The sequence below is a fragment of the Littorina saxatilis genome, linkage group LG5, assembly GCF_037325665.1.
Source record: "Littorina saxatilis isolate snail1 linkage group LG5, US_GU_Lsax_2.0, whole genome shotgun sequence".
Classification (NCBI taxonomy): domain Eukaryota; kingdom Metazoa; phylum Mollusca; class Gastropoda; order Littorinimorpha; family Littorinidae; genus Littorina; species Littorina saxatilis.
Genome location: NC_090249.1, coordinates 23,717,941 through 23,925,440, shown reverse-complemented (window position 1 = coordinate 23,925,440; position 207,500 = coordinate 23,717,941). Strand labels below are relative to the sequence as shown.

General features: G+C 42.6%; 10 protein-coding genes across 15 annotated transcripts in view; 4 read left to right on the top strand and 6 right to left on the bottom strand.

The window, feature by feature from the left end:
• Positions 1 to 6,426, bottom strand: part of LOC138966617 (post-GPI attachment to proteins factor 6-like) — an 18,377-nt gene extending 11,951 nt beyond the window's left edge. Inside the window, exon 1 of the mRNA XM_070338903.1 lies at positions 6,075 to 6,426. Coding sequence (XP_070195004.1) covers positions 6,075 to 6,159 — 85 coding nt within the window. The 5' untranslated portion in view covers positions 6,160 to 6,426. The remainder of the gene's footprint in view (positions 1 to 6,074) is intronic.
• A 15,808-nt stretch (positions 6,427 to 22,234) lies between these two features.
• On the bottom strand, positions 22,235 to 72,974 carry LOC138966624 (superoxide dismutase [Cu-Zn]-like). Of its 2 annotated transcripts, none has more exons than XM_070338912.1 (5): positions 72,168 to 72,974; positions 29,231 to 29,310; positions 26,927 to 27,117; positions 24,228 to 24,345; positions 22,235 to 23,304 (listed from the first exon to the last, which is right to left on the bottom strand). In XM_070338912.1, the coding sequence occupies exons 1-5, from the start codon at positions 72,721 to 72,723 to the stop codon at positions 23,158 to 23,160; spliced, it is 1,092 nt and encodes a 363-aa protein (XP_070195013.1). In that variant the 5' UTR covers positions 72,724 to 72,974; the 3' UTR covers positions 22,235 to 23,157. The 2 variants fall into 2 exon arrangements, with proteins under 2 accessions (XP_070195013.1, XP_070195014.1); XM_070338913.1 differs by lacking the exon at positions 72,168 to 72,974 and adding an exon at positions 51,928 to 52,087.
• Positions 69,516 to 71,032, bottom strand: LOC138965935 (pro-neuregulin-1, membrane-bound isoform-like). Its single transcript, XM_070338016.1, has 2 exons — positions 71,008 to 71,032; positions 69,516 to 70,477 (listed from the first exon to the last, which is right to left on the bottom strand). The coding sequence occupies exons 1-2, from the start codon at positions 71,030 to 71,032 to the stop codon at positions 69,867 to 69,869; spliced, it is 636 nt and encodes a 211-aa protein (XP_070194117.1). The 3' UTR covers positions 69,516 to 69,866.
• A 745-nt stretch (positions 72,975 to 73,719) lies between the features above and the next one.
• On the bottom strand, positions 73,720 to 83,156 carry LOC138966616 (inactive pancreatic lipase-related protein 1-like). The gene is made up of 6 exons (XM_070338902.1): positions 82,850 to 83,156; positions 80,200 to 80,495; positions 78,356 to 78,584; positions 75,995 to 76,111; positions 75,280 to 75,396; positions 73,720 to 74,736 (listed from the first exon to the last, which is right to left on the bottom strand). The coding sequence occupies exons 1-6, from the start codon at positions 82,902 to 82,904 to the stop codon at positions 74,495 to 74,497; spliced, it is 1,056 nt and encodes a 351-aa protein (XP_070195003.1). The 5' UTR covers positions 82,905 to 83,156; the 3' UTR covers positions 73,720 to 74,494.
• Positions 83,157 to 89,683: 6,527 nt separating this feature from the next.
• Positions 89,684 to 109,990, top strand: LOC138966615 (trimeric intracellular cation channel type 1B.1-like). The gene is made up of 5 exons (XM_070338901.1): positions 89,684 to 89,927; positions 100,808 to 100,982; positions 103,643 to 103,827; positions 104,149 to 104,236; positions 104,611 to 109,990. Exons 1-5 carry the CDS (start codon positions 89,804 to 89,806, stop codon positions 104,918 to 104,920), a joined length of 882 nt encoding a protein of 293 aa, XP_070195002.1. The 5' UTR covers positions 89,684 to 89,803; the 3' UTR covers positions 104,921 to 109,990.
• Positions 109,991 to 110,164: 174 nt separating this feature from the next.
• On the bottom strand, positions 110,165 to 127,965 carry LOC138966621 (neurogenic locus notch homolog protein 2-like). Of its 4 annotated transcripts, none has more exons than XM_070338908.1 (15): positions 127,891 to 127,965; positions 126,752 to 126,930; positions 125,837 to 125,926; positions 124,315 to 124,391; positions 123,399 to 123,558; positions 122,742 to 122,891; positions 121,792 to 121,941; positions 120,920 to 121,126; positions 119,297 to 120,418; positions 117,048 to 117,494; positions 115,939 to 116,283; positions 115,451 to 115,564; positions 114,397 to 114,534; positions 113,014 to 113,105; positions 110,165 to 111,771 (listed from the first exon to the last, which is right to left on the bottom strand). In XM_070338908.1, the coding sequence occupies exons 2-15, from the start codon at positions 126,843 to 126,845 to the stop codon at positions 111,619 to 111,621; spliced, it is 3,339 nt and encodes a 1,112-aa protein (XP_070195009.1). In that variant the 5' UTR covers positions 126,846 to 126,930; positions 127,891 to 127,965; the 3' UTR covers positions 110,165 to 111,618. The 4 variants fall into 4 exon arrangements, with proteins under 4 accessions (XP_070195009.1, XP_070195007.1, XP_070195006.1 ...); XM_070338906.1 differs by lacking the exon at positions 127,891 to 127,965 and adding an exon at positions 127,698 to 127,847; XM_070338905.1 differs by lacking the exon at positions 127,891 to 127,965 and adding an exon at positions 127,416 to 127,474.
• On the top strand, positions 127,934 to 136,116 carry LOC138966622 (ATP synthase mitochondrial F1 complex assembly factor 1-like). 2 transcript variants are annotated; one of them, XM_070338910.1, is made up of 10 exons: positions 127,934 to 128,054; positions 129,122 to 129,410; positions 130,011 to 130,176; positions 130,422 to 130,484; positions 130,982 to 131,032; positions 131,437 to 131,484; positions 132,932 to 133,027; positions 133,607 to 133,673; positions 134,490 to 134,530; positions 135,258 to 136,116. In XM_070338910.1, exons 2-10 carry the CDS (start codon positions 129,142 to 129,144, stop codon positions 135,456 to 135,458), a joined length of 1,002 nt encoding a protein of 333 aa, XP_070195011.1. In that variant the 5' UTR covers positions 127,934 to 128,054; positions 129,122 to 129,141; the 3' UTR covers positions 135,459 to 136,116. The 2 variants fall into 2 exon arrangements, with proteins under 2 accessions (XP_070195011.1, XP_070195010.1); XM_070338909.1 differs by having other exon boundaries at positions 128,009 to 128,147.
• A 15,545-nt stretch (positions 136,117 to 151,661) lies between these two features.
• On the top strand, positions 151,662 to 154,325 carry LOC138965848 (uncharacterized). Its single transcript, XM_070337945.1, has 3 exons — positions 151,662 to 151,827; positions 152,344 to 152,608; positions 154,080 to 154,325. Exons 1-3 carry the CDS (start codon positions 151,685 to 151,687, stop codon positions 154,203 to 154,205), a joined length of 534 nt encoding a protein of 177 aa, XP_070194046.1. The 5' UTR covers positions 151,662 to 151,684; the 3' UTR covers positions 154,206 to 154,325.
• Positions 154,326 to 172,803: 18,478 nt separating this feature from the next.
• LOC138967707 (uncharacterized) lies at positions 172,804 to 174,942 on the bottom strand. The gene has a single exon (XM_070340361.1). It carries the CDS (start codon positions 174,940 to 174,942, stop codon positions 172,804 to 172,806), a length of 2,139 nt encoding a protein of 712 aa, XP_070196462.1.
• A 15,995-nt stretch (positions 174,943 to 190,937) lies between these two features.
• LOC138965847 (shematrin-like protein 2) lies at positions 190,938 to 194,709 on the top strand. Its single transcript, XM_070337944.1, has 5 exons — positions 190,938 to 191,149; positions 191,573 to 191,688; positions 192,063 to 192,433; positions 192,882 to 193,086; positions 194,062 to 194,709. Exons 1-5 carry the CDS (start codon positions 190,942 to 190,944, stop codon positions 194,182 to 194,184), a joined length of 1,023 nt encoding a protein of 340 aa, XP_070194045.1. The 5' UTR covers positions 190,938 to 190,941; the 3' UTR covers positions 194,185 to 194,709.
• The last annotated feature ends 12,791 nt before the right edge of the window (positions 194,710 to 207,500 follow it).

Genomic DNA, 207,500 nt, shown 5'->3' with positions numbered 1-207,500 from the left:
CACATTGCTTCGTTTCCGGCGGTTCAAGAAATGCCAGGAAAAAGAAGTTCTAAGTCCGACAATGCAAAGTAATTGTTCACTGATCAGACTTGTGCACTTTTCAAACTGCTCAATGCCACATTTGGAAAACAACGAAAACAAGAAATTCCTCTGATAGAAAAAACACCCCCGTCAAGGGAAATAACCTTCTCAGTTGGTGGCAGTGAGAATGGTTATTTCCCTTTGGCCAACGGGGATGTCCGTCTATAAGTCGTATAATTTTAATCCACCAATAACTCCCTAACCGTGTGTTTGACTGGTCCCAATTTTTGTAAGGACCGTCTCAGGAATGTATAGAACCTGTTCACCAAGTTTGGTGACGATCGGTCCGTTCATTCTTGAGATCAACTTGCGAACACAAACACCGCCACAAACACATCGAGTGAAACCTATACACACCCCTATACCGGGGGTGTAATAATACGTAGAGGTTACATGCCGAGTCTCAGTGATTATTAAAAATAATGGTCGAAGTTGGCGGATCATGAAAAATGCGAGCTTCAGCGAGCTTTTTCATGACCGCGAACTGAGACCATTATTTTTAATAATCACTGAGACGAGGTGTGTAACCTCTTTATTCCTCCTTTCTTCAGTTATTCAAAGAAAACAGGAGTTTTTGTGCGAAAGTTTGATCGAATCCGAATCACTCAACCAGTCAACCTGCGCAGGCGATCGATTAATGCGCGGTTGTATAGTTCCGTGCAAATCATTCCATTCTGTTAACACTTCTTGTCAGTTTCCCTGTTTTAGACTAAAATCAAGTACACAGATATGCTGTTATTCTGCTGTGGCGGTAAAGGCAGATATTGTGTGTTCTGTTTATGTTTTAGTATAGTTTAGGATAATGTTCTTTCGTCAAATGGGACTAGCAGACGAACTTTTGCACCCGTGTTCCAACGTTAATTACTGTATGAAGTTCAGTTTTCTGGGGAAAATAGTGTATGAAACCGCTTTATGTTGTTTAAATTGATGAGATGTGTGCATTTGGTTGCGTGTGATCTGTTTATAAAATGAAATATTGTTGAAAACTGACCGTCGGATTGCAATCAGTGTTGTCGAAGAAACTGCGTTAAAAGAAGGGGAACTACTCTTGTCGGCAAGAGTATGAGTTACTTGCCTTGGGAATTTGCTTGTGATGAACGGTGTGTGCACGGCAGATCTAGATTCAGAAAACAACCTAACTCATGGATTTTATATGGAGATTCATGTGTTCAGGCCTGTAGTTGTTAATTTAAATGCGGTATGTGTGTATTGTTTGCTCCAGAGATGTATATTTCGTACGTATAGAGCGTTCGGAACTTTTCAGTCGCAAAAGTAGTACCAAAACAGAACAGCTTCTCAACCCATTGCACTATCGAGGATTCAGGCTGTTGCTGGCTCGTTATTTGTTTGGTTGCTGGGTCATTATCGAAAAATAACTAGCTCTACAAGTTTACAGAGGTAAAGAAGCAGAAGTTATTCCCCCCTCTGCTTCTTTACCTCTGTAAACTTGTAGAGCTAGTTATTTTTCGATAATGACCCAGCAACCAAACAAATAACGAGCCAGCAACAGCCTGAATCCTCGATAGTGCAATGGGTTGAGAAGCTGTTCTGTTTTGGTACTACTTTTGCGACTGAAAAGTTCCGAACGCTCTATGCGTACGAAATATACATCTCTGGAGCAAACAATACAAACATACCGCATTTAAATTAACAACTACAGGCCTGAACACATGAATCTCCATATAAAATCCATGAGTTAGGTTGTTTTCTGAATCTAGATCTGCCGTGCACACACCGTTCATCACAAGCAAATTCCCAAGGCAAGTAACTCATACTCTTGCCGACAAGAGTAGTTCCCCTTCTTTTAACGCAGTTTCTTCGACAACACTGACTGCAATCCGACGGTCAGTTTTCAACAATATTTCATTTTATAAACAGATCACACGCAACCAAATGCACACATCTCATCAATTTAAACAACATAAAGCGGTTTCATACACTATTTTCCCCAGAAAACTGAACTTCATACAGTAATTAACGTTGGAAAACGGGTGCAAAAGTTCGTCTGCTAGTCCCCATTTGACTATCCTAAACGATACTAAAACATAAACAGAACACACAATATCTGCCTTTACTGCCACAGCAGAATAACAGCATATCTGTGTACTTGATTTTAGTCTAAAACAGGGAAACTGACAAGAAGTGTTAACAGAATGGAATGATTTGCACGGAACTATACAACCGCGCATTAATCGATCGCCTGCGCAGGTTGACTGGTTGAGTGATTCGGATTCGATCAAACTTTCGCACAAAAACTCCTGTTTTCTTTGAATAACTGAAGAAAGGAGGAATAAAGAGGTTACACACCTCGTCTCAGTGATTATTAAAAATAATGGTCTCAGTTCGCGGTCATGAAAAAGCTCGCTGAAGCTCGCATTTTTCATGATCCGCCAACTTCGACCATTATTTTTAATAATCACTGAGACTCGGCATGTAACCTCTACATCTGTGTACTTGATTTTAGTCTAAAACAGGGAAACTGACAAGAAGTGTTAACAGAATGGAATGATTTGCACGGAACTATACAACCGCGCATTAATCGATCGCCTGCGCAGGTTGACTGGTTGAGTGATTCGGATTCGATCAAACTTTCGCACAAAAACTCCTGTTTTCTTTGAATAACTGAAGAAAGGAGGAATAAAGAGGTTACACACCTCGTCTCAGTGATTATTAAAAATAATGGTCTCAGTTCGCGGTCATGAAAAAGCTCGCTGAAGCTCGCATTTTTCATGATCCGCCAACTTCGACCATTATTTTTAATAATCACTGAGACTCGGCATGTAACCTCTACTTAATGACCCAGCAACCAAACAAATAACGAGCCAGCAACAGCCTGAATCCTCGATAGTGCAATGGGTTGAGAAGCTGTTCTGTTTTGGTACTACTTTTGCGACTGAAAAGTTCCGAACGCTCTATACGTACGAAATATACATCTCTGGAGCAAACAATACAAACATACCGCATTTAAATCAACAACTACAGGCCTGAACACATGAATCTCCATATAAAATCCATGAGTTAGGTTGTTTTCTGAATCTAGATCTGCCGTGCACACACCGTTCATCACAAGCAAATTCCCAAGGCAAGTAACAGGGATCGCGTTTACGCACGATTTTTGCGTATTTGACGCATTTTAAAAGTCGCTGACGCGTTTTTTTCGCCGCGCCGCGTAAGCCATACGCAAACATAATGTAACTTTTTCTTGTCATCCTGAAACTGACTATAGGGCTCGAGAAGTGACGACACACATGAAATCTGCGCGTCAAAACTAAAGTCCGTTTCTTTTTGCATCGAAGTATCGCAAACGAACGTAACGAGGGTATTACCAGATAATGTCTTGTCGGATAATGAAACAGACATTAGCTGCTCTCCCATCTCGCGCTTCCAAAAGGCGGAAAGTGTGTCTAGTCGTATTAGAGCGGGAAACAAACTCGCAAGGCCCGAAGGTTGGAGACAGCAGGGGTGTTAGTCGACAGGCGTGCGCGGAGTTCGACAGGAAAACTCGCCGTATTTAGGTAAGGAGTGTCTTTAAGTCTTTCGTGCGTGTTTTGTTTGTGTCTGTACGTGTTTTCGTAGTACGCAAAAATATTGGTCCGTGACGCGTTTTTTTCGTTTCGTTGCGTATGACTTACGCGTTTTTTAAAAAGCTAGCGCGATCCCTGAAGTAACTCATACTCTTGCCGACAAGAGTAGTTCCCCTTCTTTTAACGCAGTTTCTTCGACAACACTGACTGCAATCCGACGGTCAGTTTTCAACAATATTTCATTTTATAAACAGATCACACGCAACCAAATGCACACATCTCATCAATTTAAACAACATAAAGCGGTTTCATACACTATTTTCCCCAGAAAACTGAACTTCATACAGTAATTAACGTTGGAACACGGGTGCAAAAGTTCGTCTGCTAGTCCCATTTGACGAAAGAACATTATCCTAACACGATACTAAAACATAAACAGAACACACAATATCTGCCTTTACCGCCACAGCAGAATAACAGCATATCTGTGTACTTGATTTTAGTCTAAAACAGGGAAACTGACAAGAAGTGTTAACAGAATGGAATGATTTGCACGGAACTATACAACCGCGCATTAATCGATCGCCTGCGCAGGATGACTGGTTGAGTGATTCGGATTCGATTAAACTTTCGCACAAAAACTCCTGTTTTCTTTGAATAACTGAAGAAAGGAGGAATAAAGAGGTTACACACCTCGTCTCAGTGATTATTAAAAATAATGGTCTCAGTTCGCGGTCATGAAAAAGCTCGCTGAAGCTCGCATTTTTCATGATCCGCCAACTTCGACCATTATTTTTAATAATCACTGAGACTCGGCATGTAACCTCTACATCTTTCGTAAAACGGTCTTGCTCTATATGTGTTAATATGAAATCATACCGACTCTGATACATGCAGGGTATTTTGAGACCATGACAAAAGGTGACGTTTTCATGTCAGTATGTCCCAAATGACATCACCAGTACATTTTTCATTCCATCTAATGTTTTTGTTCTTTTTTTCTAATAACATGCGTTAACAATTGATTGTCAACTGGAATGGAAGAGCACAAAAAGTGTAACTTGATATGTAGTTTCTCTAGAGGGAAAAAAATCTTCCACTTTCATGTCAGTGTGTCCCATGCAACGTACATTTGCTAAACAGCTATATGTAAATAGATTATTTGTTAGTGGTATAGAAAATAGTGATCAACAATTAAAGTCAGTTTTCACATTCATTTTCTACCTATTTCTTATTTGTTTATTCTGTTGGCAATGGTGAAATGTCAGCAATCGTGTGTCATTCGGGGCAGGAGACATGACACCTGACCTTTTGTCACTGTCTCATTTCAGAAGACCCATGGTTGCCCATAGCTATGTTTACTTTGATCTAATCACTCCACTGCCAATTCTGATTATAAACTTGGGCAATGTGTTTTGGTACAACGCAAACGCTGTCAATGCGCAGGGCATACGTACCAATGGTGGTCGTATTGTATGAGTAGATTCGAGAGAGTGTGTGTGTGTGTGTGTGTGTGTGTGTGTGTGTGTGTGTGTGTGTGTGCGTGCGTGCGTGTTTGTGTGTGTACGTGAGCGGGCGTCCGTGAGTGTTATTGTTTGCGTGTGTGTGCGTGTGTGTGTGTGTGTGTGTGTGTGTGTGTGTGTGTGTGTGTGTGTGTGTGTGTGTGTGTGCCGGTGTGTGTGTGTGTGAGTGTGTCAACATATCACGGTGTGTGTTTCTTTGTGTCGGAGTGTGTCTATGTGTTGTATTGACAGAGTAAAGGTCAAACTAAGCACGTTTTGATTGGATGCTGCACCACCATGCAGAATAAAACGTTACCACCGTTGAGCAGTGTAAAACACAGGACGCACAACCCATTATTTTGTCCTGTGTCATGAAAACTGTGTGTGTGCGAGTCAGGAGTAGAATCAACATTCCATATTTCAGTGTCATACACTGACAGCACGGATGCACTCGTCACGAGACCAGTGAAGTCACACACACACACACACACACACACACACACACACAGAAACTGACGTGTAACGTGTTACCCCCCCCCCCCCCCCCCCCCCCCACACCCACACACATACACACTCTCACACACACAAATCCAACACAAGAGTCAAACGAACCCGAATGTGTGTTAGTGTGTTACTGTTAGTGTTAGTGTGTGTTTCAGTTTGAGTGTGTGTGTGTGTGTGTTTGTGTGTGTGTGTGTGTGTGTGTGTGTGTGTGTGTGTGTTTGTGTGTGTGTGTGTGTGTGTGTGTGTGTGGTGTGTGTTTATGGGAGTGTGTGGCGTGTGTGTGCTAATCACTGATTTCTGTTGGAACGGTGGATATCACCTGTATGCGGGATTGTTATTGTGCCAGAACAGATCGTTCAGAATTTCATATGTAGGCTATGCGATACATTCGCCCACTTCTCCGTCAGTGCACGACCTTAGTGACATGAAGACATAATTTAAACTGTCTAGTCGCTCCACTTACCTGTGTTCGCATTCTGTGCTGTCGCTTGGCCACACACCAATAAACACACGACTGTCAACAAAGTCTCAGTCAAACCGTGAACCATCGTAGCGACGGATCGGAATGTCTATGTCTGTAGCGTCTCTTTTCTGTTTCTGCCTGTGAAATCAGCTCCTCGATTTCTGTCTCATAATTATTATCTGCTTATCAGACTCAATAATATTATTATGTTGCTTCCTGCTCCTAAACTTTGTTGAAATGTTTAGGCGATTAGCCGCCTCTCCCTATCTGTTGCAAAGAAGCTTGGTTTTGGTTTACAGTAGTAGCATTAGTCCTTGGTGCAGACGAAAATGTCTGTGCTTGGGATTTCCTTTCGCGATGCGCGCGCGTCGGTGAAGGTCACCGGTGTTATTCTTGACGCAACGTCACGCGCTCGATACAAAATGATACAATGAAAGCGGGTGCACTCGAGAAAAAAGTGTAATTCATTTTGTGTATTGATCGAAACGAAATACGTGGGATTTTTATCCTCCCATTCTGTTCATTTTGCTGCTGTTGATTTGTTTACAAGTTATTGCGTTTGATACAGGAGGAGTTCTTATCTGAGTGCCGCTAAAATAAAAGCACCATGATTGTGCTTGTGCAAATCGAATGATTCATGCGGGCTGTTAAATTCAATGTTCATGACTTCGCAAATGCCCCCGTACACAAATGTTCCACAGGTAAACTAAAACTAGCTAGAACTATGTAAATAAGTGGAAAACATGCAAAACTCATCACTGTGTGTGTGCAGTGTGCGTGTGCGCGCGCTAGCGCGTCAGTGTGAGTGTGTGTGTCAGTGTGGGTGGGTGTTTGCGTAGTACGTGCGTGCGTGTGTGCGCGCGTGTGTGTGCGTGTGTGCGTGCGTGTGTGAGCCTCAGTATGTGTGTGTGTGGGTGTGTGCCAGCGTTTGTGTGTGCGTGCGTGCGAGCGTGCGTCCGCGTGTGCAGTGTGTGTGCGTGCGTGCGTGCGTGGGCCTCTGTGTGTGTGTGTAAATGTGAGTTAATGTGTATGTGTGTCAGTGTGTGTGTGTGTGCGTGCGTCCGCGTCAGTGTGTGTGTGTGTGCGTGCGTGGTGCGTGCGTGCGTGCGTGGTGCGTGCGTGCGTGCGTGGGCCTGTGTGTGTGTGTGTGTGTGTGTGTAAATGTGAGTTAATGTGTATGTGTGTCAGTGTCAGTGTGTGTGTGTATGTGTGTGTGTATGCGTGTGTGTGTGTGTCAGTGTGTGTGTGTCAGTGTGTGTGTGTGTGTGTCAGTGTGTGTGTGCGTGTGTCTGTGCGCGCGCGTGTGTGTTTTTGTGTGTCAGTGTGTGTGTGTGTGTCCACTGTACCTTAATGTAGACGCACACGGCACGATTTGTTCAGCGGCAGCACAACTACCGGTAAGTAATCAATTGAATTACAGTCACTGAATGCGCTTCAGGGCGCTGTTTCTCTCCGGTGCTAGAAACAAACAAGTCGCGTAAGGCGAAAATACAATATTTAGTCAAGTAGCTGTCGAACTCACAGAATGAAACTGAACGCAACGCAACGCAGCAAGACCGTATACTCGTAGCATCGTCACTCCACCGCCCGTGGCAAAGGCAGTGCACGTGGAATTGACAAGAAGAGCGGGGTATTCGTTGCGCTGAGAAGGATAGCACGCTTTTCTGTACCTCTATTCGTTTTAACTTTCTGAGCGTGTTTTTAATCCAAACATATCATATCTATATATTTTTGGAATCAGGAACCGACAAGGAATAAGATGAAAGTGTTTTTAAATTGATTTCGAAAAAAAATTTTTGATAATAATTTTTATATATTTAATTTTCAGAGCTTGTTTTTAATCCGAATATAACATATTTATATGTTTTTGGAATCAGCAATTGATGGAGAATAAGATAAACGTAAATTTGGATCGTTTTATAAATTTTTATTTTTTTTTACAATTTTCAGATTTTTAATGACCAAAGTCATTAATTAATTTTTAAGCCACCAAGCTGAAATGCAATACCGAACCCCGGGCTTCGTCGAAGAGTACTTGACCAAAATTTCAACCAATTTGGTTGAAAAATGAGGGCGTGACAGTGCCGCCTCAACTTTCACGAAAAGCCGGATATGAAGTCATCAAAGACATTTATCAAAAAAATGAAAAAAACGTTCGGGGATTTCATACCCAGGAACTCTCATGTCAAATTTCATAAAGATCGGTCCAGTAGTTTAGTCTGAATCGCTCTACACACACACACACACGCACGCACACACACACACACACACACACACGCACGCACATACACCACGACCCTCGTTTCGATTCCCCCTCGATGTTAAAATATTTAGTCAAAACTTGACTAAATATAAAAATAGTCGAGAAGCGCCGGCCGCATAGTAACAAGCATCGCGTACACAAACAAGCACAATGGGAAAGGGTGGCCGAGTGGTAAATGCACTTGCCTCGGAAGCGAGAGGTTGCGAGTTCGACCCTGGGTCGGGGCGAAAGCAATTTTCTTCCCTCTTTCCTAACCCAGGTGGTGGGTTCAAGTGCTAGTCTTTCGGATGAGACGAAAAACCGAGGTCCCTTCGTGTTCACTACATTGGGGTGTGCACGTTAAAGATCCCACGATTGACAAAAGGGTCTTTCCTGGCAAAATTGTATAGGCATAGATAAAAAATGTCCACCAAATACCCGTGTGACTTGGAATAATAGGCCGTGAAAAGTAAATATTCGCCGTAATGGCTTGAGATTTACTGGCCGATGTGAATGCGTGATATATTGTGTAAAAAATTCCATCTCACACGGCAGAAATTAATATGTAAAGCGCTTAGAGAACGTCAAGCGCTATATAAATCTCCCATCTATCTATATTATATATATATATATATATACGACTAGTGTCTGTCTGTGTGTGTGTGTGTGTGTGTGTGTGTGTGTGTGTGTGTGTGTGTGTGTGTGTGTGTGTGTGTGTGTGTGTGTGTGTGTTCGCGATGCACGGCCAAAGTTCTCGATTGATCTGCTTCAAATTTGGTGGGCATAGTCAGGTAGACCCCGGACACAACCTGGTCGACGAGAATTTTCAACACGTGCTCTCAGCGCGCAGCGCTGAACCGATTTTGGTTTTTCTGTTCATCTTCCCAGATCCATTCCCAGTAACTCTTCCTTATCTTCTCCAGTGTTTTGCGTTTATCTCCCTTCCTTCGTGTGGCGTCAATCCATATTCCCGTTACTATTTTTAGAAGGTCACTGTCGACAACGCTCAATCCATATTCCCGTTACTATTTTTAGAAGGTCACTGTCCCGGCGAAGCCGGGTATTACTCTTCCTTATCTTCTCCAGTGTTTTGCGCGTTTATCTCCCTTCCTTCGTACGGTGCGCCGGCGAAGGCGGCGTACACCCAGCAAAGCCGGGTCCCCGGCGAAGCTGGGTATTCGGCTCTACTTCTTCCCGGCGAAGCCGTACCCGACGAAGCGGGTATTCATCTAGTAAATATATATATATACAATCCAACCTCACAAAGAGTGCTCTTGCTTTGCCTATTCAACGACATTTAATTAAAACATTTTAAAACACCTGCTTTTGCAAGCTTAAGGCAGTCTTCCTGCGCGGTAGCTTTAATTCATGGTATAACTTTGAATGCAATCAAGTTTTGACTAAATGTTTTAACGTTGACCGGGAATCGAGATGAGTGTATGTATGTATGTTTGTATACGTATGTGTGTGTGGGTGTGTGTGTGTGTTGTGTAGAGCGATTCAGAGCAAAGCACTGGACCGATCTTCATGAAATTTCACATGAGAGTTCCTCGGTATAATATCCCCAGATACTTTTTTCATTTTTTCGAAAAATGTCTTTGATGACGTCATATCCGGCTTTTTGTGATTGTTGAGGCGGCATTGTCACGCCCTCTTTTTTTTTTAACCAAATTGATTGAAATTTTGGTCAAGCAATGTTTGAATCAGTCCGGACTTTGGTATTGCATTTCAGCTCAGAAGCTTAAAAATTAATTGATTAGTTTGCTCATTAAAGTTGTCATTAAAAACGATTTTTCACTTACAGATTAAAAAATCATTGCATTGTATTCCTCGTTTTCTCCTGAATTCATAAATATATAGATATGTTATGTTTACCTGAAAAACGCGCTCATAATTAAAGAAAATAGGTCGAGTATAATGTTCGCATGCTTTGCGGAGAATATCGTGACCCGTCTCGGTGTTCGTGGAAGTAGCCGAGACTATCTGAATGTAGTCTCGGATCTGACTGATTTTGGTGTTTATCTTTTAGTTTGATACCTACAGATTGACTTAATGTGTTTATATCGCTTCACGCGATTTGTTTTCTGTTCTGGTCTACATTTCTTTCTCTTGACTTCATAATCGGTACAGAAATGTCAGTGCTGATTCTTTACTTCTTTCCTTTCTTCCTTCCTGGCTGTCTATCTGCCCAACTGTCTGTCTGTCTTTCTTTCCTTTTGATCAGGTCTTTACTTTGACTTTATTTTCCGCCTTCATTCCATTCTTCTTTCTTGCTTTCTCTCTTTCTATATTAAGTGATTTCACTATCAAAAGCTCCGCAGTTTTGCAGAGTATTTCCTGGTCAATGTTTAGAGATCGAAAATCTGTGGAGGTGTTTGGGTAGGCTTAAATCAGTAGTTAACCCATCCATCAAAAAGACACAGAACAGAAGGCACAATGTTAAAGCTCCTGATTTATTATACTCATGTACATATTTTCCCCAGATACAACCCGCTCTTTTGTCAAAGGAGGAGTAGGTTGTGTGTCTTAAGTCATTACAAAAAGTACCCCCGCCGCCTAGGTAGTAATGCTAAATGTGAATAAATTAATTATGAAATACATAAAATAGCCCAAGTTCGCACTCTCATCATACAATCTACTGTGTTTATACCAGGTTATATGTAAGATGGGAAAGGGCGGGGATGTAGCTCAGTCGGTAGCGCGCTGGATTTGTATCCAGTTGGCCGCTGTCACTGAGCGTGAGTTCGTCCCCACGTTCGGCGAGAGATTTATTTCTCAGAGTCAACTTTGTGTGCAAACTCTCCTCGGTGTCCGAACACCCCCCCCCCCCCCCCCCCGTGCGTACACGCAAGCACAAGACCAAGTGCGCACGAAAAAGATCCTGTAATCCATGTCAGAGTTCGGTGGGTTATAGAAACACAAAAATACCCAGCATGCTTCCTCCGAAAACGGCGTATGCCTGCCTAAATGGCGGGGTAAAAAAACTGTCATACACGTAAAATTCCACTCGTGCAAAAAACACGAGTGTACGTGGGAGTTTCAGCCCACGAACGCAGAAGAAGAAGAAGAAGAAGAAGAAGAAGTAAGATGGGAAAAAAATCTCCCACTCAGACAACCTTATGCCCATTCCCACGGAACAGAACGATACAATTTTGACACATGCTTTGAATATGATTCAAAATTAATGTGACATGTTTATTTTGTGGATTTATGATTGTGTCTGCCCATACCTCTCAAAACAACGAATAACTTTTAAACACTGTAAGGACAATAATGCAAATTGTCTCTGAGAGTAGAAAGGTTACTGTTTTCTAAAATTGCAATCACTTTTTGGACGATAAAATCGAATTTTGTCAAAAGTCTTGCCGGTAGTAATGCTCTATTTAACTTCATGCACAAACCACAGTAATTCTTTTCGTATCTCACATTTTGAGGGAGAGAACTTGCAACACACATACATACACACTTTCAAAGCCCGATGTCCCCCGTTTTTTTTTGCATTTAGTCAAGTTTTGATTTGCATGTATGATCGACTTTTAACACCAGCTTCTTAGTTCTAGTGAAACATGTTTTTTAGACATTCATATCACCTCCCCCCCCCCCACCCCCCACCCTTTGCATTGTGTGGAATTTCTCTAAACGTCACCAGTGAGCCATTTAAGCCTGGAAAAAAACCCGCAACGATCAGCAAAATACGGGGTTGAGGATGAATGGGGTAGCTGGAGGGGAGGGGGGGGGGGGGGGGCAGGGTTGTGCTGGTGGGTTGATAGGGGGTTGTGGCGGTTAATGCCATGAACTTTTCTAGGATAGTTTACAATTTTCATGAGCAAGCGTGGTATGGGGGGATAGTGTTGCCAGCACGTGGTAAACAAAACGATCAGTGGACATCGACACAACACTTATTATACAATAAATTGATTTCCCAAGTGACAGAAAATAATTTGCCACATTGTAAATATTTCATTCGCCGACAACCAACAGCCCCCCCCCCCCCCCCCCCAACCCTTGTGCTTTTGTTCTCCCATTTCATTTTGTGTTCGTATATATAGCACGCACACACACACACACACACACACACACACACACTCACTTAATAATAAAAACAGCGTCACTGAATTTCTCGGGACACGAAAAAGAGATTTTTGCCCAGCTTCGAACGCGTTCCAGGTGAGTAATACTTGTTTTACATAATCGTTCTGTTGATAAGTGTTGACTTTAGTGGTTATAAGAAGGTAGATATTAAAGAAAGAGGGGGGGGGGGGGTTGGGTTCTGTGGAGTCTACCTCAGAGTAGGGGAGAGTTACTGATATCGTACCACTTAAGGACAAACAGCTCTATAACGCAACCATTTTATGCTAGGCACTTCAAATTGTCCATAAACACTCATCTCCTGTGCCTTCAACGTTCCGTATATTGTTTGCAATGAAAAAAACGCAAACTTGGTTTCAGTACGGATTTAAAAAAATCATCCAAATGGTACGAATTACAAGACCAGTTCTGTAATGCGTACCTGTCAGTCACTTATAACGTACTGGGGGTACGATATTAGTGACCTTGTGGTACAATATCAATAACTCTTGAAGCAGCGTTGAAGCCCATTCCGTTTGCAATGGCTGCCAGACATTTTTTCATGTCCTCTGAGGGGGGAAATCATTTTCTGAAACAACTTCAGGCTTCAGACTTACTCCTAAATGGATCATTTGGCAATTAATAGGAGGTTGTGTCATCCTGCATATCGTACCAGAAGTCATTGTTATCGTACCACCGGTACTACCGTAAGGTATATCAAGACTCTGGCTGGTACGATATGCGTGACTTCGGTAGGCTGGACAATAAGTAGATCTAGCCTTCCACATGTAAAGCAAAGGCCAATGTTTTGATCCAAATGCAGCCTACACTCAACAAGGTATTAATGTATAGTCAAGTTAATTTGCTCAGTGGTGTAGTCTTTGCATAGTCACACAAATTTGTCACTACGAAAATAACATCAAAATGCGAAAAAAGTGAATTTTTCTTTCTTGCTGGTGGTTTTCTCGCTAGCTGCCATGTTGACACCGGAAGAATGCTTCTTTCCTACGGGGTTCTCCCCACACTTCAGCAGAAACTTCAGGCATTCGCCATTTCGCGGGAATGGGGGTGGTACGATATGGATAACAGGTACGCAATCAGTAACTCTCCCCTACTTTGTTTTGATCGTGCAGACACATGTTCATCAAGCTCACCGTACAGTCTACACGAGTAGAAGTAAAACGTTCACTTCAATCTTCAATGCAGTTTCAAAATATGCTACGTAACAGTATGCAAGCGAATAAGAAGGAATTACAAAAAAAAGGAAAGGACAGAAATATCTGAGAAGAATTGAAATCACAAAAGAGGAATGAATCGGTACCGTAAAGTACTTGACTAACGATTTGGTTGAACCAATATTTCTTTTTCTTTTTGTAAGGCTCACTTGCAAGTCTATGTCAATGTTAGACTGAATGTTTTGCTAGAGTATGGGAATAGAGAGGGACCCGGGGGTGCATACATATGTGTGTGTGTGTATATGTGAGTGTGTATGTGTGTGCACCGCGATTCAAATAAAACTATTGGACAGATGCATGTTTACGAAACTTTACAGTTAAGTTGTTTTAATGAATGTCTTTGATGACGTCATATCCATCCAACAAGTTATTTAAGGCGGCACTATGAAGAGCGCATTTTCCAGTAGATTCTTTAAAAGATGTGTCAAACAACATTAGAAAGTTTGAAAATTGACCATTTGATTTGCTAATCCAAAGTCCGCCCGCAATCGAAATTGCTAGAACAGGCACGAGTGAAGGAATGTGATGACACTGTATTTTGTATCGTTTCCCAAATCCAAAAATGTACGTAACTATGCTGTGTCACAATCAAAATTGTGCTCCCATTAAAAAAAACACCTGTTATATGCCAATTAGCTTGTCTGTTGGCATTCATTGTTGAGACCGCTGCATTAGAGAGAGAGAGAGAGAGAGAGAGAGAGAGAGAGAGAGAGAGAGAGAGAGAGAGAGAGAGAGAGAGAGAGAGAGAGAGACGTAAGACATTGTATTGATTAAACACACAAGGTTCATTTCAACGGGGTGTGGGGAGGGAGGGGGGTCAGTAATACATGCCGTGTGTTTGTATTTATGGACAATCACCCGGTTTTATCTCTTTCTCTCTAACATATGCTCACACGAACGCACGCACGATCTCACTCTCTCTCTCTTAAACCTAAAGACATATCCAGCGCATGAATTAACAATATGGATAGGTGCAACGACAAACAAGTTTACAGTGCTAACATACATTATCGGCTTTCAATCATGCTCTATCGTTTCACGGCACACTCTCTCTCTCTCTCTCTCTCTCTCTCTCTCTCTCTCTCTCTCTCTCTCTCTCTCTCTCTCTCTCTCTCTCTCTCTCTCTTTCTTTCTTTCTCTCTCTGAGAGAGAGAGAGAGTGTGTGTGTGTGTGTGTGTGTGTGTGTGTGTGTGTGTGTGTGTGTGTGTGTGTGTGTGTGGTTGTGTACGTGTGTGTGTGTATGTGTGGTGTGTGTCTGTGTGTGTCAGTGTGTGTGTCAGTGTGTGTGTGTGTGGTGTGTGTAAGTGTGTATGTGTTTACGTGTGCTTGTGTCTCCATATCAAACCGAGTGTTGACCGGAAGGGAAAGGGCTAGCTGCTGTATATGTAATACAACGTGACATTACGTGGAAAGCGAGTGACGCGAGGGTCGAACTGACCTAAATCCTGTAATCCATGCCAGAGTTCGGTGGGTATTAGAAAATACCAAGCATGCATCCCCCTAAAGCGGCGTATGGCTGCCTAAATGGCGGGGTAAAAACGGTAAAACACGTAAAAGCCGTGGGAGTTTCAGCCCACGAATGAAGAAGCCTGAATGTCAAATTTTTTCGTGAGCCTTCGTGGCTTTCTGAATTTTATAAAAGTGAAGCACCAGATTGCCGTTCCCTTGTGTGGTTCAACACTGACAGCATTGATTTACACATTGAAAAAAGGTATTATTTCTCTTGAAGTTGTTTGTTATTTGGTTGAGTACCAATATGAAGGGGGTAACATTATAGTGCCTTATTGTCGACCTAAAATTAACCACTCCACAAAAACTGTTGGAAGAGATCAGCTCGAGATTCAGTTGGCCCTCTCGGAAGCATAGACATTGTTGTTGTCTTGGAAGTCAGCAAAGAGAGGGACAACTGACTTTGGAAGGCTCAGGCACTGATTGTCTTTTCTTGGCACCTCCGTAATCCATTCACAAGCAAGGCGGCCTATCGCGGGAGGAGGATGAAAGGTATTCTACTGGGTGCGCAGACAAGGGGCAAGTGAAAGGCGTGTGACCGGCTGAGCCGCGCCCCTCACGAGACCGCAAACCTTCATGTTGCCCTTGAGGGCCCCTGATGCCGTGCTGACTGGGAAGAGACACATGAAGTCAGACCATAGATGTGTATAGACCCTATCGGTATTCCAAGCTCTCGTAATCTCTCGCAAGCTTCAGAGCATAGCAAAGCATGCGGTACAGCGATCTCGTGCGAGCTGCACAAGCGAAGGTTCGAAGTTCTCGCGATGTTCAAAGCATAACAAAGAGCGTGTCTCGCGAGAGCTGCTCAGATACCGAAAAGGTCTATTGACACTGTCAAGGATATCTATGGTCAGACGAACAGTTTTGGTCCGCAACTATTGTCTGGTTCAAAGTCTTGCAGCAATGTTCAACATTATAAATCGAGAAAACTAGACAATTTGGTGCACAAAATTGGTTTAAAAAAAAATACGAATCATTGTGGGCAACTTTCTTATTAACTTTCTTTCATGAAGTGTACGGTTTTTTTTCTAGCAATAGGCGTGTTCCCTGTTTTAAACGAACACTGTTTTCGTGGTGCACTAACCTGCTGTGCTTTAAACAAAAATTGCAAAAAATACACAACGGCCATAATCTCTCTTTATTTGATTGAATTTCAACTTTAAAAACATGACATTGTTTAAGAGTGCAGATTAAAAACAATCATTGTATGAAGAATTTGAGAAAACAGTTGGTTTTACCTATTATAAGCACAGAACGATACAATTAGGACGCATGCTATGAATATGATTCAAAATTAATTTGACATATATAAACCTGCCAACTAGCACTCCAAAATTATTTACGAAAACGAAAACAAGTATAAACAAGTATAAACATAAAACAAAAACTGAGGTGATTGTGGGTCTGGAACCTGTGACCGCCGGGTCCGAAGAACAACGTCTTAACCATTACACCATTAAAAAATGGCGTGCCGACATTAGCGCAGGCGCATGGAGGAAAATACACGTTAAAGAACAACATGGTTTGATATGCTGTGCCTTTGTATGTATGTATGTGTGTGTGTGTGTCTGTGTCTATATCTCTCTGCGCGATTTTAACCCTTTCTTCTTCATCTTATTTTTTTCTTTCGTATCTTTCAGGCAACAAGCACCCAGATGAGTATAAACATTCATCGCCACAAGCAACCTCGCCCTAAGTCAAGCACTGGGCTCCAGCTGTGTTTCGTCTTACGATGTTCAGTCGTCAGCATATCCTTCATGGCTGTTTTTGCCATCCCAGAAACAGCGAAGAATGGCCCGATACCATCGCTCCAGTCCATACACGAAAGCACAAGAAACGCAGAAAACACCAGCCAGTTGACCAATCAGCGCAGAGCTGCCATCAAAACTACCAATGAACGTCAAGGTTTCATCGTTAGCAGTAAACAGCGCAAAAATCCCTCCACGCCAGCCAATCACCACACAGAATATGACAAACTGACCAATCATCGTGTACATACTGAATCATCGACCTACCCGAGAGAAGATAACAGCGTATCGATTAGAAAGAATCTGACAAGTCAGACACAAGCACAGGCCCTTCCGCCGTATATAACAGCATCGTTGGAATCAGACAAAGGAATGAGAAAAGTCTTGGATGTGGCAGAGAAGAGGAATGAAGAAGAAATTGTCGCAACAGAAAGCCAGACGCCACAGAATGTCCTTTCTGAGACACAGTCGTCCTCGACCCTTAAGGAAGGAACAACCCTCCGACTTCAAACGGTACTGCCCAAAGATAAGGTTGCAACACGGACGAAAACGACAACATATTTTCCCAAACAAAGCGAGCGCATGAAGACTGTAACTACACACTTCACAGCAGGTGTTACCAACCCACTCCTTACCTTGACGTCACCACTTGCTATGGTCAAAGAAACCGCCGAGACTGATCAGGACTTGACCTCGGGGTCAGCTTCAGAATTATCCCACACAGTACCCGCTCGAGTTTTGTCTCGCCGGAGAGCAACTTTTGCACCACAAACACTGAACGGTCACACGGTTGGGTCCTTTAAATCTCCTCCCACCTTCACTACACCACTACCTCTGGTCAAAGAAGCACGGGGGACTATTCAGGCGTCGCCCCACAACTCAGCTCTACATTCATCCCATACAATGCCATCTTCAAATGTCCATGGGACGATAACTTCACCCCTGACATTGGAACAAGCAAGTGGTGTTACCTCTTCTTGGCCGGTGAATCAGACACCACTGCTACGGAACCCACAAGATGGTGATCCTATTTCAGCATCCGACAGTGCTGGTACAACCAGCCTACCCGAAGAGCATACAACAAACAATGGCGTTGATTATGGGGATGAAAATACGTCAGGATCCAGCAAAGAAGGTGACTGCGAGAACGTGTTCCTAGTCGTACCAGTTGCGTTAAATGGAAGTATCCTAAAAGCCCTCGATTCAGAACTGTGCGTTTCGAGATTCGTTTGGATTATCAACGTCCCTGAAGGCATGGGAATAGTCGTTGAGTTTGAACAAGTCCAGATGATTGACAGCGACTCGCTAAAGATCTACATCCCTGGAGATTATCTTTCCTCCTTGAGACACTTCACCAAGGACAACTACGAAAGCTTGGCTCCCTTGTTGAGGATGGATAGCACTCTAGTAATAGTTTTTAAAGGGTCCTCGTGGCGCGATTCTCTCATCAGACTAAGATATACCGCACATCCTATAGCTGACATACCGCCATACACAAGCACCAAACACAATGTGTCAGTGGTGACAGTGGAGAGTGCCGACACTTACTACTGTGACGGATTCACCAATCTCCCCACGGCGATCACGTGCGATGGTATTCGTCACTGTCAGCACGGCGAGGACGAAGCCAGGTGCCCTTACCGCGAGGAAGGGTGCGGGGACTGGTTTCCTTACCACAACAACTGTCTCAAACCAATCTTTATGAGACGACATTTTTATTTACCTGGCTATTCTTTCCCGACAATGCCGCTAGAAGCTGAAGTCCAGTGCAGCTCGGTTTACGGTGCTACTCTGGCCTCCCTACAAGAACCTGGAGGGACGGAGATTGCCACGGAACTGGTACGTAAGAGCGGCTTTTTGAACGCTGTCGTGGGAATCAGAAAGGTGAAGCCACTGACACACAGCCTGCGACACTTGTACCGCTTTCTGTGGCAGTGGGGAGGGCAGGGGAGTCCCATAGCCTATGGACAGCAGGCTCTGCAGAGAATCGGAGTTATGGAGGAATGTGCCGTTCTTAGCGTGAAGGCAGACCCTTTCCTGGAACCGTTATCCTGTGTTCTGCCAAGGACAACTCCGGAGGGTTTCATCTGCATGAAACCCAACCCGACTCGTCCCACGTACAGGATGTCGCTGTCTGGAGTCACCTTTCCCAATGCATCAGAAGTACTTCGACATTTCCCGACCAAAGCTTGCCCAGACGGCTCGGTAGTACAGACTTTCCATCGCTGTCAGTGGTGGGAACAGGCAGAAGAGGACGATGATAATCATGAAAGGTCCTTTCCCAACCTGCCTTTGTTCCAGTGTCGTTTTGGTCGCGCCGTGCACTACTCGCTGTTGTGTGACGGAAAGGACGACTGTGTGGATCGCAGTGACGAGATCAGGTGTCGCCGGCCGCAGTTCGATCCTCTGCTGACCTCTTCCTTCATCTGCAGGAACTTCCAGGCGATTTCCAACTCGCGGAGATGTGACGGAACGTCGGACTGTTTTGATGAGAGTGACGAAGAGTCGTGTGTGTCTTGCGGCGGCCACGACCTGATGTGCCCCGGAGTGGGATGCGTCCCGAAAACGTACATAGAAAAGCAATATTTTGTTGGCAGTTGTCCGAGTATTGGCACTTCAATTGAAATGCCCTTGACGTTCTACGGTCTGCCAGAGAAGGTGAATATGGATGGAAATGGGATGTCCAGGTTAGATCCGTGGGTATTAACTGTGAGTGCTGAAGGGTTCATTACAGAGCCAAGTGACTGTGGTGAAGGGTTCTACCTGTGTAAAGGCGGGCACTGCATTCCGACCTTCCTTCTCAACAACGGTGAACGCGACTGTCCGCAGGGAGAAGACGAAGGCATACCTGTCAACAACATGACGTGTCCAGGGTACTACAGGTGTCATGGTGTGGGCAGCTGTGTCCACCCGATCTACGTGTGTGACGGTGTCTACCACTGCCCCGACAAGGACGACGAGATGTTCTGTCAACTGACCTGCCCACGTGACTGTCGTTGTGAAGGTCACGCCTACATGTGTTCCAAGATGATTGATCCGCTTGAGAATCTTCACGTGCGGTACCTTGACCTCAGCTACGCCTCTGACGTCACTCTGAACAAAATGCACGTCATGGAGTATCTTTCTTTCCTAAACTTGTCTTCATGTGGACTTGACAATGTGACTCTTGTCAACATGCCTCAGATTCAGATTCTCGATCTAAGCTTCAATAGATTGGCAGACATTGCTTCTCTGATTCTTCAAAATCTACCCGGACTTGAATACTTAGATCTTTCGAATAATCCTTTCGTGAAAATCCTTGGCAGTACATTTACCACCATACTAAACCAAGGCCAGCTGAGTAATCTGAAATCTCTACTCATGACGAACGTTGGACTGGAGACTATTCATGACAAAGCGTTAAGCCCTCTGGTTGGATTGAAATATCTCGACCTCAGGCACAACCAGCTGCAGAAATACGGCGAGGGATGTCTCTCTGGGTTGAGGGCTCTCGAAGAACTGCACACTGACGAATCCAAACTGTGCTGTGGGTATTTTCACCCCACTCTTTTGCGCTGCCACGCCCCTGTTGACGAATTGTCCTCTTGCGATGACCTGCTGGGTGAGGATTTCTTCAGAGTGTTTCTGTGGGCTTTGTCCAGCCTGGCTATCGTCGGCAACGCGGGCGTCCTTGTCTGCAGGCAGTTCGTTGGTACCAAGAACCCCGCATCAGCATCTGGTGTTCTTGTGAAGAACTTGTGTGCTGCTGACCTCCTGATGGGTGTTTACATGTTCATGATTGGTATCGCGGACGCTCAGCTTCGCGGAGACTACGTGGCTAAAGAGACGGAGTGGAAGAGCAGTGCAGTGTGTACTGCGGCAGGGTTTCTGTCGTTTCTGTCCAGCGAGGTCTCGGCCTTTGTGGTGTGTCTGATCACGCTTGACCGCGTCCTGGTCATCTGCTTCCCTTTCCGCAAACGTATCCACCTCACTCCGCACGTCACCGTGATCATCTGTAGCGGAGTTTGGATCGTTGGAGTCATTCTCGCCGGAGTGCCGCTTCTAGCGGGGCTGGAGTTTTACGGACAGAACGGCATCTGCGTCCCCTTGCCCATCACCAGGCAGGAGTTCTCAGGGCAGAGCTACGCCTTCGGTGTGTTTATCGTCCTCAACTTCGTCCTGTTCATCCTAATTGGAGTCGGGCAAGTGTTCATCTACACGGCAGTCCACCGTGCCAGCGTAGCCGCAGGATCTCAGAGACGAGACAGGGATTTGGCCATCGCGCGCAGGCTGTTCATGATCGTCCTCACAGACTTCTGCTGCTGGTTCCCTATCGGTATCATGGGCTTGCTGGCCGCTAATGGGGTTCCCATCCCAGGCAAGGTCAACGTTTGGGCCGCCATCTTCGTGCTGCCGCTCAACTCGGCGCTGAACCCGTTCCTGTACACGCTGAACGGAGTGCTGGAGAAGTGGAGAGCCAAGAGAGCAGAGGAGACACGGACGAGGATGCTGCGCAAGCTGAAGACCGAGATTCCCAAGTGGCAACCGGCCAGCGTGAGCGAACTGGTCAAGATCTGCATGCTGTCCAAAGTGCTAGAGAAGGATGTCCTGAGAAAGCTGCTCGCCCTGCACACGGACTCAAACGTCCTGGCTTTGGCTAACGAGGTGTCCCAGGAGATGGGGGCAGAACTTGACTACGGGGAGCTCATGGACAGCGTGTCTAAGGGCGTGACTCAGAGCACCAACCTTGACGGGGAGCTCATGGACAGCGTGTCTAAGGGCGTGACTCAGAGCACCAACGTTGACGTTCAGGACGACATTCAGACTGAATGAAGACTGATATTATTAATGCTTCAGTTATGTGAAAGAGTTATCCCAGGAGGAGTTGGGGGTTGGGGCTGAACATGACAATAGGAAGTTGACTGACATCTGACATATGTGAGTGTGTGACTTTGAGCTGTACTTGGGTGTTCACACGAAGGAGTAGGGTGGAGATTTTCGCGATCTCCAGGTTTGCACATAAACCTGGAAAAATCGGAAAAATCTCCACTCTTAGCCCACGACGCGTAACCTGGATTCGACCCGGAATCTTCTAGCTTGAAGGCCGACGTTCTTACCACTAGGCTTGTGTGCCCTCAGTAAGGGTCTTTGATGACGTAACTCGGATGTTACACTGAGGTGCCACCACGGCTGGTTTTTGTGTGTGTCTTTTCTTTGCTGTTAAGTTTGGCCTTGTTCTGTTCACTTCACACACACACACACACACACACACACACACACACACGCACGCTCGCACACACACACACACACACACACACACACACACACACACACACACACACACACACACACACACACACTCACACACACGCTAATTCCCATGTTTTGAATAAAACGCTTTAATATTATTTTGACAAAGGCATAGTTTAATCACGTTTCTAATTGTATCCAACGAAACAGACTGCTGTTCCTAATTCTTCTTAAATCATATCTGTATTGTCAGCACCCTCCACCAACAGATAAGAAAAATCAGCTACCATCTGGGTTTCGTCTTAAAAACACAGTTCAGAAAAAGAATGAGTACCAAACACAAGTGTGCGACTGGAGTCTTCTCCTGAGAACCGGAAGTACATAATATATCACTCGCCCAATTGATGTGACCTAAAGTTAAAAAAGAAAAAAGAAAAAAAAAGAAGATACAAAATATTAGTAATAAAGAATTGACTAAAATCAGGTATTTGAGCTCGAAAATAGTATTGTTTTCTTTTAATTGTACTTATTTATTCAGTAGTGATTCTTGTGCAAAAGAGTGATACCTTATTCTCAAATGCCATACGTTATCTTATAAATAAAGGCTTAACCCCTACATTTCATTTTATTTCTCTCATTAGCAATCCTTGAACGTACACAAAAGCTATCTTTTAAAACTGTCATTGTATTTACTTTTTCTCAGGGGTATGCTGTGCCTGTGTATGTGTATGTGTGTGTGTCTGTGTCTATATCTCTCTGGAACAGAGTTGTCATTGTTTCCCTTCAATTTACCAATAAAGTTACTGCCTTCGGTATTCTGTTTTGATACTCTATCTTCTTCATGTGTGATCATTTGATTATTGATTTATTTAAATAACCAAATAGATTTCTTCAGTAGTGTTTTTGTGAAACAGACCGATACCCGATATTCAAGTTTCAGTCTTTATCTCAGAATTTGGCACGTTAAGCCCTATTATGTTTGTTTTATCTGTCCTTAGTTTATTTCAGTGACTAGATGGTTAGCCATTTGCATCAATAGCCCGCTGTCGGTTTTACAGAATACTGAGGTTTTGAATTCCTTGCCAGTTAGTGGCAGGGGCATAGGCGATGACACAGCAGGCCACTCGGGTTCCTGAGTTACCGGTCTTGAGGCTTTCCTCGTTTCCACCCAGTCCAAGGTCATCCATGCTCTCATGAACCTGAGGGTGACAAGAAAGATCTATTTAAAAAAACTCTCTCTCTCTCACACACACACACACACACACACACTCACTCACACACACACACACACACACACTCACTCACACACGCGCGCACGCACAAACACACACACACACACACACACGCACACACGCACACACACACACACACACACACGTACCATAATAATGCGGCCCACGATGGAATAATATCGTCCCTTGTCTCTCTCTCTCTCTCTCACACACACACACACACACACACACACACACACACACACACACACACACACACACACACACACACACACACACACACACATGCTTACGATGGAAGTGCGACCCATGATGACATAATCTTACCCCTTTCCTCTCCCACCCCCTCTCCCTGTACACACACACTTACCATACGATGGGAGTGCGTCCCGTGATGGAATGGTCTTACCACTCTCCCTCCCCCCCCCCCCCCCCCACCCCCGCCCGCCCCCTGTAAACACACACTTACGATGAGAGTGCAACCCATGATGGAATAGTCTTATAACCCCACCCCCACCCTGTACACACACACTTACGATGAGAGTGCGGCCCATGATGGAATAATCTTACCCCTTTACTGTACACACACACTTACGACGCGAGTGCGGCCCATAATGAAATAGTCTTACCCCTTTCCTGTACACACACACTTACGATGAGAGTGCGGCCCATGATGGAATAATCTTACCCCTTTACTGTACATACACACTTACGACGAGAGTGCGGCCCATGATGGAATAATCTTACCCCTTTACTGTACACACACACTTACGATGAGAGTGCGGCCCATGATGGAATAGTCTTACCCCTTTCCTGTACACACACACTTACGATGAGAGTGCGGCCCATGATGGAATAATCTTACCCCTTTACTGTACACACACACTTACGATGAGAGTGCGGCCCATGATGGAATAGTCGCCGACCAAAGAGGCCATCTTGTCCTTGAACATCGTGTTCACTCTGCCCTGCCCGTCCTCACGTATGTTTCCGAAATCACCCACATGTCTGTAGACGCAAACAACAAATTACGGCAGAAATTCGAAACAGATACTCTCCTAACGCTCCAAAATCAAGAATGAATAAGTCCGCCTGGAAAGAGATATCAAAGCATGCACTGTAAACTGAAGTGTCAATTCCACTTTTGAACACACTGTTTGTAAGGCCAAATAAAAATATATGTTGGTTTAGGGTAACCTGACCGACCCTATTTTTTCCCGCCGACCCTAAAACTTTTTTTTCATTTCTCAAAAAAAATAAAAACCTTTTGGCACATTTTGCGAACCATACCGCGACTAAGGGAAGTAACCTCCTTTAAAATCGACTAAATAAAAAAATTAAAAAAATAAAAGCCGACCTACCGATCCTGTCTTTTTTGGTCACGTTACCCTATAAACCAACATCTATTTTTGTTTGGCCTAACTAGTTGTGAACACTGTGTGGAATTTGATAGAATTCTACATTGTAAATCCTGTTACATTTTCTTGTTCACCATGTGTGATACATTTCCTCCTAGAGTTGTATAAAATGTCGCACAGTGTTCACAACTGGTTACAAAACCGGCACGGTTGGCCTAGTGGTAAGGCGTCCGCCCCGTGATCGGGAGGTCGTGGGTTCGAACCCCTGCCGGGTCATACCTAAGACTTTAAAATTGGCAATCTAGTGGCTGCTCCGCCTGGCGTCTGGCATTATGGGGTTAGTGCTAGGACTGGTTGGTCCGGTGTCAGAATAATGTGACTGGGTGAGACATGAAGCCTGTGCTGCGACTTCTGTCTTATGTGTGGCGCACGTTAAATGTCAAAGCAGCACCGCCCTGATATGGCCCTTCGTGGTCGGCTGGGCGTTAAGCAAACAAACAAACAAACAAGTTACAAAAAGTGTGTTGAAAATGGAACACTTTAATTTACAGTGTGTGGTCAACTTGTCGGTCGAAAACTTAGACATCAACACTGAAAACCCAGGATCAGTCACCACATAGACGTATAAGGCTACTTCGGCTTGGAAAGAAGCAACCCCTAATGTTCAATGCGCAGGCCGTGCGTCGCTTATGTGTGACCAAATCGCGACAAAAGTTAGGCGCACAACGACACACTGATCTAAGTTTCCAATTCTAATTAATTGTCAATGCGCGGGCAGTGCGTCGTGAATGTGTGACTGGCGCATTAACCGGTCAAGCTGGTTCCCGCGAGGCATCCGCGTATAGAACCTTATTTGCATAAATTGGTGGGATTTTACTTATTTATTGTGAGCATTTTAAACATAGCATACCTGCACTCATTTTTTAATCTGTTACAATTTCAATTTTAAAGGAAGAACTTGAATTTTAAAAAACAAATTATTTAATTAATGTTTAAGCTTCCGCAATGAATAGGTCAAACCCGACTGGCAACGTGGTACTTGCTTCTCCTCGCTTTGAAAAGGGGCTCTTACTCTACCACAGCGTTTAAACATTCTTACTAATAGGGCTGCATCTGCCGCGAGGCGATGTTGGTCTTTATGCGGGAGTCACACATACGCGACGCACGGCCCGCGCATTGAAAATTAATTTAAAAAAATGCAATATAAGATCAGTGCGTCGTTGTGCGCCCAACTTTTGTCGCGGTTTGGTCACACATACGCGACGCACGGCCCGCGCATTGAACATTAATCAAAAATGGAAAATAAGATCAGTGCGTTGTTGTGCGCCCAACTTGTGTCGCTGTTTGGTACAGTGCAACCCCCGTGTAAAGACCCTTTGTTTGTTTGTTCGTTCATGGGCTGAAACTCCCACGGCTTTTACGTGTATGACCGTTTTTACCCAGCCATTTAGGCAGCCATACGCCGCTTTCGGAGGAACCATGCTGGGTATTTTCGTGTTTCTATAACCCACCGAACTCTGACATGGATTACAGGATCTTTTTCGTGCGCACTTGGTCTTGTGCTTGCGTGTACACACGGGGGTGTTCGGACACCGAGGAGAGTCTGCACACAAAGTTGACTCTGAGAAATAAATCTCTCGCCGAACGTGGGAACGAACTCACGCTGACAGCGGCCAACTGGATACAAATCCAGCGCGCTACCGACTGAGCTACATCCCCGCCCGTTAAGACCCTTTAATTTAAGACTTCGTCCCTTTTAAGACCTTTGTTTTTACGATTTTCTGTTCAAATCCTCTGTAGATTTACCTCCATTTTAAGACTCTGTCCTTTTTAAGACCCGTTTTTTCAGATTCATTTAGATCGTAAAAGGGGGGCTCCACTGTAAAAGCTAGCGGGTTGACAACGAACACACTGCGTGTGCTCCGCGTGTGTCTGGCGTTGGTCTAGCGCGCTCTGCGCGAGTCTGGCGTGTACATTCATGCGTCGAGCTCCGCGCACATTTTTAAGCATGCTCAAAAATCCCAACGCACACAGCGAATGACAACGAATGAATAGCGTTGGTCCAGCGCGCTCGACGAACGAGTAACGAATATTGACGCACACCCAGCGAACGACAACGCACTGGCCAAACTATCGATTTTTTCAGTGCGCTGGCCGTGTGTCGTGTATGTGTGACTCCCCCCTTAAGGTCTTCTCGGTGGTCACAATAAAGAGACGACAGTGTCACCCACCTGACAGGACTGGTCCTGGCGCCGTGGACAGATTTAAGCGGGTTGAAGTGGCCGCCTGCGGACGAGCACCCCGTGCTGATGTCACCGTACACGTGCACGTGCATTCCGTGATCAATGACGCGGTCATCCGACGGGAAGCCTTCCAGCTGCACGCGCACCTCTAGAAGGCCTAGCGGGTAGTTCAGGGAAGTCTGGAAACACAGAACAGCTTCTTCTTCAAACAACAAACTGAAGGAAATAAACAAATAAACAAACAAACACACGAACGAACGGACGTATGGGACGAACAAGCACACATACAAAACAAAACACGAAAGAACAACTGCGGCAGCAACTGCAGCGGGTACATCTGAAGAACTATAAAGCCTTAAATAAAAAAAAGAATCTGTAAATGCAAAATTATAACGAAGGCATTAACTTCTGAAGAAGGGTAAATTAAATGAAAATGTAGAAAAAAAGATAAAGATGGTCCTTAAATCTGTTTGGTCGTAGGGCGAGACGATAGGGATCCGAACTTCCCTTGGGGCAAGCTTTCCCCTCCCTCTCGCAAATTCCACCCTGAATAAAGCAAAGTACCCATTTCTGGCTGAGTAGACTGAAGGGCAGTTGAAAACAAAATCGGGTATCTGTATACACCCAGTTTTGGCATCGAACCCTGTCCGCCAGCGTGAGAGGCACGCGCTCTAAACACCATGCAACTTCCGCTCTCATGTAAGACCTGCAGTTGAATTTAGATGACGCAATTGGCCCGTTACTTAGTTCATTCGTTCATTTGTTATTCGGCAAGTTGGTCTTTTAGCTCGTTCGTTTTGGACAGTATAAACACAGTAAATGATACGACCCATGTAATAATTAGAATAATGTACATGTATACCCTGCCGGTTAAATACCTCAAGCGGTAACAATCAGAAACAAAGATGACGAAAGTCGCTTATTCATGTCAATGCTTGTTATTCTCTCAGGTGCCAGGAGACTGGTTCCGAATAACTCTCACTTACTCTAGTACACATGTCGTATGCATTGAGATTGCTTACTTCCCTTTGTTTATTAGATCTCAAGCGGTAACATACAATCGTGTCCACTGACCATGATCTTTGGCAGTAAATGTTTAATACCTGGCGTGGTCAGTGACAGTCTACTGGCAAAAGTCTCAGCAGGTGGAAAGTGTACTTGCAACTGTCGGCCACAAATGACGTCGCCCGATAGCTGTCAAAGCCCCTGATGCAAAGACCGTAATGACATCTTTACTGGCCAGTAAAACGGTCATAGCGTCGTTTGGCTCAAACTGCTATGCTATGCTATGCTATGCTATGCTATGCTATGCTATGCTAAATTTCTATTTCTGCCCCCAGGACTAGTGACTATTTGGGACATGGTTTGTTGATACGATAAAAGCTCAAACTGCGAATTTCACTGATGGCAGAAAGAGAATACAGAATACAGAATCTTTAATTGCCCAAGGTTGGGAATTTGTTCTGACATTGCGGTTAAGAAATATTCAATCCAGCCATGTACACCATGTACCAACACAAGCATCATCTATACAAACTCATCAACAACATCAATTTAAAAACAACACTGGACAGCATTTAAAAATACATTCACTAAAACTAACAGCATACACTCAAAGCTTCCTCACCTCAAGTCACACACACATCCACACACACACACATCCACACACACACACGCACGCACGCACACACACACACACACACACACACACACACACACACACACACACACACGAGGTAGAGCGTCCAAGTCCCATGCAGTAGCCTGGTTATACCTGACACGCTGAACGGATCGTTGACACAGGAAGGACTGTGCCTTTAAAGTGCTGTTCACATCTACCAACTTTACCCCAATTTTCAATCGAATCAGTTTACTCGGCGCCAAGTCACATCAAAATCGCTGCCCATGTGCCGGAACAGCGCGAAGGCTCATGCTAGGTTTAAGCGGCGATTCTCGGCAGACTTGAAGGCCAGTTCAGCAATCGGAGCTACCTCCTAATGCGGAGAGAGCAGTTTGTCCAGAGCTAACCAATCAGTAAGCGCTATTAGGAAAGTCTACTCAAAATCTGCGCCAAGTCACGGCCGAGTCGAGCAGCGCCAAACTGAGTTTTCCAGTCAGTCGCGGCTTAATCTGCCCAAAATCGAAAATTAATCGTTGGGGCGTTCACATGGCAGACATTTTGCCGATTTGGCCTCGACAACTCGGGAGCGATTTCAAACCGACAAAAGTAAGGAAAACGTTGGTTGAAAGTCTGCAATGTGAACGACATTTAACTGAGAACTTTGTACTCACCACAGCCTGCACGAGGTCCACAGTGCCGGTGATGTTGTACGGTGCGTTAGGGTCTGGCACCATGGAACACATGGCGTGCACTGAAACACACACGGCAAAAATAATAGGCATCAGCTTCAGTGTGTGTGTGTGTGTGTGTGTGTGTGTGTGTGTGTGTGTGTGTGTTTGTGTGTGAGTGTGTGTGTGCATGTGTAGTTGCGTGTGTGTGTCTGTGTGTGTGTGTGTGTGTGTATGTGTGTGTGTGTGTGTGTGTGCATGATGTGTGTGCATGTGTAGTGTAGTTGCATGTGTGTGTGTGTAAAAGTTGCCGACATGACCAGAAACGGTCAGGCAATTTTCGGAAGTGTGCTTGCTGTACCGTGAGCAAGTCCAAAAGCTCTACCCAAGTGACGTCAGAGTTTTGGGCGATTCGGTATTAGTGTAGCCATATGACCGACTGCCGACGCTACACACTATCTCTGAGATTGGTTGTTGTGTTAGTCGTATTGGCCACATACAGTTTACTCGCGTACACGTGTCGATAAACGTTGTCTTGTACGGAACATCATTTTATACAGTGGCGTCATCTTTGTGCACAATGTAAGATGCTTGGTGGCTTGTTGACAGACCAGCTTTTTTGTTGGTCCGAGGGGGGCATATCGTCTTCGGTTTAATCTTTTTCGACCAAGGCCGAAGGCGATATGCTCCCCGAGGACCAACAAAAAATGCTGGTCTGACAACAAGCCACCAAACATCGTTTTTGACATTTTTGTTGGATTCATGAGCAAAATACTACGCACAATAACAGACGGGATCCCTATTCTGAACGTAATTTTTAGAATGCAATTCCGGGCCTCCAAGCGCGTCACAGTAGTTCGAGATAACACGTCATACTTGTCTGTGACATCAAAGATAGCTTCTTCGTCGCTTTTCTTTTAGTCTAAAAATGTACAGAAATGCCATCATATTTGCAAGTTCCGTAAATTGTTGGCATGTTCCTTTTCTTACAGTGTTTTATGACTTTTCGTTGTGCATTTTGCGATTGCACAGATAAGTTGCACATTGACCATGAGTCGCCGCGGTAATTATCAACATTGATTGGGTCTTTGAGAGTGAATGCTTACAATCGTTGGCCTCGGAAACACGAATCCAAAGCCGCAATGGTTTCACACATCAAACAATCAGTCTGATTGGCTTTTACTTTGACAATCCACGTTTCGCCTGAAATCTCAAACTCATTCACTACCTCTATTTGTATTTGTTGAATTTTATGCGTGACTATAATTTATAACTGTGCAGATACTATTGCTGTTATTTTAACCACTATTGTAAGGGGCTGTGGCCTTAGACAATTAAAGATTTGTTCGTGTTCTACCTCTATTTGTCACATGGGGAATCAGTGTTATTTTTTCCCCAGCTGGTTATGAAGGAAAAATCGTGGAAATGATTACAACATTTTTTAATCGATGCTTATTTGCAGCTAAAAATTAGTTGCTTCAGCCCCAGGAAGCCCCTTCTATTACATAAAACTTACGTAAACATCTGAATCCAAGCATGATCCTGAAAAGGCCTACTCCCAAACCAAACAGCTTTCTGTAAATCAGGCAAACAAGTGATGGTTCTACTGCGGACGGCCCGGGAGAAAAGGGAATGTTCTGCGCTGTGTTGAGTGTCGAATAGGCATGTGCTTTACACTGTGGTACGTATTTTCTCGGTTTTGCTCGGTATTTTGCTCGACTGTTGGGACGACAGTTTTCGAATAGTCCGGCAGAAAAGTTGCACACACAACTGCGTCTGTTTACTTTTCATGTGTGAGTGTGTGTGTGTGTGTGTGTGTGTGTCCGTATGTCTACCTCTCTATGTGTGTGCGTGCGCGTGCGTACGTGTGCGTCAGTACGTGTATGTGTAGAGCAAGCGACAGTGCGCCGTGGCCACAGGAGCTTGTATCAAATCGCCGGTCGATCATTATTTACAGTCCACTACTACGACATACATTATTTACAGTCCACTACTACGACATACTAGTAGTATGTCGTAGTAGTGGACTGTAAATAATGATCGACCGTAGTATGTCGTAGTAGTGGACTGTAAATATAATGATCGACCGGCGATTTGATACAAGCTCCTGTGGCCGTGGCTGTCACAAAAGGAACGTCTTCTCTTTGTTTCTCTTTCAACTTCATTCGTATCATTGCTTCGTTTTACTCAAGTTCATCCTCTTTGCCCTTTGAGCTCCTTTGGTGTTTTGTAGCGGTGTTGATGGTGGTCGTGGCAATGCTTGTTTCTGCTTTGATATCGTTGTTTGTTTCTGTGCGTTTTTCTGTGTGTTTTGTTTCGTTTTGTTGTTTTGCTCAGTTTTCAGTCGTTCAGACTTAGTCCTCAACCCTCAATTGATCAGGTCAAGACATGACAAGACAAGACAAGACAAGACAAGACAAATTCTTTATTAACGAGGGTAACGGCATAAGCAAACTGGTGCTTTTTTTCTTTTTTTTTTAACATCCAGCCCTCGCCCATGAGAGGGACTAATCTAATGAGAATACGTTTTTAAAATGTTAAAATAACAATCAAAGAAGTAGTAAAAACAAACAAACAAACAAACAACTAATCAACTATACAATCAAACAAACAAATATATACATACAGACAAACATGAAATATTATTGTCAAGGGCATAATGAAAACAGTTTCAAGCAAGTAAAAACACGTAAAACGCGTACGTCGAGGGAAGAAAATAATCCGTTAACTGGGGAATCAAAGGAACAACTACGTTGCAATTAATAACAATGTATTATCTTTACATAAGACATGTGTGTGTGTGTGTTTGTGTGTGTGTGTGTTTCTGTGTCTGTGTAAGAGAGAGAGAGAGAGAGAGAGAGAGAGAGAGAGAGAGAGAGAGAGAGAGAGAGAGAATGTGTATGTGCGTGTGCGTGAGTTTGTGTGCAGGGCCTATGTTTGTGAGTGAATGAGTGTGGGTGTGTGTGTGTGTGTGTGTGTGTGTGTGTGTGTGTGTGTGTGTGTGACTTGGGGGGTGTGAATGCGTGTGAGAGAGAGAGAGAGAGAGAGAGAGAGAGAGAGAGAGAGAGAGAGAGAGAGAGCGCGGAATTTGTCCTTCGCTGGGGGTATGCAGTGCCTTGGCATTGCACTTCTACTTAATTGAATGTGAGCGTTAAAGAAAATGTGCCTGCCATGCCTGTTCAATAAGCGGTACAAGTGTGGGTGTGTGTGTGTGTGTATGTGTGTGTGTGTGTGTGTGTGTGTGTGTGTGTGTGTGTGTGTGTGTGTGTGTGTGTGTGTGTGTGTGTGTGTGTGTGTGTGTACAGAAGTAGGATACGATAAGCACGACAATAACAAAATAAAGTAGAAGAAAGAAAAGAAAGGGAGGGTGAAAACCACTTCCTAACTCTAAGGGACAACTCTAATAACATTTATATACACGTAAATTCAAAACAAAAATAACAACAAGTCGCGTAAGGCGAAAATACAATATTTAGTCAAGTAGCTGTCGAACTCACAGAATGAAACTGAACGCAATGCCATTTTTCAGCAAGACAGTATACTCGTAGCATCGTCAGTCCACCGCTCATGGCAAAGGCAGTGAAATTGACAAGAAGAGCGGGGTAGTAGTTGCGCTAAGAAGGATAGCACGCTTTTCTGTACCTCTCTTTGTTTTAACTTTCTGAGCGTGTTTTTAATCCAAACATATCATATCTATATGTTTTTGGAATCAGGAACCGACAAGGAATAAGATGAAGGTGTTTTTAAATTGATTTCGAAAATTTAATTTTCATATTAATTTTTATATATTTAATTTTCAGAGCTTGTTTTTAATCCAAATATAACATATTTATATGTTTTTGGAATCAGCAAATGGTGGAGCATAAGATGAATGTAAATTTGGATCGTTTTATGATTTTTTAATATTTTTTTTACAATTTTCAGTTTTTTAATGACCAAAGTCATTAAGTAATTTTTAAGCCACCAATCTGAAATGCAATACCGAAGTCCGGGCTTTGTCGAAGATTACTTGAACAAAATTTCAAGCAATTTGGTTGAAAAATGAGGGCGTGACAGTGCCGCCTCAACTTTTACAAAAAGCCGGATATGACGTCATCAAAGATATTTATCAAAAAAAATTTAAAAAAACGTCTGGGGATTTCATACCCAGGAACTCTCATGTAAATTTTCATAAAGATCGGTCCAGTAGTTTGGTCTTAATCGCTCTACACACACACACACACACACACACACACAGACACACACACACACACACACACGCACATACACCACGACCCTCGTTTCGATTCCCCCTCGATGTTAAAATATTTAGTCAAAACTTGACTAAATATAAAAAGGCATAAAACCAGAATTCACAGGACTGGGTGGCCGAGTGGTAACGCACTTGCGCTCGGAAGCGAGTTCGACCCTGGGTCAGGGCGTTAGCATTTTTCTCCCCCCTTTCCTAACCTAGGTGGTGGGTTCAAGTGCTAGTCTTTCGGATGAGACGAAAAACCGAGGTCCCTTCGTGTACACTACATTGGGGTGTGCACGTTAAAGATCCCACGATTGACAAAAGGGTCTTTCCTGGCAAAATTGTATAGGCATAGATACAAATGTCCACCAAAATACCCGTGTGACTTGGAATAATAGGCCGTGAAAAGTAGGATATGCGCCGAAATGGCTGCGATCTGCTGGTCGATGTGAATGCGTGATGTATTGTGTAAAAAAATTACATCTCACACGGCATAAATAAATCCCCGCGCCTTGAATATAAGCGCGATATAAATTGCATAAAAAAATAAAAAAATAAAAATAAATAAATCCCTGCGCTTAGAACTGTACCCACGGAATACGCGCGATATAAGCCTCATATTGATTGATTGATTGATTGTACACAATTACAGGCTTTACACGAATTCTTACGTCATGTACGGAAGTGGGAATTTATGAACATGCATTTGTGAACACAATTTGAATGCGTTATCAAAACTGAGTTTTTATATGATGAAACACTGATGCTGTGGACAAATATGAATCAATATGAAAATAGATCTGAAACGAAGTCTTCCATCACAGTGACTTTTCGTAATATGATATTAAATATAATGAAAGGTGTTTTTTGAAAAATATTGAGATTCGTTGGACTCGAACCGATTCCGGAAGAGAATTCCACACAACGCTGCCAGAATAAGCCAAACTTGACTTAAAGAGATCTATCCGTGGAATGGGGACATTGAATTTTCGGTTTGGTTTGGCTTTACATTTTGTAATGAAAGCACGTGGTGCACGACCAGAAAGGATTTTGTGAAGGAACAGACAGATGCCTTCGGCACTGCGATTGGACTTCGTCATGTTGACGCCACGGATGACTGAGTCATCCAGCAGCAATGAGGTAGTGATGTTGTTCAGTTGAATGGCCCTGAGATTATCTCCTGGACTTGAAGCCGAGAGGGAGGGAGAGAGAGAGAGAGAGAGAGAGAGAGAGAGAGAGAGAGAGAGAGAGAGAGAGAGAGAGAGAGAGAGAGAGAGAGAGAGAGAGAGAGAGAGAGAGAGAGAGGGCGAGGGCGAATTTTTATTGCATCAAACACAAGGGAGAGAAAATAGTTTGCATGTGAACAAAGTGGACTTGACCGTCCGGAAGCAAGGCAACTTCAAATCAACACATAGAACAAGAAGTAAAAACAGAAAAAAATACAGTAAGCTGGAGACAAGGATTTTGGGTTGTACGATCACACCGGTCTATTTCACAATTGATTTTCTCTTTGTCTAAACGCGTAGAACACATAATTTGACAATGCAATCAGTCGTAATTTGTTGTCGGTCTGTAAAATGCACAACGATGAGTTGGAGAACTGGTCAAGGTCAAAACAAGCACCAATGTACTTTTGACGAATTGCATTATAAGCTGGGCATTTAAACAGGAAGTGGTTTTCATTTTCTTCCGTTAATTTACAAAATGTACAATTTCTGGATTCAGCGCACTCAGGATTATAGCGCAGTTTATTTACCTTCAATTGTGTAATGCCCAGTCTGAACTTTGTGTACATTTTGCGTATGTACTGGTTTTCAATGACACCCAGATACTTTTCTTTTTCAAGTTCTCCTTTAAACATCCTGTATACATCAAATCTCACACTTGTATCAAGTTTACGGTGCCAGTTTTGCTCAAAGCAGTCTTGAAGACGTTGCTGTACATTCCCTACCTACAGACCCGTTCAACCACACATCTCCAAATCCATTCATGCAAAGGAGGCATTTAACTTGTGAGACCCAATTCTGCTTTCCCCTTTCAACTGCGTTTTTTAACATGATGTATGACATCTTTGCATATCTCGAATCCGGCATACAGTTAAGTCTCAACCAGTACTTTACGCATCGGATATTTGCTAGGATTGACAAAGTGCATCTTCCAAGTTCCCCATACACCATCTGGTTTGGACTGTTTGACGAGATCCCGAGTAGTCTTTTACAGGCATACATGTGGACCTTTTCAATCTGTGAACAGTCAAAACATCCCCATAGTTCTGAGCCATAGAGCAAGATGGGAGCAATTTGCACATCAAATAATTTAAGAGAGAGAGAGAGAGAGAGAGAGAGAGAGAGAGAGAGAAAGAGAGAGAGAGAGAGAGCGAGAGCGAGAGACCGAGAGCGAGAGCGAGAGAGAGAGAGGGAGAGAGAGGGAGAGAGACAGAGACAGAGAGAGCTAGGGGTGGGGGGGGGGGAGGGCAGAAAGGCGGAACGTGTGGCGAATGCACACACATCACATACGTCCTCAAGCGGATTGCATCCGTTCACGAATAAACGCAAAATGTGCTGTTGTTGGTGGTGGTGATTTTGTTTGTTTGTTTGTTTCTTTCTTGGGTGGGGGGGGGGGGAGTGTTGTTCCTGAGACAGAAAGATACATCCAAACACAATACGGCTCATCATATTTGTTTGAGTTTTCATTGCAACAACTCCACAACAGCAGGTTCAAGAAAACTCCGCCCCTCTGGTGTGGCTGTTTACATGATTGCTTGCAGAAGTAGGACGGTGCGTTTATGTACAACACCTTTTCAAAGTCACCAAAATGACCAAGTACTTGCTGTACACCAACAGCAACTTACGCAGCCAATTACAGATTGTGACAAGAAAAGTAAACCACACATGAAAAACATAACTGAGAGCAAGTTACATCAGCCCTCATTCAGTCTGAATGTCGTCCTGATCGTTCACGTTGGTGCTCTGAGTCAACTCCCTGCTGTCATGCTCAGCCCCATTATCCTGGGACACCCTTTCATTCGCCGAACCCAGGATAGTTGAGTCCGCGTGCAGGGCGAGCAGCTTGGTCAGAGCGTCCTTGTCCAGCACTTTGGACAGCACGCAGATCTTGACCAGCTCACTCACGCTGACTGGCTGCCACTTGGGGATCTCGGTCTTCAGCTTGCGCAGCATCCTCGTCCGTGTCTCCTCCGCTCTCTTGGCTCTCCACTTCTCCAGCACTCCGTTCAGCGTGTACAGGAACGGGTTCAGCGCCGAGTTGAGCGGTAGCACAAAGATAGCGGCCCACACGTTCACCACGCCTGGGATGGGAACCCCACTAGCGGCCAGCAAGCCCATGAAACCGATAGGGAACCAGCAGCAGAAGTCTGTGAGGACGATCATGAACAGCCTGCGCGCGATGGCCATGTCCCTGTCTCGTCTCTGAGATCCTGCGGCTACGCTGGCACGATGGACTGCCGTGTAAATACACACTTGCCCGACTCCGATTAGGATGAACAGGACAAGGTTGAGGAGGATGAACACACCGAAGGCGTAGCTCTGCCCTGAGAACTGCTGCCTGGTGATGGGCAAGGGGACGCAGATGCCGTTCTGTCCGTAAAACTCAAGCCCCGCTAGAAGCGGCACTCCGGCAAGAATGACTCCAACGATCCAAACCCCGCTACAGATGATCACGGTGACGTGCGGAGTGAGGTGGATACGTTTGCGGAAAGGAAAGCAGATGGCCAGGACGCGGTCAAGCGTGATCAGACACACCACAAAGGCCGAGACCTCGCTGGACAGAAACGACAGAAACCCTGCCGCAGTACACACTGCACTGCTCTTCCACTCCGTCTCTTTTGCCACGTAGTCTCCGCGAAGCTGAGCGTCCGCGATACCAATCATCAGCATGTAGACACCCATCAGGAGGTCAGAGGCACACAAGTTCTTCACTATAACCCCAGATGCTGATGCGGGGTTCTTGGTACCAACGAACTGCCTGTAGACAAGGACGCCCACGTTGCCTACGATAGCCTGGCTGGACAGGGCCCACAGAAACACTCTGAAGAAATCCTCACCCAGCAGGTCATCGCAAGAGGACAATTCGTCAACAGGGGCGTGGCAGCGCGAAAGAGTGGGGTGAAAATACCCACAGCACAGTTTCGATTCGTCAGTGTACAATTCTTCGAGAGCCCTCAACCCAGAGAAACACCCCTCGCCGTATTTCTGCAATTGGTTTTGCCTGAGGTCAAGATATTTTAATCCAACCAGAGGGCTTAACGCTCTGTCATTAATAGTCTCCAGTCCAACGTTCGTCATGAGTAGAGTTTTCAGATTACTCAGCTGGCCTCGGTTCAGTATAGTAGTAAACGTACTGCCAAGGGTATTCACGAAAGGATTACTCGAAAGATCTAAGTATTCAAGTCCGGGTAGATTCTGAAGAATCAGAGAAGCAATGTCTGCCAATCTATTGAAGCTTAGATCGAGAATCTGAATCTGGGGCATGTTGACAAGAGTCACATTGTCAAGTCCACATGAAGACAAGTTTAGAAAAGAAAGATACTCCATGACGTGCATATTGTCAAGAATGACGTCAGAAGCGTAGCTGAGGTCAAGGTACCGCACGTGAAGATTCTCAAGCGGATCAATCGTCTTAGAACACATGTATGCGTGACCTTCACAACGACAGTCACGTGGGCAGGTCAGTTGACAGAACATCTCGTCGTCCTTGTTGGGGCAGTGGTAGGCACCGTCACACACGTAGTTCGGGTGGACACAGCTGCCCACACCATAACACCTGTAGTACCCTGGACACGTCATGTTGTTGACAGGTATGCCTTCGTCTTCTCCCTGCGGACAGTCGAGTTCACCGTTGTTGAGAAGAAAGGTCGGAATGCAGTGCCCGCCTTTACACAGGTAGAACCCTTCATCACAGTCACCTTGCACCGGATCTAACCTGGACATCCCCTTTCCGTCCATATTCACCGTGCCGGGCAGGTAGGAAACAAAGGGCATTTCATGCGAAGGTGGATAAACTGGGCATGTATCAAAGAACCATGTGTATTTATTCGGGACACATCCCACTCCAAGACACATCACCTCGTTACCACAAGACACACACGACTCTTCGTCACTCTCGTCAAAACAGTCCAGCGTTGCGTCACATCTGCTCGAGGAGGGAATCGCCTGGAAGTTCCTGCAGATGAAGGAAGAGTTCAGCAAAGGAATGAACTGCGGCCGGCGACACCTGATCTCGTCACTGCGATCCACACAGTCGTCCTTTCCGTCACACAACAGCGAGTAGTGCACGGGGCGACCAAAACGACACTGGAACAAAGGCAGGTTGGGGAAGGACCTTTCATGATTATCGTCATCGTCATCCTCTTCTTCCTCTTCCCACCACTGACAGCGATGGAAAGTCTGTACTATCGATCCATCTGGGCAAACTTTGGTCGGGAAGAGTCGAAGTACTTCTGATGCATTGGGAAAGGTGACTCCAGACAGCGAGATCCTGCCCGTAGGACGAGTGGGGTTGGGTTTCATGCAGATGAACCCCCGAGGAGGACTTATAGGCTGCACACACCGCAGAGGTTCCAGCACCGGATCTAAAGTCACGTTGAGAATGGCACATTCCATCATGGCCCCGATTCTCTGCAGTTTCTGCTTTCCATAGGCTATGGGACTCCCCTGTCCACCCCACTGCCACAGAAAGCGGTACAAGTGTCGCAGGCTGCGTGTCAGTGGCTTCACCTTTCTGATCCCCACGACAGCGTTCAAAAAGCCGCTCTTACGTACCAGTTCCGTGGCAATCTCCGTCCCTCCAGGTTCTTGTAGGGAGACCAGAGTAGCGCCGTAAACTGAGTTGCACTGGACTTCAGCTTCTAGCGGCATTGTTGGATTAGTATGGCCAGGATAGTGATAATGCGTGCGCCAAAAAAAGGCCTTGAGACAGTTGTTGTGGTAAGGAAACCAGTCCCCGCACCCTTCCTCGCGGTAAGCGCACCTGGCTTCGTCCTCGCCGTGCTGACAGTGACGAATACCGTCGCACGTGATCGCCGTGGGGAGATTGGTGGATCCGTCACAGTAGTAAGTGTCGGCACTCTCCACTGGCCCCTGAACTTCTTCGTGTGCGTATGGTGGTATGTCAGCTGCGGGGTGAGCGCTGTATCTGAGTCTGAAACGAGATTGCCGCCACACTTTATGGTCGTCATCAAATGGGTTTTCAAAAATGACTAACAGCTTGCTTTCGTTCCTCAACAAGGGAGCTAAGCCTTCGACGTCGACCATGGAGAACTGTTTCAACAAGGAACGATTATGAAGGGCGTAGATCCTGAGCGAGTCGCTCTTCTCCATCTGAACGTGTTCAAACTCCACGACCACTCCACTGCCCTCAGGAACGTTTATCAACCATGTTTTCGTCGACACACAGTAATCAAAAGTTCCCGAAACATTGCCTTTCAAAGTCGCTGGTAAACTTCCGTTTACGTGTGCAGTGACACGCTCATCTTCTTCACTCGATCCGGATGACAATGAACAGGCATCGTTTGTTGTAAGCTCGTTGGGCAGGTTGGTTGTGACGACACTGTCTGTTATTGGAAGACGACCACTATTTGGTGCGTTCTGTGACGATGGTTTTAGGTTCACTGAGGAAGAAGACGCGATGCCACGTTCGTTCTTTACTGTCAGTGGTGAAGACATCATCGTTACTGGTGTTGACTTTTGCCTGATCCGATGAGAAATAAACGAAATATCACTTTCTTTGCCCCATGCTGGTGTTGTCCAATTCATCGGAACTTGTTGGCGAGGAGAAGTTGGAGGTGAGTCGCCACTCAGTGGCTTAAGAAGTGACAAAATCGTCCTTGCTGGCGTTGGACTGTCGACGCTGGACGGAGTTGGAAGTGAAACGCCGCTTGGTGGTTCCAGTGTCGGGGGTAAAAAGCTTACTTTCTCGTGAAAAACTGGAGTTGTTGGTGTGTGGGAAGGGTCTAGATCCGCGCCGGAGGGAAGAGGCTGAGCTGTCAGCCCTGTTACTGTTACGAACGCTAGTGGTGTAGATGAGCTCAGAAGAGCTCGAAAAGCACGCCCATTGATTTGTGTATCGCTATCTGCTCGATGATTGGTCAGAGTGTCGCTCTGTAATCGCTGATTGGTCAGTTTGTCGCTATCTGCTCCCTGAGGGGTCGGCCTGTCGAGATGCTTTTGCTGTTCAGCGCTTGAAAGATGATGTTGATTGGGGCCTGCAGACTTATCTGTACCGTGATTGGTCAAAGTGCTGGCGTCGTCTTTGCTTTTTAAGCTTCCTTGTAAAGACGGTTGTGGAGACACTTGGGCACCTTTCTGTGTTTCTGGGATGGCGAGAACAACGAAGAGAGACACACTGATGACCAGCCAACGGAGCAAGACAGAACCAAAGAACATGGTGCTGGGCGTCCACAAAGGATGCTTGCTTCGGTGAAAATCCAAACCCATTGCGAGAATTGGTCCTCTGAAAGGAGCACGGAAAAGTTGTTATGCATCCAGATTTAGAGTTATGATTACACTCACACCCCCCCCCCACACCCACTCTCTCTCTCTCTCTCTCTCTCTCTCACACGCACATACACACACACACACACACACACACACACACACACACACACACACACACACACACACACACACACATAACAGCATCTCACTTTTCCATTCGTTGCACACAAACATAATGATAAGTCTTACTTTTTTTAAGTTATTCTGTGCAAATCTGATTTCTGCTTTAAAAAATGGTTGAGATCATTTCCCAATGAAAAAAACTATGCACAGAGTCAAAAGGTTAGTTTCTTATCTGCACAACGATTCTCTCTCTCTCTCTCTCTCTCTCTCTCTCTCTCTCTCTCTCTCTCTCTCTCTCTCTCTCTCCACCCTCTCTCTCTCTCTCTCTCTCTCTCTCTCTCTCTCTCTCTCTCTCTCTCTCTATTAACAACACTTATCTTAACTTCCGTTTAAAACAGACACAAAAAGAACAAAAGTTACGCACCCTGGATGTGATCCGAACCAAGAGGAAATGCCATTAATCGCCGCAGAAGGTCGAAGACTTATTGACCACCGCAGAAAATAATGACGTTTCTCTTATACTACCGACACAAACAGGCGGGGGTGGGGTGGGGTGGGGTAAGGGCGGAGGGGTGAGAAAAAGAAAGGGAGGGAGGTTGCATGGAAGAGAATGGGGAACCGGAGGATTTAGAGAACCGATCCCTGAGAGGAGTCATAAGGCCAAAAATTTTTTTTGTCTGTTTCTGGTAACATGGCAACAAAAAAATAGGGTAGGTAGGTAGGGATTTTTTTTTAATTTTTTTTTTACCCCAAATGTAGACCAATAAAACTAACTTTAAAAATCGCGCAAAGAGACTGGATTCACTATACATAGAGACAAGACACTCAACACATTTACAAATCTGTGACAAAGACTGAAAGAGTATGACTTGTTTTTCTTTGTTTACCTGGTCTGATATTTCCATGATGAAACAGAAAAGAAGACTTGAGACATCTTACATCTTGAGCTTGGACAAATGGGAATTTTAGTAGAAGGCTGGGGCCTCAGTAGCACAGTTGGGAGTGCATTGAACTTGTGATCCTTGGTTCGTGGGTTCAAATTTGGGAAAGGGACCAAGTCCTAATTACTGGTATGCTCAAGAGTTAGTAACGAGCCATTGATACCACCAACGTGAAAATTTGTTTGAGTTTGGAAAAAAAAAGTTTAGGGTCGGCGCCGAAATTTAGGGTCGGTCAGGTGACCAGAAACAGACAATTTTTTTTTTGGCCTAAAGTGAATCAATAGTACCTTAACAAATTAAACGAAACGCAGGCGATTTGCCGTAGTTGACGTGCATAATAAATGAGAAGCCATTAGTAGTACTTAACACAGATCTACACAATCGTCGCATTCACTCACGCATCACTCCCTTCAGAGATTCGGTGGTCACTTCTCTTGTGAGTGCCAAACACAAACACACGCACGCACACACACACTCACACACACACACACACACACACACACACACACACACACACACACATAACAGCATCTCACTTTTCCATTCGTTGCACACAAACATAATGATAAGTCTTACTTTTTTTTAAGTTATTCTGTGCAAATCTGATTTCTGCTTTAAAAAATGGTTGAGATCATTTCCCAATGAAAACTATGCACAGAGTCAAAAGGTTAGTTTCTTTTCTGCACAACGATTCTCTCTCTCTCTCTCTCTCTCTCTCTCTCTCTCTCTCTCTCTCTCTCTCTCTCTCTCTATTAACAACACTTATCTTAACTTCCGTTTAAAACAGACACAAAAAGAACAAAAGTTACGCACCCTGGATGTGATCCGAACCAAGAGGAAATGCCATTAATCGCCGCAGAAGGTCGAAGACTTATTGACCACCGCAGAAAATAATGACGTTTCTCTTATACTACCGACACAAACAGGCGGGGGTGGGGTGGGGTGGGGTAAGGGCGGAGGGGTGAGAAAAAGAAAGGGAGGGAGGTTGCATGGAAGAGAATGGGGAACCGGAGGATTAAGAGAACCGATCTCTGAGAGGAGTCATAAAGAGAATCAATAGTACCTTAACAAATTTAACGAAACGCAGGCGATTTGCCGTAGTTGACGTGCATAATAACTGAGAAGCCATTAGTAGTACTTAACACAGATCTACACAATCGTCGCATTCACTCACGCATCACTCCCTCGAGAGATTTGGTGGTCACTTCTCTTGAGTGCCAAACACAAACGTTGGCCTTCATTGGTCTTCATCTGTTCAATATTTCACACGAATGTGCCGAAATCAGTTATTGTCCGTACAGCTCGAACGTTGGCTGTTAATCAATTCATTACGGACATTCAGGAGGCATTAGCTGGGTGGCGTCTGTTTGCAAATCAAGTCAGTTTACGTATAATCCACGGGCTACTGTTTAACACACACAACAACCAGAAATTAAAACTTTTTGCTTAAATTCATTTTCTCATATGTATTCCTGGGAATCGTCGTTTTTTAAAATTGACCTGCCGTTTTAATTAGTGAAAGAAACACGAAAGAAACAAATTAAATAAAAGCTTTCAGTTTATATACGTTTTAAATACAATATAATGCAATATTGCTATTTCATATGTTACGTGGATTTCCATTGGTCAATTGGGCAAAACTGAGCTCAGTGCAAAAGTGATATCGACGACATTTCCGTCGATATCAGTTTTGATATCGACGACCTCTTTATTGCTTCCCCACTTCAAAAACAAAAACAACTAAATTTAAAAACAAACAAATATATATGAACATGTAATTATCCCAGAATTTAGTTGAGCAAGTGACTATAGACTTTTTGAAAGAAAAGACATTTTGAAATTCTGAAAAGTACAAGAAAAGAGTGAACAAAAAGAAATAATAATCAAAGGGAGGGATATGGAACAGCCAAAACTGAGACAAATACTTTTGTTATTTCTTTACAGTAAATGCAAAATGTCCAGAGAATTAGCAATATATCTAACATTGACTGACTGTGTGATGATATCTTCTGCTATTGGTCCGTTTCGACAGTGATATCCGGTCTCGAATTTGATATCACTGTCTCAACACACAATAGCAGAAGATATCATCACACAGTCCGTCAATATTATGAGTTATTTCTAATATGCTGACTGTTAGCAAATGATAACAGGCATGTCGAGAAAAAAGATATCAAGCATGAGCCTTTTAGGCGAATGCTGATATCGTTTGTGAGACATGACTGTTGTCATTTGCTAACAGTCCGCATATTAGAAATAACGGTTTTATTACCGTTTAATTCGACCAAAACAAATTTTGAAGCGACCCCGCGAATTAGACAGAACAGCCGCAATGGGAACTTGAGCGCTCCTACCTGATTATGCCTGTCAGTCAAAGAATTCTCGTGACCTGGGTCAGCCAATCAGAGTAATACTCCTGACGTGATGAATATTCACAGATCAAATGCGTTTGACAGACAACAATCTCACAAGATAAACCATGTTCAACATGCGTTTCGGTTGCTTCGCTTTTTCTTGTTGAATAGAGAGCGACAGATTTAGAACCGACTCAAGACGGATGGGAAATGACGTAAAGATACACTTGATTTTCCGAACTTAGGTAATTTAGATTTCAAGTGAGCGGGTCGGCATTTCACACTCAGAGGATGGGCGGTACCTTGCTGTTCCGTAAAGCACCCACCGACAAAACTCGCTTATCAGTATTTTTTTTTTTTTTAGATAAAGTGAGTATTATCTGACAGCATTTGAAGTGTCATTCTGTAGAATAAATCACGCTGATATTGTTGATTTACATTTTTACTTTGTTTTGTCAATTTTTAGCTTGATATAGAAAAAGGGTCCCTGCCTGAACGTTATAACATTTAACAGGTCACCTAGAATCCTTCCTGATTGGTGAAAAACCCATATGGGGCACTGAATTGGTAATAATGGGTAATGTAAACCACAGAAGACACATTGAATAAACTAAATCTCAAAATAGAACTATGACTGCTGCGCATTTTCCTTTACATGTGTTCAAAATATGGGTTTTTTTTAATTTGTTTTACCAATTTTTAGGTTTTTTTCATATAACTATTTAAACAGTCCAAGCCATTGAGGGCGTTCTCCACTCTCTTAGTGGCGCTCTCATTCTTCGTCCATATGTAGGGGAAGGGCTCCTAATATGGACCGGCTCCTAATATGGACCACCTCCTGTTCTGACAAACTAACGGCGCTAGAGCGCTCAAAACAGTTTCATTGGCTGCATTCACCCTCTCTGGATAACTTCCACATGTCAAAACAGTTGCAAAAACACAAACCTCAAAACCGTTAGGATTTTTTCTCTTTTTCCCACTTTTGGCAGGGTTCACTCTAAATATTCCGCCTCAAACAGACTCGTTTCTCTCCACAGCCAAAGCTTCTATCACACAAAAATTGCAACATATGACAGCTAAGACCGTATTTGTTACATTTTAGCAGTGTTGACCCTGAGTTTCCACTGCAAACAAAAAATAATAGCAAAATCTCAAAGTATGTGTGAGTCCCCTAATATGGACCACCTTCAACAAATCGAAGAAAATAAAAGCTAAATGCTATTTTTATTCATACATTCAGAAGCTTGCTGGAAATAACCTATAACTAGCCTTCGAGATTTAAAAAAGTATCACCAATAGTTATCTTTTCGTGGAAATGGATAATTTAAGTTATTTTCACTCTGTTTTTAATAAGCTTCTTTAGTTTCCTGGTGTGCTTCCAATAATGCTCTCATCAACCCGAAACAGATAAATCTAAAGCATATTTTGATTAGTCTGACTTGCACACTAAGTTGTATCATGTCATTTTGAAGCATAGGGGGCTTTTTACACACACACACACACACACACACACACACACACACACACACGCAATCCGACACGGACATACACACACACACACACACACACACACACACACACACACACACACACACTTACACACACACACACTTGCACGCACGCACAAACACACACACACACACACGTACACGTAACACACACACAAACATACTTGCGCACGCACGCATGAAGGAACGAGTGCGCGCAAGAACACACAGACACACACACACACACCACCACACGTGCACACACACACACACACACACACACACACACACACACACACATATACATATATATATATATATATATATATATATAAGCATACAAGGAAGAATTTTAATTACGTATGTATATATGATATACCATTCATATATCAAGTTATTTCCCAAAGGACAATTTATTCTAATACACACACACACACACACACGCACACACGCACACACACACACACACACACAAACACACACACACACACGCACACACACACACACACACACACACACACTCACCAATATGTACTACAAAACCCACAGATCCGCCGACAAAAAGATATCGTGCATTACGATTCCCAAGGGGTTACTCCACCGTAATTTTCTATTCACTTTACGATATCAGAATAACAACAGTTATTGCACAGCGTCAACGTGTGGGACCATGAATATTTTATGACATATAGATTTCTGTTACCTTGTTCTCCCATGTGACGGAATGTCAGAGACACACACAGACGTACAGATGAAGACCTACAAGCGCGGGCACACACACACACACACACACACACACACACACACACACACACACACACACACATACCACAAAATCAAACCACGCGCAAACCACGCGCGAATACACATACAAAACACACACACACACACACACACACACACACACACACACACACACACGCAAACACACACTTACACACACACACACTTGCACGCACACACACACACACACACACACACATTCCCGTTATAAACACAGCAATATACCCTCACACACACACACACACACACACACACACACACACACAACACACACACACACACACACAAACACACGTACACACACACACGCACACACACACACACACATGCAAACACACACGCACATATACACACACACACATGCAAACACACACACACACACACACACACACACACACATTCCCGTTATAAACACAGCAATATACCCTCACACACATATACCCATCCCTCTTCTTCACCATAAGTTTGTGGCGTATCTTTACCAGTATATAAAGTTGCAGCAGTGTGGCTATGTGTCAGTGTTGCTTTGAAATCAAAAACAATGAAATTTGGACTCGCAAATAATAGTTAGCTTGAAAAACATACATACGGACTGTGGGTGTCTCAACGGGCAATTGTAACTTTGTTTTCTTCAATTCATCAAAATATTCCCACTTTGCACAAGAAGGAGCCAGGATGCTCATTTGTAACCCTCCACCACGAAATGAGTCGCATGTCACCTCGCGCGGTTCTGCGCTAGGCTTAACGTAAGTCCGGGGAGTGTCTGGTAACAGTATGAGGGTCACCTTAGTCACAGGCTTATAACTCAAACAGTTTTTGCTCTTTTCTAAAACGGTTTTCACCACTGGATAGAGCATAAAAAACTCTTTAGGAAAATGTAAAAAATATGAAAATCATGCAAAGGTGACATGCGACTCATTCCGTGGTGGAGGGTCACATTTAGGGCATGTGTCCGACTGGGGTGTGTTTTCATTGCCTGGCCAGATCTGAGATGGTCAGCCCGACTGTTTTCACGGAAAGGACTATGCCTCAAAGATGATATCGCTTTTCATTCCTACTGTTTTGTAACTTAGGCCTAGTAGAACAAAAAAAGTAGTGATGGTTAAGGCAACATGTCGAGAAGAATAGGGTAGGTAGGTAGGTAGGTAGGTAGGTTACTTCCTTTTTTGTAAATGCTCAAGTTAAGTAAGTCTGCGGCCAGGAAGGCGTTGGTGTCACTGGCAGTTTCGGGAGTGTTATTTGGAACGCATTTTGGAGAGAAGGTAAATTCGGACCATTTTACTCACAAACTGGAAACTTTGTGAAATGGTCGTGTGTGTGTGTGTGTGTGTGTGTGTGTGTGTGTGTGTGTGTGTGTGTGTGTGTGTGTGTGTGTGTGTGTGTGTGTGTGTGTATGTGTGTGTTTTCTGTTTTCCTTTTATTTTGTTTGTTTGTTTGTTTGTTTGTTTGTTTGTTTGTTTGTTTGTTTGTTTGTTTGTTCACGGATTAAAGTTTAGGGTCGGCAAAGGAAACAATAGGTCAGGTCAGGTTACCGTAGCAAGACAATTTGTGTAGGCCTTATACTCACTAGTTGTTGTCTAATATTGAAGTGTTGTTCTGGGTATGCCCTTGAGGACACAACCGTGAGAGATTGCCACACAGGTATGACGAAGGGGACTTGAGAGATTGCCACACAGGTATGATGAAGGTGACTTGAGATATAGCCACACAGGTATGATGAAGATGACTTGAGAGATTGCCACACAGGTATGATGAAGGTGGCTTGAGTGTTTCAACCACGGGTCAGTTGCCTAAGAAGCCGAAACAACGGCACTTCTGTATAAGGTAACTGTCCCGGGATAGACACAGTCGAGCGACCAGCAATAGACGACTCAGATTTGGTACCGCCCACTCTCTCATACTGACGGGCGCGCTTCAAAATTGCCTAACCAATTCAATGCAAAATCAAGTGAAACTGCTGAAGTTATTTTGGGTTAACCGACATTTGCTCTGTGGTTGACGTTGATTGTGAATCTGTCGCTGTCTCATGGCCAAGAAAATGCTCAGGAATGGATGCACACCACATTGTTCTGCATGTTCGAATTCAAGCTTTTGAAAACCTTTCAGCCGTTAATATTCATAACTTTAGGTTTGTGATTGGCCGCAGCTAGATCAGTCATGCTTCTTCTTCTTCTTCAGCGTTCCAGAATTTTTCTTGTTACGTGTGAGATCGTTTGCCCATTTGGGTTCCCCACACTATGCTCTGAGAGCATAGTCAGCTTCACTCCGCTTTCGTTGAGTAGGCATGCTGGGTATTTTCGTATTTCCATAACCCACCGAACTCCGACATGGATCACAGGATCTTTTCCGTGCGCACATGGTCTTGTGCTTGCGTGTACACACGAAGGGGGTTAAGTCACTAGCAGGTCTGCACATAAGTGGACCTGGGAGATCGGAAAAATGTCCACTCTTAACCCACCAGGCGGAAGCGACCGGGATTCGAACTCACGACCTCCCGATTAGGTGGCCGCCGACGTCTTACCACCACGCCACTGCGCCCGTCGCTCAGTCATGCGAGATTGATTCAGCGTTGATCTTAATTTCGTCACGCTCATAAGATAGTTCCCTATGACATTTTTTTGGTGTTTTGAGAAAAACACAAAAACATTTGGTTTCTGAACAATCTGCCAGTCTCATTTTAGTTATAAGCTGCAAACTGCCTATCTCAAGCGGTGACAGCTGGATAAACGTGAGATAAAGAGCTGACAGCAACATTTTCAATCAGCAAAACTGCGTAATAACCCACACAAATCTTTTGCATACCTTCACATTCTCCAAACAAGTTTTCCTGTATCAAAAAAAAAAGTGCTTTACTCAAGAAACGAGATCGGCAGTTTTGCTTACGTTACCGTGGCAATGGTTTCCGATTGTCTGAGCGTTTGTACTCTCTAATGACAGGCACCCTTCCAGTAGCTTCCCATGTTATGTAGTCCCACTGTAGAAATGCCTAAAACTGAGATAGGTATTTTTCTTATGAGCGTTGATCTTATTCTCTGTTTGTACTTGGCAAACTCTTTACAGACTATTCACATTTAAGGCGTATCACAATGAAAAGGCAGAAGGTTCCTTAAAAGTTAGATTCTTTCACTGTGTTCATCTCCGGTATGGTTATCGACAAAATATCCTGTGATAGAATGTAGATAAATGACCTATAACAGCCCTACCACATTAACTCATTGTCTCCCAGGTACGGATATATCCGTACCCACTCATATGGCTCTATCTGACCAGTTACGGATATATCCGCTCAGACTATTACAGGGATCGCGTTTACGCACGATTTTTGCGTATTTGACGCATTTTAAAAGTCGCTGACGCGTTTTTTTCGCCGCGCCGCGTAAGCCATACGCAAAAATATTGTAACTTTTTCTTGTCTTCACGCAGCGCTTTTGCTCTGACTTAATAATCACCCGATCCTGAAACTGACTATAGGGCTCGAGAAGTGACGACACACATGAAATCTGCGCGTCAAAACTAAAGTCCGTTTCTTTTTGCATCGAAGTATCGCAAACGAACGTAACGAGGGTATTACCAGATAATGTCTTGTCGGATAATGAAACAGACATTAGCTGCTCTCCCATCTCGCGCTTCCAAAAGGCGGAAAGTGTGTCTAGTCGTATTAGAGCGGGAAACAAACTCGCAAGGCCCGAAGGTTGGAGACAGCAGGGGTGTTATTCGACAGGCGTGCGCGGAGTTCGACAGGAAAACTCGCCGTATTTAGGTAAGGAGTGTCTTTAAGTCTTTCGTGCGTGTTTTGTTTGTGTCTGTACGTGTTTTCGTAGTACGCAAAAATATTGGTCCGTGACGCGTTTTTTTCGTTTCGTTGCGTATGACTTACGCGTTTTTTTAAAAAGCTAGCGCGATCCCTGCTGTTAGGTTCAGTCGCTTCCTGTAACGTCGATCTAACGCCTGCATTCCAACGTGTTGATACACAATACTACACAGTTACTACAATTCTGAATGACCTGCTGCAGCACAGCTGGTCTCGGCAAAAAAAAAACTTGGTCAACATAGGTGGGGTAGAAAGTGTTTTAAAAGTCAAATCCGAACATGTCGCCGCTAAAACCCGATATTTTTAGTACCGGTAAAATACCAGAAGTTACCGTTTCCAACGTTTCCTGCGAAATAATGGAGAGAAAAATTGTCAATAATACCACATGGTTTCAAATTTAACAATCATCGCTATCCAGTCACCGGCACAAGAACCGTCCAAGTCAACAAGCGTTAAGGGGTCCTACCCAAAATGTTATGATGCGAAATCCTTGTTTTTATTTATTTAATTTTTTTGATTTTCATTCTAACATTTCTTTTTAATGATGTAAATGACAAACAGACAAGATAAAAGTACATTCACAACATTTGAACAAAACATAAAATTTACCTACAAGTAATACAGGAACATAAAACACGCCATAAATACAATACTGAGAGATAGAGAGAAAAGGGGAGGGAGAGAGAGAGAGAGAAAGAGGTGGTAGTGATGGTGGTGGTGGTAACATTTATAATTTTTTGTACAATCTTCGGGAACAAACCTGTCAACGGACTATCAAGGTGCTGGCATGACGATTTGACGATTAATTCGTCTCCGGTATTTTCAGAGTGTGCGGGAAAAATTACTGGTAAATACCGAAAAATATTTAGCCCTACAAGTTTACAGAGATAAAGAAGCAGAGAGGGGGGGAAGGGGGAGGGGGGGGGATAAGAATGAACGCGTCCCCTTAGAATGTATTCAGGGAAAGGGTCAATAATAGCAGACGCTTCCACAAAAAGGCAATTTTGTTTCGTAATCTGCGGATAAAAGTTTCTGGAGTCAAATCAGGCCGAATCATCATAACGTGACAAGAAAATAAAGAGTCCTTTAAATGTGTCAGCGTTAGGATCACTGATCTTGCATCTTCATGCAACATGGCGTCGAGACATGCCGAGCCATCCTTATCCGGCCAGAAGCAAGAGAACCGTGCAAGTCCAAAAGCGTTATAAGGATCCTCCCTAGGATCTTATGATGCAACATTCCTATGTTAAGCCTGCTCATTTTACTCAGCGTGTATGTTACGCAAGATGATGAGAGCCGTGATGCTTTAAGCACATCATTTATGAGAACCTTACAAGTCAACACGCCTGAGCAACAGACTCTTTAATGATATATCTGGTGTATCCAACTTACTCAGCGCGTCTGTTATGTGTGATGCTTGGAGCCATCGTGCTAACACGTCAACAAGCCTAAGGTATCAGCAGAAATACTATCAAGGGACTCTTTATTGATATATTTAGTGTATCCTACTTACCTTGCGAGCTACGCGTAATGCTGGGAGCGAACTGGTTGTTGTGGATGGGCAGCACGTTATAATCGCTGAACAAGGCACACACGGCTTGGAACTCCACCACCAACACGAGGAGTCTCAGCCTCACCACAGCAGAACCGCCACACATCCTGTAGCGACGCGACCCGCACAGAACACGACAGGCTTTGAACTTAAATATAGAGGGTTCAAAGATGAAGACAACTTCCAAACCTGAAACAACCCCTTACACAGGCTCACTGCAGGCTTTGAAATTAGCACGCTGGATTAAGGGTGTGGAGATGAAGACAACTTCCAAACTCGAAGCAACCTCTTACACAGGCTCACTGCAGGCTTTGAAATTAGCACGCCTGATTTAGGGGTGAAGACAACGTCAGCGTTTAATTCCCACACTGGAAGTAACCTCACAGACCTTTGTTTGGGTGATGTCCTGTAATGACCTGTAATGTATAGCATAAAATTCACAAAAAGAGAATAAAAAAATAAACAAGTCGCGTAAGGCGAAATTACTACATTTAGTCAAGCTGTGGAACTCACAGAATGAAACTGAACGTAGTCCGCCGCTAGTGCAAAAGGCAGTGAAAGTGACGAGCCTGTTTGGCGCAGTAGCGGTTGCGCTGTGCTTCATAGCACGCTTTACTGTACCTCTCTTCGTTTTAACTTTCTGAGCGTGTTTTTAATCCAAACATATCATATCTATATGTTTTTGGAATCAGGAACCGACAAGGAATAAGATGAAAGTGTTTTTAAATTGATTTCGAAAATTTAATTTTGATCATAATTTTTATATTTTTAATTTTCACAGCTTGTTTTTAATCCAAATATAACATATTTATATGTTTTTGGAATCAGAAAATAATGAAGAATAAGATGAACGTAAATTTGGATCGTTTTATAAAAACATTTTTTTTTTTACAATTTTCAGATTTTTAATGACCAAAGTCATTAATTAATTTTTAAGCCACCAAGCTGAAGTGCAATACCGAAGTCCGGCCTTCGTCGAAGTTTGCTTGGCCAAACTTTCCATCAATTTGATTGAAAAATGAGGGTGTGACAGTGCCGCCTCAACTTTTACAAAAAGCCGGATATGACGTCATCAAAGGTATTTATCGAAAAAAAGAAAAAAACGTCCGGAGATATCATACCCAGGAACTCTCATGTAAAATTTCATAAAGATGGGTCCAGTAGTTTAGTCTGAATCGCTCTACACACACACACGCACAGACAGACACACACACACACACACACACACACACACACACACACACACACACACACACACACACACACATACACACACACACATACACCACGACCCTCGTCTCGATTCCCCCTCTATGTTAAAACATTTAGTCAAAACTTGACTAAATGTAAAAATGAAAAAAAACTCACAGATCGACCTCTACCGGCTGTGGACTCTCCTGACGTCGGGATGAAGACGAATTCAGCGTTTAACACCCACGCCCGAAGCAACCCTCACTTACTTTCGCAGACTGAGAACTCACCGCGTTAGAGAGGATGTTGTGATAAAGAAACTAACGTCAGAATGTAACACTCACTCCGGTAGAAGTGCTGGAGCTTTGTGATAAATTCGGCCATATTGCGGCACGGTATCTGATCGCAGGCGCCATCGTTGTCAAGGGGTCCTTAAGGATTTAGCACTCTGTGTGGCAGGCGATGGTATTTAATCACACGTGTAATGCCATAAAGCCCAATGCGGCTGGTTTTTCTTCCCCACGACGCCTGCTGAGAAGACCCATTAAAACATCAATCTTGTGTTTGAATGATGACTTCATGAATGCGTTTTTGTTCTGGCCACAAATTAAGCATCTGAGCACCCATACACAAAACCAATCCACACAAACCAACAAACCAACAAGGACGAGACTTATGAGAAAAAAAGAAGAGTTTTTGTTTTCTGTGACACACAGCTAAGCAGCCTTTACCACCACTACCACCTCCTCCTCCTCCGCAAAAAAAAAACAAAAAAAAACACAGAACAAACAAACAAAGCAAACAACAAGAAAATAAAAATCTGGAGACGCGTTCTTATTGACATCATTGTGTTGCACCATTGTGACATGACTTTGCAGTCATAGAAAACAAAACATTGCAGAGCAGATGATATTTACTTTAATATTTATTTATTTCCCAGTTGATGCACTGGTTTAGCCATAATGGCCTTGGAATGTTAGGGATTGAGGCAATCATGCAGCTATTCTGTTCCGTAAAAACACGACACTGTCTGCACTACGTCAGTGTGAAAACCGTGGGTTTCATCACTTATTGAAGACTAGATGATTACCCGCTTCGCCGGGTACCGGCTTCGCCGGGAAGAAGTAGAGCCGAATACCAGGCTCTGCCGGGTGGCGCACGAAGGAAAGGAGATAAACGCGCAAAACACTGGAGACCTTCTACAAATAGTAACGTGCAGTGACCTTCTAAAAATAGTAGGAAGGGAGATAATCGCGGCTGAAAACATTGGAGAAGATAAGGAAGAGTTACTGGTAGTGGATCCCGACAACAAAAACAAAAAACAAAAAAAAATCGGTTCAGCGCGCACAGCGCTGCGCGCTGAGAGCACGTGTTGAAATATCTCATCGATGAGGTTGTGTCCGGGGTGTAGCTGAATACGGTGTCCAAATTTGAAGCAGATCCACCGAGAACTTTGGCCGTGCATCGCGAACACACACACACACACAGACACACAGACAGACACAAGCCGTATATATATATATAGCTATTCTGATGGACACGTGGGGGAATTCGGGGGCTGTGATTGGATGGTCTCACACATCCCTTTTCCGATCATCAAAGCATAACGATACAAAAGTTGGCCATTTTTGCCGATATCCAAACGATATCGGCAATAACAAAGACGCGTGGTTCCGGTTTCTTCCACGTGTATAAAGTACACGCATACCTCGCCAGGTTTGTTTCTGTCACTCTGTGACTAGTCGACAGACGATGCCATTTGCTTTGTGTGTGTTTTTGTTGTTGCTTACTGTACATGACATAGGCCCTACATTACGTGTAAAATCCAGTTCTTTAACAGGCAACAAACCTTGCAAATTTCCAGAAGCTGCAATCTGAAGCGACCTATCTCGGATTCTAGCAGACGATCTCTCCAATGTTTAACACAAAATCAGCAAACTCTCCTGTCACATAGAACGTCCATTGTATAGTGCAATGTTGAAATGAAGTTACCGGTCTGAAACATTTCGTCGTTTCTTCTGAGACAATCCTTGTTCTCTTATCATCTACAGATTTACCGCTGTCTTCACCACGCGAATTCCCAACAGAAGTCAGACTTTCGAACATACAATCTACGTAGGCAAGCATGATACGTCATGACGTCATATGATTCCTAACATATTGACGTAATGCTAAGCATCCGGTTATCTCGAGTTTTCTCCGTAATACATGTCCGTGGGTTTTTCAATGTTCGGTTATTTCCGTGGCTTCATGCGGAAAGGGAACCGTCGTCTGCAATCAACGACATGGACCATTCTGGTACTTGTCGCTGACAAAAACATGATTCTAACACAGAATTTAATGTCAGAATAGCTATATAAACGCTATTGTGTTTTCAGCGTAGCAATAGGGCCCGATATTTAGACTCGAACAAGTATAATGCGACTCGTCTTCGACTCGTCGGCATTATACTTGTCTCGTCTAAATATCGGGCCCTATTGCTACGCTGAAAACACAATAGCTGTTAATAGAAGGAAGGGCGGAAGAAGGGAAAGAAAGAAAGAAAGAACAAGTCGCGTAAGGCGAAATTACTACATTTAGTCAAGCTGTCGAACTCACATAATGAAACTGAACGCACTGCAATTTTTCAGCAAGACCGTATACTCGTAGCATCGTCAGTCCACCGCTCCTGGCAAAGGCAGTGAAATTAACAAGAAGAGCGGGGTAGTAGTTGCGCTGAGAAGGATAGCACGCTTTTCTGTACCTCTCTTCGTTTTAACTTTCTGAGCGTGTTTTTAATCCAAACATATCATATCTATATGTTTTTGGAATCAGGAACCGACAAGGAATAAGATGAAAGTGTTTTTAAATTGATTTCAAAAATTCAATTTTGATCATAATTTTTATATTTTTAATTTTCAGAGCTTGTTCTTAATCCAAATATAACATATTTATATGTTTTTGGAATCAGGAAATGATGAAGAATAAGATGAACGTAAATTTGGATCGTTTTATAAAAACAATTTTTTTTTTTACAATTTTCAGATTTTTAATGACCAAAGTCATTAAAATGATTTTTAAGCGCCCAAGCTGAAATGCAATACCGAAGTCCGGCCTTCGTCGAAGATTGCTTGGCCAAAATTTCCATCAATTTAATTGAAAAATGAGGGTGGGACAGTGCCGCCTCAACTTTTACAAAAAGCCGGATATGACGTCATGAAAGATATTTATCGAAAAAATAAAAAACATATCCGGGGATATCATTCCCAGGAACTCTCATGTAAAATTTCATAAAGATCGGTCCAGTAGTTTAGTCTGAATCGCTCTACACACACACACGCACAGACAGACAGACAGACACACACACACACACACACACAAACACACGCACGCACACACACACACACACACACACACATACACCACGACCCTCGTCTCGATTCCCCCTCTATGTTAAAACATTTTGTCAAAACTTGACTAAATGTAAAAAGAAGCAGAAAGAGAACGTTAAGGAGGAGGAGGTGGAGGCGGAGGAGGAGGAGGAAGAGGCAGACAAACACAGTCGGTTAAACTACATTCTTGAAACCGATCATTGTTGTCTGCTTATTACACCACACGGCTACGCAAGCAAACACAACAAAATTAATCTGATGAAAAGAAGGATCGTTCATTAGGCTCCGTTCAAAGCGACGTATCTATCCCAGGAACAAAATCTTAATATTAAAATAAGTTCCGAAAGAAGAAAAAGTGTAGATTTCTTATCTATTTATCTATCTATCTATTTATTAATTTATTACTCTTTTATTTGTTCGCCTGTGTCATATCTGTACATACGTAATTTTGATTAAATCTGTTGTTAGTCACTGCCAAGTAAAATCACGCACTACTCTATCAGAAAGCTTTTGTGCAGGTAGTAATCGTTTATTTTCATCAAAATGGAAGGGGGGTCGTATGTCAAAGTGTCCATGTATCAGCATCGTATTCTTTTGAAGATTGCCCGCGGCGACTGCGGATGGTGGTTGTCACATATTTGACAGGTTTTATTCCCGAGCCTTTCTGATTTGAATTTCATGGACGTTTGGTCCCCTTGTCTTCTTCCATACACACAGCGGCATTACAAGGTCTCAAACAGTTTTGATGTGTTGAGTTTTCTTTCAGAAGTTTTCTGATTTCCTACTGTGTTTTGGGGTTTAAGAGTTTGTTTTGAACCTTTGAGCTTCCGTCTTCGTTTGCTCAATTTCATACTGTTTTGGCCGTTTGGTTTTTCCTTTTAAAGTATCAAAACTGTCAATCGATCTTAAAAACAACTCAGAACAAAACAGAAATTATCGCTTTTTAAGCGGAATAAACAGGTAGACGCCTACTGTTTTTACAAGCCCTATGGGTTTTCCGTTTTATTTTTCGTTTTGATCTTGTTTTTTAGCTCCGTCTTTTGAGAGAAAAAAATGTTATGTAAGAAACCACAGGAAAAACCTGGATAACTCTGAAAAGAAGACGTCCAACTGTTGAAGCTCTTACGGATATATGACGGTACTTACCAGGTTTTTAAAGATTCAAAATCTCAGTAGTTGCTTGAAAGCGTGGGTCTATTATTTTCTTCTTACGAGTACTTGTTCCGTCTATAAGCTGTGCAAAACTTGAAAGAGACAAACTATATGCCACTACATGTATAACTTCATCAACAGCCAACAATTTGCTTGGAAAATGTGCATGGCAAAAAACATTAAACTAATTACCAAATCTGAGAAACAAATGGATGGTAGCGCTCTTACTGTACACGACACTGCGCAACAAGACAGAGAGTTATACGGAACCAATCTCCTGGCACCCGAGAGAATAACAAGCATTGTAATGAACAAGCGACTTTCGTCCTCTTACCAATTTACTAAAATACTAAATCACTAAACAGAACACCCGAGTGACAGGAGATGACCGACGAAGAGGTTACACGCCGCGAGTCTCAGTGGATATTAATATACTGGTCAAAATTTGCGGATCAGCGAAAATGCTAGCATCAGCGAAAAGTCAAGATGCCAAGAACCAATAGACGATTTTGGGAAATAATTTCGTCGGGGTTGTATGGGTTGTGGAAGAGAGACGTTTTCTTGCAAAACATCGTTCACACATTGGAGGGGCCACGAGACCTTTTCTTGCAAAACATCGTTCACACATTGGAGGGGCCACGAGACCTTTTCTTGCAAAACATCGTTCACACATTGGAGGGGCCACGAGACCTTTTCTTGCAAAACATCGTACACACATTGGAGGGGCCACGAGACCTTTTCTTGCAAAACATCGAACACACATTGGAGGGGCCACGAGACCTTTTCTTGCAAAACATCGTACACACATTGGAGGGGCCACGAACCTTTTCTTGCAAAACATCGTTCACACATTGGAGGGGCCACGAGACCTTTTCTTGCAAAACATCGTTCACGCATTGGAGGGGCCACGAGACCTTTTCTTGCAAAACATCGTTCACACATTGGAGGGGCCACGAGACCTTTTCTTGCAAAACATCGTACACACATTGGAGGGGCCACGAGACCTTTTCTTGCAAAACCTCGTACACACATTGGAGGGGCCACGAGACCTTTTCTTGCAAAACATCGTACACACATTGGAGGGGCCACGAGACCTTTTCTTGCAAAACATCGTACACACATTGGAGGGGCCACGAGACCTTTTCTTGCAAAACCTCGTACACACATTGGAGGGGCCACGAGACCTTTTCTTGCAAAACATCGTACACACATTGGAGGGGCCACGAGACCTTTTCTTGCAAAACATCGTTCACACATTGGAGGGGCCACGAGACCTTTTCTTGCAAAACCTCGTACACACATTGGAGGGGCCACGAGACCTTTTCTTGCAAAACCTCGTACACACATTGGAGGGGCCACGCATATGTTTCCGACTCACTCCTCGCTAGTGATTAATTGGCCCCTCCAATGTTTGTACGAGGTTTTGCAAGAAAAGGTCACTCTCCCATTCAAACCCGACGGAGTAATTTACGGAATTCGTCTAAAAAGACCGTGCTTGTAGAATAACATAAGCGGGCCTTTTGGTACAAAAACCGTTCGACAATAATCTTCAATACTCTAAATCAACCAGTCGGATTTGGCATCTTTACTGGTGTGCAGCGACCTCTACAAAACAGACAAACTCAAGAACAAGGGCGACAATTAACTACGCGTGTGGATTGTTGCCTGCTCTAAAGTCCGCCTTAAATTCCAATAGCCGTCAATCGTAATGATGCGGTTGCTTCATGCAGGAATCGGAATCTGACCTTGTCAAACAGAGCGGACTCGAACTCGAAAGCGAAAACTTTATGACCAAATAATTGGAGAGAGAGAGAGAAAGAGAGAGAGAGAGAGAGAGAGAGAGAGAGGGGGGGGAGAGAGAGGGAGAGAGAGAGAGAGAAAGAGAGAGAGAGAGAGAGAGGAGAGAGAGAGAGAGAGAGAGAGGGGGAGAGAGAGAGAGAGAGAGAGAGAGAGAGAGAGAGAGAGAGAGAGAGAGAGAGAGAGAGAGAGACGAACAGACAGACCTGAGAGAGAGAGATTAAGCCATACTTTAACCGGATCACTACTTTCTGCATCCAAATATTGTGCACTGTCTTTATTATTTTTCCGGAGAAAAAACACACCATTCTGCAGTTCGTTTTAACAACAGAAACACACTGTACGACTTATAACATTCTTGAAATAACATCGATACCAGATACATAGGCCCTCCTCTCTCTCTCTCTCTCTCTCTCTCTCTCTCTCTCTCTCTCCCTCTCTCTCTCTCTACCCTCTCTCAAAGGGTACGGACGTGCCCTGCGAGAGCTGCGGATTTCGATGGAATTTACCTAGTTTAACTGTGCTTTAAGTTTCAAAAATTGCTGTGCAAGGATATAACAGTGCATATGTTCTTCATATGAAAGATATACTTGTGGATTCATTTTTCTGTGAAGATACAAACGTATTTCTTTGTTCTTTTGTGTGAGTATTCGCGCCCTGGACAACACATGTCATTAATCACTGGCTGGCACTGTTATCTTGTAGCTGTAGACTGGGAGTGCCAGAGATAGGAATGTTCCTGCAGTCCTGTGGAAAGTCACAACTGAATTTGCACTGTCTGAAATCTCACTTATGCTTGTGAATCTTTTAACAAGTGTGTATTCGCGCACTGGACATTGTTCAAGCTGTGCTAACAATAACATCACGCGGCTCGTCTGTGGCTGTACTTCAACAGACTTGTATCCGGTGACCAGTCATGATGGAGATTATAACGATAATAACAAGTTACATACACTTGGCTTGATTTCATATAATGTATTGATGTCAAATTCTGATGGGGTCGTTCGTGACAAAATACAACTAAAAACATGTCTATAATTACTCGCTCAAAACTACAAAGATCTTTGGAATTTATTGAACACAAAAAGGATCACAATGAAGTAACTTTCACATGCAAACCCTGTTGCTTCCCGACATGGAGGGCAGTCATCCGATACAGATACGCGATTGACTTGCCTTCCCGAGGTTACTCCACAAAATGGACAGATTACAAACGCAAGAGCGGACATGTTGAAATTATTGACTGTGAAGATGACTACTCGGCGTCATCTATCGTCATCACCCCCACCCCAGCGCAGCTGGACCAAACCACTGTTCGTCTGCACCATGCGAGCAAGAAACTGCTGACCATGCATTTCTATCCTAAGACCAACATGTTTTTGGTCCAAGGCAAGCTGTGCCAGGACTGGGTGAGAGATGATTTTCAACGCTTGCAGGGAGTGGTACACGGGCTGATGGACCTAACCAACATGTCTGGCAGTGCGTCACACGCCGTGTACAGCACCGTACCTCTGGACACGCCCCCTACTGCAGTCAATGCTTCCAGCGCTGTCGCTGCTGCTACTGAAGGTGGCGATGACTCGGACGGCAGCGTCTCAAGCGACGACAGCAATGTCGCTGCTGTTACTGAAGGTGGTGATGACTCGAACATCAGCGGCGTCTCAAGCGACGACAACACTGTCGCTGCTGCTACTGAAGGTGGCGGTGACATCATCGTCTCGAGGGACGACAACACTGTCGCTGCTGCTACTGAAGGTGGCGGTGACATCATCGTCTCGAGGGACGACAACACTGTTGCTGCTGCTACTGAAGGTGGCGGTGACATCATCGTCTCGAGCGACCACAGCACTGTCGCTGCTGCTACTGAAGGTGGCGGTGACATCATCGTCTCGAGCGACCACAGCACTGTCGCTGCTGCTACTGAAGGTGGCGGTGACATCATCGTCTCGAGCGACCACAGCACTGTCGCTGCTGCTACTAGAGGTGGCGGTGACATCATCGCCTCGAGCGACCACAGCACTGTCGCTGCTGCTACTGAAGGTGGCGATGACATCATCGTCTCGAGGGACGACAACACTGTCGCTGCTGCTACTGAAGGTGGCGGTGACATCATCGTCTCGAGGGACGACAACACTGTCGCTGCTGTTACTGAAGGTGGCGGTGACATCATCGTCTCGAGGGACGACAACACTGTCGCTGCTGCTACTGAAGGTGGCGGTGACATCATCGTCTCGAGGGACGACAACACTGTCGCTGCTGCTACTGAAGGTGGCGGTGACATCATCGTCTCGAGCGACCACAGCACTGTCGCTGCTGCTACTGAAGGTGGCGGTGACATCATCGTCTCGAGCGACCACAGCACTGTCGCTGCTGCTACTGAAGACGGCACCACCGTTGCTGTGGGGGGTAATCATAATGTCTCAATCAACAACAGCGCCCCAAACATCGACAACAAACATGCCGCTACTTCTGCCATTGATGACGCTTCCACCGATAGTGCAGACACTTGTGTACCCGACATGCTCCGTGCCTTGGTTGAGAAATTGGCCTCTGAACTAAGAGATCTCAAGGTCCAAACGGACAGAAAGATTAAGGCAAATGAGGGTGGGCGTGACAGAGAGGTGAAGGACTTAAGCGAGCGACTCACAACTCTTTCCAGAGACAATGAGGGCTTAAAAAAGCGCTGTCAGGCTCTAGAGAGCAAGGTGAAAGACCTGCAGAAAGAGAACAAGACTGTCCAGCGCTCACCGTCTCCCGAAGTCCCACCACTGCAACAGTCATCTCAAGACAAAGTCACTCATGCTCAGCCAATTAGCGTAACCACGAACTACAGTCAGTCATCTCCGTCCTTCATTGTCCGCCCGCGGACAGATGCTACCAAATCAACCGAGACGACAGACACTCAGAGGCAGACAACTCTCCGCCTCCCGACCTCCTGCACGTGTCTGCTTATTGGAGATTCCAACCTTAGACGCGTGTCCAAGAGACGGCTTGATAGGTCAGGACAAACAGAGGTGAGAACCTTAAATGGGATTACCACCCCTCAACTTGCCACCGTCATTGCCAGCAGCAACACTTTTCCTAACATTAGAAAGATTGTTCTGCATGTCGGCACGAATGACGGCATACAAAACACGAGTGAAATTCAAAGCAACTATGAGACGCTATTATCTGAAACATCGCTACGCTTGCCTAATGCGGTCATCTTTGTCGCAGCCATCCCTCCACAGGCTCAGCGCAAAGTTACACGGCAGATTCTGCAAGTTAACACTAAGCTCGCGTCGCTATGTGATGGTGTAAAGGTGCAGTTCTTGGCACTGTCGGATATCTGGCGCCTTGACAGTGAAGGTCAAACTGACCCTGACATATTGCAAGACAAGGTCCACTACTCTGCGAGGGGCCTGTCTTTACTCGTAAAGGACATCAAAGCCATCGTTTTTGAGAAGCGACTAGGCAGAGCTTCGTTTGCGGACGTCGTTAAATGCGGAGCGCCTCCGCCCATATCACATCAACCACTGCAAAAGAAGCAGCAGCAACAGTCACCTCACCAACAACAGCAATGGCCACCTCAACAACAGCAGCAGCAGCTGCCACAACAGCAACAGCCGCCGCACCAGCAACAGCGGCAGCAACAGCAGCAACAACAGCCGCCGCATGAGCAACATCGGCAGCAGCAGCAACAGCCGCCACAACAGCAGCAGCAACAGTGGCAGAAACAGCCGCCGCACCAGCAGCTGTCGCTGCAGCAGCAAGAGCCGTTGCTTCTCCCAAGGCTGCAGCAGGAGCAGCATCAACAGTCTCATCAACCACCACTACAGCAGCAGCAGCAGCAACAGTCTCACCAACCATCACTACTACCGCCACCGGCCCACCAACCATTTACTCAACAGCACATCAGCCATCCCAGTCTCCCCTTGTCTCCACGTGGAGAACATCAATATCCTACAATGTATTACCCCCCTTGGATGAACGCCTTCAGGCAGTATCAACTCAGCCCCTTTAATTAAAATTATGCACGCACACACCCAGCCGTCCTTCTATGGGCAGTGGCCCCCCGGGATGCACCAAGCATCCTACTGAGTAGTTTCAAAAGGCTACTTTACGCATACAGTAGAGCGTGAGTGTATGTGTGTATGTGTGAGTGAGTGTGTTTGTGTATTTTATCAATTGCGGTGTCTAAACTCATGTAATGGTAAGTACACTAATGAGTGTACCTAAACGAGTGTGATTTCGCGGATGTGATTTCATAACTATTAACTATGTCGTTCAACACCTCCAGACATTGTGTTAATTTTGTCCACGACCCCCCAAGTATTCTGCTGCTTTTAACATTGTGAAAACATCTGCATCCAAACACGCGTGTGTTTCTTCCTTGTGTGTGTTAATCTTTGATTCAGACCCGTTTGCGGAGAGACTATGAATGCCTCTGCTTAAAGAAAGTGAAATCGTGTTAGCGTTGTGGGGATTTAATGTAGCGTATCGTTCATCCCTGTTCGAACTGTTCAATTTTATTTTATCATATTCTGTGTGTGTATGAGTGCAGTGCTAGCAGGAACATTTATAATTGCTGTGCATCGAACGCTTATAACATTTCGCAGAATTTTTGAATTCCGATTTACTACTTCTCACTTGACTTTTCCGTTAAGTTAGACAGTTACTGAAATCGTAACTTTTTTGCTTCACTTTTTGCTCTTTTGTGCATTATTTTTTCTCCGTGTTTGTTTATTGATTTAATCTCTGTTTAATTTGTTCTCAGATTTTTGGTTGTTGTTAATAATTTTGTTTATTATAATTATTATGAATTCAAACGTGTCAAAACACACTCTCCAGGTTGGACATCTTAATGTCTATCATCTCGTTAACAAAGTGCCTGATATATGCGTGCTGCTAAACCAAAGCTCACAGCCAGTTCATGTTTTTGGGATGAGCGAAACACGGCTCGACTCGAGAATTGCCGATAACTTGATTTACATTTCCCAATACTCTGTTTTGCGACGCGACAGCGCAAAGAAGAATCAGACAGGCATTGCAGTCTATATTCATGAATCAATTTCTGAATTTGCAACACGAAGAACTGATTTAGAGGACGACAATATTGAGTGCATTTGGATTGAAGTAAAAAACTGTAAAACCTCGCCTCTGCTCATAGGTTATATATATCGTAACCCTGCCGAAACGTCGATTTGGTCAGAATATTTCATTCAGATGATGGATAAAGTCAAATCACGCAATAAAGATATTGTTTTGCTTGGAGATTTTAATATGAATCTGAATAAGCCTCAAACAGTATGGAATTTAACAACAACTTTATTAGGTCTTCATCAACTGGTTCTGAACCCAACAAGAATAACAGACACAACTGCAACTCTTATTGATCACATATATACTGATAATAAGAAGATTTTTTCAAATGTGTATGTGTCCAATTCCAGTATCAGCGATCATAGGCCTATTTTTTGTTCGGTCTCTATGCGCTTGCCTAAATCAGGACCAAAAGGCCACACGACCATAGAATACAGAAGTTTTCAATCAATCAATGAGGCTTATATCGCGCATATTCCGTGGGTACAGTTCTAGGCGCTGTGCAGTGATGCCGTGTGAGATGAAATTTTATACGGCCAGTAGATTGCAGCCATGTCGGCGCATATTTACCTTTCACGGCCTTATTCCAAGTCACACGGGTATGGTAGACAATTATTAATTGTGCCTAAGCAATTTTGCCAGGAAAGACCCTTTTGTCAATCGTGGGATCTTTAACGTGCACACCCAATGTAGTATACACGGGGGGTGGTTCGGACACCGAAGAGAGTCTGCACACAAAGTTGACTCTGTGAAATAAATTTCCGCCGAACCTGGGATCGAACTCGCGCTGACAGCGGCCAACTGAATACAAATCCAGCGCGCTACCAACTGAGCTATATCCCCGTTTTAGACATTTTGATGAGTCTGCATTTTTTCGTGATCTTAGTGAAGCTCCATTTCAGAACGTTTATGATTTCAGTCTTGCAGATGATGCTTTTAATCACTTGTATAGCATTTTAAGCACAATTATAGATAAGCACGTGCCCCTGCGTCAGCATAGAGTAAAACATGCCAGACTTCCACCTTGGTTAACATCAGATATTATAGAGGCGATGGCTCTGAGAGATTATTTCAAGGAAAATAAGATGACAGACGAATATAAACAGCAGAGGAATGAGGTGTTAAACCGTGTGAGACAATCAAAAACTGGTTACTTTGATAAGTTGATTTCCGATAAGAAAGATACTGCAACAATTTGGCGGGCAGTAAATGAAATCCTTGATAAATCTAGGAAAAAGTCAACTGCTAATCTAACAAAACTATCTGCGGAAGAATTTAATAATCATTTTATATCTTTAGCGGATAAATTGAAGGCTTCTGTGGCAGAAACATATTCTCCGGATACAGATAACTGTTTTGAAAAATTGGACGAATACTGTCAGCGGAACAGAATAAACAATGAAGCGTTTATCATTCCTCCGATTGCAGTTCATGAGGTCGGAACATTTATTGAAAACCTGGAGAATAAAAAGTCCATGGGTCCTGATAAAATATCCGTGAAGTTATTGAAGCTTTCTCTACCGTATATTGTGGATTCGCTCACGTTCGTATATAACCTTAGTATTGAGCAGAACTTTTTTCCGTCTAAATTGAAAAGCGCCAAAGTCATACCCCTTCCCAAATGTAAAGATCTCTCAGACCCAAGTAATTTTAGACCCATTTCTTTGCTGCCTGTTTTGTCAAAACCATTAGAACGGCATGTGCACAAGCATCTTCTTGCTTACATGGAAGAACAAAATTTGTTCCATCAGTTTCAATCCGGTTTTCGGTCCAAGCATTCTTGCCACACAGCTCTTACGTCTCTCTGTGAAGCTTGGCTGTCAGCAATGAACAAGTCTGAAGTTACAGGAGCATTGTTTTTGGATTTTAAGAAAGCATTTGACTTAGTCGATCATTCCATATTGTTGAAAAAATTACACTATTATTTGAAAAACGATTCGGTCTGTGACTTCTTTAAATCGTATCTTGCTGACCGGACACAATATGTCACTCTACAATGCCAGAATTCGTCTACTGCACTAGTAAAACATGGCGTCCCTCAAGGGTCTGTATTAGGACCTATTCTCTTTTGTATTTACGTTAATGATTTGCCTTTACATGTATCGGATGATAAAGTCAAATGCGAGTTTTTTGCAGACGATTCGTCTATTCATACCAGTAACACCTCGTTGGAGTCAGTAAATTCTTCCCTGAAGAACACTTTGGACGAAGTTGCGAAATGGTGCACATCAAATGCCATGATACTGCACCCAGAAAAAACAAAAAGCATTGTTATTACCACAAGACAAAAGCATCAGATAAGTCCTCTTAAATTACAACTGTCCTTAGGTACAACTCAAATACAGCAAGTTAAAGAACATCGCATACTTGGTGTAACTGTCGATGAAGAAATGAAATGGCAAACACACATAAGCAACCTCTGCAAAGTGTTATCAAGGAATTTGTATTTGTTGTCAAAACTCAAACATTATGCGAAGTCTGAAACATTAAAAATGTTCGTTCATGCTCATATAATGCCTCATATTAATTTTGCTTCGACATTGTGGGATGGCTGCAGTGATGTTCACTTATTGAAACTCAATTCTTTGTACCGTCGTGCTGCAAAACTTATCCTGTATGAATCGCACATGTCTACAGAAATGAAGTTAAACAGCCTTAATTTCCTTCCCCTAAAAACCCACCTTGCATACAATAAGGCTGTCTTTATGTATAAATTATTTCATGGTGATGTGCCCAGTTATGTGCAATCCTATTTTACACATGTTACGAAGAGGTATGGGTCTCAGAATTTACTTCCTCCAATTCCTCGTATAGATCTTTATAAATCCAGCTTAGCTTTTTCAGGATCATCTCTGTGGAATTCTTTGCCAATAGAAATCAAACGATCCGCATCCTTAAAGGCCTTTAAAAGGCAGTTGCACACACATTTGATCACACTATAAACTGCCCCTGATGTTTAGTTTCCATTGTGTACTCGGATAATGTATGCAATGCTCTTAAGTGTTTGTTTGTTTTTTAAATATTGTATATGTAGTTACTCTGAATGTGTAATCCCTCGTCCCCCTCCCCCTTCTTCTTGAAACTTTAGCTGCCTGTATATGGCCCTGTTCGGCAATACATTGCTGTACTTTTTTAAGAAATTTTAAAAAACATTTACGTTTGTTTGTGTCTGGTTTTGTTTTATATGACTTTGTGAGTCCAATATTTTTTTATGTTTATACTCGACCATTATTCTGATGTTTTATTAGTTTAATACTTTGATGAGGTATGTGCGCAGTATTTGCTTTTGTTTACAATTATTCTCTGTATATGTTACAAGGACAGGTTGGAAGATTAGGCTAAGCCTAAAACCTTTATCCTTATGTAATAAAGTTCTGAGTTCTGAGTTCTCTCTCTCTCTCTCTCTCTCTCTCTCTCTCTCTCTCTCTCTCTCTCTCTCTCTCTCTCTCTCTCTCTCTCTCTCTCTCTCTCTACATGATGTTTCTTTTAATTAAATGAATCTTTGATAATATTTCATCATTACTTGATATTCATAATGCATATTGAAATGTCTTTTTAATTGTTTGACATGTTAATTATGTAAATTGTATTGCAGTTAACTTAACTTCTATTTCTTATTGTTATTAATCGAGTTACCCTCAATGGGCGAGGGCCGGATGAAAAAAAGCATGTATACATAAATTCAATCAATCAATCAATCAATCAATCAATCTCTCTCTCTCTCTCTCTCTCTCTCTCTCTCTCTCTCTCTCTCTCTCTCTCTCTCTCTCTCTCTCTCTCTCTCTCTCTCTGCCTGTCCGTCCGTCTCTCTGCCTGTGTGAATGTGTGTGTGTGTGTGTGTGTGTGTGTGTGTGTGTGTGTGTAGTGTGTGTGTGTGTGTGTATCTCTCTCTCTCTCTCTCTCTCTCTCTCTCTCTCTCTCTCTCTCTCTCTCTCTCTCTCTCTCTCTCTCTCTCTCTCTCTCTCTCTCTCTGCCCCCCTCCAACAATCACAAATGGAGGTAGGAACACAAATATCAGTTGCTCTTCACTGAAGTTACCTGAGCAGAGATATTCAACAAATCTGGTTGAAACTGGAATGGACTGGGCAAGTGGATATTGCGTTCTCGCGGGTACCTGTTGCCCATGTCAGTCAGGTCATCGCTGTTCAGGAAGCTTAGCTGAAGCATAGACCTATATTAGGTCCCTGGCTGAAGGCAGCTCTTTTGTTCGTGTTAGTTAGTGTCTCCCTTTAATCTCCGACCCTTTCTCTCTGACTACCATCTCTGCTATTCAATCCTACGTATCTTCTCTTTGTCTCTCTACCGCCTTGCCCGTTTTTTCCCTTCGCCTTTTAGAAAGAGAGATGAACATGGGGATGTGCACGGCTCGCGTTTACTGAACAATTTCGGAAACGATATCGTTAACAGGTTATATGTACTGGTTGAAATGTCGTTTCACAGATTGTCTTCCCAACTTAACAACCGAGTCCTCCTCATGAGAACAGGTCGGCTCACCATCTCAGATCTGGCTAGGCTTTTTACATGGGATAAAGAACATCCTCTCTTGATCTTTTGATCTTTTACATGGAATAAAGAACATCCTCTCTTGATCATTTACATGGGATAAAGAACATCCTCTCTTGATCTTTTGATCTTTTACATGGAATAAAGAACATCCTCTCTTGATCTTTTACATGGGATAAAGAACATCCTCTCTTGATCTTTTACATGGGATAAAGAACATCCGCTCTTCTTTCAAAACCCAACTAAAAACTCAACTGTTCACTCTACATTTCTTGCAAGACAACTGTGCAACATTTACAAGGAGTGTGTAATATGTATGTGCTCATACATTTCATCTGGTGGTTTCTCAGTATGTGCGTGTGTGTGTGTGTGTGTGTGTGTGTGTGTGTGTGTGTGTGTTTGTGCGTGTGTTTGTGCGTATGGTGCGTGTGTGCGTGTGGTGTGTGTGTGTTTTAACGATAGCAGTTGCGCTATGTGTATAATGAATCTTTTTTACTTGTGTGAGGCTATGTATTTTTAAATGTATGCATATGTGTAGAGAACCTTTTTTTTTTTTTTTTTTTTTTTAATGTTCCAAGAATTCATTTGTTAAAGAGCTATCAGCGAAATTATTTCATCACAAAATTCCCTTTATGCACACTGGGCACCCATACTGTAATATTGTAACACCTCACCAAGTGGGTCGTCTTATCCCATGTAAAAACCCTTTCAAGACCTGAGACGGTGAACCGAACTTTTGCACGACAAGGAAGGGTGTCTTTAAACACAGAGTTGGCTGTGTTGACGATCTGCTGCCCGCGGCATTCAGTGATTGGTGCTGTCAATGCCAACCGGTGTTGCCGCTAGGTTCTCCGCTCCACCTGCCATAGAGGTAACGCCGTGGTGGAGAGAAGCGGTGAAGGGGGCGGTATGTGCGGTGTTCATCCAGACAACGGTGCCTGATTCCATCACCCCCAGCACTCCAGCGTGTATCGAGGATCGACATATGGATGAATTCTCAGTGTAGGTATCAGTGCCAAACACGGGATCGGCGGAGTTCTGGCAGTCCCCAGGACAATGACCACCGCAAATAGTCAAGCTACAAATGGAGAAGGTGTCATCGCACGTAACCGCTTTCTCGTCCTTGTACACATAAGCAGTGTCGAGATGTGTGCCAAAGGTGCTGGACGCCTGACAGTCATAGCGACCCACGTCAGCCTTTGTTGCCCCTGTCACCAGCAGGCGATTTGAGCCCGTCCCCTGGTCAGGCAACACCACGTAGCGAGCCTGGTTGGCCACGTCCAGCGGTAGTCCTTCCTTCAGCCATGTCACCTTGATTGGAGGGTCGCCGGTCACCTGACAGTCGAAGAAGAGCGTGGCCTTCAGGGGAGAGAACTGAGGCTGGACGTTGGCCAGGGGAGGTACTTCAACTTGCACTTGTAGAGAACCTTGTAAATTGTATTAGATAACATCGATGCTAATATTTAATAAAGCATTCTGGGCAGATGTATTTCTTTGTGTATGTTTTTTAGTGAGGCGCTTTGAACTATTTTAGGATTTGTGCCAGAAAGATCTCCTTATTATTATCACTATTATTATCACTTGTAAAAGCGTGAGAAGATTTGAGATAGTGATCAGAACTGCTTTAACTGAAAGGACTCTGCCCTTAGTGGCGGGACAGACTGACAAGAATGGGAGCCACGATTTGTACGTGCATAGATAAAACTTTTTTTTTTTAAAGTAGCTATCGCAATCATGGGAAATGTGCTCCCGAGGCAGCATGATCTAGATGTGGCACTTTTCAGCACGTGTACGGGAACGTGTACGGGTAACGTCATCAAATCTAGTTTTTACGTCACGCGTTTGCCAAGATCTGCAGTCTTGGTGGCAGCAAAACAACGTATGATTTGGAACATTGGAGAAAAAAGTGAGTCACGGGTGACGCAATATCTACACGTACGCGTACAGGTCTTTGCTACACGTTCGATCATCTAGAACGCTGCAATAGATGGAGGAATGACATTCAGAGTTCACGGTCAGCTGCGTTGCGGGTGACTTGAATGTATGGAACCCAGGACAGCAGAACTTCCTTATAAGGTTACTGTCCTGAGGTCAATGCAGTCAGGTGACAAGAGTTGTCCCTATGTTGCTGGTCAACTGCCTGCGTTGGCCCCAGTACAGTTTTGTTTTGCTTCCATCATCGAATGTCAACCCCAGTACAGCTTGAATTGGTTGCCAGCACAGAATGTCGACCCCAGTACAATTTGGTTTGTTTCCAGAACAAAATACCGACCCCGGTACAATTTTGGTTTGTTTCCAGCACAGAATGTCGACCCCAGTACAGTTTTGGTTTGTTTCCAGCACAGAATGTCGACCCCAGTACAGTTTTGGTTTGTTTCCAGCACAGAATGTCGACCCCAGTACAGTTTTGGTTTGTTTCCAGCACAAAATGTCGACCCCAGTACAAATATGGTGTGTTTCCAGCGCAGAATGTCGACCCCAGTACAGTTTTGTTTTGTTTCTCGAACAGAATGTCGGCCCCAGTAAAGTGTGGTTGTGTTTCCAGCAGAGAACGTCGACCTCATTACAATAACACGTTTTACTAGTTGATATATTGGATCAGCCGGGAATGGTGATATTTATTTGTGCCGTCGAACACCAGCTTTGCTGCTTTCTTCAAAGCGATGTAAGGTAAGTACTGCTACATCAATATAACCAACTACTTTAATCCGTCTTCCGTCTTCTTTGCTTGTGCATTGTTGTTCCTCCTGCTGCTGCTGTTTTTGTTGTTAGTGGTGGTGTTGTTGTTGTTGTTGTTGTTGTTCTTGTTGCTGTTGTTTCCATTGAAGAATATTGTTCAGTAATGCCTCAACCAACCTTTCTGTTCATTATGCTTTTTTGCGGTGTGTGAAATACGCGCTCAGCTTTTTATTTTATTGCTAATCTTCCTAATTTCTCTCTGTCCATTATTGAGCCCGAAGTCTTTTTACCGAAAACTCAGCAGCAAAGCTTCGTGCAATGAGCTTCGTGAAGTACACTGCGCGAAGTCGACTTTGCCAAATTTATATCAGACTTTACAAAGAAAAAGACGGACAGAAAGACAGACACAAAAACGGACAGACTGACCTTCTTTTCGCTGAGCAAGGGACGCAGTGAAATCGCTGAACGGGTTGTATCCGCTTTGGGGGGCGGCGGTCAAGCCAAGACTAGCCTGAGGAACTGCGCTGATTCCGGGCACGTTGTTGTTGAAACTGCTCTGAGGGGCAGTACTCAATCCGATGTTGTTGTTGTTGTTGGTGTTGACATTGTTGTTGTTGACAGCGGGGAAAGTGCTGCCGAGGTTGTTGTTGTAGTTTCTACTGGTGAGCAGGGCAGGATTGCGGGAAAGGACGGCATTGTTCATATTCAGATTCCTGTTGACGTTGTTGTTGTAGCGGCTCAGGAAGTTGTTGAAGTTGTCGTTGTTGTTAGTGTTGAAGTTGGAAGCCATATTGCTGTTCATGTTTCTATTGGTGTTGGGGTTGTTGTTGGTATTCACGCCGCCTAGACCGTTCAAGACGTTGTTGAAACTGCTGAGCCCGTTAGTGTTCAAGTAACCGTTACTGGCCATGGGTGAACTTTTCTGAGTTCCCGCCATCGAGAACAAAGAGAAGAACTGCACCACCCTCAGTACAGGCAACATCTTCACTTCAATATTCGCTCCAATATGTTCCTTCAAGTTTGCAACCAGCGCAGCCACTCTATAGACATCGCCTCCAAACCCTGACGGTTTGACGCGTATGTCGCCGCTTTTTACCCAGGCACGGTACGACAGATAACGGAAAATAAAAGATCGAATTCCTCCCTCCCCCCTCAGCAGGGTGGGAAGCTTTATTGTCCGATCGTAACTTGTCAGACATGATTTGTGGCGGAATTGGACATGGTAGGGGTGATGGCTGTCACCACTGAGAGGCTAACCATTATGCTTTGTGGGGGATGACCTCGCTGCGAGTGCTTCCGGGTCACGGGTATCAGGCAACAGGGATTTTCATGTGTCCTCGCACAGGCGCTTTCATTTCGAAAATTAAAACGACAAATCCATTGCTTGCTTCTGCAAAGTATACCACATTTCGAAAACGCTTATCCTATTTTGAAAACAATTGTCTGATCATGTGCCTGTGACGGACACACACAAAAAATCAACAATGATGCGCAGTTGTCGTTTGCATATATTAAAGTGCAGACACAGAAAATCTTCTGCAAAAAGCATAGGAATAAAACGTTTACGGGGTTTTAGTTGTCGGTTTTATGTCTTTGGCCCGAATAACAAATGGATTAAGGGTCACCGCAGATGGCTTAAACATTGCACAAGTAAAGACGTAAGGAAAAGGTTGGAACAGAGAGAGACAGAGACAGAGACAGAGAGACAGAGACAGACCGAGACAGACAAAGAGCGTGTCTCTGTGAATATGTTACCGTTACATCTGTCCGGTGTGTCTGTTGAGTGAGTATGAAGCTTATTCAACACATTTTCAATAGCAGTTAATTTGTCGCGTAAAACAAAGCAATGCAGCTACACACACACACACACACACACACACACACACACACACACACACACACACACACACACACACACACACACACACACACACACACACACACACACACACACACACATTTGTTTAGAGACAACAGATTGTATGATATTTGTTTTAATAAATGTTGTGCTGTTCAACAGGGATATTCATGTGTCTATTACAGGGCAAATCCAGGCTCTGCAGGTATTGACTTCCGTTTCACCAAACACATACATTCTTACCTCGGCTAAATCCCGAATTAGCTCTGTAGATTTGACGTCACACACTGAAAGAAGAGTGAACATGTTGAGATACATTCAGTGTGACGACGAACCTCATACCGGGCAAAATCAGAAGATTTAAACTTGCTCATTTTGTTTTTTATTGTCGATTTGAATACCGTCTCCGTCTGCGTATATATCTCTGCGTTTGTAAATACCATGATACAAAATAAAATCGCGTTGATAAAAGAAAAGTCCATGACCACAATTGTACATACCATTTATCGACTTGCCTCCCATTCTTTGCAACAGAAATGTAGTGTGGTCAGAAATCAAATAATCAGACGCACACGCACACGCGCTGTCCATAGTATCCTATCAGAATAACCCACACGTCCTTTGATAATTATAATTATATCATTGACTTTTTTAGGCTTATTTTGTAAAAAGGAATTGACTTTGAAGGCCCAGTTGCACTCATCGACACTATGATAATGTTTGCATTGAAGGTTTGAGTAGCTCAAACATTTCAATCATCGTTCTTTACGTCGTAAAAATGCAGAAAAAAGTTATAAAAATTATTCGAACAAACAAGAAATGGGGAAACAAAATCTCCCGTTCACTGAGTTCGATATTACTCAGGGATCCCAACATGTCTGTATTTTGGCACAAACTAAACTGCACAGAATGGCGCCTGTCCGCTCGTGCGCACATAAAACACACCGCTGGCATTCAAATTGACGTCATAACCCATGGTGACGCAACCGTCGCATGGCTGAGTGACGTGACGGCTGTTGGAATGCATCACGGCAGGGAAGTAGCTCGGTGTGGCCTGCAGGGGACACGGGGTAGTTATGGAGTCCGTGAAGACATGTAAGGCTCGCAGGTGGTTACAGCTCATTATCTTTATCCATTCTGTGCATGAATTAAAAAAAAAAGTGTAAAATAAAACTGATCAGCATTGTCTTGAAATAAAAGAGAGAGAGAGAGAGAGCGAGAGAGAGAGAGAGAGAGAGAGAGAGAGAGAGAGAGAAAGAGAGAGAGAGAAGACGCTGTGAAGGTAAATAATGAGAGCAAAGAAAGATAGCTGTTTTAATTGTCTTATCAAAATTGTCTTGTTTAATTGTCTTGTCTTGTCTTGTCTAGAATAAAAAACAACAACAAGAATTATAGGTTATTGGAACGTTTAATTATTGACAAAACAAAACGTTACATTTACAGTACGTCGATCCAGGGGTCTTTTTTAAGAAGACAGACAGACACTTACTGTACAAATGTATCTCGCATGCAATTTTTTGTCTTGTCATGACGTGTGTGGTCTTGTCTCTTCTCGTCTCGTCTCGTCTCGTCTCGCCTTTTCTCGTCTTGTCTCGTCTCGTCTCGTCAAGTCTCGTTCCTTCTCGTCTCGTTTCGTCTCGTCTCGTCTTGTCTAGTCATATAAAATTAGAAGAGTCTTACGTGTGCCCTGTAACAGCCCTAGGATACGACTGAAGATGGAGTTGGGGCAGCCGGGCTGGTAGCGGCCTCCGTTCGGGTAGAAGTCCACAGTCCCACACGGCTTTTCGAAACCAAGGCCTAAAAAGCATCCATTGCTTGCTCAATTCAGAGAATGTTTGATTTGATTCATGGATTCATGGATTGACTGTTTGTTGCAGTGGCCCATTCATTCATTCATTTATCGAATCCTTTGCATAGAATGGGTTTTTTTTAAGGAGAAGATATAACAAGAATAGCACACGCACGCGCACACGCATCCACGCACAGTCAGAAAGACAGACAGACATACAGACGGACAGATACACACAAGCACGCACGCACACGCACACACACACACACACACACACACACACACACACACACACCAGGGCCGGACTAGGCTAAGAGGAGGGGAGGGGGGGTTGCCAGTGGTGGTCCAGGGGGATGTTCCCCCTGGCGGGGTCAAGGGGCAGAGCCCCTTGTGAAGCTGATGGGTAGGTCATATTCTGAAATAAGAAAATGGTCGCTCCTTGCATGAAACGGCATAAAATAAACAATAATAAAAAATGTTTTAAATAAGTGAGATACATGTTTAGGCTAGGGGGGGTTGCACAACCCCCATAACCCCCCCCCCCCCCCCCGGTAGTCCGGCCCTGCACACACACACACACACACAGAAACCAGAAATAGTTCGAACCCATTTCAACGATGGGCAGAGCATTAGTGTGTATGACGTCAACAAAGACTGCGTCACTTGGATCCAGACGAACAGGGGCCGCTGTGGATTCGAACGCTGGTCCGGCGGGGTCCAAACCTGTCGTGAAATGTGTTTTTGAAATAAGTCCAAACCGATCGTAAATTACAAGTTCACATACAAATTTAGTTTGTCAGTACAAGTACTCCAGGACACAACATCTCGACAATAAAGGCACAATTAATCCTTACCGTAAAACAAAGTTCTGCTCACTGTCACATCCGCCCGGGCTTTTGCATGCGATAAGACCAGTCCTCCACTTGGACACATACCACCCCCCCCAACAAAAAAAACCCAAACCATCATGCAACCTTCTTGTGCAGGATGGGAATTTGTATCAATCATGGATTAATGAACAAAAAGCCACAAGTCGCTTTTTAAGAAATTAACTCATTTTAACAAAATCCACTTGTGCGCAGAACATGTTTGATGTTTGATATGTGTCTAAGTGGGGGGGGGGGGGGGGGGGGGGCAGCCGTATCTCGTGCGAAAGCCTCGCCAGATTTGAGATGGTGAGTCGAATCGCGTAAACGAGAAGGAGTGTGCCTTTAAATTACCTAATATAATTATACCTTCCTCCCTGTGCAAACAATCAATTGTTACACGACACTTGAGATTGACGAAGTTCTCAAATGTCATATAGTTGTGTTCTTTTATTCTACGTGGCCCGTCTTCACAGCAGCAGACAAAAACTCGTCAAATTGAGTTCGAGGATTTATTTAGCCTTCCATACATACAACTGCACATCGTAGCAGAACTCAAAGTAGAAGCCTTTTTAACATACAAATCGCGCTGGCCTATATAGTAAATACTCAATCTCGAGAATATTCCAGGCCGAACATGATACAACTAAAATGAGATGAACTGTCCATGGACTAGAATAGTGACATTCTCTGTGACGTACATCAAAAGTGCCGACGCACTTAATCCGAGCGAACGCCACGAACCCACGACTCAAAACAACGTGGTAAACAACTTGTTTTGACAGGACTAGAAAGTTCACCTGCATTCTCGTCCAAACATAAATATTGTGTTTACAAAATATAATATCGGTACTTTCCCTCAAAGTACAAATAAGTCAACCACATGCAACACACAAAACTCAGTGAACCAAAGTTCAGCAACGGCAGCGTTTCCTAACACACATCAATCATCACAATCTGTCTCAAGCTTTTACGTGGGATTAGAGTGCCCTTTCACATGATCACATGCCAAAATGTAGCGTCTGACCACATTTTACTGCTGTATGGGAATTTGTTTTTTGTTGGGAGGGGGGGGAAGGGGGGTGGGGGGTCTTCATAATTCATTTCGTGACTGAATCCGTTGTCAGTATGTGTCAAAATCACTGCTCTGTGCGGAAAGCAATCAGGCTGTTGACCTTTTGGTGAGTGCCTAAATGGAAGGATGCTTTAATCTAGTGTAAAATAAAACATTGCCATATCTGTGTAGGTTTACATCAAGGTTTACACGGAAGGGTATATAAACAAAACAAAACAAAACAAAAACAAATAAAAACACGTCTGTTTGAAACTCCACCAAAATGCTTACCAAAGGGAAAATCGAGAAATATTTGATCATGCGAAAGAAAAGACAGATCAGCTGACAAGCAAAAGAGCAACGAAATGAACGGTGGAAGAAATGAAGGACGCGATCTTCTTCTTCTTCTTGTCGATCACTCAGATGGAAACGCCGGTTCTTCGCGCAAATGTTGCCGTGCGCTGTAGGTCGTCCAGACTGCCATAGAGATTCCCTTGCACCGTGGTCGCCTCCGCCCAGATCTGGCTCCTGAGGCCATCGTGTAGTGGCCAAGTCTGCAGCAGGTGTTCCGTTGTCATGCTGCCTGTTTGACAAGGGCACTGGTCTGACTGGCAAATTCTGAACTTGGTGAAAAGGTGGTGGTTCATTCGGTTGTGGCCTGTCCGCAGCCTGAATATGAGGACCTGCTCAGACCTTGTGAGCAGGACTGGTGAAAGGCGTCGTTTTTGTTGTAGTGTGGGTGCTGCTGCGATCGCGATCGAATGAGGGGGGAACCAGGAAAGCAACAGAGGCAGAGAAAGAAAGGAAAGGAGTAAATCAAATAAACAAAAAACAAATTAACACATTTTGTGTTTCAAAAAGAATCACATGTAAATAAAATCAAAAATCGACGTGCTAATAAAATACAAACAAACAAACAAACAAGCAAACAAACAAGCAAACTAACAACGTTTCTGTGGTTGAAACTTGCATCGATTACAAACACATCTGCATTATCTACATGAATATTTTGACTTCAAATTATGTAACAGTCAGACCAATATTTACCTGTTATTCTCCCCAGTCCTGGAATACTCGAACCAACATAGCCAGCGATGTGCGCACCGAGACTGACACCGATCAAATGGAAGCTGGAAGCCGGCGCACCAATTTGCATAAACTTGCGCAACATGGCGGTCAGCATTCTAGCGACAAGACGAGTGTTGGCTGCGACCTGGAAGTAGTTAATGGACGCCGCTCCTCTCGCCCAATCAACAATCAGCACATTTTGTTCAGCCTGGGGAAAAAAACCACCAGAATTATAGGTAAAATTGAGGTTTCAGTTTGTCAAATCCAATATTCAATGTCAGTGTTCGAAGTTCAATATTCAAGTTTATTATCCCAACTTCCATATTGAAGTTCAGTGTCCAAATCTCAATATTCAAGTCAAGTGTTCCCAAATTCGTATTCAAGTTTAATGTCTCAAATTCAATATTTGAGTCCAGTGTCACGACTGATTTATTAAAACTATCCTACTGCAAGTAACACATCATGTTTGCTGACAGAGAGAGAGAGAGAGAGAGAGAGAGAGAGAGAGAGAGAGAGAGAGAGAGAGAGAGAGAGAGAGAGAGAGAGAGAGAGAGAGAGAGACTGACTATTAGGGTTTAACGTCCTCTTAGACCAACTGGTCTATATTGGGACAGGTATAGGTAATACGTTGAAGATATGGTGTGATACTTTGATTCGAACAAGCCCGCTGTGGCTCTCTTCTTCGACACACCAGCATTGGGGTTGTCTCGTCAAAGTATCGAAATACGATCATGATAATCGGAGACGAGAGATGATGCATGCGTGTCTTCGTGTTTTCCAAGCCCTGAGACTTTCGCTGTGAACGTGGGATCTTTTTCGTGCGCATGTGTGCACACGGGGGTGTTCGGACACCGAAGAGAGTCTGCACAAAGTTGACTCCGAGAAATAAATCTCTCGCCGAACGTGGGGATCGAACCCACGCTGATAGCGACCAACTGGCTTAGGGGCGGATCTGGGTTTTGAAAGGGGGGGGTGCAAAGTTCTTTTTTTGTATTTTTTGTATCTTATCAGCGAAGGCGCGAAGCGCCGAACCGATGGCGCGAAGCGCCGAGCATGCTAGGGGGGTCCGGGGGCATGCCCCCCCGGAATTTTTTTTTAAAAAGGAAGCAAAATTGTGCAATCTGGTGCAATCTGAGCGTGTAAAGTGCTATTTTCAGGTGATACATTTTTCTTCTTTTTTTTTTTTTTTTTTTTTTTTTGTCCCGCTGGGGGGGGGGGTGCAATTGCACCCATTGCACCCCCCCCCCAGATCCGCCCCTGGGCTACAAAGCCAGCGCGCTACCAACTGAGCTACGTCCCCGCCCAGAGAGAGAGAGAGAGAGAGAGAGAGAGAGAGAGAGAGAGAGAGAGAGAGAGAGAGAGAGAGAGAGAGAGAGAGAGAGAGAGGGAGGGGGGGGGGAAGAGAGGGGTGGGACTCTAATTAATTTATGAATCTTTCACTTAGCAAAGTATTTCGAGTATATAACTACATGGTTAATTAAAAAATCATCTAATGTGGGGACGTACAATGAAATTGAATTTTCCCCAAGTTGTTGCAAGTTACAAAAGTTTGAGGTAGAAGAGCGCCATGTCGATTTGTTATAAGCAAACCTGATATTTGAGGTGACATTTATAATAAATATGCAGAAGACATTCGATTTATTCCAGACTCCTGTTCTTAAAGCTCCAGTGCTGGCGTAATTTCATGTATGGCTTAATTACTGTTGTCAAAGAGAGTGGCTCTGGGACACGAAACTTGAATTTTGACAAAAACGACATCCTTACATGATGATCATATATGCCACAGATTAAAAAAACAGGTGAACACGTTACTTCCATCAAACCTTTTCAAGAAGTTTAAAGGACATGTCCTGAACCCAAGGTCGATCTCCGCTGTCAAGGTAACCATGAAGAATGACGCGCGTATCCATGGTAACGTTGAATACCCCACGATATCGCTCCGCAGGCCAGCTCAGATCCAGCAGTCGTCTCCCGCTGCCCCTTGTGAGCAAAGAAAATCGAACACCGAGCCCCTGAGGAGACTGCGGTAGGTGTCCCGTGTTGATGAACGGAGGGGCCATGGAGAAACACCCCCAAGGTTCATAACACACCTGCGGGTAGTTGACTTCTTTGGCCCGTTCTGATGGCAATCAGGAGGCCGAGACAGACAACAAAAGAAACAAAGAAAATCATTGAAAGAAAATAGAAAAATCATTGCAGCTGAGTGGAGAAAAAAAGTGACGTGAACGTCTAGTTTTACCTGGGTAGTTGCAGTACGTATATTGTGCAGTTGGATGGATTCTTCTACGTATGACTATTGTCTGTGTGTCTGTGTGTTTGTCTCTCTGTGTGTCTGGTTGTCTGTGTGTCTGTCTGTTTTTCTTCCTTCTTTCTGTTAGTGTTAGATCGTCAGTCAGTTAGTCAATCAGTCAATTAGTCATTGAATCAGTTGGTTGGCTGGTTGGCTGGCAGTTTGTTTGTCGCTGCGGTTTGTCAGTGAGTACGACACACTACATGTTTACGGATGTTGTACTATTTAAAGGCACACTCCTTCCCGTGTAAACAGATCGCCTCACCATCTCAGATCTGGCTTTGCTGTACAATGGGGTAAGACCATCCATACACTTGGTCACAACCCAAAAATAAGCAGCTTTGGCGCTCTCTGTGCTCAGTGCGATTTGTTAATGAATTAATTTTGTAAATGCAACAAGTGGCGGTTAAACTTCTTCTTCTTCTTCGGCGTTCCAGGAGTTTTGGCCTCAGGTCAGACTTCAAGTTTTGTAGCTTGAATAAAGCTGGTGGTCAGGATCAGGGAGTCTTTGGTGCCCCAGAGTTGCTCCTGCAGTGTGGCACCTTGGGGCCAGTGATCTGTTCTGGCTTCCTGGTGGAGCGGGCAGGTCTGCAGGATGTGCTCCGGGGTCTGTGGGCCTGTTTCGCACGGGCAGTTCGGTGTGTGCGACAGACCAAGGCGGTGCATGTGGGCACGCAGTCCACAGTGTCCAGTCCGTAGGCGGAAGAGGATGGTCTGCTGATGGCGCTGTAGGTTGGGCATCTGATCATCAGATGGCAGGCTGTGTTGGGCATTCCGGCGGTTAAACAAATTAGTTCATTAAAAAAAGTCCTTCTGTGCACAGAGTGCATCGATGCTGTTTCTTTTTGGTATATGTCCAACTGAGTGAAGGGATGCCCTTATCCTATGTCAAATCATGGCCAGATCTGAGATGGTCAGCCGAACTATTTTCACCTTCAACTGTGCTTTTAACTGAACGATTGTCCCGTTTGATATATAAACGCATTAGATTATAAATGTCAGCGCAATTGTTCCTCAATTTCAGTTATAATTCAAGCTGAACGATCACAGGCAATAAACGCATTAGATGTTTTAACCAGTCCTTTTTATTATGTTGGAGGAGTAGGTTGGGAGTCGGTCGGTCATCTGTCATGGACGCATCAATGGTAATTATTGAAATGACCGATCCTTCTGGCGAGGAGTCGGTCAAGGGGGTTATCGGCTCTCTCACATGTTGGTCAAGAGTGGAGCGAAGATATTGGTCCACTGAACTTAAACCAACAGACTGTGACAAATGAACTTGCCATGCACCACCTGATTTATGCAAATGGAAACTGTTTTGCGGATTCTGCGAAATGGGCAAATGACTGTAGATTCCCGAAATGGGCAGTGTTTTGCAGAAAGTGAGCAGAAACACAAATATCAAAAATCAAAAGAATTTTTCGATATCACGCCCTTATGTAACAACTGGTGGCAAAATACAGTATTCAACTTGTCAAAAACTAACATTATTCAAAAACTGTGAACCATTTAAAAACAATTAAAGCCCCAGTTCGATCCCCAGGTAACAATTAATTCATCGGTCTAACACACACACACACACACACACACACACACACACACACACTGATACGCACGCACGCACGTACGCACACACACACACACACACATACACACACACACACACACACACACACACACACATACACACACACACACACACACACACACACACACTCTCTCTCTCTCTCTCTCTCTCTCTCTCTCTCAGAAGAGAAGAAGCATGCATTGATATCGCTCTGACCACAAAATGCAGCCTTACCACTGACATAGCCATAAGTTATCAAAAGATACTTCCAAACGCCCAATACGAGCAACCACAACAAAAACAGTGGGGCAATTTATTAGGCCCTATATACTTGTCAAAACATTAATTCCTATATTCTTAGAAGCTTAAACAACAACGACGACAACAACAACAACGACGACAACAACAACGACGACGACGACGACAACGACAACAACAGCAACAACAACAACAACAACAAAACAACCAGAAACAGAGAGACTGCTCGCGTTCATGTGCGAGTTCCGTTTTGTCTATATAGAATTACACAGTGAACTTGTCAACGTTGTATCCATAATTAAACGTTTCATTGACTAAAATTGTTCTTGTTTTTATTCATAATGACAACAGTCTTTACCTTGTGCGATGCAGGATGATCCAAAGATAACAAGGAGCCCGAAGACGATAGCCATGTTGAAATAAAGACGTCACAATGAATAGGAGACACGTATACTAGCTCATAAATGTAAACAGCATTTAAAGGATGTTCTGAAGTCACACAAAACGAGGATCAAGAAAATTCGTATGTACAGCCCATGTATGTATACACGGCGTTATTTGTAACACTCATACATCAGTTGCATGCAGTAAGCAAGTTTTGCTTCATACCAACTGCCACAGCTATATGTCAAACATTGTGCTGAAAACAAGCCGGTAGTGAGTTAGTTGATATAACGACTGGCTTCATAGAGGGGGAGTGGATAAAGGAGCATTTACCGTCGAAAAGAGGCACCGACATATGGGCAGAAAGACACACTGGCACATAATCATGCAGACAGACTGACACGCGCACGCACGCACTCACATACACATAACTTTACTACACACACTTTGTTGCATCTGTTACGGGCATTTGTATTTTTACTTTAAAGACGTCAGTTTGAATAGACGAATGCCGAAATTAACTATGTGGGTTCTTTCGGCTGGGGCTGTGAAAAGATTAAATATTCCTTGAGAGTGAGGCCCATTTTTCCCAAAAAGCGGTGTAAGGCTTCCTATGTAGGCGGGATAAAAACGGCCATACACGTAAAAACCGTGGGAGTTTGAGCCCATAAACGAAGAAGAACAAGAACAAGAACAAGAACAAGAAGGCCCATTTAAAGTCTGTTGGAGGCAAAGCCAGTCAAACAAATGTGATTGTGGGCTAAACGATAGCGCCATAACCAATCTGCTTTCTAAACACAAATTAAGGTCTGCAAGAGCACACCAGGAGAAAACTGCAGTCAGAACCGGGCCCATGACAAACAACCATGGAAAACCCGCAGGTGTCTCATAGCCTTTGAACGTTTTAGCTCTGAAATAGCTCAGTGCTCGAGGGAGACAACCGCTGTGCATAGCAGCTGATGTGACAAGGGGAAGTACTGCGTCACCACGGGATATGACATAGTTCAGTGGAGATGACGCATGGAGACACCCCCGGTGTAACACGAAATTTGTACTCCACGAAAAATTTACTCCGGAGTAAAAATTTTGTATGAAATTCTTACTCCGAGTAAATTTTTCGTACGAGAAAAGAACTCCCCAAGGCACGAACAAATTACTCCCTCCACGAAATGTTTACTCCCCATTTTTACATTTAGTCAAGTTTTGACTAAATGTTTTAACATAGTTTTTACTTCCAGTAAAAATCTCGTAGGCGAAAATGGGATGCGGGCGAAGGGATAATACCAATATGTGATCTCGAGCAAACGAATGTCGCGCTACCCTCCCTCCTCCCCTTCCACCACCAAGACTAACAGGGAACAAGGGAGTATAAATTTCGTACACCTGGCATGGGAAGTTAAATTTCTCGTGTTAGGGTGAAGTAATTTATTCGTTTTTTATTCGTCAGGGGAGTAACATTTGTGTACGAAATGTTTACTCGGAACTCGCCTGTCGTGGGGAGTAATTTTCTCGTGTAATGGGGGAGTGCTTTTTTCGTAAAGAGAGTAACATTTTCGTTCGAAATTTTTACTCCGGAGTAAAAATCTCGAGGGAGTATTTTTCTCGTGTTACACCGGCGTTGGCGCCACAATGAATAATGAGCTCCGATGTGCATGTTTTACGAAGAAAGGGGCCGTTTATGCAGAGCCCACTCAATATCATCCTATACTTCTTTCCACCAACTTAAAGGCACAGTAAGCCTCCCGTAAACCATCACAGAGCTCCCCGAGCGTCTACATACAGTACAGGCATACTTCCATTTGAACGCTCACCGAACGGGAACATCCTGGCTGCTTTCTGTCGAGCGTGAGAAATTTTCAACGAATTTATTTTCGTGGACTTGCTCCTCTACAACAATGGCGCCTCGTTTTGGTGCTGGACGGCTGTTATGAATATTCAATACCGGAAATCACGCCCGGACAGTAAGCCTCCCGTAAACCATCACAGATACTGTCAGGCTTTTCACACAGTACAAACACCCTTCCATTTGAACGCTCACCAAACGGGAACATCCTAGGTGCCCTACGTAAAGACGGCGAGCAATTTTTAAAGAATTAATTTTGCAGATTGTCTCGAACACTTTTTGGACCCATCCTGAACTCAGGTCAAACATGAGTTACTTCCCTTCGGGTCTCATTCTATCGATGTAAACTGGCGATAGCCGTGGATCGATGATTATCAAAATGTTTTTGGACCGTGGTTCGTTTTTGCGCTAGACCTAACTTTTAAAATCTAAATAATAAATTGACAGCTTGTTACACAAACATTCTTTAATCATAAAAGAATTCGTTTTTCATCAAGACAAGATCAGTACAAATCGAAGTTGTGAAAGTTTGAAAAAAGAAAAGCCCGGAAGCAGGGTCACGCAACGGTCGTAGCAGACGACGGTTTATGCATATCGCCGTTCCTCTCAACAGTCAAAAGCCATCGCTAGAGTTCTTGTGAACCACAGCCGTTTGTTTCGTGCATAAAAACGTGCTATTGTAAATAAGCTCACATCGAGTCGCATTCAAATGACTAACTGACGACTACATTGTGAAAAAGGGAAACTGGATCACACGGGTTCACGATGGCTCAGGGGTAAGATAAACCACGCAAAAATAAATTCTTCGGAAAATTGTTCGCTCTTTACGGAGGGCACCTAGGATGTTCTCAATCGGTGAGTGTTTAAATGAAAGGGTGTTTGTACTGTGTGTAAAAGCCTGACCGTATCTGTGATGGTTTACAGGAGGCTTACTGTGCCTTTAACATAAAGAACTGAGCTCATATATTTTCAGTCTGTCTCCACTTGTCATTTCCACTGCATGCGCTGAATACATAATTATGCCTCATTTTCAAAGAATACAACTCTTCCAAAGCCTATACAAACTGTGACGGAGTTATTTCCAAATATAGTTCATTGACGCAGCTCAGTCTACGTACGCGCATTCAGTTTTCGCAACTGGAGGTAAATTGTCGCTTTAATTTTGAGTATGGCCTACTATAGCTGTCGATATGATGTGGCCAGTACGCGTTGTCTGGCTGTATTCGTACACGTGTCCTACACAATAACAACAAGGGCCACTTTTCTTGACATCCTGAATGTTGCTCAGATGAAGGGACTGCCTTCAAGTAGCACCACTTGTCTTCAGTTCCAAAAGCAGCCATAGTCAAACCATCACTGTGACTTAAACCTCCGCCTCTGACGTCCCGGTTGGAACTGCTCTACTGAACCTGGGTAAATTCCTTTGCTTTATTGTAGAACTTTGGCCTGTCTGCATTCGTCGATCTTAACTTGCAATTTCCTCTCATACGTCTTTGAAATCCAAGCACACATTAAAGGTACCTTAAAATCCTGCTCGTGTAAGTCACAGGCACTTGACCCAAGGTGGGCGGGGCCTGTCGTTGACAAGAGTAGAGCTTCCGATCCTTCACCACGTGACCACCCCGTTTCATGTGCTTGTGGTGTAAGCCATCTTGTCATCCGCCAATATTAATTGAGCAACTTTGACTAGTCCTACTGTACGAAGCTCGATGAACGAAGCTTCGGCACTGCATTTTGGGTAATAAGACTTCCCGAAGTCTTCGCGAAATCAACTCCGGGCTCAGTTAAGGACAGTCTACAAACTTTGCGATGAGAATGAGACGTTAAACCGAGGTCCCTTCGTGTATACTACATTGGGGTATGCACGTTAAAGATCCCACGATTGACAAAAGGGTCTTTCCTGGCAAAATTGTATAGGCGTAGATAAAAATATCCACCAAAATACCCGTGTGACCTGGAATAATAGGCCGTGAAAGGTGGATGCAGCGCCTATAGGCTGTTGATCTACTGGCCGATGTGAATGCGTGCTATATTGTGTAAAAAAAATTCCATCTCACACGGCATTAATAGGTAACATGCGCCTTGAGTCGCCTTGTGTGGTGAGATACGTGCGCGATATAAATCCTCGTAAATAAATAAAATAAAAAATAAATATCCTGTTACTTGTATACGCAACAAACACAACAGCCTGTGGCCTAATCCTGTGCATCATTCATAGGAAATCCGTTTTTGCCGAATCAATTCTAAGGATTGATATGGGTATGACTTACCAAATAAATTCACCAAAATAATTATGCTAACACTGCACAGAAAGCAGCCTGGCAGCGCTGTAAATGTTTGGCGTGTCCTCTTGAGACTGAGCGGTAGGATGCTCTTATCCCATGTAACACGGTTGGCCTAGTGGTAAGGCGTCCGCCCCGTGATCGGGAGGTCGTGGGTTCGAACCCCGGCCGGGTTATACCTAAGACTTTAAAATTGGCAATCTAGTGGCTGCTCCGCCTGGCGTCTGGCATTATTTTTTTTTTCTTTTTTTTCATTTTCATTACTTTATTGTCCCATCGCTGGGAAATTCGGGTCGCTTCCTCCCAGTGGAAAGCTAGCAGCAACGGTGTCGCGCTACCCAGGTGTCTGCGTGTTTAGGTGTATTCAGCCACCTGCACTTATGGCAGAATGACCAAGGTCTTTTACGTGCCATTGTGATGACACGGGGGTGGGACATGGCTTCCGTCTCTGGGTCTGCACATAAAGTTGACCCGTGTCCGTCCCGGCCCGAATTCGAACCTGCGACCTTCCGATCACAAGTCCCGTGCTCTACCCACTGAGCTACCGGGCCCCCTGTGGGGTTAGTGCTAGGACTGGTTGGTCCGGTGTCAGAATAATGTGACTGGGTGAGACATCAGTGAAGCCTGTGCTGCGCTGACTTCTGTCTTGTGTGTGGCGCACGTTATATGTCAAAGCAGCACCGCCCTGATATGGCCCTTCGTGGTCGGCTGGGCGTTAAGCAAACAAACAAACAAACAAACAAAATGTAACACCCACCCCTTGGAGGAGCGGTGGTGCATACGATCTGGCACTTTCACAAGAAGAAAGGCACATTTGCATGATAACAGTGCGAGTTGTATTATGTTCAGATTCCAGCACTGATTTGAAGCATCCGTGGTGGAAGTCGGGAAGCATGCTAGCTTGCATAATAGAGTACTACACTAAAATGTGAAGATGTATAGTGGTAACGCGAATGTGATAAGAATGCATCGAGGACCAGTTTGACACTGCGTCGTGTGGCTATTGCATGTTCATGATGTACTATTTAAGTATTATGGTAAGTGCAGATGCAGAGGAGAGAAAGTGTGCGGATGAGGAGGAGAGCGAAATATACAAACAAATGGAACACACCAGTGTGTGCTCCTGGCCACTTTGGTGACATCTATTTTAATCTAACTATATTTTTCATTAATTATCAGTTAATACGTTATTTTATGATTCAAAAAACTCGAATGACCTCAAGTTTTTCTCGCCAGCAGAGGCGGACAGTTCAACCTTGAACCAAAGACCTCTGGTGACAAATGACACTTTACAAGACTGCTGAGCGATTTACTCACAAAACTGACCAGATCCGGCTACATGCATACGGCCACTGGCCAGCATTTTAACAAACAGGTGAACACTGTATATCATGTTTGTTTCTCAGTTGAAACTGTTCGATGTTGTGTCAACTTTAACGATTGGCTCATTCGTATGGGTGTAGTAAACAATCAGGGACTAGTCCAAAAAACTGAAACCCTTTAAAAACAAAACAAACAAACTAGGACAGTGTCAATTGGGAAGAGGGAGGGGGTGGGGTGGGTATAGTCACTGATTTGAAGACTGATGAGAAACATGAACTGACATTTCTTTCTTTTTACATTTACTAGTCAAGTTTTGACTAAATGATGTTTTAACATAGACGGGGAATCGGGACGAGGGTCGTGGTGTGTATGTGTTTGTGTGTGTGTGTGTGTGTGTGTGTAGAACGATTCAGAGAAAACTTCTGGACCGATCTTCATGAATCTTGACATGAGAGTTCCTGGGTGTGATACCCCCCAGACATTTTTTTCATTTTTTCATTTTTTCGAAAAATATCTTTGATGACATCATATCCGGCTTTTAGTAAAAGTTGAGGCCGCACTGTCTCGCCCCTATTTTTAACCAAATTGATTGAAATTGTGGTCAAGCAATCTTCAACGACGTCAGGACTATGGGATTGCATTTTAGCTTGGAAGCTTAAGAATGAGTAAATTAGTTTGCTCATTAAACTTTTTTCATTAAAATCGAATTTTCAGAAACAGATTAAAGAAATGATTTCATTGTACGAGGGCGGTTCTGGAAGTCCTTAGAATCTCATATAAGCGCACAGCTCAACACTAATTTGACGACGCCATTCTAAGCTGCGACAGTGGAAGCAATTCTGCGTTAGAGACCTTGTTTTGTATCGCCTGCTGCCAAAACGGACTTGATTTTTTTATTGAGCCTAGTAAAGTTGGACCGGCTTTCACGCGGCGTTAATGAAAAACAAAGTGGCTTCTGTGCAGCAGAAAAAAGCCTGAGAATTAGAAAAAGAATCTTTTAGATGAGGGTGAGGAAGAGGGTGGAGTTTGGGCTGGGGCGAAGCGGAGATAGGAGTCAGTCCATGATTTTCTTAAATTGTCATTCAGCTGGTAGATTGGCCCGTACTGACTAGCATCACCGGTTTACTTTTATTTTTGAAGACTACACACACACACACACACACACACACACGCGCGCGCACTGATACATCGGGAGAAAAAGGTCCCTTCCGTCCCCGTTAAATTATTCAGTCAGACATTGACTGAATCATGTTAAAAAAAAATTTTTTAAAAAACGCCGACCGAAAACGAAAGAAAGAGGGGAAGGGAGACAACTCGGGAATAATATTTTTCTTCGCTTCACAAGTAACTTCCCTTGGATTTATACGAGAAAGAGGTCACATCTTTTTGACCATTTACAGAGCCGGTGCGTCGGTGTTCTGTGGTGTTCTTTTCGATCTGGGCAATTTCGTCGGTGCATTCTACCAGCTTTCTCAACAAAATGGATCCTCAGACATTCATGGACGTGGCGACGGTCGTCACGAAGCTGAAAATGTACCCGTATTTCGACGTAGCGCATATGATCTTGTGTTGCATGGCTGTTCGCGATGACATCGTTCCACAAGGTGAGACGAGTACGAGTGAGAGTGAGAGAGACCGCTTGCTTGCAGAACGTTCGCCCGTCTTATCTTTTTGAGTGGGGCTCTGTTGCTATTTGTGCGTTTTACAAGCTGTTCGCTAGTTTCAGATAATTGTGTATGTTTTGTTGTTATTACCCATGAGATGAAATAACTAATCAAACACAATGTCATGAACTCATGCACTTTCATCGTTCAGCGGTTTTTATTCCACTGTACACGGGTGCAGCGCCAGACAATGTAGCGTACGGTAGGGATGCGCTATTAGTATTATGAGTGGGATGATGCCATGCTCTTCTTTTACCTCCATGCATGATGTGCAGTTGCCTCTCTGTGTGTATCACTGTGTGTGCGGATGCCACTGTATCATGTAATGATGTATGAGAGTCATTGAGACTTAGAGGTGTACCCCCCAAAAGAGTATTAAACTAAGTGGTGGGGTGAGGAATCGTCTAGATCTCAAACCTCCTGTTCAGCGTCTCTGTTACTGTTAGCGTTAACTTCTGGGACTAAAAAGACAAGAAAAGGGTGTGGAACTGGAATGGGGGTTGTGTCACAATAAGGAACAGGATGGAGGATCTGAATGTAATTGATAGATTTGACTTTTTTTGGTTAAGTTTCTTTTCAGAGCAAACAAACAAACCTGGTATAATTATAAATCATAATAAATGACATATATGGCCTTAAGTCTGAAATGGTGTCCACAGCTGAAATAGCTGTGCAACCTTGGCTCTAACCTGATTTGTACATCAAAGAAAAATAAAATCCTTGTAAAGATTAATGAGACTTGTAAAAAAAAGTATAAAGTACACACCTAGAGAAACATTGTGTGCTCAGTTGTTGTTTTTAATGAAAATGTCGCCAATATCTGAAGTCAGCAGCACTACATTTTGGCCATTTTTTGTGACATGACCTTACAGCATATTGAAACATGGTCTACTCTGTCATATTTATGGGACAGAATGTCATGAATGACTTTTCACTGAGCCAGTAAAACTCAAATGTACCTTTGACAAAGCAAAGTTTTTGAATTTTGTCAGTGAGCCTGCAGAAAATGGGGAGACAAAATTTCACAGAAAGTTCATAACTATTTCCGTAAGACTTCATTTTTGTTCACTGATCAGCTCTAAATAATAATTAAAGATTGAAACCTGATATATTTTTGTAAAAAAGTATTTTACAGTATGTTTTGCAGAGGTATAAAACATAAAAAGGGTTGTTTGACTTGTTTTTGCATGTTCAAAAGTAGTTTGAAGTTTACGTGCAGATTTTCTTGTGAAAAAAGAGTTATGAACTTTCCAACCTTTTGCCTTATAAAAAGAGTAAATTGACTGGTTGGGGAACACCTAGCTTTGTAATGCATTTGGATCCACTAGCAGCAGTCACACTGAAAGTTTGCATCAAGTTCATTCATTGGTGTTTGAGTAATTGAGAAATAAAAAATTCTTGTGAGAAAGTTATGAACTTTCCTACTATCTCCACTGAGAGTGTTTTTTGTCCTTAAATGCTAGCCTTGAAAGTTAAGGTTGTAGTGGAACAGCAATTTTGCATATAAAAGTACATTAGATTTAGATACTAAGCAATTTTTGTCACTAAAGTCAAGCAGTATGCTTTAGTTAGCCATTTTCTCTGTGTCTTGCGCACTATTTTTATGTGAGAGTTACTAACTCATGTCAAAACCCAAAATATATGTAAAATGACTATTTTCAGTTTCCAAATTACACTGTACCATGATTTTCATCACAAAAAGAATCTACTGGCTGCTGACTGTTTCTTTCTGAAGTACTTAGCCGTTTTGTCATGAAGTTCATAACTTCACATAACTCAAGCTCATTTTTCAAGGGCGTGTTTAAAATAATGCATTGTTAATAGCAAAAGAGTACATTTGACTTTATCTGGACATTTTGTAAGAAGTTTTCTGAACATCAACCCTCAAAATTACATTTTGATAATTCCAGCATGAATCTGGGTTGACTGCACGGTGTACATAACTTCACATCAACTGACCCTCAGCCCCACGGTGTGAAGTTATGAACACATGCCATGAGTATGATTTATACACAATAATTAATTTACTACACTAAATCACTACCTCAAATGATGTGCTGCTCTTCTCCAGAGTAGGCTGTTACAGTTTGATGTCATTTTTATTTTAATTTACCAGCAGATTTTAGTATGCAGCTTTTCAGTTAAATAAATGATGTGAAGTTATGAACACACAGTCAGCTGACATAAACACTAACTAAATAATGATTTCGGTAACAGTTTTCATGACTGAGTTTGGTTAAGTAAATCATTAAGTAACAAAACCTTGTTTAGAATTATTTGCAAGAGACTTTAGTTAGTTATTTTAGTATAAATGTGTGATTGATGTGAAGTTATGAACTTTCACAAGTTTCAAACAATTTGTTTTATTTTGGCAATTAAAATCTGATTTTGTAATATAAGTGCAGCTTTAGCCTATACTATAACTCTGTGTTCTCAGTTTGTCATTGTTTTGCAAATATATTATACAGTAACTGTACTAGAGACCAACATAACAAAAATTCTTGTGAAGTTATGCGCACGCTCACATTTTATGATTTTTGTTATCGTTTGTTTTCACAAATGTTTTACTTTTATTACTTAGTTGTATGTTGATTACAAAGAGTAGCTGGAGAGAAAATAAGATGACATATGCACTTTCTTACTTTGGTTTGAATTAGCCATAGTTTGTGATGTCACGGTGTGAAGTTATGAACTCCTAGGACATTCTAAAAATACTTTCAGTTTCTGCCAACTCTTTGAGTCAGACAAACATTTTGGTGTATTGAAATCCTTTTGATGGTACTTTTCAAGCACATTTTGCACAAAAACAGCAAAATTGTAGATTTAATGATAACTTATGCCAATATTTGCTGTGAAAAAATTGTGACAATATTAATTTCTATAAATAATACAGATAACCAAAAAATCTTCTCCACACTTCATCTTCAAAAATTACCTTCATGTTCCAGCTCACCTTTTTCAGATTAAAAAACAAAACAAATTGTTTCCTGCCTGTATAAATTAAATTTATTATACCAATAAAAGTAAATTATGTGAAGTTATGAACTTCCCATTAATGGAGTTCACATCTGCATCATGCGTGGCCAAAACAAGTTTAACTTGCTTGAAATGCAAAGTAATTTGCTGTAGCAATTTGCTCAGATGTCTAAAACAGACCCAATACATGTAGCAACAATGATTTAACAAGTCTAAATTTTGTGACGGTGTGAAGTTATGAACTCCTGCAAACTTTTAAACCTGAATCTGTGAAGTGATCAAACATGAGTTTTCTTAAATCATAGCTGTTCCTTGCGTATTTATGCTCTAAAATACATCTCTATTTTCAAAACAAAGAAAATGTTCATTTTTAAAATTGATTTTGTATGTCACAAAAATGGACACCTATTCTGACTTTGGGCTATATATATATATGTCTTATTTCTTAGCACTAGCAGTGGCTTTGATTCTAAAACACATACTAGAGCCCCACCCACCCCCAATTAAGCTACTCTTCTCCTACATGAAGGAGACATGTATGATTTTCCACAAGTAAAATACTAAAAAGCCTCATATGTGCCTGCATGTGTACATAAATCAACCAACTTCATTCTTTTGAATATTTAAAATGAATTATAAATATCAGGGATGTCGTTAGGCGTCGGACATCGGACATACCGATTTAGATGCTCAAATGTCTGATTCACATAGCCGCATGGCGGTCAGATGTCCTATCGTTTTGAACTAAGCGCTGGCATTGTCCGATAAGAACTCAATTCTTTCGGACAGCGCGATATTCGTTAATGTTCCTTTCAAGATACACATTTTCAAAAAGCGACGAAGCTCTCTCTCGCGTACAGGTGCACTGAAGTTGTGCAGTGCGGATCTTGCGTTTGGGCGACACCCGTCTGCAGCACATTAAAGTTAGGAGTATGGGAGACAACTCCAACTGACTAAGTCTTGCGTCTGCTTTTGCTTTCAGTTCGACTTCGAGACATTTTGACGAAGCGCACTGAGTTATGCCACCGAAAAATAAATCTAAAGCCTGCCAAAGTTCAACAAAAGCTGAACACGTTTGGCTATTCAACGGCATCCTGTGCTACATTAGGGTCAAAAACAGGGGGAAACACGGCGAGTGTCATTCTTGAAAATGAAAAAACCCTGACGTCCTATTGAAATTTCTGAAAGCGGTCAAATGTCCTATTGATGCTGAAGAGCTAGGACATTTGTCCTTTTGGTATGAATTTGTAGCAACATCCCTGAAAATTGAAATATATAGTACATGTAACCGACCCTATGTTTTTCCTGTTTTTGTTTTTGCCTTGTGAGATAATATATATATATTATATACTAGATGAATACCCGCTTCGCCGGGTACGGCTTCGCCGGGAAGAAGTCGAGCCGAATACCCGGCTGCGCCAGGGACCCGGCTTTGCCGGGTGTACGCCGGCTTTGCCGGCGCACCGCACGAAGGAAGGGAGATAAACGCGCAAAACACTGGAGAAGAGTAAAAATAGTATAACGGGAATATGGATTGAGCGTTGTCGACAGTGACCTTCTAAAAATAGAAACGGGAATATGGATTGACGCCACACGAAGGAAGGGAGATAAACGCTGAAAACACTGGAGAAGATAAGGAAGAGTTACTGGGAATGGATCCAGAGAAAAACCAAAATCGGTTCAGCGCTGCGCGCTGAGAGCACGTGTTGAATTTATCTCATCGATGAGGTTGTGTCCGGGGTGTAGCTGAATACGGTCTCCAAATTTGAAAAAGATCCACCGAGAACTTTGGCCGTGCATCGCGGACACACACACACACACACAGACACAAGTCGTATATATCAAAGTAAGGCCATTTTTGCAGTCATTTAAATCTCTGTACGGCGTACGCGTTGAGTGAGAGTTTTCTTGGAAAATTAGCAGCGTTTTTCAGCTTACAAAATATTCTGCTGGCACGGCTGTGATAATGATTGACAGGGAGTTATTTTATACTGAGACTCTTTTTTGCAAAAATGTCTGAGGAGGCTCATATTCATAATTGAATCACAGGCACATATTCTTTTCAGTTTAGAGTGAGCATAACTTTCCTTTTATGACCAATGTATGCTAATACATGTAGCTTAAAACTAAAGTTTACTGTACCCATGTTCCCAGTGTGGGACGTTCTTTCAGCCTGAAGATTGCAGAATTTTCAGGTTGTGCTCACTAAATTAGAAGTCTGTAGATAGAGAATGAAATGAAATACCTGAGACAATTGAAACAGAAACAATTTTGTTTTTATCTGGGCAGAATTGTTTGTAATTGTGTGTAGCTAGTGCACAGAAAATAAAAGGTTCCACCCGGGACCAAATTTACTACATAATGAAACAGTCTGGCATTGCTTAGGCATTCATGCAGCATTATCAAAGGTGATAATGATATCCTTGAAAGTCATGCAATGTATACTAAGGTTTGAAGAGCTCAGGCCAAGGAATGGCAGCATTCAGCAACATTTCTCTATGGAGCTTTACCTTTGACCTGCTGTGTTAGTCAGTAAGACGTTGTGGGGGGGGGGGGGGGGGGGGGTGTTAGTGTTAACATGGAGAGTGCTGTGTCAACATGGCCAGTTTGCTTTACTTTACGTATGTGTGTAGGTCACGGTGATCATGCAGCGGTATAGATTAGAGCAGAAAAAGCAAATATATATAGGCTCTCTGGAACTCGAAGAGGGGAGAATGTTCTTGCTCTTAGCCAGAGGTCCATTCCATTGATCCAAGTTCCAACTGTTCCAAAGCCTCTACTGAAAGGTTTCCTCCAGAAATCAAACTGTTTTCTTGCTGTGCAAATGTCACCATGGCGTTATGCTATTAATAGAGTCTAGGGGATGGGGGGAATAGACTGAGAGAGAGAGAGAGAGAGAGGAGTGTTATGTGTATCATATTCATAATTCATATTTATTACTTACCTATCATATCATACAAAACATATTATGGAGGTGTTCTCATTTGTGTGTTCTTTATTCACTGCTTTAGTACAGTCTGTATGTATTTAGAAATTGTGTAAGTCTATAAGTGACTCACAGTCACACACACACACTATAAGTTATAACCCCTTATCTGCACACACATTCTCTCTGTGTTGAAAAAGTGTTGTGCCCATCCAGATGTACCTGTCTGCACACACCTGCAAACACACACTCACAAAGTGATTCTACACCTGCATAAATATCCACAGTTCCAGCAATATCTCCCTTGGTAACAGTGAAATCAAAATGATGGTGAACACATCACAGGCTGAACATTTGACCCGTTTTAACCTGACATTTAACTATTACAGGACCTGATCCTGAAAACAGACTGTGTTCTGGCACTCTCACAGACAGCATGCAGTGCTTTGTACACAAGTGCCAGTAACCTCTCCTCTCTGTAGAGTGACAAGACACTTCAGATGTTTATGTATCAAGGTGTTCCCAACGATTACACTTTACAGCTCAGTCATTAACTGTATAATTTATGTTGTGGTTTTCGGCGGGGAAGGCATAGGAGTTGTACTGTCTAGAAATAAATCGAAAGGATTTCAGTAGGGAAAACTGTTATTGTTTGTTTGTTTTTATTGTGTATTTAATGACAGAACAGATAATGAACACCCTAAGAGTTAATTAGAGACTGACTGCAGTATTTAGTGAAGAGCAACCTTTTTTTTCATTTGTGTAATTACTGATTCCACCATTTCCAGTTTCAAAGAGTAATTCTAAATCATTTAATGTGCTAACAGTAACAACATACTCATCCTCTCTCTCTCTCTCTCTCTCTCTCTCTCTCTCTCTCTCTCTCTCTCTCTCTCACACACACACACACACACACACACACACACACACACACACAGAACTCACCAGCTTTTCCAAGTGAGGAAACAATCATCTCCAATAATTTCTCACTCAGAGTTTGCTTACTTAATGTTCTGGTCAATCTTGTGCAATGTATTAATATATATATATGTAATATCATTTAAGTTGTTTTGGTTGGTTTCATGTAGGTTTACCTTTGATCTTGAGATCAGTTTATAGAAAGTTGTACCCAAGAGACAGATTTTGCATTAATTCTTACCTCATCCTTACCCTACCATGAAGTGTGTGGCATGCAGTGTGACTAAGCCCTATGCAAGCTGGTGCTGAGTGTTGTACTTTACAGATTTTAGCTGCAGGGAGTTGGGTAGGTAAAAAACAAAAAAATATGACATTAGCTTCACTGAAGCCTTTGATGGAGGGGAAGCTGCAATGGTTTACTTGTCTGCTTTCTCAGAACCTCTTACTTCCACAGTCATTAGTTTTGCATAAATCTCAAATGTCTCTGGGTTTGGGCAGGAAAAAAGAGAGGATAACATTAACAATGACAAAAGCATCACTGAAGCTTGGAGTGGAAGAGGCAATGTTTTTGTTTTTTTTGTCTGCTGAGTCTTACTGCCAGGATAATAGTTTTGCACCAATATCTTTCGGCTTGGGGTGGAAAAAGGAGAAGGTAATAGCATCACTGAAGCAGTAGAGTGGTAGCTGTAAAACTCTGCTGTCTCAGACTTTCTCACTACCTGGTACCACTGTTTGGAAAAGCTTAGTATATTATGCCACCTCAACCATGCTCTGCGTTGTTCTGACTCACTCGCTCATGGTGAAGCAAACCACTGATAGAGTGCTTACCGGTAAGTTGTAAGTACAGGCAAAATAACTCGCCTAAAATATACACTCTGTGGTGAGATATTTGAGAGTAAAAAGGCCATGTAAATTACGTCACAATTTCAGACGCCCAAGTATCTAACAGCTGTTTGAGAAAAAGAACTTTTCATTTTCAGTATAATTTGAAGAAATGTCTGACCTTGTTCAGGAGTCGAGTTTTACTTAATTTGAAGCAGTTTTTATTTTGGGAACTCGTTTTTTGGCCCAGTATTGTGCACTACCACAAATAAACAGTGTGCACGTATAGGTGGCTGTAGAGCTGACATACGCAGCAGCACACATTTGCTACCAGAGGCGCAGTTCGCTTGGAATGCATGTTAGTGAAAGGCAAGGCCACTGAAAAGGAGTGACACATCTTAGCGTAGCATTAGAATATCGTTGGTGGTATCTGGAATGAGAGGACATCGTTTGGATTAGCTTAGAAAAGGTTGTGCATGTCTGTCTATAATTATGTCCTTTGTTGGAAGGTTTTGACTGATTGGGGGGAAAAAATATGGTGTCTTGTGCAGGCGGAGTTTCTGCTGAGTGATAATTATTTTACTAATTTATATAAAAATACATAATAGGGAAGGTACAAATTTGTGGAACATTAATTTAGGACCTTTTTAACAGTAAGACACTACATGTATTTCCCATTTCGTCTCGCTTCCACCACTCTTAGTCCAAAAAACACCAATTAGCCAAGTGATCACAAAGAGAACAAGTCGCGTAAGGCGAAAATACAACATTTAGTCAAGTAGCTGTCGAACTCAGAGAATGAAACTGAACGCAATGCAATGTTTCAGCAAGACCGTAGCATGGTCAGTCCACCGCTCATGGCGAAGGCAGTGACATTGACAAGAAGAGCGGGGTAGTAGTTGCGCTGAGAAGGATAGCACGCTTTTCTGTACCTCTCTTCGTTTTAACTTTCTGAGCGTGTTTTGAATCCAAACATATCATATCTATATGTTTTTGGAATCAGGAACCGACAAGGAATAAGATGAAAGTGTTTTTAAATTGATTTCGAAAAAAAAAATTTGATAATAATTTTTATATATTTAATTTTCAGAGCTTGTTTTTAATCCAAATATAACATATGTATATGTTTTTGGAATCAGCAAATGATGGAGAATAAGATGAACGTAAATTTGGATCGTTTTAGAAAAAAATAATTTTTTTTACAATTTTCAGATTTTTAATGACCAAAGTCATTAATTAATTTTTAAGCCACCAAGCTGAAATGCAATACCGAAGTCCGGGCTTCGTCGAAGACTACTTGATCAAAATTTCAACCAATTTGGTTGAAAAATGAGAGCGTGACAGTGCCGCCTCAACTTTCACGAAAAGCCGGATATGACGTCATCAAAGACATTTATCAAAAAAATGAAAAAAACGTATGGGGATATCATACCCAGGAACTCTCATGTCAAATTTCATAAAGATCGGTCCAGTAGTTTGGTCTGAATCGCTCTACACGCACGCACACACGCACACACATACACCACGACCCTCGTTTCGATTCCCCCTCGATGTTAAAACATTTAGTCAAAACACCCAGCATAGTCCACTAAATGCTCTCACCGTACTTTTCTACTACTGTACCAACTCTGTTACTGATTACGCCCAACCTCCCACAGGTGAAAAAAAATCAGGTGGAGTGAGAGTTGCTCATGTCTGGCGCTAAGCAAATCAGCGGCAGCTGTTCTGAGTGCCTGGCTCATTCCAGGCAGTAGATAGCCGGTACAAGGCGAAGCCAGCACATTGCCAGGTGTCTGATTCACCTTGATCAGGGTGATTTGTGTTCGTTTGGTGGGCTGGGTGTGGAGGAAGAGTTTTTCTGATCTTATGCTTGTTAGTGTTGTACCTGTGTGTGTGGTTGGCTTGGGGGGAGGGGGGACGGAGTGGGTGTGTGTTCAACTTTAGTGAATTAATCCATGATGCTGATTTCTGTTTTGTTTCTTCTGCTTTGAAGAGCTCCTTTTCTTTATTCATGAATACTTATCACTGGTGTGTTTGGTATCCTGAGGGTTGTAAAAAAAATCATGATTTGTCGGTTTTCATCTTCCCGATGGCTCTGTTCTAGTCTGTATTGTATTTCCATTATTCTGTTTCTGTCTGTCTCTCCCCACTCTGTTTCCATCTGTTTTTCAGACCGTATACCTGACTCTCTCCCCTTTCCCTATCTATCCCCAGGCCCTCCTCTCAGTTTTCTCTGCACAGTGTAGTAATGGCAGCAAGCATGGCTAGGTGTGCATCCGTGCGCATGCAACACTTGCTTGAAGAACAAAAAGAGTTTCACATGCACTCACAGAATGCCATCATCACCAGACACCCGACACTCTCAGGCACCACAATCCCAAGAACTTTATTGTCTCTGCTGTGCATCTTTGTCTCATGGAAAAAGTAGTAGCTGCCAGAAATAAGCAGAAGCATAGATATTTGGCATTTGAGTCAGTGCCAATTCAGTACAGGGGTAACCAAGGTGTGTGAACTAGTATGATGGCTGCTTAACGCACAAGTCGCTATCAATTATGAGAAAGTTAAAACATATGGAGCAATATTTTGCTGCATTTCTTCGAGAAGGCAGGAGGTGGGTTTTTTTTTGGGGGGGGGGGGGGGGAGAGAAAATCTGTTCTTGTACTTGAAACATACAATGCTGCTAATAGGATATCACATGTTCTTATATTGATTTTTTTTTTACCCTCTGTTAGCATTACAAGTGAGCTTTTGTCAGAGCATTTGAGTTCACAGTGAATATACATTCAAAAGAAAAAATTTCAGCTACATTCCAAGCCCAGTAACAGTACATGCAACCGGTGAGAGTGAGTCGTTTATTTCAGTTTCACAATCACGCTACTGTATTCTTTAAAATTATTTCACACATGTAACTAGGCACCTGCGGTACTCGATCAGTCCAGAAGGCATTGGCAAATGTGATGCATAATTTTAGGCTATTCACATGGCAATAGCCAATACATTGTAGTTTTCTTTTACCAATGTTGAAGACGTGAAGCTGTAGCTGGCCTATCTTGTGTGAGCTGAACCTTAGTACTCCGTTGTGTTTCAGCTCAAGCAGCTAGGGCTATTGTTAACATTGCACACATGTCTCACATGCGTAACAAATTCAAAAATCCATTTCTTTCTTTTTTTTTTTTAGCTCAAGCCGCTGGGGCCCAGGTACTCTCGTTTCAGCGCAGACACCCAGTGTCCAGCTGGATGTCATCCATGTTGGTGTGCTTTGCGGGCAGCATCATCGCCAACCTGCTGCTGGGGGAACCCATCATCACGCCATTCAAGGATCATCGCTCTCTCCTCACGGCAACTATCATATGGTCAGTCAACCCTTCTGTTATGGTTCAGTGGAACCCCCCTTTTAAAGGCACAGTGCAGCTCACAGCCTTCGTTTTGCGTTTTTGTTGCAGCTGAGTGCATTTACAGTTCAAAAATCCTCCTATGGTAGTAAAACAAACCCAAAACTACCCAACGACGACATCTGTGAAGCTCGACAGTTTCTTGTTCACGCGAGTGCATAAATTAACCTAGTTATTATGTGGTGTTTGGTCGGAGTTCGATTCAACTGAGTGATTCCGGCCTCCATTTTGTTTTACACAAACTCATGATGACGTCTGACATAGTTTGCTTGTGACGTGTCTTTTTGTGCATGATGTGGTGATCTACCTGATCTAAATTTAGATCCAAAAATAGGCCAAGACCAGCCGGGTCCGAGTACGAAATTAATTCGTACAAAAATCGCAGTTCTTGACTCTTTGGGTGCAAGTCAATGAAACTTGGTAGTTCTTCTAACGGATAGCTGCCTGAGGTATGACTAAAAGCTCCAGGGGCTCCGTGCACCTGGATTTGACAAGTTCAGTACCTTTAAGACCCTCCAATTTTAGATTTCTCTCCTTTTAAGATCTTGATTTTTGACTCACATGCGAAGCAAAAGTGAGTCTATGTACTCACCCGAGTCGTCCGTCCGGACGTCCGTCCGTCCGGAAAACTTTAACGTTGGATATTTCTTGGACACTATTCAGTCTATCAGTACCAAATTTGGCAAGATGGTGTATGATGACAAGGCCCCCAAAAAAATACATAGCATCTTGACCTTGCTTCAAGGTCAAGGTCGCAGGGGCCATAAATGTTGCCTAAAAAACAGCTATTTTTCACATTTTTCACATTTTCTCTGAAGTTTTTGAGATTCAATACCTCACCTATATATGATATATAGGGCAAAGTAAGCCCCATCTTTTGATACCAGTTTGGTTTACCTTGCTTCAAGGTCAAGGTCACAGGAGCTCTTCAAAGTTGGATTGTATACATATTTTGAAGTGACCTTGACCCTGAACTATGGAAGATAACTGTTTCAAACTTAAAAATTATGTGGGGCACATGTTATGCTTTCATCATGAGACACATTTGGTCACATATGATCAAGGTCAAGGTCACTTTGACCCTTATGAAATGTGACCAAAATAAGGTAGTGAACCACTAAAAGTGACCATATCTCATGGTAGAAAGAGCCAATAAGCACCATTGTACTTCCTATGTCTTGAATTAACAGCTTTGTGTTGCATGACCTTGGATGACCTTGACCTTGGATCAAGGTCACATGTATTTTGGTAGGAAAAATGTGTAAAGCATGTGAGTCGTATGGGCTTTGCCCTTCTTGTTTAGATCTTCTGTTAATAATGTCTGTAAATTTAGCCCCAATTTAAGACTCCCTCCTTTTTACAGGGCCTAGCATTGTAAGCCGTTCGGCGTACTTTACGCCGAAATGACATCTCCAGTATGCGGAACTCGATTTGGTGTACGCCGAAATTATGCAAAAACCTGTTATTCCCAAACGGTGTACCCAAACAGTCTCAGCTTTCGTTTTGTGCGCCGTTTGGTTCAATTCTCAATCAGTTTGATAGTTTGCTTTAGCACACACTTTCTCTGGCATCGCGCGAGCATGCTTGTGCCGGTGTGTTATGTCTCTAGACTTGTTAAACAATGTCATGAAGTGACAATCTTGAACATGGAACGTGGTCAGCCATTCAGTGACAAAGAATCCAGGTATTCCTGGAAGTGGGAATGGCTGTACTTCAAAGAGCAAGGCCAAGCAGCCAGTTCAAGCTTGAATCTTTTTAAAAAAACAACAATAAGCCAAGAAGGATCATCTGACGGCATCTGCTAAAGACATTTCTAGTGTGTATAGTTTTTAACAACTTCAATTCGTTCTCTGTGTATAGTTTTCAACATTTTCAACTCATGCAAAGGAGGGACATTATTTGTGCTAAAGACATGCCTAGTGTGTATAGTTTTCAAGAACTTTTAGACAAGGAGTGACAATGCTGACATTTTGTGACATTGTGTTTGTTTGAAGAAGGTACCAGCACTTTTAGACCAAATAACACAAGATTCTGTTTTCTTGTTTTCTGTCTGTGTATTGCTTGTTGGTGAAGGCCTAATTTAGTTGCTCAATCTTCTTGGGGAGGGCTCATCTTAGATGAAAAATCACCTCCCCCCCCCCCCCTCCCGAACTCCCACCAGGGGCTTTGACCCTGGGCCCCACTGGGGGCCTCCTGCTGCCCCCAGACCCCCGCCTTTGTAAGCTGAACTCACTTGACACTTCTTTCAATGCTAGGCCCTGTTTTTAAGACCCAATTTCCTCAGATTTTTGTAAGTCTTAAAAGGGGGGTTCCACTGTAGTGCAATGACGACACCTATCTTCACGCACCGCAAACAGCGTAGAATCTGCGGTCTGTATCTGGAGTTGTTTCTTTGATGTGCCATACTGTATAAACAAAATCGTTGCCCTTCCTTTGAAATTTGTATTCTTCTTGCAACTTTCGATGTAAATGTACTGAATATTTCACAAAATGTCAGCAAAATCAGCAAAAACAGATTCTTCACAGAGCAAAACATTTGAAATATTCTGTACCGTTACATTTTAAACCGGGCGCCTGTGCTGTTCATGCTGATTGAGATTCCTGATTTTCGGGTGTTGCAGGTATATGGTGAACTTCTGTCCGTTTGACCTGGTGTACAAGATAGGCAAGTTCCTGCCGTTCAAGTTGTTACTGTGCGTGCTGAAGGAGACCCAACGAGCGCACAAAGTGTACCATGGCGTCGTCCACACCGCCAAGCTCTATCCCAACGCCTACTTCATTATTGTCCTTATCGGAACAATAAAAGGTAAACATCTGGCTATTTGGATTTATGTGTTTACCTTGTGTTTTGTATCTTCTCTATTTCTGAACAAAGTTGTAAACAGGCATCAAAAAAGAAGAAGGGTAAGAGAAAAAACTGTGTGAGTTTGTGTAATATATATTATAACATGAGTTTTTAACAAATTGTTGAAATTATTGTTTTACTTTGCACAGCAGTAGCAATCGGGACAGACGCAGAGTCTTGGAAATTCCTCATATAAAAAGACAAGTTTATTGTTTGTACACCTGTGTGTCTTTTGATGGTGTCTCTTGATTAAGTGAAATAATGTTGTGTTATTGCACACAGGCAATGGAAGCAGCATAATGAAGAACTTTGAGAGACTGGTGAGAGGTGGGTGGAACCCTGCCAACAACGAAACTCTGCAGCCAACCTTGTGAGTACACATACCCATCCCTAAAAAAAAGATTGCAAATGGATTTTTTTTGTAGTTTTTAAAATGTTATTTATTTATTTATTTAAAAAAAATTGGAATTAAAAAAGAACGGAAACAAAGTCTGTCTGTCTTACTCTTACATGATATGTATGGACAGAATTAGTGTACCTGCTCAAGTCACATTCAAACTTGTTTACCAGGCTCTTTTTCTTGGAGCTTTTTTCACTAAATTTGGTGCTTTCAGAACAAAGTGAGCTTACCAGAGAGCACCGGAGAGTTTTAACATTTTGGAATGGTAAACAAGTGTTTAGAATCAGCATAGCTGCAAAATATTTTCACCTGGTAAATGTTGTCGTCTCTGTTCTTCCACACAGTATAACGAAGGCGAGTCTGGTGGCGTCCATCATCTTCCTGTGCGAGCGTCTCAACTACATCTCCGTGCCGCACCCTTTCATCTACTTCGGCGTCGTCATTTTCTTCGTCTACTTCAAGCTCTCCTCCATCCTACTGGGCATCGTCGACCCCTTCGTGCCGCTGGAGAATCTGTTCTGCGCTGTCTTCATGGGCGGGATGTGGGACGCCATGCGACGGGCCGTCAAGGCGGAGCCGGTGAAGGAGGAGGAAAAGGACGGAATCCTACGCAACGACGTCATCAAGTCCAAGGATGAGAAGAAGAAGGATTAAGTTATTGAAAGAAAATGAGAGAGAGAGGGAGAGAGTTTTGGTTGATCTTGATCTGAATGTGTGTGAGGTTTTGGAGGGTGAAAAACAGTGTGAAAGACGTCTGCATTGGTATTTGTCTTTTCTGTGGTTGGTGTGCTGTTAGGACAGTTTTAGATAAGATGAACAGATTTTGCTGTATGGCAAGAAATTCTGACGAAAAGGAAGGTTAAGGTTTAAGTTGATGGAGGAGTTAGGGGTTACAGATGTTTTATATAGTTACACCTGTTGGTTCACTGATGGTATGTGCTCGTGCTACCAGGTCTAGGACAAGGCTGAGTTTTGTGTGAAGACAGCTTGACTGTATTCTGGCTTTGACTGCTACTATACCGCACAGGGTGGCTTTCATCAACATTTTCCTCATTATCTGTTCAGTGGAGTTATGCCCTGAAATACTTTTTGCATGGATTTGCATAATTTTGCATTTTTTATGGGTGGGCAAAGGATGAAACCGACATGGTTGTCATGGGAGATGTTAACAATGTGCACATCTTCTTCATCCTCTGTTTTCTGTTTTGGCTTTTTCTTCACATGCCAGTGAAGTAGTTAGGTTCTTTAAATTGAACTTGAGGTTCCCTGTGCTGCTTTGCAAGACAGGGTGCTGAAGGCATGAGAAAAGTTTCTGATGTCCTTACTTTTGTTTTGCATGCAGACTTTGACATGCGTTATACACATGTGAAAGTTTAAGTGTGTTTTTCTGGTCATTTTTAGCTTTACAGAATCTGACGTCAAGTCTACGCAACAAGAAGCTGATGTGCAAGATTTACATAGTGTAGTAGATTAGGCTGCTATGTCCAGCTGGAATTATTTTGTTTGGGTGATGATTTTTTAACTGACAATGAAAATTGAAAGTATTCACTTGTGTACCGTGTGTTTACCAGTAGGTGCAGTTCTTTTGATTTAAAACGGTTTTTCCTGTCGTGTCTGATGTTTGTATTGAACTGTTTTTTGGCTTGATGGATGAATGACAGGGGAACCTGGATGAAGTTAGTGAATGGGACAATTAAGTTATTTGCTCATCACGTGTAGTTTTCATTATTTTTCTCTTGACTTTGGTGGGTTTTTTTCTAAGAGACACGCACACTAGTGTTCAATACAAAACTTGAATTGACACCCCCCCCCCCCCCCCCCTCCCTGTTCCCCATCCTTCCCCACTCCTTGATATTCAATGCCTCTCTTTGGGCGAGATTGTGTTGTTTGCAGCCGTGAGTGTGGACTTGGAATAATCTGAGGGTATATTTGCATCGAAGATTTAAAAAAAAAAAAGATTTAATTTATATGTACACATACATTACAGTCAAACTATAATGTGAACGCAGTATTGCCGCTATAGATTTTTTTTATATTGGTTTTTGTTTTGGCTCCGCGACATTTACTTCAGATTTTCTAGTGTTACAGTAGTTCAGTCACTGGTTTTCATTATTTTGTTCCCATGTAGTCAGTAGCATATATTTTGGTAACTTGGCTCTCGTTTTACAAGCTGTGTTCATAGTTTGTGTTCGTCATGTTGCTTTGACGCTGATGTAGAGTCTGAATTTCTTGTGGTTGGAGCATTGTTTGTATCTGCATTGATTTTAAACCACCTATAAGTTATACTGAGTATAAGATAAAGGAACTGGAAAACCATGAGTTCATATTTTTATAACAACTCCTATTCTCGTATTAGATTTTCTTGATTAGGATGTGGAGGAGGGAAGGTAACTGAAGTTTGCCTGCTGTGTTTGCGCAATAAGCCTCAGAGGACTGAACAGTGTCAAAGGAGTGTCTTTGCTTCCATCACACGGCGCTGTTAATGTTTCTGGCTATTCTTCATACCGTTAAATCTTTAACGCTGGGACTCTCCCTAATGACTGTTTTTGTCATGTACATTAGTCAGAAGCCCGTTACCAAAGGCTTTGTAGAGATTTTTATTACTGTTTGTGTGTGTGTGTGTGTGTGTGTGTCACTGTGTGTGCGCATAATGTTGATACAGTGAATGCCCAGTATTTTAAATATGGTTATGCACGTACATGTAAACGGGTAAAATAACTGGACTTCGATATGATGCAGTTTAGTTGTATATGAGCAGGAGAGCTCTTGCCATTTTTAGGCAGTTTTGCTGGTGTTCCATTCAATATATAATCAATTTCTGCTTTATAAAATACAAAACAAAGCATCGTTTCTTAGGATGAAAAACAGATTAGCGCTGTTCTTTAAGTGGTGAGACCCTGGACATATTTTTAAGTAATTAGAGTTTTGCGGGATGTAGAGTCTGATTTTAGACCGTTGCGGCCATGAACAGTACATGGTGCTACATTCCATATTTTGATGGTACAGTTTACACCAGTGAATTTTGACAGAATTTTTTTGTTTGGACATATCTTTGCCGAGGACTGTACATATTTATTTTGTTCATTTTTTTAGTATGGGAATGGTTTTGAAATACTAGTATCAAGTTGTGCATTTTTGTGTGCATACGGGCATCTTCATTGTAAACAGACATTCTGCATGTAATCAAGCAGATTGATACATCTATGGCCTAAGACTTGGACTGTTTTTTGTAGACAAGAGATAACAAACATATACTAGAACTTTTATCAAGTTTGGTGAGTGTTGGGTTTGTATTGAATTGATCATGTATCTTGACTATTTCAGTAACGACAAACATATGCTGTGTTGTATAAAATTGCAAACACCAGATGTTGGATGTAACTGTAGCTATGTTCAAAGTGTTGTCCAAGACTCTTATGTCATGCAATGGTAGATTAGTGTGTGTGTTGTTCTGTTTGGTGCTGTTGTAAAAGCAAACATTTAGAAATAGAGTGTGGAAAGTTGACTTTTTGTCCCGAATCATAGTCCAGGTTTGTTGTTCTGAAATCTCTAAGTCACGAAGGCATAAATCAAAAGCATTATCCATGAACACAAGTGTGTACATGTATGTAAATCTGTTGTATGTGATGATCATGTAGTTAAAACTCCCTTGGCTGAAGTGGAAACAAATCAAAAGAATTACTTGGCAAAACAGATTAATTCTTGATTTTCGTCTATTCGTGTTTTCTTGGTGTATTGTCCTAGCAGGAGTCGATAATAAATGGTCATGGACTTTGACTGTTTGAATTTTTATGGCAAATCTGATTTTTTGGTTTGAGTTGTAAGAGATTTGCCCTTTATCAGATCAGAAAGCACAAGGACTCTCTTGCCTATTGGTTATTTTGTTTAGCTTATTATTTTGAGATGCTTTAATGTGAATGATCTCTTTGTATTCCTTATTTTTTTTTTTTTCACTTTTTGCGAGAAAAAAAAACTCTTTACAAATGCACAGAACAGCCTTTTCTTTTGAACCCACAATTGAATTTTGATTTTGTTTTAATCGTTTGTAAGAACTTTGAAATAGCTGATCCTCGTCCCTTTTATTTGGTCGGACTTATAATTTGTTTTTCAGTGATAAAAATTGTTTGAGTTTGAAAAGGTAGGTTGGAGCCCTATGCAGCGTTTGAATCATTAAATTCAGACAGAATCATCAATGTCATGGTAATTTCAGATGTTTCCACTTTACCTTACTGAATGATTTCAGACCCACATCATTTCATAGTATTTGACTGCCGTTGCTCATAGTTCAGTATTTGTTCATGTTATCAGATGACTCCAAACACTTTCCCTCAATGTCAAATTAGTGAATGCCCACAAACTTACCCTTTCCTCTAGCTCTTTAAACTGTTTGTTGCAAATGAAAGCATTTTAAGTCTGAGATAATTTCTCGAATTATTTTGTCTTCCTCTAAGAAAAGAAACATGGGTAATTGATTTGCTTAAACTTTCAGTAGCTGCAACAAAAACTGGATGTATTCATGTGTGTGCAATCACTAAATCAGCATTTGAAGCTTCTTTTTTTTACCACCTTACAGTGTTAAAGTTTGGTCCTGTGTAGACATCGGTTGAAGGGAGTAAAAAAAAAAAAAAACCAACCAACAAACCATACAATGTAATAAGTATTTATTCTGTTGCTTTACATCAATTAAGAATTTACCCGATGCTCCCCAGCATGTCGTAAGAGGCGACTAACGGATTCTGTTTCTCCTTTTACCCTTGTTAAGTGTTTCTTGTATAGAATATAGTCAATGTTTGTACAGATTTTAGTCAAGCAGTATGTAAGAAATGTTAAGTCCTTTGTGCTGGAAACTTGCATTCTCCCAGTAAGGTAATATATTGTACTACGTTGCAAGCCCCTGGAGCAATTTTTTGATTAGTGCTTTTGTGAACAAGAAACAATTAACAAGTGGCTCTATCCCATCTCCCCCCCTTTCCCCGTCGCGATATAACCTTCGTGGTTGAAAACGACGTTGAACACCAAATAAAGAAAGAAAGTACATCAATTTTTTTCTTTCTCTTTTTGAGAGCTGTGCTGATTTGCTCATCTTCAAGTATTAAAAGTGCACATTAATTCAGGCGATTGGGTTAGTGTCTTGACATGATTACTTTAATGTTATAAATGTACATGGAATTGGTCATTTTTATAAACTTTCAGAGGTGTCAGATCTCAAATGCACATGTGTCTGTCATGAACTTATGAAACCCTTGATCAAAATCATGTAGGTATTTTGAGGATCGTTTTTTGGGAGGTTCCAGTTCTCTCTTCAGCATTGATTGTCTAGCGACAAATTTGAACCATTCTTTTGTGTGCAGTCAGAACGCTGTCATTTTTTCCCCCTGTTAGTTACTTTGTAAATGAGAAAATGGTTATAACAGAAAACATGCTTGGTTTTGTATAGGGTGTACAAGCAGGTGTGTTTCCAAAGTTGATGTGTGCGGATGAATGAATGATGATTGGTTCTTTCAAACGTTTTTCATATCATGATCCCTTGTATAATTGGGTTTTTTGTTGGCCTTTTTGATGAAGCAGGTCTACGCAAGTGTGATTTTGCTGTTTTCGTCAATTTAATCTAATCCCTTGTTTATCTAACAATTTCCAAATTTTCCAGTTGAGTCCCCCCTCCCTTTTGTCCATGTCATGAAAATGGAGAGTTATGGTAGAGATAATAAATCACCCCAAAATATCGTTCTGCCTTTTTGTTGTTGTTTGTTTTTTTGTGTTCCTGTCATACACAAATGAGTAATACAAATAGATGTACATGGACAGACAGAAACAACGAAGAATAATGAACACACACATACACAGGAACACACACACGCACAGGAACACACACACACACACACTGGAACAATTGCAAGAATATTTAGTGAAATTTAGTACATCAACAAGATCAAGTTTATTTAAAATACATAAATCACAGGAGGAAAATGCTGAAATTTCAATGCTAATAATTTAGTAATAATTATGTTCTTCTCTTTCTCTTTATCCATGATGCAAAACATCAATTGGTTCCAAGCTTGCATACTTGAAAACGTTTTACGAAACAAGTGTTAACGATACAATGCAACAAAACAAAAAAAACGGCAGTTTCTAAATATTTACTTGAATGTATATAAAATACTATCACTGGAAAATCAAAGCAAACACGTCAGACATTGCACTATCCCCAAATGGCTAATCTCTAACCCCATGAAACAAAGAAAATAAAACATAAATAAAAGGCCATGAGATATAATCATAAAATGGTATGCTTCCCAAGGCACAGTGTACTTGTTTTAAATAACCATGAAAGTGATGAAAATTAAATGATAAATCATTTGTGAAACAAAATTAACTTTGCAAACAAAACCAACCAATCATAATGATTTTCTTCTTCTTCCTTGTTCGATTCATATTGGACAATTGTAATGATTAATCATAAACACATTTTAGCTGAACATAAACAAATGAGATCACAGTCATTTTACATGTATGTCAAATTGGAAATTAGCCTAAGTGATATGTTTTGGGGATTAAACTTGCAGTTACAAGAAACTACCGCAAACAAGCTCAATGAGGATTAGAATGCTTTATACAATTTTCAACAAAGATAAGAATACATATTAACATTTCTGAACATAATTCATGAAATAAATATTGCAATATCCCGAATAAACCTGTTGTGGGAAAATACATGTGATGTCAGGACGCTTTTGGAAAAGTGTGTGCTGTTACTCCCATGTACTATTGTACAAAGATGGACAACCCATCCAATACGTCTGGGGTTTTTTATACAGAATTCTCCCTTCTGCAAATATTTGAAGTCTAGTAAATCACCCATTTTAGCCCTGTTTGGGGTTCTTGGGCTCTATAAGTCGCATTAAGTGAATCTCAAACGGTCACTCTTCTTCTTTCAGGGTGGGACTGAAAAATTTCATGAATCCTGAAGAATTTTAAGGGGGGGTCTGGGGGCCCCCAGACGCTGAAGGATTTGTATAATTAACAACCTAAAAAACATCACCACAGACATTACGAATCCGGATTTCCGGAATATACCAGAAGAATCCCACCCGTGCTTCTTTCAGTATGCCGTGTGATTCCACGCGGGGTTAACTGGAGACTATATGCCTCAAGTCTGTTTGAGAGATGTGTTACCTGCGATGAGCAGCCCTTCTAATGAGAGGACTCCTCCGATTAAAGGACACCTTCTGTTGTCCATTTCTTTATTATCTCTACCAAAATATACCTGTCATGACAGGCCACCTGCAATGTAGGGACACTTTCGCCTGGTCCCAAAGGTGTCCTTTCATGGCAGGTACCACTGTACATCTTTCTCAAGGCGGAGTGGCCACAATGCTGTCACAGACCTGTCCGTCCTGGCCTGGGGGACACAGACATGTCACACTGTTGTCGCTGGCATGTTGACAGTATCCTCCATTACACGGGCTCCTCTCACAGCTCAGCACCTCAGTGGAACACACCTCTCCCTGAAACATAAGAAAATGTATCGATTGTAACCTGGATTTACACCTCTGTAGTACACACCTCTCCCTGAAACAAGGAAATGTATCGATTGTAACCTGGATTTACACCTCTGTAGTACACACCTCTCCCTGAAACAAGGAAATGTATCGATTGTAACCTGGATTTACACCTCTGTGGTACACACCTCTCCCTGAAACAAGGAAATGTATCGATTGTAACCTGGATTTACACCTCTGTGGTACACACCTCTTCCTGAAACAAGAAAATGTATCGATTGTAACCTGGATTTACACCTCTGTAGTACACACCTCTCCCTGAAACAAGGAAATGTATCGATTGTAACCTGGATTTACACCTCTGTAGTACACACCTCTCCCTGAAACAAGGAAATGTATCGATTGTAACCTGGATTTACACCTCTGTAGTACACACCTCTCCCTGAAACAAGGAAATGTATCGATTGTAACCTGGATTTACACCTCTGTGGTACACACCTCTCCCTGAAACAAGAAAATGTATCGATTGTAACCTGGATTTACACCTCAGTGGTACACACCTCTCCCTGAAACAAGGAAATGTATCAACTAAAACTTGGGTTTTTCTTCTTTGAGCCATGTGATTTCACAGGCCGACCAAAACTCATATTTAGGCGGCAAGCGAAGATTACAAAAGAGTGCATGTCTGTGTGCCTTTAGTTGTAAAAAATAAAAGGATTTCTTACTAAAATGGATCAATACATGATACAGATCTCAACAGTCATTGTTCACCTCGATCTCTTCTCTCGGAACACGATGACTGCCTTGATCTGCGTAAAATACTTATTTTGGTCAACATTACAGATAATGTGTAATACAAGCTCAAATAAGAAAGGGAAGTAAGTCAGATCTCAGGACTCCTGTTCCTAACATCTGTGAATTGACCTCCATTTCAAGACACACTCCCTTTAAGACATGGTTTTCTAAGAGTTTTGGCTGTTATACAAGGGGGGTACTAGTGTACTCAGGTACAACACTATTAAGATGCCGTTACTGCAATGAAGAACAATGGAAAAAGGCTGACCTCGAGGTGAGAGATAGAGGGAGGGAGAAAGAGACAGCATAAGGTCAAACGTTAAGCAGGAAAGTAATGGGAGCATTGTTTTCAGTGTGCTGTCAATCTTGATGATGCAGATACAATAATAATTCAAAGGTAAAAAGCAAATCCATATTAACCAGGTATGCATTCCAAAGAGAAGTATTACTCACAGCAAATCCATCAGGGCATGCACACACAGCTTTTCCTGCTTCGCTGGTGCATGTCCCCCCATTCTGACAGGGGTTGCTCTGACACACGTCACCTGTCGACACACAATCATGACATTGATTGATTGACTGAAATACCTACTTCTTTATTTGTCTATCGAATGATTTTTCTATTAACGAACCAGAAGAAGATTTATCTATTGACACAAAACATTCAAAAGCTCGTGTAGCTTCAGAAGGATAATTACCATTTTTTCCACACTATCAAATATGAACCTGCAGTCTTTCTTCTTCTTCTTCTGCGTTCGTGGGCTGAAACTCCCACGTACACTCGTGTTTTTTGCACGAGTGGAATTTTACGTGTATGACCGTTTTTACCCCGCCATTAAGGCAGTCATACGCCGCTTTCGGAGGAAGCATGCTTGATATTTTCGTGTTTCTATAACCCACCGAACTCTGACATGGATTACAGGATCTTTTCCGTGCGCACTTGGTCTTGTGCTTGCGTGTACACACGAAGGGGGATAAGCCACTAGCAGGTCTGCACATAAGTTGACCTGGGAGATCGGAAAAATCTCCACACTTAACCCACCAGGCGGCCGCGACAGGGATTCGAACCCTCGACCTTCCGATTAAGAGGCCGACGTCTTACCACCCCGCCACAGCGCCCGTCCTGAACCTGCAGTCAAACCTGCCTATATAACCACCCAAGGGACCAACCAAAAGTTTGTATCTAGCGACAGGTAGTCGTTATGGAAAGGTTATTTCTACAAAAAAAGACGAATAGGATCCTTTGTGGTGATCGTTGTGGGCAGGTGGTCGTTATCATGAGGTGGTTGCGAGGGCAAGTTTGACTATATTTTCATAAACAAGTTTGACACTTTGAACAGTTGCAGCTAAGTGACTGATAGCAGAACCGGCACGGTTGGCCTAGTGGTAAGGCGTCCGACCCGTGATCGGGAGGTCGTGGGTTCGAACCTAAGACTTTAAAATTGGCAATCTAGTGGCTGCTCCGCCTGGCGTCTGGCATTATGGGGTTAGTGCTAGGACTGGTTGGTCCGGTGTCAGAATAATGTGACTGGGTGAGACATGAAGCCTGTTCTGCGACTTCCATCTTGTGTGTGGCGCACGTTAAATGTCAAAGCAGCACCGCCCTGATATGGCCCTTCATGGTCGGCTGGGCGTTAAGCAAACAAACAAACAAACAAAAGCTAAGTGACCAGGGCCGAGGTGCACGAAGCGAAAGCGGGTGCCACACAAGTGGGTGGGAGTCAGTAGTGGGTGGGAGTCAGCAGTGGTGTCTGATTAGTTGACATTGAGATCTGTGATGATTTCAAGCAATAGAGACCACACGGCTGGCCCCAACCCACCTCAGCCCTGACTTACCCTTAGGCAGCTGACAGAAAATGCCCTCGTACTCTGCAGTACACTGACAGTAAGCTCCAACCTCGTCAGTGAAGCAGTCCCCGCGTCCAGCACAAATGCTGGGTGTGCACTGCATCACTCTGTCTGCACACACTGGGCCTGCAACATCAGCACAAGTCAAGGTATAGTTTTATGTGTACTCATGTTTATTATTTATTTATTTTATTTTTATTTTTTTCATTATCATCTGTACTGTGAATATTGTTTTACATTTTGTGTGTGTGTGTGTGTGTGTGTTTGTATCCGTGTGTGTGTGTGTGTGTGTGTGTGTGTGTGTGTGTGTGTGTGTGTGTGTGTGTGTGTGTGTGTGTGTGTGTGTGTGTGTGTGTGTGTGTGTGTGTGCATGCGTGCATGCATGCATGCGTGTGTGCGTGCGTGCGTGTGTGTGTGTCCAAGATATCCTCTAACCACTTCCTTCCCTTGCATTTTCTTCAACGTTTTGGTTTCATCTTTTCCTCTCTTTTTATTTTTTGGTTTGTTGCTCTTTGGTTTTGCTTTTTGTTTTGCTTTTGTTATGTACATGCTGTCCACAAGAAGCCTCCACAGGTGAAAATGTGACTTTTAAGGTTTTCAAATTTTATTAAGAAAATGACCAATGCACACTCTTCATCAATCATTTTTTCCATCTCAAGGACAGTAATCTGCAAACAAGCTTTTCAAGTTGAGAATGTTTTGTCTAGGGCTAGTTTTCTTTAAAAAAAAACCCAGCTAGCAAGCCATACAATTTACCTTCAAACTGTGAAGCAGCCCTGCATCTAGTGCAATATTTTCTAATCAAGTATCTTAACATCTCACACACTAATTTTGCATACATGAAATTAGCAGAGTTTCAAAAGTGATTCATGCTTTATCTATGGAGACTATACTCACTCATGTTTTTCTGTATGTATATTTAACCCTGGATTTATGCACTCTTGAAATATTAGACTATTATTATTATTACTATTATTATTATTATTATTATTATTATTATTGTGTCCATGTTTTAAGAAGAACAATGCTGCGATGCATTTACCAGTGTACGGCGGAGGGCAGACACAGGTGAATCCGCTGCCAGACATGACACAATCACCGCGATGAAAACACGGTCTGCTGGAGCACTGTCCCACCATCGTCTCACATAGCTTCCCTGGAGAACAAAATTGAAGGATAAGCAGGATTTAAAAAGCTCTTAAACATGACTATTGTGATCTTAAATGTTGTCAGGCATGTGAACATCCTTTATAAAGAAACCTTCACATTGTACAGGAAAACTAGAGAAATAGAGATGTGATAAACCATGATTTCCATCAAACAAATAGGAGAGAGAAAAAATTAAGCACAAGAAAAAAAGACCAAAAGGCAAAACAAAACCAAAAAAACAAAAATAAATCTGCCAAGAATCAAAACAAAGGTTAACCATACAAACAAAACAAAACAAAACAAAACCAGACTAGCACACCTGAGTGACATAACCAGAGCAGAGCACAGTAAGGTCAGTTTAAGTTTAGAATGTCTCCTTACCTGTAAAGGTAGACGGGCACTGACATTGGTACCCATCAGGCGTGTTGAGGCAAGATGCGTTGTTAAGACACGGATTGCTGTCGCAAATGGTCACCTCCTCAAAACACGTGATCCCTTTCAACCCAGGTGGGCAGAAGCACGAATAGCTGGAATCGTCATTGTCCAGGCAAGTGGCCATTGGATGACAGGGCTTGAAATAGCATTTAGGGAAGGCAGTCTCGCAGAGAATGCCAGTGTAGTTGGAGAGACACTGACAGACGAATGTAGAGCCAACGTTCTGGCACTGTCCTCCATTTCGACAGGGCTGAGAAAGGCAGGCAATCTCTGCTATCTCACATTTTCCACCTGTGTTTGCATAAAAAATGCCCTAATAGTACAGTAATGACAAACGCAGAAATTCATGCAAATTCTTACAAAAAGAAGAAGAAATGAAGGTTTCTTTCTTTCTTTCTTTATTTGGTGTTTAACGTCGTTTTCAACCACGAAGGTTATATCGCGACGGGGAAAGGGGGGAGATGGGATAGAGCCACTTGTCAATTGTTTCTTGTTCACAAAAGCACTAATCAAAAATTTGCTCCAGGGGCTTGCAACGTAGTACAATGTATTACCTTACTGGGAGAATGCAAGTTTCCAGTACAAAGGACTTAACATTTCTTACATACTGCTTGACTAAAATCTTTACAAAAATTGACTATATTCTATACAAGAAACACTTAACAAGGGTAAAAAGAGAAACAGAATCCGTTAGTCGCCTCTTACGACATGCTGGGGAGCATCGGGTAAATTCTTCCCCCTAACCCGCGGGGGGTAGAAATGAAGGTGAAACATCATAAAAAGGGGTGAAAGCAGAGGTAAAATATGTGCTATTTCTAGCAATATGTTTCCTTGTCAGAAATCAAGCCCTTACTAACCCTTTGCTTTGCTTTTGCTTGTTTGCTAGTTTTTTTGTCTCCTTGTTTTTTTTAAGTGAATGACAGCAACACTTCCTGTTTATTTCAGATTCAGAATAAATTAACAACAACAACAAGAAACGGACACAAAAAAGAACATGGGCTATCAGTAGTAACTAATGTGGACCGCAATGTTTAAAACTGCCACAAAAAACTTACCAGTGAACCCATCTCTACAAACACATTGCTGCACGTCTCCTTGAGCGACACAATCTCCGTGGATACAGTTGTCTGCCGTGCAGTTTGGGACATGCTGCTCACAGTTCTTCCCAATGTAATTCGGCTGACACTCACACGTGTAGTTGCCACCGTCTTGATTCAAACATGTGCCGTTGATACACGGCTGCGACGCACATGGCAGGGAGGTCTCACAGTTGCGCCCTGTGTAGTGTGTCGAGCACTGACACGTGTATGTGTCGTTGGAGGTTTGACACACTCCTCCGTTCTGACATGGTGAACCACCGCAAGGGACGGGCGTCTGGCAGCGATCGCCGGCACTGGTCGGAGGGCAGGTACAGGTGAAGTTCGTTCCGCTCGAGGTGCATGTGCCGTTGTTGAGACATGGCTGCTGTAAGCATGGCTGAAGTGACGTTTCACACTTGTCACCTGATGAATGAGAGAACAGTAAAAGAAGTGGAAGGTAGGAATAATGTACAGTGGAACCGCCCCCCCTTTTTAGAACTCCACAAATCTGAACAAGAAGGGCAAAGCCCATACGACTCACATGCTTGACCTTTACATGACCTTGACCTTCAGGGTCAAGGTCAAATAACTAAACCTAGCAATGACATCATACACTAAGAACTGCTTTACACATTTTTCCTACCAAAATACATGTGACCTTGACCCAAGGTCAAGGTCATCCAAGGTCATGCAACACAAAGCTGTTAATTCAAGACATAGGAAGTACAATGGTGCTTATTGGCTCTTTCTACCATGAGATATGGTCACTTTTAGTGGTTCACTACCTTATTTTGGTCACATTTCATAAGGGTCAAAGTGACCTTGACCTTGATCATATGTGACCAAATGTGTCTCATGATGAAAGCATAACATGTGCCCCACATAATTTTTAAGTTTGAAACAGTTATCTTCCATAGTTCAGGGTCAAGGTCACTTCAAAATATGTATACAATCCAACTTTGAAGAGCTCCTGTGACCTTGACCTTGAAGCAAGGTAAACCAAACTGGTATCAAAAGATGGGGCTTACTTTGCCCTATATATCATATATAGGTGAGGTATTCAATCTCAAAAACTTCAGAGAAAATGTGAAAAATGTGAAAAATAGCTGTTTTTTAGACAACATTTATGGCCCCTGCGACCTTGACCTTGAAGCAAGGTCAAGATGCTATGTATGTTTTTTGGGGCCTTGTCATCATACACCATCTTGCCAAATTTGGTACTGATAAACTGAATAGTGTCCAAGAAATATCCAACGTTAAAGTTTTCCGGACGTCCGGACGGACGGACAGACGACTCGGGTGAGTACATAGACTCACTTTTGCTTCGCATGTGAGTCAAAAATGCAGGTCTTAACAAGGAGGGAGCCTGAAAATGGGGGTATATTTACACAGGTTATAAATAAAAAGTCTACGAACATTGGGTCTAAAAAAGAAGTAAGTCCTGAATTGGGGGTCTTAAAAGGGGGGTTCCACTGTACTGACATGTCACAAACAGACACATACAAATAAGGCAACAAACATGTACACAACAGAGAATGTACTGACTTTGTTAGAAGATTCCCATTTAAGGAATAGTACAGTGCTAATGACTCATACGCACCGCTCAACAATTTCAAAATGGGAGACAAAGTGAGTAAAACTAGCTGACAGTTTTAGGAGATAAGCTGAATGAGCAAATATTTTTTTAATTTTTACCATTTGAACTCACTCAGTGACCAACTTTCGTGAAAGCAATATTCTAGTATAGTTTTTTGCACTCTTGTTGGTAGCATAGACATGCTAAGACATATAACGTCAACTGTGAATCAGTTCAACACACCCAATTTTGACACATTTCCAAAAAATATCATTAAATATCTGATGCACTTACATTAAATTGGTTTGCTTTTGTGAAATATTTGATTCTTAAATGTTTCTAATTAACATAACATGTACGAGGGTAAATTTAACACATAATCCAAATATTTTCAAAGAAATTGGTATATTATTGGTTTTCGGAAAAAGTTCGGCTCTTTGAGACACCAACACACTTTTGGGTGGGGTTGGAAACACACTTCCAGGTAGAAAACAGTTCATGGGAAACAACTCATCCTTTCTGGCCTATTTAGCAAACTGGCAGTGGAAACGATTGCCTCCCTTTACCTGTCTCTGGTGTCTGTGAATTTTTTTTAATACATTTTTCTTCCTACCGCCAGTATACAGGTGCTATGTCGTGAAAAACCTACCTGTGAAGGCAAGAGGACAGGTGCAGTTGAAATTCTGACCCACGTTATTGCACCGACCGGCGTTCTGACACGGCAATGACCCGCACGGGTTGTACACCTCACAGCGAGGGCCCGAGTACAAAGAGAGACAACTGCAGCTGTAAGAAGAACCCAGGGGCGTGCAAGTCCCGTTGTTGAAACAGGGCTCGCTCAGGCAGGGAGAGAACTCTTGGCAGTTGTAGCCGGAGTAGCCTGCATTGCACTCACAGGAGTAGGTGGAGTTGAGGTTTGTGCAGCGGCCTCCATTCAGACAGGGGTTGCTCGTACAAGGGAGGATGGTTTCACACAGTCGCCCTGTCACCCCCACAGGGCACAGACAGTTGAAGGTCGAGTTGTTAATGTTGACGCAAGCCGAGTTGTACCAGCAAGGATTACTGGAACAGGGGAGATAAGTCTCGCAGCGAGACCCTGCGTGGCTGGGAGGACACTTACAGAAATATCCATCCTGCATTTCTTCGCACGCTCCGTTGTTCAAACAGGGACTGCTGTCACATGCTATACGTGTTTCACAAACTGACCCAGTAAAGTCTGTGGTGCATTGACAAACGAAGGCTGTAGTTCCGTTGTTTTCGCACGTCCCGTTGTTCAAACATGGCTGACTCTTGCAGGGGAGTTCACTTTCACACACACTTCCTGTGAATCCTTCGAGACACTGACACTGGAACTCAGTCAGCGACAGGTCGGTACAGCTACCGTTGTTAATGCACGGCGCAGACTGACACGGCATAGGGGTCTCACATCGGGAACCTGTGAACAAAGGTGTACAGGCGCAGACAATACCTCCCAGAGTCTCTGAACAAGTCCCTCCATTTTGACAACTGTTCGCCTCACATCGCTCGTTGAACTGACAGTATTCACCAAAAGCATCTGTCCCACATGCACAGGTAAAGTTCGTCCCATTGGCATTGCATGTCCCCCCGTGAAAGCAAGGCTGACTGGCGCAAGGCAGTGGAATCTCACAGTTGACCCCTGTCAAGGTCAGCGGACATGTGCAGATGTGGCCGTTTGGAGACCGAGTACAGATGCCTCCGTTCTGACAGGGTTTCTGTTCACAGGGACCGATGACATCTTGGCAGTGGTCTCCTGTTACACACAAACACTGCATGTGTGATTTAAAGAAAGCAATATTGTACTTCACTAAAATGATGCTTTGTATGCTCTGATGCACTGAAGTAATGCTTTAAAATTGCGTTCAGTTAATCTAACTGAATAGTTCTACAGTTGGTATCAACTGTTATCTTACATATATCTTAACCTCACTTCTTGATTTGAGGTTGACTCTTAGGTTGAACAGCAAATTTAATTTCAAAATAACTGATCCACTGAATCCAATAACAATTTTTTTTTTTTCAAAGAAAAGAAAAGAAGACAAGACATAGAGAAAAGAATCTGTCTGCAGAATGTGTATGAGAACTGCTGCCCCAACTTGGATGAGAAATAAACTATCTGTTTTGACACATACAAGGTCTTATAGCCAGGACATTTGAACCTATACATAGTTTCAATCCAGCATCACCTGACCTATTGTCCCAATGAGTCTGAGAACACTGCACCAGCACACCTGAATGCTCTGCGTGGCCTTACCTGTGAATCCATTCCGACAAAAGCACTGGTAGGTGTCCTCTGCTATGTCAGGTGAGCAGCCTTGTCTGCCCTTCGAACAGCAGTAGGCTCCATTCTGGCAAGGGTTTTGCTGGCATGGGTCAGCGCTCACAGCCTGCGAGCAGTTCTTGCCAGTGAACTGGGGACTGCACTGACAAGTGTAACTGTTCACTCCATCGACACAGGTACCTGTCAAACAAAGGTTTGCATTTGAGATAATTTTTAACACAACAAATACACATGAAGTACACTATTAATGTGCTCCTGTGGACAAACACTATGCATCACATTTCATACACCTTACTCGTCTCTGCAAACATATGTGAGAAAGATAGACAGACAAGACACACAGACTCACAGACAAAGAGCACTTGAAGAGTCTTCATGTTAATCCAAAAACATTTAGTACTGTTAACAATTAATACAGACAGACAAACCATCCAACAGACAAATCTCTAATCCTCACCTCTGAGAAAGAAAGAACTTGCCTATCTACTGATGTTAATCTAGACATGGCCTCATGTTAATTTGTGTTCATAAACATGTCTGCTTGTTATCGTTCTATATGTTGTTCTTGTGAAATGGTTGCATACAGTGGACCCTCCCTAAGACCTTCAAAAACCTGAGAAAATAAGGTCTAACAAGGAGGGAGTCTTAAAATGGAGGTAAATATACAAAGCTTATGAACAGAAAGTCTGAACAAGCAAGGTCTTAAAAGGGAGGAGGGGGGGGGGGGGGGTCCCACTGTATAACAAAATAAATCAACATGTTTAAACCAATCAACAGTGACTTGACATCCAGTACCCCTGCACAATGAACCATACACCAACCGACAGACAAATAAATTCCCTCACCGTTATTGAGACAGGGAGAAGTTGCACAGTCATTGATGTTGATCTGGCACCTGGTACCGTTGTAGCCCTGCTGACACACACAGGTGGGCGTGGTGGATGGCAGGATGGGTGGCATGCAGATAGCATAGTTTTCACAAGGGTCAGGAGCCACTGAAACACCATTGAGGGTTAGGTTAGAGCTGATGTAAGGTATTATGAGATGACGGGCGCAGTGGCATGGTGGTAAGACGTCGGCCTCCTAATCGGGATGTCGTGAGTTCGAATCCCGGTCGCTGCCGCCTGGTGGGTTAAGAGTGGAGACTTTTCCGATCTCCCAGGTCAACATATGTGCAGACATGCTTAGTGACTTAACCCCCTTCGTGTGTACACGCAAGCACAAGACCAAGAGCGCACGGAAAAGATCCTGTAATCCATGTCAGAGTTCGGTGGGTTATAGAAACACGAAAATACCCAGCATGCCTCCCCCGAAATCGGCGTATGTGCCTGAATGGCGGGGTAAAAACATTCATACACGTAACAATCCACTCGTGCTTAAAACATGAGTGAACGTGGGAGTCTAAGCCCATGAATGAAGAAGAAGAAGAAGAAGAAGAACAACAACAACAAAGGTGAGAGCGATAAATAAAAAGACACAACAAATATTGTACTCAGGTGTGAACGAAGATGATGAAACACATGATGGCGCCGTTTCGACCCTGAGGTCTTCTTCCGGCACATTAACAAAGCGGAAACAAGAAGAAGACAGACGATAGGACAGAAAGAAGAACTGCAGATGTAACGATTTACAAACAAACAGATACAGACGCAAGGGCGGCTAGAATACAAAGCTTGTAGCACACACTATGAAAGAACACAGGGTTATAATTATCTTACTCAGCGTGTGTATACCCTACAGCAAATTACAAAACAAAAACAACACTCACAGGTCAGAAAACTCAATGTTTACCTACCTCGCCCACAGAGCTGTTGTCGTTCACAGTAGCGTCCCGTGTTGGCAGACTGACAGATACATGTGAACGCGCCTGGCTGTGATGTGCACACTCCTCCATTCAAACAGGGCTGGGAGCTGCACAGGTTCACAATGTTCTCGCACTCAGTCCCTGAAAAACATATATATATATAGGCGCTAATGGTTGAAAAGGCGTTAATACCAAAACAATGCTATTGACCGGTTGTGTTTGACATTATTTATACAAAACACCTAACAAGAGAAAATAAATACCGTGCAGCGGTGCCAATTTTTAAGACCTTCAACATCCTGAGAAAATAAAGGTTTGAAATTGAATAAGAAGCGTGTCTTGAGCTGGAGGTTCAAGTAAAATTACAGATTTAGAGGGACAATAATATCTTTAAAAAAAACCATTGAGTCAAAATGGAAGGGAAGTCTCAAAATGGAGGTTCTTGACAAAATGTTACAGGCTATAAAGTATTCTGAATTGTTAACCAATACATATAATAAATGGGTAGGGTATATCCAGTCATTCCTTGTATCACAAGGCATGTGGAAGTATAAGCACAAAAACACGTAACAATCCCACCCCCACATGAGCTGTTGATTACTTATTACTCTAAAGTTGTCAAAATGTGTAAGATAATTAATGCCTTACCTGTGTAACCATGGGGACACATGCATGTAAAACCACCTTCTGTGTTGGAGCAGGTAGCACCATTCTGACAGGGGGAGCTGCTACATGGCGGAACTTTTGTCTCGCATCTTTGACCTGTGAACCCTTCCGCACACTGACAACTGAAGCCCGAACCTGTGGCCTGAAACCACAAGTTAAAATAATGTACCTGTACAGACTATCTTTCTGTGTGTGCATAACACACAGATGCAACTACAGTGTACTACAGATTCTAGGCTAACAACAACGCTCTGCTGTCTTGAAAAACATTAAAAAAAACGCATGCATGCAAGCAAAAAAAGGTCACAGCACTTGTAACCCTGACTATTTCACACAGTCCCTGGAAGGCACTTACAGCCTTGAGAAAAATCCTTAAAGACACACAAATATGAATACCATACTCACAGAGACACAAATGTAAACAAGATGTACTTGCTTGAAAAACAACGACATCGCTTTGTATCAATAAAGGGAAAACAAAATAACATGTTGCATTGTTACTGAGTCTAATCAAGCAAACATCACAAGAAAGCAGATGCACACATGCTACAGCAAATTAAAGGGGAAAAAAAATAAAGGACAACGACAAGCTTTGAAATTGCATTCTATTTTCAAAAACTTATGATTTAGCAAGAGCTTGGTTTTTTGGATAAGCAAATTATAGGACAGTAGAGTATCCAAGAATCTGGAAAAGTCTTAAGGAATGGAATCTTAAAATAGAGGTACATTAACAGGTGTTATTTGACAGAAAATCTGGAAAACTGGGGCTTAAAAGAAGACTGGTCTTATAAGAGGAGTTGCACTATAATATACAAACTCAAATCAGTACAAAGGCAAACAATGATAATTGGTATACAATTACAAAAGTACATATGTCATATATACTGTATAAAGTCACCTGACATGTGGCGTTATTGTAGCAAGGGTAAGTCAAACACGGTTGTGTCAGGTCAGAGCAGTTCTGCCCACTATAACCTGTGGAACACACACACACACACACACACACACATGCATGCACACATACATGCACACGCACACACACACACACATATAAGAACTTTACAAATACATGTACACATAATTATGTAGCCATAGAGACAGATATAAACAGACACATGCACACCAAGGAACATATCTGTACAGAGAATACTTAATACACTCAAATTGCTCTGAGAGAAAACAGAATTGCACTACACAACGCAAACTAACCATTAAATAGTCAAGAAGGAAGCACCTAGCTAACACATTATTACATACAATCTTTCAGATTCTGGACAGCATCTGAATTCCACAGACTAGATAATAATCAGACAATTACAACATGCAAGCAAGCATACATCCCGCATCACTTAATAGTACATGCAGGGCTCCCTAAACTGTGTGTCTCTGCATCCTCAACGCACTGTATGGAGTCAGAAACCAGCGACGCACTAAAACTTTAAAGATCCCAGGACGCACTACACTTCCATTATCATGCGTACCTTTGGTACAATGTTCAAGACAATGTTCTCCCGGATTTGAACCGATGCAGATGTACGGAGTTTATCTAAAAGATATGACCATAATAGTTTCAAAAAAGTCGGCATTACATTGACACAAGCGCTCCAGGGATTAAGTGTCGGCAAGGAATGTGCCGTCCTAAAGCAAGCATATGATCCTCCTGGTCTTCCAACTCTCTAAAATTCCACTGAGGGAGTCTGACCCCCCATACATTAAAATTCAAAGTTTTGGGTCCCAGGACCCTCTAGGTAGATTGTCTGTGGTGAGCCCTGACATGCACTGCTTAATGCTATCATCATAATTACACTTGAAACAAGAAGAGCAAACGCTCGATCGAGTCACTTTCGCAGTTCTGAATATTATATGAGGCATCAGATGGACAGGAAGAAATTGCTATTCACAACACAATGAGTCACGTTCACATAAAATTTGAGCCCGGTCACTTTTATAGTTTCCGAGAAAAGCCCAACGTTAAGTTGTGTGTTGCCGAACAGAAAAGGCTAGTTATCTCCCTTGTTTTTCTGATAACGTTCGTAAAAGGCTACAGATGTAAATACTTTGATGTAAAGAATAATCCTACAAAGTTTCAATCACATCCGATGAACTTTGTCAAAGATATAAAATGTCTAATTTTTCCTTTGACGCTGACCTGTGACCTTGAAAAAGGTCAAAGGTCAACGAAACCATCGTTAAAGTGTAGAGGTCATTGGAGGTCACGACTAAACAAAATATGAGCCCGATCGCTTTGATAGTTTCCGAGAAAAGTCCAACGTTAAGGTGGTGTCTACGGACGGCCGGCCGGACGGCCAGCCGGACGGCCGGCCAGACGGCCGGCCGGACAAACTAACACTGACCGATTACATAGAGTCACTTTTTCTCAAGTGACTCAAAAACACAAATAAAATTGAGCACAATCTTACCAGGAGCACAGTTGCAGTGATAACTTCCTAACCACTTCGGTGAACACACTCCTTGTACACATGGATCTGGTTCACACCCACTCAGATCATCTGAAAATGTATGTCATAAAAAGAAAGTCATAAGACCAACAAAAACCAAATGTTTTATTCTGATGATAAGGCTTGAAAAAATAGGGTTGGTAGGTCAGTACCTTTTTTTGTTGCTTGGTTTTTTTAAGGAATTTTTTCTTCCCCCCCCCCTATACCCCCCTAACATTGTGTGGCTTTTTATTGGCTGGAACTCCTGTGAGCTGTGTCCTCTTAATGTCTTAAGCTTTCCATGTAAAGTCTGCAAAATTGAGTTTTGTCATTTTTTTTCTTTTACTTATTTTTCTTGTTTTAAAACTTTTTTTGAAGGGTAAAAAAAAAGTGATAGGGTAGGGAACAAAAAAGTACAGGGTTGGTCATGGAACTGATAACGCTGACCTTTTTTTAGGCCTAAACACAAGTTGTTTTGTTATTTTTTTTTTTTTTTTAAACTTAAATGTTTTTTCTCGAACATACATGTGTTTCATTATTAAGTGATGGAGTTAAAAATGTATATGGGTGCACATTCAAAAGGAACCTCATCATCATATGTTATATAAAACATGGTAAAATGTTTGAACTTAAAAAGGTCACCAAATTCAATGGTTAGAAAAATAAAAATTAACCAGACAACAAACATACAAAAGCAAACAAGCAAGTAAGTGCAACCAACAACACAAAAACATTAACCGGGTTTGTTTATGTACATAGTCATAGTTCATGTATAAAATATATGTAAAGGCTGAAAGTTTGTTTCTTTTTTTAAATTTTTGTTGCTGCTCTTGTTGTTTTGAAGATTCAACTGACTGTTCAAATGATCTCAATTCACATTCATTATATAATTCTTACCCAGGTTCTGAAGCAGTACAGGTGGGCTCATTAGACACAGTAAAACTGCCAATCTCACCAACGCTGTCCATCTCTCACAGCTTTGGCTAAACATGGCTATGCATCCCTGGTACTAACTGAATAAGGACTGTGAAGTTGAACGTGGATGGTTTCTCAGCAAGCATCTCAGTGAATAAACCCTGAAAAAAAGAACATTTGAAATAAATGATCTTTTTAAAATAATCCCAAAGAGGCTCTCCAGCAGCATAAGAAGATAGAATACACAATTCAATTCTTACTGTATCTAATAAACAAATACAAAGCTGATATATACGTCTCTAAAATTCTCAATCTTTCGTGGTTATTGGTACAGACAAAGTTATACATATAAAAAGACTAAAAAGCACTGCATGTACTCATGTTGGAATGACGAAAAACGAGCCTGTATTTGTTTCGTTTTCGTCATACCGACGTGAGTACAGTGCATTTAACAAGCTATTTGACAACGACTATGAACCACCAGTAAGGACGTTTCACTTGATAAGGTATAGATATAAACAGAAAAATGCACTAACTTCCCTGTTCATTTTAACGACCATGAAGCTCGGTTGCTCTTAATATATATATAATCTTATTCATGCACTTCACAAATCAAGTCTCCAGGTAAAAGGCGGACAATACGTACAATGTAAAACTCTTTGTGCTAGCAATGACATCTTGGGTGTGTACAGGCTTATATCGATTAGTCACTTTGGGTCAATACAAAACAACAGCTGGCATGTAGCCTTATTGATTTGGTGTTTTAATTGATTGGAGCTCAAAATGTTTGCACCAGCTTTGACAGGTATAACCATTAACACCCAAGAATACAATTATCTATGGAAAATTGAACTGATTAAGCTGAATGTATGTTTATCAAATCATGTATTACGCATAAACAAAATAAAAGGCACTTCAATAAATGTACCTGTGCATGTTGCAAACCCAGGTGTGTTTGTGCACTGGGAATATGGGATGCAATGCATGCCGACTTGGTCGTTCTGTTAATTGAAAATTAGGCAATTTCCAGACGATCAAACCTCCAAAATAAAATTGTCACAAACCAGCTATCTAAAATAATACTACCTAGCTCTATGTCTATGTAACATAAGAATCATAACCAGCAAAACATTGTGGTGAAATATATAGCTGTCGTGAAGAAACAGTGCAGCTGCTGAATCCAGGGAAACGTAACTCTGATGAAAAGTGCTCTTTTGTTTCTAAGGCGCAGTCTTCCTTGTGTAATGGCTGCGTCCTTGGAAGAAGTGTGAGAAATAAAGGACAGGTAAACTTGGCACGAAAAAGTTAAAGGCTCCGTTGGTGCACTGGATCTTTTGACTTCACTTTCTTAAAAATCGTTGCAGACAGTATTGAAACGGTAATAAGCTTTGTCAGGAGGACAGATGGACTAATAATTATATGTAAACTTTGGATGAGTCGCCGAGTAGCAGACGAAAGTGTCCATGTTACTGCCTTTACACGGCTTTAGTGACATGCGGCTGTGGGTAGGACGTCAGCCGGGCTTCTGCCAAAATGAACTTCAGACTGAATGCTTCCCCGCCAATTTCAAGACGGAGTAAAGCCTGTCAAGTTTTTGCAAGTAATGTGATGACATTTGATAGATTTTACCCAAAATTCGATCTGTGTGAAAAAAACACACGCACCAAAATGCATGGTTACGTCCCTTGAATGAGATTGGTTTTTTTGTTGCGATGAAGCAAATTTCCAAGTCAAAATACCTCTTTTTTTTCATCAGAAATGAGACTGTATGAGTGGAATACCGGGTTCAAAGTTTGATTTGCAGTACTTTAGATGTGAGAGGGATAGTCAGAATGGAGTTTATGTGAAACGAAACAAGGCCGGCTGACTGTGGAATGTGCTTTGGTTGAAAATTAAGTAACTGAAGTTATGATTATGAATGAAACTTTTTGACGGACACTGTCAAATTGCTTTTGTATCTGTGCTGTTCTAGTATGGCATACCATTGAGAGTAAGTTCCCCCACCCCCTCTCTCTCTCTCTCTCTTCTTTTCTCTTCTTTTCTCTCCTTTTCTCTCCTTTTCTCTGTCTTCTAGCTCTTCTCTTCTTTCCTTCTTTCTATCTTTCTTTCTTTCTTTCTTTCTTCGCGAAGGAGAGAGAGAGAAAATATGAAAATAATATTTGTACCATGCCAAATATGATTATTTCATACGATGTAACAGTATAAGAAGTAGCATGACATTTTAAAACGTTGCTTCATATTCCTAAGCTGAAAGGAAAGGTAGGTGCTATGTGTGCTTTTAAAAATCAAAGAAACTTCAGTGTTATATTTCTAAAAGCTGACATGGCAAATCCTTTTTGCTGTTGGTAACAGGTATTGATGAACCAGTCTTCATGAGCGAGATGCCAGGACAGCGAGAACTGCTCAACATTTGCTTTGCCTGTTTGCGCTACAGTCGAGTAGCTCAAAATGGCCTCCCTTTGGTGCGACCAGCGAATGTCAGCAACACGTTTTTGAGAGGATTGCCACAGTGCAGTCAGTGTCGATTCGCTTCATCTGTACAGGGTCCTACAAGGGCTGAAGAGACGAAGAGAGATGAAGAAGGCATTCAGAGCAACCCCTACTTTGAGAAATACAAGGAGAAGCTGAAGCACCTTGCAGAGTAAGAATGAATTTATCTTGTGTGAATTTATATTTTCCTTTTTAATACATGTAAATGCAAACAGGGAGGTGATGATTATACAAAGCAATGGATGACTTGTTACAGTTTTATTTACTCTGTGTGTTTGTGTGTGTGTGTGTGTGTGTGTGTGTGTGTGTGTGTGTGTGTGTGTGTGTGTGTGTGTGTGTGTGTGTGCTCATTAATGGGATAGGTTGGGGGTTGAGGTATCAAGGGAAGGGGATGTCTGAAATATTAAAGAACATCAAGGACATTTTAAAGCAATGTATTTGGAGCATACAGATTAAATCAGGGTTGTTGTTTTAGACGAATTAATAACTAAACAAAATCTAACAAACAAAGCTAGGGTTGTTGGTTGTGAAGAACGCCAAAAGCAAAATTGAAGGTAGCATCTAAGTCTGCTGTAAGTGGGAAGTATGCCAGATGTTGTTTTTTCTTTATGTACCATACTTCACTTAGTAGTTAAAAGATCATCTTCTCAACAGCTAGGCCGTGGCATGTAAGATTTTAACCACTTTTGTTGTGAACGTTACTTTTGTCGTTCAACGGTTCATGGTTAATTTTTAAACATTGCACTCACAGCGCTGATCCTGACCAATTCCAGTGGCGTCTAGAGAAGCTGCAGGAGGAGAAGAAACCCAGGAAAAGTACAATGCCACCATCTTGTGCTTCATCACAGGCTGCTGGTGACACACCTGCTGCCTCCCCCCATCCCATTCCCCACTCTGCCAGCTATGCGCCTGCCAAGGTAGTGTGTTCGTGTGTGTGTGTGTGTGTGTGTTTGCATGTGTGTGCTCCTGTGTTTGTGCATGTTTTGGGGTTGGGGTCAGGTTTTTCAGAGTCATTCGCCAGTCTGTGTGTTTACATACGTAAGAAGCTATCATTGAATTATATTTGTACATTTTCACATGTTATATATATCCCTAATGGTGTACTTGCAAGTATAACATTTGTTGGTGAACATATATAATTTTACTGAACCTTTTTTATCAGGGCCTGGAATCAGTCATGAAGATGGAGTTGATACAGGATAAATCTGCAACTGAAGTGGAACAGGTGAGAAAAAGATTCTTTCTTGATTATTTCTTGATCATTTCTTGATCATTCATATCAATTTATAACAATTACAGACTGGACTTATTTAATTCTACAATGCGATGAATGCAGGGTATGTGTGAGCAACATCACTTGAATTCCTGCCTGGCAGTTTAAACATATATATAAACTTACAAATATAAGATTTATGAGTTAAAATTTTAAATGTTACAATTTATCAATGTACTGTCTACACATCATTGGTAATAACCTTACCTTCAAAATTGTTTAATTGTGCTAGCACAATTGTAATCATTAGAAATCAAACTTTTAATCATTATACTTATGGTATGTAAAATATTTGCAGGGAAGCACAAATTGATAGATACTAAAAAATAAAAATCGGACCACAGCAACAGTGGAGAAGAGTTTACTTGATATCATAATATACTTTAATCTTTTGTGCTATTTATGCTTGCAATTTGATCTTGTTATTTATGTTGTGAATGTTTTTTCAGATTTGGAAAGAATATCACAAAACAAAAGACGGTGTATTTGCAGTGTTACAGGTGTGTTGATTTGACTAAATTACTCCAGTTAATTATATCCTGTAGTCATTTCAGCTTTTATTTTATGACCCAAGTACTTTTTGTATTAACGTATTAATGACATTTAAGTTTTATTGACTAGTATTTTATTTTAATAATAATAATAATAATAAGAAGAACATTTATATAGCGCTAAATCAAAAACTTTCGTTAAAAAGGCTTGCTCTAAGCGCTTGACATCTAAAACTAAAACGTCATTCACACTCTTTACAATGATGTACAAGAACTTCATGTCACACTCTTTCATTAAGTGATTCTATGGTATTTTTCATGTATGAACAGTCTTGAGAAGTTGAAGTTGAGGAATAAAGTTGCGCCATATATAGTACAGAAAGTACTACGGTCGTTTCAACTGTTTGTTTCAGAGAGATGTGTTTGAAGACCTAATGGCCAAGTCCCGGTCTTGTCCAATGGTGAGTAAAATACGAATTACGCAAGTCATTGAAGACGTTTATAAAAATTAGTCACAATTAAAACACTCACTTCAGCAGAAACCAGTCAAATCAGTGATGATCGCAAGCTAAATTAAAAGCCTCTGAAATATCAGTGGTGCCTTCTGTAAGGAAATGGTAGGATAAGACCATATTTCATGAAAATCAAGAAGTCAATCATGTCCATGACAGCTCCACTAACGTAACCCAATACATGTACATAGATATAATGGGAACAAAAGTAGCAAGTAACCTCAGTCGTATGTACCAGTGATACACCTCTAGCAAATGTGCTACACCTATAGCATATGTGACCCTCCACCACGAAATGAGTCACATGTCACCTTTGCATGATTTTTATATTTTTTAATTTTTTTTACACAGCTTTTAATGCTCTATCCAGTGGTGTTAACCGTTTTAGAAAAGAGCGAAAACTGTTCGAGTTATAAGCCTGTGACTAAGGTGTCCCTCACACTGATACCTGACACCCCCGAACGTGTATTAGGCCTAGTGCAGAACCGCGCTAGGTGACATCCGACTCATTCCGTGATGGAGGGTCACATATGTGCTACCTTTTGCAATGGGTGTATGCACGGATGAATGTGTGTTTCAATTATTTATCTGCATCACTTACCTGAGAATTGTGTGACTTAATTACCCTGTATGAACCTGTTAATCAGGTACAGACACCCATACAATTGAACCCCCCTGATAAAAGACTTCCCTCCTCCTCTCAGACCCCCTTTCCCCAGATTTTATCTTCACAGAATATCTAAATTTACCTCTGTTTTAAAGGCACAGTGCAGCTCACAGCCTTCGTTTTGCGTTTTTGTTGCAGCTGAGTGCATTTACAGTTCAAAAATCCTCCTATGGTAATAAAACAAACCCAAAACTACCCAACGACGACATCTGTGAAGCTCGATATTTTCTTGTTCACGCGAATGCATAAATTAACCTAGTTATTACGTGGTGTTTGGTCGGAGTTCGATTCAACTGAGTGATTCCGGCCTCCATTTTGTTTTACACAAACTCATGATGACGTCTGACATAGTTTGCTAGTGACGTGTCTTTTTGTGCATGATGTGGTGATCTACCTGATCTAAATTTAGATCCAAAAATAGGTCAAGACCAGCCGGGTCCGTGTACAAAATTAATTCGTAAAAAAATTGCAGTTCTTGACTCTTTGGGTGCAAGTCAATGAAACTTGGTAGTTCTTCTAACGGATAGCTGCCTGAGGTATGACTAAAAGCCCCAGGGGCTCCGTGCACCTGGATTTGACAAGTTCAGTACCTTTAAGACTCTCTCCCTTTTAAGACCAATTCCAGCTTTTCTCAGATTTTGTGAAATGGAAAAGGGGGCAAGAAATGTACAGATGCTTCTGCACTTTGATGACTTGCTGAGAGTGTCATCCCTTTCTCTTGTGTTTCAGTTTATCTTTCCTCTGCCTCGAGATGACGGCTTTGAGTTCATTTTGATGCAGTTTGACGGGAAGGACGTTCAGTTTACACCACTCGCCATGTATCAGGTACATTCATTTTATGCTTATCTAATAACCAAAGTTGCATCACTAAATTTAAAACTCCCTGGAGAGGCGCATGTGTAAATTTATTTGCCAGAGAAAAAGCAAGGGTATTCACTCTTTCATGAAGCAACAAACCAGAGGGAGTTATTTCTGAAAATCGTCTATTTGCCCAGCTAGGTTTTATTGTCAGTGATTCTGTAGCTTCTGTCTGATAATGTTACATTTTGTTGCTGCTTAAATTAGGGATTCATGAACAATTTTATATTTTTTTGTATTGTGATGCAGGCTATACAGTTACACATTATTTATTAGATCATCCCTGTTACCCAAGTTGGCCCCATTTGATCAAATAAAGCTTTAAAAAAACGTTCACATCAAAACATTTTTTACTAAAACCTATTGTTAAAAACTTAAGGTGAAAGTCAATTTTTCATTTCAATGCTGGTTATTGTCTCAGGTTCTCACCAACTCTTGTTGCACATGTTCAATATATTTTGAGTACTACCGTCCGTTATACTTTGTGGGATCTTGAAAAACTTTGTAATTCAATTCATTGAGCAGATTAAAATTTTGCTGTAACAGATTCTAAAGGAGAATGCACCAGCCTGTCTGACGCTTGTACACTACACAGAACTCATGGACAGCAAAGGTGAGATAACCTTGTACTTTTCTGCATTAACAAAATATAGCGCAGTGTCTCAGCAATTTGCTGCTTGGGTCTATGGTTGAATAATGTAATTTTATGGAACTGTTCTACAGATTTAAAGTGCAAACATTTTTACTTGTTGAAACATCTCTTCTTAAGGCAAGGTCTATGCAGATGCCTAGGATGTATCAGGAAAGAGCTTGCACAAGTTTTTTGTATGGAGAAGATGGGTTGTTTCCCTTTCTTCTGATAGACCTGTGAAATTTGCATATTTCCAAGGCTTATATAGATACATCAAGATAAAAGAAATATTCAAATTGAGAAAAGTAGCTGAAAATCACATAGATTTCAATGATTTTGATTGTGAGAAACTACCAAGAACAATTGTGGAAGACGAAAGCTTTTGCCAGGTTTGGTGAATATCGGAACGCCAGAATGGATGCGTTTGTTTGTTTGCCTCCATTAGGCATACCTTAACAACGTTGCAGTCAGTTCCCACAGTGACTTCACGTACAACTAGAGTAGATTTGATAGGCGGTGGGTGTACACAGTACGCGAACGATGTTGGATACCTGGAATAAACCATTGAAGCGCGTTTATAATTTAAGGATACTAAATAGCAATGCAAGCGATCTATATGAGGTATAAATGCTGTTAAAAGCCATGCCTTGTGTGTTTCATCATGTTAGTTTGGTTCATTTTGCGAAAAGCTGTAAGCAGTTTAAGCTTAAAAGAAACAAATATAATAATAAAATGACTTAAATTTTATGTGTATTGTTTGGTATGTGTTGTTGTTTTTTAAACAATTTTTTGTTTCAGGAATTGTACTGATGTCAGGGCAGTATGATGACAAAGTTTTGGTAAGATGACTAGTGCAATTTTATTTAATTTTTATTTAAATTTTTTAGTTAACAAAATTGGATTGATTGATCGAGTTATGAGAGTGGATGTGCAAGTTAAAACAGTGAGTAAAATGCTGTTTCATTTAAACATATGCTTACTTGTCTGGTTGAACATGCACTCTAATTCAATGTGTCTGCTGTTTATACATTTAAGCTGTGTGAAAGTCTTGTTTTAGAAGTTTACTGTTCAATAACGTGTGTAATGCAAGGCTTGTCATGATATTTTTACAAATATTAAAAGAAAACCTTTGCAAGTGTTTTAGGCCCCCAAAAGTGTTTGTTTACAATAACAAGGCCAAAAAAGTTAGGGACAGTAGGTCGGTAACATTTTTGTTTGTTTGTATGATTTTGTTTGCAGGATTTAAGTCTCTTTCAGAGCTTTACTGTTGTATACGATGTGTCATGCAAGGCTTTCATTTGTACATATATATATATGCTTATTTGTCTTTTTATTGGCCAGAATACATGCAAGCTTTGTCAACTAGATGTCGGAAAAGTAGCATTCTTTGTAAAGTCTGCAAGAATAGAGTTTTGTCATTTTTATTTTCATTTTAATTATTGTATTTTTTTGAAGGGGCAAAAAACAAGTTTTTTGGTCAGGAGGAAAAAAATACGGTTGGCTGGGGGACCGTACACTATGATTTTTTTAGGTTTTACCTCACATCTCTTTTGTATTATCTGGCAGAAACCTGAGGACGCAGTGATGCTGGTGCAGATGATTGCCATCTACTATGGCAAGAACTCCCCTCGCTTTGACGTGGTTGAGACTTTTAACCGCCAGCCTGATAAGTTTGACCACAACCAGCTGATTGAAGAGTGCAAGGCTCTCTACCTGGACAGGTCTGTGAAGGAACCAAGCCAGGCAATGGTAAAGAAGAAAGAATGACCGTCAACTTCACAGGACTACAGAGAAATGAGTGAATGAAATGTACAGAGGAACCCCCCCCCCCCCCCCACCCCCCCCCCCCCCCCCCTTTTAAGACCTGAGAAAATCAGATCTTAAAAAAGGCGAGAGTCTTAAACTGGGGGTACAGAGGTTATGAACAGAAGAAGAAGAAAATCTGAGAAAATAGGGTTTTAAAAACGGCGAGAGTCTTAAACTGGGGGTACAGAGGTTATGAACAGAAGAAGAAGAAAATCTGAGAAAATAGGGTCTTAAAAACGGCAAGAGTCTTAAACTGGGGGTACAGAGGTTATGAACAGAAGAAGAAGAAAATCTGAGAAAATAGGGTCCTAAAAAAGGCCAGAGTCTTAAACTGGGGGTACAGAGGTTATGAACAGAAGAAGAAGAAAATCTGAGAAAATAGGGTCTTAAAAAGGAGGAAGTCTTAAATTGTGCTGCTGTGGCTTTTTGTGACAGTTTTGACCGGATCGCTACTTGGTAAATGTTGTTACCAGAAACGAGAAACAAGAGAGGTTACTTTATGGGACGTTTAATGAAAAACAATACAAACAATTCACATTACTTTGATCAGATGCAGATGGTTGTAAGAGTATATTATGATAATGAGAAATTGAAGACTTAGCTTGCAGGGGAGGGGTCTGGGGGGGGGTGGGGGTGGGGGGCTTCCAGAGCACAGGACCCCTCCTTAGCCCCGTCCCCACCCCTCTTTCCTGGCAAATGTACCTTTTTTCTCAAGGAAAGACCAAAAATACACCTTTCAAATGCTATATGTCAATAGCTTCTGGCGAGCAAAGCATGGCCAGCCCCTGTACCCTGCCTTATTTTGGTAGCTTCCCCCTCCATAGCATTGTCTCAAAACAAAAGTGATAAGAGTTGTCTGTCCCTGCCATAGCCCGCGGCGCTGTCGGCGGGTAGTTCCGGTTGTTTTGTTTACGTCCAAAATGGCTGAACGAGAGAAGAAGATAAGTGGTGGAGGGAAACGTTACTGTGTCTGCTGTTCAAACTACGTGGGTAAAGAATTTGAAGGGGGATTGTCATGCGTTTCCATTTTGCAAACACAAACCGGAACTACCTGCCGTTCCAGGGGCGCAACTCTGTCCGACTATCGCGTTAGTTTCGAGACAGTGCTATACACTAGGTCGAGCCCTGGCTTAGGTGTTGCTTGTTATTAAAGTTATTAATACACTCATGTCAACAGTCAACTGTGAGCTGGATATTGTGCACTCTTAGACACATTCACATCGGAGATGTATGCAGAGTTGGAGTGCTTGACATGATTTAATCGTATTATTGTTCCTTGACTTGCCCAGCATGCAAAGCACCAGTCGAGTAGCTGGTTGTGCACTGTTGAGAGCTCATGCATGTAGTCTTTTCTTTCTGCTTTAACATGTTATTTTGTACCTGCTCGAGTAACATGTTATGTTGTAGCATGTTTAATGAAATATTGGATCCTGTAGTGTTTGAGATAAAGACTTGATAATATTGTTCTTGGATTTTGCATGCCTGTTCTTTTTGGGTGAAAAAAGAAAACATGGTTAATTTTTGCAGTTGTTCTCTCTTGAGTCCAAACAGTAATTGCGTAGATGAAAATGATGTCCATATGAACTGAAATAAAAACAGTTTGTAACTTTTAGCTTTACTGCTGCATTCAGAGCTTTGTTTTTGTTGTAAAATTGTTGTGAAAGGTGTGTCTGTCTGTCTGCGTGTGTAAGTGTGTGTGTGTGTGTCTGTCTGCGTGTGTGTGTGATGGTAGTAGCAGTAGATTTGTTGTTTATTGACACTCAAATTCTTCAATCTTGAAGAAAAGAATATACATATTTCAGAAACGACAGCAACAAACAAACAAAAGTAAAGTCCACCAAGTTGAAATTACAATATTAGCAGGGGAAACAGTGTGTGAATGTTGAAGTTTGTGTAGGCATTTGTCCGTCTGTCTCTTTGTGTGTATGTGAGTGATGAACTTATACCCTGGTAAAACTAAAATAAATCAACATTAGGAAAAGCCACACTACCGCACCCCCTCTCACCCTCTCCACCCCCTTTCACCCTTCCCCACCCACATACCCCATCCCTTACTAAAATCCTTCATACCATCACCGCTTACAGTCTAGTATCACCACCACCACCATCATCGTTTAAGTTAGGGATTAGCTGATCTAATGCAGGTTAGGCCAGCTCATCAGCGTGTTGATTGATTAGTCGGATACGTGGGATGGTGTCCCTTGTCATGAAACGCCTGAGGGGGCATGTTGTTTAAAACGTGACTGTCACCAACTTCAATGACTAATTTGAACGAGATTGGAAGTGAAGTGTGGGGAGGGGGGGGGGTCGGGGGTGAGGGTGGTGTTGGGGTCCGATGTTGGGACATACTAACACTTACACATCCACACTAAATTACACATATCTATACGCGCAAACGCGCACACAATACAGACAGGCACACACGCATGACATCGAGGTACCACCAAAAATGCTGGTGTTTATTCGTTTAAAATGAACCAGCCCTGATTCTAAGGACGATGTCCGGTCGGGGATAAAAGCTGGTTCTTATGAATGAGTGTTTACGTTAGTGTTCGTTAGCCTTGGAGAATGATGAACATATGAGCTTGCCGTGACCATGAATGGAAGTCAGTATTGTTGTCAATGTCGTATACTCATATAGGGGTCATTATCAGATTTTTTTCCCAGAGGCGGGGTTGGGGGGGGGGGGGGGGACCTTCTTCAAGAAAGAAATACAACGTACCATCATTTTCTATCATATCAAGCATATTTTGCGTGTCTGAAACAATAAAGTTGTATGTGTTTTCAACCTATATCTGGCTTTTTTTCTTGTCTATTTGTTTACCACTTGTGTTTTCTACACACACTCACACACACACACACACACACACACACACACACACACACACGTACATACACCAACACACGCACACACACACACTCTCTCACACACACACACACACACACACACACACACACACTCAGTCACACATACACACATGTGAGCACTCTCGATCTCACACACACACACACACACACACACACACACACACACACACACACACACACACACACACACTGTACAGCTGGGGGGATGCTTTAGCCATTTTGTTACCTTTAAACGAATAGTTTTTCTAAAATGTCATTGTTTAAAAAAAAAAATAAGGGCAGGATTTTTTTCTAGTTAATGCATTTTCATGTAGTAAACACACTTTGCAACAAACAACACCTGGTTTTAAGAAAAATGCTTGTGTCGTTTCCGTGCGTATGACTTTTTCCTAAACAACCCTTTTAAACTATGTAAGTGAACTATGCTCACTCTTATGATTATATAACGCTTCGATGGATAAATCTGATTAAAGTATATAGAGGGATGCATTTCCCACACAGATGTCGTTAGAAAAAAAACAATGCAATTTTTACGATTTTTGTAGCGTGTCAAAATGACACGTTGTCCTGCGATCACTATTCACTTCAATCCCACCCCGTATTACACAATTTATAAAAAAAGGAAAAAAAAAGCAGCGATAAAACATTCTGTAGTAATCGTACAGCCAGTAAACTATCCTCCACGAATCTGCTTTTCCTTTTTGACGTACCTATATCTGCTTTTAAATAAAAAGAAAACACACCAGTAACCAGGTTAGGTACGTTTATATCTATACTCAATATTTCGGCACGTTCCTGCCTTCTTCGGGATGGTAAGCTTATCTTATCAGTACCTTATCTGCTTCATATTTTACAACAGTTTCAAAACGACGAAAAAAAAATCACTTTAATCAGTGGGAGCGATTGTGGCGCGTTTTATTTTCTTCCGGCTACTGTACACCACTGGCGGAGGAAGAAAAGGTCAATGACCGATGTATATTCAATTGAAGTCACTTCCTAAATAACTATAAAACTCCGTACATACGACCGGAAGGGTCAACTGGGCTCAGCGATGACGCAACCTTGCAATGAATTCAAAATGACAGGTTTGACTGATGTGATGCGCATGCCATTCTGATCTCACACTTCTGCACATTGGACGACACATTAAGCAGCTATTGCGTTTCGATGCGATTAAATTTGTGTCACCTGTGGTCAACTTGGGCAACACCACCGGCATCGGGAGTTTTTATCAAAATAGAAAAGTGAAAAATGACCTCTGGTAGTACGTAAGATAAATATTTAAATTACCCCCGTAGAGATTTATTGTGTTTTTCTTTTCAATTGAAAAAAAAGACACTACTGTGGTAAATCAGTGCATGTAAACAAACGAGTGCGAGAGAGAGAGAGAGAAAGAGAGAGAGAGAGAGAGAGAGAGAGAGAGAGAGAGAGAGAGAGGAGAGAGAGACAGAGAGAGACAGAGAGAGAGACAGAGAGAGAGAGAGAGAGAGAGAGACTGAGAGAGATGGTGGTGGTGGGGGTGGGGGGGGGGGGGCGGAGGAGAATTAAAAGCAAACGCGTACAAGAGAGAGAGAAAGAAAGAGAAAGGTGTGGGGTGGGGGGGGGGGGGGTGACAAGAAAAAAGAATCATTCATCACCCCTTAAAATATCTTCTGAAATAATTCTGCATGTCAACATTAGTCTCCTGCACAGTCTCGCTTTGACTAGTCCGGAAAACCTGCCACTTTTCAAAAATGAAATCTTCGATTAAAAGCTTTGCTGGATTAAAATGAATGAATGAGTGCAGGATTTACTTAGTTACACGATTCAAGCAAGAGCAGCGTCTCGGTTTGTTTGTTTGTTTGCTTAACGCCCAGCCGACCACGAAGGGCCATATCAGGGCGGCACCTGCTGCTTTGACATATAACGTGCGCCACACACAAGACAGAAGTCGCAGCACAGGCTTCATGTCTCACCCAGTCACATTATTCTGACACCGGACCAACCAGTCCTAGCACTAACCCCATAATGCCAGACGTCAGGCGGAGCAGCCACTAGATTGCCAATTTTAAAGTCTTAGGTATGACCCGGCCGGGGTTCGAACCCACGACCTCCCGATCACCGTGCGGACGCCTTACCACTAGGCCAACCGTGCCGGTCAGCGTCTCGGTATGATGACATGATTTACGGGAGTGTGACGGGGTGATTGCATCAACTGTCCATGGCGTCACAGTTGGAGCGAGGTCAATTTCTGCTTCATCCTGAAATAGTTTTGCCCTCCTCTCCTTACACATGCATACAACCATATTCCCCCCCCCCCCCCCCTCTCAAAGAGAGAGAGGGAAGGGGGAGAGAGAAAGCGAGAAACTCAGAGAGAGACAGACAGAGAGAGAGAGACAGACAGAGAAAGAGAGAGACAGAGAGAGAGAGAGACAGAGAGAGAGGAGGGGAGGGAGAGAAAAAGAGGGGGAGAGAGAAAGCGAGAGAGAGAGAGGGAGACAGAGAAAGAGAGAGAGACAGACAGACAGACAAGTAGACAGACAGAAAGGACAGAGAGAGAGACAGATTGAGAGACAGAGTGAGAGACAGAGAGACAGACAAGCAGGCAGGCAAAGAGAGAAAGCGAGAGAGAGAGAGGGAGACAGAGAAAGAGAGAGAGACAGACAGACAAGTAGGCAGACAGAAAGGACAGAGAGAGAGAGAGAAAGAGAGAGATAGACAGATTGAGAGACAGAGTGAGAGACAGACAGACAGACAAGCAGGCAGGCAGAGAGAGAAAGAGAGAGATATGGCATTTCTTTGCTTTTTGTCAATGTCATGAGAGTGGTAGAGTTTAGAATTTTGTTGGTTTGTTTGTTTATGTTGTTTTTGTTTGGTACATCTGGCTCATACCCAAAATTAGATCATTAATCTTTAATCTTTCAAGCTAAATTGCAATCCCATAGATCGGATTGGGTCAAAGGTTATTTGACAAACAAATTCAAGTAATTTGATAACAAATGCGGTCACCGAAGGGCAATCTCAACTTTTTTACGGACGGATAATAATGTCATCAAAGACATTTATCAAACCTTGAAAAAAACGTGTGGGGATATTATCTGGAAGAATTAGCATGTACAGTGTCGTAACCATCTGTCCGGTGTTGTTGTTTTTGGAATTGCTATACACACACGCACGCACTTACGCACGCACACACGCATCCCCCTCCACCCACACATACACACACACACATACACATACACACACACACACGCACGCACGCACGCACGCACGCACGCACACACACGCACACACACAAATACACACACACACACACACACACGATCCCCTCGTCTCGATTTCCAGTCTACCGCAATACGTTTAGTCAAAACTGACCAAATGTATCAAGGAGCGTTTGATGATGCAATTACTAGTTGCACCATTATGTACGACTTACGCCGAGGATGTACCTCACGCTGGACATGATTGACAATGTCCAGTCATTGACCACTTCAATCAACAAACGCCTTCCGGGTTGCACCTGCAAGCAGAGATTGCTTAAAGCCGCTAACCGCCAGAAGCCGTGGTCTCTTTCCATTCCGATCCAAGACCATCAACACGTGAGTAGCCATTTCGTGAAAATTGAAATGTTTATCAGTGTTTCGAATTTTGAAAGTTTGAAGGTAAGGGTCCATCTCCTTTGGTAGCTATGTTTTTCTTTTTTTTATGAGTTTTGTTTTTGGGATTGGTTGAATTACTACAGGGTATGTTTACTGTTACTGGTTGGTCCGGTGTCAGAATAATGTGACTGGGTGAGACATGAAGCCTGTGCTGCGACTTCTGTCTTGTGTGTGGCGCACGTTAAATGTCAAAACAGCACCGCCCTGATATGGCTCTTCGTGGTCGGCTGGGCAAAAAAAAAAAAAAAAAATGTTTATTGTTCTTAGAAATGGTGATATTTGTCAGTCTGAAACTGTTCGGTTTGCATTTTTTGTGTAAGATATATACACTGAACATGGCAGGTCTCCTTTCCTCGGGTTTTTCTTTGAACAAAAGAAGCGCAGGTTCATTGAATCAGCTTTGATCATTTTAGGTTTTCATTGTTACAATTCCACTGTTAGATGCACACATGCCTACAATGGACTACTTCCTAATATGAACCACCTCCTGTTCTGACAATCTTACAGTTATAGAGCGCTCAAAACAATTTCATTCGCTGTATTTATCCTCTCTGGATAACTTGCACAAACCTCAAAACCGTTGGGCTTGTTCTCCTTTTTACACTTAAGGCAGCGTTCACTCTAAATTTGACGCTTAAAACGTGCTAGTGTCTGTCCACAGCCAAAGCTGTTACATGTATCACAAAACATTGCTATATATATGACAGCTAAGACTGTATTTGTTACATTTTAGCAGTGCTGACCCCGAGTTTCTACTGTGAACAAAACATATTAGCAAAATAGCAAAATACGTGTGTGTCCCCTGATATGGACCACCTTCAACAACAAAAATTATGTTTCTTTTCTTTCCTGTTGTGATTCAAATAATGTTTTCATCAAACCAAAACAGATAAATCTAATTCATATTTGAATTAGTCTGATTTGCACACCAAGTTGTATGATGTTATTTTTGAAGTATAGGGGGCTTTTTACAGTTATTCGTGGAAGCCTCTCCACTGGCGCCTAATATGGACCTTTTGTGAATGTTTCTGTATTTAATTTTTGCTCAATGTCTATCAAAGGTTATTCGCTCTTATTAGGCCTAATGGTTAGCTAAAGAGAGAATGACTACCAAACACAAAATGAAACCACTTCGCAATAAAACAAGCTAGTTATCAGCAAGAAACAAAAAGGGGTCCATATTAGGCAACCTTTCCTAAGTTGTATGGTCTTCGTAGGTCTTTGTTTGTTAGGAAAACACATTTTTAATAGTCTAACTTTTGCTTACTGTAAAACATTGATTGTTTAAAAAGATGTATTACCATAATAACCCCGTGCTGTAAACCCGATCGCTTTTTTTTCAGAAAATGATAGATATGTGACACTGCCCATAAAGCCTTCCTTAAAAGCCCTCAGGTGCCTTTAAAAAGACTTCGCGAAGTCGTTATACCCAAAATATATTCAGTGCTAAAGCTTCGTGCAACGAGCTTCGCGAAGTCTACTTCGCCCATTTAACATCAGGATTCACGAGCGACAAGTATTATCCGGCTTTTTAAAAAATGAATGCGCTATTCTATAGACTGGCACAAGCAGAGAATGAATACGGAATACTGTTGATTTTATCTGACTTGTCATGTAACGTCGTGAACTAGAGCACAGGATGACGAGTAACATACAAAAAGACTAATTATTACTTTATTACTTTAAACCCTTTGAATGCGTAGGGCCCAATAGAACCGGCCCCGTTTTTTTGGGAAATCAACTCAGAACGTACGGAATTTGCAGGAACTGTGCACACAGATACAGAGTAGCAAGCAAAATAGCCCGTTCAGTTTGTGAAATTTTGAGAGAGAAAAATGGTATGCGGATAGATTTGACTAAAAATGCTCAATATGTACAAATCAGTAAATCATCACCCGGAGACGAAATTTAGCACGTGACTCAAAACTGTGTTGTGCGACTTGTGCCACTTGACCATCTTCCAAATGCTCTCACATACGTATATTGAAGCTTGCATTGACATTTCCCAGTATTGTCACATACTTATCTTGCATTGTCATTTCCCAGCATTGTCACATTAACTTATCTTGCATTGTGATTTCCCTGCGGCATTGTCACAGGCTTCATCTTGTATTGTCATTTTCCAGCATTGTCACATAATTATCTTTAATCTTGCATCGACATTTTCCTGCATTGTCTCATACTTATCTTGCATTCTTATTTCCCAGCATTCAGCACAATGGCCGCCCAGAGGAAAATGACCAACTCCCTCCTGTCGCTCGTGGCGCTGCTGGCTGCCGCTTCCGCCGTTCCCATGTTGCCAGGCATTGGCGGCCTTGGTGGCCTCGGCGGCTTTGGCGGCCTTGGCATGCTGGGATACGGAGGCCTGCCGGGATATGGAGCCAAGTACAATGGCGGCCAGAGCACCGGTGGCACCGCCCCCCTCCTTCGTGAGACTTTATAAACATACGACACTTACCTTTAACTGTAAACGACACCAGTCTTAGAAACACACGTTACCCGTCTTAAAAGTATACGAAACCAAACCCTGACAAACAACACCACAAACCTTCGAACTATACGATACCAACTTTAAAAGCATATGACACCAACCAGAAACGTATACGACACAGGCTAAACATATAATGCACCAACCATACAAATACACAACACCAGCACCCACAAAACTTTGCGGTGCCCTTGCAAATGAATTTTCCCACTCTGTAGATATCGCAGTCACTGAAATCATTCTGATTCTGTCATTTCCCGCTCCTTATTTTCTCAGCAGGTAAAATGAAGCGACAGCAATGTTACTCGACGTCACTCCTAAACTAACTGTGTTAATGCCAAAAATACTTTATACTCTGTACATGGTATACCTACGTTAATTTGATTTTTTTTTTTTTGGTACACAACTTCATTCCTAATTCATGTATGATGGAGAGAGAAAAATGTAGGACTCTAAAAAAAGGTAGACCCGTGTTAATTAAATTTGAGTCCAACTTTCATAACGGGTTGGGGTGTGCCTGCCTGCCTGTCCTTATGTCGGTCTGTGAGACGGCCGCTTTTAATGTGTCATGTTACTTGTTGTTTACCCAAAATAACTTATACTCGTGTCTGTCTGTCGATCTGTCTGTCTGTCTGTCTGTCTGTCTGTCTGTCTGTCTTTCTCTCTCTCTCTCGCTCTCTCTCTCTCTCTCTCTCTCTCTCTCTCTCTCTCTCTCTCTCTCTCTCTCTCTCTCTCTCTCTCCCACTCTCTCTCTCTCTCTCGCCTTTTTAACCTTGAAGATCCATTTGTCTTCACATATGTCCGTAACTGCACGCAAACAAATCCATTACAAACAAGTTTTTATTTTTCAGCGGCCACGCAGCCAGTATTGAACGGGGTGACGAGAAATATTGTCAAAGGAGGACTGGTGTCTGGCATCAGTGCCACCATTACGCCAGTTATGTCTAACAACATGCAGGTGAGCGGATAATATAATATATATATTATCACACTTATATACTAATATATGTATGTGTATGCGCATACATATATTATATTTATTATATATATATATTGTAAAAATCTCTATTAGAGAGTATATATATATATATAGTGTTGCTTAGTAATTGATGCATGAATTGGCGTCTCGCACAATTACACGCCGCTGAGGAAGGCTTGGCAACAGGTCGAACATTTGGGCTGCCACTTAAAATTCTTTGTTTGGCTTTTCTTTTCCTTGATTTTGTTATATATTTATATGCTCTCCAGCAACAGATATTACACATCGTGTTTCTCTTGATGCCAAATTTATATCATGAACTAATCACAAAAGAGAGATCATCACCTAAAACCGTGTTCATTTTGCACTCAAAGTGTGCATAATTCAGAATCGTTAGTCATGGTTTGTTGATCTGGGAAACGTTAAAACACAGTCAGGGTCAACAACAAAGTCAAAAATTTGCCAACGAGCTCTCTTCTGTCTTTTGCAGTCTTTGGTAAGAAACCAAACTCAAAAATGAAAACTCGATGAAAAATATGTGTTAATCATTTCTTTCTTTCTTGGATTTCAAATAGCTGTCAATACAATCTGAACAAAATGGCAAACATAATTTCACTTGTGTATATATGTTACAGTAAGAACACGTTTCACTCAGGGATTTCACGTAATCACTGAAATTTCTAGTGATTACGGGTAATACCTGAAAAATTGTCCCAGTAATTACGCGTAATCCCTGATGCTCATTTGATCATCATTGCCAACGTTGCGACGATCATAGCATACGTGGTTTGGTCTGGTTAAAAAAAAGCAAACATTGATATATAATACAGTATGCAGAATTTTATTGGTCAAACATTCAGTACTAGATGATTACCCGCTTCGCCGGGTACCGGCTTCGCCGGGAAGAAGTAGAGCCGAATACCAGGCTGCGCCTGGGACCCGGCTTGGAGATAAACGCGCAAAACACTGGAGACCTTCTAAAAATAGTAACGTGCAGTGACCTTCTAAAAATAGTAACGTAGTAACGGGAATATGGATTGACGCCACACGGAGGAAGGGAGATAATCGCGGCTGAAAACACTGGAGAAGATAAGGAAGAGTTACTGGTAGTGGATCCCGACCAAAAAACAAAAAACAAAAAAAATCGGTTCAGCGCTGCGCGCTGAGAGCACGTGTTGAAATATCTCATCGATGAGGTTGTGTCCGGGGTGTAGCTGAATACGGTGTCCAAATTTGAAAAAGATCCACCGAGAACTTTGGCCGTGCATCGCGAACAGACAGACAGACAGACAGACAGACAGACACTAGTCGTTTATATATATAGAAGGTAAAACAGACTGACTCTCTCTCTCTCTCTCTCTCTCTCTCTCTCTCTCTCTCTCTCTCTCTCTCTCTCTCTCTCTCTCTCTCTCTTTTTATATTTAGTCAAGTTTTGACTAAATATTTTAACATCGAGGGGGAATCGAAACGAGGGTCGTGGTGTATGTGCGTGCGTGTGTGTGTGTGTGTGTGTGTGTGTGTGTGTGTGTGTGTGTGTGTGTGTGTGTGTCTGTCTGTGTGTGTGTGTGTGTAGAGCGATTCAGACTAAACTACTGGACCGATCTTTATGAAATTTGACATGAGAGTTCCTGGGTATGAAATCCCCGAACGTTTTTTTCATTTTTTTGATAAATGTCTTTGATGACGTCATATCCCGCTTTTCGTGAAAGTTGAGGCGGCACTGTCACGCCCTCATTTTTCAACCAAATTGGTTGAAATTTTGGTCAAGTAATCTTCGATGAAGCCCGGACTTTGGTATTGCATTTCAGCTTGGTGGCTTAAAAATTAATTAATGACTTTGGTCATTAAAAATCTGAAAATTGTAAAAAAAATAAAAATTTATAAAACGATCCAAATTTACGTTTATCTTATTCTCCATCATTTGCTGATTCCAAAAACATATAAATATGTTATATTCGGATTAAAAACAAGCTCTGAAAATTAAATATATAAAAATTATTATCAAAATTAAATTGTCCAAATCAATTTAAAAACACTTTCATCTTATTCCTTGTCGGTTCCTGATTCCAAAAACATATAGATATGATATGTTTGGATTAAAAACACGCTCAGAAAATTAAAACGAAGAGAGGTACAGAAAAGCGTGCTATCCTTCTTAGCGCAACTACTACCCCGCTCTTCTTGTCAATTTCACTGCCTTTGCCATGAGCGGTGGACTGACGATGCTACGAGTATACGGTCTTGCTGAAAAATGGCATTGCGTTCAGTTTCATTCTGTGAGTTCGACAGCTACTTGACTAAATATAGTATTTTCGCCTTACGCGACTTGTTTTTTTATCCTGTCCTCTCTGTCAGTTAGGTAAAACACACTCTCTCTCTCTCTCTCTCTCTCTCTCTCTCTCTCTCTCTCTCTCTCTCTCTCACAAACTCTCTCACACACACACACACAAACACACACACACACACACACAAACACACGTGCGCGCACGCATGCATGCACACACACACACACACAACGTAAACTGCTCCACGACCTAAAGCAAAGCATTTAAAAATTCTCAAGAATGGCAGAAACCATTGGCATAATCACTCCTTGTTCGCCACCTCGCAGATATACGCAACTTCTTTTAACCATCCTTTCTGCTTGAGAAGTTTGTGCATCGGCTGCTTCGCGACGACGACGATGCGTTCTGCCAGAATGGCAGAAACCATTGACATAATCACTTGTTACAACAATTGAGGCTGCTATGACAGCGTGAGTTACACAGAAGCCCAGCTTTAAGGCATTTACATCGCCTTGTCCTACACTTTTTGGCGCCAGTACAGTTGCATCTTGTGAAGCCTTGTCCACCTGAAGCGGATTGAGAAATCACCGCCGAACGCAATGAAACGGTTTTTTCAGTGTTCATCTCGTCAGCGTTTAGAAGGCGCTGAGGGCACAGGTCGAATTGATTTCTGGAATACAGACCACTGAGAATACCAGCTTTTACGGCTATCCTGTATTGGTCTGTGTCTTCTCGTCTCTCAATTATGACACCAAGGATATTTCTAGGATCACCTCTCCCACGATGAACAAGTGGAACGGCACAGCAACATTGTCTCCTTGTTCGCCAGCTCGCAGATCTACGCGACTTCTTTTCACCATACTTTCTGCTTGAGAAGTTTGTGCATCGGTTGCTTCGCGACGACGCCTGCTGATTTCTTTGATGCGTTCTGCAACTCTGTGGTTTTCAGCAGAGGAAACAGGACTGTCAGATGGAGAGGGTGAGCGAGACGCCACGTGCTCTTCTGATTGTCCAGAAGAAACAGGACTGTCAACATCGTAAGCAGATGGTGTTGCTGTGGGCGAGGAAGGTCCTGTGGGTAGCTCAACGATTTCAGCTGTCATTGGCTGACTTGTCACATTGTCACCAATGTCTTGTGCTGATGTGCTGTCATGTTCGTCTGGGAGCAGAACACCGTCTGTCACATCATGTGCTGGTGTTTCATCACTTGTAGCTTGGATCTGGTTTGCAACACCATCAGTTTGGGAGAGAGAGTTGTCATTGTCCGAGTCTGGCCTGATTGGTGTGACAGCAAGAAGATCCTCCTCAGTCTCCATCCGAGCAATCACTTCCACCGGCAAAGCCGAAGTAGTAAGTCCAACACGAGCCTCACAGCCAAACATTGCAGAATATGGAGAGCACTTTATCCCGGAATGGAGAGCACTGTTTTTCTGGAACTGAACAAACTTGATGCCCGTAGGCCAATCTTGTGAGTCATTGTCAGCCATCCATGCCACCAGCATATCTTTAATGTCACCGTTGGCGCGCTCAACCGACCCCTGACTTTGGGGATGGCGAGGCTTACCATGCACCAGTGTTAGTTTTGGCCAAACTTCCTTCAGCTCTGTAATGACTTGTGAAGTGAACTCGGATCCGTTATCGCTTTGGAGAATAACGGGGGCACCAATGAGAAGAAAAATGTCCAGTAGATGAAAAGCGACCTCTGCAGCTCTTTTGGACGTCAAGGCTCGAAGGATGCAAAACTTCGTCAGGTGATCCTGGTACACCATGATCCATTTCTCACAGAGAGAGAGAGAGAGACAGACAGAGAGAGAGAGAGAGAGGGACAGAGAGAGAGAGAGAGAGAGGGACAGAGAGAGAGAGATAGAGAGGGACACAGAGAGAGAGAGGGACATAGAGAGAGAGAGAGAGAGGGGAGGGACAGAGAGAGAGAGACAGAGACACAGAGAGAGACAGAGAGAGAGAGAGAGAGAGAGATAGAGAGAGGGACAGAGAGACAGAGAGAGAGAGAGAGAGAGAGAGGGACAGAGAGAGAGAGAGAGGGGGGGAGGGACAGAGAGATAGAGAGAGAGAGCATTTGTCTGAGACTGAGTAAAATACTAGATTGAAGTGAAAACTTACTTCTCCAACAGATAATATCCGAGCCGCCCTTGGCATGGGAATTATCAGCTGCTGCTTTCAGGGAGAGAGAGAGAGAGAGAGAGAGAGAGAGAGAGAGAGAGAGAGAGAGAGAGAGAGAGAGAGAGAGAGAGAGAGAGAGAGCATTTGTCTGAGACTGAGTAAAATACTAGATTGAAGTGAAAACTTACTTCTCCAACAGATAATATCCGAGCCGCCCCTTGGCATGGGAATTATCAGCTGCTGCTTTCAGGGCATCGATGGTCTTCTGATAGTCACACTTTGGAATTAATTCTTTTTTTGTTTTCTTTAAAATGATCCATGAGCTTTTGTGTAAACCTTTCCTCGATAGACATCTTGACTTTGCTTGAGGAAGAGGAAGAGGAAGAATGAAGCAACAAGCAGTGGTTCAGACACATTTGAAAACTGAATAGTATTCACTAACATTCGCTCACGTCTCCGTCGTTTAAACACACTTCAACTGCACTCACTGACGAAACTGAAAGGTCCTCTAAGTTAAACTATGCTGTGTGTAATTGTAGGTCATAGGTAATGTCGGTGTTCAGAGATGAAGATTACGCGAATTCACTGAATGCTCAATAGTAAGAACCCGTAAAATGACAGGTCTAATTTCAGGGATTTCGCGTAATCACTGGGAATTTCAGTGATTACGTGAAATCCCTGAGTGAAACGGGGATTACGTGTATTCACTAAAATGCTCAGGAATTACTCATATTCCCTAGGTACGGGTTCTTACTGTAACATATATAAGACCGTTCACACACCCAAGTCGTAGACATGTTCTTGCCGACTACTCATATATTACGGGAACACTGTTACAAGATGAAGCAGAAATAACGCTTGTATGAAAAGTCTAAAAAAGTCAAGTTTTTTTGTGTAAATCATCTGTGACAGGGAGACTACCGTCGCCCTTCACAGCAGACTCTGCAGAGTTGTTCGCCTTTGAAGTAGGCAACACCTGTGGATTGTAGAGTTCTGTTTGTGATGGGGTCTGGCGGCTTTTGTCTCTCTGTATGTTCATGGATTCCTTTGCCAATTATGCATAACAGTTTTTATAGGGCTTAGAAATAAGCTCTAAAATTCTCAATCCTGTTTGATTGGACTTCGCCTCCAAAGGTGATTGTGGTGTTTCGGCACTCGGTTACACATCTATGGGAATGAAATAAATGCTCGTAGTCTGTTGTTCGTGCAGAACTTAACCTCAACAATCCGTTTCTTCAGCAGCACGAACATGCCATGACAGGAGGAATGTAACGGTATCAGTAGGAATGATGAGGGCATCGTGTAAAACGAATACTAGTCTTTTAATCCAATGAACATATACAGTATACCTATATGATATAATATACCTATACATATAATATACCTAATATATTTAGATCTGTGAAGGGATTTTTCTCTCTCTTTTGCTCTGCTAAGAGATTTGAACAAATCTCAGAGAAAGTCTGTCACAACGTATGATATTTTATAATATACCTATATATCTATAATATACCAATACAGTATACGTTTTTGTAGTCGATTGTTCTATATTATAGAACTTAGCCTCTCTAATCTGTTTTCCTCTCCAGAACGGACAGGGTATGATGGGAGGCATGCACGGCCTCGGAGGGTTGTACGGAGGATTAGGAGGATACGGAGGATTGGGAGGAGGATTGGGAGGAGGATTAGGAGGAGGATTAGGAGGATACGGAGGATACGGAGGATTGGGAGGAGGATTAGGAGGAGGATTAGGAGGATACGGAGGATTGGGAGGAGGATTGGGAGGATACGGAGGAGGACATGGAGGAATGGGAGGAAACGTGCAGAACCAAAAGCTGGAGGCCAACATCGAGTTCATCGATCCCGTGGGAGGCTCCTTCGTCCTTGTCTTCACCGAGTCCGCCCCACAGTCCGAGCTTAGCCCCTGTCCCGCTGGACCCGTGCTGACTGGGTGAGTGGTACTGTTCAACACCCCTTTTAGACCCCCCCCCCCCTCCCCCCTTCAATAAGACTTCCCTCTTTGTAAGATCTTATTTTTTCAGATTTTCTGTCTATGGCCTAAAAATAGCCCCATTAATTTTTAAGACTCGGTTCTATTGTAGTACAATTCGCTTGAGGGTGGAGTCTACCCCTGATAGTAGGAAGTTAAACTTACTCGTAAAATAAGTAACTCGCCCAAATGACGGGTCTCTACGGAAAAGAAGATCGACAGCAGAAAAGAAATTACTAAAATAATGGATTTAAGGTCAAACATCGGGTTTTCCCTCTCTTATTAATGTTACTAAGATAATGCAGTATTGATTCGTGTGCACAAGTTTGAAAGCCCGTTATCAAGTTTCATACATTGTCAAGATTATAAATCAGCACGTATTGTCTTTTTTATTATATATATTTTTTTTTTAATTTCTCGCCTTAGCCGTCCTTCAACTTGTTAAATGATACTGTGATTCTTCTCGAACAACAACAGCCCCCCAATACAGAACCAGCAAGGGCAAGGCATGGGCGCAGGCGGATACGGGTATGGCGGTTCCATGGGCATGCTTGGAGGACACGGAATGAACATGGGCATCGGAATGAGCATGGGCATGGGCATGCATATGGGAATGGGAGGCAACCAGCCGGACTTTGGAATCATCTCCGAGATCAACGCTCAGCCTGGCCCCAACACTTTCCAGATCACCGGCCTGGGCAAGTTCAATGACCTCAACCAGCTGGCTGGGCGCGGCGTTGCTGTAAGTATTTTTGAAGGCGGGAGGCAGGGAGTAGCGGGGGGATTGAGGGGAAAGGTGGCGGGGGGGGGGGGGTGGGTGGTGGTGGTGGTAAATATGCATGGGTTGGCCTTGGTAGCTTTAACTGACCTCGGGGGGGGGGGGGAGGGAGGGGAGGGCCCCAAAGGGTTTAAAATCGTGATCGTGATTGGCGTTTTTTGACCTTTCTGTGACCGTGATTGCCGAAATTTCCATTTCTGTGATCGTGATGGGACTTTGCCCGTGATCCGTGATGACAAAAAAATCAAGTCTCGTGATCGTGATCGTCATTTGTTTTCGTGATCGTGATGGGCATTATTGCAAAGCATTTTATTTTCAACGTACATTTTTCACAGCTGTATCATTCTATGATCCTCTATTCGTCAAGGTGTTTGTGATCGTGAAAACAAAAATCAAGGTAACTGTGATCGTGAAAGCTAAAATGTCCCTTCCCGTGATCGTGATGATACCCCCCCCCCCCCCTTTGGGGCCATCGGAGGGGGAAGGAGGGGGAGGGAGGGGGGCTGAGGGTAAAGGGGGCTGGGGGGGTATATATGCTTGGGAATAGGTCTTGTTAGCTTTAACTGACATCAACCAGCACGCTGGCCATTGTATTGCTGTGATAGTGTGTGTGTGTGTGTGTGTGTGTGTGTGTGTGTGTGTGTGTGTGTGTGTGTGTGTGTGTGTGTGTGTGTGTGTGTGTGTGTGTGTGTGTGTGTGTGTGTGTGTGTGTGTGTGTGTGCGTGCGTGTGTGTGTGTGCCTGCCGGGTTTGTGTGCGCGCTTGAGCGTGAAACGGTATGGGTCAGAGACTTTCTGATTTTCGATTAGTTGGTTGGTTGGCTGGTTAAAATTGGTTGTTTTTGTTTGACCTGCGCAATGGCCTAGTAGTTAAGACGCCGGCCTCCCAAGCGGAAGGTATCAGGTTCGAATCCCTGCCGCGGCTGGTGGGTTAAGGGTGGAGATTTTCCGATCTCCCATGTCAACTTATCTGCACAGTGCAGATCTGCTAGTGCCTTATCCCCCTTCGTGTGTACACGCAAGCAGAAGACCATAAGTACGCACGGAAAAGATCCTGTAATCCATGTCAGTGTTCGGAGGGTTATAGAAACACGAAAATACCAAGCATGTATCCCCCCAAAAGCGGCGTATGGTTGCCTAAATGGCGGGGTAAAAACGGCCATACCCGTAAAAACCGTGGCGAGCTTGTTTTTTTTGGTTAAAGTCAGTCAGTGAGTCAGTGAGAAATATTCATTCACTTTAGATTTTGTTCACACGTTCATGAAAACAGGACTTCGATTAAAAACATCGTTGACATTTTAATAATGCCCTTTTCATGACTTTCTGTTGAAACTAAAAAAAATAAAATAGAAAATTAAATTTATAAACGTAAAGTGATTCCAGCGAATCAACATTTTGCCACCTTGGCAACCTCTTGAGTATGTCTTTGTTTTTCAGTTGTGCACAGACGTTGAGATCGCATTTGATGGGCGCCCAAGATGCGTGGAGCCAGTCATCATGTGTGCAAAACTCGGATTCACCGAGACCCCCGAGCGTTTGACCGTCGTCGTAGCACCACCCTAAAGTATTTATTTCTGTAGTTTGACCGTCGTCGTAACAGCCTAAAGTAATCATTTCTGTGGTTTGATTGAGTGCATAAATGTCTGATTGTATTGATGTGCTTTTCGTGAACTCGAAATGGGATTAAATTGTGTAGTGATTTGTTTCTAAAAACAACCTTGACTTTTTGTCTGATTTATTGTGTGTGTGTGTGTGTGTGTGTGTGTGTGTGTGTGTGTGTGTGTGTGTGTGTGTGTGTGTGTGTGTGTGTGTGTGTGTCGGGGGTCGGGGTAATTTGTAAAAAGACGGAGAGAGACAGAGACAGACAGACAGACAGACAGACAGACAGACAGACAGACAGACAGACAGACAGACAGACAGAGACAGAGAGAGATAGAGAGAGAAAGAGAGAGACTCACACAGAGACTCACACAGAGACAGAGATAGTGAGAGAGAGAAAAAAGTGGAGAGTCTTTCAGTCTGTCTGCCTGTGTCTTTCTTCGTGTGTCTGTGTAAAAGTGAGGCACAAAGAGACATTAACATTGGGACAAAAAAAGAAGATAACGCGCGACGCAAGACAAAAGAAACTTGATTTCTTGGTTTGCAGCAACACACACACATACACACACACAAAACCACACACACACACACACACACACAAATACACACACGCGCGCGCGCGCATACACACACACACACACATGCGTGCGCGCGCGCGCACTTACAAAGAGGTTAGCGCGCGCGCACGGCACACACACACACACGCACACACACACACACTGACACGCGCGCGCGCGCACACAGACACAGACACACACAGACACACACACACTGGCACACACACACACACACACACACACACGGCACACACACACTCAAACGTGCACGCGTGAAGAATTCGAAACCTGTTTAACATGACCACAAATGTAGGAGCACTGCCCACTTTCACAAGTACAGTAAAGTATGACCAATGAACACTTCATTACGATTAGGTTGTCAACTGGATCCGTCCACTCTTCATCGCTAAGGAACAGCATAGCTGGAGGCAAAATCAAATCTGGCTAACTGCCATCCTGAACTCAGGTCAAAATGAGTTCGGCTCATTCTCTCCCTGACAGGATGCCTTGAGTTTCCTTGTCTGGCAAGGAAACCGATATTTTTTTATTTTTTTATTTTTTTTTTTTTTTTTTTTTTTACATATTTAGAGCTTTTTGTAATGTATTATTGATATAAGCAGATTCGCGATCGTCGATAATGATTTTTCATGGTGTTTTGTAATTTTTGAATTACAGAGGAATTTTTATTTTTGACAGTTTCAAGCGAGCTATTTTTCGCGGATGTATTTACTGTGCAAACAACTCTAAATATTTAGAGCTTTTTGTAATGTATTATTGACATAAGCAGATTCGCGATCGTCGATAATGATTTTTCATGGTGTTTTGTAATTTTTGTTTCAAGCGAGCTATTTTTCGCGGATGTATTTACTGTGCAAACAACTCTAAATATGGCAACAGTGTCAGGTGATAATCCACCGTTTGGTTTCGGCGGTCGCTGGAGCAGACGATTTTTTGACAGTGATGCAACCATACATTACGGTCTCCTTCCGGCAGCTGTCCCAAAATTTCGAATTGTTTTGACCTTAGAACGATGTCTTTATCATAACTGTGAAGAACAGAACGGAGACAACTGTCGAAGTCGGCCAATCTGCAATCCGATTTTTGTCTCGCGAACACTCAGTGCTTGCGAACAACATATGGGAGATAACTCTGTATTCTTCTTTTGATAGATTCGCGTAGGACTGTAGCGTCCGGTCAGAGGGACTTAAAGCGATAGCGTGGAGCGATGATGAATCAGAATGCGCTAACTGCAGCCTGAAGCAACTGATAAACGCCGAACTTCCTCATTGCTAATTCTGTATCTTGACCCGGAAGTGACGTCATAATTCAAAATGGCGCCAACATCCATTTCCGAGGGCCCCAAAGGGTTTAAAATCGTGATCGTGATTGGCGTTTTTTGACCTTTCTGTGACCGTGATTGCCGAAATTTCCATTTCTGTGATCGTGATGGGACTTTGCCCGTGATCCGTGATGACAAAAAAATCAAGTCTCGTGATCGTGATCGTCATTTGTTTTCGTGATCGTGATGGGCATTATTGCAAAGCGTTTTATTTTCAACGTAAATTTTTCACAGCTGTATCACTCTATGATCCTCTATTCGTCAAGGAGCCAATCATCCTGATTGAAGGGAAGCAACAACATTCTGAAATATGATTTTGACAGGGATTGCTTCCCTTTAAGAGAACCAATCACACAAAAAAAGAGATCCAATCAGAAGGCGAATTGCAAAAGTCTGCCAAACGTCATCCAATGGAAGGGCTTCGTGCTAAAGCCTTTTGAGTGCATTCAGTCAAATTCGAATTCGAAGATCAAAAATGGCGTGCAGAGGTACTGTCATCGAACTTCTGTTATATTTTGTGGATTCAAACCAGACCAAAGCAGGCGGCGAGAATGCCTTCCTAGATGGAAAGGTCAGGCTACGGGTCCGTCTTTCCGAAGACGAAATGTCAAGGTATGTTGATCTATTCAGGGCCGGACTAGGTAAGTACTGGGGGGGGGGGTTACAGATGGGGGTCCAGGGGGCAAAGCCCCTTGGTGGGGGTCCAGGGGGCTTCGCCCCCTGGGTGGGGGTTGCAAGGGGGCAAAGGTCCCTTGAAGCTGAACGTTTTTTGATGTTTCTGAAGGGAAAGGAAGCCTCTCCTTGAACGAAAAAGGTAAATTCGACAGCAAGCTGTATAGGCAATGAAGAAGAATTGAGATTGTAAGGACTCATACTTTTTATCACAAAAATCGTTGAAGAAAAATGTCTTTCGAAAGAGGGTGAGAGGTGCGATTTCTCCTCGGATTTCATGATGATCCAGATGCAACCCCCCCCTCCCTCCCCCACAAAAAAAAGAAAAAAGAAAAGCGTTTGGGAGGTACATGCTTAAGCCAGGGGGTAACCCCTCCCCCCCTAGTCCGGCCCTGTCTATGTTGCTCTATGACTGTTCTGAATGTAGGCAAAGATCTTGAAATTTGTTCAAGATCTTTGAGTTTGATTGAGATCATTGACATTGTCGACATTGCCACGTCCGGCTGTCACTCGCTCAGTGTGACCTCGACTGGCTCGAGTCTGATCGAGTCTGCGTGTAGCCAAAACCGAAACTAGAAATGTGTTTTTCATCCCAGCAACGTGGACACGCTTGGCATAGATTCTAATTGTCGCTTCTTTGCTTTATTTTTTAAGCTTGGATTTATTTTAGCGCCTGTAAACTTATCAACAATGGGTTAAATTCAGGAACTATGGCGGGGAGACGTGTCAGTTTGGGTCACTTGATCCTCATGTCAAAGTGGATCAAAGTCATGTTCGTTGGGGATTTTGTTATTATAGACTCTACCATCACACATACATGTACTTTAATTTCAATCCACCCAATAATTTTTGAGAAAATGGGTTTAAAAGATTTAGCTCTGGAAATGTGAAATTGTGCAAGTATATATTCATGTGTGTGAGTGAGGGTGTGGGAGTTGAATGTGTATGAGTGTATATTCCTTCACCCACCTTCATGATTCCTAGACTGACCTTTAGTCAGGATTATAGACTCTACCATCACACATACATGTACTTTAATTTCAATCCACCCAATAGTTTTTGAGAAAATGGGTTTAAAAGATTTAGCTCTGGAAATGTGAAATTGTGCAAGTATATATATTCATGTGTGTGAGTGAGGGTGTGGGAGTTGAATGTGTATGAGTGCAGGGGCGGATTAGGGGGGGGGGAGGTTACAGGGGTTCCGGAACCCCCCCCCCCCCCCCCGGCTGTCCAAAAAAAAATTAAAAATTAATTCTAACTTTAAAGAAATAATGAGTGGCTGCTGACACCAGTTGATCATGTTTAAAATCAAGGATAAGCCATATATAAATTGTTCATAAAATAGCTAAAACTTTTCAGCTTCTGGGGGGCTAACAGGGCCTTGCCCATGTACCCCACAAGGTCTACTCCTGGACCCCAGGTTATAACCCCCCCCCCCCCCTTCTGGCTTAACTGCTCCGCCCCTGAAGTGTATATTCCTGTGAGTGTCTGTATGAGAGAGAGAGAGCGAGAGAAAAAACAATGAAAACAACATTCTTGTTACTGATTACAAATCATGATATGTATTTCTATGTGTGAATGAAAGAGATTTAAAAAAAAAAAATGCAACAGTTGTCACTTTGTGTTGAATAAACAATAGATCCAGAGGAGCGAATAACTGTGTGGTTGTGTTTACTTTGACACGTGCTTTCTGTACCTGAAACTTTTACCGTGACCGTGATTTGCCACTGGTGTTCGTGATCGTGAAAACAAAAATCAAGGTAGCTGTGATCGTGAAAGCTAAAATTTCCCTTCCCGTGATCGTGATGATACCCCCCCCCCCCCTTTGGGGCACTCATTTCCTGTACTGATCATTCTGTGTATGTTTAGGCCCTAGTTTGTTTTGGTGTCAGTTGATGACGTGGATTGTTTATGTTGTTATGTTTTCAGGAGTATTTGTGTTTTAAAGATCGTTTTTAACGATCTGAAGGCTTCTGGCTTTTGCGACTTGAATGAAACACATTCATTCTGTACTTGCAAGTTACTCATCCATTCCGCATTGGAAAAATCATAACCAGCACTCTTAGTCTAGTGATAAGTGACGAGTATACACCATTCACATTCTTTGAAAATTCAGATATGCTTGTGAACGTTTAATAAACATCCTTTTAAGATAGAGATCGTATGCATGTACACTCTTTAATTCCTAGACTGACCTTTAGTCAGGATTATAGACTCTACCATCACACATACATGTACTTTAATTTCAATCCACCCAATAGTTTTTGAGAAAATGGCTTTTGCGACTTGAATGAAACACATTCATTCTGTACTTGCAAGTTACTCATCCATTCCGCATTGGAAAAATCATAACCAGCACTCTTAGTCTAGTGATAAGTGACGAGTATACACCATTCACATTCTTTGAAAATTCAGATATGCTTGTGAACGTTTAATAAACATCCTTTTAAGATAGAGATCGTATGCATGTACACTCTTTAATTCCTAGACTGACCTTTAGTCAGGATTATAGACTCTACCATCACACATACATGTACTTTAATTTCAATCCACCCAATAGTTTTTGAGAAAATGGCTTTTGCGACTTGAATGAAACACATTCATTCTGTACTTGCAAGTTACTCATCCATTCCGCATTGGAAAAATCATAACCAGCACTCTTAGTCTAGTGATAAGTGACGAGTATACACCATTCACATTCTTTGAAAATTCAGATATGCTTGTGAACGTTTAATAAACATCCTTTTAAGATAGAGATCGTATGCATGTACACTCTTTAATTCACTCAAACACTGGAGACAATATGCGATTATAACCTGGCACAATTATTCAAATGAAAACAACATCATTTTGCACCATGCACATTCTTTCAAGATTGGTATTACGTTAGCGATTGTTAAAATTGAGTACACGTAAAATAAACACGTGCGAACATCTTTCTTTTTTTTTAACAAGATAATACATTTTTACAGAGGTACAGAAACTGTGGAAGAAATGAAGGACTTCCTTTCGTTCTTTATAAAGACAGCTTTCGTTTGAACATGTTTTCCTTTTCTTTGCTGATTATGCACAGACAAAATTTAAAACCTTATGCGTATAAAAACGGACAAAAACGGTGTGGCACGCAGATTCTGATATTTTAGAGCTGCGACGCAGAACAAAAAGAAAATACACGGAAACACCAACGTGGGGGTGGGGGGGAGGGAGAGAGAGAGAGAGAGAGAAGTCTGAAGTCTGAAGTCTGAAGTCTGAATGTTTTAATGAGTAGGCCTTGGGCCCTTTTCATGGAGATGAGCACATCTCAAGTACCAGCATACAAATGCACATAGTAAACAAAAACAAGAACATCCTACTCTTTATCTTTCGACACACGCACGCATTCTTCAAAACAATCGTCTCCTTCCTCGACTTCAGTGTTCTGTGACGGGAACACACTGAAGTAATCTGCATCATAAAAACACTGCATTTCACGTGCATTCCGAGAATCTGTTCTTGCATTCAAATCTCCAAACAAAATAAAGGGCAAATCACCAACGTTTTCTATAAGATCCAAAATACACTCTTCCATAATAGACAAACCATTTGAAATTTCAGTTTCGTTGTAATAGGCAGAGTTGACTGGTGGTAGATATGTCCCTAGCAGTAATACATCACTTTCTAACCCCAGCAACTCTTTTCCTAATTTTAATACAACGCAATTATCGTATTCTGTTTCTACTCTTTCGACGAAATGGCTGATTTCTTTTTTAACCAACAAAGCTACACCACCGGAGAGACGCCCGGTGACTGCGTCTGAAACTTTTAAACCTGGAGAAAGAAACACATCATATAACGGAGAAATCAAGGACGGAAAGGTAACTGAAAACGTTTCAACTAGCAAGACAATGTCAAACTTCTCAATGTAGGCTCTTATTTCACAGTCATAAACATTTCTCAACACTTCAATATTATATGTCATAAACTTGACAATCCGTCGAGTAATGTCACAGTTGGCCCGGCCTACCCCTCGTTCATTTGACTTCGTGGCAGTATCGTTACCACGGCTCAAAGTGTCAGCTGTCGACCACAATCAACCACAGCCCTCGACCTTGTCCGTGGCCTGTCGGTCATCACGCCTAGCACGGGGTTTTCGGCATTACTTGGTTCTAGGGCATCATGAAAAACGACATCGCGTTCAACCCTCGTGGGGTTTCCTTGTATTACCGTACTGAGAGGGAGTGAGGCGGTTGTGTTGTCGTCATCGATGACGGGTTCGATGGTGTCTTCCTGCGGGGAAGCCCCAAGGTCAGCCACCGGCGACTGGGGCAAGGCGTCTTGCGCGGGCGAAGGCTCCTCTGTCGTGACGTCTGAGCGCGCAGAAACTCGGGAGTCCCCTGACTCTGACGCTGGGTTGTCGTCCCCGTGAGGTGGTCGGTCCCTCTGGCACTCTGCTTCGCTGTCTGTGCCTGTAAGGCTGGGAGCTGATGGGATTTTGAAGGGGGGCGGGGATTTGGAGGGGGGCGGGGATTTGGAGGTGGGCGGGGATTTGGAGGTGGGTGGGGATTTGGAGGGAGGTGGGGATTTAGGGGTGGGTTGGGGTTTGGAGCGGGGCAGGGATGGGAATTCCCCGGGCTCTAAAAGACCCGAAGGAGCGTCGTTCTGTCGTGGATGCGGGTGAGTGTCACGGTGTTGGTCCCAGCCGTGAAGCCTGGAATCCTGCCGCGCTGCATCACGGTACCTGCTCTGGTGCCTGTCGTAGTACGTAGCTTCGTTGTGCCTGACGTGGTTGGCAGCACGAGAGTACCTGTCGTAGTTGGCAGCATCTGAGTACTCGTTCATGTACCTGTTGTTTTGGGCTGCGGCTGCGTAACTCCTGTGATGTTCCTTGTCGTTCTGGTGCCTGTGGCTGCGGCGAGATTGGAGCGGTCCGTCCACAACCAGCGTGTTGCCCCTGTAGTATGCGTGGATCCCCCTGTCACGATGCTGTCGGATAATGCTTTGCTGTCTTGACGTCAGATCACATGCGACCCTCACACCTTTCTCGTTCAACTTGTCTCTGCCTTTTGTTAAAATGTCCATTTTGTCTGACCACTTCGCCAACTTTGCTATCATAGGTTGCGGCCATCCTGATCTGTTCGTGTGAAGGCGATGTGCACGTACTATGTCGTCACGCGACCATTGTTTATCTGGTACTGTGTTGTGCAGCACGTTTATCAGGGCAGTGGCACACACGTCATAACTTTCTTTTCCACTTGTGTCAGTCTGGGGAACGTTGAAAAACTTTAGATTGTCTCTTCTGGAAAAGGCTTCTAGTGTATCAAGCTCGTCATCAACGGATCCGCGGAAATGTTCTAGTCTATCTTCCATTTCTCTCTGACTGTTTTCAAGAAAATCCATTCTGGATTGGATAAGACCTATCTGTTCAGTCACTGCTCGCAGAGAATCCTCCATGCGTCCTACTAGTCTGGTTGAAAGGTCAGCGAATCGTTCATCAAAATGGCGGAAAATTGTACCCTCCAACCTTGATGCGTGTTGCTCGTTTGTACTTAGAATCATCTTGTGGAGTCTTTCTTCAATGCCTTCTTGAATGCTATGCACTGGTCCCGGGTTTCTTTCAATGTCATTGGCACACATCAACACTTGCAGTAAGATGACTGACAACAACACACACTGTACTCTGGCCGTGCTCGACTTTCTCGTGAAACTGTTGATCATGGCTGCTGTCACTTTTACCCGTTTGCACATGAAGTTCAGAAAAACAGCACAAAATCCACCACAAATGGCACGGAACGCTATATTTTCCACCGGCATTCTAACTGTTGTAGTCTTGCACACACTTGTACTAATCTTGGTTGAACAAAACAGCGTGAAACTAGGAAAACTTGATGAACAAGCAGGAGCTTGGAAAAATGCGACCGGCCGGAAGCCTGAGATGTGCTCACCCTCAGAGAGAGAGAGAGAGAGAGAGAGAGAGACAGACAGACAGACAGACAGACAGACAGACAGACATATATCAGAATGAGTAATACTCACACACACACACACACACACACACACACACACTGACACACACACACACACACACACACTGACACACACACACACACACACACACACACACACAAACACATTTGGACTCATGCATTCATCACAGTATCTTTGTCAAGTCAACGTCGCCTGAATCAAAAGTTGTCAATCCAGCTGTGCTACACGATAAATTAAGACGGTACTTACGTATACTCCAGGTAGACTAGGATAAATTCTCGAAAAGAAGCCTAAATAAAAAGAGGTAGGCATTTGTGGGTAATTAATGGCAACAGGTTGATTCTTATGGATTTGGGTGTGCTGAATCCATTTCTGCCTGTTGCCAAAGTCAAAAATGCCTATATTCGTTACTATTCAACGGTTTCCAAGATGGCCGCCATGATATCAAGAGACTACTAATTCTCAAACAAATGCTTATATCTTTGGTGTTTTTAGAGATACAGTGTTAATTTTTGGCTAGTTGGTAGATGACCGATAGGCAATGGTTGCCTTGTCAGAGTATTTGACCTTGACCTTAAGTCAAGGTCACATGAGACTTGATAATATTGACTTGTACTGTTTTGTCATGTGTGCATTTTAAGTTGTCTTTTGGCAGTAAACTACTGCGAACTAATCACTAAAAATAAGTGATATTACCCAGTAGGTATTCAGCATTAAAATGAATATACATTGATCATCATTCTGACAAGGTCAAGGTCATTTTGACCCCATATTTCAGATGTGTTTAAACTTGGACGCCATCAAGATTTGCAGTGGCTCATCTGTTGTACACACTGGACATCTGATTCAACAATTACATTTCAGCAGGGGTTCAGATCAATGGTGCACAATCAACTAGGTCAAAGGTCAAGGTCAAGGTCAAAGTCAAAGGTCACTATTTGGACCATTTATTCTCAAAAACGGGGCCTAAAATAGAGATAGGCCATTTGTGAGTAATTATGGTGTGCTCTTCCCATTTCTGCTGTATGACAAAGTGTATATTTGCTAGTTTGTCCTGTATCATTAAATATTCAAAATGGCCGCCACAAGCCTGAAAACTCACCCACACACAAAAACTGACAATTCTTTAAACATAACCACTCTATTTATTATCAACTTTTGTTTCAACATACGTTTGTATCAATAACGTTGCATAATCAGTACAAATTTCAACAACATTTAAGATGTTATGGTATTTCTGTGGCAATTATAACACAATATACACAAATCTGAAGCATGACAAACGTTAATGTTCCATAATACTCTGTCACGAGAAAAAAAACTTCCGAAACATGTTGAGAACAAGCTCAGCAACAGGTAAACATATCAGCTATGTACAGGCATTCAGCAAACAATGTCAAATGTTCACATTTCATATGGTAAGGTCAATGAACATCACACACGTCCAAAGGGTCACGGTCAGTTCACCACTCGTTAAGACACTCCTCGTGCATTTCCCGGCATTTGCACGCTGCTGTGCATGGTAGCTTCGCCTTTCTGCATCTGCACCTTCCACTGCTGCACTGCTTCTGGCAGGTGCAGAAGATGATGTCTAGGCACGCGTCTGGAACAGACGGAAGGGTTTTCAGGACGGGGAGGAAGACGCCATCCTTCAGTTGCCAGCCCATGCTTTCAATCGGCGGCAGGTTCGGCTTCTTCTCATGAGCTCGTTGCCAGACTGAGGCCTGATAATGAGCTCTTTTGATGTGGAAGCTCAGAGCATCACTGGATGGGGGCAGATTTTCTGGGGCGGTGGCTTTCCGGAACATGATGGTTCTGGCACCATCTGCAGTCTCACAGTTTGAGATGTACAGCTTGCAAACGAACTGCTCTGCTTCTTTTGACGTGTCGTCTGTCAGCTGCCCTTTCCCCAAATTTGCCAGCAGCTGGTGATGTTGCTGAAACACTTTCCACCCAGATACCTTGCCTTGGCCAGACAGGAAAGATGTGGAATCCGAGCCAGTGATGGCGTGGAATCCTATCAAGTTCTGGAGCTTTGCCTTCTCCATGTCAGGTCTCTTGGCAATATTGTGAACTGGGATGTACTGTCTACGCTTTGCTGTGCCAGTTTTCATCCACACTTTCTTGCACTTCATTTTGTCAAAATGTGCAAGAATCAATACAGCTACATCTGTGTCTTGTGAAGAAACAACCAGGCTAGTTGCATCGCTGTTCACACAATGCAGAACAGCACATGTATCACCCTCTTCGTGACTGGCCTCTAGCGGAGTCGTGTCCACGTCTGGCTTGGATGACTCAACTTGAGTTGGATCACTGAAACCACCGGAAACCACAACAGTTTTGTCATCTGGTGCCTGCAGGATGAGTTGCCGAGACAGAAATTTGGCCAGATCAGCTTTGTTCTCAGGGTGAGACATGAAGTTGTCCCATTTGGCTGGCAGGGGTGTGTCCTTAGACTCTATCAGTTTCCTGATGGGCTGAGCTCCTTTGCTCCGCTTCTTTCTTGTTCCACCTTTGATTGAAAGCTGATCATACCGATCAAAGACGATGTCGGTGCGTTTAAAGGCATGTCCTTGGGCAAGGAGAGACTTGACGAATGTGTCAGCAAGATCACCAAATGTAGCTGCACCTTGTGGCTTTCCAAGTGCACAAACATGTGCTTGCCCATCAACGACAAGTGTTGTCTTGTCTCCAAGCTCATGTGCTTCAATGCCTGGAGGACAGTTTACACCACTTGTGAGGATTTTAAGCAAGCTTGCTTTTGATCCTGACCTTAAACTGCCATCAGTTTCAGCAAGTGAAGGGGGTACTGGCATCAGCTCATGCTTCATGATCACAGAAAGATCAACACTGCGCCCTGCTTCATAGGCCGTGATCAACCGCTGAATGTCAGCTTTGACTGTCTTTTGTTTCCCACTCTTTGCATCCTTCTGCTTCACCTCGTACAGACTGGCAAATGTCAGAGGCTTGTTCTTCGGCAGAGCATCGCGGAATTTCACTTTCCTGTCTTCACAGGGCACAAGTCTCTCCCGAACAAATGTTTTCACCTGTTCTTGTCTTTTTTCACGTGCTGTCAACAGGTTTTCTTCGATGTTCTTGGTTGTAAGATCCTTCGATGCAATGTTCTGCAGATCTTCAGGCACATCCAGAGAAAAAACCTTGAAGCGTTTAAGGTTGTCAAACAACTTTTCTTCATCAGTTTTGTCTTGTCTTTTTCTGGCCTTGTTGCATTCGTTGTGAATGCTCTTCTCGTCAACCTCTGCTCCAAAGACTGCTCTTGTTTCTCCTGCAATGTGAGATTGGAGATTGAACGAGAGGGCCCAACGGTTCAGAGCAGACGGTGTCTTTGTGATGCCCACAATCCCTCCACATGACTTTCCAATCCCGTTCAGCCATTCTTGACTTTGATCTGGGTCCACCTGGTTGAACTTGCTCTGGCTCCTCTTCACAACGAAGTGCCCAGCTTCAAATTCCTTCTTCACTTCTTCGGGGAGCTGATTCATTTCACTGACGTAGACTGTGCCCCATCGAGCATAGTTGGTATGATCATATCTCATGAAGTAGGGGAGCATTGCCGTGAAAGCTTGAAGATGCAGATTCCAGTCGCCATCTCTACTGGTGCGTACGTGTGAACTGGAGAAGAATTTCTACCATCTTCAGGTACTCCCACCAGAACTGGAAGTTTGGATTGGCCCGCGAAGCAGCAAACGAGTCCACAAGGTCTGTGAAGCGTTTGTTGGCAAGAAGATGTACAAGTGCTGCTGTGTCATCACGAACCATCTCGTCTTCAATCTCTTGTGCGAGCTCATCATCACTGCCGTGGACGTACTGCAGCAACTGTGGTAGGAGTATTCTCCACAAGGCTTGCCAGGTCAACTTATGAGTTCGCATCCCTCAGACATAGGACTTGCTTGCCAGCACCTGTTCAGCTGTTTTCGGGCCAAGGATATTGCTCTCGACCCACAGATCCAGAAGACCAGAGCACTCCATGTGACGCCCGATGGCTTTGAGGAAGTTGAGGGACGTATGGAGACCACCGAGCCTCACTACCAGCAGATTCTGATATTCAGCTTTAGCCCATTTGAGATTTGTGTATATTGTGTTATAATTGCCACAGAAATACCATAACATCTTAAATGTTGTTGAAATTTGTACTGATTATGCCACGTTATTGATACAAACAAATGTTGACACAAAAGTTGGTAATAAATAGAGTGGTTATGTTTAAAGAATTGTCAGTTTTTGTGTGTGGGTGAGTTTTCAGGCTTGTGGCGGCCATTTTGAATATTTAATGATACAGGACAAACTAGCAAATATACACTTTGTCATACAGCAGAAATGGGAAGAGCACACCATTATTACTCACAAATGGCCTATCTCTATGTTAGGCCCCGTTTTTAAGAATAAATGGTCCAAATAGTGACCTTTGACCTTGACCTTGACCTTTGACCTAGTTGATTGTGCACCATTGATCTGAACCCCTGCTAAAATGTAATTGTTGAATCAGATGTCCAGTGTGTACAACAGATGAGCCACTGCAAATCTTGATGGCGTCCAAGTTTAAACACATCTGAAATATGGGGTCAAAATGACCTTGACCTTGTCAGAATGATGATCAATGTATATTCATTTTAATGCTGAATACCTACTGGGTAATATCACTTATTTTTAGTGATTAGTTCGCAGTAGTTTACTGCCAAAAGACAACTTAAAATGCACACATGACAAAACAGTACAAGTCAATATTGTCAAGTCTCATGTGACCTTGACTTAAGGTCAAGGTCAAATACTCTGATAAGGCAACCATTGCCTATCGGTCATCTACCAACTAGCCAAAAATTAACACTGTATCTCTAAAAACACCAAAGATATAAGCATTTGTTTGAGAATTAGTAGTCTCTTGATATCATGGCGGCCATCTTGGAAACCGTTGAATAGTAACGAATATAGGCATTTTTGACTTTGGCAACAGGCAGAAATGGATTCAGCACACCCAAATCTATAAGAAACAACCTGTTGCCATTAATTACCCACAAATGCCCGAGGGTGTTAGATTTTCTGAAATCTGTCCTAGTCTAAGGTCAGCGTCGTTAAAAGACATTCTCACTAACCGGGGTCATTCTTAGATAATTGACCTGGGGCATGCAATGTCTGGTCCACATTTTGTTTCTCTGTGCATAGTGCATGTCAGAGGCTGTGGACTGTGAATATCTAGGTTTGCTAAAAAAAATTGAGAAGTTCTCCCAAAGAACGCCACGACTTCATAATTATGCTTAATCAGTCAAATTAAATATTACCTTCATGGTTTCGCAGACTAGACTGAATAGAAGCGGTATTATTGGGGGCCCGGTAGCTCAGTTGGTAGAGCACTGGACTTGTGATCGAAAGGTCGCAGGTTCGAATTCGGGCCGGGACGGACACGGGTCAACTTTATGTGCAGACCCAGAGACGGAAGCCATGTCCCACCCCCGTGTCATCACAATGGCACGTAAAAGACCTTGGTCATTCTGCCATAAGTGCAGGTGGCTGAATACACCTAAACACGCAGACACCTGGGTAGCGCGACTCCGTTGCTGCTAGCTTTCCACTGGGAGGAAGCGACCCGAATTTCCCAGCGATGGGACAATAAAGTAATGAAAATGAAAATGAAAATGAACACACAAAAAAATATTAATGTTGTGGGTGGAAGTAAGCATTGCATTATGGGTATTCAACATTTTTGGATTGGTTATGAATCGAAGCTTCCTCGGTATTCCCCCACCATTGCCAACCATTCCTCCACATAAAATATATTCTTTCTAGTATAATAATGACGTAAAGCACCACAGGTCGTACCAGACTGTTAATTGAGATAAGTAGAGCATCCTTCCACTTGGACATACTCGTATACTAAACATCGACATTAGTTATGGACATGTAAGTGTCATGTTCGATATAAATTCAGCAAGAAAGTCATTTCTGCACAGCGGAAGGGTGCTCAAATCCTAATTTACAGGGCTTTGCGCCACCACATTATTATTCAACTGACTTCTTGCCTCACCAAAACGGATGCATGTGCGGTATCAATCAATCAATCAATCAATCAATATGAGGCTTATGTCGCGCGTATTCCGTGGGTACAGTTCTAAGCGCAGGGATTTATTTAATTTTTTTATTTTTATTTTTATGCAATCTGCCTGACATATTGTTATGTTATGGATATGTGAGTGTCAGGTTCGATATTTGTTTGTTTGTTTGTTTGCTTCATACCCAGCCGACCACGAAGGGCCATATCAGGGCGGTGCTGCTTTGACATATAACGTGTGTTACGCGTGATTGTTCTGAAAAGTGACTATTACATGATTGTTCTGAAAGTCTACTATTTATTTCATCGTAATCATGTAAGCCCTCATACGTGATTGTTCTGAAAGCTTACTAATTTACATGATTGTTCTGAAACTCTACTAAAGGTAAACTTGCTTCACCCGTGAAATGTAGTCAGACATGGAACAATATGTATACCCCTGGCCCAACGAAGTGTGTTTGAGTTGATCCGTCTTCTGTGTGCGCGACAGCTTCAGATGTGTGTTTGAGTTGATCCGTCTCTCCACTCCCTTTTTTTTTAGGTGTAGGGGGTGGGGGAGGTTTGTTCATATCAACTGACACTTTATCAAACCATTTGAATAATTCATAAACAAAATTCTGGTGGTTGCTGTGTAATAAAAAAAAACAAGTGTCACTGAAAACAGAGATGTGCTAATACATTTAGCTTTCATGTGTGTGTATGTGTGGTGTGTGTGTGTGTGCGTATGTACTCAGTGCACTGGCGTCGGAAACTGGGGGGGGGGGGGGGGCAGCTGCTGTTTCTGGGTGGGGGTGGGGCAAACATGTCTTTTTGCCCCCCCCCCCCCCCCAATATTTAGGATGACAAAAATAGTCACAGAGAGAGAGAGAGAGGAGACGGAGAGAGAGAGAGAGAGAGAGAGAGAGAGAGAGAGAGAGAGAGAGGGAGAGAGAGAGAGTGTGATGATAATTAGTTTTAACGTCCTCTTAGAACCATTTGGCCTATCTTGGGACAGGTAGAGTTAATATGCTTTATGTGGGGACAAGACACTGGACAAACATGCAAACAGAGAACACATATGATCGTGTTATATATCTGGAGGTCCTGTTGCGATATTTCAAAATGGGGATGGAAGTAATGATTGTGTACGCGGAATGTGGTTGGACTGGAGCGGTTTTGTAGGCTTATTTGCTTTTTAAGTATGTAGAATATGTTTGTATGTGTGGCTGAATAAGTTACAAAAAAAAAAAAATTGCTAAAAAATATATCAGAATGGGGAACTTAAGTTCAGGTAGGAGGGCAGTATGTGCTTAAGCCTTGTTTGATCAATTGAGTATAGCTATGCTTTGTGTTTTAGACGCTTTAGTTGTTGGGCGTGGGAGGGGGGGGGGGGGTAAGGGGTCGGTGGGAGAGAGGACTGAGGGGTGGGAAGGAGGAAAGGGGATGAGGTTTTCAGAACAGATGTCCTATTTCAGCCTTATATATTGAGAGACACAGGGTGTATGCTGGCTTCCATTGAAGCGTGCAATGTTTATCTAAAAACTCATGGGGTTTCAGTTTGTGTTCGTTGACAAGGGTGTGTAGGTTGCGGAAATCTTGTTGGAGTGATTGGCAGCGGTCAAAGAGGTGTAAAAAAGATAGCAACTGTCCACATTCACAGAGACGGGGAAAGAACTTGTAAGCGCATCCATCCGTGCGAATTCTGCGAAGTATTTTAAGGAGGGGGTTGGGGAGTGTAGGCCTGTTTTGTTTTGTTTGTCGGGGCAGAATAAGCCAACCATGGGCATTGCCTTCTGTTTTTAATTCTGTTTCCCAGTGACACCAGGCAACTTTGGCCATTTTGTGTTTTGCTTCCGTCTTTGTTAATTTTAGGTCATGAAATGCTGCTTGATCTGTGACAGCCTCTTTTGCTGCTCTGTCAGCCATATCATTGCCTCTGATCCCTGTGTGTGAGGGGATGTACATAAGGGTCAGTTCTGTCCCAGAGGCAATGATCTGGTGACAGAGGAACAATATTTCTGTCTGAAGCTCTTCCCGGTTTCTGGAACCATTTTGGAGAGCAGTCAGAGCTGATTTTGAGTCGGAGAGAATGACGACTCTTGTTGGGTGTCACGTCAAGGCGTGAAATGTAAGTTACTTGCGTTGTTGGCATTAAAAAAAGAAATAACCAAGCCCGTTTTGCATCCTTTTCCAAGTTATTATTCACATTTATATTCACTCTGTTTCCAACTTCAAGCACACTTATAACACATGCACACGCACACAACTATTAAGCGGTTAGTAAGGGTTAATGGGAATAGTTACTCAGCACCCCTGTGCTAGATCACGATATACAAGTATACACAAGGCAAGGCAGACGTCCGGCTGCAGCCTTAGCAATCAAACACACGGGGAAAAAAAACCTGCGATAGGTTGCGATCAATAATAATTCAAGGGTCTTCGCCACAGTAATCGTTCATGAAATTCACAAGAAAACAGGAAGAATGAATTGAAGATTTAAGAGAATAAAGACTGACCCTGTACATTTAATAGGGAAAACGCATGAAACAAATATTCAAAGAAAGTCTAGGGACTACTCCCTGATGCATATCTTGGGACTCCTCCCGAAGATCAAGAGTTATTGAGACGAGCCTGCGTTGTCTCAATATTTACAAGTTTTTCCTCTCTGTGGGGTAAACAACAAAAAATGACTGACACCGTCGGGCCGGGAACAAGAGAGGGGAAAAGATGGAAGACTTAGCTCTTTGTCGGCGAAGATAAGTGTTCCTTGACGGTGACGTCACGACGACGATAGACTGCCTGCAATTAAGCAGGTAAGCTGGTCCTTCCCGGAAGTGTCGACGGGGTAACTTGAAGCTCGGCTCATGCAGCGCGGTCTTCCTGAAGGTGAGGCACCAGGGTCTCGGCGTCAGTTCATGCGAGAGCGTAGTTATAGCCCCCTACGTCACCACCATCAGCGCCGGCGACAACGAGGACGGACGGCGGTGGAGACGAAGCACGGTGGAGGCGAACCCACCCGGCCTCGACGGTGCACAAATCAAGCTCCGAAGGCGGGCGGACATCCCAAGCTGAGAGTGGGACACAGTAGCGCTGCAGGATACTGCCACGGTGACAACACCGGTGACAAGGACGAGGCAACAGGTGGGTTGATGTAGAACATCAAGAAGAAAAGAAGCTGCAACACATTCGATAACCACTGAGTCCCAGAGTCGGCGAAACATATCCTTTCCCCCACTGCCCCCAGCCCTAGGTGTGTACAATAATATTACCCCCAGGAAATATTGTCTTGCGAGCTGTCAATCACCCGGCAACAATATTTACAACAACCATAAATCTTTACAATAGCCATGAATGCTATAATCAATTTCCAAAGAACGGAAAGCAGCCCAGGCTTGGCATTCTTGATTGTAATACACGTTAACGTCCCTTGATAAAATAACAGTCGTCAAACAAAGCAAAAGCTGGAGTTGTTTTGAACTTGGTTTAAACGTCACCTTGACCACTAATCGTTCTGTCCACTGACAACTGTCAACTAGTGTTAGTTCACACCAAATTTCACACGACAACTGAGACAACGACACCACAGTAGACGACAATAATTACAACCAATAACCAAACGAAACAAGACACATTCCAACAACAATTACCCCAGCGGCTCTTGGTAGTTGCCAACAAAATCTCAACACCGCCACACAGTCCAGACTCTGTCCAGCTTCTCTGCCCTCCAAACCGTGAACTCTCGCAGTTCTGTCGTACTCATACGCACGAAACAGAACCCAAGGCCTGCGCAAAAATTGCTGCAACGCAAGGTCCGCAGCTAGCGCACGAGATACGCCATCTAAGCGTGCATAATTCGCTGACAGTGTTATAGCAACTGGCACTGGGAAATCGCACGGAATGCACCCATCAACAAACACAATAATACATCGCGCCGAAAATAACGCAACATTGCCACCAAGGACAACAGTCGTCAAACACTTGCCACCACTACGTGACAAACCCCCATCCCAGAGGAAACCGCGGGTGACAGGTGACACCGAAGATGGCTATGCCAGAGTGTATGACATGGAAAAGTCTATAAAGAGATAACTGAAGCACTAGGGACATGCCGGACGGAGGATGGATGGGCCCGATGAGGTCAATCACTACCTGTTTGAAAGGAACATCCACCAGCGGCATTTTCTCGAGAGCAACCCTGCGCAAACTGCCGCGGGGAACCGTGCGCTGACACGACTCGCAAGACGCGACAAACCGGCGAACGTCGGCACACATGCCCGGCCAATAAAAATCCGACCAGATCCGGCTCAACGTGCGTCTAGCAGCTAGGTGGCCGGCCATCGGTGAAGAATGGCCTAGAGTTAAGACCTCGCTGCGGAACGGGTGAGGAACGCAAACTTGGCGGTGGAACACTCCATCAGAACCACAATACTCGCGGTACAAAACGTTGGCGCGATACATGAACCGCACACGGCCTTGACCTTGGGAGGACCACGGGTGCTGGTCGCGAGCCAAATCACGCATCCGTTTGAGAGAAGGGTCAGATTCCTGGGCATTAATCAGTTCTTGCCTAGTCTTCTGAAGACCTTGTGATTTAGGATCGAGGGGAAGATCGCCGCGGGCGTCCTTCTTAACCTGAGCACGAGTCACAGCGGCACACGAATCGCGCGGGCCGTAAGTCGGGACTTCGACAACCACACCGGAGGGAAGAGTGAAGTGATTCCCGATGAGAACAGAAGTGTTGAGATCATTCACGACATTGATCTCGATAACCCCGGAGTAATAAGGTGTCTCTACATCCACGTGGGCAATCTGAGCGACGCGACTATCCGGGCCGAACGCCCCGGTGAGATCGCGGGTCTTGCCTGTGAAACATGATTTAGGGACGATATCACGCCGAGCCAGCGATATGTTGGAACCCGTGTCTCTGAGAGCCTCGGTCTCAATGCCACAAATTTTTACCTTGACCATGTAGTTATCGCCTGCGGTAGCAGCCTGACAATCTGGACACAACCGAGAACGCAACTTTGGCACAGAACCGTCAGCGGAGATCACATGAACACATCCAAAAATCGCGGACGACTGCCCGGAACCGGTAACCGACGACTTTTCGCGAGCTATGACGTCACGAGCACGCTTGAAGCAATAATCAGCCTCGTGGCCATCCCGATTACAATAATTACAATGTTTCTTTTCCCCGGGCGGCGCATTAATGGTGGTCACCGATTCAGAATTATCCTGAGAGGCAGGAGAACTGACCTGACTCTCCCTCTCCTCAGACTTGGCAGCCTGGCGACGCTGTCTCTGCTTCTTCTTGGCACCGGAAGTGCTTACGGCACTGACAGACTCGGTCTGACGACGAGAGAACGGGTTTTTGCAATCCGGCTCGTGGGCTTCTAAATAAGCTTGGGCAGCGGCAGCCGCAGCGTCAGCCGATACGGGTGACCGCTCCTTCACAAATGCTTTGACATCAGCGGGCAGACCGTCGATAAACTGCTCAAGACGAATGAGGTCATAGAGGCTGTCAAAATCACGATTGCCTTTGGCAAGATGAAGCCAACGGTCCAAATACATCTTGCTGCGCTCCAATAACTGCTCGTATGTCTCGGAACCAACACGCTTGGCAGCGCGGAACTTCTCTCTGTACGTCTTTGCCGTGCAATGGAAAGCTTTCAAAAGAGCATCCTTTAAAACATCATAGTCATCAGCTATTTCAACTGACAACTTCGTATAAACCTCGGCAGCTTTGCCCTTGAGGTGACCACTCAACCTGAGGGCCCAAGTCGAGACCTCCCACTTCATCTGCGTAGCAATACGCTCAAACTTGGCCAGGTACGTATCCACATCATCCCCATCGTCCAAATAAGGCAACCGAATTTTGTCGGCAATAATGCCAATGTCTGATTTCTTGGACGTGACTGAGGCGGCAGCCAAAGCAACCTGGTGAGCATGCGTTTGTTCCGGGTTGGCTAAAGCGTATGAGTGGCTTTCTTCTTCCATGGCGAGTCGGCGTTTTCTCTCCTCAGCTTCTAGTTCAAAGTTACGTTTCCTCTCTTCGGCCTCAACCACAAAATCCAACAAATCACGTCCGGTAAGACCGGCCTCCTTACCTAACTGAAGGTAGTCCATGGTGGTAGGAGGATTACCTGAGGGAGTAGCAGCCAGCGGAGGAGCAGGAGCGGCAACAAAAGAGGTATCAGAAAGCGAATACTCCGAAGTATCAACTACGTCAGAGGAAGAAGAATTATCGTCGTCAGTGACTGTTTGTTCGGAATAATCAACACGTGGTAAAGAACGTAATTTCCTTGGAGACGAGTCCTTAGACATCGTCTGTGCATGACATCATGAAAACAAGACCGAAACCCGTAACGAAGAACGAGTGTGAATCAAATTGCAAAGATGAAATAGCTCGGAAACTGAGTTATGGGGTTGTTGTTGCTGACAAACTAGCCAACCATGTGTTGGAAGCCCACCAACACCCACAACAGAGGACAAGGCTATATACCACACAAGTGAACAAATAGGGACGGGAACAAGTAAAACAGAGGGTTAACAACTTATGAACTTATAAAAAAAAAAACAAGTATAAGTTAGCTTTATATGTCAACCGTGTTTTATCCCCGGCATCTCCACCAAATATGTCACGTCAAGGCGTGAAATGTAAGTTACTTGCGTTGTTGGCATTAAAAAAAGAAATAACCAAGCCCGTTTTGCATCCTTTTCCAAGTTATTATTCACATTTATATTCACTCTGTTTCCAACTTCAAGCACACTTATAACACATGCACACGCACACAACTATTAAGCGGTTAGTAAGGGTTAACGGGAATAGTTACTCAGCACCCCTGTGCTAGATCACGATATACAAGCATAAACAAGGCAAGGCAGACGTCCGGCTGCAGCCTTGGCAATCAAACACACGGGGAAAAAAAACCTGCGATAGGTTGCGATCAATAATAATTCAAGGGTCTTCGCCATAGTAATCGTTCATGAAATTCACAAGAAACAGGAAAAATCAATTGAAGATTTAAGAGAATAAAGACTGACCCTGTACATTTAATAGGGAAAACGCATGAAACAAATATTCAAAGAAAGTCTAGGGACTACTCCCTGATGCATATCTTGGGACTCCTCCCGAAGATCAAGAGTTATTGAGACGAGCCTGCGTTGTCTCAATATTTACAAGTTTTTCCTCTCTGTGGGGTAAACAACAAAAAATGACTGACACCGTCGGGCCAGGAACAAGAGAGGGGAAAAGATGGAAGACTTAGCTCTTTGTCGGCGAAGATAAGTGTTCCTTGACGGTGACGTCACGACGACGATAGACTGCCTGCAATTAAGCAGGTAAGCTGGTCCTTCCCGGAAGTGTCGACGGGGTAACTTGAAGCTCGGCTCATGCAGCGCGGTCTTCCTGAAGGTGAGGCACCAGGGTCTCGGCGTCAGTTCATGCGAGAGCGTAGTTATAGCCCCCTACGTCACCACCATCAGCGCCGGCGACAACGAGGACGGACGGCGGTGGAGACGAAGCACGGTGGAGGCGAACCCACCCGGCCTCGACGGTGCACAAATCAAGCTCCGAAGGCGGGCGGACATCCCAAGCTGAGAGTGGGACACAGTAGCGCTGCAGGATACTGCCACGGTGACAACACCGGTGACAAGGACGAGGCAACAGGTGGGTTGATGAAGAACATCAAGAAGAAAAGAAACTGCAACACATTCGATAACCACTGAGTCCCAGAGTCGGCGAAACATATCCTTTCCCCCACTGCCCCCAGCCCTAGGTGTGTACAATAATATTACCCCCAGGAAATATTGTCTTGCGAGCTGTCAATCACCCGGCAACAATATTTACAACAACCATAAATCTTTACAATAGCCATGAATGCTATAATCAATTTCCAAAGAACGGAAAGCAGCCCAGGCTTGGCATTCTTGATTGTAATACACGTTAACGTCCCTTGATAAAATAACAGTCGTCAAACAAAGCAAAAGCTGGAGTTGTTTTGAACTTGGTTTAAACGTCACCTTGACCCCTGATCGTTCTGTCCACTGACAACTGTCAACTAGTGTTAGTTCACACCAAATTTCACACGACAACTGAGACAACGACACCACAGTAGACGACAATAATTACAACCAATAACCAAACGAAACAAGACACATTCCAACAACAATTACCCCAGCGGCTCTTGGTAGTTGCCAACAAAATCTCAACACCGCCACACAGTCCAGACTCTGTCCAGCTTCTCTGCCCTCCAAACCGTGAACTCTCGCAGTTCTGTCGTACTCATACGCACGAAACAGAACCCAAGGCCTGCGCAAAAATTGCTGCAACGCAAGGTCCGCAGCTAGCGCACGAGATACGCCATCTAAGCGTGCATAATTCGCTGACAGTGTTATAGCAACTGGCACTGGGAAATCGCACGGAATGCACCCATCAACAAACACAATAATACATCGCGCCGAAAATAACGCAACATTGCCACCAAGGACAACAGTCGTCAAACACTTGCCACCACTACGTGACATTGGGGGTCGAGGGAGGTCATTGACATAGTGGCATGCTCTTAAGATGGCGTACATTTCTGCAGTGAAAATGGACACATCCTTATTGAGTTTAAATTTTTTAGTTATTTTGAGGTCAGGAATGACAAAAGCACAGCCAGTTTGGTCATCATTTAGTTTTGAGCCGTCAGTAAATATCTGTAGGTGATCTTTGTAACTGTTTGAGATTATTTCTCTTACTAGTGATGAGACAAGTACAGGGTTATCTTTTTTTGTTACACCCAGATCATGATCAGGGATGATAATGGGAGATTCCATGAACCAAAAGGGGAAGGGGTGAATGGGAATGTGGGCCATCCTACCTGGGTTTACCCCACTTTCTTGAAATATCGGTTGAACATAGTCTGCTAGTGGGATCGTTGCTTCGTATATTGTGGGTGTTTTTCTTTTTAGGTTTTGGTAAGGGGCCGAGGTAATTGTGTCGAACTCAGCAGTGAGCTCTTCGTTCACAGCATTATCAACTGTACTGGCTCTTGATACGTACTGGGCCGACTTTAGTCTTCTTTCTTCATCGAGGGGCAGCCAGCCAGCCTCTTGATACACTAGTTTGTTTATGGAGTGTTTTGGGAGATCAAAGATGATTTTGAGTGCAGCCATTTCGGCTCTTTCCAATAGTTTTAGATTCGATTTTGATGCAGCAAAAAATGCTTCTTGACCATAGGAAAAATATATAAATATCGCCACCAATACATCAGGGTACATAGAATTATAAGGGCAAGACTAAAAACAATTACTAGTGAATAAAAAGTCACAAGCAGCAAGACTGCAAGCTATTGCCAACCATTAGAATGAAAACGTAAACATTCCTCAGAAAATCCTTTTTTGTTCACGAATTTAAAAAAATAATCTATCAAGAATGTAATAGGTAAATGTACCAACGACAGGCCTTATTTGCCACAGACAATACCGGGCAAACAAAGGCAGGCATTATATGAACCATCTCTCTTCAAAGTCATTCAGCAAAACCACAAATTTCAGTATGTATACACGCATGCTTCATGGAAGTAAGATTGAATAATTCACTGCCAGGTCGAAGGGTGTGGGTCAACGAGACAAACAGCTCAACAGAAGTATAAACAAATAAAAATATAAAATCAACAAAATTTATGAAAACAGCAATGTATGTGACCCATTACATCATTTTTACATTTAGTCAAGTTTTGACTAAATGTTTTAACATAGATGGGGGAATCGAGACGAGGGTCGTGGTGTATGTGTGTGTGTGTGTGTCTGTGCGTGTGTGTAGAGCGATTCAGACTAAACTACTGGACCGATCTTTATGAAATTTGACATGAGAGTTCCTGGGTATGAAATCCCCGAACATTTTTTTCATTTTTTGGATAAATGTCTTTGATGACGTCATATCCGGCTTTTCGTGAAAGTTGAGGCGGCACTGTCACGCCCTCATTTTTCAACCAAATTGGTTGAAATTTTGGTCGGGTAATGTTCGACAAAGCCCGGACTTCGGTATTGCATTTCAGCGTGGTGGCTTAAACATTAATTAATGACTTTGGTCATTAAAAATCTGAAAATTGTAAAAAAAAAATATGTTTTTTATAAAACGATCCAAATTTACGTTTATCTTATTCTTCATCATTTGCTGATTCCAAAAACATATAAATATGTTATATTCGGATTAAAAACAAGCTCTGAAAATTAAATATATAAAAATTATTATCAAAATTAAATTGTCGAAATCAATTTAAAAACACTTTCATCTTATTCCTTGTCGGTTCCTGATTCCAAAAACATATAGATATGATATGTTTGGATTAAAAACACGCTCAGAAAGTTAAAACGAAGAGAGGTACAGAAAAGCGTGCTATCCTTCCCAGCGCAACTACTACCCCGCTCTTCTTGTCAATTTCACTGCCTATGCCGTGAGCGGTGGACTACGAGTATACGGTCTTGCTGCGTTGCATTGCGTTCAGTTTCATTCTGTGAGTTCGACAGCTACTTGACTAAATGTTGTATTTTCGCCTTACGCGACTTGTTACATATTTCAACCATCCAGTTCCCCGTTTGTGTTTTGAGACACTCCTGTGTTTACAGTCTTTTCCGGACGTAATGTGCAACTGAAGTTAGAACTTTCATGTTGATCACCTACATCACTAGTAAGCCCTAATTACATTCACGTAGGTCATTCAGGCGCCAAATTACACTACCGTTAACGCATGACTGAATTGCCCGGTGACCATGCTCGCTCATCAACGTAATTAAAGTGTGGACATTTTGACACCGGATCCAGTGACATTTGTAACAGATCGACTGGCCAGCAGCAAAAATCGGGAACGGTTTGGCTGACCACGATCAATCATCACAAAATATACGTCACTCTGTCCGTCATATGCTGAGGCGTTTTTATGACCTCCCATGTGACCCTATGCTATTTATTTAAAAGGGCTCTCTCTGCAATGTTAGTTTACCTTTCTCGATTGGACAGACAAGAAGGTAAGGCGAAGAGTTGTAGCTGATTAAGTTTAGTTTATTCCCAGTCCGGGTCTGGGTTATGCGGAGGCATTTGCCTGTTTTAACGGTGACATTCCGGAACTAATTTTCGGCAAACTTAGTTGTTTGCAGCAATGTATTAAAAAAAATGTTTTCATTCTTTAACTGTTACAGCATGATGCAAAATTACACTATAATAGGTTATATAATAAAAATAAAAACTATCTCAGATCTCACACGCTAAAAATATGACAAAAAACCAGTTCTAGAGCGACATCAATCGCAAACCATCTAGCTTCCGGTGTGTAAGGGAAGTAACTCGCTTCAACGCCATGCGATAGGGCACACAACGGTTCTTTCCCTTGGCCCATTAGCTCAGTTGGTTAGAGCATACATATCTCTGGTTAGAGCGCCGTGCTGAAAACGCGGAGGTCGTGAGTTCGACCCCCATGTGGGCCACGCAATATTTTTGATCGCAACGCAGTTTTTTTTGTCTTTCCGAGATAAGTTTTAGGTGTTCTTACTACATGTACAAACTATATTTTACTGTTTCTCAAACCCACTGTCTTTAACATTTGTTTACAGTTTCACTTGCCAATAACTTGCTGCTGATGATATCTGAATCATGTTGCTGATGATATCTGAATCATGTTCAATTAACATTAACAATGTATAATTATGCCAATTATGTTTTTCACTAATGCACCAAAACTCCATTTTCTAGACTTCTTTTTACAATCCAAGCAGTTGCTATTTTCCTAACTCAAACATTTCTCGATCAATCCAAACTATTTTTAAGCTGTGTAACATAACACATTTTCTTTCCCATTTTTTATTTTTCTATCTCGTCATTTGTTGTTGACAAATAAATATAATTATTTCCTAACTCAAACATTTCTTGGTCAATCCAAACTATTTTTAAGCTGTGCGTGTGACATAAAACAATGTACATATCGTCGTCGCCATGGCAAAATTGCGCTAATGTCAAGTGAAATGTTGTTTACCTTTACTGTACCAATTGACACTAACACAATTTTCCCATGTTTACGACAATATTTTATTTAAAATTGATTTCAGGATTTTGTTAACATAACACATTTTTTTTTCCCATTTTTAATTTTTGTATCTCGTCATTTGTTGTTGACAAATAAATATAATTATTTTCATAACTCAAACATTTCTCGATCAAACCAAACTATTTTTAAAGGCAGAGTAAGCCTCCCGTAAACCACCACAGATACGGTCAGGCTTTTACACACAGTACAAACACCATTTCATTTAAACACTCACCAATTGAGAACATCCTAGGTGCCCTCCGTAAAGAGCGAACAATTTTCAAAGAATTTATTTTTGCGTGGTTTATCTTACCCCTGAGCCATCGTGAACCCGTGTGATCCAGTTTTCCCTTTTCACAATGCAGTCGTCATAGTTGGTTATTTGAATGCGACTCGACGTGAGCTTATCTACAATAGCACGTTTTTTTTATGCACGAAACAACGGCTGTGGTTCACAAGAACTCTAGCGATGGCTTTTGACTGTTGAGAGGAACGGCGATTTGCACTGATAAACCGGCCGTCGTCTGCTACGACCCTTGCGTGACCCTGCTTCCGGGCTTTTCTTTTTTTAAACTTTCACAACTTCGAATTGTTCTGATCTTGTCTTGATGAAAAACGAATTCTTTTATGATTAGAGAATGTTTGTGTAACAAGCTGTCAATTTATTATTTAGATTTTAAAAGTTAGGTCTAGCGCAAAAACGAGGCGCCGTTGTTGTTAACGGAACAAGTCTACGAAAATAAATTCTTTGAAAATGTCTCACGCTCGACAGAAAGCAGCCAGGATGTTCCCGTTCGGTGAGCGTTCAAATGGAAGTATGCTTGTACTGTATTTAGACGCTCGGGGAGCTCTGTGATGGTTTACGGGAGGCTTACTGTGCCTTTAAGCTGTGGGTGTGACATAAAACAATCTATATATCGTCGTCGGCATGAAAAAATTGCGCTAATGTCCAATGAAACGTTTAGTTTTACTGTACCAATTGACACTCGCGCAATTTTTCCATGTTGACGGCAATATCTTACTTAAAATTGATTTCAGGATTTTGTTAACATAAACATTTTCTTTCCCGTTTTGAATTTTCTATCTCCTGATTTGTTGTTGACAATTAAATGTAATTACAATACTACCATCATTGCACTTGCCAATATCTTGTTACTGGTGCTATTATCAAAATTAACGGTGTTCAATTAACGATGTTACATTTGTTTAACAATCAGTATTACATTTATTGTTTAAATGTACTTTCTTTCACATTTTGTAGTTTTCTATCCCATGATTTGTTGTTGACAAATACATGTCATTCCATTAATCCTATCCATGTGTTGCATTGTTGTGCAAGATGACTGAGTGTGTGCATAATTCCGTTTTTTGTTCTCCTTTTTATATTTAGTCAAGTTTTGACTAAATATTTTAACATCGAGGGGGAATCGAAACGAGGGTCGTGGTGTATGTGTGTCTGTCTGTCTGTGCGTGTGTGTGTGTGTGTGTGTGTGTGTGTGTAGAGCGATTCAGACTAAACTACTGGACCGATCTTTATGAAATTTGACATGAGAGTTCCTGGGTATGAAATCCCCGAACGTTTTTTTCATTTTTTTGATAAATGTCTTTGATGACGTCATATCCGGCTTTTCGTGAAAGTTGAGGCGGCACTGTCACGCCCTCATTTTTCAACCAAATTGGTTCAAATTTTGGTCAAGTAATCTTCGACGAAGCCCGGACTTTGGTATTGCATTTCAGCTTGGTGGCTTAAAAATTAATTAATGACTTTGGTCATTAAAAATCTGAAAATTGTAAAAAAAAATAAAAATTTATAAAACGATCCAAATTTACGTTTATCTTATTCTCCATCATTTGCTGATTCCAAAAACATATAAATATGTTATATTCGGATTAAAAACAAGCTCTGAAAATTAAATATATAAAAATTATTATCAAAATTAAATTGTCGAAATCAATTTAAAAACACCTTCACCTTATTCCTTGTCGGTTCCTGATTCCAAAAACATATAGATATGATATGTTTGGATTAAAAACACGCTCAGAAAGTTAAAACAAAGAGAGGTACAGAAAAGCGTGCTATCCTTCTTAGCGCAACTACTACCCCGCTCTTCTTGTCAATTTCACTGCCTTTGCCATGAGCGGTGGACTGACGATGCTACGAGTCAGTTTCATTCTGTGAGTTCGACAGCTACTTGACTAAATATTGTATTTTCGCCTTACGCGACTTGTTCTTTTCTGTTTTGCTTTGTTTGTTGTTGTTGCAAGTTATCGATTTTATCTAGACTAGCCAAGTCTTCCTGCTTGCAGTCTTTTAGTTTCAGGGCGAAATATTGTCTTAATGTTTTGATATCGCTTCACGCGACTTGTTTCTTTATTTTTCTCGCTACTCAGCATATTAAAGAAAATATCTAGTAGGCTTACTTCTCACTCCGAACAGAAAGCTGAATACTTAGATGAGAATCATCTAGGAATCGATGGTTTCTTAAATAGTATAATTGTGACCCTCCACCACGAAATGAGTCGCATGTCAGCTCGCGCGGTTCTGCGCTAGGCTTAAATATAAGTCCGGGGAGTGTCTTGTAACAGTGTGAGGGTCACCTTAGTCACAGGCTTATAACTCAAACAGTTTTCGCTTTTTTCTAAAACGGGTTTCACCACTGGATAGAGCATAAAAAACTCTTTAGGAAAATGTAAAAATATGAAAATCATGCAAAGGTGACATGCGACTCATTTCGTGGTGGAGGGTCACAATTATTCACTACTAACAAAATTTAAGTTTGATCAAAACACAGCGCGGGAACTGTGTTGTAAACGAATAAACCTGTACACTCGGTGAAGTTAAAGATATGGTATTTAAACGGCTATTGTGAAGACTTTTTCTGGCAAATTTACTCTATGTTTAATAAGAAGTCTAAAGTGTTATATCTCTTGGTTAGATAGATTGCACACAGTCCATGCATCCAAGGATACATATGGATTTGATGGGAGTTCGTCCAGGTTTATTGTAGCCTGCAGCCATGTTGGAGTACACAATGCCAACGTGTCACGTGGTACTGTGACGTCATGTAATTATGCATACATGTACACACATAGGCCTATATGTTACATCCCCCTTTTCCAGTTAACAAATAAATTTGTTGCACATACAACTTGAACTCACAACTTAAAACTCACACACTATCAATCATTCACAAACAATGTAAATAAAGTCCCAGGTAGTAATTCCAATAAACTTCACTTGGAATGTCCATGGATTCTTCAAATAAAATAAATGTTCATTGACGTCCTTGGAAAGTCACATTATTAGTCTCTTCATGTTCTGATTGTCCATTCACCTTTTACGGTGTGACCGATTGTCCTGAAACTTGAAGATTATAACACTCATAACATTTTACACAAAATCAATTAACATTGTCCTTTGCATTCACACACATGTACATGATTTCACACATAATCTCCCATTTTCACAGGTATCCTCACAATTCTACCACTCCTGGTAGCTACGGGTGCTTTCGGAGTTTCCGCATGCATGTGGCTTGGTGCTTGTGTGGGTGTGTTGCTTGTCTGAGCTTTGCTTTTGATTGATGAGTGACTTGATTGCTTTTCGCACTGTGAGCTACTGTTTCTATCATCATTGTGATTAGTCATAGCTTGAGTTGTTTGGTTTTGTATGCCAGGAGTCTGTGACAGTGGTTTTTGCTTGCCAGGAGTCTGAGGCATAGATTTTTGCTTGCCAGTAGTTTGTGGCACTGAGTTTTGATTACCAGGAATCTGTGGCACTGAATTATTTCTCTCTGGCTGAGCAGTGTTTTTGATTGGTGTGTTTTCACTGTCTGATTTTGTGCTGACTTTTAGTAGGTCTCGCCTATTTCTCCTGTAGGTGCCAGAGTCAGTCTGTACAAGATATGATCTTGGTGTGTCTGTATGTTTTACAACTGTGGCTGGGCGCCACTTCCCTTTGTCACTGATGTACACCTTGTCATCTTTGTGTAGTGTTGGGAGTGACTTTGCTGTTTTATCATACTGTTGCTTTTGTCTGCTCTGTCTTTCTTTGAGTGTTTTCTTCACTTTGTGTGAGCCCTTGGTTTTTAGTCTGTCTGTGTTGATGTCCAGTCTTGTTCTCAGTTTTCTGTTCATGAGAATCTCTGCTGGAGATGGGAGTGTGCTACTGATAGGTGTGGTTCTGTAGTTTAGAAGCGCTAAGTAGACATCCTCCCCACTATCTTTTGCTTTTTGAAAGAGCTTCTTCAAAGTTTGTACCATCCTTTCAGCTAATCCATTTGACTGAGGATAAGTAGGGCTTGATGTTGTGTGTTTGAATTCCCATTTGCGTGCAAATTCTGCAAATTTCTCACTCGAGTATTGTGGTCCGTTGTCTGATACCACTTCTTCAGGAATTCCCTGTCTGGCAAATATGGATTTCATGTGTTTTATCACTGTTTTGCTCTTTGTGTCAGGAAGGAGTGCGTATTCAACAAACTTTGAGTGATAGTCAACTATCAGCAAGTAGTCACGGTCATTCCATGCGAACAAATCAGTCCCTACTTTTTTCCATGGTCTGTCTGGAATTTCATGACTGATCATTGGTTCTTTTTGCTGTTTGTTTCTGTGTTTGGCACACACTGAGCATGAGCTGACTATGTCTTCTATTTGTGATGACATCCCAGGCCAAAAGAAAATGACTCTTGCTCTGTTTTTGCACTTTTCCATACCCAGGTGTCCTTCATGTATTCTACCCAGCATTTCTTTTCTCATAGATTTTGGAATGAGAATTTTGTCTGCTTTGAAAATGATGCCATCGATCACACTTAGTTCTTCATTGTATTGGAAATACTGTCTGATCTCAGCGTCAACTTGGTATTTGTCTGCTGGGAAACCTTTCAGAATTTGCTCTTTCAGCTTTTTCAATTCTGGGTCTTTGTCTGTTTCTTCTCTCATTTCCTGCTTTCTGTTGTCTGCTACAGGTAAACTATTCATGAATGTGGCCACATGGATTTTCACCATTTCTTCATTTTCTGACCCTACCTGTGTGTCTGTTTTGACTGACGCTCTTGACAGTGTGTCTGCAACATACATTTCTTTGCCTGGTTTGTATGTGATGTTCAGATCATAGCGCTGTAGCCTCAACATGAATCTTTGAATCCTAGGCGGACATTTGTTCAGTGGCTTTTTCCAGATGTTCTCGATTGGTTTGTGGTCTGTTTCAACCTCACACTGCTTTCCATAGATATATTGATGGAATTTTTCACAAGCGAACACTATGGCCAACGTTTCTTTTTCGATTTGTGCATAGTTTTGTTCTGCTTGAGTGAGTGCTCGAGACGCGTAGGCTACAGGTCTGTCATCCTGCATGAGTGCACAGCCTAACCCTACTGATGATGAATCAGCTGTGATTTTCACCGGTTTGTCTGTGCTGTAGTGAGCAAGTATGGGTGCTTTAGTCAGCTGCTTTTTGACTGCTTTGAATGCTTGCTCTTGTTCATGATTCCACTGCCAGCACACTTCTTTCTTGAGCAAAGTGCGCAGTGGTGCTGTGAGCTCAGCCATATTTGAGACAAACTTTCCCAGATAATTGACCATTCCCAAAAATCTCTGGAGGTCTGCCTTTGACTGTGGTGACGGCATGTTTTGTATGGCTGCTATTTTGTCTGGATCTGGTTTAATGCCGTCTTTGCCTATGATGTGGCCAATGTATTTGATCTCTGTCTGTGCAAACTCACACTTCTTTCTTTTGAGTGTCAAGTTACGGTCATTTGCCCTTCTAAGTGCTGCATTCAGCGCTTCATCATGTTCTGTTTGGTTGCGACCCCAGATCAGAATGTCGTCGACCCAGTTGTCTACTCTTGGTATGTCACTGAACATGGCTTTGATGGTTTTGTGAAAAACCTCACTGGAACATGCCAGACCCATGGGTAGTCTTTTAAAAACGTACCGTCCGAAAGGTGTCTGCATACAACACAGTTTTGAACTTTCTGCATCTAAAGGTATCTGCCAGAAACCATTCTGTGCATCCAGTTTGGTGAACAGTTCTGCACCTTCTAGCTGTGCTGTGACCTCATCAACTGTGGGCATCGCAAAGTGCTCACGCTTGATTGCCTTGTTAAGGTCTTTTGGGTCCATGCATACCCTTAACGTTTTGTCAGGTTTTTCCACCACCACCATGCTACTGACCCAATCTGTAGGTCCTTCTTGTGGCTCAATGACCCCTAATTTTTCCATTCGGTCCAACTCTTCTTTAATTCTCTCTCTGAGAGCGAATGGCACCTTTCTGGGTGGCTGAATGACAGGTTTGACTGATTCGTCAACAACTATGTGGTATTCCGTGCCCAAATTTCCCAGCTCCCCAAAGATAGTGGGAAAATCTTTGTCAACTGTGTCTGCGTCTACGCTGCAGATCTGTATGAGTCTCAGTATTCTTGATGATGCAAGACCTATCAGCGCTGGTTGATTTGTGTCTACCACATAAAACTTTAACTCTTCACCCATCACATTCAGTGTACATGTGCCTTTAACACTGAGATTACCCCCTGTGAAACTGGTCAATCTAGTTTTGGTTTTGTTCAGAGAGGGCTTGTTGTGAAGACTGTTGTATGTGTGCAGTGGGAGCACATTTCCCTGTGCACCAGTGTCAATTTTGAATTTGACTGTGATGTTTTCTACATCTACTGTGACGAACAACTGATTGTCCTCTACACTGGTCAAATATTCCACTGCGTCAACATAAACATCATCATTTTCTGTGTCTGAACTGATTTCTAGTGCATCAACAAATATTTCTTGCTCTTCTGTCTCAGTGTCCTGTCTTTGCACTATGTGTATGTTGCTTTCTGACTCTGATTCTGACTCTGAGCTTGTGTATGAATCTGTGTCATCTTCATGCATGACATGTACATTTTTCTTACTGCTCCTACAGCAGGCTGCAAAGTGATTGAGTTTTGAACATTTCAAACATTTCATGCCATACGCTGGGCATTTCCCTTTGTCATGCTTTCTAGCACATCTGGTGCACACTACTCTGTCATTGCTAGAAGTAGTACTACTTTGAGTAGTTTTCTTGTCTTTGTATTTCTGAGAGTGAGAATGATGCTTTGACTTTTTGATCTTGTGTACCTTTTGGTCCTCTGTTTTGGTCATGATGTGTGCTTTGGCTCTTGAACTTTCATGCGCCCTACATGTGTCAACACACTGCTGCAAAGTTAGGCCTTTCACTTCAAGCAATTTCTGTCTGACATCATCATCCTTCACCCCTACGACTATCCTATCACGGATCATTCTGTCTTCTTGGTTTTCAAAATTGCATGTTTTTGCAAGTTGTCTGAGGGCAGCAATGTATGTGTCAATGCTTTCTGCTGTTTCTTGGACCCTATTGTTGAACACATAAGCCTCATACACCTCATTTGTTTCACCAACAAAGAAATCATCAAACTTTTTGATAACAGTGTCAATGTCATTCTTTCTTTCAGTGTTAGTGAATGAGAAACCATCAAACAGTTCATTGGCTTCTTCGCCGATACAAGTCATGAAAACAGCACACCTGTACTCCTTTGTCTCGTCCGACAATCTTGTTGCTACTTCGTAGTTGGTCCATGCTCTCTTGAAGCGTTTCCATTTGGTCTGCATACCACTGGACGACAGCACAAGCTTGGAAGGTGGAGGAATACTGGATGAAAATCTGTTTGGTCTCCTCTCAGTACCACCAGCACGGTTGTGCTCCGCCGCCGGCTGTGCTTCGCCTTCGTGGTCGGACATTTTGTTTCACGTGTTCCACGAGTTATTTCCCTTAGTCCGCTGCCGGTACTTTTTCGGGAAAGTTCTTTTTCGCGCCCACTACAGTTGCGTTTTGACGGCAAACTGAAGCGTAGCTGAACCTCGTAGGCATCCAAAAGTGACTCCAACCCCCAGTTCTGACACCATGTTATATCTCTTGGTTAGATAGATCGCACACAGTCCATGCATCCAAGGATACAAATGGATTTGATGGGAGTTCGTCCAGGTTTATTGTAGCCTGCAGCCATGTTGGAGTACACAATGCCAACGTGTCACGTGGTACTGTGACGTCATGTAATTATGCATACATGTACACACATAGGCCTATATGTTACATAAAGGACCTTAGCCGTGCTGAACTTTAGACCCATTTGCGGTGATAAAATTGAACATTCCCGGCACTGTGCTAATTATTTAATTCAATGTTAATTGGTGAAAAGCGTCACTGGCGCAAAATCTTCTGCGTCAGTGTCCCAAGTTTTCTTAATCGACTTTTCAGCGCTTGGAGTTGGTTTTAACAGTGTTTTATTCTCGGTTTTTTTATTTACAAAGCTGTAGAGAAACACAAGTTTAACTTATAAATGTGCTCTTAGAGATAAGCCTACCATAGTAAACTAAAACGGCGGACAATATAGTGCATTCGTAACGGAAAAGGAAGGCGGAAAATAAACCCACTGAATAGAATGAATGGAGAATTTACAGTCTGCAAAGATTAACCAAACATAGCGTCCAATGATGATAATATAAGATGTTTAGTGGCTTGTTGAAAGACCAGCTTTTTTTGGTGTCCGTCCGAGGGGGAGCATATCGTCTTCTATTTCATCTTTATCGACCGATGCCGCAAGGCCGAGTTTGATAACAATATAACAGAAGGCGATATCCTCACCGAGGACCAACGAAAAGTGCTGGTCTGGCAACAAGCCACCAAACACCGCTTTTGTCATCATTTTCGTAGTGCAAAAGTACGCACAATCAATTTTGGGAGCCATTTTGTGAACGTCATTTTTAGAATGCAATTCAGAGCCCCAGTTCGTGTCAGAAGTTCAAGCGATCACGTCATATTTGTATGTGACGTTAAACGTAAACGTTGCGTCACTTTTCTTCCAGTCTAAAAATGCACAGAGCTGCCATCATATTTGCGAGGTCAGTAACGTTTTAGCATGTGCCTTTTGATTTTAGTGTTTCACTTTCAAGACTTTCCGTTGTGCAATTTGTGATTACACAGCTTAGTTGCAAATTGACCATAAGTCCTCGCTGTAATTATAAATATTGATTAGGTCTTTGAGAGTCGTTGTCATTGGAAACACAAACTCAAATCCGTGATGGTTCCATATATCAAACGAACAGCGTGCTTGGCTTTAACGTTGACATTCCACGTTTCAGCTGAACCTCAAACCCATTCACTGATTTTTTTTGGACGTATGTTAACACTGGTGTTTTTTGTTGTTTGTTTTTGTTTTGTTTTGTTACCATGCTTGGAAACTCGTGAAAGTGATGACAAAGTCGTTTGTTTAAAGGCTTACTAACTCGCTCCCGTGTTTACGATGTGTAGTTTGCCCACAATCGATGTCAAATGCATCATAAGGCCATATAATGACGATATGTCGCAATGCGCGGACCATATACATGCATTACAGCTTGTTCTAGCCTCTGAAAAAGTGAGGATGTCAACAAAGACGCGGAGTTATTTCCCTTGCGTCAACGTTACCTCTGTTGGCAAATCTATAAATAGGACGATCTAGATCAAAATAAAAATTCAAATATCTCAACATTTAAGGGGTCCTAGACCACAATATCTTGCAGGGAACTTAATTTAGCATGTCTCCAGCTGTGGGTAAAGCAATTAGCGTGAATAGTCATCAGCTTTCTATGCCTTTAACGTCACTCTGGAGAAACATTTGCAACATTGTTTTTTTATGTAAATAGCTTTTAACATCTAAATAACTTCACAGTCAAACACAGTTTATGGTATCCCAGATGTGTGGTGACATGGTTACAAATCCTATTTAGCTCATCAGGTGACTAACACCGTCTGGTTTTGCCGTCTGTTTGTTTTGCTCTTTGTGTTTGTGTGTTTGTGTTTGTGTTTGTGTGTGTGTGTGTGTGTGTCTGTCTGTCTGTCTGTCTGTGTGTGTGTGTGTGTGCGTGTATGTGTGTGTGCGTGTATGTGTGTGTGTGTTTGTGTGTGTGTGTGCGCGTGTGTGCGCGCGCGTTTTCACCATGAGTATTCCTCAACACATTTACAAAATAATCTAAACATTTTCATGTTTCTGTTACTATTTTAGCCGGCACAATGGCGAACGGAAAGGTCAGCCACGCAATCGTGGTTCTGGTGCTGTTGGCTTCCACTTCCGGTGTTCCCTTGTCACCCTTCGCCCCAGGCCTGATGGGACTGTTTGGAGGCGGTGTGGGAGGCATTGGAGGCATGATGGGAAACAACATGGTGGGGGCGAGATTCAGCGGTGGCGCTCAGGGCAACATGAACATGCCAATGGCTCTGGGTAGGTGGAGCCGGTGAATGTGTGTATGTGTGTGTGTGTGTGTGTGTGTGTGTGTGTGTGTGTGTGTGTGTGTGTGTGTGTGTGTGTGTGTGTGTGTGTGAGTGACTCAGTGAGTGAGTTAGTGAGTGTGTGTACAGATAATTGCAAAGAAATCGTCCTTCATATCTCAAGTGACTTTAGTCTTCGACTCTCTCTCTCTCTCACTCTCCGTCCCACCGCCCGCCCCCCCCCCCCCTTCCACACCCCCACCTCTATCTCTCCCTCTCGTTCTCTCTCTCTCTCCGCCCATCCAGTCAGCAATCTATCCATCCATCCGTCTTTACATAACTCAGCTATCCGTTTTATTCGTGAACCGACCTACTTTCATACCTACCTACCTATCTACCTGCCAGCCTACCTACCTATGCATTTACCTGTTCTCAGACCCCAGCCAGCTGTCCGCTGTAACACGACGAGTGGACGCAACATCTAGGAGGATCGACGGACTTGTGGCTACGATTACAGAGAATAATATGAACAATGGGATGAACAACCTCCTTGTGAGTAACTGTCAGAATACATTTTTTAAAACGATTATAATGAGACACACTTCATTCACACACACACACATACGCACGCACGCACGCACACACGCACGCATGCACACTCACACACGCACCTACGCACGCACCTACGCACGCATGCACACACGCACGCACGAACCAGTTTACAATAACCGTGCTTCACCACATCTTTAAACATTTAAAAAAAAAAAAAATAACAAAACAAGACAGGTATGTTGTTGGAACATTAAATGATTTACAAAACAGAACGTTACGTCCACAGATATATCGACCCAGCGATCTTTTAAGTGCACAAAACAAACACTTCGTTTTTTAGATTTGCACATCTTTACAATGTCTCTTCTTTTCAGATGGGATCCGGAATTGGCGGCATGCACGGCGGTCTGGGTGGATATGCTGGTGGTTTGGGTGGATATGGCGGTTTGGGAGGCGGTTTGGGTGGATACGGCGGTTTAGGTGGATATGGAGGTTTGGGCGACTACGGCGGTTTAGGCGGCGGCTACGGCGGTTTGGGCGGCGGCTACGGCGGTTTGGGCGGCTATGGCGGCTACGGCGGCCAAGGTGGTATTGGCGGAGGTTCCATGCAGTCCGCCAAGCTGGACCTGAACTTGGAGGTGTCCGTGGGTGTTCTCCCTGCCCCCCTTCAGGTGCTCCTCGTCTTCACTTCTGCTGCCAACCCCGACACCTGCACTCCTGAGTCCCTCGGCTCCATTCTGACTGGGTGAGGATGAAGAAAAGTGTAAAGCCCGTCTTAAATTGAGCCCGAAGTCGACTTCGCGAAGTCTGCGCGAAGTCCTTATACAGAAATGTAGTGTTATAGCTTCGTGCAGAAAGCTTCGCGAAGTATACTTCGAGTAGTCGACTTCGCCCAGTTCAGGACAGGCTATACCGACTGCGGATTTGAGGTTTGTTGTTCGCATGCTTTTAAATCCAACACAGTTCTACTGTTTCTGCGTTACACGTGTTGTCCCCTGTCGTCTTGGTAAGTACAGATCTTTTATTTTAACCATTGTTGGTCAATGTGTGTGTGTGTGTTTCACATATATATGACCAAATATTAAAAAAAAAGAACACTCTTACCAAGCTGGATACGATATGGATATGAGGTATATGATCTACTTCTAGTTTAATGCACTTCTGCAATTACTAATTAATCTTTCCCTCGCCAGGGCTCCTATGAACCAGGGTATGGGGATGAACAACATGCACGGGTTTGGCTACGCTGGTCACAACATGATGAGCCCTGCCAACGGCGCCGAGTCTCAGTTCGGTGTCATCTCCACGCTGACTGTTCAGAGCGGCCCCAACACCTACCAGATCTCTGGCCTCGGAGACTTCACCATGCTGTCGGATCTGGCTGGCCGTGGTATCGCGGTAAGAACAGTGTTTGCTTGACGGAATGTGGGTGTGAGGGAAGAAGGAGTTGGATGGAATAGTTCGGGCGACCGTACATAGTGGGTTCAAAACATACCAGATCTCTTGCCTCGATGCCTGATGATGGAATCGAAGTGCAAACCTGGTTTGTGTGTATCGGTGGGGTAATAGTGGAAGGGAAAGGAGAAGGAGGAGGGGACAACTGACCTGGTCGACATCTTCGTTTTTACTGTTTTGAAGGAGAGTTTAATACGCTATACTACTTGCTTAAAATCTTCAGCTTTAATATTAGGCACAAAAAAAAAATTTGTCTGTTTCTGGTCACCCGACCGACCCTAAATTTCGGCGCCGACCCTAAACTTTTTTTTCCAAACTCAAAAATTCTTATTTATTTTTTGGTGGTAAAGGACAGGGTGAGAAAATGAACAACAAAAACGTGTGAAAACGAAAGTCCGCTGACGATTTGTAAATGTGTTGAGTGTCTTGTCTCTATGTATAGTGAATCCAGTCTCTTTGCGCGATTTTTAAAGTTAGTTTTATTGGTCTACATTTGGGGTAAAAAAAATTTTTTTTTAAAAGTTATAAAAAAATCCCTACCTACCGACCCTATTTTTTTTAGCCATGTTACCAGAAACAGACAATTTTTTTTTGTTGGCCTTAGCTAGACTTTCTGTAAGATCTCTTTAATTTAGCATGCGCAGCGATAGTCAAACCTGCCTTGGCGACCACCTCTAGGTCACAACCAACTTCCCGTTAAGACCACCGTAAAGGTTCACAGACGAGGGCGTGCTGTAAAAAGATCAAACTCACCTTTCCATAGCGACCACCTGTCTATAGTGACCACTATTGTTCGATCCCTTTGGGTGGTCGGTACACAGGGTATATAGCTACCCTTGAGATCACGGTGTACTCGACGATCAAAGTTGTTGGTCGCCAATTCATTCTTAATATATGTGATGTGTTGTGTGCTTTCAGCTGTGCGAGGATGTGGTGATCGGAATGAACGGACCCATGTGCGCCGGAAAAACGTTCCAGGTTTTGTTCTGCGGCCAGCTGGGATACAGCGTGGAAGCCCCCGTCCTTCAGCCTGGTCCATAGAACCTCAGCAACTATTTTCCATCGTTGAGCTTGTTAATTGTGAACTACACGACGTTAACTTTAAACAGGCTTTCAATGTTAGCCAGCTTTGAGTAAAAACTAAGTAAATGCACGCAAATTGCAAGCGACAGGTCACCTGACTGAATTTTAAATAAGTAAACTACGCTCCCCTTCACACACACACACACACACACACACACACACATACACACTAACGCACGCACGCACGCACGCACGCACATGCGTACAGACATCCACACTTATGTTGAGGGAAGAAAGTTAAACATATAGGTGCACATATCATCCTGATTGTTCGATTTTGATGACTTTTCATGACAAATCTTGATACTGTTATGCTGATTATTTTTGTTTGCTGGGTGGAGAGAAATAATGTCCCAATTTCAAAGAACCTATTTTGTGATCACTTTCTGAATACGAATCTTGTTGTTGCAACAAGCAAGTGTCTGATTGTATTGATGTGCTTTAAAGATCATGAAATAAAGTTTTTGTCCGGTTATTATAAAAGCTCTGTTTTGTGTTTGCCTTTCGTAAGTGGTGTGTGTGTGTCTGTGTCTGTGTCTGTGTCTGTGTGTGAGTATCTGTCTGTCTGTTTGTGTGTATGTCTGTGTCTTTGTCTATGTCTGTGTCTGTGTGTATGTCTCTGAGTGTGTATGTACGTATGTGTAGAGAGCTACTGGGCAGATTTTCAGGAAGCGTTACACCGGAATTCTTCCTGATAAGATTCCCACCTTTAAAAAAGAAAATTATAAACGTTTTGGATGACGTCAAATTCTGCTTTAAAAAAAAGTTGAGGAAGCACTGTGACGACCGTGCTATTCAATCAAATTGATTGACATTGTGTTCAAACATTCTGTAACCTATTCCGGCCAATGGGATTGTATTTCAGCTTGAAAGCTTAAAGGATAGCTGGATTTATTTGTTGATCCAAAAATTGAATGAAATCAAATTTCAAAGACATTTAGCAAAAAAATGAAAATAAACATCTGTACAGGACGCGAACACTGAGCAATACTTTTTTTAATTCTCGTCTCTTGTTTAGACCCTTCATAGTTGTCGAGGGCATGCGCATTGTCATCAGGTCTACTGTACAGGACGCGAACACTGTGAGCAATATTCTTTTTTTTCTCGTCTCTTGTTTAGACCCTTCATAGTTGTCGAGGGCATGCGCATTACCTCTCTTCCTTGAAAAAGATACAGATATAATAATTGAGCAGAAAATGCAACTTCATCACTTTACACCCATTGAGAATAATAAAGCATGCTAGCATAGCAACCGTTACCTTCCTTCCATTGATAATAAAGCAAGAGTTACCTCAATTGTCTTCTAGAACTTTCCTGTACTTTATGTGTTTTTTTCTCTCCAAATAATCATCATTCAGTTATTCTGCTGACAAGAGCAAAAATCAGAAGCCTCAATGTCACTGTCATTAAGTACATGCTACAAATTAGCAGCGGAAGCTGTACAGACTTTGTTGTAATATTGCTTGGTATTAAAAAAAAAAGGGAATTTCATAATCTAAGAGAGAAAACATTGAATCCACAAACTAAAACCCAGATGGACATCTGTGGCTGCTTTGCAGTGTGCATGCAAAATATCATGTTTTCACCTCTTGTCACCTCCAAGTTTTGTCGACCAAAGTCAGACAGAGACACTTACATCCATGCTTATAGATATCAGATTAGATTAGATTAGATTAGAATAGATTAGATTAGATTAGATTAGATCAGATTAGATTAGATTAGAATAGAATAGATTGGATTAGATTAGATCAGATTAGATTAGATTAGATTAGAATAGATTAGATTAGAATAGATTAGATTAGATTAGATCAGATTAGATTACTAAGGTCAGGACAAGAGAGAAAAAGTGCTACCTACATAACTTACATCGAAACAAATTGCCGATTGAAATCTGTAAATTAATACGGGAAACACAATCCTTATCCGATCAGATTTGCCGGTTGACACTTTCTTTGACGGCTTTACCCGAATAGTTGTTTGGTAATCGTGGAATAATTTGACATAATTAACTTAACTGCTTTGCATTCATGACAGAGTGACCAGCGATTGCGCTAGTCAAATTCGTCCTCACAAACAAATCAGTAGTCTTAATAAATGCATAGTGCGATTACAGAATTATTTTTTTTCTCTGACCAGGGCGGTATGCACGGGGGCATGATGGGCGGTTTGGGTGGTCTGTATGGCGGAGGAGCCCTGGGCTATGGCGGTGGCATGGGCTACCTAGGAGGTCTAGGAGGACACGGTCTGCAGGGCGGTATGGGGGGCAGTCACGCGGAACAACTGGAGGCCACCATTGAGATCCTGCTGCCCGCGGCTGTGACGCCTTTCGAGAGGCTGCTGGTCTTCACGGAGTCTGCGGAGCCCGGGCTCCCCAACACCCTTGGCCAGTGCCTCGTGGAAGACCAGGGCGCCGTTCTAACAGCGTGAGTTGTGCGATAAAAACAGTGTGCTAACCATAGATTACAGGAAAGAGTGAATTCTCGCTTGCTCTGTGCTCACAGGATGGGTTGTGAGATAGAAAATGTCTGCTAACCATAGATTATCGGGGGACAAAAACATAAGCTTAATAACCCTTCATATTAGTGAGTCTTAGCAATTTTAGGAAAGAATGAACTCTCGATTATATACACTTTAGGAAAATATTGCGTGAGAAGCGAAGAAGTAAGTTCAAACCATTTTCATCAATGCAGTTCAGCCACCTTTTAATTTTTGATGTTGTTTCCAAAACATGTATACTATATGTTACTTTTTAACATTGAAAAGTTTGCATTCGCGGCATGAACGCAATGTAAATCGTGGACTATGGTAATAAGTCTTTGACGCCCTTCATGCTTTTGTTACCTCTGGACATGAAGGGCAACAAACTGGTCAAAAAACTACTTATTCACCATTTAAAATAATTCACTATGCAATCACCGATTTACAGGGGGGGGGGGGAGGTGGGACATGATACACAGTTGGTCTCTGGCATATTATCTATGAAAGTAGTGGTCCAGTGAACGATACCTTCCGCCTGTGCTTGGACAAAAGACTGCAATCCGACGGTTAGTTTTCGACAATATTTCATTTTATAAACAGATCACACACAACCAAGTGCACACATCTCATCAATTTAAAGAACATACAGAGGTTTCATACATTATTTTGCCCCAGAAAACTGAACTTCCTACAGTTTTTAACGTTGGAACACGGGTGCAAAAGTTCGTCTGCTGGTCCCATTCGAAGAAAGAACATTTCCTGAGCGATACCAAAACATGAACAGAACACACACTATCTGCCTTTACCGCCACAGCAGAAAAACAACATAACTGTGTACTTGATTTTAGTCCAAAACAGGGAAACTGACAAGAAGTGTTGACAGAATTGAATGATTTTCCCTGAACTATACAACCGCGCATTATTCAATCGCCTGCGCAGGTAGACTGGTTGAGTGAATCGGATTCGATCAAACTTTCGCACAAAAACTCCTCTTTTCTTTGAATAACTGAAGAAAGGAGGAATAAAGAGGTTACATACCTCGTCTCAGTGAGTATTAAAGGCCTACTAACTTACTCCCGTGTTTACAAAGTATAGTTTGCCCACAATCGATGTCAAACGCACCATAAGACCATATAATGACAATATGTCGTCATGCGCGGACCATATACGTGCATTTCGGCTTGTTCTAGCCTCTGAAAAAGTGAGGATGTCAACAACGACACGGAGTTCTCTCCCTTGCGTCAACAGCGCATGTGTTGCCAAATCTATAAATAGGACGATCCAGATCAAAATGAAAATTAACATATCTCAACATTGAAGGGGTCCTAGACCACAATATTTTGCAGGGAACTTAATTTAGCATGTCTCCAGCTGTTGGTAAAGCAATTAGCGTGTATAGTCATCGAGTACATATGGCTTTAAAAATAATGGTCTCAGTTCGCGGTCATGAAAAAGCTCGCTGAAGCTCGCATTTTTCATGACCCGCTAACTTCGACCATTATTTTTAATAATCACTGAGACTCGGCATGTCACCTCTACATCTCTCTCCCTAACACAGACCCCTCTCCTCCCACTCTTCTGGCGGTATGATGGGAGGCTTCGGTATGGGTGGCGGAGCCCGGACACGGCTTTGGAGGATCCATGAACATGCTGGGAGGGATGGGTCACATGAGGGGAGGACACAGCATTGCGCCTGACTTCGGGGTGATCGCCACCGTCACTCTGCAGGGCGGGTCCAACACTTTCCAGATCCAGGGACTCGGACCCTTCACCAGTATTGATCAGCTGGCCCGTCGTGGTGTAGCGGTGAGTTGACTTGTTGTTTGTCGCCAGTTGTGACTAGCCAGGTTCAGCCTGCATTTGTACGGAGAGTGTAGTATTCCGAGTATTCTTCACATGCACATGGCAGTCTTTCCACCGACTTTCCACCACCTTTCCACCAACTATCTATCAAATTTCCACCAACTTTCGTTGGTCTGAAGTACAAACACCCTTTCATTTAAACACTCACCGATTGAGAACATCCTAGGTGCCCTCCGTAAAGAGCGAACAATTTTCAAAGAATTTATTTTTGCGTGGTTTATCTTACCCCTGAGCCATGGTGAACCCGTGTGATCCAGTTTCCCTTTTTCACAATGTAGTCGTCAGTTAGTCATTTGAATGCGACTCGATGTGGGCTTATCTACAATAGCACGTTTTTGTGCACGAAACAAACGGCTGTGGTTCACAAGAACTCTAGCGATGGCTTTTGACTGTTGAGAGGAACGGCGATATACATAAACCGTCGTCTGCTACGACCCTTGCGTGACCTTGCTTCCGGGCTTTTCTTTTTTCAAACTTTCACAACTTCGAATTGTACTGATCTTGTCTTGATGAAAAAGAATTCTTTTATGATTAAAGAATGTTTGTGTAACAAGCTGTCAATTTATTATTCAGATTTTAAAAGTTAGGTCTAGCGCAAAAACGCACCACGGTCCAAAAACATGTTGATAATCATCGATCCACGGCTATCGCCAGTTTACATCGATAGAATGAGACCCGAAGGGAAGTAACTCATTTTTGACCTGAGTTCAGGATGGGTCCAAAAAGTGTTCGAGACAATCTGCAAAAGTAATTCTTTAAAAATTGCTCGCTCTTTACGTAGGGCACCTAGGATGTTCCCGTTTGGTAAGCGTTCAAATGGAAGGGTGTTTGTACTGTGTGTAAAAGCCTGATGGTTTACGGGAGGCTTACTGCCCGGGCGTGATTTCCGGTATTGAATATTCATAACAGCCGTCCAGCACCAAAACGAGGCGCCATTGTTGTAGAGGAGCAAGTCCACGAAAATAAATTCTTTGAAAATGTCTCACGCTCGACAGAAAGCAGCCAGGATGTTCCCGTTCGGTGAGCGTTCAAATGGAAGTATGCTTGTACAGTATGTAGACGCTCGGGGAGCTCTGTGATGGTTTACGGGAGGCTTACTGTGCCTTTAAGGTTACTCGTGTTTAAACGCATTCTGCTGTGTTGTATTTCCACCTGTCTTTTTCCAAAATAATAATAAACTGGCACATAATGATGAGGACTTTGTAAATAATGCTTAAACTCGCTAATTGAGTTTGTGGTTCAGGCAGATCATTCCATAAAATTGTAGTCGAAGGAACGAAGGATGTTCGGAAGATTTCTGTCCTGTGAGCTGGTACAAATCTTTCAAGTGGTTGTCTTTTGTGATAAGGATTTAAGGATGAAACTAGTGGTGGCAAAAGGTCAACTAAATATAGGGGACATTTACCATGAAACATTTTATAATATAAAATCAATTTATGTTGTCTTCGGCGTTCCTTTAGACTACAAAATCCGCTTTCTTTGTAAATCTTACCATGACTAGTTCTCCACACACCGCCAATTATAATACGTAAAGCTTCTTTCTCATTTAGCTCGGGTAGCTCAGGTGGTAGAGCACTGGACTTGTGATCGAAAGGTCGCTGGTTCGAATCCGGGACGGACACGGGTCAACTTTATGTGCAGACCCAGAGACGGTATCCATCTCCCACCCCCGTGTCACCACAATGGCACGTTAAAGGCACAGTGCAGCTCACAGCCTTCATTTTGCGTTTTTGTTGCAGCTGAGTGCATTTACAGTTCAAAAATCCTCCTATGGTAGTAAAACAAACCCAAAACTACCCAACGACGACATCTGTGAAGCTCGACAGTTTCTTGTTCACGCGTACATCAAAAGCCGTGAGGGCGTAAAAACTGGAATCGTATAAACCAATTCATGTCCAGTATAGGCAATTAAGACCTGACGGACAATAAGCACCTTAACATTTACTTTTTCTCATTTCATCAATGTTGCCGCATGTTGTGATCACGAGTACTTGCTGATTCTGTTTGACACGTTTTCAGTGTCTGGTTGTATTAATGCGTGGTTTTGGATGAAGAAGATTTCGGAATGAAATAAACGATTCTTCAAAGCTTATAATTATGCTTCAACTAGTTTCTCTATTATCATTTTTTGAGCACCCACAAACACACAAATACACCCACACCCACACTCGCACATGTGCTCGCACACGTGCTCGCACACACACACACACACACACACACACACACACACACACACATACACACACACACACACACACGAACATACACATACACGTACACACACACACACACACACACACACACACACACACACACACACACACACGCGCGCGCGCGCACACACACACATACACAAATACAAACACACACAGATACACACACACGAGGAGTAATTCTATGCTTGAGATACAATCAATGCATTCAACCACAACAAATTGCAATGTACTCACCCAACTGCTTACTCTCACAGACAGACAGACAAGCAGACACCCCCCCCCCTACCCCCCCCCCCACACACACACACACAACACACACACACCCATTAACACGCACGAACGCACACACACACACACACGCACGAACGCACACACACACACTCACACACACACACACTCACACACACACACACACACACACACACACACACACACACACACACACACACACACACACACACACACACACACACAATTTATTATTCAGAACAAAAACAATAACGTAAACAAATAATGCTTTATCGACATAAAATGAATAAACGTTTAGGAATACTAACCGTTACCGAAAAACCGGGCGGAGGGGATAAATGTCGGGTGTTAATTCCTGAGGGCCACCTCTAGCACAGAAATCGGGAAGGAAATGAAATGAAATAAAATGACCGGAAGGAGACATGTGATGTGACTGGTCATGGTCGATTTGTTTGACCGTTGCCCAGTCTCAGCGACCTCGACGCAAGGAACAAGCAGGTGAGTAGTCGCCTAAGTTTTCGGGGGTCAGTGGGTTTTTCTTTCTTTCTTTCATTCTTTCTTTTTACATTTAGTCAAGTTTTGACTAAATGTTTTAACATAGAGGTGGAATCGAGACGAGGGTCGTGGTGTATGTGTGTGTGTGTCTGTCTGTCTGTCTGTTCGTGTGTGTGTGTAGAGCGATTCAGACCAAACTACTGGACCGATCTTTATGAAATTTGACATAAGAGTTTCTGGGAATGATATCCCAGGAAGTTTTTTTCTTTTTTTCGATTAATGTCTTTTATGACGTCATATCCGGCTTTTTGTAAAAGTTGAGGCGGCACTGTCACACCTTCATTTTTCAATCAAATTGATTGAAATTTTGGCCAAGCAATCTTCAACGAAGGCCGGACTTTGGTATTGCATTTCAGCATGGAGGCTTACAAATTAATTAATGACTTTGGTCGTTAAAAATCTGAAAATTGTAATTAAAATTATTTTTTTATAAAACGATCCAAAATTACTTTTATTTTATTCTTCATCATGTTCTGATTCCAAAAAACATATAGATATGTTATATTCGTATTAAAAACAAGCTCTGAAAATTAAAAATATAAAAATTATGATTAAAATTAAATTTCCGAAATCGTTTTAAAAACAATTTCACCTTATGCCTTGTCGGTTCCTGATTCCAAAAACATATAGATATGATATGTTTGGATTAAAAACACGCTCAGAAAGTTAAAACGAAGAGAGGTACAGTAAATTTAGCGTGCTATGCAGCACAGCACAACCGCTACCGCGCTGAACAGGCTCGTCACTTTCGCACAAGCGGCGGACTACGGTCATTGTGAAAAAATGCAGTGCGTTCAGTTTCATTCTGTGAGTTCCACAGCTTGACTAAATGTAGTAATTTCGCCTTACGCGACTTGTTTATTCTTTTTTGGGGGGTGTGGGGGTGGGGGGGGGGGGATTGTGTCTCTTGAACTGTTCTCTGTCTGGATGGCTGATTGTCTCTATCTTTTCATTCCGTGTCTTCCCGATCTTTTTATATTGTTCATTATTTCTTCCTTTCTGAATGTCTGACTTCCTGCCTCTTTGTCGATCTACCTGTCTGTCTGTCGGTCTGCCTGCAGTCTGTCTATCATCGATGTTGTCTTTACTGGGATTTTGTTTAAATCAATTTTTAACCAGTTACGTCACATTGCCTCGGGTTCAGCGGAACATATCAACATGACAGACGCCGTGTTCCCTCTCGTGAGTGTACTGCTAGCAGTGACGTTACTAATGTCGACACTGCTCAACTTCCGGGTTACGGCGCCTGGGGTCACGGATGGGGGATGGGACTCGGTGGCATTTCCCCGCGGGCATGATTGGTGATTTGTATTTGGCACTTTTCATACGCTTCTTTCTACCTAAAGGGAGAGGGTTAACTGGATGTGCGGTTTATGTTGTGTGCGTGGTGCTCATGCCTTGTGTGTGTGTGTGTGTGTGTGTGTGTGGTGTGTGTGTGTGTAGTGTGTGTGTGTGTGTGTGTGTGTGTTTGCTTTCGTGGTTGAGGTGTGGTGTATGCTCTGAGCGTGTTCTCTCCTCTCTGTCTGCCTTTGTCTCTGTATCTGTCTCTGTCTCTGTCTCTCTCTCTCTCTCTCTCTCTCTCTCTCTCTCTCTCTCTTTGTTCTTCTTATGGGGTTTATTATGGGGTTTTTTTAATTTAATTTTACTGATGTTAGGTTAGGACTGAATGATACTTAAAATGTACGCCTTGGTAGTATTATTTCAAAGGCGAAAGCATTCTTCCCCTTCCCCTTCCCCTCTCTCTTCATCCTCCCCCTCCCCCCGCTTTCTTTATCTCTCTCTCTTTCTCTCCATATTTCTCTCTCTCTCTCTATCTCTCTTTGTTCTTCCTATGGCTTTTTAATATCTGAAATAACGTGTTTTCATCTCTCTCTCTCTCTCTCTCTCTCTCTCTCTCTCTCTCTCTCTCTCTCTCTCTCTCTCTCTCTCTCTCTCTCTCTCTCTCTCTCTCTCTCTGTCTCTCTGTCACGGTCTCGAATAGCAGCTAGCATCTGCTGAAGGGACATTAAAACCCAACAAGTCGCGTAAGGCGAAAATACAATATTTAGTCAAGTAGCTGTCGAACTCACAGAATGAAACTGAACGCAATGCCATTTTTCAGCAAGACCGTATACTCGTAGCATCGTCAGTCCACCGCTCATGGCAAAGGCAGTGAAATTGACAAGAAGAGCGGGGTAGTAGCTGCGCTAAGAAGGATAGCACGCTTTTCTGTACCTCTCTTTGTTTTAACTTTCTGAGCGTGTTTTTAATCCAAACATATCATATCTATATGTTTTTGGAATCAGGAACCGACAAGGAATAAGATGAAAGTGTTTTTAAATTGATTTCGACAATTTAATTTTGATAATAATTTTTATATATTTAATTTTCAGAGCTTGTTTTTAATCCAAATATAACATATTTATATGTTTTTGGAATCAGCAAATGATGGAGAATAAGATAAACGTAAAGTTGGATCGTTTTATAAATTTTTATTTTTTTTTACAATTTTCAGATTTTTAATGACCAAAGTCATCAATTAATTTTTAAGCCACCAAGCTGAAATGCAATACCGAAGTCCGGGCTTTGTCGAAGATTACTTGACCAACATTTCAACCAATTTGGTTGAAAAATGAGGGCGTGACAGTGCCGCCTCAACTTTCACGAAAAGCCGGATATGACGTCATCAAAGACATTTATCAAAAAAATGAAAAAAACGTTCGGGGATTTCATACCCAGGAACTCTCATGTCAAATTTCATAAAGATCGGTCCAGTAGTTTAGTCTGAATCGCTCTACACACACACACACCCACACACACACTGACACACGCACATACACCACGACCCTCGTTTCGATTCCCCCTCGATGTTAAAATATTTAGTCAAAACTTGACTAAATATAAAAACCATCTCTCTCTCTCTCTCTCTCTCTCTCTCTCTCTCTCTCTCTCTCTCTCTCTCTCTCTCTCTATCTCTCTCTCTCTCTCTCTCTCTCTCTCTCTCTCTCTCTCTCTAGTTATATTTAGTCAAGTTTTGACTAAATATTTTAACATCGAGGGGAATCGAAACGAGGGTCGTGGTGTATGTGCGTGTGTGTGTGTGTGTGTGTGTCTGTGTGTGTGTGTGTGTAGAGCGATTCAGACTAAACTACTGGACCGATCTTTATGAAATTTGACATGAGAGTTTCTGGGTATGAAATCCCCATACGTTTTTTTCATTTTTTTGATAAATGTCTTTGATGACGTCATATCCGGCTTTTCGTGAAAGTTGAGGCGGCACTGTCACGCCCTCATTTTTCAACCAAATTGGTTCAAATTTTGGTCAAGTATTCTTCGACGAAGCCCGGGGTTCGGTATTGCATTTCAGCTTGGTGGCTTAAAAATTAATTAATGACTTTGGTCATTAAAAATTGGAAAATTGTAAAAAAAAATAAAAATTTATAAAACGATCCAAATTTACGTTTATCTTATTCTCCATCATTTGCTGATTCCAAAAACATATAAATATGTTATATTCGGATTAAAAACAAGCTCTGAAAATTAAATATATAAAAATTATTATCAAAATTAAATGGTCCAAATCAATTTAAAAACACTTTCATCTTATTCCTTGTCGGTTCCTGATTCCAAAAACATATAGATATGATATGTTTGGATTAAAAACACGCTCAGAAAGTTAAAACAAAGAGAGGTACAGAAAAGCGTGCTATCCTTCTTAGCGCAACTACTACCCCGCTCTTCTTGTCAATTTCACTGCCTTTCCCATGAGCGGTGGACTGACGATGCTACGAGTATACGGTCTTGCTGAAAAATGGCAGCTACTTGACTAAATATTGTATTTTCGCCTTACGCGACTTGTATTATTTCAAAGGCTAAAACATTGTTCCCCTCCCACTCTCTCTTCATCCCCCCTCCCCCCGCTCTCTTTCTCTCTCTCTCTCTCTCTCTCTTTCTCTCTCTCTCTCTCTCTCTCTCTCTCTATCTCTGTCTCTCTCTGTCTCTGTCTCTCTCTCTCTCTCTGTCTCTCTCTCTGTCTCTCTCTTTGCGCTGTTTCTTTGATGTTTCTTCGAGCATCAATACTCATTTACAAAACATAAGGTAAGCCGGTTTACATTTCAATATCTGAAATAACGTGTTTTCATTTCGTTGCTATAAACGTCGTTTTCCATCGTCGGAAAACAATCCAACCGTGAATAATTACAGGTGTAAACAGATGTTCGTGGTTGACGAACTGACCTAGGGCGAGATTTTACATTTTCAATTAAAGTGATCAGATGGGTTATTAATCAAATAAATTCTCAGTTAAAATAAAACTGGGCTATGACACACCCAAGTGTGACAATTATGGTCTGTGTCCTGGGTCATTCTGATAATCATCGCTCCACAGCTATCGCCAGTTTCTCTCTGACAGCATGCTAAATTATTGCGCGAATCTATCAAAACAAGAAAACAGAGTTATCTCCCATATGTTTTTCGCGAGCACTGATCTAAATTTGAGATCAGTGTTCGCGAGACGAAAATGATTGCAGATTGGCCGACTTCGACAGTGATCTCCGTTCTGTTCTTCACAGTTATGATAAAGACATCGTTCTAAGGTCAAAACAAGTCGAAATTTTTAGACTGCTGTCGGAAGGAGACCGTGATATATGGTTGCATCACTCTCAACTGGTTACAGAAAAAATCGTCCGCACCGGCGCGCACCGGAGCCAAAGTTGATTATCACGTGACACTTTAGAGTGGTTTGCACAGTATATACATCCGCGAAAGATAGCTCGCTTGAAACTGTCTTACATATCAATTCCTTTGTCATTTAAAAATTACACAACCCCATGAAAAATCATTATCGACGATCGCGAATCTGCTCATATCCATAACACATTACGAAAAGATCTAAATATGTAAAAAATCGATTTCCTCTCCAGACAAGGAAAACCAAGGCATCCTGTCAAGGATAGAATGAGACCCGAAGGGAAGTAACTCATTTTTGACCAGAGTTCAGGATGTGTCCTGGGTGTGCACAAGAAAGTTACCAACCAAATGGGAGCCAGCCGCGGAGTCGGATTAGTTGAAATTATGATTTGTTGGTCTTTGTAAACAATCCGACCCCGCGACTGGGTTCCACTCGCTTGGTAACTTTCTCGTGGCCATTAGCCCTGGGGCACAGTTTGCCGTGCGCACTTGACCTTGTGCTCGCGTGTACACACGAAGGGAGATAGGGCACTAGCAGGTCTACACATAAGTTGACCTGGGAGATCGGAGAAATCTCCACCCTTAGCCCACCAGGCGGTAGCGGCCAGGATTCGAAAGTGAACATTTTTGTCGGAATGGAGTCTTCAATTATAAAGTTCAAATTGATGTCCAACGTATTCGCGAACGCGAGGTCGAAAGGGGTAGGCGTCACCGTTTCTAACATTTCTTTATCAAGAAGTTAATGAAGTTTTACTATTCTCTTTGTGCATAACAAGTCGGTCATAAAAATGTATGTAAAGATCTTACTGCGGGGTCCGATATTTTTGTAACATGCTGACTGGTCGTTCAGGTTAATTACGATCTGGGTGTCAGCACTAAGTGTGTGGTTGAGTGTGTATGTGTGTGTGTGTGTTTTTGTGTGTTTATGTGTGTCTGTGTCTGTGTGTGTTGTGTATGTGTGTGTGTGTGTGTGTGTGTGTGTGTGTGTGTGTGTGAGTGCGTGCGTGTGTGTGTGTGTGTGTGTTTGTGTGTGTGTGTGTGTGTATGTGTGTGTGTGTGTGAGAGAGAGAGAGAGAGTGAGAGGGGAGGGAGAGAGAGAGAATGTGTGTGTGTTCGTGTGTGCGTGCGTGCGTGTGTGCATGCGTGCGTGTGTAGTCTGTCTGTTTGTCTGTCTGTCTGATTTTGTCTTCGTGTCCGAGTGCATATATATACTGATCCAGTTACTGTTTAAAGAAAATAGTTCAG

Excerpts from the sequence above, each read along its gene's own strand:
- LOC138965935 (XM_070338016.1), bottom strand. The coding sequence starts at position 71,032 with ATGATCGAACGTGTAGCAAAGACCT. Across the intron at positions 70,478-71,007 it reads CGAACGTGTAGCAAAGACCT|TGCAAGTTGAAGTACCTCCC; the intron begins GTACGCGTACGT and ends GTTCTCTACAAG.
- LOC138966624 (XM_070338912.1), bottom strand. The coding sequence starts at position 72,723 with ATGTTGCCTGTACTGAGGGTGGTGCAGTTCTTCTCTTTGTTCTCGATG. Across the intron at positions 24,346-26,926 it reads GCCAGGACCAGTCCTGTCAG|ACATGTGGGTGATTTCGGAA; the intron begins GTGGGTGACACT and ends TTGCGTCTACAG. Across the intron at positions 23,305-24,227 it reads TCATGGGCCGCACTCTCATC|GTTCATGAGAGCATGGATGA; the intron begins GTAAGTGTGTGT and ends TGTCACCCTCAG.
- LOC138966616 (XM_070338902.1), bottom strand. The coding sequence starts at position 82,904 with ATGGCTATCGTCTTCGGGCTCCTTGTTATCTTTGGATCATCCTGCATC. Across the intron at positions 80,496-82,849 it reads ATCATCCTGCATCGCACAAG|AACGGGCCAAAGAAGTCAAC; the intron begins GTAAAGACTGTT and ends GATTGCCATCAG. Across the intron at positions 74,737-75,279 it reads AGGGCTGTTACAGGGCACAC|AATGGATAAAGATAATGAGC; the intron begins GTAAGACTCTTC and ends ATTCATGCACAG.
- LOC138966621 (XM_070338908.1), bottom strand. The coding sequence starts at position 126,845 with ATGTTTAGCCAAAGCTGTGAGAGATGGACAGCGTTGGTGAGATTGGCA. Across the intron at positions 125,927-126,751 it reads TGTACTGCTTCAGAACCTGG|ATGATCTGAGTGGGTGTGAA; the intron begins GTAAGAATTATA and ends ATACATTTTCAG. Across the intron at positions 123,559-124,314 it reads ACAATAACGCCACATGTCAG|GCCACAGGTTCGGGCTTCAG; the intron begins GTGACTTTATAC and ends TTGTGGTTTCAG.
- LOC138965847 (XM_070337944.1), top strand. The coding sequence starts at position 190,942 with ATGGCGAACGGAAAGGTCAGCCACGCAATCGTGGTTCTGGTGCTGTTG. Across the intron at positions 191,689-192,062 it reads ATGGGATGAACAACCTCCTT|ATGGGATCCGGAATTGGCGG; the intron begins GTGAGTAACTGT and ends TCTTCTTTTCAG. Across the intron at positions 193,087-194,061 it reads TGGCTGGCCGTGGTATCGCG|CTGTGCGAGGATGTGGTGAT; the intron begins GTAAGAACAGTG and ends GTGTGCTTTCAG.
- LOC138967707 (XM_070340361.1), bottom strand. The coding sequence starts at position 174,942 with ATGGACTACCTTCAGTTAGGTAAGGAGGCCGGTCTTACCGGACGTGAT.
- LOC138966622 (XM_070338910.1), top strand. The coding sequence starts at position 129,142 with ATGAGCGAGATGCCAGGACAGCGAGAACTGCTCAACATTTGCTTTGCC. Across the intron at positions 130,177-130,421 it reads CCAGCTATGCGCCTGCCAAG|GGCCTGGAATCAGTCATGAA; the intron begins GTAGTGTGTTCG and ends CTTTTTTATCAG. Across the intron at positions 134,531-135,257 it reads AGTATGATGACAAAGTTTTG|AAACCTGAGGACGCAGTGAT; the intron begins GTAAGATGACTA and ends ATTATCTGGCAG.
- LOC138966615 (XM_070338901.1), top strand. The coding sequence starts at position 89,804 with ATGGATCCTCAGACATTCATGGACGTGGCGACGGTCGTCACGAAGCTG. Across the intron at positions 89,928-100,807 it reads CGATGACATCGTTCCACAAG|CTCAAGCCGCTGGGGCCCAG; the intron begins GTGAGACGAGTA and ends TTTTTTTTTTAG. Across the intron at positions 104,237-104,610 it reads GAAACTCTGCAGCCAACCTT|TATAACGAAGGCGAGTCTGG; the intron begins GTGAGTACACAT and ends TCTTCCACACAG.
- LOC138965848 (XM_070337945.1), top strand. The coding sequence starts at position 151,685 with ATGGGAGGAAACGTGCAGAACCAAAAGCTGGAGGCCAACATCGAGTTC. Across the intron at positions 151,828-152,343 it reads GCTGGACCCGTGCTGACTGG|CCCCCCAATACAGAACCAGC; the intron begins GTGAGTGGTACT and ends GAACAACAACAG. Across the intron at positions 152,609-154,079 it reads TGGCTGGGCGCGGCGTTGCT|TTGTGCACAGACGTTGAGAT; the intron begins GTAAGTATTTTT and ends TTTGTTTTTCAG.